Below are 288,358 nucleotides of genomic sequence, written 5' to 3' on the forward strand. Positions count from 1 at the left end.
ACTAGCCACAGATTCCTCAACGTAGAAAAGATACCCTAGCCATACTTAAGGTCAAGGAGGGTCTGCAAGAGGACCCCACCAGCCTGGACATAACAGAGGGTCCCACAAGGGACGAGTCCAACAGACAGGGTGAAGAGCCCTGTCCCCCCCCAGGAAAGGGGAACCTCCAACCCCCAAGCGGGATGCAGAAACATAAGAGGCAGCCCATTCACACTCAGCAGAAGAAACAAGGGCAAGGCGAAAGGAGGCAGAAGCACCCCATGCCTATACAAAGCAGCAGATCCTCCACCCAAGGATAAGGCAAGGAAAAGGAGCACAGGGAAGAAGATCAACCTAGAGACTCCAAGAAGAAAAAGGTAGAGTAAAAGGCAAGCCCCCCCCACTGGGAACACACCCAGTGAAGGGGGGACAGCCGAGCCTATCACAGCCAGAAGTCAATAGTCCAGACAGAACGGCGCCGTCAGCAATAAAGCAGAAAGGGGAGCCCGAGGTCAACCAGGAAGAACCGGGCAGGCTGCGCCCGAAAGAGGGAGAAACACAAAATCCATCGCAGCCCTCTGGAAGCAGATGTGGAACTGAGTGAAGGGGCAATTTGAAAAAGCGGACAAGGAGGAATGTCCGACACACTAAAGTGCCAGAAGGCACAATGGACCCGAAAGACAAACGCCGGTACAGGCAAACACAGCCAGAGGCAGAGAACACCACAGGACAATGCACTCAGGGCAAGCCAGACTTCAGCCGAAGAGAGCAGGAAGGCAAAGAAGGCCCAGACACGCCCCAGGGAGGTGTCTGTACACACGACCCAACAAGAAGAGGAACCAGAGCCAAGACGTCAGGCCGCAGACAGCAAGCCAGACCAGGCGAACAGCGCAGCGACCTCAGGAAATGGCACCCAGGGGCACCACGCAAGCCACTTCAAGCCATCAATAAGAGGATTGCACCTGCAACATACCTAAACGCCATGGAGAGCAGAGGCCCAAAAGCGACCACAGCCCCAAAGCACATAACAAGCTAAACAACAGCTACCACTACCCCACATAGGGTATGCTAAGTCCCAGACATGGGAACCCTCTTAGGAAAAAGCCTCCGCAGCAGAGGACAACCCAAAGATCCGCGGGAAAAACCCTGCAGCAGGCTTGTCAAGCAGCCAAAGAGGAAAAACAGAAGGCCTACTCTCAGGGCCAACATGGTATAGAAAACCCAAAGCAAAAACATACAGTGAAGAAGGGCCAGCCAGCAGCCAACAGAACCACAGTCCCAACAAAGAGGACTCAAATGCACATGAGACACCAATCACACAACTGGGGCGACCCACCCCAATATTAGAACATCTCCCAAAAAACAGATCAACTTACAGGTCACTGAGGGGGAGGAGGAGGAGGACGAACCCCGCCAAGAACCTCTAAATGGCCAAATCTGCCGGGGCGTGGAACAAAAGAGTGCCAACGAAAGGAAGATCCACCAGCTGCTCCCGAAAATCTTTCTGGGAACACCCTGTTCCGAAGCCAAGCATGGTGGTGAAGGGCAACCGAAGAAGCCATGGCACGACCAAGCACCTCCAAGATGTCCAGAGCAGAGCGAAGAATAAACCCCGCCAGCTCCTGGCCATCTAACGCAAGGTGCCGTAAATCAATACAAGCATCCTCCTGAGAAGCCGTAGACCCAAGGGAGTCCCACAAGCACGAAGTGGCCCTAGCTAAAGCACTCGAGTGTTAAGGGCCCACAAAGCCGCACTGATCGAAGCGAACATATTGCACCCCCAAGAGAACAGCCAGCGGGCCTCCAGTGACAGGGGAGACAACAGCAGCGGCAGGGAGGGAAAGGCAGTCTGCAAAAGGGGGCCTCTGGTAGAGGGGTGGAGGGAAAGACACAGGGTCCTACGGTGCCAGTGCAAAAGGTGTTGGGGCACCGGGTCCCCCGTGGCAGGATGCCCCCAAGTCCCCAACAGAGCAGAATGGAGCGAACCCTCGAAGGGAAGCAGCAGATCCCTACCACCAGAACCCTGATGGAGAACCTCCAGAAGATGATCCACAGGGAAATGGGTAGATGGATCATCCATGGGCAAAATTCCCACAGCCGTGGAAACAGCGCGAGTGAAGGCCGCACCCACCTCCGTAGGGCCCAGCAGAGGGGAAAGCAGCTCCTCAGAAGGCGACAGCTGCAAGCTAAGGTGGCCGTCCCACAAGCCAAACGGAGTGGGGAAGGGCCAGGTCCGGAAGAGAGGACCAGGGACCGAGGAGTGGGGACCTGCATCTCCTCCGGGAAGACCGCGGTCACGGCGAAGAGCCGTCCTTAGACGACGTCTGGGGAAAAAGCCACGACTCCGCAGCCAGTCTCTGGTGAGGACGACACCAGCAAGCGCCGAACCTCCAGAGAAGGAGACATCCGAAGAGGAGACATCCGAAGACGAGTCAATGACCCGACTTCTGTCTGGCGCCGTAGAGTCTGCAATTTGAGGCAGGACATAGTCGTCTGGCGCCAGAGGAGATGCCAGGTTGGCTTCCATCAAAGCGCAGGAGACCGGGACTGGGCCGGGGCCAGGGCGGCAAAGGAACGGTGCCAGAAAGGCGCAGGCTCGATCTCAGACGAGGCAGCTGCCTGCGTGGAGGGACAAGAGGGACCCCCGCCAGCCTCGACCCATGACAGGATGAGGGGGGCCCTTCGCCAACCCCTGTGGCGGCGCCAGGGCCAGCAGCCGCCGGCACCGAGGCGGTGTCACCTCGGCCTCAGACAAGATCACCGCCTGTCCAGAGGACTGAGAGGGGCTCAGGGATGCGTCCTGAGCCCCGGCGACCTCCAGCACCACAGGGACTCCCGCAGGAGTGTGCGGCAAAGCAGAGGCGCCTTGGTCAGAAGGAGGGACCCCCGAAGGGCTGCCCCCCAACGGCACCACATCCTCAGAGCCTGGATCCAAACTTGTGGGCACCGGAGCCACCGGCGACGCCACGGAGGGCCCCACACACTGCAAGGGATCTGCCGACCCCCCAGGAGGGGGAAGGATGAGCAAGAGAAGCCAGCAAGGCCTGCAAAGCCGCTGCATATGTCTCCATCTGGGCTCTGGTCGCCCCCACACCGGGAAATGGCAGATAGGGGGACATCACGCAGGCCACATCACCCGCAGAGAGCCCACACCCCCAACAGGCCAAGGACCGGCCCTCGGGGACAAACTGCAACACTGACAGTTGAGCGACGCTCTTGCAGCAGAGGAGAGGGACCATCACGACGACGGAGGCAGTGGCTTTGGAAACCTTCCACAGGGGCTGGGCCAGGAGACGATGCCGACCTGGACATGAGACCTGAGAGAAGTTTCATCCAGCGCTCCCGCAAGGACTTCGGTTTCATCTGCTGGCACGCCTCACAATCAGTGGAGTCATGGTGTTTCCCCAGCCACCACATGCAGATGAGGTGAGGGTCCGTCGCAGACATCAGGCGTCCACAAGACAAGCACATCTTAAAGCCCAAAGTCATCTACACACTGTTCCCACACACACGCAATAGCAAAAGGGAAAGGACTAAACCGGCCCATAGGGCGAACCAGATCAGTGTTGCACGCGGAAGAGGAAAAAAAACTATTGTAAACGCACCAGGGTGGGACTTGTGACCTCGCTGGCGTCATGTATATGGACTACACCAGGGCGGAGTCGCATGTCGTTGTCCCCCGGCGCACAAGGTTGCTGTGGCAAAAAAAAATCCGGATTCAGTCTCGCGCCTGGGGATAACTCTACATCAAGGAATCTGCTGCTAGTAGTCTATCAGATTCAAGAACCACAAATATGAAATCTTAGCAAAGTTAGGGAAAGATCTTTCCTTAGCAAACTCGGGACAGAATCTCCTAACACCTTTTCTAAGACACCCAATTAAATAACTTTCGTTTCACTGTGAACTTCTTCCCACCAACTCCCCAGGGATGGTGCCAATCAAGTTGTGTGGTCTTCTTGGAACAGGCAAACTCCCCTCGTTTCCATCATCAAACAAAGGCACGCACAGCTACATGACCTTGGATGGATCATCAGTACGGATTGCCTGGTACAGGAGGCCGGTTCTCACGCCCCCACACAGTGTAAATCACAGATAATGGTCAATTAATGTTATCTGCTCTATCCTTCTCTGAAAGCAAACAATGAGCTACTCTTCTAACTAAGCTGGTTCTCTTGCTTTTGCAGTAAGAAGGAAAATGTGACAGCTTTTTTCAAAATCAACATTAAGTTTATCAGCAAAAGGCTATTAGACCGTTGAGGCCTACTCACAGTTAAGTCAACTTAAAGGAATCACATTTGGTTAAAGCTGAATATACTAAAAACTAATGAATATACTTTGGTTATGCAGAGTGTGGCTTCTGTGTACGTGTATAGCCCCACATTAGCACAAGACATTACAAAGGATTACTGTTTAGTTGTCTGCATGGTTTGGGTCTATTGTACACTGTTCTCAACAATCTGTGTAAAAACATTATGGTATTCAGTTAATTGGTGCACTGATGGGGCCTTTAGATTTGCATGTTCATATTGAAGGAATTTTAGTTCTTCATGTTGAATCCTATTCAAGTTGAATCTCTGAACCTACCTGCCTTGTGGCCCATTGCATCTAGCGCACATATAAGGCTATAGAATTAGGGGTGCTTGCTTTAGTCACTGCCTCTGATGGTATAGGTGAGATTGATTAAATTAATATAATCCTGGTCATTGCTGTTTGATGGTGAATGTTTGCATCCCAGTTCAGAGTGAAACGCTCATTCTGCAGCAGAACCAGGGGCCTGGAATTTATATCACCTGATGACAGACGTGGATTTCTGTTGGGTACAAGCAGATTTAATCCGTATTTTATCAGATGAACAACCAGACATTGAGGGCCCATTTCTTTTTAAGTCGAGTTAGTTACCCCATTGCCCTGACAGTGGTACTGCCCTCCACAAATTTTAAATGTCTACCAGCCCAGCACACATTTCTAGTATTGAGAGGAACCGCCGTCAAGGCTCACAGCCAATCAGGAAAGCAGAAACTAATACCCAGCCTTCCCTGCTTTCAACGAAGAGGCCTAGAAAAAAAATCAAAGGTAAAAACAGTGTAAAATAATAGGACACTCGTTTTTGTTGTGTGTTTGAGAAAGTAGGTAGACAGAATCGTGGACACAATGAAGGTTCAGGCTTTTAACTGTCTCTGTGTCACTTCTGTACTTTTGGCTTATAAAAAAATCTCCACATTGGGCCAGATTTTAGAGGTCATTAGACAGTGATATAAGGAACTATGACGAATCTATGCTATAAAAAGAAAAGCTGCACAAGTCGGGATATTAATCAAAGTGATAATGAAAAAGACTGTTTTCTCTGTGTATAGGCTCAGAAGCAGTCCTACACTTCTTTGAGGCATGGCATAGATACAAATCCTCTATTGCCACAATAGCATTTTGGCTGCAGCCCTGCAAGCCCCATGCTGAGTGAGACCTTGTCATCGCTAGATCTCCAGCCACAGTCCTAGTCCAGCTTTAGCCCTTTTGAAATTGCAAGTTTTTCCATGCCCCCCAGGGCACTCAAACAGCTCAGCTCCATTGTAGATCTGCAGCACATCCTCCTTTCCTCTGCAGGATGCTGAGCTACTAACAACCGGCCACTGACTGGCCAACTCTCCCTGTAGGCAGCCATTGCACTCCTCCTAATCTCCCCATTTCAGCACGTAGCCTACGCTCCCATCTACTTCCCACTCTCTACCATTCCAAGCAGGAGCCCACACCTTTTGAATCATCTGAGGATATGTTTCTGGTGGATTTGCGGGTCTGTGTATTTTACCAGATAGTGTGCGTCTCTCTATTTGTGTGGTGTGTTGAAGGTGTCGGTCTCCCTGCCGTGTGTGTCTGAGCAGGACTAGTGTGTAATTGTAGTGACTTCCTTACTCTGATTGCGGCGACTTGTGTGCATAGGAGCTGTGCTTGTGTCTTCTTGGGAGGTGTGTGGCTAGGGTTTGTATGCATCTCTCAGCAGGTTGTGCGTGTTTGACTGAAAGGTGCTTGGATGTCTCCGATGAGGGCCAAATCATTATGCTGCACACATGTTTGCCAGAACCTGCCCAATGTATGGTAAAAATGGGAGGTATAACAGGAAAGATAAGTTAACTGAACCAAACAAGAAAACGAGACTGAAAATGTAAATGAGTATTGATGGCTCAAAAATAAGGGAAGTTATAGAAAGAAATGTGTCAATAAAAATACATTTAAACAAGCATTGGCATAGCCAATAGGTCCTGCTTTTAGGACCTTATAAGTATTTAGTTATGCAGCAGAATATCCTTGTGCAACAACACCAACTGTTGCATGGCTAAACACTTATAAATTCCCAAATGCTGGACTTATTGGCTACGCCAATGCTGGTTTAGTTTTAAAAATCGGGTCACCCTACCTCTAAGCCAAAAGTGCGGCATAGTGGGTGTGGTGAAAATAAAAACTCTAGCAGAAGAGAGGGCAGATGGGGTGCGGAAACTCCCGGTATGGGTGCAGAAACTCCCGTTAGGGGCTGTATTTGGAGATAAGTAGATAAAAGATAGGAAGTCATTGGTTAAAGCGCCACCTCACACCAACCTTTGAAAAGGGCGCCTGAGGTAATCGAACACCCTCTTCATTGTCGATTTCCGGTTCTGACTCAGTCTGTTCTTTTAGTAAATATACAAACATGCAATGTAACTGCTGAAAGTTTTCATGGCAGATACCAGGCGAGTGAGCGCAAAGCATATCATGCATCATTAGAGAATAACAGTGGTCGAGTTTAAGCCTGCCCTTTTGTAACTGAACGTTATGAGCTTCATATTGTGTTTTGTACATACGTGTTATGAGTTGGATTGCTTTTGGATGTATAAGAAGCCAATGAACAAACATTTGAGGACCTGAAGCTTACGGTCCTTAGCAGTCATTACCCTTGGGTAGAACGGCACGACCGAAACATAGACCCAGAAGTTAACAGTGAACTACCTTTGAAAAAGAGCACAATGCGTGTGCATGCACAGCCACGCAGGCACCATTTATTGCCAAAGCACATGCTTGTGGTGCACCCATGCGCGCTCCCGCAAGGCGTATGCGACCACAAGCACGAGTATGTGCTTGGAAAAAGAGCTGCACGATGGCTAAAGGTCTCCTATGCAGTGCATACGCACTGCGTAGGCGAGACCTAAAAACAAGGGAAAGCAATGCTAGGATAGAAATAATTTGCTGAGTTCCATGTGTATCTTGCCACTTGTAGGTTTTATCTCAGCCAGAAAACAGGGGGCAAATGCACCTATGGAGAGAACTGTGGGTACCATGTAAGTTTATGATTCTAAGACTAGTGATTTATGTCTAAGATGGTGATCACAGGTTCTAATCCTGGTCCTAGATAAAATGGGCTAAAGCACATACTGCAGAGGTCTACGTGAAATCTATTTTACACCTAATTCTACTGAAATGAAATACAAAACTAATTTCTGGGAAGTGGAATTTTAAAATACAGATTAAAACATCTTTTTCCTAAAATGCACTACTGTTGTATTTCCACAGTAAAACGTAACTTAGCATTATTACAAAGCATTGATTTCTATTGGGTGTTTCTATAAAACAATCCAGAAACCCGGCATTTTCCTTACAACAACTTAGGTGATCGATTTAGGGGATACCTTTAACATTCCGGCCCCCTCTCTGCTGGGTTAAAAGCCGCCGTAGCTATTCCACCAGTGGGATACCTTTAACATTGGATTTTGTTCCTGTGCCTATTTGCCCACATCTCGCGGGCCCCGCTCTGCGGGAGCCGCTCATGAAGGGTTCGTGAGGGAGCGCTGTACACCTGGGCATACGGAGCAGCATCGGTCCCTGCACCCTGACTTTCTCAATCTCCAGGCTGAGGCGGGACTGCGAGGACCAGCTTTCTCAGCGGCGCTGATCGGCCGCAGCTGGTCCTCTTCCCACCCCCTCTGCTGGGTCAAAAGTCGCCGTAGGTATTCCACCAGCGGGATACCTTTAACATTGGATTTTGTTCCTGTGCCTATTTGCCCACATCTCGCGGCCCCCGCTCCGTGGGCACCGCTCGTGACAGAGTTTGTGAGGGAGCGCTGTACACCTGGGCATACGGAGCAGGATCGGTCCCTGCACCCTGACTTTCTCGATCTCCAGGCTGAGGCGGGACTGCGAGGACCAGCGTTCTCAGCGGCGCTGATCAGCCGCAGCTGGTCCTCTTCCCGCCCGCTCTCTCATCACGGTCTATATCTTCAACTGACCTCCACGCACACGCGGGGCACACGCGGTCGAAGCCCGGGCCCATTTAAGCCCTTTCAAGCACGATCAAGTCCGGACCAGGCCCCCCCCTCTTTCGTCCCTCGCACCCTGTAGGTCTTAATTGTTAAGTTTACCTATTGTTTTGTGGTTGTAGCAATAGTAGTTTAGGGAGATGTCAACCCGAGAAACTAGAAGTAAGACTGCACTAGGTGGCCCGAAGTTGATAGGCACTTTGTACAATTTCATTATTCGCAAAAACTCACTAATTGACCAAGGAATTGTCTTGATGGAACGAAGGGTGTCCCAAGAGCTAGCACTAGCTAAAAGATAGTCTATGGGGCATATTGCGTCTGTATGTATACCCGATAATACTAAAAATAGATCTAATCTTCTACAGACCCAAGTTGAGGTGCACAATACTCCTAGTGCCCAAATAGGCCCTCATGATTTGAGCCACTCTGACCCTCAGGTCTGGACTACCCTGGAACCTACCCCAGAGCCCGCCCCGGAAACTTTATTAGTAGATACGCAGGACGGGAATAGTAGTAGGTCAAAGAGAGGGAGGCGGGAGGGGGATATCCCCAAGCGTAAACACAATACTAATGTCTTAGGCCTTACAAAAGCAAAATTAGCAAAGGCAGTGCATATTACTGATATGGGTAGCAAAGAGGTTGGGAGGAAAACTATTGGGCTGAAAGCTGGGCAGGAGGCGGTACCACCTGAAACCCTAGCTCTAAGAACTTTAGATAACACCATCTTAGACGATTCTATCGTTGATATCATGGCCGATTGTAGTGTAGCAAATAGTACTGGCACTAGAGATGAACTAGGGGATCCCCTTGTAGACACCCTGAGGAAGCTATTAGAAACCCTTCTTATCCCCTTGCAAGTAAGGCTCAAAGGCATAGAAAACCAGCTTAACATACTGCAGAAGGATATAAGATCCCTGAACAGTAACCAGCCGAAAAAGGCTGTCCTAGCAGCCACATTGACTAGCAAACTTCAGGCATCGAACTTCCAGCAGTCCCAAAAAAAATAATTCCTAAGACTACCAAGTTGAACCCTTCCAATATCGAAGCTATTAAAGCACATGTCAATCCCCCTGTAATTAATGAATGTAACACTCAAAAACCGATCAGCCATAAAACTGCCACTCTCAACTCTGACAAAACCCCGATAGAGTGAGCCCAAAAACGTAGAAGTATTAATTTACCACCGGAAGCGAGCCCCTATGTGGTGATCTTGACAGGGGTTTCGGAATTGGCCCCCTCACTTACGGAACCACCATGGGCATTGAAAAATAAGGTATCCCACTGGTTAAATGTCAACCACCCTTTACCACACCACCCTTTATCACCATATATAACGAGTAACATCCTAATGGTATGAAGGGTTCCCTGGGTGGGATACAACAGAAAAAGATCCGAGGGAGATTGTGTGGTCGTAAACTAAGGATCCACAATCTGTGACTCATTTGCTCGGGGGTACCTCGGAATAATGGTAATATGATCGTGGCTAGACCTTTATCTTACTTCTATACATCAGAGGAACAACCGGATAACAGGTGGAGCTGTACCAGGGCCACTAATCATGCTAGGGGAGGGATGGGACATGAGCATTATAGGCCTCTGAATACCAGTAATTGGGTGGGGCCGATGATGATGGCTGGACTCTAATCCAACGGAGAGCAGGGAGACCCAATTTTGGAAGCAACTGGAACTGTGGCGGTTGGTCAGGTTTTCAGCTTGCTCCAGCTTCTATCCCTTGCCACAACCGGTATAGTGGATTGGAAGCTGTTGACTGACTTCCGGCACAGGCAGAAGCTTCTAGGGTTTCTCCCGTCTCATATCCCCCCCTACCAGAATCATCAATAACAATCCTCTCGGGTCATCAGAGATTATTGAGAGCCCACCACCATTCTTGGCCATCAATACATTAGGGGGTACTAGGGACAACACTGATGCCCCATATTTCCCCCTGGGCCCGATGACCTCCGTGGACATTGTTTGGGAAGGAAATGACATGAAGAAACAGAGCTTATAATGATTTAGGGCGTAGGATGGAGCAGAGGAACTCTAATGAACAAGTGGATTTCTATAGCATGTAATCACTCGGACAAGTGCAACCTTTAGAGCATAAGTCTTATTAGGAAGCAATTGTTAAGCTTGCCCTCATTGTATATTACAGAAGTGAACCAAGTCTGACTAGGAACTATCCTGTTCACCAATCTAAATTTGTTGTCTCATGTTTGTACATGAGCAGTTGCAAGCATTTCTGTTTGGAATTTGCTAAGTGACTGTGTTCTTTCCGGTCTCCCTCTGTATATATTGGGTTTCACTGACTCCGTAGAATGTTTGTGTTCGGATATTTCTGAATTTTGGACAAATAGATCACCATGTCGGATCTTGGCCACAATTACGTCCCCTCACAGACACCCTCTGTAGATCCACACACCAGCTCAAGTTGGTCGCTCATTACAATTTCCTTGCCATACACAATGTGGCAATGTATAAAGGTCCAAACATTTAAATCTCAGAGAGATCATTTAGCTTGGCTGCCAGTAAGATCAAAAATCAAGTACCCGTGAGCCATCATTCCCAACAGTTTCTTCAGCTTACTCACTGTGAAAGGTGGGGACGCATGATAATGAGGAAACATCTTCTGAAATGCCAAAAGCTTTCTGATCAGCTACTGTACCACTCAACACAACGGAGTACCCGTAAAATTCTGGATGTCAAGTGGCTGGAGACGTAACTTTTACACTTTGAAGGTGAGCACTAGGTTGTGTCACAGTATATCGGCCAGTTGGCAGATTTGGCATTGCTAAGCAGGTATCCTCTTTAACAACATGTTGTAGGGGCAAGGATTGACATGAATATTGTGATGCAGACATGGTGTCACAATGCTAGACATCTTATAAACACTCTTGATGCGGAGTTTATGCCAAAAGGGAGAGCTGGTGAAGATGTTCACATAATGTAGGTCTAGAGTACTGCACGTCTTTGTATATGAAATAGCACTTCATTCAAATCCTGTGCTGTCCTGCAGTCTTCCATCATGAGACAAAGGGCTGACTTCATAAAGTGTTGCCTTTTTTCAATGTAGTGCTCTGATTTAGCTTAGTCAATCCAATTTTTTTTCCTCGGGAGAAATAGCATAAGTTTGTTTTTAATATATATAATTGCATCACTTCTAAATTGTATTGTGTGTCGATTAAACGCAATGCCACCATGAAAAAGCAACTTTTTTTATTTGGACTACTAAAATCTGTACCAATCAACACACCTTACGCACACTTACAAAAGGGGCACTAAACATAGCCCATAACTCTAACTTCCATATCCTTCACCTTTTACTCTTACCCATAGCCCTAGGACTAAATTCCTCCATCTTTAACAACATACTCTTAACCATAAACCAAAAACCCTCAAAACCTTTACCCCAACTCTATACACAACTTTAGCCTAAATCCTATTCCGGAAATATTAACTACTACCCATTACTTAACCCCTATATCATGAACTCCTAAACCGGTGTCCTAAAGCCTATATATAACCTGAACCTGATGCCCTTAATCTGCAAGCCATATCCCCAGATGCCACTGTCCTACAAACAAAACCCTTCACCCTAAACCCCAAGATCATAAACATACACCTTTAACCATTTATTCCTAACACCAAGCCCCTAGATGCATAACCAATAAATATTTAACCACTATCACACTGTCCATACTTCAAAATGAAGTGTTAAACACTTTGGGAAGTGTTCTTTTTTTCCAAATAATTTATTTTTATATCCAATAATTGGAAAAGAGGATTTTTAGAGGTGTTACTTTTAAAGTTTTTAGGCAATGGCTCTTTTTAGAAATGTTGATTTCAGGGTGAGCCCACAATTTTCAGGAGGATGAACATAGGCTATTCATCAAATAGGCTTTTTTAACAAGTCAAGAGGGTGAAACTTAATGGATTGTGCCATTGACTAGTAAGGATGCAGACTACTCTTGAAGAGGTAGATTATCTTGATTTGCTCTGTCTTTCTTTGGCAATTGATGTTGATTTAGTGGTGTATGCTAAAACTTTCCTTGATTGGGTTTCCCCCACAGGTAGAGCAACAATCATCCTGGAAAGGTGTTGTATGGTCGGGACTGGGGCACCTATACCGTAAGGATTTCTGGCTCTTTCTACAAAATATGTTCCTATTGTATTGTGGCTGCTGAAACGAGCATCTGCTTTTGCTGTTCATTGTTCTGGGGATTGGTGGACTGGTTTCTGGCCACTGGCTAACGTGCATATTTAGGTTCTCTGGCAACACTGCCCTAAGGCACTCATTCATTTTAATCCCTCATTCTTTTTAATCACGCTCCATCTACATGTTCACAACTTGATTATCAATATCCGACCTAAAGAGATGCTCTTCATTGAATGGTATACTTTGAATTGAAGGTGCTTGTTGGGCCTCTACAGAAAAGCTAGAAATTCAAAGCTGTACGAGTATTGTGAGAAGTGGGCAAGTACTTCTTTCCACAGATGAAGCATCTAGAACACTAGATTATGTGAATTTGCAGTATTGATTTAACACCACACCTGCACCCACTCCCATGGTAGCGCGTTAAGCTGCTCAATCCTGTTGTCAGGAGGTAAGCCTTCTCCAACTGTGAGAAAAAGTGTTATCTAAAATCGGGACCAACACTTCTACTAGTTGCACATTCCCGAGAATACCAATTTTGCCTGGGATATTCCTCAGAGTTATCCTAGTTTTTGATTGGATTTTTAAAATGTTCAAATAGTGGATTTGAGGGCACTCCTTTCAATGAGATAATGTTAGATTGTATATCTTCTACATATATTTTCTATTAAAAGCATCTTCGTCCACTTTCAAAGCAACTTTAGGATGGAGTGCGACACTTTGGATTAGCGCATGGTACAAAAATGTTACACGGGGCAGACTTTCAGTGAAAACTTGATTTCATATCTATTCAATGTTCAAAGTTTGACGTCACCTAGTATTTGTTTCAGGAAGGGACTGCAGTTCTTTAAGATCCTGCTAGCTTTCCATTTCTTACTGAACTTGTGAGTGTTCATGGAGGGCACAGGAGAAGAATGATTACTTGTGTCAAGACAGTAGAAACTTCTTTTCTAGTTTCTTTTCCTTATATTAGGGAATATGTAAAGATCCTCCAAATCGGTTTCATCTTCTGCGAGGGTTGGTCCAATCCAATTGGAATTTGTTTTTCAGTGGGTGGAGATTGGGCCACAGTACTTCTAGGTGTGGGTTTGATATGGATCCTCCTTGGTCGGATTGGTGTCAGTACAACGCGATGTATTACAACGCGTTCCGTTACAACGCGTTTTTTACATCGCAAATACCATTACAATGCATGCCATTACAACGCATGGCATTACATAGCAGATACTTTTACAACGCATGGCATTACATCGTAAGTATAGGTAAGTATATCTTTTTTTTTAAAAAATGTAATAAAGTTAATTAAATTAATTTAAAACAATAAAAATAATATAACATTTTTAAAACAGTAATTAATTTAATTAATATTAAAATTGATATTAATTTAATATATTTAAAATAATATAATTAATGATATATAAAAAATTTATAAATAGAATATATAATGTAATTAATAACAATAAATATAATTATAATTTAATTAAGTTATAAATAATACATAATATAATTATATTTAATAAAATTAAAAGAATTTAATTAATTAAACATTTTTAAATAATATAATTTAATTATAATCGTTTATTAATACAATTAAATTAATAATTGTAAATATAATTATTTTAATTAAATTAAATAAAATTAATTTAATTAATTTAATTTATATAAAGTCGTAATACCCCTGTACCCCAAAACCCAAACCCTGCCCTAAAACCTAAAAACACCCCTGTACCCCAAAACCCAAACCCTGCCCTAAAACCTATAAACACCCCTGTACCCCAAAACCCAAACCCTGCCCTAAAACCTAAAAACACCCCTGTACCCCAAAACCTGCCCTAAAACCTAAAAACACCCCTGTACCCCAAAACCCAAACCCAGCCCTAAAACCTAAAAACACCCCTGTACCCCAAAACCCAACCCCTGCCCTAAAACCTAAAAACACCCCTGTACCCCAAAACCCAACCCCTGCCCTAAAACCTAAAAACACCCCTGTACCCCAAAACCCAAACCCTGCCCTAAAACCTAACACCCCTGTACCCCAAAACCCAAACCCTGCCCTAAAACCTAAAACACCCCTGTACCCCAAAACCCAAACCCTGCCCTAAAACCTAACACCCCTGTACCCCAAAACCCAAACCCTGCCCTAAAACCTAAAACACCCCTGTACCCCAAAACCCAAACCCTGCCCTAAAACCTAAAACACCCCTGTACCCCAAAACCCAAACCCTGCCCTAAAACCTAAAAACACCCCTGTACCCCAAAACCCAAACCCTGCCCTAAAACCTAAAAACACCCCTGTACCCCAAAACCCAAACCCATCCCTAAAACCTAAAAACACCCCTGTACCCCAAAACCCAAACACTGCCCTAAAACCTAAAAACACCCCTGTACCCCAAAACCCAAACACTGCCCTAAAACCTAAAAACACCCCTGTACCCCAAAACCCAAACACTGCCCTAAAACCTAAAAATACCCAAACACCCCAAAACATATACATCAGTACCCCAAAACATACACTCCTATACTCATACTTATTTTAAAAAATACTTAAATTAATATATTTAATTTATAATATTTAAAAACGAAATAAATATTTTTAAATAATTAATAATAATTAAATCAATTATAAAATATTAAATAAAATAAACAATAAAAATTAAATACTTACCAATACTTACGATGTAATGCCATGCGTTGTAATAGCATCTGCTATGTAATGCCATGCGTTGTAATGGCATGCATTGTAATGGTATTTGCGATGTAAAAAACGCGTTGTAACGGAACGCGTTGTAAAAGATGCGTTGTAGCGGTAACACACCTCCTTGGTCTGACATCCTACCTCACTGGTCCCCTAGAGTGATTGAGAATTGAACACAAGAGTTTGCTTTGGGTTTTAGGAGTCCATCTTATTTTTGGGAGAGATCTGGACAGTCTTTGTGTTGAACCCTTTTATCAGTGTCAACATTTTCATTGCGCTACTACTCTTTTGGAGGCCCTTCTTCCAGATAACTATCACTTCGACTTGATCCTCTTTTTGGAGGTCGATTTGGAATCTAATTTCTTTTGAGGGCTAGCTACACATGGAGGTCACTCCTCCTTTCAAGTTTACTTTTTAGTGGCAATGGCTTAGATATGCATCAACCCCAAGCGTTTGTAGGTCATGTTTGTTTTGTAGGGGTCCAATCTAAGTGGAGTGTCTATCCAGGTCAATGTTCGTTTCTGGAAGTAACATTTCTTAAAATAGGATTACTCAGCTTCTAATGGTGACTGGCTCAGAGTCCCCTCATCCAAATCTTCTACCCTGGATGTTTCATTATCCACCAGCTCTACACCAATTTCGGTGCCTTCCTCGCACTCCTTGGATAATTTGCCTTAAATGGCTTGAATGATCCCTTTTAGCCATTTGAGCTTCATGTACCCATCACCTATCCCTTTAGGGCCGAATAGTTTTCTTGAACCAAAACGCTGTACTTTCACACCACTTATGTTCAATAGGGTGTCTCTGCACACAATAGTTGTAGACGCTTTTATTATCAGTGGGAAGCCAGTGATGTAGGGTTGACAAAATATAGCAGATCAGTTTTCCATGTCATGAACCCCTAGCCACATTGAGTCATTCGGATACATCCTGAATGGCGCAGGCTAGAAACTCATGGTAGGCATCAACGTTTCTTCTATGTTAAAGATGGTATCTCCAGTCTGTCCCACAGCTGCTTTTGATGCAGTTTTCCATTGTTGGTGCAGCTTTTTAGTGGACTGGCAAACATGTGAACCAGGTAGCAAAAGAAACATATCTAAGATGGAGTTTTTTGTTCCTGAGCAGTGTGGGCTTCAGGGTCATTATTAAAACAAACTGTCATATTCCAGAGTCGACTGTTTATGGCAGAAGTGGTGCTGCATCAACACATGATGCAAACATGATACTGCACAGGATGCCAACAAGGCTTTATCCCTAAACCATTCCCAAAAGACTCAAGTTCCAACCCATCAATGCGATCTTTAAAATTTCCCTCCTTATTAACTACTTCCAGGCAAACCTAGAGGTTGGCCACAGCCTGGAAAAGTTCAGAAAATGCAACCAACACCTTTCTTCTTGTTTCTGTTAACTTCAAGGCTCTGTAATCTTGAATAAAAAAAAAAAATAGAGGGCAGTCGGAAAGGAGTCCACCATAATAGAAAAGTCCTCTCTGCCCAGTCTATAGTGAGTCACATTATTGTCAGGGTACAGCTACGGAAAAACTTTATACAAACTAAGTGTGCTTGACCATTAACAGTACGTGAAGGAATTCATTCTGCTGAAGGTCAGATGCAAGGGTACCATTCGAAAAGGTTTTTATTCAGAAATCGTTTGAAAGATGTGTGGCACAGCTACCTATCACCAGTAACAACCAACCCAACTGAATTAGGTTTCATAACAGGCAGGAGAAAATCCTTCAGTGATTAGAAAATGAGCCCAGGCAGGCCAGGCCAAAAGAGAAAGACAATAAGATGGGAGGGAGGGGGGGGGGGGGGGGAAATCAGGCCAGGAAAAACTGGACTTTGCCCTGGTAGCAGCATCCAGATCCAACCATTGAAAAAACAAAAGTTCTGGTGATGGCTGCCAGCCTTTTGGCTCAGTCTATGCTGGTTTTGTAAAACGTTCTTGTTGTGGGGGCTGCTGGTCCCCTGCAAAACAGTCTGTCACTGAAGTGAACTACTCAGTGTGCGTGTGAATGCTTATTTGATAGAGCAGAATGCCACCCCTTACACTGAAGTTGGTCAATTCCAGAAGTGGGCTGGCCCATTGCTCCATGCTGTATGTGAGGAAGAAAAATATGAATGACCAATTAATAAAGAGGGCTGACAAAGCTCCTATATAAGCATAGTAAAATTAAAAGGTCTTGGATAACACTAGTCCTAAAAATAGGTATGTACAGCGCAGAGCTGGTCAGAGGTCAAACAGCCCAATAAGCATCTCTCTCCAAAACCCCCACAGTCAATCAAAAACTGAGCAGGACAGTATCACTTAGAAACCGAACACAGAATGGGGAATGGCATCCTTGACTTGCAGATAGCTGAACAATTTGACAGTCAGAAGTACATGTTTATTCAAAATATAAAAACCCACAACAATACAAACAATAAGATTCACGAATGTATTTTATTTTTTGTATGCAATTGCTGACCAAAAGACATAGTATAAATACCAGGGTGCCCACATGTGTTGTGGAAGAGTTCTAAACTACACAACCCTTTTGCCCTATGGAATTAAGATACAAAGAGCATTAAACGCTCTTCTTCTGAAGGTCATCATGAGATTTACAAATACCAGAAAAAAACACGACTAGTTACTGGCAATGAATTTTTCCAAGCCAGCTGCAGAGCATTTAGTCGTCCCCTCCGCAGAGCTTCAGCATAACCTTTTCGTAATCTCCTGAACATTCCCCCTGCAGAAACAAAAGCAAAATGTATGCAGTTAAGAAAAAATATCCTGCTGCCATCTTCCACTGTTTAAGATGTCTTGGTTAATTAATGCAACTGCAGCTGCAACCTCCGAGTGACATGGCGGCGTGAGATATTTAGCTTGGCCTAGACACCAAAATGCCGGTCTTTAGAAAAAAATAAAAATAAGCATTTAAAGAAAAGTAAAATACTTTTTTTTATAACAGCAGCACGTACCCACCTGAATCATCAGAACCACATTTCTTATGTATGCTGGGTATCCTACTTTCCCCTTTCTAGTCAGGGGTCGCCACCTAGGAGAACCTAAATTGCTCCAGATGGAGCTTCTTCACCCACATTACCCATATTTCGCCATGTTTTTGGCCACCCCCTTGCCTTCTACATTATTTCTTCCACTGCGGTGCAAAGGTCATTAGGTGTGCAACAGTCCTGTATGGGGTTGTTGATGCTCACCAAGTGCTGGCAATTTCCCTTTTTTGCGATTAACTTCACTGCATCTTCTCATGCCCAGCTCCAGTCACATTCAGATATTATCCCTAGCAATGCCATCTTGGGAGTTCTTAGAACCAGACTTGCGGCCACTTGAACGAGAGCGTGATGTATCCTAGGTCAGAATGATTGGAGTATCTCACATTCCCTCACCACATGAAAGAAATGTCCCTACATCATGATCACAGCAGGGACATATTGAGAAATGACTTCTACTCATTTCATGGAATTACTTAGGTGTGAAGTAAAGTCTGTGGGAGTAATTGAACTGGATGAGATTGAGCCTAACCAGTATCCTCAGTTCCCTGGTGGCCATCCTCACTTCAATCTATCCCTACTCCCCAAAAGGGCCCATATCGGCCTCCAATCTTTCACTTGCTTTAGTAATTGGTCAGGGATATTTTCCACCAGGTCTCCATACAACCTAGATATAGCTCCCCCCCTCTCAAATACTAGCTTTCCTTTATGGGTCTGTACACCAGGACCGTTACAAGTTAACTTTTTAGAAGTTAAAAGGGCATGCCTAATTTGTAAGTATTTGAAGAGTTGGGACTTATGTAGCCTGAATTAAGTCTTGTAATTGGCTAAACATTTTGCCACATGGCAACCCCCACCCATCTCCTAACCTAGATATGCCAATGGTGTCCCACCCAGAAATTACAACCAACTGAGGCACAGCCAGAAGCCATTTAGCATGCTGCGATAGTCTCCCCAGTTATTCGGTCATGCCTAGATGTCCCTAAGCATCGCCTTTGGTTCCAAGGAATAGTCTGCATAGGCCAATGCCACTGGCAAATGTCTTAAGCATGCAATTTCTAGTGCCCTTACCATACATGAATCCACTTTGATCCCAATGCTCAAAAGGATCTAATCATGAATTGGTTAACTAGGAATTTCTATAGACTTTTAACTTCTGATGTGATCAAAGAAATGGGTATATAGGAGGCACGTTCCGCCTGTGCTTTACCCTTCTAGGGAAGGATCACCACCGTGGCTCCCCTCAGATCCCAGGGCAGCACATTCAATTTTCAGGCCTCCTTGAACATCACTAGCATCTATGGGATCAATTTAGAGGTATGCCTCTTAAAATAATTCTGTTTGGAAGCCATTGGGGGTATACTAAAACAGTGATAGATGGAATGTTTGAATTATTCTCAGCCACTAGTAATCACTATCCACATCCCAGTCTATTGTTATTTTAAACACCTTGCCAACATAGTTTGGACCCAGCAGTATGTAAATCAGTCTTGACCCTGCCTCAATGGGAAAAGTCTAGCCCATACGCCCAGGCCAGGTCCTTCCTGAACCGGAACACAAGCAACCCGGTTTAGTTGTTAGGGTTGAGCCACGTATTGCTTGGTTCTAGTGACCGTGTGCATGGGACCCATGTCTGGGCATACCCGTTCCACTTAGTTCAACACACTAAAGTAGACACAAAAAAGTGATGGATGGAATGCTTGAAATATCAGCCACTGGAAATCACTCTGGCAGCATCCCAATCCATCTGTACTTTGCAGACAATGCCACCTCAGTTTGAACCCAGCCATATGCAAATCAGCCTTGACCCTGCTCCAATGGCAACCGTCCAGCCCAAACTGCAAGGCCATGTCCTCCCTGAAAGCAAGCAACCCAGGACCAGTTTTGCCCTAGGTGGGGCTCTGCAGCCAGTTATGGCTTGGTTCCAGTGAGGGTCATTTAGCCAGGGCCTTTACATGTGGGAATGTCTCAGATAACACCAACAATCTTTGTTATTGGTATGAGAGTGCATCCCTTTTGTCTGGCAACAGTTTAGGGAGTGGGACAGCTAGTATAACTGGCTTCTCTACTGCAAATGTTTTGATGTCTTACTTGGCTTACACTTGCGTACACCAACATCGAATCCCCACTGAATTTCAGGTAACAAAAGCATGTTATGTACTCAACGAGGAGACACAAAATAGGAATGCTACAGTTAAGTCTTGTGCATAGCACTGCCCGGTGAAATCCCAAAGAGGACCTCAGCAGCCATGGCCTGAAGGATGAGAATTCTTCAATTCGAGGTCACCTTCCTTTTTTTATTTTTATTTCAGCGAGGCAGTTCTTTCCAGGATAGCGAGACTGCATTCCCCCCCAGCCAGCACAAACCACCCAATCAGGTGCCAAGGGCAATGCACGTCTTCCATAACTCCTGCCTTCCTCCACCCAGGCCTAAGCACTCTTGGGATTTTTATTAAATAAACAGAACATGGTCATTTTAGAGATACTTGAGCCGCTCCGGGAGGAGCAACATGTATCGGAGCAGCATGGTGCACAGCCTGTTTCACCCCCGAGAAGTGACGTTGCTGTTGGGCCTTTAATGTATAGTCTGGAAAAGGCATGATCTTTGCAGATCCACATTGCAGACGGCCTCTCCCCTTAGCTGCCTACAGGTGCACGTCTCCATCTGCGAAGTTAAAGGTTTTCCCAATAAGCTACCTCCGCGGGTTTCAAGTGGCGGCAATGGAACCAATGCCCTATGCGCTCTTTCTACTGTGAAAATATGGTGTTAACTTCTCCAGGGATGCAGGATGTCAGCCAGCATGTTGTGAACTGCATTGGGAATGGTCCTTCCGCTATCCCCACAATTCGAAGGTTATGCCGCCTGAGCACCACTCTGCATCCTCGACTTGGGCCTCCAGAAGTTGGATAGTTTTTGGAAGGGACCCTATCGCATGCTGAAACATTTCTGAAATGAGACTCACTGCCTCCAACCGGTCCACAGTGTTCCTAAGATCCTGTCAAAGGGAATGTCCACCATAAGCTTACCTATTTTGCCCCCTAGAGATCGATGTGATTCTTGGATAGCCTGCAATATCCACACCGAGTATGGCCAGGTACAGGTTAAGGTGGAACATTTAAAAAGGAGAGGACTGTTTTAGATGTAGCAGGGGGAAGATCAACTTTGATAATGGGAAAGAATGGCATTCTCGTTGCACCCAAAAGTGAGCGCAAGCCCACCTCAAACAGTCAGCAGGGAAATAATCATGAAGTCACACACATTGTTGGCCTAATATACCATGAGACAATCAGTAACGTAACTTACATACTACACACAATAACTGCACCTAAGGCTATACAGGGGATCCACTAATATGGCACAGGGGCAGTTTGTAGTAAACAGCAGGTGAAAAAGGCCTGTGACCCTGAATTAAAAATCACTACCACTGTCCACAAAGGAAACTATTATTGCATATCCTAAGTCTTCTGAAACAGGACTGCGAGTGGACTCCACACATTGTTCATTTCACTGGAAGAAAAACTTAGAACAAGCAAAAAAAAAAAAACTAAGGCAAAGTCTTTCAGTGGGTGAACAAATGCATAGTTGGTCACATACACGTAGCAAATCGTGGCTACAATTACATCTTTTATGAATTGAGAATTCTTTTAATTCACATTAGTCTTTCTTTCCCTTATGTAAATCATTAAAATCGTTTTTGTTTCTGGCAAAAACATGACACCAGACAAATGCTATGGCAGCTCTTCAAAAACACCTTTCATTTTGGTCAAAAAACTATTTATTCCAATTTAGAAGAGATCATTTTCTCAAAGAAGACAGGACAGTATCGGAGAAGGATGGTTTATCAGATGGTAGAATCTGAAAGATCACAGACCCATCGGGTTTTGCTAAGATAAAATAACAGGATAAAACACTAGACCAGAATAAGACAACGCTTCCACTAGAACTCCCCAAACACAATTCCCTAAAAGAGTTTTATTATCCTCCATGAGAGAAGGATTTAAAGCATCCCTCCATCACAAGTGTGAAACTCCCACTGTAGAAGCCAGAGCAACCAAATTCACTTTTTACTCAGGTGACTTTAAGGCTCTAATCTGGAGTAACTCTGAGCACACAAACCAAACAGCACAACATGCATACAATGGGAGGTAATTCATAGAAAGAACGGAAAATTCCACCGATCCCCAAAGGTTTCCATGTGGCATTCACCTATCCCTTCTGAGTGCACAACGGGCTGTAGGTCAGAATTATTATTAACTCCAGTTGGACAGTAGTTTCATAAACTACAGGGCAAAATACTTGTAAGAGGATATGTTAATTACATTTTGGGGTATACTGTTATTGTGTTAATCATCCATCGCATTTCTAAGCACTGCGTCTTTTAAGTGTGAGCGGTGCACAGTTTATGGTTATCAGTCATCATCAGTTCAATCTCTGTAAGTCCTTTTACGTTATTTCTTGTGAACATAGTCCCCTTAGGTAGTTACTGCACAGGAACAGCCATTCTGAGATAGTACTCTAAGGAACAAGACTGATGTGGCCCGTCAAACAAGTGGATTTCCCCTTTCCACTACACGCTGGTCCCTAAAACATGTGACCACTTGCCCCTGTAATAGAATACTAAATCTTGTACATGACAATTATGAAAGAAGTCAGACAAATGCAAAAGACCAGGAACATAAAAGACTAGATTCACAGACCAGTTTCGAAATATTTTTTTATGGAATTAGTAACTGTAAGACACCGGCCGACATAATTACAAGGCCGCTGCATGTGATGTTCTGCAAAAACTAAAAAAACAAAATAAAAAAAATTTAAAAAAAGATGAAGGACCAGCCACGCACTGCAGAATTAGCAACTAAGTACTAAAAGCCCTGCTTCTGGACGCCGTTGTAACACTTATACAAAAACTTCTTTGGGGCAATGGGTTTTTCTATGCCGACTGCAGAGCCTTTAGTCTTCCCCACCGCAGAGCTTCAGCAGAACCTTCCTGTAATCTCCGGAAGTGTCTCCCTGCAAGAAAGAGAAGGCAATAGGTTGTACGCAGACAAGAAAAATTACCCTTCCATCATCATGCGATGTTTAAGATCTCTCACTGGGTTCACACATCTGCTGCTGCAATCAGAGTGAATTGGAGGTAAGAGTCTTTCCTATTGGCCCAGTCATTTCAGTGGTTCTACTTCAGGGCGATTATATAGTTCGCTTAAATCCCATATAAGATTAGTCTAGAACTATGTGCAATTCAATAATCTGATGAGTAAATTGCCGGATGGCTTTCAATCATGTGGCCTTATGCGAACAGACGGCCGCTCTGGGTGCTTAACCCATTAGCCTATCACCCTAGCTAGACATTTTACAAGCACCATAGCACACTTCACAGTCCATATTAATGTGAGTGGATGCCACACCTAGTGCCTGAAAGCACACTCCCTTGATTGGCCTCCTGTTCCTAAAACTTCTCCACCCTCAGACAGCTTTGGAGTTGCATTGGGCTTTGAACCCAATTTTTCAAAGCCAATACTGTGGCTGTGCTCCTCTAAGCAGACCACCAGGTAGAGTAGTCAAAGATCTTGGTGGTGGCAAGCTTAGAATAGCGGCCAGTCACCTGAAAAGTGCCCGTCCACCAACATTTGTGACGTTCGTGTATTTGCCTCTAGCACCCAGTTCTGAGCAGCATGCAGGGGACAGAAAAACTTGACCCGCTCAGAGGCTAAATGGGATGATAATTGTTTTTATTTTTTTTAAACAAGTGTTTCAAACATTTCTTCTGCGGTGTTGGGGTGACTGTCTGGTAAATCTTATGGTCCGAGGGGCAGTCCAGCTCTAGTCCACTACACAAGGAGGGTAAGGAGGCAGCTCCTTCTCCAGGAGATGGCAGGAGACTCCCCAAGATGGGGCTGTTGGCGGGGGTAAAGGGGGGAGGGGAAGTAGATGGCCACAGATCTATGATGCAGGGCATCCGTGTATATAGACACCCACTTTCTTCACATTTTACGACCAGACTAACTGGGCAAACACAGTCCATGTAAGTCTGAGCAGCAAGACTTCTTACATTCTCCCAGTAGGAAGGAGGCTAGGGAGGACAAGGATCACTCCCTTACAAATCTTATCTGAGTACAAGGTGTGGCTGGTGTGGGAATGCTTTGTATAAAAGGGGAGTTTGTAAACCAAGGACAAAGCGGGAGTATTCTTGATGCTCCTCCTTTTGCCGAACTGTCATGGCAGCCAGGTCAGGCAGATGGGAGATTGGAGCTTGCCTAAATCAGGCAGAGTGGATCCATGCTACAGAACCCATTTTTATTAGATTTGATAAAGAAATTGGTCAAAGCGCCCTAAAAAAAAAAAACTTTGAAAAAGAACATGGGCCAAAGGGACAGTGTTGTCAAGTGTACTTATAGGCAACACAGGCTGATTTTAAGCAACACTGCTCTTAATTGGTTCGTTGCACACTTAGTTGATGATTATTCAGTACCAGAGGCCTTTTTTTGGTATTCTTTTAAAGCCAGACTCCGAGCTTAGGACTAAGCTCTAGGGTCTGGAGTGGATATTGTGCTCCGCGAAGATTTTAAAAGCAGCAGTGAAACCATATTCATATCAAAAATGTACTGGAAAATGCAGTTTGGCTGCTACAACTCTCCATATTCTTGCAACAGTAGGATGGCTACAATTTTTAGAGAATAGTTTTTCTCTCTGGCTTACTCCTTTACACCTTCACTTCTAACTCCTGTTCTGCCACCTGTGAAGTAGCTTCAATGGGTGGAAGAGACACCATCCTATCAGATGTTGAATCAGAGTGAAAGAAAATGTGAAAACAGAAGGAGCTCGCGAAAGGAGGTCTGTTGTACCTTATGTTAAAGCAGAACGCATTGCAGGGAATTCATGACACTCGCCAAGATTTGTTTGCAAGTTCCAAGGTTTGGAAGCAGCCATATCTAGCAGTGTAAGAACATCCCAAGCTAGTTGCGTAAGCAAGAAGATAATAGGATGCATAAGCGGTCATTTAAAGCCATGCGCTTGATCTGGCAAGCAGAAACTCATGCTGGTTAAAGCCAATACAAGTTAGCTAAGCATATAATGAACTTCTGAGCCACAGCACCATAAATATCTGAACACTTGAGCCATTTTTCTGACCAGTTACGGACTCCACGCTGATGCATTACACAGATTCATCTGGAGGGTGGTCATTGCAGGAAAGTTGGTTGGACCAAGCCCTTGCCTCCCTGCTCGTGGTAATCAACAGATGCAAGCTTCAAAGGTTGGGGCATCAAACTGAGCTCTTTCAGTCACTGCAGGGACTTGGTTGATGTCAGATCTCATCACCCCTGGAACTAGACCTCATCAGTTTCCCAGACCCTGAACAGCTTTGCAGCTTACATGAATCAGTTTGCAAAATATGTCTCAGACGACAATCATGTGACAAAAGCCAACATCAATGGACAGGTGTTCTTCAGTTGAGTACAGGACATGATCCAAATCCCTGGCAGAGTTAGCACACTACCTGGATTTATGAGCAGAGAAGCATTTGTATTCCGTCAGCAACCTAACCATCTGTGGTCGACAAAGAGGCAAGAATATCAGCGGAGAAAGATTTTTCCATCCGTAGATATTTTTACTTCATCCACAGTGGTTCATTAGATCATATGTCAATGGGAGTCAGTGGCTGAATTACTTTGTGGACAAGACCAGTGGCCTTCTCCCGGGTTTTTGTCTCAATTTCAAAGTATCTTGGAAGCAGGATACTCGACTGATCTGATTGCAGGAGGGGTTGTATGGATTTAACAGGTCTTGTGCAAGATGCAGAGTCATCTAGTGGAAGTGCACTTGGGAGCATCCAGATGGCAATGTGAAGTGGTTTCTCTCCAGCTGCAATTGGCAGAGGGGCGTCAGTTGCTTCTAAGCTTGTTGCCATACTCCACACCTGCTCTCCACGCCCAAGATGGCGACAGTGATTCAGCTGCACTGGTGGCCTTGAGAATGAATGCTTTAGAAATGGGATTTCTGGTTGGCTGAAGCTTGCGCCAAAGCCAGGCAGAAATCACCACTGTAGTCAGGGTATGGGGGAAACACACACTGATAACCCCTGCTCACCCCTTTGGTAGCTTGGCACGAGCAGACAGGCTTATCCAAGGCAGTGTGTAAAGTATTTGCAACAGCACTCACAGCAACACAGTGAACACCACAAATGGACACTTCACCAGTTATTATGAAAATATAAATCTCAGGCAAATCACAAACGCCCAAAAATGCACCTACATAAATTACTCCTTTTTTTTAGAATGTCTCCTGAAAAATGTTCACTTTGGTAATTGTAATTTTTCTCTTAGTGGATTTTCTCAGAAAAACCAACTGGTAGGTTTCTGTTGTCAAAAGCCAAATCACGTAAAATAGCAATCGTACTGGTCTCCTTAACCCCTACACAGTTCAGTTATCTGCACAGTTCTCTCGTTAGTAACGGGCCACCCGACTGGCGACTGCTCCGCATGCAGTAATGGCCAAAACCTAAATAATGGAAACAAATAGGCTCCTTAGAGCGGACCCCGGTACTGCAGCTCTACTGCTAGAGGCAGGTAAGGGCCTTCACAATCCCTGGTTCACTTCCAGGGGGCAGGAGACCTAGCAGGCCTTACCCGCAGACCCACACCCCCGTCCCCAACGGTAACAACAAGGCGCTCCTTTGACTGAGGTGGAGCGGTTACCTGGGGGCGGGACTTTCTCCTTCCTCGCTTCGGCAGCAGCTGATCGTGGGGACGTAGCGGAGAGAGTTCGGCAGTTCGTGTGACTGCAGAGGCAGCTTCCTTCATGCGCGGCTCCCCTGCTTCCGAGGCCGCCCTTCCAACGTTATGTTACAAAGGAATTTGTATCGGGTACTGCTACTCAAGAGTGTCCTGGCACGAGGGGGGAACAATAAGATGGGAGGCAGCAAGGGCTAGATGGATTGTTTAAACAGATTAATTTAGACGCTTTTTAAAAAAGGTGGACAGTTCCTTGGTGTGCCGCAGATCATTCCACAGAGTGGCAGCCTTGACCGCAAAGGACTGTCCGCCCAAGGCGCGCTCTCCGAAATCTGGGGATCACCAGCCGTCTTTGCGAACTAGATCGGAGGGGTTGGCTGGGAGTGTAAAAGGCAAACCTGGAACTGATATACGCAGGGCCAGTGAAGTGCCTTGTGAGTCAAGGTAAGAGCTTTAAAGTGGACTCGCTGAGCAACGGGCAACAAATGCAGGTTGCTTAGCTGCTTGCGAATGCTCCTGCACCTCGGGATGTTTAATAAAAGCGGAGCGTCAGAGGAGCGGGGAAGCCTCATTGCTAGGAGATGGCCCGCACCTCCTTCAGTGCCTTCACAGCTCTTCACAGTCGAGCCCCTTGGTTGCTAAGGGACGCCCAACGTTGCTGCCAATCCCAGCGCGGCCATCCCCCGAGGTCAGTAACAGGGGGGGTGGGGGGCCCTCACGAAGCTCCCGGGCCGCTGGCGGTGATTCCTGATGGGGTGATCTTGTGCTTCTCAGGCGGTAAGTGTAACCCCACAATGCTGTAACACTGAAGGGCGGGGCTGCTTCAGAGCTCCCAGCCCAGCGGAAATCTTGGTCACTACACCTCAGACCAGACAGGGGCCGGCGAGGACAAAGTGCCGGTCCTCCAATATTCACACTGGCTACCAGCGGGGAAAAGTAGCACGATGCACTCACATTTCAAACACAGAATTTGATAACTCATCTTTGAGGAAAGATGGCTTTTAAATTCAAAGTTCATGGATACCCGACTTCAGCTTCCCATCTTGCTCCTATGCGGAAGATATACAGGTACACATGGGACACAGCATTCCCCATTCTATCCTATGGGCAAGATGGCAGTTCAATAGTGAAATACTGCCAATTTTGTTTTTCACTATCAGGACATGTCACCCACACTAGTACATGTCCTATCTTCCACATACACTGCACCCTGCCCAGGGGGGGTACCTTGGGTCTACCATAGGGGTGTCCAATATGTAAGAAAAGGGAAGGGTCAGGCCTGGTCAGTGTGCACACTGGCCAGGACAACATGGCAGTTCCCAGACTGCGCACAGGCACTGTAGTGGCAGGCCGGAGACACCATTTTAGGGCTACTCCTGTGGGTGGCACAATCAGTGCTGCAGGCCCACTAGTAGCCTTTGAATTACCAGCCCTGGCACACTCGGTGCCCTTTATTAGGGACTTTACCGGTAAAACAAATATGCCAATCATGGATAATCAATCAAAGTAATAATTTACAGGGAGAGCCTATGCACTTTAGCACTGATCAGCAGTGGTAAAGTGCTCAGAGTCCTATTGCCAACAACCACAGGTCGGGAAAACCAAGGGAGGAAGAAGCAAAAATGTTGTGGATAACCCCGCAAAAAGGGCCATTACCAACAGAATGGTAATACCGGGAAGAGCAGAGATGCTCTCCGGATTTAAAGTTAACCTAGCAGCTTTGGTCTGTGCCATCCTCAACCTTGGAGCATGTTTCTCTGAACGGTTTTACTTTTGCATTCTTAATATCCACCTTTGATCTTTTCAAAGTTCTGGAATCCTTAAGAGATGGTTTTCTGGTTAGGATTTTCTGCCTTCTCTGCAGGCACCTGAAGCAGAAGACAGATTGTTCTGCTAATTTGGGAAGAAGCACTCAGAGAGAGATGCTAGCCTCACACCTTCTGTATGGTTTTTCAGGTCGTGCACTTCCGCTTCCTTTGTGGGACCCCCCCCCCCCCCTCTGTTGCAGGTATTGCAGCAACGCACAGGGGTGAAGGACTTTGAATAGGTACAGGGAGAGGACAGCAATGGTTTGGTTACGTACATGTAACAGACTAGCTCGTTACAGTCCTGCATCTCCCCTTCACATGTAAAGGGGACCTAGAGCATTGCTTGGAGCAAGAGGTAGATTAGGGGGAAGATATACTTCTAGATAAAGCAGGAGGAGCAATGTACAGCAGAAGAAGTGACAAGGCAGGCCTTGTGGTCGTGCTCCAGTCGGAGGCTTCCTCTCCCACTACTAGGTTTCTGTCAAGCAAATTGAGCTACATCAATACTAGACAATAAGCAACAGAGAAAGTTCGCCGCAAAATAACACTTTTACCTTTGCTCAATTACACAACAGTGGTCCAAAAACCTGATATCAGCGTCTATTACCACACCCAAAAATGGAAAACCGGAAGCACAAATTAATGTTGGTGGTACCAAAAAATGTTCTGTGTGTGCACGGTCCTTTCAATGGTTTCTGTTCATAATACTCCCCACCCCTCAGAAACATGTACCTTGAAGAATGCTAAGCACACGAAGATGTGACTTGCATTGCAAATTATTTCCCTTGCAAACTTCTGCGAGGGCATTATTTCAGCTCTGGTACTAGACAATGTAACTATAAGGCAAATGTTTATTACACGTAGCATTCACACAAAATTGGGAGGCTTAAATGTCAAACAAACGCAATCCTAGAAGGCAGATCAGTTTATATGAAATTGAAACATTTCCTTTCAGGCAGAAGCGGATAAAAACTACACCCGAGTCATACTGAGATCAGGCCCATATCTAGAAAAGGCAGAGGGAAGGAGGGTCCTCAGTCATCCAATGATATTAGACCAAGACCTCTAGGGCACTGGTTAGACAAGGGCAAATTAGTGGCCTGGCATGCACAACTGTAATACTCTAAGAGCACTATAATATAGAGAAGACAGCCCATTGGCCATTGCCAGACCGCAATAAAGCTTGCCCGCTGCTGGTGTACCCGGGCACAAGTAATGTCCTATGCCAGTGGGGCAGTCATCTCACCTTGATGAACGAATGCAGGGACTTCCCATACATTTTCTTGAACTCAGACCGGATTTCCAGCATATCAATTTCACACCGAGAAACCATCAATCTGATCAGGGCGTCGTCATCAGTGCCAAGTCCCTGTAAAACACAGGAAATGTGTGAACCAAAGTATGCACTAATGCAATTTCCTGACATTTATTATTATTCACTGCACAGAACACCTTTCTTTTTACTCATAATTTGACATTTAACAATTACCAAAAAGGGAGCACAAAACATGCATTATCGGTTTCATAATTGTTTTAGGGGATTCGTTGAAGGATCCACAGCTCTGGAAAGGAAAATGTTACTTACCCAGTAAACATCAGTTCTTGGCATGCACAGCTGTAGAGTTGCATGGTTTGCATACTCCTGCCATCTATAGTGTTGAGTCCGGATGTTTGCAAGTTGTTTTTTTTCGAAGAAGTCTTTCCAGCCATGAAGTAGGAGACTCCTCCTTTCGGTGATAGTGCACATGGGCATCGACCCCATCCTTCGATTATTTTCCCACAGAGGGTGAGAATTGAGTAAGTAAAGAATAGAGATGTCCATGCGTATGTATGTAGAAGATGTTTGCTGGGTAAGTAACATCATCCGTTCGAGGCATGTGAGCTGTAGATCACATGCTTTGTGTAGATTACACGGCAGTAATCTCCCAAAGCAGGGGCTAACCTGTAGCTGTTGGACTCGTCTGAAACAGTGTTCCAAGTACTGCCTGGCCCACATTAGCTTGTTGTCTCGCTAACTCATCTACACAGTAGTGCTTGGTGAACGTGTCCGGTGTAGACCATATTGCAGCTTTACAAATGTCAACTATGGGGATGTTTCCTAAGAAAGCCATAGTAGCCCCTATTTTGCGAGTGGACTGCGCTCTAGTGGGTATAGTTAAAGTTCTTTTTGCTTTTGCATAACAAGTTTGAATGCATTTAACAATCCACCTGGCAGTACCGGACTTGGATATGGTTTTGCCCTTGTGTGGGGGGTACAAAAGCAAAAGGTTTCGTTACAAAAGGATTTTGCCCTTTCAATGTAATATAAAAGGGCTCTTCTGACATCTAAGGTGTGTAGTGCTCGTTCTGCCACTGGATCAGGTTTAGGAAAGAATACTAGTAATTAAACCGACTGATTGATACGAAAGGCAGAAACTACCTTCGGTAGGAACTTGGGGTTAGTACAAAAAAAAAACACTTTTGTCTCTGAAGTTAGAAAAAATGTTGTGCCTTTAGTTCACCCACTCTCCACACTGACTGATTGCATTGAGGAAAGCAGTCTTTAGGAGAGAAATTGTGGCTCACGTTTATACAAAAGTTCAAAAAGTGGGATCATTAATCTTGTGAGGACTATGTTAAGATTCCACACTGGGGCAGGTGGTAGTCATGGTGGTACAACTCGCAAGTCCTTCCATGAAAGCTTTGATTGCTGGCACTCTGAACAGCGATAAATGTTGCCTGTTTTGTAAATACACAGCTATTGCAGCTAGATGTAGTCGGATAGAAGTGTAAGATAATCCTGACTGCTGCAAGTGTATCACATAACAAATTATATTTTGTATTGAAGCATCAAAAGGATTGATGTTGCTGTTATTGCAATAGATAACAAAATGTTTACATTTAGCTGCAGAACAGGCTCCTTGTAGTCTGGCTTCTCTGATGTTCATACAGTCTAGTGGGAGATTTACATAACCAAACTCTGATTTCAGGAGCCAGAGCGAGAGGTTCAGTTGTTTGGGATCTAGGTGTCTGATTTCTCCTTGGCTCTGTGTGAGGAGACTGGATGAGAGGTGTAGCTTTCGATTTGCAACTAGGGACAGCTCCAACAGGGTTGTGCACTACGATTGACAGGCCCATGTGGGAGCTACTAGGATTAGTGTGAGGACGTTTTGTCTGAGTTTCAGAACCACTTATGAAATGAGTGGGAGGCAGAAAAGCATAGGCAAATATCCCTGACCAGTTCGTCCATAGTGCATTGCCTTTGGAGAGTGGGTGTGGGTACCTGGGGGCAAAGTTTGGGCATTTTGCGTTGTGTGGCAAAAAGATCTATTTAAGGGACTTCCCAACCAACTTTGAAAGTATGGGAGGAGAACTTGAGGGTGAAGTTCCCATTCGTGTATTTGCCGTCTCAGTCTGCTGAAGATCAGAAATCACTCCTGGGAGGTGTTCCGCTAGGATATAGATGTTTTGGTGAATGGCCGACCGCCTAATGTCTTGGGCCAAGTGTGACAGTTGGAGCGTGTGTTTCTCCCCCCCCCCCCCCCCCCCGTTTTTTTATGTAATGCATAGCTGTCACGTTGTCAGTACGAACTACACCAGCTTTGCCAACCAGGTGAGTCAAATGCTTTGAGCGCTAGAAACACTGCTAGCAGCTCAATGGTTTATGTGAAGAGTTGTTTGCAGCTGACTCTACAGGCTTTGCACTGTGTGGTGTTGAAGACGAGCCCCCAACCAGTGAGGAACGCATCCGCTGTTAGCAAAGTCTGTGGAATTGAGTCTATAAAAGGCATCCGTTTGATAAATTGTGTGTTCCACCACTGCAGAGAGCGATTAGTACAGCCGCTGAACACTAGATCGGTTAACAGACCCAGAGATTGGTTCCACTGACTTGCTAAGCAGTCCTGTAGGAGGCACTTGTAAAGCCTGGCATAGGGAACAATCATGATACAAGATGCCATCATTCCCAGTAGTTGCATATATACTTGAGCTGGAAGCGAGTGATTGGCCTGAAACTTGAGAACTAGAGCCTGAAAGTTGCGAATTCTGGCTCCATGGGGAAAGGCTAGAGGCTTTTGAGTATCAAAAGTGGCTACAAGGTAATTGAGTGTTGGAAGGTTGGAGATATGATTTCAACACATTGACTGTTAACCCCAGTTGGTGCAGTAACTGTATTGTCTTGTGAGTATTTTGGAGACACTTTAGATACGTACTATTGATGAGCCAGTCGTACTATTGATGAGCCAGTCGTCCAAGAAGGGGGAAGACATGAATGTGTAGTCTTCTCAGATGAGCAGCAACTGCTGCCAGACACTTTGTAAAGACTCTGGGAGCAGTGGGGACTCCGAAGGGGAGTACCTCGAACTGGTAATGTTGGCCCGCTACCACATATGAGAAATTTGCGATGAGCGGGATGCATTGGAATATGGAAGTAGGTACACTTTAAGTCTAGAGTAGACAAAGTCACATTGTTGTAGGAGTGGGAGCACTTGAAGTGTTACCAGGTGAAAATGGTCTGACTGTATATAAAGATTTAATTCTCGGAGGTCTAAGATTGGTCTGAGAGAACCGTCCTTGGGTGTGGTTGGCAAGGATAGAGGCAAAGGTTCCAACACACACCAAACAGTGACTTGCCTTTGTTGCCGTTGTAACCCCCTCTGAAGAAACCCTTTGTGGCAGAGGGTGGATTGTTGCCTTTGTAAGTTGTAGAGGCTGTGTCTGAGGAGGGGTTCTTGGACCCTCCGATGATAGGAGCCCCGAAAGGAACCACGTCCTGCAGTTAAACAGCTCCCATAGATTTGGCCACCTCCGTGTCCTTTATTTTTTTCTTATGTTGAATCTACCACAAGGACAAAGGTGTTACTCAATGGTTTGTTCAGCACAGAAGTTTGAACCTTTGGTTTAAAACCTGAAATGCATAACCAGGCATGCCTTCTTAAAAAAACGCTGGTGTTGAGAGCTCTGGCTGCAGTGTTCACAGCAACTAGGGTGCACCCAATTGAATTATTGGATATGAGCGGTCCCTCCTGCACTAGGTCTTGCGCCTTGGACTTGTGCACATCAGGTAGAAAGTGAAGCAACTGCTCCATTTCATCCCAATGCGCCCAGTCGTACCTAGCTAGAAGTGCTTGGGTATTGGAGAATCGCCAAAAGTGAGCAGCCTGGGAGGCTACTCTTTTCCCCGAAGCGTCTAGCAACTTAAGATTCTTTGCCTAGGGGTGGAGCATCTCCTGTGGTTTGAAAATTGGCCCTTTTGTGTATGTTGGAAACTACCAAGGAATCCATGGGAATGTATGCTGGATCTGATGGTGCCAGCCTATACGAATGGTCTACCCTAGGGGTGTGAATACGGGCCAGGATGGGATCATTCATCCACGTGTCTGATTATATCTTAGAGCATGGGGAGTGTGCGCGAGGATTTTTGGATACTATGGAGTAGTTTTGAAAAGGAAATACTCTTCCAGGGTTTCCTTATACAACTGAACCCAATGGTAGTTAGCAGCTCTACCCAACAGTTCTATGCATCCTACACGGTTGACCAGTGGAGAAGGCTTGGTAGGGTACAGATCAGGATCATTCCCTGTGGGCGAATTGGTGTTGTAATCTGTTCAGGGGTCTGTAGGTGTTGCTCATTGTCCCCATCCGTGTATGTGGTGGTGAGCTCAGGTGAAATTAGTAAGGGCTGAAACGGAGGAGGAGAATGGTAAGTTAACATTTTTCCTTTTTAAAGGCATGTGGTAGGCCTCTTCAGTCTGTTTTCGTTTGTCACCTTGGTGGCAATATGTCCAGTTGTTGGATGAATATAGAGCTCCTGCTGCTTTGGATCCAGTTTGGAGGGTGGAACATTGAAATGGTGCTTTTTCATGGAATCGGCACATCAGTTTGTTTTGGTGCCGAAGGCTTTGGTGCCTGTGTTTTGGATGCCAGGATTTTGGCGGCTGAGAATTTCGGATCCAAAGGAGTTTGGCATCGGAGAGTGGGCCCAACTTTGACTTTGATCCAGAAGGTTTCGGCGCCCAATTTCAAACATCTCGGTTCGGAGCCATAAAGGCTTTGCAGTACGTTTCGGTTCCGAGCCGTTGGGCGGGGCATCAAAAACATCCTGTTCTTGGTACAGACAGTGGCCTGGAGGCGGGGGTTGGACCAGAGCCGCCTTCTTGGGTTGAGGTGGACTTTAGGGCAAGGGAGGATCTGTACTCCCGGTACGCTGCCCTTGTGGGATGTCTTCGCCCCCCTCGGAGCCGTAGTCCGAGATGGAGATCAGGTCTGGTTCTTCCTCTGCTCCCATGGCGTCTGTGGTCCCTTGTTCCGAATCTTCATCGAAGAGGTCTGGAATGGAATCTGTGTTGGCTCTCCATGTCACGACGTCTAGCGAGACGGTCGCAAATCGTTTTCTTAGATTGGAAAGCCTTACACGCCTCGCAGTCCTGTTTTCTGTGCTCCGGAGACAATACCATCGAGGGGGGAGTAGACTTGCGCACCGGGGGAACCGGAGAAACTATGTTGAACCGTAGCTCCGCAATTCACGTCCAAACTGGATGGCGGAAAAAACTAACTAACAATAGTCGATGCCCATGCGCACCATCACCGAAAAGAGGAGTCACCTACCTTATGACTGGAAAAGACTTCTTCGAAGAACAACTTGCACACATCCGAACCCACCACAAGATGGCAGGAGTTTGCAAAGCATGTGATCTACAGCTCACATGCCTCAAACCAAAAGTTACAACCAACTATATAAGTATGGGTGAAAAAGGGAAGTTAGGCGCACTGGAACATAGTATCCACAATAATTAAAATGTAAACAATCAATGCAGTGCTCCAAAGAGTAGGGATGTTAACCCACATCCCCAAGTAACGAATATGCTACTTACCGGTATGCATCTGTTCTTGGCATGTAGGGCTGCTGACATTCATATCTGTGCATAGATCGCCGCCTAATGTTGGGTCCGGATGATTGCACATTGTTGTCCTGGAAGAGTCTTCGAAGTATCACGAGATAGGTGGCTCCTCCCCTGGACTACAGTGCGCATTGGCATCGACTCCATCCTCAGATTGTTTTTAGCCATTGTGGCCAAGATGGAGTGAAACTAAGTGAATGATGACCATGCTAGAAGTATGTGTGAATTCTGCAGCTGCTACAGGCGCCGGGGAGGAGGGCAGGCGATATGAATGTCAGCAGCCCTACATGCCAAGAACAGATGCATACTGGTAAGTAGCATATTCGGTTTGAGGCATGTGGGCTGCTGAATTCATATCTGTGCATAGAATACATAGCAGTCCCTCCATTAATGGCGGCTGCCCGTGCCAGCTGCAGCAGTTTGGAAAAGTGTTTTTAGAACAGCCTGCCCTACAGCTGCCTGCTGTTTGGAGTGCACATCAACACAATAATGCTTTGTGAATGTGTGTGTGGTAGACCATGTGGCTGCTCTACATATGTCTTCCAAAGGAATATTTCCAAGGAATGCCATGGAGGCCCCCAACTTTCTGGTGGAGTGGGCCCTTGGTGGAATGGTGAGAGTACGCTTGGCTTTCAGATAGCAGATCTGGATACATTTAACGATCCACCTAGCAATACCAGCCTTGGAAATAGGGTTACCTTTGTGGTGTGGTGCAAAGGCAACAAAGAGTTGTTTAGTTTTTCTAAAATCCTTGGTCCTATCGATGTAATACATCAGGGCCCTCTTGACGTCAAGGGTGTGGAGCATTCTCTCCGCCAATGACTCAGGATTTTGGAAGAAAACAGGCAATTCAATAGTCTGGTTAATATGGAATTGAGACACAACTTTAGGAAGGAATTTAGGGTTAGTGCGAAGCACTACCCTGTTAGAATGAATTTGAATAAATGGCTCTTGGATAGTTAGTGCTTGTAGTTCACTAACTCGCCGCAGCGATGTAATCGCTATGAGGAAAGCCACTTTCCACGTCAAGAATTGAATCTCGCAGGAATGCAGTGGTTCAAAGGGAGGACCCATCAGGCGGGTTAGGACCACATTGAGGTTCCACTCCTGAGCTGGTGGAGTCGGAGGAATGACTCGTTTGAGCCCTTCTAGAAAGGCCTTAATGGCAGGCACTCTGAAAAGTGAGAGGTGCTGCCTGTTCTGGAGATAAGCGGCCATTGCAGACAGATGTATGCGAATGGAAGCATAGGCCAGATTACATTTGTACAGATGGAAAAGGTAACAAATGATATTTTGAATGGATGCATCTAGCGGGTTAATGTTGTGGTCTGCACAATAAATGACAAACCGCTTCCATTTTGCCGCATAGCATGCTCTGGTGGTAGGCTTTGCCTCCCGAATTATGTCCATACAGTCAGAAGGCAAATGCAGGTAGCCAAACTCTAAGACGTCAGGAGCCAGATCGCCAGGTTGAGCTGTTGCGGATCTGGATGCTGAATGTCGCTATGGCTCTGCGTCAGAAGGCTGGGTGTAAGGCGTAGCCTCTGATGCGGTACCACGGACAGTTCTAGAAACGTGGTGTACCATGGTTGGCAAGTCCACGTTGGAGCAACCAGGATGCGAGTCATCGAGTGCTGCCTGAGCTTGCGTGCCACCAGCGGTATCAGAGGTGCTGGGGGAAAGCGTACGCAAATTTGCCTGACCAGTTCATCCATATCGCATTGCCCTTCGACTGTGGGTGTGGGAACCTGGCGGCGAAGCTTTGGCATTTTGCGTTCTCCCTTGTGGCGAACAGGTCTATCTCTGGATGACCCCACCTTTGGAAGTACGGTTGGAGTACCGATGGATGTATCTCCCACTCGTGCATTTGGTGGCTGTGCCTGCTGAGCAGGTCCGCCATCTGATTGTCCTTGCCCGGGAGGTGTTCTGCCATGAGGAAGATGTTCCTCTGAATGGCCCACTTCCACATGCTCTGAGCCAGATGAGACAGCTGCGGAGAGTGTGTTCCTTCCTTTTTGCTTTTGAATGTAGTACATGGCTGTCATGTTGTCCGTCCGGATCAACACAACCTTGTTGCACAGATGTACTTTGAAGGCTTTGAGTGCCATGAAGATCGCCATCAGTTCGAGAACATTGATGTGCATCTTCCGTTGCTGTTGCGTCCTCAGTCCCTGCACAGTGTAATTGAGTACATGAGCTCCCCATCCCTGGAGAGAAGCGTCCGTGGTCAGGATGATCTGTGGCACAGGCTCTTGGAACGGTTGGCCCTTGCAAAGGCTTCGTGGATTCCACCAATGCAGAGAGTTGTATGCCCGACCGCTCACCAACACTAGGTCTTTCAACTGCCCGTGAGCCTGAGCCCACTGACGTGCTAAGCACTCCTGAAGCGGGCGCATATGTAGTCTCGCGTGCGGGACTATGGAGATGCAGGAGGCCATCTTGCCTATCAACTGCATGAACACTCTTGCTGGAAGAGAGTGTTGAGGTCTGAATTTTTGTATCAGCGATTGAATGCTGCTGACTCACTGAATTCGGCTGTGCTGTGGCCGCAAGAGTATTTATCGTCGCACCCAGATACTGCCGTATGTGGGCGGGCTGGAGGTGGGATTTTGGGTAATTCAGTGAGAATCCCAGATCGTGCAGGAGGTAAATGGTATGGGACATGTGGGCGGCACAGTGCTGGGATGACTTTGCCTGGATGAGCCAGTCCTCCAGATAAGGGTAGACGTGGATGTTCCGTCTCCTGAGGTGCGCCCCCACTGTCGCCAGGCACTTGGTGAACACCCTGTGTGCCGTGGTGACACCGAAAGGCAAAACCTTGAACTGGTAGTGCTGGTTTTGTATGGTGAATCAGAGGTACTTCCTGTGGGAAGGGTGCAGTGGAATGTGAAAGTACGTATCCTTTAGGTCTAAAGTTTCGAGAAAATCCCCCTGACTGAGCAACGGGAGCACTTGCTGCAGGGTCTGCATATGGAAGTGCTCCGACAGGATGTACTGGTTGAGTGGCCTGAGGTCCAGAATGGGTCTGAGGGACCAGTCTTTCTTTGGGATTAAGAAGTACAGGGAGTAAACCCCTGTGCCTCTCGCAGAGGCACGAGCTCTATTGCTCCTTTTTGCAGCATAACGGTAACTTCCTGCTGCAGTAAGTGCAAATGCTCGGCCGACATAGGACGGTTTCTTGGGGGCATGTTGGGTGGAGTGGACGTTAACTCCAGACAATAACCGTATTGAATAAGTTTCCTGACCCACCCGTCTGTGGTGATGGACTTCCAGACCGGCAGGAACTGCTGGAGTCTCCCCCCCCGACCGGTGTTGTGTGGTCGGGGGGGGCAATGACAAGGCGTCACTGTTTGCAGGTGGCAGAGGATCTGGAGCTGTTGTTTCCACGACCCCTGCCCTTGGCGCTGTTACCACGATATCCACCTCGACTCTTGTTGGTGTATGTGGACTGAGTGTTGCCCTTGTAGTACTGCGTGGACTGGGAGAGCTGGCCTCTGGAAACGCCTCTAGTGCTTCAGCGACGAAAAAACCCACCCCGAAACTGCTGGGACTGTAAGGCACCCATGGATTTTGCAGTCTCCAGTGTCCTTTTTTATTTTTTCTAGGGTGGTGTCAACCTGCGGGCCAAACAGGTGATCTGGGTTGACTGTTTGGTTAAGGATGGTGGTTTGGATTTCTGGCTTAAATCCAGAGATTCTTAGCCAGGCATGTCGCCTGTAGCATAACGCTAGTGTTTATAGCCCTGGCAGCGGTATCAGCCGCGTCCAGAGTGCACTTAATTGAAGTGTTAGAGATCAGCTTCCTTCCTGAATCAGCATCTCTGCCGCCTCCTTGTATTCATCAGGCAGGTGCTGCAACAGGGTCTCCAGCGTGTCGTAGTGTGCCCTGTCATATCTCGCCAGAAGCGCTTGTGTGTTAGAAATGCGCCAGATGTTGGCTGCCTGTGCTGCTACCCTCTTCCCCGAAGCCTCAAAGACCTTGGATTCTTTGTCTGGGGGAGGAGCATCACCGTGGTCTGAGAATTAGCCCTCTTCCGGGCATTCGAGATGACAAGAGAGTCCAGAGGCAACTGTCCTATGATGTAGGTAGGATCAGTAGGCGCTGACTTTATTTTTTCTCAATCCTAGGGTTTATCACCCTTGCCCTCTCCAGCATGTTTCAAGACACCTTTCAGCATAGGCAGAGTCTTATCAGTTTTTTTCAGAGACTGAGTAGGTATCAAAGAGGAAGTCGACATCCACAGGGTCAGCATGGAGCTGGACGTTGTGATTGCAGCTTTCAATGCCCTCATTGAGCGGGCAGCTAACAGAGTCCTCCGTAGGGGACGTTTTGGCAGAAAATAGTTGAGGGTCTTGTCCCGATTGAGGATCACCTGGGTCACCACCAGCAGCCCAAGGTTCGTTGGTATCCTCAGGGTCTGTATAGACAGGATAACTGTACTCATCCTCATCATCCCCCTCTCCAGCATCCACATCAGAATAAGTGGGTGAAACATTATGAGGCTGTGGAGAAAGTGGTTCCACCATGACAGGAGTGGAAGCAGAGTCCTTCAGAGGAATCCTGTAGGACTCCATTGGACGTTCTGGGGCAATTTTGCGCTTGTGGAGGGAAAGCCTGCCGGTTTCGGCATCGATGAAGTGTTCCTGATGCTCGTCCACTGAAGGTAGTCGAGGATGTGGGCCGGGGACCACCGCTGACTACTTCGTCCGCTGACTACTTCGGTGCCGAGGAGACCTTCTTGGGCACGCTGGTGACCGCCTTAGGAGCGAAAGCCTTCGGCGCAGTCTTCGGCGGCAACGTGAAATGGATGGGCGTGGACGCCTTAGGTGGTTTCTCCACCGGTTTCGTGGGCGGAGGATCCTTCGGACCGACCGACGCAGTCCTGTCCCTGAAGCGCTGCAGGCACTCCCGTCACCTTCTTGGTGAATGCGGCGGATGGGCGCGCCGGTTCAACGGACTCCCTGGAGACCTCACCCGGAGTCGACTCTCAGGGTGTGCTGCCCTTGGCCTTGTCCTGCTGACGCGGAGGAGCGAGAGCCTTCGGATCATCCATCCGCTTTTTCGGGTCATCGAGAGCTTTCTTCGGGTCGCCGATAGTCTTCTTTGGGTCGCCGAGGCCCTTGCCGGTGTCGACCGTCTTCGGCGCCGACGCGCTCGGATCGACCACCTTCACTTTAGTCTTCGGCGCGGCAGACTTCGTCTCGACGCCCTTGACTTGAGCCTTCAGCTCGACAGTAATCTTCGGCGCCGAGGGCTCCGAGGCCTTGGAGCCGACCAAAGCGATGCGCACTTTCGGTTTAGAGGATGGCACCTGCGCAGTGTCTGGAGTAGAGACCGTAGGTTTCGTTTTGCCAGGGTGAGGCTCTGCAGCAATGTCAGAGGCCGAGCCCGAAGGCGGGGCTGTAGAACCCATAGTAAGATCTTGGGTAAGGCCCGAAGGCGATCCCTCGACCTGAGCCTTATGAACTGGCATGGCCCCAGAGTCAGTTTGAGGAAGCTCTTCGTCCGAGCTATCCTCCATGGCCCCGAGGGCCCCGTCGTAGTCTCCTACCTAGTCGACGACTTCTTCAGCCTCGAACATCTTTGCATCCACGTCATAGTCGACGTCCGACGCGGGGTTGGACTCAGTAACGTCCTGGATAGATTCGTCCTAGACATCCCCGGCATCGAAGATGTCCACAGGCGCCGGTGCAGCATGCTGGGCCTCCTGGCGCGCAGCTCGTCGAAGTTTAAGCGTCTTCTTGGACCTGAAGCGTGAACAAGCCATACACTTGGCTTCATCATGGTCCGGCGACAGACACTTGTTGCACACCGGGTGGACGTCGATGTGGGGATACTTCGAGTTGCAGACGGGACATCTCTTGAATGGACTTCGGTCCATGATGGACGGTCGATAGGTCTGGAGCGTTGACTGGGCCTTCCACGCCGAGAGCATGCGGGTGTAGAGAATCCGGCTCGGAACCGAGCTGGAAGAACCAAGACCGAACGCAAGACTATACTGACGTATTAGACTAAAGACCTTTTGGTCTTAAGAAAGTTTTGTATCGATTCCGACAAGAGGGAATTCAAAGACATCCGAACCCAATGGCAGAAAAAAACAATGAGGATGGAGACGATGCCCATGCGCACTGTAGTCCAGGGGAGGAGCCACCTATCTCGTGATACTTCGAAGACTCTTCCAGGACAACAATGTGCAATCATCCGGACCCAACACTAGGCGGCGATCTATGCACAGATATGAATTCAGCAGCCCACATGCCTCGAACACATCTATTAGAACAAGGGGTCTGAGCACATGAGCATGTGCTCAGAGATGTGCTCAGAGCGCTTGTTCTAAGTCAACTACACAAGATGCTGCAAAATTCTCTCCTTGCTCTTCTGTTGACATCCACATGCCCACTGGCACAGAAGGCATGCTTTGCTCAATCATTTTATTCTCAATACTGGAAGTGTTAAATGTTAGGTATGGGGGTTCACTGCAAGAGGGGCTTGTTGGCATGGGATTGAAACAGCAGGGGTTGCAGTCATGAATGACAGGCGGTGTCACGGTTGTGCATGCGCCCACTATTGATAAAGCTGGGTTTGCCGCAGTCTAGAGGATTCGCCATTGGGGTGGTTGTAAAAACAGACTGGAGTGTTTGAGGAAGAAACAGTGTTAAAGTGAGAGAGACAGAGCAGGTTAAGAGGAAGAGCCTGTGCTAGCTCATCTTGTCTATGGCAGGTTAAGGTGCACTGACAGCATCTTACAATAGATTTCCTGCACTTAAAGATTGAGGAGCAATCTAAGAGCCATTTTTGGGTTCCAGAACATAAAACAATAGGCTGAGAAGTTTAAATACCAAGAGTAGAGTCTGGTCTATTTTTAGAAGATGCAAACACTTTACTGTGACTTTGAAGATGGATGGGGGGGGGGGTGGTTTACAAAGAAACTAACAATATTGGAGAGGCAGCAAGCGGTAGTACACTACCACAGGCTAAGCCACACAGGATAGCTCCCATAGTCCCATAACACACCAATGTTTGCTAGAAGTGGTTCCCGCAACTAAGCATTGAAACAGAGCGAGATCCAGCCGGATAACAGCTCTGCCAGCTAGTTACAAAGATTTTTGTGCATTTCTACTGGGTTTAGTTTTGGGTGTACGAATCTCACAAATACATAAAGAGTATCCACACTGACTAAAGGTTAGAAACAAGTTAAACAATTGGATTACTTGATTAGTCTGAAAGGATGAAATAACTTTTGGAACAAATGCTGGATAGGTACACTAAACCCCTCCTTTCGATGTACCTGCAGATATAGTTGGCATATTTCACTTGGCCGTCCCAGTAAAGTGACGGCTACTAACAGCACTTCATTAAACGTTGATTGTTTAAAGGGGAAAAGTATGCAGAAGTGCAAAATGTGGTGGCTGTAACCAAAGTAGGACTGTATTTAGATTTCAAGTTGATGGAAGAAAACAGATTGGTGGGAGAAGGGTTATGACATTTGAAGACATGTAGAACAGGAGTGTAAAATAGTGATTGATAATCAAAACTCTTCATAATTTCTTCATATAGGCAAAAAGAGCACAAGTCCCAAGTAAGTTTATAATAAATCTATCAAGTACGGACAGATGTGGGACAGATAATGGAAAAATGCAGCAACTGCCTCTGTGGACACCAGTGTATAGTTTATATTTTGCAGCATAATTTATTTCTGTTGTTGGCCTTTAAGCATTCCTGGTATTAGCTATTCATCTTTGAATAATATTTCAATATCCAGGTTGCTAAATTTCAGGAGCTAGGCCACTACGTGTAGTAAGTTTGTCTCAGGAGGTCTGCTCTGCCCCTGATGAAATAGTAAATGTGACAGACAGCAGGTTCTTGTGTGATGCTGCAGACATGCGCTAGGTATGGGAACCAGGGCGCATGTGCACGTGTGGCGGAGAGTATCATGAACATACCTGCACTTGATGACCACCCGTAACGAATGGATTCTGAGAAAAAGAATATGCAAGGATCCCTGACAAACTGTTAATGATTGCCCCAAGACTGGGGATGTGGAAGCTCATTCTTTGCATATTTTCTTTTTATTTACTTCGTTACCAAACAAAAACGTGTTAAGAGGTTACCTCCAGTGACCCAGTATGAGGTTCGTCACTGATGCAGTTGCCTCTTGTGCTAGCTCAGAGTGTTGCCCTCTGAGTGTGTCCGCAGTGATGACTTTGATGTCTCTCACAAGTAACGGACAATTGATATAACTTGGTTAAGAGCAGCACAGTGCCATATGGTCGACTAGTGTTCACGGCTGGATTGATATCTAGAGGGAAGTTCTGAACCGCCTGTCTTTGCTTGGGAGTATAAAATGGTCTCCAGGCAAGCCCTCTTGTCTGTAGTTCTAGGACATCAGTATGTTGAGACTAAGATCACGGATTATAAAGACGCTGATGTGACCCCTGCCAAACCTGTCTGGAAGGGTACACTGTATTTATAATTTTGGAGTCTGAACCTCTAGTTTATGCACTTTTAGTTTTTCCTTCACTGCAGATGGTTTCCATCCTGTGAAAGAACCACTAGATGGTCTAGACCTCAGATTGGTGCTACTACACAAGGTTCACTTCAAGAGTTGCCCATATACCAAATTTGCATGTAATAGGAGATAAATACTGGATGCCATAATTCACAACAATCTCTTGATTCTTTTCAGTGTCTCTGAACCACCAATAGTCTCTTCACTTTAGAAGCATCAACCACTTTGGGTCCATATCTACCATCCAACAGGTTTCTTTGTTGGGTGGTGCTTGAAGAAGCCTGCAACTTTCAAGAGTTAAAAAAACCGTCTTACTACCCAGTTTGTGCTGCTTTGGCATTGCTGAAATGAGCTCCTGTTCAACAAACTGTTCAGGTTGAGCCCTGCTAGACAATGGAGAAACAGCGGCCCTCATCCTCCTAGACCTCTCCGCGGTCTTCGACACTGTCTGCCACCGTACCCTAGTACAGCGCCTCAGCAACGTCGGAATCCAGGAGAAGGCACTGGAGTGGATCATCTCCTTCCTCGGCGGAAGGACAGAGAGTCCGCCTCCCCCCGGTCAGATCAGAAGCCACCGAAGTCATCTGCGGCGTTCAAGGCTCCTCGCTCAGCCCAACCCTCTTCAACGTCTACATGAGTCCCCTCGCAGCCATCGCACGCCAGCACAACCTCAACATCATCTCCTACGCCGACGACACCCAGCTGATCCTCACCAACGACCCCGCCAGAGCCAACCTACACGAAGGGATGAAAGAGGTAGCCGAATGGATGAAGAACAGCCACCTGAAACTGAACTCTGACAACACGTAAGTCCTCATCCTGGGATCCTCACCCTCCACCTGGGACGACTCCTGGTGGCCCCCCGCCCTAGGCAGCGCACCCAAACCAACAGACCACGCACGCAACCTGGGCTTCATCCTGGACTCCTCCCTCTCCATGACCGGACAAGTCAACGCCGTCTCCTCGTCGTGCTTCAACATCCTACGCAAGATCTTCCGGTGGATCTCCACCGAGACCAGGAAGACTGTCACCCAGGCCCTCGTCACCAGCCGACTGGACTACGGCAACTCCCTCTACGCCGGAACCACCGCCAAACTCCAGAAGAGACTCCAGCAGATCCAGATCGCCTCAGCACGACTCATCTGGGCATTCCCCATCGCAACCACATTTCCGGACACCTGAGAGACCTGCACTGGCTCCCGGTCAACAACCGAAACACCTTCCGTCTCCTCACCCACGCACACAAAGCCCTGCACAACCAAGGCCCAGGATACCTCAACAGCCGCCTCAACTTCTACGCTCCCAAACGCCAGCTTCGATCGACCGGCCACGCCCTTGCCGCCGTCCCCCGCATCCGAAGAGCCATCACAGGGGGAAGGTCCTTCTCCTACCTCGCCGCCAAGACTTGGAACTCCCTCCCGACCCACCTCCGCCTGACCCAGGACCACCTCGCCTTCAGGAAGCAGCTCAAGACCTGGCTGTTCGAGCAGTAGCTGACCCCCCCTCCCCTAGCGCCTTGAGACCCTCTGGGTGAGTAGTGAGCTATACAAATGCTTTGATTGAGGTATAGATATTTATGCACGACTTGACACCATATGCGTGCTGCTGTGACTAAAACAATTTGTTAACACCCATGATGTTGAATCATATGGAGCGGATTATATTTGCATCTACAATAAAACAGAGGTACATGTGATGCACAGCGTGCATTGGGGTTTGGACGTATGCATCTAAGCGGTCGTGGGCCAATAGGAAGGCACCCATCTCTAAAGGCAGAAGGGCATCTCACAATGCTGTCACCCTAAACCAATTGGTCTTATAATGGACCAAGCTACATCCTCAGTGGAGGGTGTGCTCTTTCTCCGCCATCAGTAACTAAACTGCAAACACTTGTTTGTTTAATTCAATCATTTCACCCTTTTTTGCAGAAGTAAATATCACTGGTAAAGGCATGCGAGCCAACCATGTATTTTCTTTGGTTTATGGTGAAGAGACTTGCAGGGAAGTACAATGAAATTACCATTTTAACCAATTCTATAACCCCTTGATCTGAAGTTGTGTCCTTGCTGCACTGTGCAAAGAAGCACAGTCATCCCACAAATGAAGACTTGTGGCCGGTGGAGATATAAATATACGGTCACTTGATTAAAGTGCTAACTTATCTGGCCTCTATTTCCATCTGCCTAGAACGGAAGGACTGTAGACCAGAAGTTAGCCGGCCTCCAAGTCTTTGCACTGACACAACGAGTAGCCTTGTGTTTCAGCGCTCAAGTACTGGAGCCTTTAGATTTTCCATGTCGGTGTTAAAGACCCTAACAAGGCGGACTTTACCTTTTTGACTTACAAGGTTTTCATTAGACTGGCTTTTTCGGAGTCATGTCTTCGATGGCCTTTTATCTGGGACATTGTAGACCTTGAGTGCTTTTAGGTTTTAAATAACTTCCAGCTCCGACAGAACTTTGGGCTCACGATCTAGATCAAATTCAGATAATTTACACAACTTTGCTAATTCAGAGAACTCTATATCTGGGGTTTCATCCTCCGGGTCAGCAATGCGGGCTTTAAAACCTAAGGGTCATTGGAACCGGTGTCAGATTTTCTTTTTTACGGTTTTGACTTAAAAATTAGCCAAGCATGAAACAGTGTTGGTGCAATCCCTTGAGGAACATAACTTACTGCATGCCACCACGGATACTGGATAACCAAAACATGTAAATAGTACAGAAAAACGAAGTTCTGAGACATCGATGATGTGGGCTGCTGATATTCCGTTTATCAGACATTCCATAAACTCTAGTTTGGTCCAGATTCTGCATGCCTCGCTATCTTCTCTGGCTTTAGCTTTTTTCTTATTGCTGAAAATGGTCACACTAAATACAGTTAGATGTTTCAACAGGGATTCCAACTATGACTGAGATTCACAATGTCCCCATCACGTATGCTGTTTTTATTTTTTACTAAGTGGTTCAGAAGCACAGTTCACCTGAGGTGGACGCTTCAAAACATTTCTACTTAGACCACTAGAAGGCGGAATACATATCATGTGAATCTACAAAGAAAACACATTTAATACTTTTAGAAACAAATTCAGGAACCAACTAACGTCATCTGGAATCGGAGGCTTCTGTGGTACACCCGCACTTCCAGAAGACCAGCAGAGAAAGTCAAAGTTTAAAGATATCCCTGGAAGACCAGTAGAGCTGGAGCCGAACCTGCAGCAATAACAGTGAATGCAGAGCATGGGACGGTCTCTGCTGGCGTTGTGGCGTCCCAGTCATGTTGGCATACCTTCTAATTTCTCGCAATGCCAGCCCACCTGAGCTTTCATTATCAAAAGGCATTGTGGGGGAGATTTTGCAGTTCACAAAATGCTTGAAGGAGAGGCTGTAAACACCCCCACCTCCACTTCATTTCCAAAGCCAGGAAAAACACTGAAAAGCAGATCTCTAAAAGCTTTACCTTCATGGACTTGTACAGCCTCTCAGCAAAAAAGGCAGGGCGGTTTTTGACGCACTTCACTGCGAGAGAAAAATAGGAAGTTATTACCTACAACAACAAAACAAGATAAAAATGTCCTAAAAGAATTGCTAAAGGAACGCTCATTCATAATATTAAGTCTCATCCATGAAAAGTAAGAGTGAAAGCATGTTGACCAGGTATGGTAGCAACTTGGCTAGCAATCAGTCTGCCAGAAAAAAGACAGGTATTAAATTAAGGATTTAAATCGACTCAGTTTCACTCTTATTGATATAACCTGGCATGGCCCAGTTGGAAAACAGGTTCACATTTCAATCATACAATAAGTGCTACGTTAACAAAATGATCTCTGAAAGGCACCAATATCGACAGCAAAAGGCAGGAGTTCTGATTGGATATCCTCCAGATCTCAACTGTCACACATATCTCTACAGCACATGCACAGAGGGACGAAGCTATTTTTACAACACTTTCGTGTTACAATATTTGTATGGTGGAACATCAAACTGCTTGCAGTTTAATATAACCTATAACCACTTTGCCCAACAAACAACTTGCTCACTTTCGATCATCAAAACCCTGCAAAAGCTAGGAGCAGTAAATACTTTTCAGACAATTTTGCAGCTAACCCTCGGCAAACTTACCAACAGCGAGAAGAGAATCTTCCAGGTTTCCAGACATCTCCGATTTTATACTGGCTTCGATGTCCTTTTTAGAAATCTTTTTGTACTCCTCAAAAACTACAGACGAAAAAAAAAAAAGTCATACGTCAGAAAGGTCTATCGAAATAATAATCATTTCAGTCCCTGCTTTAGGATCTGAGAGTTAAGCCTGCCACTTTGACACAAATGGCCGATTGATCAAATTATAGTGTGGTGGACCAATTTCTCTTTTCATCAATCAACCCCCACGTCCAGCCAATCAAGAAAGATCAGGTCCTTTCAGGTGTGTCTGTGTACCAGAAAGGATTTAAACTAAAAATATTTACAGAAAAGTGGGGGGAAATAAAGTTTCAATTAACTCCAACAGTGAACGAAGTAACATGTTTTAAGTATTTGTTCAAATACAGACTAGTCGGTCTGGAGTATTACAAAGCAGCCAGATTCACAGGCTAATAGTTACTTTTTCACAATTGTAATCCTTGCACAGAGCTAGAACACAGTTATACGGGAGTGTTATTCCTCTTAAGCTTATCAAATTTACCTTTGGAAAATTAATAGAAAACAAGAGTTTAAGTTTCAGTACAAATTTCTGAACTAAAAGCTTTACTCAAAACGTATGTTATTGTCTCATTATAATCCCTTAGGAATCCTGCCTCCTTACCTAATCAATCAGCTCTTCAGTGATCACTGGTGTCAGTGGACATAGTCTTTAAGCTACCAGGAACGCTTAAAACAGCTTGCCAATCATTCCGCACTGCCCACTCTTAACTCAGGTGCCGGTGAATAAATTATTCAATTCAATGGACAGCGTGTATCCCGCGACCCCTCAAAGATGGAATAGTTCAGCCTTAACTTAATAAATCCAACTGATATTTACAGAGTGTATCTAGAGGCCCATTAAGGGACCAATGGTCACGGCTAAGATCATGGAGAAGCCAGCAATTGTGGCTATCAACACTTCGGTGCAACTTCGGCCTCAACTGTGGGTTGAGGACATGTGTGTGCCTTCGAAATGATATTCTGAAGAGTGGTTTACAAAGACACCTGACCCTTCTAGTCCTTTCAGACCTTCCAGCAACAGTTCACTCCATAGACACCATGGATCATCTAGCTTTTGAAACAGGACGACAATAGTACCCAATACTTCCTCTTGCAACATTTCCTAGTTTAGTACCTCGGTTAGCCATCTTTACTAGCAAATAAAACCAGGCTCTCATCTCTACGAACGCATAGACCTTGACAACACCTCTCATGGCTCGGTCATCTAGCAAACTCATTGATATTTAATTAGCTCCGCCTGTGCAGTCTAGGACTAACCGGATACATACACATGCCTAGACAATAACCACACTTACATCAAAATGTACCATATTAAAAACATTAACAATGCCAGGGTTCTTGTTGAAAAACAAATCTACTGGCTGGCCATTACATGTTGATTTAACACCAATTGGCTCAATGTAAAGGCAAGAACAAATTACCTTCAGGACAAAAATGAATTTCCTGCAAAAGGTTCTACTCTCCCAAGCATCATTTGAGAATCTTTCCAGTCTCAAAACATTTTTTTTTTTTACATATCTAGGTGGGTTTTTGAAAATGACACAGCCATGTCTTAGCAAGTTAAAGGAGTAGTCCTGGAACTAGGTTATATGGACATTATGCACCCTGGGGGCGGGACTAGTACAGGTCTTCTCTATGAAACAAGGTAGGCGCATAAATTGGGCTCAGGTTGACCCAGCTATTTTTAAAGCATTCCTCTTCTCCCATGAGGTGCAAAAGATGGCAATCAGTTTTGATGCTATTGCAAACGTTGGGCCATATTGATGGAGGTAGGAGTGGAGCATAACAGTGACTCATGGAAAACTTGTGTGAACACCTCACGCCCGATGTGGAACCCACTAGTGGTTTACTCACGGGGTGGCAGGGGTGAATCCTTGCACCATTTTGTCACCCTTTATATTAACAGGCTTGAGGACCTCCTTGCAACTCTGGCTGACTGCCCCAAGGTGAGCCAAAGGCCACTCCCGGTATTGTATGCAGATTTTTTTTTTGTTTAAGGAATATCTATAAAGCATACACGTACACCAGAAGGTCTCTTGGCACCGAGTATGGAGCCACCACTAAAGTTGCATCTAGCTGTAAGCTAGACTGAAAGCCAAGTTTTCAGTTTTTATTCTGAAGCAGGTCAGTTGTCTAATGGCGATTGGCATGGAGTTCCAGAGTTGAGGTCCCAACATGCAGAAGCGTGAGCACCCATTCGTTTGCGATTGAATCTGGGGACTTAAAGTACGATCATTTGTGCAGATCTGAGATTCTGTTTTGGGCGGTATGGGTGGATCTTTGTAGAAAGAGGTTTAGGGCCTCTATTCTGGATTGCTCTAAAGATAATGCCACCCGTTATTAACATAGATCGCTGTGCTACTGGGAGCCAGTGAATCTCCATCAGCAGCTTAGTATGTCAATGCCTAGGTTGTTGGAAGATTTTGGCAGCTTGATTTTGGATTAACTGGAGTTTATAGATTTTATTGATGGGGAGACTCCGGTAAATGGCATTGGCATAATCAATTCTAGATAGTATCAATACCATGATGATTAACGTGCTGGCCTCCCTAGCGAAGAATCTTAAGATTTTTCTCAAATTTCTCAGTTAGTAAAAGCAGGACGACGTGACCATGCTCATCTGAGATTGCATGGAGAGGTCAGTGTCTATTTGGATAACAAGATTTTTTACAGGGCTCTTACGGTCGGGTGGAGTGCCCAATGTTTTGGGCCAGTAGGTTGGAGTCCAATGGTGAAGTTAGTTATTGAAGATAACTCGGTTTCATCATTTTTGTCTTAGGTAGTGGTTAGTCATCCATCCTTTAAAGAACGACATGGTATTCTGAAAGAATGCCGTGGAGTCCTGTGTCTCAACGATTGTGAAAATCAATTGCGTGTTGTCTGCATAATTATACATTTTTACCTTATTTGTTTGAGGGAATATATCAGGGGGAGGATGTAGAGATTAAAGAGTTGGGGGGGGGGGGGACAGGAAGGAGCCCTGGAGTACCCCTCAATTTGTGCTGAATAGGTCAGAACTAGAAGGTGCAAGCTTAACTGATTGGATTTGATCTTTTAGAAAGGATTTCATCCATTTAACGCAGTGCCCCCAAGACCTGCTGCAGCCAATCTATCCACTAGTATTGCATGATCAACGGTATCAAAAGCCACTGACAGGTCCAGGAGGACCAATGCTTGTGAGAGTCCCCCGTCAACCCCTTCCTCCAAATCGTCGACCACACTTAGGATGACGGATTCGGTCGAGCGGGAGGGCCAAAAACCTGCTTGGTGGGGATCTAAAAAGCTGGTCTCTTCGATAAAGCAGAAAATAAGTTTGGCTACATGTGCTTCAAAGATTTTGGCAGAGATGGGGAGAAGCGATATGGGCCAATAGTTATCTATCTGTAGGTGATCCATACCGGTTTTGTTTTTTAAGCAGGATTGCATTTATTTATTTGCATGTTTATAAAGCGCTGTGAATAAACTCCCGTAGGAGTATCTCCACGCTGGTGACAACCGGTGGGGAATCTGAGAAAGAAAGCCATGAGGTTAAAATTGTACTAGTAGAACTACTATAATCCAACAGGATACTTGGTTAAAAGGAGCTAAACAGAAAAGTTTTCAAGTATTTTCTGAAATGAAGGTGATTACGACATTGTCTCAACGAGAGCGGGAGTGAATTCCAGAGGTTAGGACCTACCACGGACAGAGCCCTACCACCTAACCTTGATTTAGTTATCTTAGGAACGCTCAACAACAGCTGTTCACTGGACCTAAGGGTGCGGGTAGGGACGTATGGAACACATTTACTGGCCAGATACTCTGGTCCCAGTTCATTGAGACCTTTAAGGATAATACAGCAAGTCTTAAACTTCTCGTTGCCGTATTGGCAACCAGTGTAGTTTGTGCAGTAACGGTTTAGAAGGGGGATCTAGGAGGTGCATTAAGCACCAACCTAGCTGCTGTATTTTGTACCACCTGCAGGCGATCCAAAACCTCTTCGTTTGCTCCTGCCAGGAGACCATTACAATAATCAAGGCGGCTGATAACAAGAGCCTGAACTAAGGTTTTCCTGTAGGAGTCAGGGAGGAAAGGAAAAATCCTACGGAGGAGACCTATTACGTGGAAACAAAATCCTACGGTAGTGATGACATGTTTCATGGTCAGCTCCGGTTCCAATCTGACTCCCAGATTCTTGATTGTTTTGGGCTCTGGAACTGGGCCCAAATCAGGAGGCCACCAGTCAGGAGACCATTGGACCCTAGCTTCACCGAAAAGCATCACCTCCGTTTTTCCAACGTTGCATTGGAGAAAGTTGGAGGACATCCACACCTTGCAACTGCCTTCATCCCATCGGAGAAAGATTGTATAATCTCCGGGGTAAGATGTTTAAAAGGGAAGAGCAGCTGCGTATCATCAGCGTAGGACACTGGATGGAATCCAAAAGCTCTGGTTACATCTGCCAAGGGAGCCACATATGTGTTGAATAGGGTAGGGCTCAAACAGGAACCCTGTGGGACCCCCTTGGTGATAATAACCTCCTCCGACCTAAACTCACCCATGGTGACAGATTGGGTGCGGTTGGAGAGAAAGCTTTTGATCCATTCCAGTGCTCTACCGCCGATTCCACTCACAGACAGGCGTTCGATCAGGATGTTGTGGGAGATGGTATTGAACGCTGCTGATAAGTCTAGGAGCACCAGGACAACAGAATAACCTTTGTCCTGGTACAACCGAAGATAGTCGGTTATCGACAGCAAGGCCGTTTCAGTGCTGTATTTTGGCCTAAAACCTGACTGATGGGTCAAGGCTGCCCGATTGTTCCAGGTAGGTAGATAGGTGTTTATTGTTATGCTTTTCGATGATTTTGCCTAGGAATGGCAACAGGGAGATAGGCCTAAGATTAGACATATTGGTCCAAGGAAGAGATGCATTCTTCCTGATAGGTCCAACTAGGGCTTTTTTCCAGCATTGTGGGACAACTCCAGATGTAAGTGAAAGGTTCACTAGTCTCTGAACATCAGAGCCCAGTGTACTCCCTAAAGGGCCCATAAGTCTAGCTGGGAGCAAGTCCGCCGGGCTTCCACTTTTAATATCCGTGAGCAGTTTCTGGACCTCTATCAATGATATTTCAGGAAAATAATTAAAGGAGTAAGAGTTAGTAGACGCTGTCTGCACCAGGATAAAATTATCCTGGCTACTTTGGTCAGGGTTAAGTGCCTCTATTTTATTATAGATAGCATCGATTTTTTCAGTAAAAAAACTCGAAATACCATCACAAAGGTGTTGTGAGGCCATATCTGCACTTTCGCAAGCTATAGGCTTCAGAAATGTATTGACAATCTGGTATAGAGCTTTCGAATCATTACCAGCTGCCTCTAACTGAGGCGGTGACATGGTTCTTGCGTGCAGATCGTATGGCTTTGTGATAGATATTAAGAGCCTTCTTATAGTTGATTTTGTCTCCCTCCAAATAGGATTTTCTCCATGTCTTTTCTGACTTTCTAGCCACACGTTTAAGACTGCGCAATTCCTCCGAATACCAGACCTCTTGTTTCCTGGCGAGGCTCGTTTTAAAAGTCTTTATCGGGGCAATTTGTTGTACTGCATCACAGATTGCTAAATCCCAGTTTGAAAGAGCGATATTAATGACATCTGTACATACAACAGTGTGGGGGGGGGGGGGGGGGGGGAAAGATATTTTTGTTCAAAGGTGATGTTGGTGATTTTATGCCACTGCCTACGTTTGGATGGAATATGGACATGGGGAATGGGTTGAGGATCATTCATCGGCATAAAAAACTCAAGCATGAAGTGGTCTGTCCAGTGGTATGGTTTGGGTACACTGCATTCAATACCAGGGAAGTTGGTTATTATCATATCCAAAGTGTGTCCTGCTTGATGTGTGGGTCCACTATTGCATTGCTTTAGTCCTAAAAGAGATATGTCGGTCAAAAAGGTTTGTACCTCACTGTTATTTTCTTCCTCACTATGAATATTAAAATCCCCAAGTAGCAAAAATTCTTTATCTGGGCATACATGTGGTGCTAATGCTTCCACTAACTGTTTAGACATGTTTTTTTAAAGGGCCAGGAGGGCAGTAAACCAGAGCTCCTTTCCTACTGTGTTTAGTAGATGAGCCAATCCTAAACATCCACATTTCAAAGTTAGGACCATAACATTGATCGAGAACCGAAACAGAAATGTCGTCTTTGAATAAGATTGCTATTCCCCCACCAATTTTTTTGGGTCTATCCAATCTAACAATCTTATAACCCTCCGGTATACCAAGGGTGATAGCGGGGGTGGTGTGTGGTTTAAGTCAAGTCTCAGTTAAAAAACACAGATCTGCTTTATGAGTGGAAATAAGATCCCAAACCTCAATAGAATGTTTGACTAAAGATCTGACATTACACAATAAGTTACTTCCTCCATGAATCAGAGTAATGGGGATGTTGTTAGTGCATTGTTGGAGGGAAACTTTTTCCGTCAGAAATTGTGTATGGCAAGACCTACACGAGAATGGATTAGAACTGCATCTTTAAATGAGCGGGAAACAATTCCTTGCGTGAGAGAAAGACTGAGTAAGGCAAGGGTACTATCAGGGAAGCTGGTAAAGATGCCTTTTTATACAGCACGGGGGCAAGCATCTTTAGGTGAGCCCGGTTTCTTTATTTGTGCATTTTGAGAGACGTTCTGAATTTATACCCGGGAAGGTAGATAACGTGGAGGAGTTGCTATCCTGCTGCAGGCATTTTAAGTCCTGTATGCTAGCGGTGATGGAATCTTGGATTTTCTTTATTTTATTTACAAAGAAGAGATCGACATACAGTGATTGAAAAGGGCTAATGGAAGGAGTTATTCGGTCAGGGTTCAACAACTCCTGAACTAGATTAAAAATATATTTTGCTTTGTTGTCCAAGTTAAGACTTTAAAGATGTCTTTGTCTCTAGGATGGCCGTTTTATAGGCAGGCAAGATTTGTATAAATGTTTTCCTTGTTTGTGGCGAGTAAGTTTTCCGCCATTTCTGCTCCACCTGGCAGATTTTCAGCTTAGCTAGTTTTAACTCCAGGGAGAACCATTTGGATGCCTCGTGCCGCTGCATGCGACTAGTTTGACCTAGTAAGGGGGCGTGTATACCGCTTGTCTTAAATTGCCAATTTGTAAATCACATCACAATTATCTGTTATCTGACCTGGCAGGAATGTTCAGTGCAATGGTATTGTGGAAGGAAAACCGGTTTATGAAATTCCAGTTTCTGGTCATTGATTCACAGCCAATTGGGGTATCAAGAGGTCACTTAGAGTGAAACTAAGTAGTCTGACCAGATGCATGGTTCAATTGCTAACTTCTGGACTCAGAGATAGATGGACCATACCTTGTCAAGTATATGTCCTTTGACGTGTGTGGGGTCCTGTACATGTCCTTCAAAATTCAAGCTTTTTAGCAGTTCTGCAAGTTCCTTGGAGCCCTTGCTTCCCTCTTCCTCATTTGTCTAGTAGTTCAAGTCCCCAATTAACAGAATGTTTGCATAATCTATAGTCAGGGGAGTAAGAGTTTGCTAGATCTTTAGAAAATTCTTGCATCACTATTGGTGGCCTGTAGATCAGGAGACACCACCGTTGAAGTAGGAGCATCTAGTTTGAAGGTTAAACTCTCAACCGATGAAATGCTGGGGGGGGGGGGGGGGAAGGGGGTGATTGCAGTGAAGGAGAGGTTTTTTGATAGCTGCTGCCACCCCTCCCCCTCTTTTCCCAGGAAAACCATTCATCTGTAAAAGGTCGTTTTCCGGTAGTGCGGCTATTATGTCAAGGATAGATTCCAATGTCAGCCAAGTTTCACAGTAGCAGGATGTCTGGGGCTTCGGTGTCTAATAGGTTGAATATTTCCAATTGATATTGGACCATTGATTGTGTGTTTAGATACAATATATTTAGAGCCATTGGTGAGGAATTATGTACATTGGAAGTAGTATTTTCATAATTATTAAAAAGGGATGCTCAGTCACAAGCTTCCTGGAGATCAATGCTGGTTCAGAATTCAGTAGATCAAGTCTGTTTAACTTCTATTTATCTGCTGGTTCAACTTGCAGTTTAGCCGGAGCGGCTAGAAATATATTTTATTCAGATGAGTAAATGGGTTTTTGGGCATGGCAACTAGCCCTTGGCCCCGTGCAGAGGAGGTTGGGTGCAGACTGTCTTGCCATTGCCGAGCCTATGGCGTACCAGTGACGCGTCCGCGCTACCGCTATAGTTGTAAGCCCCACGGAGTGCGCCTGTCTCCGCTCCTCCCTCACATATTAGGTGAATCATAATCAGCCTCCTGCTAGCTGTAAGGTTCTGTCAGTAAAGCAGTCGAAATGGCGTAATTGCCTACAGTGCAATTTCAGATCTGGTGGCCTGCTCGACTAGGGAGATGCAGATCCTGCATGATAAATTTGCTGTCTTCATAGATAGGATTTCGAGACATTTACGACCAGGTCAAGTCTATGTCATGGTTGTACAACCACGGTCCACTAGACTGGCCAGACTGGGAATGCAAACCAGCCCTGGCAATACAGCTGACCAGCCCCAGGGGATGGGTGGTAGGGCGTGCTAGTGAGAAGCACTGCTGTGCCGCTTTAGTACTGCTGTTGCTTTTGTTACAGCGGGATGATATTGTAGCACTGCTGCAAAATCTGCCTCTTGTATCAAAACTAGCCCCACTGCTTGAAAGCCAACACCCACCCTTCCCTACCCACCGGGAAAACACCTGTTGCCCACTACAGCCAGTCTGGCCTTGTCCACTAGCTCAAAGACTTTCAAGGTGGGCCAGCATACCAATGGTAAAGTCTCAGCCTTTCCTTACCTAAGGCTACTTTTTAGTGTTAAGAACAACTGCAACACCCTGCTGGAAAGAAAAAGAGTGGCCCTGATTACATCTATAGGGGCCCTGGGCTGCTTCACTTATAGGCTGGGTTCATGGTCTCCACAGGCCTTTCTAAAAATTAATACGTGGTAAAGTGTGTTTCTCAAATATGCTAGGGTAGTGAGGTCTGGAGCTATGTGAAGACCGGCTCAATCAAAATAGTAGAAAACAAATTTCTCAGACGATTGGTACAGGTACCTCAATGCACATTGGCTTGGTCTGTACATGCTGAGCTTGGCGCAAGATCCAGTCACCCTTAGCCCTCTACTTTGTTGGGTAAAAGTCTGGACCAGGCAGGAACTCAAACTAAACAGATTGATTCTTTCTGATTGTTTGGCTTTGGATGGGGAGTCTAGAAGTCCATAAATTGCCTACATTAAGTCAGTACTCCCATCTCACCCCTTACTCTCCGAGATCATGTGATTTACAGGGCATAAAGGCACTGTTCTTAGAGTGGGCATCGTATAACCAAAGGAGTAGAAATACTGAAACCCCTAGTGAGGGGGCCATATGCTTTTAAAGTTTGTTCAGGGAATGGAGCAGTTTATGGCGCAGGTTACCAGCGTCATGTACGATTTGTTTTGGCCAGGTTCCGCTTCAATCAAATTAATCATTTATTGCCCTCTACTGTTGGTTGGATGCTCTCTGGTGATAGAATGCTGTGCGACTGCAACATCTTACACTTTGTTCTGTTTTGTAATTATTACAGCAGGCCCAGAAAGAGGTTCCTGCTCCACTGTGGAGGTTCCTGAATTTTAATCAAGTATGTCCTGCTCTTATGTACATGTTTTATTCACTGTATTAAGCTTTTTTACAGGCAGTCCTGGGATCTAGACACTCGAGGCCTGACTGACGATCTTGTGTTTATAGCCGATAGAATTTTTAATTTGATTTTTACTCTGCATTTTATGATGTTTTTATGCTACTGTGATTTGTGTCCTATTTACACTGGCTTGCTTTTGTAATGTATGCTACGCTTTTATGGTCTCTTTGTACAACCGAATAAAGATTTTATGATGATGAAATGAGTACTAAAGCTCTGATTGGTCCACACAAATACATTTGTCTTACTTAGACGAACGTTCTCGGTTGAACATCAAGCTCTGGTAGTAGCTCAATTCCATGTTGTCCCTTTGCAATCCCTTAAATAAAGAGCTTCCCACCAACTTATTCGACCCCAGATCTGCAAGAATGCCGGGAGGCATGAAGGGTGTGGGTGGTTGTGTAGTTGTTGGACCGGTTTTGCAGTGGTGCTACAATATCAGCCCCCAGTAACAAAAGCAGCAGGCAAGCATTTGCAGCCTCGGTAGACCAGGCAGTCCTTCGGGGGCTGGTTCGTGAATATTGCAAGGGCTGCTTTGGGAAACCATTTCGGCCCTGGAATCATCCTTGGCTCTTTAAGAGAATACTCAAGTCACACCTCCTTTGGTGAATGCTTCTTTGAGTCTGTAGTTTCTGGTGCTCGGTACCAGTACTCGTCAGCACCGGCTCTAGTGACAGTCTACCACAGGGTGCCTTCTGTTCAATTTTAAGATGAGCGCAACAACCGTGTTCAAGTCAAACCACATTGAGAATGAATAATAGCCTCACACCATTATTATAGCTTTGTGTGGCCTGAAATAGTCTATACTGTAACAGTTGTAGGCGTGTGAAGGTTAGGTTTAAGGTTGCTACAGTCATTGGCCGTGCTGGCAGGGGCAATACCTGGTGCAGGCTGTAGTGGCCTCGCGAGAAGGGACCCAGCACTTTTTACAAATTAAGCACTGAGAGGATGTCGAGCGTGCAAATTAAAAGTAGTGCGGGGAGAGGATGTGGCGTAACGCCCAGAGCTGCCGACTTTGGAACAGAGGAACTAGGTTGGAGTTTCGGCGACGGCTCAATAGCCTGCGATTCTTGTCAAGTCATTTCATCTCAAAGTGTGTACCAAAAATAAAAGCGTCCTTGTGTAATGTAACTGGTGCTCATCTAAAGCGCTCCAATGCCTCCAGTTCGAGTTTTCGCCATGTAAAACTGCACACAAATAAACCACCCACACACCATTCATAAACCCGTGGCCTGAAGCGGTAAAACTGTGAAATAAACAGTGGATAGATACTGCCCTCTGGTGTTCGCTCATGGGCTTTGCGTTCAATTATGTAAAAGAGTTATGTCTGTAAGGAGGTTCTCAAAGAGAACATCTGTATTAGGCAGCTCTTTAAAATGTCACACGGTGCTTTCATCTCAGAAGTGGGGAGGTGGGTGAAAGTGGAGACCGTGGAAGAGAGGAAATGGAGACATTTTATTGAGTTACAACTCAATAAAATTTCTCAATTTCCTCTCTTCCACAGTCTCCAATTTCACCCGCCAGGCCAAGCAGATATTATTTATCTTTGAAAAAAGGGTGAAAGCAAACTTGCCAACTATTTGAAACGAAAATTCTCAGGTTTCAAAATGAATACGTAGCATAATGTTGAAGTCATTGTAGACACACGACCTTTGCCCTTCTGATGGCTTCATTGGAAGTTACAAATCTACTTCCAGCAGTCTACGCTAGGGAGACAACGGTTAGAAATGTCATTTGGGATTGGATAGTCTCAAAAATCTCTAAATTCCCTAAAGGTGGTGTCTTTGAAGTCAAGTCTCACTTTGACGACGAGTATGGTGTGCTCAGTGCAGTCACTCACACAACCAGAGCCAGCCACTCGTCAACCAAGAACCATATGCCAAACGGTCCAAATGAACATCACACTCAAGTTCCCTTCCCTCTTTCCCTCCATTACGTCGCCCTCCCCACCTGCACCCTTTTGTTCCAATAAACTGCAACCCCCCCTCCCCCCCCATCCTATCCTATGGCATTTGTAATGAAAGGTGTGGCTTATGTAGAGCATGTAAACTAAAATCGTGTGCTTTACAAATCACGACAGCTGGCTAGTATTTGGATGCATCTGAGAGTTGTCCAATTGCATCCCACCATAACCCAACAACGGACTCACGACAAAAACAAGCCAGACTTATTGGCACTGCCAATGCTTGTTAGCAGCAGCAAATAAACGAGTAACAAGGACTTTGTTGTAAATAAGTAACATTTCACTTCTGAAAATATGAGACTGCGAATACTGTGCACCGTTTCAATCATTCTTTTTTTCCAGTTCCCACCACATTCCTCTGCAATCTCACGGTTTTACACATTTCCGTGTCACATTCCAACATAATCTAGGATTACACAGGTCATTTTTCTTGTGCTTCCGCATAGTCCTTTCACTCTTTCATCTCCTTCACCTCACCACCCCACCGTACAAACAACCCACCCACCCACCTGCATTATCTCTCTGACATTAATATTTCAACAGTTATGTACCTCCTCCACACACATTGGCACTGAACCAAAATGACAGCTGGCACTGATATTTTCATCACTCTGCAGTGAGGCCAAGGACTGGATGTGCATGTACAGGCACTAAAACCTGCACTGCCTCAGGCCCTGCCAGTGACTCCCCCACAACCTGAAGGCACCCGACACCTAGGAGGCGACTCAATTCATCGTATGCACTATACAAGAATCATGTTGCATGGAAAAAAAACAGCAGATACACATCAGGAAAAAAAAAATACTCTTAAAGAAGGGAAGATGGATTACTTTATAATAGTCACTGCCCCCATGACCCCCCCCCCCCCCCCCCCGTCACCGTTGGAGAAATATACATGTTACCAGTTAAATGAGGGCCATGAACATAGAGCTGGTGGGGCGTAGTTTCAAAGTCTCAAAGCCAGATTTCAATTACTGCTGGATCCGATTCGAAGCAGGACCCCAGCCCACTCAAAGGCCTATTTAACCTACATTTGTATCACATGCTTCGCGTCACGCCTTCTCCCATCAACATGCGTACAGATCCAAAGCAAGGACATTGGCTGCAGACTAACCGAACACAGGCCGTGCATCCGTCAACCAGCATTCACCTCTGAAGAGGCAAGCCAGGCAAATGGAAAGCATCAATGACCCAACATCCTGAGGGTAGCATCAGACAGTCTCTCTCTGCACCGACTGGACTCTGAGGGCCATTCATTGAGAAGACGAACCCAAGTGACCAGAGGACACCCTGCAGCAATGCTTGGGTCCAGGCTCGGTACAGATCACCTGAACATTCAATGTTTGCAGAAGGGCCATTTGTAGCCCTGATAAGAGTACAGGTCCATGTTGGATGTGCTGCTCCAGTCGAGTTTTTGGGGAATTCTGGGACTCTTATGTATGCCATTATAAAACCAGATTAAAAGTTCCAGAATTTAAAGGCAAAAACCTGTACTTGGGCAGCACATCAACACTCATGCATTTTCCTATGGAATGATGCAGGCGACATTTCCTTATTTTGCTTTTTAATTACTGTTCCAAGATGGGAAATGCCGCTTGGAGCTGTAAATAAAAAATATATATATTATTTGAAGGACCACAAGCGGTGAGGGAGCAATGCAAGAGAAGGCGTGGGTGGATAGGAAAGCACAGGGGCAAAAAAACGTGCACACAACCTTTTTTTCCAATGTGGACTGGCCTGACAGCAAATTGCACCGGTCGGGCCCTCCAAAACAATTAAATCAAAGCATTTTATTTAAAGATCCGTAAAGGGTAAAAGAGCAACAGAGCAGTGGAGGGCAGGGTGAGCGTGGGGGAGGCAGCTACTCGAGGAGAGGAGCAGCACACAGAAACAAAGAACACACATGCACAATAATGCAGTGCTTAACGAAAAAGAAAAACAGTTTCCTAAAAGTGAGCAGTGCAAGAATACAAAATCAGCCAATCAAAATGATGGTAAAGAGGTTATGCTCCAGCGGTGCAACAGAACACAAGAAGAGTAAGGCAATACACCAAGTAAGCAACCAAGAGCGTTAGATTGACACGAAAGCCAACTAATGGTAAGCACTGAGCGGGCTAAGAGCTCAAGTCAAGTTTAGTGGTTCACAAGAGGCCTGTAGCTGAGATCTAAAAAGGATAAAGAATGTAAAGGGAAAATACAGCATTGTCAAAGTACAGTATTGCCCCACCAGCTCTGGTACTGAAGTGCACTTCTTTTAGGCGGATGTGCACAAGTGAGCAGACAAAAAAGCAGCCACTCGCAGTGAAAGAGAACCATTGGCTAAAGTAGTCTGACCCAGTACCCCATGGATGGGTTGAACTTCAAGTGCCCCGTGTGTGTGAGTTTATTAACTTACATGAGGTGGATGATAGTGATCTCCAGGCCACAACTACAAACATGCACTTCGAGCCTAGACAGACAATTTTCAATTTATCACACCACACCTTCACAACACACTGTATATGGCATCCTGATTAAACATAACTAGCATCTTTAGCAAATAATTACCACAAGACTTTTCAAAGTTAACTCCGTATCTGACGCTGCAGCATGCAGACCATGGCTTGTAATGCACGTAAGAAAGTAGATCAGTATATTAAATGATCGATCGCTGCCCTGGTCTTTTTTAATCTACAGTCATTGGCTTTAATCACAGCAATGGAGTCTGCCAACCTTCAAAGGCTTGTAAACGGACTATATTTGGTTATTGGTAACACTTTTCTATAACACTTACGCTTAGCACTGTGAAGCCATATAAATAAGTACTTTTTTAAAACTATGTCGATAAAAATATTCTCAAACAGTTGCTTGTGGGGGGCGTGGAGGGAGGGGTGCTGGGAGCGGAACGCTGCATAAAACAGATGCCACAAGGATAGGGGGTAAAGGGACAGTCTCCAGTGCATTGCTCAAACTGCAATATTTTAATGCATCATTCTGTTGGCTCCAAGGCCAACCAATATCTGGTAAGGAGCAAACAAAGATGAGGTGCAGTCCATGCGCCACAGAAATAGCCACACCAGAATGCTCCCCTTCCACCCCGCATGAAGCACGTTTGGAGGTGTGCCGAAAAGGTTACCCCAAGACAGTCCCCACACCAGACCACTGTGGGGAGAAGGCCACTCCAAATGTCTCAATGGCCAGAGAAGCTCCTGTCCAGCCCTTCCTCTGACTGAAGGCTTTGAAATGGTGCCAGTTCTTCAATGAAGAACTGGACCGGGGGCAAAGCTAGTGCAGGAGGGCAAGGGGAGGAAGTTGCTGCACGCAAAGGACGAAAAGAACTAAGGTGTTTTGTGAAAGGATTCCTGTCTCAACAACTACAGTCCAGAGCCAGTTTCTAAGAGCAGTGTTGTACAGTGGGCTAAGGAATACGCAAATGTGACTTTGATCATGCCCCTAGGTCAGTAACTACCTCGAAGTGCCCACCTTCTTAACAAATGCTGCCCTAATCTTTACTTGGTTTCTAGGTTTCACCACCTTAAAGCACGTGGGGAACAGAGTTTAGAGACAAATGTGAACTAGATGAGGATTGGATCTGTAAAGGGCACTAATACCCTCAGAGATGTTCTTGTACTGCCTGGATAAGCATGAGCATAACACTGCAGAAGCCTAGTTCACTCAGATGGACACTTTTAAAAAAAACATAAGATTGGACATAGTTATCCAGAAATTTTAGACTCTGCAGAGCATTCCAGTATTTGGTTGCCATATTTATAATAAAAAAAGTAGCTTTCAATGCGAACTTTATAAACCAGAGGAACACATAAAAAAAGTGAGGAGTATACCTCAAAGCTCTAGGAGTCATGGGAAAATGGAATGTGGTTTGAAAATACTTGTGCCCAATCTTACATACGACACAAATGGGAAAACAAAGTATTATAAAACTTCGCTCTTTCGGCGATTGGGTGTCAATGAAGAGAAACTAAGTATTTAGATATGGGAGTATGTGGCGCAATATGGAAGGGAATAACTGCTGCATCCTGTACCTTCGGAAGCCGGATTGAAAAATGGTGGAAGACCAGAGTAGAGAGATTTTCCATGGCCCATATGTGACATCCAAGCCTCGAGTAGGGTCATGCAAGATGAACGAGGAAGAAATGGAATGATCTTTCAGACAACCAGAATATAAAAGAAGCAGACTGGGGTCACTTTACTCATCCGGATGGAAAGGGATCGCGATTTGTCAAAGAAATATCGCGGTTATACAACAAGGGAATAGGAGGGGAAAGAGACCCAAGCTCTGACTGCCACATGTTGGCAGACTAGGAAACAGAGGACCCTATGACAGGACTTCAGTCTTTTAACTGCATGTGCGTTAGCGGGTTTTCCCGCTGCGCGCTGAAAATTTAAAAAACCCGCGTTACATGACAAAGCCAGCTCGTCATGCGCGCAGCGCAGGTAACGCCCATGACGAGCTGGCTTTGTCACCAGCATCAAAGGGGTTAATGATCACAGACGTATCCCTCCAAGCAGGCCAATAAGACAACTTTGGAACTAGTAGAATGGCTTTCCAGCATGATGACAATTTGTGCATCCTTAGCACAGGCCACAAGAGTGAAACCAAATGAGTAGATTAGCTTTGCAAATAGTAAGATGTAGATATTAAAAACCGCAGTATTCTAAGAGGAGCCACGGGGGAGGTACATGCCTCATTGCTTTTAACTTAGAAAAGCGAGAGGCTGGACAATAGGAGCCAGCCCGGAAGAAGGCATGGTTACAAACTCTTGCCTAATGGAGACCTGCAAGTAATAGTTTGTGAGATACTATACATAAATTCATGTAACAAACAAGCAGGCACAAAAAAGCCAAGACCCTGGTCCTTGGTTTTTATGGCAATATCTAGTGCTCACCCTTCAGCAGGTGCTTCCTGTTTCTGGTGCAGAGGATGCTCAGGAACTTCACCTCATCGGTCCCCCACTTCTTCTCGCCTGCTTCGTACAGATCCTGGAAACAAAGAAGGATGAATCAATCCGTCCCAGCACCAGGAAGAGCAAACTCACTAGGCCACAAACACTCTGCAAGACGTCAGATAAGCCTGGAAACCTCCTCCCAGTCACATTACACAAAAGATCACATCAGTCACCCCTGGTGGTTATCCCCAAACAAATATGCGAGTTTAGCTCCATCTATGTTGTGCCCACACAACCTCAGCCAAATAATTTGTCGGTATTTAGGGGCCATTGACTGGCACAGAGGTTTACACAGTTGTGCTGCATGCTAACTTTGGCACGCAAATTAAGTTTGACCCATGAAGAGAATTTAGAGTTCTTCCACACCAGTGGAGTGCCCGATTTGGCATGGATTTGGTACATGCATTGGGACAGCAGTGACCTGAACAACACCCTCACGTTAGTAGTAAGTAAAGTGGTGCTAGCTCACTTTACTGGTGATAAACTGTTAGTGGGCATCCTCACAATGCCCTAGGGAAGCCAAGGGATTGGCCTGCTGTGTGCCAATCTGTCACAGACAGGGATGAGGTAGCAAATTCTTTGGACAGCCGATAGGTAGTTCAGGGGTATGTTATTATAGGCTGCCTGGGTTCCATGGCTGGCAAATAAAGTAGTATAAGCATACACTGGTTAGGTGCCCAAGCACCAATGTGTGTACAAAAATCTTGAGTGAACTGTTGGCAGTGTAAGTGGAGTTTAGGTTACTCACTCCACTGGCAGAGTATCAAATAGTAGTCTAAAGATGCTTTGTGCCCCTACTGGCACAGGGTTCTACTTGCTGGGGAGGAGGTAGACTGTAGATATTAACCCTGGATGAGAGAAGGCTTGTACAGACCCAGCTACTTGTGGTTAATTAAATTAGGCCTTAAATGAGGTCATCCATGCTATCCGGTAAACAGCACACACTTATGCCACGGTGGACTGATAAGTGTTTTAGATGCAGGTTCTCTGAAATGCTAGCATAAAATAAATCACTTTCTCGGCTTTAGAGTGCACCCAGGGTGTGTAGGTGTGGTGCAGCTGATGAAACACATGATGGGTGTATTTTGGGTCTACTGAAAACTTAGTTTAGTTATTGTTGAAGTAGATTCCCTCTGGTGTGGGAGTTCTGTACTTTCAAGACTTATTGTGCTGTGTTACGCAAACCACGAGAGCCTGCTCAGTGCTAGCTCGAGTATTTGAACTCGCTACAGCGAGCATGCTGAAAAAACGAAAGGTTAGTAAATCCTTTTGTTAGTTGGGACAATAAGAGTGCAATTAGGAAGCATTAGTTTGTGTTGTAGAGAGGAATGCCCCTGTGCTGGAAATGAGATCTGGAGAGAAAAAAAAAAAGTGTTCAATTTTTGTTGGTGTTTGCATGTAAATAGCATCAGCCCTCATTTTCTGGGAGGACTTTTTCATCAGACTTTGAGCAAGAGAGAAAAGTGGACAGAAAACAGTGACAAAGGGAAGCAAGAAGGGCCAAAAAACATGCAAGAGTGAAATAAAGAGACAGGTTTGTAGAATTGCCAGGGTAGCTTCGTCTCGATTGATTCTTGTGCATTCAGCAGCATCGGGTTACTATGAAAACATTTGGGACTATACGTATTCATTTTGCAAACGGATCATAGGCAATCTCCGAGATTCAGCCATTAATCTAAACCCCACCATTCAGCCCTACTCTGCTACTAGGAGAAGGGACGGTAGCCGTTGTCCATGGGCAGCATGTCAGCTTGTAAAATTCAAGAAATCGAGGAGTGTTAAACACGGCAAAGGTTAACCCCAAGTTTCAAGGGGCTATATGCTCTCTGCTAAGACCCCTGTGAAGCAAGAGGAATTATAGCAAGTATAAGTGGAAAATGGTAGAGGGGAATGCATGAAGCAGGGCTAGCAAGAAATACCAACGTATTCCCACAAAATGCTAGGTGTCCTCATCCCTGTACCGCTGAGGGAGGTGAAGACTAAACCAGTCCTCAATGAAGCCCATGAAACAAACACTAGAACAAAAATGATTCCGGTTTTGGTCAATTCCCAGGAACGCAAAGACTCTCCAATCAGGATTCTTAGCTAGCTTGGACGTGAATTTTAATTCCAAATCAATATATTCAGTTTCCAGTGCCCAGGAAAGGCGTAGGTGACAAGAATCGATAATCAAAAACTTCTTAGAAATAAATCTAGGGGTCGTGCTAGCAGCCACCGAGAATGGCCGCTGCCTGAGTGAGCTCCCGTTTCCTCGCTCGATATCCTGAGCTGTCCACGACTAACTCTGCTACAAATGTGCTGTGTGGTGTTCTTTACCTGTGGTGCAACGACCGGCGGGCTTTGAAGCCAGGGCGTAAGCCTGTGCGACTTGTAGGGATGACGGAGCGGTAATGGCAGCTTCCCGGTGGCCCAAGTCTGAGATCGTAGTCTCGAGATAAAAGGGGCACTGCAATCCCACAGTGACCAGCTGGTTTCCAGAGGATGCCTCAGCTGACTGAGCGAGGGCGATCAGACGAGAACACGCCTGGTGCTGGATGGAGCCTGGGCGGCAAGACCAGCGGACGTAGTTCCCAATTGAGGTCCCGGCTTGGAGCCCCGTAGTCAATAGGCCACAACAAACAACGCTAGAGACCTGACAGAAGGAGGAGGTGTGGAGAGATCAGAAGCTGGGAGACTGCTTGGCACCGAGGGAGAGGGTGCTGGGAAGCAGTGCTCGGTGTCCCGGTGTGGTGGATAGGGCAACGCACAGCTGCCAGCAAGTGGCCTAAAGAGGGTGTGGCGGCGGGCTTCATCACCCGAGATCCCAGCCTGATCGGCCCGCTAGGCCCCATACACCCGGACAGCGACCCGAAGGTTCTCGTGTTCACTGGGACGGCAGGAAGGGCCTGGCATCACAAAAGGTAGAAATAACAGGGCCTGATGCGCATTTCGTGACCCTGCGCTGTGACAACGCGGCGCCTGCAGGGGTGGAGGGCCGGGTGGCACGGAGACTTGGATCTGGAGTCTACTACCAGATTTGCCTGCCGGATTTGATTCAGGACTACTTTGGGAGTCAGGGTGTGACTACATACCCAAGAGCTGGCGCCTTTAACTGAAAGTACAGCTGGCAAGAGACCAGATTATGAGCCCCGGAGGACCCCATTGACAGAAATAGGTTATAGTTGGCTCAGATGTCTTGGGAATACAGCTGGGGGACCGCACAGACCACCGGATTCAGCATGGCTCATATGTAAGGACAGCAACAGTCCGCTGCCTTCCCTAGAGGGAGGTGTACCTCCACGGAGAAGGGAAACATACAGGGGTGCCAATTGACCAGGGTCAGAACTGGAGCTGCGGGTGCAGTGACTGGAACAGGATGCCTGCCAAGATAGGGTCAGAAGTGGTCACAACCAAGCTGTCCCCAGATCCCACAACGGTGGAGGGAAATTGCCAGTGTAGAGATCTCGCCTGGGACATTTGGACTTAGTTAGGTAACGGCGGGGCAGCGATCCAGAGGGGGATTTGACAGGCTGACTGAGACATCACCATATTCGCTAAATAGGCTGCGGGTAGCATCCAGTATTGTCCCGGACTTTCCCTTGACCCCCGTGTCGCCACCCTGCATACATGGCAATGGGAAGGGTCCTAAGGCCAATGCTTAGAAGCAACTGGCCAAATTTGCCTGGACTAAGGCGGGTGACAAAAGCGAGCCACTACAAATGGAGAAAGATGGGGTACATACTGTCCCTAAGCAAGGGACAGAGCCAATGCTACATGAGGTCATGGCGGCTATTAATGGAGTGCATACCTCGCTGGATTTGGTCACAGTGGAAGTTTCCCTCATCAGGGCAGACTTTCGAAAGATGGACGAAAAACTCAAAGAGGTCAAAATAGTTACTAACGCTTTGCAAACTGATACGTCGGAGCTCCAAACGCAGATGGTCGAATTGCAAAAGAAACAGGAGTGAATATCTTGGACTATGAATGTTGCGCAAGCTGTAACAATATACTAATTTTTGGAGTTCCGGAAAGGGCCGAGGGTCCTGCTGCGGACCTATATGTAGAGGAACTAATCACCAGGCACCTCAAACCTTGTCCAGTTACCTCGATTGAAAGGGCACAGAGAGTGCCGGGAGGCAGGCCAAAACCTCATAGCTTGGGTGAAACTGCTATACACGGATATACAGGGACAAGTGAGGGTCAACAATTACACATCCCGGACATTCAAGTTAAAAGTTACCATACAGGGGTTACCCTTATCTCCGCTGATATTTTCCCTCATGTTGGAACCCCTTGTGGTATGGGTGTGACGGGATGTGATGGTGCAGGGGCTGTGGTGGAAGACCAAATATCCCTGTATGCTGTTATATCTAGCCTCCCCGTACAAGTCTATACGTGTAGTGCTTGACAACTTCACAAATTTTGGGAAATATTCGGGGTATGCGATTAACAGGCATAAGTCGGTGCTGTTTGTGCTGCGGGGCCAGGTCACTCGGCACCCAGTTGACTACCATAGAGGGGGCGGAGGAGGGGTTTCGATTTTGGGGGTCTGTCACATCGGAACCGGTTCTTTATAGCTCCAGTTTGGCTCCCCCACTTGCTCAATTATGCACTGACTTGAAGCACTGGAGGTCCCTGCCTTTTTCATCTATAGGTCAAGTTGCCCTCTTTAAAAATGTTGTCTCTCCCTCATTTTTTGTACATTCTCCATAATTGGCCGCACAGAGTCCCAGATTCTTATTTTAAAGCAGTAGAGAGTGAGCTCTGCACGCTGTTGTGGGATGGCAAAGCCCCCAGGGAAGCAATGAAGAAACTAACAAAAGGCTGGTATGACGGAGATATAGCACTGCCTGACCTGCAACTATTATTGGGTGGCTCAGCTGGTGACCATCAACCATTGGCTGTATCACCTCCTCACTGACCCGGCATACGCTCTTGATAGAGAACAAAGATCACTCCGGTTACCTCGAGTCCTTATATTCAATAAATAGGAAGAAGAAAGTGAAATATTTCGGGCCCACCTCACATACACTAGAAATATGGCACATAGCAAATTCTCGTCTGGAATGGGCGGGCATTCTCTCTAGAGCAACACCATTGTGGTATACCCAGAAACCACCCATGTGGCATGTGCTCGGTATGCCCACAGACTAGACATACAAAGGAGATTGACATCGGGACTAACAGACCTTGGCTGCAGAACAATTTTAGTAACTGCAACAGTACCAATCCGATTTACATGCCGACTTGCCCGTGTTCTACACGGTATGTAGGAATGACCACTCGGCGTGTTCGTACAAGAATACTGGAACACAAGAGCTCATTCCGGTGTAAGAAAAGCCATACCAGGCTTAGCAGACATTTTTGGGAACAGTCACATCACGAAACGGATTTTCAATGGACAGTGTTAGAAAAACCGTGCATACCCAGCCATATAAGTGATGCGCCTCGATATCTATTTAGAAAAGAACAGCAATGGATTTATAAGCTTCAGTCAGACAGAAGGGGACTAAACAACGAGATTCCGTGGACTCTGCTATAACAACTTAATTCAAGAGTGCAAACGCGATCAACAGACAGCACTACTAGTGTAGATCAATGTATATGGTGAGATTTGTTGTACAACGAAAGAATTTTTCTATCGCAACACAGGAGTGTTTCAGCCCCTACATAGTGGTGGTCACATTTACACGTATTGAGCTATTCACATTGAGAGTTTTTTGATCACAATACATGGAGGCTCGATAGCATGACAACAAGGCAAACACTGACCCCCATATATACTATACTATCTCTCAAACTGTATACTGTCTTCACTACTATAATATTTGTCTTATGCAGGGATATATGGTTTTTGTTATGTTACAAAATGCATCTGTACAGTTCTGGTAAGCATAACAACCCTCGTGTGGTAATAGACTGGACTACCAGCGTTATTTAGAATCACTAACATGCCCAGAGTGATGTCACTCAGTAGTCCTTAGTTCGAGATCTCACGGTATCTCGCTTTACCCATTAGTTCACCCATACTTCACTCTACTCCTTCAATCTGGTATTGTTGTAGGTCAACATGAATTGACACGCCAAGGGGGACTTTTTCCCAATGCTGGCAATTTCTAAAATAGGATTTGAGTCCCGATCGGAAGCCGATCGGTTATGAACTACAATGATGGCCGCGATGATGTAACTTTGTAGTTCACGCGTCATTCCTAAACTGCAGACGATCGCGTATAGACTACTAAAATGGCCGCGATGATGCAGTCGGGTAGTCTCTACGCGTAGTCACGCGTTATTTCGAACGCTTTTTCGAACAAAAAGTAGTGCGCGAGCCTAAAGAGACATTATATACACTTTATCCATAATTTAACAATAAATAATGTACTGTCCCGTAAACTATGGGAATGCATTAAGGCACAAGACAACTTATAATGAAAATTGAGTCACTTAAGTAACATACTAGGTAGGCGGAGGGTTACCATACAAACCATCCTCTTTAGCCTATTTATACTTAGTTCACACTTAGGTCGGTGCCTCCCCCAAGCCTCAGATGACAGCTTGAGGTACCGACGGATAGGTGAGTGAGAATACTGACTGCCACTATACTATATAGGTGGTTATAATGAGTACAACATATCTTAGAATAAGAGTACTGCTGGGATGCATACCAGTAGATGTCAGAGTCATCAATGTTGGGGTACTATGGTGCTTGGTCCACTGGGTCTAATATTGACTCACTTCAGTTTTAAAGCCTGGGAAATAGGGTAATAAATATAGAAAGGAGTCTGATGCATAGTGATAGGCTAATAACTTTTAGTTTTATTATGCGACATTCCTCTTTTCTCCCTTAAACCAGTGCGGGCCTCCTATGCCTGAGCGGCGTCCAGGTGAGGTGAGGTAGCTTCACCCATCAGTCAGGGTGAGCATGTAATATATTACTTTTCACACAATTGTTGGTGGATTTGGGTGGACACATTGTATTGAGAATTGATACAATTAAATACATTGCTAATTTTGGTGTGTTTTCCTTCGTAGGATTCACTATAGTGAGAGTGAGTCGGAGGGTGACAATATATGGTCATTACAGGTTGTACCGTTTTGAACCATTTCAGTTCATTCACATTTTTTTGGTTTCATGGCGAAGGTGGTGAACTTTCTTCACTAGTAAGAGTGCAACGAGTATAAGAACAGAGGCCCCAATGAATGCCGAGGGAATAGATAGCCATTAGGCAGAAACATGTTGGCCCTTTTACAGGCAGATATATTTGTTACTGTCTTCTTGCACCGTTCTGTTTTTAATTAGGAGGCATGTCATGTCCATAGAATAAAGTTGTACGAAGGAGGGCATCCCATCCTATTTTAAGTCACATTTTCTGTTGTGTTGCACCTTTTTTCTAACCATCAAGAGATCAGTCATTACGGATGTTTCATGAATATTGGTGGACCAAATCCTAAGATATCAACACTGTGTGGTTCAGTCCCTATGATCAAGGGACTTGCCTTTCACACACCTGGGTTTGGCCAGATGATATGACTGATCACTAAGTCTTTTTTGATGGAAACCCTATATCATCGGTTTGGGACTGGTCAGCCACTTCTGGATATTCTATAATGTATCGATCTCTTGCATTGTGAGTCCACTCCTCTTTATCTATGTTTTCATTCTTTCACTATCTTTGTGATTCACACACGTTGAGATCTAGGCGACTGAAGTGATAGTGTAGCTCTAATAGTTAGCCAATAGACCCCCTGTGTTTCTTATGTTATATATTTAGTTGGAGCTGGGGATATAACCAGGTGCGGGTCGTTAAACACAACAGAAGTTTCAGAAAGGGGGTCCAAGGGATATAGAGTTTATCATACCCAGAAGCTGGGAATGCTATGCCATCAGCCTGGGTTCGACAAATGGGTCCGGATAGGTATTTCAGCAGTAAAAGAACTGGGGACCTTCAGAGTCAATACCACCTGACCCAGGGGGAAGTATACAGATACTTGCAAATACGACATTCACTCCAGGCGGCATTTCCGACCCTTACGGACATACCGGAGTAGTCGCCATTGGAGTCGCTTGATGGATGTGCCACTACTCTCCAAGGCTATAACTCATATATAAAAAAAAATTGGTTAACAACAACTTACCAGAGACCTTTCAAAAGCTTAGAGAGTGGTGTCAGGATGACCTGGGCCCGATTTGTGAAGAGGATTGGCAACTAGCTCGTATGTCCCCCAGGGAAGCAGCCATCACACTTAGATTTAGGCTTATACTGCTTAGGATAGGCTTATACTGCAGCGATCACACATGACAGGGAAGACTTTGGCAATACTGTGATCCAGGCCTGACTAACTTTGCTTGAGGGGCTGCAGACATAGGCTACCTTTTATCATACTCTCTGGAGTTGCCCAGCCATACGTAGCCTTTGGGAGGAAGCCTCGAATCATATGCAGACAGCTTTAGGAAATGAGGTAGCTCTGACTCCACAACTGGGGCTGCTAAACATATGGGCTGCAACTGACGTCGAACAGCAATTCATAACATTAGGGTTCATAACATTAGGGTACACGATGGTTAAACGGGAGCTGGCGAAGGGATGGGGGCTAATCCGCCCTCCACTACCATGTGGGCGAAAGAGCTGGATAGGTGAATGCTGGCAGAGATTGAGGTCTTTGTAGCAAGGGGTTGCCCCAAACAATGGGATCGGAAATGGTCAAAATGGAATGTATATCATGGAGATATCTGTTTATCCCCTATGGTAGAACTGGAAATGCGCAGAAATATGGATCGAGATGGAAATGTTTGATGTATATCTTCGGCCGATAGCTAGTATGTAATGATGTGAATAACTTGAAACTTGTTGTTCACTATTCTTTGTACGGCTGTCATTAAAAATGATAAAAAAATATATTTTTTTTTTAAAGAAAAAAAAACAAATCCATACAGGGAATGCTAGATGTGTAGGGAGTTTGGTTTCTGTTGTCAGGCACATGATGGTCCTGTGTTGTCCCTGATGCAAAGGAATACCTCAAAGAATGGCGAAGAGGATTAGGGGCTTTACTTGTTTTAATCTAAAACCCTGGGCTATGGCAAGGAGAAAACACATTACCCCTTCAGGTGTTTTATCCATTGTATCATATAACTATGTATGTGTAACAAAATTACAAACTCTATTCAAAACCCATAGTGAAACGGTAGCATTAAATTCTGAGTGAAACTTAACCTGATTTACAGCACATGGCCAAAGCTGGAAGGCAACGCTCACAAAGAATGTGCCCTCAAATTGTAACAGCTTTGTAAGAGGTAATAAGTGATTTATTAATAAAGCAAGGTTGTGCAGTTAAGAAACAGGATCAAGGTTCCGTGAAGGAATGTGGGGCACTGAAAATTAAACAGGATTTTGGGGTAAAAAACATTTTTTATTTTTTTTTAAAGCCAACGCGATGACAGCTGAAGGAGAGATGTGAGCGCTGAGGGTTGTGAGAAAATGATAGGTTGCACTATTCGAGATAGACGGCAGAGGAGACCGAGCATAGGCAGGACCACTTAAGGAGAGGAGTGTAACTAAGGAAGGAAAGGACAGAATGAAAAGTGAGAAAGGGATAAATATGCGAACATGGTAAAACTAGTAATAGCAAGTGTGCGGGACAGAAAAAAAAAAAATAGGTAGTGAATCAATGTGAAAGATCAGAGATGAAACCTTGATTTTGGCCAGAGGTAGAGAGAAAGTGGGAAACCGCTGTTAACACATCAGAGCATTTGAAGAAGCAATTTGAAGGCGGCCCACTATGTAACCACGCTCTACTCTGCTTCCAAGCCGTATAGGAAGTACAACAAGACTAGATATGGCTGCTGGTTTTTTTTTGTTTTTTTACTTCAGAGAGGCATCTCCCTCCACCAGCCCATTCCCCACACCCCTAACCCATCCCTCCTGCCCACATACAGCTAGAGTAGTATTGTTTGGAAATTGTGCTGAAGTTCAGGTGGCCCATTGTTCCAGACAGGACAAAGGTGCAGCAGAGACGGGCGTGACAGGCACACAAGACTCAACGGGCATGAAGCCAAAACCTTACTGTGAGCTAAAGCAAGCTGCTGAACAACGTAAAAAAGGGAGAGAGGACTGATGACAGACTGCACGAAGGAGACATGACTGATAAGTGTAGTACAAAGAGGTCGGGCACACAGGACAGCTGGTGAAATGTTCATGACAAGGGATACACTCAGACAGACCTGGGCATCCTTCTTGGCCAGCGAGTCGTCCACATTCGAGCCGGTGTCTCTTCCGCCCTGTGGGGAAAACAGATAAAATCAGCAGAGTGTCGGTGCATCACCCCTGGGATCCTTTCGGAGGACAGGGCAGTCACTAATTGAGCAACCGACACACTCCTGTAGCCATTCGCACCGAAACAGACACCCATGGGAAGGGGCAATACCACAGCTTACTTGGGTTACAGGATCAATTCACAACCAGTCTGCTTACCTCTTCTAGTGAATTAAAACCGCACTAAAATCTACAGGCACTTTTTATGTTACCTTTATTTTACTCGTATGCTACATGCATTTCTACCAGTGTAAAAAAACCTCAACGCAAAACCGTTGTTCACACAGAACATTTATATTGATACAAAAAGAATACAACTATAAAATTGTGTGAATATATAAATACATTTTATGATAACGTTATTAGGAATAAAACTATTTAATTCTAGTTTTAATTTAATTTGTATTGCGCAGCTAATCATTCACAGAGGGATCTCTCGGCGCCTGAAAAGGGGACACCGAATAGGCAGTAGAGTCTAAAACAGCCAGCTCTCTTAAATGGGGCATGATGCGACATTTGGATACGAAAGGTTATCCTCACAACCCATATGCAAATATTGACAGGAGAATAGGGCAGTCAATTTATTAACCTCTGGAAGGCAGACTCAGTCCAGCTGGTGGAATTCAACCTGGCCCTCTAGTGCAGGCACTCAACCTAAACAGGTCATTAAGTGCCTGCACTAACCAACCGAGCTAGTTTACCAGCTGTTGGACCCAGCAGTCAAGTGTGGTCCTTCCTTTAAGGTGTCATTGTTCCTGGGATCATCGACCCAACCAGGGCTCTAAATGGATAGAATTGGTGAGAGTATGCATAGTGGGGTGTGAGAACCCAGTTCTAGAAGTGTGTAAAAGCTAGCAGGGATCTACAGATAACTGGTGGTGTTAGATATAGCATAGACTGGAGCCCAACAACGCGGGCTGTATGTCCAACTTGTGCTTCAACCCAGCATTTATCTATTGCCAAGTGTTCCCATTTTGACAGCCAACAGAACTGGCGCACGTCGAAATCAGGTCGCTGCTAGCAGAGGATCACACAATATGGGCAAGGTGGGATCAGAGCCCTGCGGTCATGGAATAACAGTTGGCACATCTTAGCAACCAAGAGGGTCTTTTTAGTGGAGTTTTACAATTGGCTTCAAATTTCTCTAAATTAAAAGTTAATACACATTACAAGTTCCTGTTTCAGCGAAAGTCATCAGCTGCTCAGGTGAGTTGGACTTCACTGAGCATTCCTATGTGTTAGAAAAGTCCACACGCTTGACTGATCACAAAATTAAAAAAAAGTTTGAAACTTAACTCCCAGCTATGCTAGTTGGAATATATATGACCCCATTACGATAAATATTTCCACTTGTGGCAATTCTTGAATGGAGGATTGCATATACAAACCGCTAGCTGGCAAATCTGAACTTACAGTTCCCCATGCCCTTTAAATCCATGGGCACCAATAACTGCTGCGTAGAAGAGACAGTGAGGTGCCCTCTCCTCCTGGGTCCTCTGGATACAATGGGTGGGTCCCCGAGACCTCACACACCGATTACTCTATACCCCAGCAGACGAAAGTTCAACAAAAATAGGGACCTATCCTGGGATCCTCGGTGGCGTTTTATCCATCCAGAAATAGTATTACAGTACCAAGAGTAGTGACCCTTATTTTCACAGGGCACGCCCTTGGAAATTAGTCTGTCCAGGGGGCCAGGAAATCTGGCCACCCCATTGGGTACCATCCACACTGACATGAACTGGCCGGCATTTAACTTTGTTAAGTAGCAAGCAGAGAAAAAAAAATATAGAAAAAAAACTCTGCACATTCTGACAGCTGCCAAAAGAAAACCCCCACAAATGTATGAAGCCGATCATTTCAAATAAAGTAAGGTTTACAGCAGCACTTTAAGCATGGAAGCAGGATACCCACCTTCCCGCCGTACATCTACAAAGTAACAGCCATAGGACACGTAGATTAACTTACTGCTGACAAGGACACCAGCACCCTCTGGAACATGCCGGATGTGTCGGAGCAAATATCATCCTCCAGACTCTTTCCGTATTCTGCAAAGAGAATTGAATCAAGTATGAATGCATTGGTGTCTATATGCGATCTTCGAACAGGTCGCAATAACAAACTAAGTAGCGCACCCAAGGCTGGCCACTAGCACCAAGAGAGTAAGTGGGAACCTGATCTCGAGCTGCTTCATTTTGATAGAAGCAACTTAGCAATCCGGTCTCACCCCTGCCATTTAGATCATGCATTTATAATGTGAAACAGAAAACTACTAATAGAAGAGCAGAATGAAAGGTGTAGTGCCTAAACCACTCACAAAAGGTCAGGCAGGAAATGAAAACCAGCCTGGACAAAAATGTGCAACCAGCCCCACGCTGCAGGAGGTCACGAGCTAGATGTGATCCTGGGTGCATGGCATCTCTCCTGGCCTGAAACAATCGCCTAGCCTGCAGCCTATGGGGGGAAAAATAGAGTGGCAGAACTGCCTGTCCAGCACAGATATTAACTTCCAACATCAAACCGCGTAAGCAGGGCCGGACTAAAGAACAAAAAAACACCCTGGCAAAAATGCTCAAAACCATTGGGGCAGGAAGGTGGGTGCTGTGGGTCCAGGCCGCCCCGGTGTCATCACTGTGTGGGGGTTGGCAAAAATATGGGTTTTAAACCCATTTTTGCATTTTGTCAAGCTGGCGGTGACAAGAAATTTTCTGCACCGGGTACCACCTGACCTTGCTACGGCGCCACTGCTCAAACCAGCCCGGCTTCCTTCAATTCATCATGTTCTCTCTCCCTTTCCATACATTCTCTGTCTCTCGACTAACTCTCTGCCCCTTGTGTTAGCTTTCTCTCCCTCTCTTTCTCCTGAAGCCTCCGCATGCATGACTGAATTAACTTTGGGAAGCGGAGGAAAGTGACGGAGGCACCAGGAGCGGCCCTGGGCTTCCAAAACTGGCTGTCATGGGCTCCAACCCACTGGGGAAATGACCAGTGGAATAAAAGGCCTGTCCGGCCCTGAGCTTGAGATTGCACAAACAAAAACAGACAGGGTGAGTGGTGCAGGATTGCATGTGGTGAGCTGAAGAGGTGTAGAACCTCAACAAGGCAGTATAGCTATGACGAAGTTAGCACGAGGACAACAATTTTGACAGAAATAAACCTACTCCAGTGTGCGTTAGTCTTTAAGCAACAAACCGCATGTTGAGATGAGTAGGTATGATGGTGACCAGACTGGTCATTTGCTCAACAAAAGAAAGAATGAGTGTGAAACAAGACATCTGTTAAGCCAGTGATCAGTAGGGTTTATGGAGCAATACAATTGTGCACATAAGAAACCAGTCTCTTATCATGAGATACCCACCTTTAATAATCGGTGTAAAGACTACATTTATGCACTGAAGCGTTGGTCTGCATTCATGTAGCTTAGATTGAATTTCTTTCACATGATTAACTCTAGGATCTCAGTGAATCTAGCATGGATACTTTTAAAGATCAGAGGCCGCATCATGATGCAGTTTTCTGTGCTGTGCCAGTGCAGAAGGGGGTCTGTGCGCTTTATTGGCATCTTGAGAAAATGCAGTAGAGTGCGGAAACAAAGGGCAGTAATCGCTGATTTGTGTCTGAGATCAGCTGTCAGAAAATTTACTTTTAATTCAAAATATTTTGGTATTTCAAGCAGGGGCGGCTCCTCCATTAGGGCAGGAGCGTTGCCCCACTGCTTTCTTGCAGTGCGAGAAGCAGTAACATAAAATGGTATAAATACCATTAGGTTACTGCTTCTCGCACTGAGAGAAAGCAGAAGGGTTAGGTTGGGGCAGGTGGGTGGGTGGTCCTGCAACAGGGCAGGGGAGGAGTGGCTAGCTTAATGTTGCAGACCCGGACTATTTTGTCTGCCCTCTGGGGCCGACCAAACCAGTCATGCGCACTCTGCCATTCTCTCCATGTAGGTTGCATGCAGCCTACATGGAGAAAATTCCCTCCCCAGAGGAGCCTGACTGGGCAACATTCCCACCAATCACAACGCTGCAAATGCAGACTTGTGATTGGCTTAGGGGAGGAAAGGGAGGCTGCCAGGAGCAGGGAAGATGCAGTACCGGATCGGGCCGGCTAAGGTAAGAGATATACAATTAAAATTAAACCTCCCCCAACGTGCGAACACACACAAGTCATGCCGACCGTGATTGATTGCAATTTCATCTGTGCTCTCAAGACACCAAAAGAAGCAGCATTGCAGAAAACAGCATCATGATACGGCCCCAGAAGCCTTTTATTATTAGGGATTAAGATGTATCCCTGCAGCAGTACATACTGTGTTTGTAAGCCACATTGATGCGATTGATTTCCTCAGGTGAGCGAGAAGCCATAATCTCTATCAGGCATCCCTCGTCTGTACCGGCACCCTAAAGGGGAAGAAAATGAGAAGCAATGTTATAAACAGTAAGCTACCATGGCCTGTTCACCTATAGCATAGTGCAATCACAGTAACCAAGAGGGGAAGAGCGCCAAGGTCCCACAGAGGGATTCCCTGGTTCTCCAAACATTCCAGTGCTTCAGAAAGGATGGAAGGCCTACTGTTGGATCTGGGAATGGCCATTGCCAAGCCCGATTCACTTCTCAGACATGCTCATCTAGCGAGATTTATTTTCAGAAGCCTGCCAGTGAGAGGACCAGCACCACCTCAGTCTTCTGCAGATGGAGCATATGGTAGCTTCCGATGGACCTGCTAAGAGGTTACATTGAGGAGTGGTACAACATATAGAGGGTATGGCTTTGCTAAGGAGCAATTTAAAAATAAAATGTAGGGAAAATTATACGTAGCTGGAATTTTAATATGAGGACCATGAGATGTAGCACCAGATGCATCATACAAATGAATCCAGAGGTTCTGCATGTGGATTAACGGGACAGTTCTTGAGTATATAGTCTCACATTTTTAAAAACAACGAACCACGTTTAATATGAGTTTAAAATGCGCTGCATTTTGTAAAGTTTATCCCATATCTACGATGTTGCCAGCTTTCAGAGTCTGGGTTGAAAAGATATGGGGGGGGGGGGCAGGGGGACTAATTTCCACGACTGCTTGGAGAACATAGTAAGGGCTGGAACTCGGATTGCTAATGGTGGTTGTAAAGAACGTCTGGTGAGCTGGCTCTTGGTGGTACTGTAGTCCTATCTTTATGCTGTAGCGGTCATAACAGACTGAGATGCGAATGGGATTTCCTTTTCTTTTTTTGTCCATCATAAGTTTGCAACATCCTGCAACAGTTATCACTTCCTCACGCTGAAGGCAATACAAAAAAAAAAATGAACGAGACAACATTCCCTTAGTAGTTTATGGTGCTGCCTAGGCTCCTGAATCATTCCCTAGTCATCCACATTCTGCAATTAAATTGACAGGACTGTCAAGTGATAGGCGAAATTTCACTTCCATAGTTATATGCAATACACTTATGTGCATATGATGCAGTTGCCCGATGCGCATATGATGCAGTTGCCTGATGCAATATACCTATTGCATGTAACTCACAGTCCTAGAGACAGAAAGGCCAGGATTCGCATCTAGAGACCAGTCTATTCTTGAAGAGCTTCTGTGTACTGGAGCCTCTTCAAGGCACAGGTGGAGCATTACAGCGGGTTGCCCAGAGTCAATATGGCCACACGGTTCTCCCTGAGGGCAAGTCTTGACTACTCGAGCCAGATTTAACATTTGAAAGGCATCTACATATTGACGAGGCTGGATCATGAAGTCAGGTAACTGAAAGGATGGTCTGTAGATGGCGCGCTCAAGAATAAAACAATATTTCTGAAAAGTCAAGCACTTAGCTCTTGGTTGGTTTGCTCTCCCCTAGAAAGTGAGCAAAATGGCTAAATGCATCTTAGCACTCCATAAAAGAATCCAGAAAGAGCATTCTAGTTTACAGATATGGCACACCTGGACCACTGAATTGGGTAAAGATGTCATAGATAATCAATGGCTCACCATTTGAAGATGTCATAGATAATCAATGGCTCACCATTTGTGCACTATTAGAGATCGCTCGGATTAAAATGATAGTACAGTTATGTACCCAGAGTTTACCATGCTAATGAAAGCCCAGCACTTCCAGAAAACTGTAACGCATATGTCCCAGTTGGTGGTTCTCAGTACAGTGTATCCAATGTGTGCAAGATTGCGGTTCTGGTGAACTCTGGACTGGAGTGCTTTGAGAATACGGAAAATACGCATGATGACCTTCTCGGAGTGGCTACACAGGCTGGCACAGGTGGGCATTGATCCATTCTATGTGCAGTCCAGCTCCTGGATATAAAGCTTGGTTTGGAGTTACAACGCTCAACTAAAGGTGCCTTCTGTTAAATGTCTGAGCAGAGCTTATGACGAAAAGAGGTTTGGCTGTAAAGAAGCTTGTAAATCCTGAAAAAGTCTAATAATCCAAATGCAAATATACCTTGTACTTTCACGCCCATAAGTAGATCGACAGTTTGCATGCCTTGCTGTATGTAAACTATGAGACAGGGCGTGCTCGTTTTTTCTGGTAACTGCAGTTTTTAACATCTAGGAATCACAGTTTCATTTCTAAGCACTGAGTGATTAAAATCGTAAAATAAACAAGGAAAAATGAAATGGCAACCCAGTACGCTTTGCAATGAAAGGTGTGCAATCAAGAGGCCAGGAGAGCTCATGTCCACGCATCTTGACCGGAACAGCATCAGTCTCACAAAAGGCCTCCATTGCTCACAAAAGTAACATGTAAAACAGACATTTGAGGAATTGATGGATGAATCCACTGCCTCTCGCACGTTTATGCATCTTGCAAACAAATATAACAATTGAAACTGGGAGACTAGCATAATTCTTTTCAAATTTTTAGTGCACCAAACCCACCCATCTGGTTCAGTGAGCAGATGTCATCCTGACCCATTCTTAACAGTAATACTTGGAACACTGGCTTTAAGTCTATAGTGGAACAAATTCGGATGCGACCAAAACAAAATAAACAAATATGACCAGACCATCTATGCCCTTGCTTCGGGAGCGTTTCAAAAGAACCGAGCATGTAGATTAGCAAAATTCAATATTTTAAGTGGCACAGACAATCCCTGGGCCCCCTAACCTCTAATCCATAAGTGTCACCAAGCAAAGAAGTAAATGGCCTTAATCCAAGCAATACCTTTTGCTTCCAGATGGGCAACGTTTACAATGCAGACAATGAAAAAGGCTACTGGACGGACATGGGGAGAAGAAATACGGCTTGAACAGAAAAACAGCTACCAACCTTCATTGCAGCCTTCAGTTCCTGGACGTCATATTGTGTGATGGCCATCAGTAAACCTACAATCACCTTCTCAAACTTTCCGGTCAGCTCAGACTTTACATCATCTTCCAAATCCTGTTAACATAAAAAAATAAAAAATTAGTACATGAAAGCAGAAATAGGAACGGGGTCAGCACACCTGGAAGATGAAGATCTTACTCTTATCAAAGTAGCCCTGCCATAATCCCACAGAGGTGCCTGCATTGACACCCTATCACTTCTTCTATATTTGCAAGATGGGGGATTTTAGGATCAGCGCAGAGCGGTTGGCCAAGATGTGCTTGAACATGGCATCAAAGCTGCACTAATCAATGGCATGACTTGCATATTTTCCTTCAGCTTTTCAGTTGCAATGCGGACACTACAATCATTTTACACAGGCTAGGCATTTACATTGATAAAGTTGTAATGTTTATCTTCAAGACAGTAGAATGTTAGACAGCCAAAATGGTAGTCACTTGTCATTAGGTCTAGCCTAGCGGCAGCACTCATGCGCTTCTCGCTCTGCGAGGCATGCTGTAATAGAGTATGCAGTGGAAGCCCCGCACACTACGCCCATATTTTTAATTGGCTGGTGTCATTGTCCTTCGCAAAAGTTGAATTCTGATCTGATTCATTAGGAGGCTAGTTAGTCCCTCCTGGGTACAGTCTTGTCCCCATTTGTTACCTCCCATAACGACTGGACTTTTTATTTGACTCGTTGCATGGTCTCCATTGTATAGTGAGGGAGCACTTTTTCTTTAATGGTCTACCCTATTCCAGCGCATTCCGCTTTCACTTTATTGACCGCACTGCTTTATTTAATTAATTTGAGCGCAACCGCATCAGTTCAGTGTAGCACAGGCAAACAAGTATTTGCAATGCAACAGGTCTCACATTTATGAGAGTTTGAGCTATTGGCATTGTAATTGACAATGCCTTTCATTTAGGTTTTTGAAACAAATAAAAATGCATTGTTATTTACAATGCCAATTTTACAATGCCAATAGCTTAAACCTGCATAAGACCTATTGCATTGCAAATGCATGCTTTTGGTCTGTAATCTTGTACATTAAGCGTTAGTGATCAGCAGGGACAGTGGAGTTATGCAAGTGGTGAGAAAAGGCAAACTATTCATTGTCATTTGGCACATTCTCTTACAGTATTATTTCAGTAACTCAGTGGCAGTTTAGAACCTGAATACAGAAATCCGCAAGTAAAATGGACCGATACATATACGTAGAAGTGTTTCTAATAATTAGAAAATACTAGCTTAAACACATCTACAATTAAGCAGGACTAGGCCAGCATCGGCTTCCATTGACAACGAGACATATGTAGAAACACAGTGCACTTTGATTTTATGTGAACGAGCATTCACCATAGGCATGTGTTTCTGCCTGCTTTTCCATTTCAGACAGTCAGCACATTAGAAGCCTCATCCGTGGTGCTGTTTATTTTATTAAATATAACCGTATTAATTTGTGTTCATCCGAATGAACCATGCTCAGGATGTTACTGTGTTTGTATCAGTCAACATCCTTTGCTCGAGTCTTCACAAGCTACTAATCATAAAATGGTCTATTTTATTTCTGTATTACATAAATGCTGCAACGGCTACTTCATTTCCTATAGACACACCTCTTTCATATTGAGCAAAGTAGGAGTTTACAAAATGCATCTTGATGGACGGATCTTGTGCATTGGAAAAGTGGTTATTTTACATGAATGTGTCTGTTAATCTAGCCTTAATAGGTTATGTCAGACCATACTGAGTGTGGTTTTTCTGCCTAAAATCTTATATAACATGATGCTTTTGAGACATCTGGCAGGCTTTTCTTGCTTTCTCAATTGTGCAGAGTCGAGGTTAGCGTGTTAATTGACTTACGCTTGCAGACTTGATTTACCTTTTAAACTGAGCTGGCTATGCGTTAGTCATTTGATTTAGAGTTTACTTCTAAAGTAATGTTAGAAAGTTTGTTGGTACTCTAGCAGAAGTATACTTTAGATCTTGCTGCTACTGGCTTTAGACAGTGACCTAAATATTAATGCTCGGTCATTATTTGGATTGATATAAGATTGCTGATCGATTGGCCATAATTTAACTAATAACTTTCTGCCTTCTATAATTACCTTCATTTTGAATAAATCCTTATAGTGTTTCCTGGAAGTGAAGCCTGGCGGAGGTTTCATTTACTGGCATCAGATTTGGTCTTACGGAGACTTTGACAGACATGATCCTACGTCTCGGCCTTCTAAATTGTTTTAATCAGAGACGACATTTACAAATGGTCAGCCACAGCACACCACATGTGGCACTTTTTTCTGAACTTTATCAGTTTGACCTAGAGAGATTTTTAATCTACAAATTATGCAGCAGGTGATGGATTACGTAGCAAAAGCGGTAAAGCCATGATTATACTGAAATAGCACAGAATTGCACAATTCCAATAGGCATGGTGACTGGTCTCCCAAAATAAGCAGACAATTATTATTTTTCTCACAAAACTATTACATTGTTGCTAAACTATATGCAGCCATGAATGGTGTTAAACACTGGTGAAGTATAGTCGTTCTATAGTTATAGGACGTCATCTTTATTAGTTTTAGAACACAGCGATAAATCGCTGTTGTATTACGGTCTGAAATGTGGTCATCTACCATGCATTTAGCAACATAAGGGTTGCAAGAGAAATGTCAACAGCTAACTGTAGAAGCATTCATGGCAAACTGTTTTAGATTCACTGAATACCTAACTAAATGGCCCTACGAGTTCCGGTTTGACCATTTATCCTGATCCCTGCTAGATAAGGCACTATTTAACCTAATGTACATAGATCGCCTTCAAGAGCCTCAATTTCATTATTACCGAAGACCAGTAACAAGGTCAAAAGCTCTTGCGCTCCTCAGAGGTCAAGTTAAGGGTATAAATGGCATTAGCTGTGGTCACCAAAGACTTGGCGTCAAAGAGTTCCTGCTCTCTAGAACCGGCATCCTCGGTACCAAGAGCCAACAACTGAAATAAGCAGGATTTGGAAGTCACACAAAATAAATAAATAAAACCTCAACAGGACGAAATAGTCAGTGATTGTTGAAAATATTTGATTGTGGAATGTCTGACTATTAAAACAAAACCTGGAGCTACATTACATTTACTAGGAATCATCAAATGACAGAGCACTCTTTAAGTGAAGGTATTCTTATACACGGCTTGTTTTTTTAAATCTATTCTTTAAGTTCCAGCTCTAATAAAGGGCATGATCCTATGAGAGAGGCAACTACCACACTCCCACTACCTCAGGACAAATGCTTACCGACAACACCTGGGGTGGCCTTTCAAGTCAAGGCCAATTCAACCAAACTTTGATATAGTGAACATAGACTCTGCAAGTAAATAGCACAAAATACCAAAGTACTATAAAACTCATTTTGCCACAATAATGAAATGGTTTAAAACTCTTAAAGCCTCAATCGGCCATGCAAAACGGAATATTGAGTAGTCGTGTAGCCCAGCATTAGGGCTTAGAAAACATTGTACTTCGAACCCAGAAAAGACGAATCAAATTATTATTACTGACGGTGGTGGCAAACTTACTGCGTCACTCTCTCCAGTCATAAAATTAACGGCAAAACTTGCCTCATGCAGAAAAGAGATGTGAGCACTGACTGGGTGCCAACAACGTCCACGCCCTTCACGTCTCCTACCGTGCAGTGTTGCAACATCCTGGGAAGAGCGCCCACGGGTTACTCACAGCGTGAGTCACCGTGAGCAGTGCAAGTCCCAGTAAACCCTCCATTCAATCCCTAGGTCAAGTGTACTGAAACACACAAAAGGCTAGCTTGAAGGAAAAAAAAACACAAAAAAACCAATGCTTAGTCGAAAAGCACACATACACACGGTAGAACAAACAAACTCGTACACTGCTACATCGAGAAACACAAAATGGTTGCTCAGTCACCCTCACCCTCACCCTGCTAGGGCGGGAAAACACACCCTCAAAGCATGGTCAAAAACACATAAATCACTGCTAGAGCGAGAAGCACGAACACACTCAATGCTTACCCAATTAAGCAGATTCCCTCTTTGTTAGACTGAAAAACACACATGCAATGCGAGATCGAACAACCCACACAAAATCTGGGCGACCACTCCAAGACCCCACCTCAATCCATAAAACTCAAACGAAGCCTTTCAAAGACAGGCCGGTCAGTATTCCATGTACTTTGATTAACATGTGGCGCATATAACTCACGAGTATTCCTGGTTCATATAAATCAAATACTGCCTGCAGCCAAACACGCATCATCATTGTGCATGCACTTCGAAACAACCCTCCAACGCCCACACCACAGTTTTGTGCTTTCCGCTACAACCAATCCTAACCCATTTAGTCCAGGCTTCTCCAACGAATAGCTTGGGAGCTGCTGGTAGCTCTGGAGTGTGCAGCCAGGGGAAAGAAATTAGAAGCTTTAGCTTGGCTGAATTAATTTGTGTATACCAAAGTTGCACAGAATGTATTCGACGGAAACGTATGTATTTTTAGGACTCAAAAGCTGATGTTTTGGGAAAAATAGCTGAATTTCCAAAATATAGTTGATGCTGATGTTTGAGCGATAAAAATCAAACTGTGTTGGGGAGAGTTATTACCAATATTATTAACGTGAGGCATTGTAGCTATGGCTGTTATGTGCCACCCATACAAAGGCATTTCACATGAACAAAGCATTTTCAGATGATTGCAATCAACTGTTCTAATGCGGTTAAGGGATCACTCTGGTAATGTTTGCTTAGGGTTGCCACAGATCTGAGCTAGTCTAATGTGGTAACAAATAAATCTAACGGTAAAAGTAGCTCAGAAGGCCTTTCATTGAACATCAACGCCCTTATTACAGAGACTGTTCAGAGACACCGGATTTAGTCTATACAACACTTTGAGCATGCAACTCGAAACATTTCCTAGGCCCAGATAGCACGGAAAATACTCAGGGGAGGACCAAATTATGTGGCAAATTTGACTAAATGATGTTACAAGAAAAGGCACATTTTGCAGTATAATCAGAGCCACTAGAATTATATGCAGGTGAACATCAAATTATGTAGCAGAGTGGACTAAATTATGCAGCAAGAAAAGGTGCCTTATGCGGCAACTTTGATAGCATTACTTAATTATGTTGGCATTTTTAAACATGGGAATACTGTCTGGGAAAATATTTCACCTCATTACCAGTTTATACAACCAAATACAGAAATAAGCAACTGAAAGATGACCAGTTAACCTTTCACGAAAGGCCTTTCAATACACGCAAACATGTCACGTTCAGTAACTTTTGACCCGTTTAAGCTAGAAACTGGTTCTCTTTTGTTAAAATCTGCAGATTGCACAGCAGATGAAGGATTTTGTGGCAAATCCATAACTCTGCACAAAAAGCAGCAGTGGCATAATTCTAGTGCACCCCCCCCCCCAAAAAAAAAGTATAATGTGCCATATTGTGCGATAACCTTAATTAGTTTGAGATCTTTATACTTGTTAACATACGATTTACCTCTTTAATATCAGTTTAACTCTCAAACATCGCAATAAGCAACAGAAAAGTGACCAGCATTTTTTTTGTTAAAATATCCAGATTATCCAGCAGGTGATGGATTGCGTGCCAAGTGCGGCAAATCCATTATGGAGAGAATGCAGCAGCATAAAAATGGAATTGTTCCAGTGGCCTTGCTCATACCTACGGTCTTGTAAATTCCATACAACACATTCAGTGCACTTCAAATGGGTCACAACTCTATACTGGCCAGGACACGCTATGTGCATGCTCCTCAAATATTGCCATTCTGTAAATTCCATAGATCAAGGTGCATGCACCTCTTAACTAATGCGATCCTGCAAATTACCTACAAGTGTGCATGCACTGCTGAACTAATGAGGTCATGTAAACGCAATACAACACCTGACACCTGTTCTCTCCTGTGTATACCAGACAATACTGCATAACTAATGCTCTCCTATTAATTCAAAACACTTTTTTTTTTTAAGTTCTCCAAAATGTCTCCAGTCCCATAGTCCAGGCAGTATTTTGTGCAAAGACCTAATAACGGGTCTATGCCGAACATAGTTAATCTAATACAATATGTGTGACCCTCAAAACTAATACTGCCCTTTAAAGTCCATTCAACATTTGCGCATGCACCTCAAAAGTGGAGCATGCGCCATCTCTTGGAGACTTTTTTTGTACCAGTCATGGGTATGTTCAACTCACAGCCTTGCCTTTTCCAGAGCGTGGGATTTTTAGCCGCACCCAGTCACCTATGCAGGGCTTGATCGATGCATTCTATTTCAAAAGCCCTAGGTTAAAGATTTTGTTTATCACAAGATTTGGCGCTCCATTAAATTGCATTATAATAGCTCGACCTTCAAAGAGTACACGTACTAAGGTTCAAACCCGAATATGCTGTTGCAATTGTACAATGGCTATGTACAGTTCTGGCACCGGCTCCAAAATGGCACAAAACAGCTTGTTCAATTGTTTTCTGATGGGGTGTTCCTTTTATTTGGGGCATTACAGCATCTGTGCAGCATGCATTGGCAGAGCTTTTTCCGGTTCTTGCAGCTTAGAGACTTCATTGCCCATCTTCGGACTAACGAAATCTCAATTGTTCATAATCCATTTCTTGATAGTTTATCGCGTGCCTAAATGCCGCCTATCAGTACCTTGTATCACATTCTTATTAGATGCACTTCTAATGAAGAAAGCAAACAAACGTTTATGATGGACAGAGCACTGAAACATTTTAGACACTCACCCCCAGTCACAGATATGGGTTGGTCCATCACCGTTGTTTAGCTCACATTACCATCCTAGTTCAGACCCAGTCATATGCAAATCAGTCTTGACCCTGTGCCTCATGGGAACAGTCCAGCCTGAATGCCAAGCCAGGTCTTCCTAAGACCGGAAACAAGCATCCCAGGACCAGTTTCGGGGCAACACCCATCAGCCAGGCTAGCTTGAACCCAGTGGCAAATGAACAACATTTATAAATTGGTGACTAAATGGACTAAGAATTTGGGCCTGCCGGTGTCTTTCACTGATATTAGATTTAGTATGCAGCTGGCATAAAGTACACTAAATGTATCATGCTTTAAAGCGAATTCGGTCAAGATTTTAAATATGTATTAAACACCTTACAAATTGTTTAGGATGGGCTTATTTAGAGCAATCAGATTGCTTTCCGTGTAGAGGCCTGGGTGCGGACACTACCAATATCTTTGCAAATTGCCCACTCCTTTTACCATTTTGGGCTACACTATAACATAAATTACCTAATCTGACATAGTATGGTGACAATTTTGATCCAAAGTTAATCATGTTCGGTCATTGAAGCACAACACCTTGTAATGCGGTTGGGATCTATTTTTATGCAATAACAGTTGCACATTTAGGCATTGCCAAGGTACATCTACAAAACGAGTCACCAGATCCAAGGGCATACTGGCAGGAATTCATTCTTGCCTGTGGCTTGGAATTTTACCATCATCCAGCATAATCCCAGCAGGCGAAGATTGATAAAGCTGTGAGCCCCATTCTGTGTCTTGTATGCCTGCTAGCCTTCATGGGGTTTATGTAATTTAAATACTTGATCTGTTTGGTTAGGTTTTTATTCATTTCGCAATTATTGTTAACATAGTGGCAGCATAAATGCACTTTCTTCTATTGCTAAACTCAATGAGACTTCTTGTTTTCATTCAGTAGGCTTAGAGGCCACCCATTATGGAGAAGTGTGGCTCAATGCTTAGAGCGGCAGACCTTGATGCAGAACGCTGGCCAGGGACCAGGGTTCGATTCCCGCCTCGGCGGGTTTCGGGCTTAAATTCCTCTGATCGGATATTCTCGCCTCAGTGCCGATTCTAAGCATGGGTCCCACGCTGCAACTCTGGGCAATAGCTTGCTTAGTCTCCACAAAGGCCCCCTGATACACAAGGGATGCCTGGTTTCACCATGGGATGCCCAGGAGAGGACACCCCACAAGGAAAAGCCAGGAGGGGTTCCCTTGTGGTAGGAGTACAAGCGCCGGGATGCCTCCGGGTCACTGTTCGCGCTATACAAATACGCCACATTTACATTTACATTTACATTTACATTGCTTACCATTGGTGGTCTCCATGGTCTCATTTGCTGGGTCTTGCTGGTCAGCTGCTGTAGGCGTCTTCCTCTTTGAATGTTTGTCCCTACCCTCGAGCATGGATGCATTACTCTGCCACTGCTGGCTGAGTCCTAGTGCTTTTCACCCCATTCTCCCACTGTTTGTGTTGCCCCGCTCACTTGTCCACCCCTCCTGCCATTGTCCATGTTGCCCCCCCCCCACCTGGCATAACAGAAACCAAAGCACTATGATGTGGATACTGCTGGTCATGTCAGTTCTTCCCCCCCCCCCCCGTACCACCTCACCTCCCTTCCTGAGTGTTGTCTCACATCCCACCCGACACCACCGGGTGTGTCAATGGGCTTTTTACACCTTCAGCCATAATGCACATTGTTGTACAACATGGGTAAAAAAAAAAATTGACAAAGCCATTATCTCGCATAGGCGAGACCTATTGGCTTTGCCAGTGCTGGTTTGTATGAGAGGACAACATTGAGACAGTCTTCTGGTTTCATTGGTGGCTACTCAAACAATAGATTCGAGTTTATTTTTTATTTAAAAATCAGATTTTTTAAGAAAAAAAACGTGCTCAGTAGCTGCAATTGGTAGGGTAGACAAATAATAAGGGAGAATTATCGCCATTTGCCTTAGTGTGCACTGCATACTGAAGCCACTCTGAACTTTGATAGCATAAAATCCAGACTTAATAGGGTGTACAACAAAAGACAGGGTGCCCCTTGATAGGGTGAGAGATTGCCGAGACAAAGCGGCACAAAAGCCTGCATACATTTAAAAAAAGCAGCAAAAGTCCACAATTGGGGGACATGATCGTTCCCGCCTCCCACGGTGCAAGGGCTCTTCGCCACCTCAGGCAGCCCAAACCCCGACCAACAGGCCGGGGCAGTAGTAAGAAACCATGGTCACTGAAAGTGAGAAGGCGTAGGAGTGGGGGCAAGATTTTAGTTGAGCATTTAGGCATTAGTGATGGAATTCTCATTGACCTGCTTCCACCCGCCTTATCAGTCTGCATGGTACCATTGTCCTGAATATCACCTACCTTGCCAACCGTGGTCTTATAGGCTATTTTGATTTCCTGGCGCTGCGCAATCGTACGGTTCGCAATAATGTCAATGATGGCGTCTTCATTTGTGCCTGGGGACGGGGAGGAGAAATGAAATAATTGTAGACATTAAAAGCAGTGTGAAGGACAGCATCTGAGAATATACAGTCTTTTCAATTAGAAAGCACCATCGGAACCAAGAGAACTACACCAATTCCTTCATCTTCTATACACGGAGTCTGTGCATGTTTTTTTAATTTAAATGAAAAAAAAAATACATCTTGGTTAAGGGTTCAGCAACAGGGGCGTTTCCTTTATGCATTCATCTCATACCAAAGGACGGTCTTTGCTCTATCAACAAGCAGTATTCAGGGGTGTGTCAACTGACAGAAGAGCAAGGTCAGCCACTCAGAGGATTAGAATTGGCAGCATATACTGGCTTGTGAGAAACAGAGCATGCTCGTTGATTAGAGGGGGAAATGCCAACTTCAGTGTTTAATAATGAAATGAAAGTTGTAATAATGCCTCTACCTGGAGGCCAGGACTGGTAATCCCACATTGCTCTTTCCTACTCTCTTCCACAGGCTTTACCTTCGGTTTAGTTAAATAAGCAAGCTGGTGATCAGTATCGCTTTCAAAAGAGCTGGAGCAAGGGAACGAGGATGGACAACGATAGAGTATCCTTCAAAGGGATATACGTACTACAGTAGTTCACCTTTAGTGAGTGTCTCAGCTCTTTCAAGTACTCGCATCAGGAAACACATATGCAAACAAATAGTTGGAGGTCACCAAGGTCAGGATTTCAAGGAACACACTGTGGGGTGCATCTTGACTAACAGAACAAGAAAACAGGTCAAAGAACTTAACAGGGGAGAGACTAGAAGTATCAGGGCATTGGGATTTGCACCCTCCAACACCGCCTCACAAATACAAAAAGCATAACCCAAAGCGTCAATGGTTTAACGCAACAATGAACCATTAGTCCTTTGGGTGGGAACAATCACTGTATGTCTGGGGGTAGTCACTTTACCAAGATTCGGAGAACACACCACAAGTATCATGAAGATAGCGATTAGACAAAAAAGTGACTTCATGGGAGCCACCTGGCGTCTGCTCTATAGGTTACTACTGTCAGTGTCCCACTTCAAATGAAGATGAACACTGATCAGCAAGTATTTCTAAGTAGTGACTGCATGATGTGGGTAGGGGTTATATGGAAAATGTCCATATTAAGTAAGGGATCATGTTTGCAGCAGACCATGTAATCGGGCCACTTGGCAAAACTACGTAGACCACTGTGGTGCTGGGAAACTAATTCTCCTTTGGCACCATACACTAGTTGTGAACTACAACCCTGTTATTGGAGGAATAAATCAGTTTTAGAGATATCCAGGAGATTTTTTTATTTTTTTAAATCCCACCTGGTGGGATCCCTTGTTCTCCGCCCATGCACTGGAGTTTCTGTAAGCGCTTTACTTATTTAAGGAAGCCTGCTGACCATTAGAACCATTTTTGGTGAGCGCGTAGACCAGAGAATGAGGCAAAATACCAGGGTGAGTGTGAGAAAGCTTACCTAACTTTTTTTAATGTTCACAATTGAGGGACATAGTTATTGCTCCCATCCCAAGGACAAAAGGTCCACTGTTGGGCACACCATCGACTAGTTTGATTTTGTATGTGTGTAGTAAACAGAATCACCACTCTGGAGCTGGCTTCTGGAGAGGAATGCTCACAGAATGCAGGAGATAAAGGAGTCTGCTACTCTACAGGTCTCTGAAATTCAAGTTGCTCCCTGTAACACATAAAGGTGCCTCAGCTTAGGTGTGTTGGACATGCACAGGACTCGGATGTTGCTGGTTATCATATGGATAGGTAGTATGGCCTAGAAGCTCGTGTCAGACCGCTGCTCATATTGGCATAAGGTTCCCCTTCTGTACTGACAGTCTAGCTACAAAACAAAAGAAATATTCTATTGAAGAGGAAAAAAGAAATGGGAGGAAGAAATAGCTAAGGTAGGAACATGCTGCTAAAGAGGTTTTGTAGTTGGTTGTGATGTTCAATGGTAGCTTACAAAGCAGAGTTTAGAGGAGTTAAAGCGGTGGTATGCTGTAAAGCTGCCACGGGCACATGCTGCGATTGCGGCTGAAACGCAATAGCAAAAGGATAATTGAAAAAATGTATTGAAGAAAGAAAACCCCGAGGTATGGAAATAAAAATAATGATTAGAGGAAAAAATATCGGCATTAACTGCTTTCAACATTTACAAATGGACAACAGTATCTTAACTTCATGACGCTAAATGGACCAAAGCATTTGCATACAGACCAAATTCCTCGAAGCACCATCAAGCTTCCACCCAACTCATATCTGCCAATCCTCCGGCACATATTGTGGAAACCAGCTGCAATATGAGAAAAAAGCTAGACTACACAGGCAACGTTTCACTCCTATCACTAGGGAGGTTCGTCAGTCTTTAGATCAACTTCAACTAGAAAGGAATTTTACTTGCAGCATACACCGTCTGTTAAATCCTCCACTGGTTTGACATCGGGGAGATGCCGATTCGCGCTTTCAGAAACAACCATACATAAAAACAGAATTGCAGTCGTGCATTTTCGACATAACTAGGACTAAGATTTTAAGACATGCGGCATGAGAAGAATTTGCAAAGATTAATGCTATGCTCTGAAATCTGGTTTTCCCACCAACTGCAGAGCAGAAAAGAGGACTTCCAAAAAGCACACTTTTAGTACATTATATGGACTTAATTGTTCAGGGCTTAATAAACTCAATTGAGCCCTTTTGAGAATACCAGCTGACTTGCAAGCAGTGCAGCGATTTCGAAAAGTGCCCCCGAGTGTAAAACAATCAGTTTATTAATTCCACTATGTAGCAAGACAGGAAATGGAACATTTAACAGAACTCCTCTCACTGGCGCAAAGTGCATAAGTTGAAGCATATTCGAATGGAAGGAAACAATTTCTTTGCTTCGTTTAAGCCGTTTTATATGCATAGCATTAGAAATATGGCAATATGATAATTAATGGCTTTATCCTTTCAGTAAGATAAAGGAAACGAATTAATTTGTCCTTACTTACCTTTCAAATTTTGGGCATTTCATTGATACCCTCCTACTTGGACTCCCTTATTCAAAGTTAAAATTATACAATTCTACAGATTGGAAATTCATTAAAGTACGTTAGAATGGTTATTGCAAAGGGAACTGTCCCCCCTCACCCTCCCAGTTAAAAAAAAAAGTTACATGAAAAAGTTGAAAAGGGTATGCAAGAAGTTTGGGGGAGGGGGTGTGGGTGAAGATCGATAAAAGATTAAATAAGTCAACGATGGTGCTAAACGAAATATTTTCCTATGGTATGCAGAAGGAAATTCCAAAAGAATTTCAAAACCTGCTCTGGCTAATCTACTTCCCTCCCCCAAACACACAATACAAAATCACCCGTCGGGTATTTGAGTAGTTCATGAGAGTAATGAGGTCTAGTGAGAAATCACACAAACTGCTCAGTTCATGGGCACAGTGGGCAACTGTTTTGGTTCTCCCTGGATCGCGTTTTGCCAGGGAGAACCAAAGGAACTGCTCGACCCTCACAATCCACCCTTTTTTTGGTCGAAGCCTACCAGAAAGCGCAGCTGTCTGATTTGCCAACAACAACTTGGGGGAGGGGATGTAGCGGGGAGAGGAAGTTACAGGCAGGGTGCAATGATGATCATGCGGAACATGATATAAACTATGGGCAGACATGTTGATAGCTTAACGAAGGTGGTACCGCAGACGGACGACTTAGACAGGCGTGTTCATGGTTGTGTCAGAGTGCGGTGTGGATCATGAGTCGGAGGTTGTTAATGTAGTTTGTGGACCTCTCCTTCCCTACTGTGCCATGTCCCTCCCACTCACAGTTGTTTTGAGGACTTGGGCAGAGGGGTGACTGTTCTTTGAAGTATATTACTGCACTTGCCCGCTGGTTGCTCTTTGCTGATCTACTTTTTGTGGTTTCATCATGATTACATGCAATATTGATTTCCTGTGATAACGTAATGATCAATGTTAATGCTTTGATTCCGTACTGGAAATGGATAATCCCCTACACTATGAACTAGTAACTATCGTTTCGCTGTGCCCTGACAATTGCATAAATCGCAACAAAAACCTTTTTTTGTTTTTTTATTTAAAAAATGAACACACGCATCATCTTGGGGACATTTGGAAAACTTCTTTAGGGAATGCATTCCCCACATTGCTTACCATTGACTTTGTGGTTCGACTCATATTTGCTTGCTGGCTTCGTTTTAGGCTGTCTAGCTTGAGCTCAGCCCTTCCTATCTACAAATCCCATTTACTGTTTATTGTATTCTTCCACCAGTACTGAATTTTTGTAAACCGCCCTTTAAATACGGTTATCATCTTGTCAAATTAGTTGTGCATGCAAAGACAGGTCAAATGTCACTGTCTTCCAGGGAGGTTTTTTCCTAGCACAAACCAAAAAATGTTATGTCTGCAAAGGAGGTGCACAGATATTTCAGAATATGGACAGCACAAACGAAGCACACGTGTAGGTAATTGTGAAGAACAAGGGAAACATTTTAATACGATTAGTACAAAGCAATACACTGGGTGACGACATTCACACAGTTTGTGCGCTATATACATTTATCAGTAAAACTGTAGGTCTGTGCATATGTAATAGTCATTTCAATTGAAGATGTGTTGTCTGTAACAGCAGAGCATCACCAGACCATGCATATTCCACTTTATCCAACTCCTCTACTCTGCACCGCTTCACGCCACGGTACTCTAATGTGCGCCACTCAACGCTACGCCATGTCTCAACTCTATGCCAATGTACTCTACTCCACACTACTCTGCACCCTTCACCACTGCACTCTGTCATGTCACCAAGCCACTGTAATCTACTCTGCACCATCGCACTCTACTCTGGAACAGTGAACTCTACGCCATTTCACTCCAATCTTTTCCACTCTGCACCATTCCACTCTGCAGTACTCAAAACGCAACACACACTACGCCACTGCACTCTATGGCAATCTACTCTGCCCCACTTCACTGTATGCCACTATACTTCAGAATAATCTACTCCATCCAATCGCACTGTCACTTTACTCTGCACCACTATGCCACTGGACACTGCACTAATGCATTCCACACCACTCAACTATATTCCACTCAACACCTCTGCACTCTACCTTGCATCACTCCACAACAATCTACCCTACATCACTGTACTCTACGCCAACGGAATCTACACCACTACTCAAAACCAATTCGCTCTATGCCAATCTTCTCTACACCATTGTACTTCATACAACTTCGCTCTAGTCCACTCTACAACACATTTCTCGATGCTGTACTCCATTTACCCCTTCAGCGTGGCGCGAATTTTCACGCTGTGCTGAAGGTTCTAATGAGCCAACGGGCTCATGACAGAACAGTTCCGTCATGTGCACAGCTCAACCGACACTCATGACGGAACCGTTCCGTCATGAGCATGGAAGGGGTTAAACTTAACTTTGACACTCTACTACTCCACACCACTTAAATCCATTCTACTGCTCCGCTCTACTTCACTCTGCTCCACATCACTCTAAGCCACTCAACTATACAACCCTCTACCCACTCTATGCCATTCCACTCCCTAAACAACTCTGCAACAATATACTCCGCCCCTCACTACACAACACTAACCATGCCGTAACACTACATCACTCTACTCTATTCCACATTGACACTTTATACCACTCAATTCTGTTCCACAACACTCTACTCCCACCAGAACACTACACCACTCCATGCCAATCTACTACACCCCACTTTCAGCCATGATGAATAGCAGGCACGCTGGTGTACAACATGGGTAAAACATTGGCGAAGCCAATAGCTTTTGCATAGGCGAGACCTATGGGCTTTGCCATTGCTTGTTTAAATTTACCCACACAGCAAATTGATGGTGGTTATTGCAGACGAATTTGCTCGGCAGGCAAATTATCAAAATATTCTTGGCTTCAAACTAATTTGCCAAAAATGTTTCACCCATTCAACACGGAGGAAGGCCTTCAGCAATGATCAATGCTAAACTGTGAATACTCTTGTACTTACCGGCACCCTTCATGGCGCTCCGCAACTTCTGTACATCATCTGCAGCATTGAAGGAAGCATAGGGCTTGATGCTGCCTTTGGTTCCGGCCTTAAACAGATGGAAATTGAGATTATTACTTGCTCTTCCCATAAGTATGATTCAAATTATTTAACACTGTTCCGAATGACAGAAGGACAGCCATACTTGGGTGGTAGAGATAGCTCAGGTGACACCCTTTAGATGGCATAACCATGGAATTTCTAATGACAAATGGCCCCATTTATTAATCCGAATCTTTAATAAAATTAACACAGATTGATAACAAGAATGTAATGAAGTACACGTCTGTCAGACCTGGTTGACGGGGCAATGAAGCAACCAGGTGCTACTAGGCCACAGCCATCACGACTGGGGGGAGTTTGCCTCGCTTATCAGGGTCAGTACTACTCCTGCAAAATTCTCTAAATGCAACCCTTTCAGCCCTGGACTACCAGGAGTAGCGACAGTGAGCAATCAAATGCTTCCCAGGTAGGTTAGTGTGGGGGAATAGGCCAAGCTCTCAGGCACCCAAAAACGTAATAATGTGATTGTCCAGCCCAGTGCCCCTTTTGATGAAAGAAAGTACCTAACATTTTAAAATGCAATGCTACATAAAAGTATCAAAATACCCAGGACCCACGTTTGAGGCTAGCACTTCTAGGTAAATCTGTCCCTCCATCTCCTGTGCCCCAGTCCACCCTCCTCCATTACCCTAGGGTGCTCTGGTGTGAGTAATAGTGATGGTGCAGCTCTCTTTCCCATTGTATTAGCACTGAGTCTCTTATCCTGGTTATGGGGCTCCTGGAGGGCAGGTGCAGGCCACACGGCAGTGTCCTGGGGGTAGCAGCAATACACACCCGATACTAACTTGGTCAGTCCAGAAGAGGGCTGCCGTTTAACAAGTGGGCCCCTTGGTCACTGGTGGACTTCCTCTATTCAGGATGGTGAGTCTTGGGGGTTAGTGGCTTAGGCCTCCCTGTGAAGATGCATTGAGCAGTCCTCTGGCAGGTACAGGCCCAGGCTTGGCGACTGAAGTTTTGACGTGCTGCTGAGGATGGCGCCAGCGCCAGTCACTCGGTTGCTTTGGCACACATTGATCAATAAGCTTGCCCTTGCAGTGGCGTAGTCTACATATGCGCATGGTTGACCGGTACAGGGGGGCGGCCACAGTCTGTTCACCAGGCAGACTTGGGTGAGCGCCAAAGCTTCACTGGTCTCTTCTTCAGTAGCACTGAGTGTTCCAGCACATATCGGCAAGTGCCATGACTACTTCAAAAGGATTACTTCAGTCACTTGAGAAGTGCCACAGGTCAATGACAGCCCCTTCCTCAAGAGCACAGACCACTCTGGAACACCAAGGAAAGTACCACAGTTGCGATGGCAGGGTCGACAAGGGGATTTGAACCATGCAGAGAATACTCCGCTTTGGCGCATATGACCAGCTCGGAGTCAGAAATCCACTAGTCCTGCTGTTTAAGAGTTGCTGGTGTATGGATCCACAGCTCCAGGTGTCAATTGTTCTTGTCCACATCAGTAATAAGCTGCTCATGCAGGGATGGCTTGTCCCTTGACCCCCCATCTTCCAAGAAGACATCAGCAGGCGTTTCAAGACAGTGACAACCGTTCTTCCTTCAGATCAGACGCCAGGTGATGTCCCCTTTTATCTGGGAATCGGGTCAGCAAGAACTTGGAAGTAGACCACCAAATAGTCAATAGCCCCATGTTTACACAGGGATGGCAGGCAGAGGCTAGATTCCATCTCTGCCCTTTCAGAACCGGTTTGAGAGGATTCTCCTGTCGTGGGTCCTGCAAATTCAGCCTTTTCCCCACAGCAGGATGGTCTCCAGGCTGAAGCACCACACCAGAGCACAAAGAGGTGAGAACAGTCTGCATCTGCCTATCACAGCCACATCGGACCATGATCAGGAAGAGACCGAATGCTGATGCCTTTCTAAAGGCCTTTAAACCCTGAAAACAAAATTTCAGTTCCACGATTTACCCATACCATCCACTGCATGGTATATTCAGAAGAAAAATCAGCAGCCCTCTTCAAAGCCCCTACTAGAATTCCTACAGGGAAGCCCGTCTCCTTTTACCCTACTTCAGTGTCGGAGTCCAATCAGTTGTGTAACGAGACTTGGGGGACCCTCCCCCCCCCACCTGCAAATCACATGTGGGGGGAAATCTCCAGACCCAGTCAAGAGCTCTGAGGCCATATGTCTGCCACCCATGCAGTGCTGGAGGAGGTCCATCTTGAGCTGCCCCACAGATGAAGCGGGCCTATTATGCAACGGAGTCCCATCCCTCTGGACTCAAGAATACGAGCAATTCACTTCCACCATCTGGGAAAAGTAACTTAATTTCCATTTTGTGCACATGAACTAGCAAAGGACTTCCAAAATGGAACCCACAAGCCAGTGCCACAGAGGTTCACTCAACCATTTTGTGTGTACCAAGCATATCAAACACAAAAACCATCCATCCATCCATCCATGCACCTGGGATCTTGGGTCCAACACCCGGGTTGATATGTGGTCTTAGAACTTTACCCGATTCGGACAAGAGGTCTTCACTCTGGATAAGGTATGGTCATGCAAGAACTTCAAAGAATTGGGAAAGGAGTGGGATGAACGGTTTGGTAAAGGCCACCATTTGTGAGGGGGCAGTCTACAGAAAGTTATAAACACAGGGTCAGGATGCAGGGTACAAATACATTTTGGGCTCAGAGTCAGGAACTGGTTTAAGTTTTGAAAATTTCAAACCGTCCAGGTATCAATTCCTGAACACGATTTGGCACAACAGTCAATGTAGTTACAATCACGATTGAAATTATGACTCCATTTACTTATGTGCTTATTTTGGCGATATGCAGACAGAAGTAAAATAGTGTAGATGAGTTTTCAATCTGTAGTTTTGCTGCAAAATGCTTTCAAAAACTTTTTTTAAATCATTTTGCAGCAAAACTACAAATTGTTAAAGCAGATAGATGTCAAATAACAAAAAGCTTTTGGATGCGGAGCTACAAAACGAGTTTAATTTGTTTGAACCTGTTTTCTGGCACTGGCTTGAGTCAACTTGTGATTCTTGGTGGTTCCACGGTTTAATACAAGGTTTACTATCCAAGAATAGGTCCAATAGGTAGAGGTGCCAGTCAAAAAGATATGCCCTGTCCACTATTTTAATGGACTGTGTGTTCAAATATTAGCTAATTGGGTGGAACCTCAAACTGCAGTTTCCCCAGTTAAACAAAAACAAACAAAAAACTGCAGTCAAGAGTGTTTAGTGTCAGTGATGCCCTAATCCGGAGGACTTCGACATTCACTGGAACCCAAGTTTAACAGTTGTTACTGGGACGAGGTCTTCAGGGAGCAAATACAGGTAAAAAAATGGCAACTGTCAGAACTTGAAGAGCTTCATGAAAGGCTTATACAATTCTGGAATCAGGACCGTTGGCTCCAATCAAATTAACCAAACCATATATTGATGGCAAAAAAAAAATCCCACAAATACTAGCTGATGCTCATCGGGGGTCCTTGTTTTATCAGCCTGGGCTGTAGGATCTTGCAGGTCCTGGGTATCTCAGTTCCTCGAGGTATCCTTGATGCAGGCCCTTCAGTCAGCTGGATCTGCACAGATCTTCCAGCAATCAGTCAATTGCTCACATCTTAGGGCAGCTCTTTACTTGGCCCTTCACAAGTCACAAAAACAAAGGTCCCCAAGGATCCAGACTTGGCCACACCTTGATAGCAAGACAGTAACTAAAATGGATTGCCAGAGATTAAATTTGTTTAGAGTCTTGGATGTCAACACGATGTACAGGTTATTGGATTAACAGGTCCAGTATTTCCATAAAACTGCTGACCAGAGCAGGCCAACCAAAGTTTTGCAATCCTTCAGCTTTAAAGTTGCTTCTCAGTCAGGAAGTAACATCTTCCTTCTCTCTGTTCATTAGTCACCAACAGAAGGCAACCATTGCTAGTCAACAGCCACTAACACCGAAGGAGAAGGAAAGCAGGGTTCAATCTAGTAGGGGAAATCTAGCCAGACCAAAGAAAGGGATGGGTACCCTCCCAATTATCCCATCCCAACATGCAAAACTGTTTTTAGGAACCAGATCCCCCGAGCACAGGCGTGTACAGGCGGTCCTTGCCTACATGGATAAAGGGCAGCCAGTACGGAGACCATGATCTTGTGCACCTTTACGCACGATATTTAACAGATACCATCACTCACTTGGTCACAGTGAAACATGCAAAGAAATACATTCATCACACCCATGTCTCATGAGGATAAGTGAGAGATCCCTGTTATGGGGAGATGGGCAACCTTTACAGCGAGAAACAGGCAGTCACCACACACTGTTTCTGGTAAAAAAAAAAATCATTTTAAAACTATTTTAAAAACGGGCCTATGCCCTTGGATAGTCAATCTTCTGTCCCCACCACTGGAGCCACCTCATAGTTTAGTAATATATTTTGAATCCATAGAATGGAATTTGAGGAATACGTTCATTGCGCTGCAAGATGCATGCTTGAGTAAGTACTCGCCGACAGGTTCATCTTTGAACTCCAGCTACTCTTGTACAAGTTTCAGCTACCACGAGAATCACAGGTAACCTAGTTCCCCTAGCGACCCCCCCCCCCCGCCAAAAAAAAAAAAAAACACAAACACAATTGCATGCTTCAGAGGAGAAACAGGTGTGCTAAAGAACACCGCCCAACCCACATTCTTACCCAAGCAGGGAACACACTGGACACAATACCATGACACATGACAAAACAGACCACATACCTTCTTTACAAAGGACACCACACAGTGAAATTGGACTCGAGATGAAATTACAACTAAAAACACATTGCAATGGCACAAGTTTTCAAATTAATGCGATACACGAATTAAAAGCATACGTTTTAAGAAATATGTGGAGCTTCAGAATACGCCACGTTTGATGCAATAGGTATGTGGATTTCCAACATGGTGTATGAACTCACAAGCCACATGCTAGAAAGTCGGCAAGTTATAGTACTTATCAAAATAGTGATTGAAAAATGTAATGTGAAAAATAGGAGTGTTTTTTTTTTTTAGTTACTAGGACTGGGCACCTTCAGGTTTTTTGTGGGGGGGGGGGGGGGGGGGGGGGGGGAAGGAGTTCCTTTTTTCCTTTTAGAATATTTATCAGGAAGTGGTGGTCATAAAAATAAATTGGACACTGATCGGTTGCAGATACACGTTATCCGAATACATAAGAGACAAGTGCCAGGTTCTAGGGTGCACGAACCGAACGGTCTCTTATCATCTGCAAACAATACATAGATTATAAATATGTACCACCCAACGGTGATCCGGTATCCTCCTGGCACGGGGTCATGCCGCGACTTACCGTTGCCATGGTGTAGGGTTGATGGTAAACTTGGGTTAGTTATTCAAATAGATCTGCAATGTAAACGAAGAGAAAAAGGATGTTTTAGGGGCCATAAAAACACAAAGCACACCACATTTACCTAGACACCGGCATCATTATCACTACAAGGAACTCTGTGGAAACAACGCAATGTAATAACAGCTGCTGCTGCTTTGCTTCTAAAGTTTGCATATTACAATAAGTATTTTTGCATTTTACCAGAATATCCTCCTATTACAGAGACGGACACATGTAAAACAAGACCATTGAAAAGCAAAAAAGACAAAACAAGTCTAACTACTTTGAAGGGAATCTCACACTTTGACACAACCTTGCTCATAGCCAGCATCCCCGGCTTCTTGACTGGAGTCTCACCTCAGAAGAATCATTAAGGTACAAGTCCTAAACTTTTATTTCTGTAGCCACAGACCTCTGGGCCCAAATAATGGGAAACGACTACTTTCAATATTTCATGTTCTGCCTCTGTTGGGTGGGTACGACGGCTCAGGAAACAAACCACCCTGAGCGATCATTAGGAGCTGGAATCCCTTGATCCAGCTTAGAGTATCCCACTTCAAATCAAAAAAAGCTTTATTCGATTTTAGCTTTAAAATCATGAAAGCATACAGACAAAAAAATACATTCCATTTTTGAAGTGAACAACATATTGGTTTTAAATTACACAGTTAAAAAAAATAAATTAAAAAAGGACTTTAGGCCTCCCTTTAAGCATAACAGGCTTTGGTAATAACATGCTTTACACAGCCTTTAGGCAACATTTGAGAAGACAGTATTCTAAAAGATTTGGTAGTTACGATACATAAGGCTGTTGTACGACGGTTTGAAACAGTTAAAAGCCACTGGAAAACTACTGCCATTACTTAAATGGGTTCCTCTACCCACTGGGTTATCAATGCCCAGGGATCTGGGGGAAAGCATGTAGGACGTATTAGGGTAGAAGTCATGTAGGTTCAAGGTAGAAATAAGTCCATCGCCTTTTTGAGAAAGCCAGGTCTGCATATATGGCACAATGTGTCTGCTCATAAATCGTATCAGGATCAGATCGCCCAAGATGTCTTTTTTGAGGGGTCCAAGCCAGCCCACCCTCCGGACGCTTATTATTCGACCATTAAGATGGTAGGGCAGAGGTCTGTTTTTAGATAGCCAGAACTTGACCTTGTTCATAAGGTCATGTTGTCTCTCAGTTTTACCTGGTGTTAGTTCAGGGACTCCCAAAAGGCGCTGCTTCTGGGTGGTAAGTGTATGTGGGTAGTGCGCACATGTTTGGAGGGAGTGTGACGCACTATTGTCGGTTTCAGGGGGGCTTTGGGAATGATTGGCAGCGAGGAGGTGGGGGTTGGTAATTGAGTAAGCACCGCTTCATGGGATGTAGTCAATTTGGGCAGATTTGAAGAAGCGGTTGTCGGCGGGCAGTGAGGTGTTGCAACATGAGTGGAGGATTTCAGGTGAGATTTAATTGAGTTCTCCAACCCAGTCAGCCTTTCCCCCAACGTAGTGATTTTGTCACTCAAGGGGTGTATTAGGGATTTGATCAGATGTTCAATCATAGGCAAAAGAGCCTGATGGGAGGATGGTGATAAGTCATCCAAGTTAACAGGTGGCGGGATAAAAGCCGAGTTAATTACAGGTGGTATAGGACTTTGAGATGGATTATCTAGTTTTTGTGTTTTAGAAAAACTAAAATTCTCTTCATCCCCCATCATGCTTCCTTTTGTCAGGTTTTGCCCTGGGAGGTATTGCACTATGGATACTGGTTTTATGGGTTTCAGGGAAGGATTTCAGCTCCCTTGGACATAGTGATAAGCTACAGCATTTTAACGTGGGGGAAGGTTCTGCTGGTACGTACTTTGCCTTACACAGGCTATTTAAGTCACCCAACCAAGAAAGGCTAGATGGAGGATGTGCAACTAGATCTTCTCTGGGAGACCCAACCGTGGATAGACAAGGTGCATTTTTACCCACGTCTCTGAACAGGGGGGAAAGTTGGCTAGTTGTGGTAAGGGGGGTTTTGTCGAACATATCCCCTGTTTGGGGCTTAGGCATGGTTAGAGAATTTACAAGTGAGGAATTTACCTCCAATATTGGTGCCAAACAAGGGGGGTGGCCCGTCCCGTCCTCCTCTGGCCGATGAGGGCCGTAGCCCGGGCTTAGCCCGCGATGCGGGCGAGGGCCGTAGCCCGGGCTTAGCCCGCGGTGCGGGCGAGGGCCGAGAGAAAACCGACTGCATTCTAATCTTCACAAAATGGAGTTAAGTGAAAAATACAACATTTGCTAAAACCCACACCAAAGGATTATTGGCCTCTAAACCAAGAACTCCTATTTTCCAAAGTTTTGTTTTTAAAACTATAAAAATGAGCTGCCTTGCACACATTGTTAATGATAATGTTATTTAAAAAGCGCACAAATACCAAAAAACGGGTCTCTGCGCTAAGGAACGTAGGCATCCCTACATAGCACCCCTCACTGGAACAACCAAGTTTAAGCTTTTTCTAAAGCTCAGAAGGGACCTGGCAATGTGTGTACAATGCTTCTTGTTTGAAGAATCAGTCAAACAATAACACTCACGAGCAAAGTAACGTATGCGTAGTGCCACAAGTGCAGGTAAATCAGTCTTGAGAAGGACCATAGTCAGAGCAGGTCTCTAGGATGCTGGATTCCAGTCTAGGAAAGACATGGCTTGGTAGTTCGGGCTGGACTGTTCCCATGAGGCACAGGGTCGAGGCTGATTTGCATATAGCCATTGTCTGACCTAGGGTGGTGTGGAGTGCAAAAAATGGACTCAAAATGCCATATGCATTATGTATAGATCCCACACACAAGCACACAGCAAATACAGAATAGTAACACATAGGCAAGGGAGTAACCAGAAAATTTAAATACCTCCCACTTTGCACTAAAGCACTTATGGCACCAAGAATGCAAAGTCAATCACAACCCTCCCCAGAAGAGCTCTGTCCAAGGTTCTAGCCATTCATCCGGCCTTCAAACCCCCGATTGCAAAAAACACAGTTGATGGACAGAATGAAGAACAAGGTCTTACATTCACCCCAGTACAAAGATCTGGGCCTAAATACATCGTTTTTTGCACTCCACACCACCCTAGGTCAGACACTGGCTATATGCAATATGCTATATGCAAATCAGCCTTGACCCTGTGCCTCATGGGAACAGTCCAACCCGAACTACCAAGCCATGTCTTTCCTAGACTGGAATCAAGCATCCAAGGAACGGTTTCTGGCTATCAGCCTTCTTCAGCCTGGATAGCTTGACTTCAGTGATGTCGAGATCCTGGGACTCACGTCTGAGCATACCCAGCCCACTCGGAAGCTTGTTTCCAGTCCAGGGAAGACATGGCTTGGCAGTTCGGGCTGGACTGTTCCCATGAGGCACAGGGTCAGACTGATTTGCATATAGCCATGTCTAAACTGGGGTGGCAGAGTGGGCTAAAGAACGGTGATGGTTTAAACCCAGATCTTTTGACTGGGTGTGAGTGTTTGATTGATTCAGATGCTCCGTCCATCACCACCCCCTTTTAAAACGCTTCAAACCCCCGAGAGCCACCATTTCAAATTTACATTCGTATCTATTAATTTTTTCATGCATCATTCAGTCTTTCACCATTCATTCTGTCCTTCCATCTGCGTGCCCATCCGTATCCAAACCTTCGCTACCATTTGCAAACCTATCCATCAACTATCCTTCCACCCAGTCACCCAGTCACCCAACCTTTCCCCAATCCATCCTTTCACTCATCCATCCAACCATTTACCCATCCAGCCACCCTTTCACTTACTCATCCATCCAACTTCTCACTCATCAATCCATCCATCCATCCTTCCTTCCAACTCTCCACCCTCCCTTTCACTCATTTAAGCATGCTTTCACTCGTCCATCTTTACATTCTTCTTTTCACTCATCCAGGCACTCATTCCCCCATCCGTTCTGCCATTCATCTATCCATTCTTCCTGTCTTTCTCCATTCACCTTTCACTTGGCCACCCATCCACCCACCCAGACATCCGTTTACTCATCCACTCATAAATCCATCCATTGACCCCACTCATCCATCCTTTTGTCCCGCTACCCTTTCACTCACTTATCCGTCCTTGCATCCACCCTTTCGCTCATCCATCAACTCATTCACTCTCTCACTTAAGTCAATCGTGCATCATTTCTCTCATCCATCCACCCTTTTCCATTCACCCATCTACCCTTCCACCCATTTATCCAGCTATTTACCCTCGTCCATCCTTCCACTCACGCATCCATCCATCCTCTAATTATCAATCCATTCTACCTTTCACTAATCCATCCAGCCATTTACCTATTCCTTCACTTATTCATTAACCCACCTGTTCACATTAATTATGAGCTGAGTGTTTGTTTACCGAGTTGTAGACAGAAGATGCCCATAAAGAACTTCACCCTTGCTGTAGTTCCTAAGGCACAGGGTGGGGTGGGTATAGGGTTCACTATGCCCCTACACATAGGCAATCTGAAAACTTGAAAGTCATGAGACATGCATGATGCAGTGCCAAGACATGAGGTGAATGTGACATGGTGTTTCCAGGGCTTTAAGTGGGATGAAAAACTGGGGGTCTCCCCAAGTGGCGTGTCTGATGTAATTAAGGGCCTGCCTTAAAATAACCAAGCTAATATGTGCCGAGCGTAATGTGCCGCCTGACTGGTATTTCGCGGTTTCTATCATTGCATCCAGTAACATTAGACCTACAACAAGCCATGACTATTGTAGGATAAATTTTAAAAAAATGCAGCAACTATTGCTTTGTTGTAAATAATATTAAAAAGGATTCAGCTCTGAAATTGGACTGTAAGAACTATAACCTCTTTTAAACTTCTTTTGCCAGCTTAATTTCATGAACTGGCACATAGCTGCATGGGCGTTTTTGTACATTAGTTTCGTACATTACTTTTATCTAACTAACAGAAAGCCCAGCCCTAGAACGAGGCAGGTGGAGGCCACCACATGCTGCAACAGCTCAAACTGGCCCATTATCATTCTGTATATGACAATGGCCCCATACAGAAGGACAGTGGGTGGCGTGGGGCTGCTCTTGTGCTCAGAGGAGTGAGAGGCGGCCCCATCAGGAAGCGGAGGCCTCTTGCAGGGGGAACAGCTCTGCTCCCTGCAAGGCCCAACATTACGGACAAACGGCGTCCGTAAAAGGGATCCTCCCGGACAACGGACGTGAGGTCCAAATTATGGACGGTCTGTGAAATTGGCGGACGGTTGATCACCCTACATATATAAATGTTTTTTTACGTCATTGATTAGGGTAAAACAAGAGCTAGTGCCCTGGGAAAGGCAAGGATTGCTCCGCCAAGCGCCATTTTATCACAGAGTTGGGAGGTGGGCGTGACTGGATGGCATTAGGTTAAGGTGGCGTGAGATCTCACGGACTTAAAGCGAGCAGACCTTACACATCACCTTTCCCACAATGGAAATTAGTCACTGTCTACATTGTACACTCAGAAGACAAAATTTACACAAAAAGCCCCAATACAAATTACAGAAACAAATATTAGGACAAAATCCATCGACTTAGAAAACCATTTAACTTTTCAATCAGCAAATGCCACTCTTTCAACGCCCAGCTATATGTGGCAGGGCAAGCTGTGAACATTATTAAAACTAGCAAAACAGCAATCTGTGGGTTAAGACACCTGATGAACAGATCAGTGTGTAAACTGCAGCGTAAAGGTTTAAATTCTGCTACGATCAACTGCCTTTCATCTATCTTATTGTGGACAAAAGACGTACCGTGAAGTGCAGTAATAATAAAGTGCAACAGACAATGCAATTAGTGCGCGCAACAGAAATTTTGTGTTATATTCAGTTTATAACCCAAGAGACCCACCATAGGCTCCGATGCCTACAGCTGAGATGTGGTATCTGGTTATAATTTCAGTGTCACCATTCAGGTATAACAGCATTAGTGGAAATACATGCTCACAACAGCTCAAAATGATAGCTGCACGCAGCCGATCATTTTTTAGATCACTTTATAGCCTAAAATGAGAAAATGAAGAATATGTATGCATAAGAAAAGTATTAAGGAAGCATTGGCAAAGCCAATCGGTTACACATACGCCAAAGCTATTGGCTTTGCCATGGTCTTTTAGCCATGTTGTACAGCAGTGTGTTGTAGAGTGAATTTGTGCGGCATGGCAGAGTGGCTTGGCGTACAGTGAAGAGACTTGGCGTAGAGTGGTGTGAAATGGCGTCCTGTAGAGTGGACTAGAGTAAATAGAGTTGAGTAGATCAGCATATGGTAGAGTGGCGTAAAGTGGCACTGTGGAGTGGCGTAGAGTGGCAAAGTAGAATTTAATAGAGTGGAGTGGAACAGAGTATAGTGCAATGGCATAATGTGGTCTAGATTACAGTGGTGCAGAGTAAAGTGCAGTGGCAAAGAATAGAGTGCAGTGGCGCAGAGTAAAGTGCAGCAGTGTAAAGTAGAATGCAGTGATGTAGAATAGCACAGAGTACAGTAGTGTAGCGTAGTGCAGAGTAGCAGTGTCGGATGGTGACAACTGAAAATGGCGAGGTGGAAAAGTTAGGATTGACTCTTAACTAGTGAGTGAGCACTGAATTTTCTTTCACTTTCGCCTTGTCATTATATTGACAACTGTGTACCCCCATCATGCTCATTTGCATAGACTCACCAATACAACCTGAATACGTGAGTGCCCTGTGCGCTCTGCAGGGAGGCCAACAACTGAATGGCCATGTATTCTAAACTTTTTGACCCAGTAACAGGCAACCTGAAAATATCGTTGTGCCCCCAGCCTCAACTCCAGAGCACTTAATCATAGCTTGATAAAAACACCTTGAGGTGAGTGAGGTAATAAGCCTATGTGGTTAAAACCCCTACACAAAATATAGTGTAATGTATTGCGTGTAGCAGAGGTACACTTCCACCATGTTCCTCAGCCTTTCCTACTCCGCGTGCAGATCAGGACACAGCCCTCGATCCACGCACCCCTCATATGCAGTGCAAGGTTTCCCCCATTGCTGCTCGGTGTATCTGGTCTGAGTGCACTGCAGGGTCACTGCGTGCGCTTCCAGTGCTCATAGAGGGAGACTAACCTAATTAATCTGTGTGCAAAGTGGCATTGCAGCGCGTGGCATCGCAGTAACTGGCATCACAAGAAGTGCCATCAGATCTTAAGCCCTCACATATATGTTTAGCTGGTGTATCATGAGTACATTTGAGCACATTTAGAGTATACTTGCAAACCCTCCCGATTTAGGCAGAAGATTCATACTTTTGTACGCTACGTATAAAACAATGTTACCTTTTGAAAGCGTTAAGTTTTCTATAGCCATAGTGCTTTAAAAAAATAGTGATATTTTAATTATTAAAACGCCACCTAAAGGGTAATAAGCGTATATAAATGCAATTTATTTTGTGCAAATCCTGGGACAGATCAACACATCTGACATTCTAACAGTGCAGGCAAATCTCCTAAACCGAGCCTGAAAAAAGTGAAAAGCTGCCTCTAAGTATGTGTGAAGTGCTAACAAGGTACGAGCCTTTGTTTCCCCTCTGCTGCATTTGCATCAGGTGTGTGGCTCCTGGCTGCTGCCATCCAGGAAACTCCAGGGGACGCTTGTATTTTTACTTACCCTGCCGTGAGGGCAACGGCTCCTGCACCAGACCAAGGGACACGCCGTGACGGAAACGGCAGCTTGTAAACGCCGCAACACCGCCTACAGCCACCGGGGGCCACAAACTACACCTCCCAGGTGCCCCGGCGGCCAAGTCGCATCCCTGACGCCAGCTTTGCGCCCGGAGGCGCCAGAAAAGAGAGGAGTGCCTCTCGTCACGCGAGTCGCGCGCGGGAGCAGCCGGGCGAAGCCCGGGCAAAGGGCGGGCCCTCTACGGCCCTCATCGGCACAAGTCGGCCAGGCTAGGCCACCCCTCTAATTCTACATCCTTGTGCACCAGGAAACCATCGTATGAGTGATCATATCAAGCAGTGGCGTTCCAGACGTTGATTGTCCGCCTTCTTTGCGCACAGGCTATCCAGACGGGGGTCGGTAAGCAGGTCATACAGCTTCTATCGAATCGCCCAGGAGCCTGGCTTAGGAAGGGGGTTCACGCGAAACGCCATCACACTGACGTGTGGAAAGGAGTCAACTTGATATCTGCACAAGCTTGAAGTAAGACTTTACTGTTTTTATCTTGGGAGTGACATTTTGTCAATAATCTGCACAGTGGGTATAAGACTTTCATACACCTTGCTAAATTATGCGCAAAAAAAATACACACACGGCACTCGAAGTACCAAAGAACACCATGGAAAATTACCTTGTCCAAGTGGTTAGCAAAATAAACAGCGAACGAAGACAATCGTTAGGTCTGTCCCAGTCCCCTATTCTTCCTCCTATGAGCCCACCCACTTCCTCGCAAATCAATGAGTCACTGCTGCTGGACTCTAACAACGATTTACATGCACCAGCCTCCCCAGTCACTATCAACACTGATGTCAGTACAGTGAATGTGGGGGACACTGAACAACATGCGGTAATTGACTCAGATGCACAGCTAGTCATTGAGGATGAAGAAAACAATGATAAAGAAGATACGGAGGATGATCCACCGGCCAAGCAGTCCTCAAGGGCAGTCAGAGCCAGTCGTAGATTGCAAAGCAAACGTGGGGGGGCACGTTCTGGAAAAAACAAGACTATATCACCACTAAAGGATAAAAACATCTGCCATATCAAGGAGGTTAATAATTTGAGGGACTTTTTGGACGAGGACCTAATGTCGAAAACAGCGGAGCTGTTAGAAATAAAAATACAGACAATTGTTAAGCCACTTATTAGCAAGATTGACAAACTTTCTGCAGAGATAAAGAAACTTGGAAATACTCAAAATGTTTTAGTAGATGCAATAGGTAATGCCTTAAGTAATGTCAATAAAGGCAATGATCCCCCAGGGAATGATAGTGAATCCAGGGTAACATCAGATGTCATTCCTCCAGGGGTAACCCATGTAGAAGACCCACAAACTTCTAGTCAAAATACTAATAACCTGCCATTAGATGCCCCAACTGTCCGACAAATTGATTCAACACACGCTACAGTGCCCACTAGTCTGGATGAAAACCAGACACAATTTGTAGTTGAAGCTGCACCGTTAGTGCTAGTGTTAGCCAATACACCAACCCTATTACCGGACCAAACTGAGTCAGCCTCATCACTTAAAAGTAAGGCATTATATTGGCTTTCAAATAATATGAAGCTAGCACAGGGGGGTGAACAGAGGTTAGCTGATGAAATCAAAACAGCAAGGAGGGTAGGCTGGATAGGAAAAAAACAAAAAAATGGAAGGGCGACTGTGATATTAAATTTCTCGACCGCAGCTGCTCTTCCTGATATTTTGCAAAATATCCTTCCACCACAAAAAAGAAGTAGCTCTATAATCCCTCTCACATTAGAATTTTTCTACACTGATACACAAAAAGCCAATAACAAAAAACCCCGGAAGCCTGTTTGGTCAATGCGAGATCATGGTTGGGGAGGGGGTCCATCAGCTCCTGACATGAATTACGCTCCTCAAAGTAGGGCAGGCCCATGGCTACCATACCACCACAATATTTTCCCAAATACTACCCCAGGGCAAAATTGGAATCAAATGGGCAGACGAGGGCCTGGTATTATAACTAACAACTGTGGGCCTACAGGAAATGCTAAATATAATGGAGGATGGCCAGGAATGCAGCAGAATGTACTGTATCCTAATACCCCAGCACCCATAGGTAATACTGACTTTAACGGAGGATGGTTGGGCCCTTTTCAGAACCCACCCCTTCCCATTACCCCTGCACCTAGATGGAATGCCCCCACAAATGGTTGGGGCTTTGGGGCTCCATCCTATAACTTGGGAGTTAGCACGTCGAATAGGTTTGCAGCTCTAGCTGGTTTAGCTGACTGCGACTGACTTGAGGGTAGGGCCCTGACAACGCCAAGCAGCATCAACCACACATACCCTAGTTCATGTCTTGAAACCAATTCAAAGCATATTGCACCTAACATAATCTTGCAACAGTCACCACATCTTGTTGAAACAACAACACAACAACTGCTCCCAGAGATACCTAGGACAACTCCACCTTGCCAGGCAACAGAAACAGAAGGGGCTTTAGGAAGCTTAAAAATCATTTGCTGGAATATTGCAGGTCTGAAAAAAAACCTTTTAGACCCATCCTGGCACGACTACATTTCAGGTGGGGATATCATTATGTTCCAGGAGACATGGGGGCTTGAAAACTACTATAAGGTGAATTATAAATCCTTTTTTATACCCGCAGTAAACACAAACGGGGGGAGACCCTCTGGCGGACTAACAATTTGGGTGAAAATCACTGGTGGCCTATCCATTAAGCAAATTGACATTAATAATCCCGACATTTTATTGCTCGAATTAAAAGACACAAAGGGTCGCTGCACTTACGTGATCAATGTTTACAATAGACCTCATCGATCATGTAAAGAATCAATTATCGTAACCCAGTTGAGCAACCTTGTGGCGGGATTTGATCAAAATGCACAAATGATTATAGGCGGTGATTTTAACAAAGGCTTTGAACCCATAATAGGACTGGAAGACATCCATAAGGATGAGGATATGGTAAACAACATTCCCTTAGTAGATACAAAGTACAAAGCACCCTGCTCAGCGAGTACCTTACAAATATTGAACTTGACATTAGAATTGGGCTTACGTGCATGTAACGGGCGGTTGCCCTCAGACTGCCCCAGTAGACCGACGTTTATTAGAGGGGCATACTCCAGCCACTTAGATTATTTATTAGTCTCTCTGAATTTGTGGCCTATGATTATCGATCTACTGGTAGACGATCGCACGGAAAGCGATCACTATCCTCTGATTTTATCTGTCAAAACCCAGACTTTTAAAACCCCTGATAAAAGCGCAAATAGCACAATGTCCTTGCCACAAGATCCTCTAGTGGCAAACAAATCGCAGATCCCTGAAATGGCCAATAGTACTAGACAATCCCAAAATCATTAGCCAAATTTATAATGTTTTTGTGAATCATATGTCCTCTCTCTTAGGTAATAGTACGGTCACTAAAAATCTTAGTTTGATAGAATCCCATGAACATTTAACTAACCAACTTGGCGGGATCCTGACCAGGGCAATAAAAAGACCTCATAATGCCCAAAAGAACAAACAAACCGCGGCTACCTGGTACAACCAGGACTGCCGGAAAGCCAAGACAGATTTAATTATAGCAGTCAGGGGGGGGGTTCAACAGACATCGTAAGAACTAAGAGAGCACAGTACAAAAGAATTTTATTAAAGGCCAAGAAGGAATGGGACGAAAGGGTTTGGTCCGATTTATTGGATGCATGCAAATGCAAAGATCAGACCACTTTTTGGAGCCTCATTGCTAGAGGCACGAAGGGAGTGACAGAAAGTAAAGATAAATTTTTAGAGGAAAAGATATGGGTCGAGCACTTCACTATGCTATATTCTTGTATAAGCTCAGGTGAAAGTGGAGGATGGGACAGTTTGCAGGCCCCCTTGGTAGCGCATGATGTACCTCTTGTATTCTCTTTAACAGAAACTATCTCTGCAATTAAGGCTGTTAAGTCAGGGAAAGCACCAGGCCCTGACAGAATACCAGGTGATCTTTGGAAACATGAAAACTACATCTGGGCTCCTTATATTAATTTATTATCCAATGAAATCGCTCAAGGAGCTGCTATTCCGGAAACTTGGAAGGGGGCAGAGATTGTGGCTCTGTTCAAGAAGGGTGATAAGTCGGTAATGCGAGGGGTTTGACCTATCAGCCTTATTGACGTGTTACAAAAAATCTTTGCACGACAGGTTCTTGGTCGGCTTACCTCCTGGATTGAAGAGCACTCTATTTTTACAAAATATCAGGCAGGTTTTAGATGTAAGATAAGTACTGTTGACCAGGTTTTTAGATTTTTATGTTTAGTCTGGAAATATACCATTATAAGGAGTTCCCATATATACGTGGCTTTTGTTGATTTGAAGGCAGCTTTTGATATGGTTCCTAGGGCAGCCCTATGGAAGACATTAAAAAAAATGGGCGTCCCTGGAAATATCCTTCAAATTTTAATTAGACTCCATGAGAACAATTATGCACGTGTAAGATGGGGACCGAATGGAGAAGTCACTGAGAAAATAAAGATAGCAAAAGGGGTAAGGCAAGGGTGCGTAATGGCACCTACCTTATTTTCTCTATATGTCAATGACATCCCTGATACTCTTTTGGGCTGCGAGCATGACTCTCCCAAATTGAGTGGGCAAGCCGTTCCGGCACTATTATTCGCAGACGACACAATTTTAATCTCTCAGACACCTAGGGGGCTCCAAAACCTTTTAAATACATTCAGTTTGTACTGTCATGATAAAGAATTAGAAATTAATTCCTCAAAAACTAAAATCATGACAATCAACCCCCACAAAGGTTTTAATAAGGTTTTTAAAATAAACAACGAACCTATTGAAGAAGTCCCCAATTTTAAATACCTGGGCGTTATTTTAGACAGTGACGTCACATGGAAAACGCAATTGGAGAATTCAAAACTAAGGCTAACCCAAAATCAGGCACCAATCCTAAGGAAACACAAGAATAGCCATTACAAAGCGGTCTCACCGGCTATTGAATTATTCAAATATAAAGTGCAATCTTCCTCACTTTATGGTGCGGACCTTTGGGCTTATGCTTCAAAGGATACCTTCCGAGTGAGAGAAAATTCCTTTATTAGGCAACTTCTAGGGATACCTGGGTCAACTCCAATGACGCCCACATTATGGGACCTTAATTTTAGGCGTACTGATGATTATGCTTCTCTTCGCCCGCTACTCTATTGGGTCCGTCTATGGTCCACGGAGGAGCTGGCTGTTTATAGAGAAGCTTTGCAAGAGATATTGGCAATAAAGAACATCACGCCCTTGCCATGGCTAGAGTACGTCAAAAAATGGTTCGAAAAATTAGGGTTAAGCGATTTCTGGTTTGACCCCGATTCCCTTACAAGTAGTTCAAAGCACATCTTGAAGCAAAGGTACTGGGACTATATTAGAGACTCAGTGCTTACAAATCCCAGACCAGGGACCCTAACCTCAAAATTTTTCGAAATTAAAATGAACATGCAATTAGAGCCCTTTATGGACGAAATCCACCCTCCATTGGCGAAAAGCCTATACCTAAAATTCCGCTATGGCATTTTACCACTAAAAGATAGAACAACTGGCTGGAATTGTAACAAGGGATTGATTGGGGTTGCGGGCTCCAACATATGTGAGTCATGCGAAATGGGGGTGAAAGAAGATGAGTCCCATGTTTTATTCATATGCCCAGCATACCTTAAAGCAAGGAAAAAATGGCTCAAGCCGATTTGTAATAGGCTAGGCCTTAGACATACCAAGGTTGGTCTAAGAATATTTAAAGGTGATACTGCACAACCGATTGTGTTTAGCCTAAGTCGTTTTTTCCTATGTGTTGCCTGGATTAGGAAAAAAAAAAAAAAATCAGAGAATTTAAATATAAAGGGGCTATGTTATTGATTGTCTGTTAGTATAATGCTGCCTGTCTTATTGTTATGGTGTATATCACTTTTTAAACATAACAGATATTAATTTATTATTTTAACTCTGTGTATAATTAGTTAGTGCTCCATATAGAAAGGGGACCGACCAGGAACTAGTGGATGGATTTTGCGTATTTTGCACAAACAAGATGTGATGATAAATTCTTTCCCACTGCTGCTACTTACTATGTATTATAATGATGTATCGTGATTTTTTATGTATTGTATCTTACAAGGTTTTTTTAAACCGAATAAAGATTGAAAATGAAAATGAAACTCCAACAAAAGGAGGCATGATGACCCCTGAGACACGGCCTTTGTTATGGCCGAGTATCTCCGCAGGAATCAGAAATAAGAGAGCCCTGTCCCCGCCTGCACGTTGTTGTAAAGCAGACAAAACTGCAGGACTGCGGAATGTGCCCCAGTGTTTGGAAATTACACCGGAACGAATACAGCATCTTTTTTAGTGGGGCCCAACTTTTTGGCAGGGTGGACAGCATCCTCCCTGTGAAAGAAGTGGGGGGATGCCGTCCACCCGCATGGATCCCAGACTCGTGCCCCGGTGGTGACCAAGGGGAAGGCAAATTTTCGATGCTAGAAGGCTTCGGCCTGTTCTAAGGAAGATGGGCGGGGGGGGGGGGGGGGGGGCAGTTCCTTCTTTCTGCCGCTGAGTGCAGAGTTAAAAAAACTCGATTGTAGCAGATAACGAGTGTGTGTTCCTATACTGCTTGACAGTCCGTAATATAGGAATATATCCCAGGCTGCGCTGTAACATTCCTGGGTGTACGGTCATATCAGGTGATTTCCACTGCTTGCAGGGTGGCAGTGCATCAAGTTTATAGCACTCAACAGCACATTGCTCTCAATGGGTGATTGCATGGCAGGCTTGTGCCGTGAAGGTTACAATTGTAGGCGCTTTAAAGAGGCAAGAGGATGTACCCAAGCTGGAGAGCCTCGGGTGCCTGGTCCAGGTGTGAACACAGTTGGGTACCTTCATGGGTACACAGCACAGCGCCCCGAACAGCCCAGTATTTCTGGAGAAGGAACCACGGAGCGAGGGTTTACACGTGAGAACATGGATTGGCGTGGAGTCTCAGAGCGGAGCTAACTAACCTACCCAATCCAGGAGCTGCTCTCATGCAGTTTAGAATATTACACAGCAGGACAGAAGCACCAAGATTGGAATGAAGGAGCATGCTAACCCACTGCTCTTTTGAGACTTCGGGCCTGCGACGCCAAGCTCCACCCAGCTTCAGTGCGCATGTCAGGCTGGATGTCCCAAGAAAGCAGGCTAATCTGGCATGAGTTTAAGACTTTAGGCTGAGGCGTTTGTTGCAAATCAGCAAGACTGAACCCACTCCCACTTTCACAGTCAGACTAGATGGGCAAGCTTTGGCACTTTATAATAAAATGGTAAATACCATTTTATTATTTCATTTTGCTACCGGCACAGCTGGGGTGGACAAGAGCAACAGCCTTTGCAGCGTAGTGTTGTAGAGTGCAGCGGCAGAGAGTGCACTGGTGGAGAGCAGCGAGAGTGCAGGGGTACGGAGTAGAGTGGAATGGTGCATAATATAGCAGAGTGGCATAGAGTGCAGGGTAGAGAGAAGGGGGGGGGGGGGAGCAGCAACATGCACAGGCAAGCACTCATATGGAGCGCTTGAGCACAAAAATGAAAAGTGGCTCCAAAAATGGGAGCAGTAGATGGACACAAGTATTTGGTCCATGCCCAGGAGGAGGGCCATAAACAAGCAGAGGACATGACAACCGGGAGCAGAGGAAATTAGAGTGATGCTAAAGCTAACAAATGGTAAGCTATAGGCGGGCTCTAAGCCCACTATATGTAAGCAACATGTCTCAAGAGACAGTGCATGCTCTGTCTAGTCAAAACCTAAACATTTCTTGAACGTCAAAAGAAAAAAAAGTGGCTCTACGAATTAGAGAAAAAAAGTCATGTTCAATATAGAATATAAAATTGTATGTGGTACAAAAAAAAAAAAAAAAAAAAAAAAAAAGGACTTCCTTTAATAGCTATAGCATTCTGAATGTAAAAACCAAGTTCCGGTTCTCTAGAAAGTCAATGGATGACGAACAACCTAAACATACAAATTAGGACAGATAAGCATTGTATTTTCTTTTGTTTTTGATGGTCCTGAATAGATATTACAGTAGCCCCTAGCTAGATTTTTAACACAGGAGTGAGGTAAAAGAAAATATATTTTATCTTGATGCAGTTGAGGTGGGGGGGGGGGGGGCGATTCAATTTAAAGGAGGCTGTGTGACTTAGTCTTTAGACAGAACGTTAAAAACTAAAACGAAGTGGTATTTTTAAAAACATAAAAATACCACCTGCAGGGGATTTTTTTTTTTTTAACTTACTTTGAGAACAATGCATCTATGAGCTAAAGAATTTAATGGCTGCAGATGTGGTGTACTTTATAGATACAAACAGCTAATAACAGGAGGTGAGAAATACTTCTCCGAGCAGAGCCAAAATCCACCTCTTTATAAATGGATACCAATAGCTGCGCTGGGATACCAGACATAAAGGCCAAAAAGCAGTCAGCAAGCCAGCCGACGCTATCCATGGGTGTTCAAGGTTATCAGCACTGATGAAAAGAAGATCTAAAGTTTATCTGAAAAGAAAGTCCTAGCAAATACATGGAGTAAGCCTACGTTCAATGCCACAAGGCACTGAAAGGGTTAACGCACGAGTCTCGCACTCTTCCCATTCGTATGGGGCGCAGTGACTGCATGAAAGAATACACAGACCGGTATTACTAACTGCTTTGCAACAAGCACAGACTAAATACACAATCATGGCAAGCATGCAAAACCGGTATTGTGAGAATGGATTTGATGAAAAGGTAAAACCATGTTAAGCAAGCAGAAAAAACAAATTATATATATATATATATATATATATATATATATATATATATATATAAAAAATAAATGTTGGGCCAGAGACTGTTTACGGTTGGTGAAGAGTCCCAAAGTTGAAGGACAGGATGGTCGTCTTGGAGGACTGTTAGGCATAGTGAAACCGGATGCAAAGAGATTTACACTGGCCATTTTTTGTGGACACTTCTAGTGGCCACTAGCAAACAATCCCTTCCGAGTTGCAGCAGCCAGAGGTTTCCTACGTTCTCAGGAGTATTGGAGTCTAGGGAGAAAGATTTGAGCCTTAAACGGCCTTCTCTGGGACTCATCTTGCCTCTTTGAGATGCCACCGATTCCTCGGTATGTCAGTGTCAATGTTGTTGCAATCTTACTTCACCACAAGGCTGTATTGCTCACGCCCCAGGATTATGCTTTTTAGGCCTCGTCTACTAAAACAGCGAGTAGTAGTAGGTCTACCATCTGCTGCGAGAGTTATCTTACAGTGGGCTTAGAGTCCACTCACTGCTTACAACTGGTTGACTTTGTTTATGCTCATTTGTTTGCTTTTTATTCATCAGTTTGGGTGGGCTTACCTCTCTTGTGTTCGCCCCTCCCAAAAGAGAATGGAGTATGTACTACCCGTTTCCCACCACTGCTCTTATTCCAAGCAATACGTTTTTTTTTTTTTATTAAAAGCACTTTTCCAGTTGACGCTTGTGTATTTCTCTCCCCCACTCCACCATGCACCATGCACGGTATTCCGCCCTCACTCCTGTGTGCTTCTCCTGCCAGCATCACATTACCTCTCACCACTTCCGCAACCTCTGGGCTGCTTCCCCCAGCAATGTCTAGCATGTTGTTTTTGCCCCCCACTTCGTGTTGCTCCCCACCCGATCTGCCTCAAAAAGAGAAAAGCACTCCAGCCACGTTGGGAGGGGAGAGGGAAGAAAAAAAACCAGAATCAGGTATTTTGCCAAAATTGATTTTAGACTTGTGTAAAAAATTCCGTGGAGGCACTATGAGATGTTTCACCCCAGGAGAGCACTAGGTGACACCCAGAGCTGTGGAAAGCGATAGTACGAATAGGGGGGTGAAAAACGATTTTGCAGTGTTAACATTTTTTTTTTTAATACAATCAGCCTCATTGGAGTCCTTATAGGTCATCAAATATAAATTCCAGTACTTAATCTCCTATTGCGAGTTTTTTACATTAAAAAGAACAAGCAAAACAATAGAGGCCGGTATTGGGTGAAGGCCCTGGTAGTTTGTACAAGTGGGCAGCCGCAAAGCCCACTCGTAGGCTAATGGCAGTGCAGAGTGCGAGCCAATACATGGCAGGTGATGGGAATATTACATTGCCTCACTAGAAGCGAAAACAGAGTTTAAAAGGGGACATCTTTGCTCCTTCACTCCTCTGTTGCCAATTTACTCCAGTATATATACCTCCAGGTATACCTATCAATTTTAAAGTAGTGCCATCCTTCCTCACTGGACACGTCTGAAGCACCAAGGGTCTTGCAGAACTTTAAATACAGCTCATCCTGCACTGCCACTAAAAAGTGCATGCTATTGCAGTCATATAAACTCCTAGAAATGCACTGAACTAAAAAAAATAAAGTATATTGCTCTGGAACTCGCCAGTTATAATATGCAACACACAAAGCACACCACAACTCACACCACCAGTCATGTTTTGTTGTTGAGAACAGGACGCTTGAGTCATTAACAGAGCGGTGCACTGGGCATGGCAGGTGGTGCTAGTTATGATGTGCATACGTTGCATAGCATATTAAAGGTTTGTGTTCGCTGAACCATAAATAACATTCAATTATGCTTTTTTCCAATGAATACATAAACACGCTTGTGAACCAAGGAGCACCATAGCTAGTTTGGTATAAAGGCAGTCCGAGAATTGCTTCCAGTGTCTGGCTAGGACAGAAAATAGGCCTGCAACCCAAAACAACAAGGTTTGGTAAATGCATTAGGTTTCGCCTGGGTGATTAATAAGCAGCTGATTTTAGTTTTAAGTTGCAGCTTGCCGAGTAGTTGTACAATATAAGTTACAGAAAGTCTGTTAAACCGTTATGACTTGTTTATATACAAAAAGGCAATATATTGTGCGATTACTAGTGGTATAGTTCGGGTAAGTAATGGCAAAATTTTGAAAAATGAAAGGAAATAATAGAATTAATGGATGTAATACCACTATTATGTGTATAGATTAGTTCTGACACATTTCGGGCCTGGTGCCACTGCATCACCCTTGAAATCGTGGCTCCAGTGCCTGCTAGAGCACTGCACTAGCCTGTTCAGTAGAAACATTTGGCAATAGTCTGCATTTAGAGGGGTCCCTAGAGCTTTTAGCCCTGGTACCACTGCACCATTGAAATCATGACTTGTCTGTAATGTAACTGCACTTGTAGCTGCCTTTTTAGTAGTAAAATATAGCATACCTCTTGTATATTAGATTTATTTTTAACATCTAATGTTTAATACCACATTTACGCTGTGATCATAATGACAAAATAGAGAGTCACTTGAAAAAAGAAAAAAAAATTAAAAACAATCCGATAATGCCTACAAAGTGCAAATAAAGGTACTGAGGCAGGAACAGGAAATGCCACAATCTTCCAAGGCTAAAGCAGCAGCTTTACACAACTAAGTAATGAAAATCAAGCTGTTAGAAGCGGTCTGCCTTTTCCATGGGAAGAGATCTTTTCTTAACAGTAAATGGGGCTTAAACAGTGTGAACAGCTTTCGTAGAAGTATTGTGAATGAGTACAGCCAGTAGGGGGAAGTTGTAAAAAAAAAAAAAAAAAAAACCACGTTTCACACTCCACATAATCAAAAAATAACAAAGTAACTCAGTATTGGGAACTGATAAGAGCCCCCTTTTAAGATATATTAAATAAAAAAGATTTCACAAGCTCCGAGCAAGTGCTGTGCGGGCAAAATCTAAAAATGGCCCCCATTGACATATCAGACTGCGTAAAAAGAGAGCCACAATTGCAAGTTGGGGGTCCACTTTAAACTTATACACACTCACACGTATGTGTGCGTTACAAGTTACAGGAGACTGATGTTGTGTTTGCTACAGGCAGTGTTTGGGAAAAATCAACATTAGAAACCGGCCCAGCAGACCATAAAACCAGGTCCACAAACAGCTAAAAACCCAGCCCACACACAGTCTTGTCAGACCAGCTCTTCTGGCAGTGCAGGCTGCTCTATAGTCCTGTCTGCTCCTTTCGGAACTGGCATGGGTGACCGGCCCCACTTTCCCTACCCTGCAGAGGTTAGTTGGCCTCAGGATACCTTGGGACGTTTGACACTTACTGTAAATAACTAAGAGAAAACTTAACACAGAAATAGTTGCAATTGTATTATTTTTTGGGTGGGGTGGCAATTTGAAGGCCTTTTAGGAAGAAAATTAGGCTTTTGGAGAAGTAGTTTGAATAACTTGTGGCAAGCTGTCCATATCGGACTTAACTTTTATTGTTGCTCAATAGACTAGTCATGGTTGTTATTCACTAAATGCTCTCAATTTCCTCCAATGCTTCCCACCGACTCTTACTTGGACTATGGTTCGTACGGTGCTGTGAAATGGAGATAGCGGTACAAAGGGGGTGGTGATGGACGGAGCATCTGAACCAGTCAAACACAAACACCCAGTCAACAGATCTGGGTTTAATCCATCACCATTCTTTAGTCCACTCTGCCACCCCAGTTCAGACATGGCCATATGCAAATCAGTCTGACCCTGTGCCTCAGGGGAACAGTCCAGCCCGAACTGCCAAGCCATTCATTCCCTGGACCGGAAACAAGCTTCCTAGGACCGGTTTCTGGCATTCCAGCAGTCTTGCTTGAATCCAGTGAAATCGGGATAGGATTTTTTACTTTTTTTTTTTAATTGTCTGATAACAGTAAAACAAACTAACATCATTTGATTAGAGTAAACAGATGTCTTTATTCCTACTCTAAATCTATACATGAAGTCGACAACTGCTCACGCACGTCAGTGTGAAAGGGTGGAGGGTTACAAGGTAACTCTAGAAATCAAAACAGTACATACTGATCACGGTAAAGCCTAAAACGCTCACCATTACCGGTCCTGCAGAGTCCTAATCTTAAGAGGGTGGCCTTTTAGGCCATAAAATAGAGGTTATAATTCTCCAAAACTGAAAGAAAACAAAAGTGCCTAACACAAATATTGACGAAGCAAAAAACACACAGGGAGGGCCCTATTCACATACAAATTCGTACATCAACAGGATGGGGTTGTTCTACGCATGTTTGTAAACATACAACTTTGGGGAAATTACAATCATTCCCAGTAGTACACCTGCAACTTGATGCTTCCGGCATGGGTGACACAGTTTATTTGGTATGTGGGAGAATAGACAGCACTTTATGCAGTATGTGCCTCGTATAAAGGTGGATGTGGTACACCTTCCTTTTTAGCAGTGTAGTCACAAGTCAAGTGAACCATCATACCCTACAGTATATAGGTCTATGGGCTGCCCTGTGTCCATCGCCATGAAAAAAAAACAGTCTATTCCCATTAGGGAGAAAACAAATTGAAAGAGCACCACTATCCCCATCATTAGGAGAAGCTTACCACAAGGACTATCAAAGCACTCCAGATAGGACCAAGTGTGCTTAAAAAGGCAGTTAAACCACCCTTGCCAACACAACCTAAACGAAAAGCTCGACTGCATACCACCAGGTGCTAGGTGGGGCCATGCAGAAGGCACATCCTCGAATTTGTATTCAGTGAAAAAATGCACTTTACTTGAATTTTGCTACAAGGACTCCCTGAGGGGGGGAGAGCCATGACACCACCCTGGGGCAGTTTCACCTGCTCAGCCTTGTACTCTGATACAGTACAGGAACACTATGGCTGTGAAGCGAGGAAGAAGGGATACAGTAACATTTTGGGGAGCTGTAACCATATGCTCTAGAAATAGTTACTCATAGGTTTCAGATCCCAAAAAAATATAATAAAATTTGCCATTGAGGCTCATCCCCAAATTCCTAACAGAGTGTGCATTTTTAGAGCCATTTCAGAACTTTGCATAAAAAAAAGTATTTAAAATAAGTGGGTGGCATAGACTGCTCAAGCCTACACAACCATCCCCTTCAGAGTCACCAGTTTAAACCCAGCCTAGAGCGACGGGGACTCCGGGATTATGAGCACAACTGGGTCAGTCACAGCCACAAGGACCGGGACTGGTTTTCACCGACCAGGCCAAACTTAGCTGAAACGTGTGTGGGGTGTTTGGAAGTAACGTGGCACTGCAGCACGAGGAGAGTGGTCGCCGATTTGTTTACCGTGGTACTTTTCGGGAATAGAAAGAAAAAATAAATAACTGGAATGGAACATAAAATGGCGTAATTATAACTGGTTTTATTCGAGCGTTTCCAGCCATTTCTTGTATCGCTGTCCCACGCTGGTTTGGCGATTACATATTTTAATCATCTGCTCGCAATTACGTAAAAATAAAAAGCTACAACCCAATAAAACATTTGTAACTTCCAATTTGAGGACACAATCTAATCTTCAGTTCAGGCAAAATGGTGCCCCGGCGTACATCCTTAAACAAATACTAATAATGCTATTTAATTTTAATCTGCGTAATTCCGATTTTAAACGCAGTAGTGAAAAGATGCACCCCAAAAATATTAGAATTCTGCTGTACTAGAGGCTATCGTTTCTTGGCGCCTTAAATAGCAAAAGTGACTACCAGCCGCTCATTATGCTGAAAGATGACTTCTGCCCTGGGGAGATTTAAAAACGTGTTCATGTGCACACACCCATCTTTGCAGCAGTCGCCCAGCGAGTTGCAAAAGAATAGGCGTGAACTTTGCGCGTGAGCCTAGCTCGCCTGAACCTAGAAACCTGCTTTTCCGGCCTTAGACCATCCTTGATTTCCATGTGATTTTTGTCCACGGCCCCTTTGTTGGCACAGCACTGGGGCTGAACTATGTACAGGGATAGTGTACATTACAGAACAAAAACATTTATTTAAACACCACGCAAAGACTGACTCAGCTCGTGACAACTGACTAACTTTGCACACATTCATTGAGCCATGAGGGACGACGGTCATGTGAAGCGGAGAGACCACGCCCCGGAAGCGCGGCCACCCGCGGCAGGATGTACAATCAATGCCCGGGAGAAGCAGCCGCGTGACGAGGGACAGGCCCCGAGAGATCAAAGTGAAGCCGTTAAAGACACAAAACCCGGAATTAGACAAGCCACAGCCCAGGAGTGCAGAGACAGCAGGCGCAGTGTACACACCAGAACTACCCCCTAGCTTACACAGGATTAGCACGGAGGCAGAGTTGTCCTTTCACGCAGCCCTTACCCATGTTTTAATGCTTTCATACCATGTTTGCCTTATACTACCATGATCATGTAAAGCGCTCTGATACATCTGGGTCTAGCCAGCCAGCGCGCTATATAACACTTTTAAAATAAATAAACCACCTCTCGACCGTCTGTAATGTATGTGGCGCTTACTACCCTCTAGCGGGTACACAGCTGCTGCGCAACCCAATATTTGGGATTAAACTAATGGTTGGTTACTGGTTGTTATTAGGGTTAGTTTAGTGCTTCAAGGACACCGTCCCGTTTATTTACTCGATATTCTACGTGGTGTATTTAATTAGTGAATGGAAAGCAACACAACCTCCCCTACTCTGTAGAATACCACAATGGATTCCAAAGGATACCACCCACCCATCACCACGTCTTTAAAATGGCATTCAAGCTATTTTATCTTGCCACTTTAATAAATACCACTTCGGCTGTCTTAGGACAGGTGAAGTAAAAATACAGACTCGCCCATACATAACCTGACATCCCATAGCTTCTGTACCATGACTGTAACCTGATCACAGTTAGAGCACAGTCCACCATAACCGCAGAACACCCTTATGAAATCGGACAGCCTCTGCTCCTTCCTACAGGTTACTCACTTATCTAGATGTCACCGTGTACGTTTCTGCATGACATTTCTGAATGCCATTAATCACTGAGAAGCCCATTGACCCAAGGCAATTTCTGGGAGGTGACAATTCCAGGTGCATCTTCCACACCTCCACCCAACACCACCACCTTTCTGTAAGAAGCCTGTGTGCTGCCTGAAATTCACCAAGGAGCCAGGTGCAGGAACCAGTTGCACCTGTATTATGGATTCTCAGCCTTGCTCCAGTGAATTCTTTCACCCCAACCCTCAAGATCTGCTGTACTAGAAGCACCCAACGCACCACGATTGCAGAAGAGCACTATTATTGGCAACGAGTCTTGGCAAACTCAATAGCTCTTATTAACAGTTTGGCTTTTCCTATTTTTTGCCGCTGCTGTGCAGCATCAGGCAAAAAAAAACCCACAAAAGGGTGTTGCAGCTTCTGACAGCTGTCATTCTCTAGGCACTTACACGCCTGCGGACACTGCAAGTCTACTGCCCGATGTGGTGCCGCTTTCTTCTTAATCTTGCCATCTAAAATAGTTAGCATCACTTATACCAGTTGCACAAAACAGCTTCTTTGATTGCAGAGAAGCCCATAGCCAATTGCAGCTGCTAGATCTTCCCCCAAAAAAAGTAGGATAAAGAAATGTATTTCAATGACCATGAGATTTAGAGGAGCGCGTGAGAGCAACAAAATACACGCACACTCAGTTCCCTAAACCTGAGCAGTTGAAAGATGCACGTCAGCTAATCAAAAAGGAGGTAAGGAGGCTATGTGCAACAGCAGGGACAAGCCAGGGGAGAGATAGTGTAAGGAACGGGCAGACGCCAAGATCACTAGAAGATTTTAGTATAGGCCATAAAGGTTACTTGGAAACAGACAGCTAAAATTGTGTGTGGTAAGAGATCTAAAAATGATAAAAAATTTTAACAAATGAAATAGTCAAGCCTCCACTATCCTCTAGAGTCAAACTAGTATTTGCAGTTATTTTACTCCGCTCGAGAGAAGAGTAGCTCACCATACCCCAATTTTCTTCAGATTCTAGTACTTGCAGCTCCAGTTATAATAACTACACATACCTACATTTGTCAGAATGCAAAAGTGACCAGAACTGAATTAACAAATCGCACAGCTAGGAATAAAACCTGCAATCTCTAGTGTGCTCGCATTTCCACCCTTCACTCAGGTTTGTTTGGTGCGGGATAACTATTGTGGAAGGCAAGTTAGTTTTTTTATTTTAAAAGACAAATTGAGGGTTCCATTGGCCCCTGCTGGGAAAAGACTCTAGATGTATTGGCAATTGGCCTCAAGACTTTAGGGTGGGAGGGGAATACGATTCCTACTCAAGGTGAATCAGGACAGGTAGGTAGTAAACCCAGAGTTCTGATTTCCAGTTAAATTTGTAAGTAGTTGATAGAGACCAACAATATCCAACCGCAACTCCTCTCGACACCACGTCCTCGAGTGGCTCTTCAGTAATTCCTTTTGTTGCCAATTACTACGAGTCATTCATAAAATAGACCTCAAAAAAGACAGTTGATGGAAAATTAACTGTAGTAGAGATTCTGCATTTATCCAAACTGAACTCTTGGAGACACACCCATCCCACATGGTAGACTATTAAACTGAATGAAAATGCGGATCTAATCCAGTCATGGACATTTTTCCCAGGCTACCTAGAAAGCAGCCATCCATCAAGAAAAAAATATCTTATTTTTCCAGAACAAGAGACAAGACTGCTATTCAAAATCATTTCATTCAATTGCTATATTCTTTGAGAAACCCTTATTTGTGCTCACCATGTTACTCAATTTCAACCACTATGTGCGGTCTTAACCAAAAGTTATTTTGTGGGGTATTTAATACAAGACAAAGTTGAGACCAGATTCTAATTCACACAGACTTTGCTTTTTGTCACAATCTCTTCAATGGCAAACATTAGAAGTTACAAAAAGGTTTGCACTCTACAACTCCAGGATAACACATTCTCTATTGACCTAACCCCGGAATGGCAGCTAAGATGACATTACCACACTGACTAACTTTTCTTTACCTACCTCTTTAAAAGTGAATTAAATTGGCCATTAAAATCTGCTTCACGAGAAAAATAATCTGAACACTTATCTTTTGGCATCTCCCAACCTATTACATGCATGCCAAAGATATTGGAAAAAGGGAAGGGCGTGTTGCTCCAGAAGGTACCTGTAAATCTTCCTATCAGTCCAATTTTCAACTCATAAATTGTATGAAACTACGGATTGTAGGTTTGTGGTGCAATGCCTTTTACCAGTGCAGACTAGGGTTTTTTTTTTTTCGCTGCATAACCATGGACCATAACATCTTTATGGGTAGCTCTCGCTCAGAACTAAGCCTAGCTGGATCATCACTGGGCCCAATTCAACAAGGACTCAAATAGCAGAATGAAGGCCCCATTCGTATTCAGTCCAAAGCCATGCAAGCCCTCAGTCAGGTCTCTGTTCCTCTGGACTTTCATTTAGGCTCAAGTCTCACTGGACAGTCACTTAGACCCAAGGCTTTGCCTAAGCTCGCTTGGACCATCAGCTGCCCCCTGGTCTCCTCCTTGACTCCCAACAGCATCCCAGGCTGTCTCCATGGTCACCCACTCGCTCTCCCAACACACTGCTCTGTCCGGAGGGAGATCACTCGACTTTAAATGATTACATTCAGTACCGTTGTACGCTCTCCATCGCCACCAATTGATTTTCGTTGCGCAGTTCCTTGACAGCACAAGCAGGAATGCACTTTATGGTACAGCTCATCATCTGTAAGGTATTTCTGCAAGAACGCCACTAAAGATCTAATAAGCCTTATGTGCCGTCAACTATAAAATCCTAAGTATGTTAATAGAAAGTGAACAATTTGTAATAGTGACATCTATCATAGTGCCCATCATACGCTAAATCGTCTGACCCCTAAAATGTGAGGAGTTAATTATCCAACTCAAGGAAACTCATTTAGAAGAATGATTAGCTAGGTCAACCTGGTCAATATTTAAACTAATGATTCAAAAAGGGGGTGGTGATGAACAGAGTGTCTGAATTAAGCAGACCACTCTTACCCAGTCAAGAGATCAGGGCTTGATCCATTACTGTTATTTAGCTCACTGCATCACCCCAGTTCAGAACCTGGCTATATGCAGACCACTCTTACCCAGTCAAGAGATCAGGGCTTGATCCATTACTGTTATTTAGCTCACTGCATCACCCCAGTTCAGAACCTGGCTATATGCAAATTAGTCTGACCCAGTGCCTCATGGGAACAGGGCAGACCAAACTGCCAAGCCAATTCTTCACTGGAAAGGAGACAAGCTTCCGGGGACCGGTTTCTGGCATTTCAGCCGTCGTCGGCCCGGCTTGCTTGAATCCTGGTGGTGCAGTGAGCAAGGGACTCATGTCTAAATATACCCTGCCACACTTGTGGTGGCCAAAAACGATTCAAAAGGGGGTGGTGATGAACAGAGTGTCTGAATTAAGCAGACCACTCTTACCCAGTCCAAAGATCAGGGATTGATCCATCACCGTTATTTAGCTCACTGCATCACCCCCCCCCCCCCCCCCCCCCGGAAGCTTGTTTCCTTCCCACTATAAGAATTGGCTTGGTAGTCTGGTCTGCCCTGTTCCCATGATGCACTGGGCCAGGGTCAGACTAATTTGCATGTAGCCAGGTTCTGAGCTGGGATGGTGCAGTGAGCTAAAAAACGGTGATGGATCAAGCCCTGATCTTTGGACTGGGTAAGAGTGGTCTGCTTAATTCAGACACTCTGTTCATCACCACCCCTTTTCTGAATCAGTATTTAAACTAAACCAGTGAATGGTGCACCCACAGGGACTTAGGGAATGCCGAATCAGACCTACCCAACACTAAAAGGCTTCTTTTTCTACCATTTTAAGTTTGCATTGATAAAATCCTACACGTAAGTACTATAAAAACAAGGATAAGTAAAGATGTGTATTCCTCGTCTGTTCTTCTAGGCCTTGCTAGAACATTGAGAGTTAATAAACACTACATTTTCAGTGAGTGCACAACACATTTCCGCTTCCCTGTGAATGAAAACTACAGCCCTAAAACAACCAGCAAACTAGGTCAATGGGATAACAATGTTTTTTGTCGGGTGGGTGTAACGTGCAGGTCAGACATTCAAAAACATGCATGGCCAACCCTGACTTTATACTGCCAAGGGTAGATCAGAAGAATTCTGTGTGCATGGTTAATTAAAATCAGTTATTACAACTCTAGGCATCTGATGTTTTTTCTTAAAGTGCATGACCCATCTTGGTCACTGACCCCATCCACACCTCCAAACCCCAACTGATTGAAATTTGCCAGTTCAGCCAGAAATCCAGGGGTGCGTCTCTTCCTAACCATAATAATTAAAACACAAATACCAAAGTACTGTTCGATTAGTGAAGAGCGGAAACATCTGAAACATGGGCCATTCAAGCGGCTAAAACGCTAATGAACTCATGAGTATTCAGCAGAATCAGCCACAGGGACAGTCTTCTAGCTGCCGCCCCCATTGCTCCAAACAAACTTCTCATCAAAACTCTTTATAATTCACCCAAGCATACCACCGCCAAACTGCCTGAGAAAAACCAGGCCTTGTACATAATTCAGACACTCCTTTTCAAAGCAGCGAGCGGTCTTCCATCAAATTACCCCTCCCAGCACGACCCACCCACATCAAATTTGGTTACATGCCATGGCCTTTGCTAAATATGTCTGCCTCGAACTCCAGGGCACAACGACCTAATGTTACCCAAACCTATTCAACCACCAAAGTGATACAAGGTAAAACGTTTCTGATCCATCCTTAAAGGCAACACGGAAATCCGTTTCCAAAGTTGTTAAAAACCAAAAAAAAAAACCACCTGTGGTACCTCCTGAAATAGCTTATTTTAGCTCTCCTAAAAGTGTTTTTTTTTTAAAAAAAAAGCCACACACCACGAACATCGCACGTAAACGACGAAGACGTATCTATGCAGTAATCATTTAGTATTTTAAACGAAAAATACACACACCGATCACCTTCAAGTTTAGCACACATTATACCCCCCAGCATGTCAGACCTGCCTACAAAGAACCTTGCACACATTAGGTTTTTAATTTCATCTATTTTCAAGAAAGGACAGGCGTCGTACTTTTATGAATGCAGAACTCTCAAGTTTCCAATTCCATGTATGAGTAATCAGCTGGCTCGGATTTTTTTCCTGAATACTAATGTAAAACCCGGACTGGATTTTCTACTCACGGAAAGAAAGATCTGGAAACTTGTGAGCGCTGGGAATGCTAAACTTCCAATCAACCATATTTAATTTGGTCTCACGCCTGCTACTTTGATTTAGTTTGTGTAATATATATATATATATATATATATACACATACATACATACATACACACACATACACACGCACACATACATACACACCCTTTACGAGCAAATACACGAAAAACAGAGTTCCTACATTATATTTTACCTTCGATTCTGAAGGACGTTTAAACTGAACACACCCCTCTGCGAGAAAAGAACTGGAGGAAACTTCCTGGTTTTAGCTTCACAGCAGACTTTAGTTTTTTAAACAAAAAAAGCTCACAAACAGTCAAGACAGAGGAAAACAATTAAAGCTGACCGCTGTTTGCAGCGTCTCTATCGTGTATACTTAGAAGCGACATCCAGAACTTAGAGAAAGTTCGTTCTATTTTTTGATTACACACGGGCGCGGCCTCGGTATGTAGTGTTACTGCAGCCGCAGCATCGCGCCCCACACCGGCGGGGATATCAGGAAAACTCGGGGATTTTGAAGGGGCGCGCGGAAGGCAGGGATGAGGGAGACAAGGGAGTGGATCCCGAGGCCCGGTTCTCACCTGCAGCACAGCAGCGGCCTTGAATTGCTTCAGCTCTGCGGGAAGGCGGTGTCAGCAGACCTCGTAGTCTGGGCGGGCGTTTATCAAGGCACCAGGCCAGAGGCCGCGCCAGGTCGGTGGGCGGGCCTTTCCTCCTCCCTCAACCCTCCCGGGAAACCATCTCTTCCTACTTTGACTGTGTACACTGACGTTAACCTTTGCAGGGGCCAACATTTTGCAATTTCAGCTAGTGAAATATTAATTTAAAACTGCCATAAATTCCGAACGCTCGCTCCAGCTCCTAACTTGATGAAATAGACTCGTGTGTCTTTTTTTTAAACCGTGTTTAAACAACGTCTGTTTCCTTGATCCCATACAGAGTTCTTGTGATATACATTGTTTTTTTTACGAGAGTTGCTAGCCACCTGGCAAGTACTTTACCGACTTGACCGGATTTTGTATATCTAGGCAGCAACAGCATTGAGAATATAAGGTTTTAACTTTCAAATATAGACAACACCGCAAATGCAAAGCAATCGCTTCAAAGGCATATTAAACATGTCTTAACAACTACTAAATGAATAGCACCGATTCAAATAGGAGCGCTTAGCAAACCCGTTCAGAAGTATAAAGTGCTATAACATGGCTGCAATACAATTAACGCCTCCCCAGGGGGTAGTAAGAGCTATATAAATGCTATTACAATTATTGAAGTAAACTGGCAGAATTGCCATTGTGCTGGTGTTTGTATTGCGCCTTAATACCCTTGTATTATATATGTAGCGCTATATAGTCTTGGCGAGGTCATGGAGCATTAAAGTTGCATCAGGTTTCTGGGCCCCTTTGGGTGTTCATGGTTTACTTTGGCTTATATGGAACATGTTCGGTGAGGTGCACGAGGCTGATGATGTGATGCCCCCATTGTGTGTCAAATGTCGCTATGTATAAGCCTGGAGTGTTGCGGAGAGTGTGAGAATAGACACAGTCGCACAAACAGAGATTTACCTTCTTTAGGGTTGAACAGAGGGTTAGAAACTGCCTTTGATGTTCATCAGAGGCGTCCAGCGAGTACACTCAACAGCGTCATAAGTTCCACCATTTAGAGCCTCTGTTAAGTCACTTTTCAATACTATATAGAGATCTCTTAGAAAAGACAAAACACCAACCTTACCACATGCTCTATTAAGACAGGTGAGTATTACGTGGAAACCTCCCAGGAGTATCAATGGTTTGACCTATGGGGAAAAAAAATTCAAAACAAAATGGAGATTTTTATAAAGAATTTATACCCCACTGCTCAGGGTCTGTGTATATGCATGCCTGTATGTAGTATTTGTATAGTGCAAATCAATGCGAAAGTCAGTGACCGCTGTACAGAGTTAAAAGCAAAGAGACAGTCAACGAGAGACTGGAGTAGTAGCTGGGTACTGAGGGCGTAAGGGGACTGTTACTCTGCGATAGTGAAGTGGACTGTTTCAAAGGGATCTCACATTTTATTTCTTCAAGTTCAAACCTTCATAAGCATAAAGCATGACTTTTACGCGTTACAACAGAAAAAGTACAGAAAGTCTTCTACCACTACTTCTGCTAACTAATGCTATAAGTAGGGATGAGGCTCACCACGCAGTCCTTACCACAGAGACGGAAAATGTTCAAAGTAAAACACACTCCTCTCCGACTGGACTCTTATTGGCCACCTGCAGAATAAACTAAAACTCCACACATTCGGCCCTTCTTTTAGAGTATATAAAGTCATCCCATTTCTTGTAACCAGGCAATCTATCATCCCACTTCCTAATAGGATGATTTAGTAACACATGGTGAAGTCTGCTTAATGCTCAAGCACTTTGAAGTGACCGAAACGTGACATACTAGCCCTTTACAATACTCTGTAAGCAAACAATTAAATAAATAACAGTTTCTAGTGCTCCCAGAATGTAAAAAAAAAACAAATGCCTGCCATTTTTCTCTGAGAAAGGTGGCTCTCAAACAGGGATACAATGATGCCTTTTTGATATACTAACACTTTACAAAACTCCGTAAACAAAAAATTAAATAAGTAACATTTTCTTGTGCACTCAGAATCTAAAAACAATAACATTCCTGTTATTTTTCTCTAAAAAGGGTGGCCGCCAAATAGGGATACAATGATGCCTTTATGATATACAATCCCTTTACAAAACTCTGTAAACAAAGAATTAAATAAGTTACAGTTTCTAGTGCACTCAGAATCTAAAAACAATAACAGATTCCTGGTATTTTTCTCTGTTAAAGGTGGCTGACAAACAGGGATACAGTGATGCCTTTATGAGGGATACAAGGGCGCTCTTGTGACATGAGTATCCCAAAATAAACAAGGGACATTCCTTAGGAGGTTTGAGTAGCGCTGCACTTCATTAAGCTTACCGACCAGTTGCAGGGGACCTTTGAAGGAATAACTTCAAAGTAATGTTGTAAGCATGTCTGTCAGGTTACGGATGCATGAATAAGAAGGTGATAGCTCAGTAGGCCTCGTGGTCTGATATCTTTTTGGTTGGTGGTTGGGCAAACCCACTGTAGCATACAAACTGCCAAACAATTGTTTGAACATGTGGAGGGGTATTCATTCCTCTACTGAACAGACAGTAAGTGGACTTTTTTCCTACTGGTAATGGTAGTAGGCACCTGGACACCTAGCCTGCCACTTGCCAGTGGCCTCCCTTACCTGCTTGATCAAGCCTTGATCCAATGACACCACCGCTGCCCAGATTTTCCCACCCCAGTTTTTCCCATTTACTGTTCTTTCCGCCAACAGAAGTCCTGCCCACCCCAGGACCTCCTTCATGCAGGCCGCAGCAATATGCAAATACACCTCAGAGATTTGGGACTTCACCTCCACCCTTGCACACAATGTCCTCTTCCTCACTGAGACCTGGCTCAACCCCACTTCAGCACCCAACATCACCACTGCACTACCCATAGAATACTAGATTACCCACAGCGACTGCATCAACAAGCCTGGAGGAGGGATCGCCACCATACACAAATAATCCATCCAATGCACCACCACAAAAGACAAAATCACCCAACCATGGAACACCTCAGCTTCTGACACAAAACAGACAGCAAAACCACTATCAGGGACACCCTCACCTACTGTCCTCCAGGAACATGACCAGCCTTCTGCAACTTCATGACCTACTTCATCGCCCCCCTCGCCATAGACTCCAAAAACGACATTTTCATCAACAACTTCAATTTCCATCTCGACGACCAAAAAGTCATCAACTCTACCAACCTCATCGACAGTATGAACAATATCAGACTCACCCAACTTGTCCACAACTCCACACACACTGCAGACTGCATGCTAGACTCCATCTTTACCTCCTGCGACTGCATCAGGTACAACCACACCATGCAACTCACCCGGACCAACCACTCCATTGTCCACTTCAACATCACCAGCTCACGGACCTCCTCCCCCAGTCTGCCCAATGCCACCCACCGCAGCTAGGAGTAAACTATCAAAGAACACATGAATCAGCGCCCTAAATACCACCAACCCTATCCCCTCCAACAATCTAAACTAGAACATCCGAAACTTCCACAATTGGATCACCAACTGTGCCAACAGCATCGCTCCCATCAGCAATAACACCCACAGAAGGTCAACCAAGCAGACTAGCTGGTACAGTGAAACCTCAGAACTGCTAAATGACACTGTAAACAACTGGAAAGGAGATGGCGCACTAGCAAGACCGCCTTCAAGACAGCTTTAAACCTCTACCACAGGCAGCTGGAGAATCAAAGAAAAAGGCTTTAGCCTCACACATCGAATCAAATAACAGCAAATAACTCTTCAACATCGTCAAAGAATTCTCCTACCCTTAGCTGCAACAAGCAACTGTACATCGTCACAAGAACTCTGCGACAACCTTGCAAACTTCTTCCACAACAAGATCGCTAACATCTACAGAAACGTCAAACCCCAGCCCAAGGGCACCGACTTCTTCAAGCAACACAATGACCCAGCTACCACCACAGACATCCAACTAACCAAATGGAGCCAGCTCGCCCTACAGGACACTGCACTATCATTAACTCGGTCCACTAAAGGGCCCCAACCGATCGATGCCCTCACCACAACTTCAACCTAGGTAAAGCCATAATCAGGCATGTTCTCCCCACCTTGTTCAACATCTGAATTGCTGCTGGCACCTTCCCCGGGGACTGAAAACATGCAGAAGTCAACACCCTACTAAAGAAACCTGCAGCAGACACCCTAGCAAACTCAACAACCACCAACTGATCTCCCTGCTCCAGTTCCTGGTCAACGTTTTAGAAAAAGCCATCTTCCAACAACTCTCCTCACAACTGAAATGGAACCTTCTACTCAAACCCTCCCAATCCGGATTCCGTAGCAACCACAGCGCTGAGAAAGCCCTCATCCTGGCTACCAACAACAACCAAGCACTACGAGGAGAATCTGTGACTCTGATCCTCCTAGACCTCTCAACAGCCTTTGATACGGTCTCCCACCACACACTCATCACAAGGGTGAAGGCATAGGCATCCAAGGAACCTCTCTTAGATGGATTGCCTCTTTTCTCACCAGAAGAATGCAAAAGAACAGCCTTCTCCCCATCACCTCTGACCCCAAGGAAATTATCTGTGGGGTAGCCGAAGGATCCTCGCTCAGCCCCACCCTCTTCAAGACTTATATGATCCCTCTATCCAGCATCACCAAAACACACTGACTCAACACCATATCCTACGCAGACGACACACAATTCATCCTCTACCTCTCCGAAGACACCACCAATACCAAGATCAACTTCCACAACTGCATGCCATACATTGCCATCTGGATGAAGGACAACCTGAAACTCAACACGCACAAGATAGAGATATTGATTTTCAGAAGCGAAAGCTCCCCATGGGATGCATCCCGGTGGCCCTCAGAACTCATACATACTCCTACGCCCACTGGCTATGGTAGGAAGCTAGGCATTATTCTGGACAACAAGCCAACCATGACGACTCAAGTCAAGTCCATCTCCTCCTGCTTCTTCATCCCCTACATGCTTCATGAGATATTCAAATTGCTGCCCCAAAGCTCAAGACACACCATCACGCAGGCCCTCATCTCCAATCGACTGGGCAATGGCAATAGCCTCTACACAGGGATCGGAGCCCACTTCCTCCGACAAATACAGACCATACAGAGCATCGCAGCCAGACTCATCCTGGATCTCCTTAGACAAACCCACATCAGCCCCTACTTCAGGAAACTCCATTGGCACCCTGTACAGAAAAGTTGCCAGTTCGTTCTCCTGGTCCATGCATACAAGGCCCTGCACAACTGCGGACCAGCCTACTTAAACCACAGCTGAACTTCCATCAGCACACCAGATAGTTCTGCTCCACGTCCCTTTCTCTAACCCTTACCCCGCCTCCGACATAGCAGATACAGAAGTTGCTCCTTCTCCTATCTAGCAGTGAAGACATGGAACCAACTACCCCTTCATCTACATACCTCCCTATCGCTTCAGGCTCAGAAAGTCCTTGTAGACATGACTATTCGGGTAATCATCTGGACCCTGCCATCACCCAGATACCCTCATGAATGACAAGTAGCGTTCTGCAAATCTACTGATTGATTGAGTGGTAGCTCCAGGGTTCTCCATGGGATTAGGCCAGTGCCTAGAAGATTGTTCCTCAATGCTGCTTCCTTCTGATCTTTATTTGGCAGATAAGAGTTGAGTATCTGGAACTTGCAGGTCCTCAGTTCAGATAAAGTGGATTGGGTAAATCTGGAGCACATTAAGTGCTTTAAGCCAGAATGCCTTGTAGAGGATTTTAATTTGCTCTGCTGCAATTCTGTGAAGTGTTTGCAATTCTTGAGGTTATTCTTTAGTGGTTTTTTGTACTCTTTGGATCAGGATTTCTGTAGGCCCATTCACAGGATATTGAAGTTACTCATTCTAGAAAGGATTAGAGATATGGCAAGCTCCAATCAATGATTAGATGATATACAAGGCATAATTGGAAACTTCCACATTTCTTGATGGAGTAAGGAAAGGATTGAGGAGAACTCAGTTTTCAAAAACAATCTTTGACACATGTGAGGTTGCAGAAAGTACCATTTCGGTAATGGCTTCACCGTAAGGAACTTAACAGAAAGTAACATTTCACAATACATGGCAAAGTGAGGTATCACTGAGCATTTAGAATTTGTAATGTGGACAACATTAGAGGAAGCAGATAGGGATGCAAAGAGGTAAACTGTGGGCCTGATGTTGTGGCAGGCGGGAGTGCACAGAGGCTGGAACTGGGGCTTATACTGGAAAAGTGCAAAGCATGAAAGTTAATCGTGGCTGTGGTGGGGTGTGAGTGAATATGAGGGCATGATAGTTTAGCAAGATGACGATGCATAGAGAATGATGATGGTAAAGGAATGATTCACTGAAACTGGCAAAAGAGGCTTGTACTGGGTGCGGTTTGGATGCAAAGATGTTGAAAATGCAACTAGTACTGGAGTGTTGATTCTCATGGAGGTTGGTAATGGAAACCTGGACCTTGGGGACAACAGCATGTTAGATTTTAGTTGTGGGAACTAGTAGTGAGCAGGTGAAGATGGATAGTCTGGTAAATTAAAATTGGCTACAGAAGAACTGGTGTACAAGTTCAGACTAATATTGAGGACATGTTTTGTAAATCTGAGTGTTGAAATGATGCTGGTAACCGGAGACTGCTTCTTGGGTTTGCTTGGGGTCCATTGGCTGAGAAGGGAGACCTTGCTCACCTAATCTTTCACTGTACCCGAGTCAGAGCCTTTTGGGCCAGAATCACAGATTTCATCACAAAGGTAGTGGGGAGGGACATACAGCCAGGCTTGTAGGACTAGCGAGGGCCTTCATGGCCCCAGACCACCAATCAAAAGAGGACGGCGACATGATAGACCTCCTCCTCACGACAGCAGTCAAAACGATACTAGCAAGCTGGAAAAATAAAGGGAAAGCCACGTTCAAGGGCTGGGTTAACTGGATTACCTTCCTGAGGGGGGCAGACAACATAGCGGCAACACACGCCCCAACCACACAGCGAGAGGCGAAATGTGGACATCCCTAGACAAACACCTGGGAACGTACGAACCCCAGTGAGATGGTCATATGGGTGACCCCACTTCACCATCGACCACCTGTGTTTGGCACAGCATAAACGAGGGACAACTTGTCTCTATCTCCACTTCTTTTTCCTTTCACCCTCTTCTCTTCATCTCTTTATTTTTGTACAAGGGTGCAACAAGATCAACAGCATGCATATACAATCGATCTAGTGATATACGCCCACCATGTAGCCCGCCAAGCCCGTTGTAACCCCTACGGAGCCCGCGAGGCAATGCTATCACTGTACTGTATTATATATGAAAATTTGCTAATAAAAATTGTTGAAATAAAAAAAAAAGAAAGACAGGTGTTTGTGGTGGTGTATATGCACAAAGAAAATAGGCAGTTGATAGCTGTGCCGGATAAAGTGTGTAGGTAGTTTGTTTCTCACTTTCAGTTATCATTTCTTTCACTTTTCCCTCTTTGTTCTTTGCCCTACCCATCAGATTTGTTATTTACCACTCTCACTCACTTTCTCACTATCCCACTTGTTTGTTGTTCTGCCTTTTGAAGAATGTCATACTTGAAGACACTATCTCCATTTGTCCGAGCAGTGGCTAGTGCACACATTCATCCCATGGCGACACTTCGCATTAGTTAAAAAACATATAGCGCTTGCTTCCGAGGTGTGATAATGCGCCAAGATGAAGTATCCGCCTTGCATGGGAGTTGGGCTTCCAACTGGTCCTCTTGTTGTTAAAGCTTTGTATCTTGGAATTCTCAGAGATGAGTGGGATAGAATCAATTATACAGAAAAAAGTTTGTCAGGTGCGGAAAACTGCTCCCTGACTGTCGGTATCATTTAACTTAAAACAAGGATGTTTTTTTTAATCAAATCATATCGATGTGTTCAATATATTTCCAATGATTACGAGCTTTAATCATGTTGCACCAATTTCTTTATTGGTTGTTGTACTCAATATTGTACTGTATCATCCGTAATTTACAATATTCATCAGTTTGAACTCCAATCAATCCGAGAGTCATGCCCAATGCATTTCGGGTCATCTATGACCCTTCATCAGGGCCCTTCAGATTACAGAATCTAAAAACGTAATTCGAAATAAAAGTCAGCTCAATCTAGCCCTCAATAAAACAAATCATATGCCCATGTTATAACCTAATCACCCGGTTGTGTGAAAACCAAAAACGCTGTGCCAAAGCCACATGCATTCTTCATGCATCAGCATCTGATGGAATTGCCTTTGTAAGGTTTGCTTCCAATTGCTTTGAGGGTGTCGTTTGCTGCCAGTTGGAGCATGGGTATGCAACTTCTTTTAGCAGCAACATTTTGTGAAGTTCCAGATTTCCATAGTTGGCAATTGTTTCAGAGTTTCCCAGTTTGTAAAGCGTTTCTATGCACAGTGACAAACATTTACAGAATGTTTCTTAGCAGGTTTACCTTTCACACAGTTTTTCCATGGACAATGGGGTTGACTGGTTGAGCAGGAAAAGTGCATTAACTACATTCTTGTCAGAAAAGCCCTGATTTTCATGCGGAAGACTAAAGTGAAACCTTTGAAACCTTGACAAATGCGCTACATTTTTCTCAGATGTTTTTGAAATTTGCAAAAAAGACTTCACAAACCCATACATCCCTAGGTCAGTATGGATTTAGCCATCTGGTCTGTAGATTACTTAAAACAAGTATTCCTAATGTTGGAGGAACCACTTCTCACCCCTAGAAGGTGGTTTCTGGGGTGACGCTTGGAACAGGGGAAAGAGGGTCTATGGTTGGTAGCTATTTGAAATTGGTGCAAATATAAGTAGAGGAGAAGTAATGACAAACATGTAGTATCTCGGTTGTTTCTTTCTCCTCATAGTTATTCCTTTGTTCTGTTGCTTTGAGTGCTCACTCTTTCAGCTCTAGCGTCTAGTGGAGGGCAGCTTTATGGCCCATGGCCTCCTGCCAATAGTTTGGCATTTTTCATCGCTTCACTTCTTCTGCCAGTCGTGCGTCATTCATGGCAATGAACGATTGGCAGTGTTCTGTGTTCATAACCACAGGTGACACTGTCTTTGGTTTTCAGAGAATGACCCATCACAGATTGGCCGGAAATAACTCTGAATAGGTTGACAGTAAATCATGCCATCTTTTAGGAGGGAGCACTTGCTCTTTAGGTAATCAACATGGGCATGGAATTCAACCGTAGACTCATCTCTATCCTGTTTGGCTTGTCATAATAGAAAATGTCCATAATCTGCTTCATGAGGGGCTAAAAAACTCTTTGAATGCCACCGAAGCATAACATGCTCATCTGTGGGGTTCTGAAACTGTATGGGTTCAAAACAATTTCTGGAAGTGGTCACCGGTTCTACAGTAGTGACCTTTTTATGTGTTTTCACTGCAACAAAACACCGCTCTGGCCTGGCACCTGGAGCTCCCAGCACAGTACCAATGAGAAGGGGGTGTCTGTAATGTCAAACAATAGAAGGGGAACTGCACCACGTTAATGGGTATAACACATGGATGAGAAGGGTTCCTGCAGATCTCCCTCATTGTACCTGGAGAACCCATAAGGTTTTGTTATGCCACTGCTTTCCCCCTCTATTTCCATCCACCCCTTTGCAGCCCTGCCAGGCTTCCCATGTCCAAATGTGACTAGCTGGTCCAGCTCTAGGATTTCTTTTCTATGTATTCTGGAACTTGTAGCCTTGCATATCCCATTATGGAACCCGGACTATAAGTCAAATAATGCAAAGAAAAGCTCTGAACTGGATCAACTAGTCACACATGGACCTGGTAAACTTGGCAGATATGCATCTTTTCCTTTACTTCTTTGATTCTCCCCTTTTGCTCCATACTTGTTCTTCCCCCAACCGATATCACCATTTCCCTCTCCTCTGCTTTCCAATTCCTCTTACAATTTACTTCTGTCCTTCCCTGTATCTATTTATTCAGACTTCTTCTCCTCTACGTTTCATAACTCTTACCTCCAATCACTTCTCCTTTTCCCTATCCCCACCTGTCTTGCCACCCTTCATGATGTGCAGCCACCAGTCCTCAGTGTAGTGTTGCTTTGCCGGACCTGGCATGTTACGTCAGGGTTAGGCATGGCCGGAAAAGGAGGAGAAAGTACCGGGAGGAAAGGGCAGATAGGGCTGCAGAGAAGAGAATAAAGACGCGTTGAAGCGGAGCTGGAGTCGCCGTCTTCTTTAAAGTACCCGACATGAAAACTGGCGACGTGGGTGGGATGTGAGACACCTCCCTCGCACTTGCACGTGCCGACGATGTGCTGCAGCTCAGGCAGTGCACAGCTCGCCATTGTGTGCCAACACGAACGCGCGTGGAGGGTTACGCTGAAGTTGTGCACCGCCCTGCTCTAAATTGCCTGCCACTCACACACTGATAAATGCCCCCGTGCTCGGAAGAAGGAAACGCCACCTCAAGCAGGGGTAAACCTTGATGCCAAATGTCCAATGCAGCATGCAGCCAGAGCGTCCGGCTGCCATTTTAAGGTCAGGCCACAGCATTCAAGAGGCCTAGTCACCAATCTGGTGGCCATCTTAAAGTCAGGCATTGTAGTGTAGTTCCTAGTTTCCCACTAGGCCCTGCGCATTGGAATAACATAAACAGTAGTATCGACGTGGAACTGCGGATATTCCAGGCCTCCACTGACTATGCTAAACTTAATTGGGTGTGTTACCAACTAGCTCAGAGGTCACTGGAAACTTTCTTCTCTGCATAGGAAGTGATCAGCTTCCTTGGCACAGACAAGAAGGGATTCAGCTTTCCAACAACCGTGCAACATGACAACTTTGCTCCTCAGATCAAGAGTCAATCTCTAGGGTCGTGTGAAACAATAGACATGCATTTCACTCAGTCAGTCTAGTGCAGTTTACTTTCACGAGATGTAGAGAATAGAGAGACGGGCGTTTGTCAATAAAGGTTAACATTTATTGAACAGTCTTTCTTCTCGTACAAGAGAAATGTATTGCCACAATTGCAAGACTTGTTATTATAAAAAGTACGTACAGTAAGATAAGGATTGCGAAATAGAACTGTAAAAGCATTGATATGGTTTCTTAGCCATACAATGGTTTAAAAGTAATAAAACATATATACAGTCATATATACATTAGGCTAAAATACTCAACTGGTGCTTCTAACTATGCCTACCCCAGTGTGCCTGACCTAAGCCTAACACGTGGAAGGGGAGTAAGTAAGTAGCTTTAAGTTAAGTTTTGCCAAGGTTTGTTTCAAGAATTCTCGTCTAAGGGTTTAGTCAACACCATACCTCTGAATAGAATGATGGAAGTCTGGTATTTCCTTCAGGGGGCACTCAATATCCCAGTCACCCGTGAGGGCAGACCGGAAACGCTGGAGCTGGATTTCTCTGCAGGAGAAAGGCAGCGGCTCTTCTTCAGCGCGTCGGGAGGAGGAGGCGGGGGACAGCGTCCGCGGCAGCTGGAATCTGCTGGGCTCTTCGTAGAGGGACGGCTGTTCAGCTCCTAAGCGTACTGCACAATCGTTCGCGCTTTAGCAGCGATAATGGTATCAGTAGCTTCACCACCAAGGGACAGCAGCAGCGTACTGCCTGCAGCAGCAATGGGATGCACACAGGGTGCACAGCAGCTTACAGCAGCACGATAGCTTTCAGCTCACAGCTCACATTGCTTAAGGCAACGTTGGTAATATTTATACCTGACAGGTGCCGGGTTTGACGCAAGTTTGCTGGACATAAGACGTCAATTAACGATGTCACTAGGAAGTGATAGTTATCAGTTGCTCATTAGAGTTCCATTACTAATCAAAACACAGCAAGCCGGGATTTCCAGGTTTGCTGAGTTTTTATCTTGTTGAAGAACTCGGAGTGTTAATCTAGGAATATCAGATAGTGACTTCTGCTCTGTCATTGCACTAATTGGTCGCAAAGGAAGTGGCAGAGGACTATGCTGGAATGTGGCTCTGTTCGTGTGAGGCCAGAGATGACTTTTCTGAAAATCGCACTTGAACGGTTATGCCAATATAGGGAATAAATGGATTTATAGCCGAATAGGGGCATAAGGTCACAGTATCGATCAGGAACCTAGATAAACACGCAACACCCACTCCACGTTTTCATGTCCATCAAATTACTAAAACTAAAGCAATTAGATGCATGTGTAACATTGCCCACCCCAAAATACATAAATGCATTCGAAATAGGCGTACTTGAAATACATGAAATTTAGGTACTGTACGTTTTTTGAAGCATAGAAATCATTCAAAAAGGTATTGCATATGAAATCAATGAACGATTATGCAAAAAGAATTACACATGAAGTATCTCTGACAGAAGAAGGGCGAGATAAATCATCACATAAAAATGCATTGCAAAAATGTGTGCTAGAGGCTAATGTAAGTTTGTTATGTCTCTAGGTGTGTGTAAAAAATAGAAGTACGAACTTCTGTTCTTTAAGAATAGATTTTACCTCAAGCAAAGAATTGTTCGTGCCAAAAAAGGGTCAATATTTGAAAAATTGTCCAAATCAAAAAGAATTAATGCTTGAACGGGAAAATAGAGTTACAAAGCTTTTTGCAGTTTTTGTTGATCAAAACTGAAGGCCGAATTCAGAGTTCATGGGAACGCTGTGTGTCGGAAAGCTTCTCCAAAGTTATTGTTTCTGTATGGGTGAGAACATCGTGTCAGACAGGCTCTCAAAGAATTGGTCTACAAATTCAGGTGATAGTTCAACCAAATTAGATAGCGCTGTAACTTGGCAGGTGTGAGAATGATTGCTGTCATCGAAGGCAGGATCAGCAATGCTCACTGAACGTTGTACCTGGATGATGTTGCTTTTGTCACTCGCTCCACTGTTACCACTTGGTTGTAGCACAGGAGTCTCCACGAATGCCGTCATCAGGATTGGTAGCCGCTGGGGACAACACAATGCGTGAGCCGTTATTGGACTGAGCAAAGTATCGACGTCCATTGGTACTGCTGATGGAAGTGAAAGACAGATGTCCAACAAGCATTCATCGCCGCAAAGCATACACCGTAGCACAGGTAAAATGCAATTTTGCCATATAGGTCTGAATGAAAGGAACCAGGTCATGTTTAGATCTCTCAGCCTGGCCAATCCAAGGACGTTAGTTATCCTGTCCCGGTAGCGCATTGCTAGGATTGTCTCTTCCATTCCCATGGGAGCTATGTCTGAGCCGAGGCTTGCCATAACGAAGCAGGAGGGTCAAAAATAAAATCCCTGCGACGAGTCCCAAAAATAATGGTATGCCGCCAAAAACAGAGTGTACAAAATTAGGAACGATTCCCAAAATTGCCTGGAAGGGTGTTAGAAGTCCCGTAAAGACTGTCTTAAATATGCCTGGGATGTTTGTTGCACTAGACATGTTAAAGAGTTGGCTGAACATTTCTACGAAATGCACGGGGCAATTTGTTGATAAAAGGTCATGAACTTCAGTAGCTGTCCTTGCAACTAGAAGATCACACGTCTCTTTAGATGACGTTATAGGCACTGTTGTCTGTAAAAGTACAGATTTCATTTTGCTTAATGTATCAATTCGTATAGAATAGAGATTCAGACGAGGCCAGATGGGAGTCACTGTGTCTGCAGGCCCACTCGGAAACAATGCTTGCATACAGCATTTGACCATGGATGTTACTTCTACTAGATAACTTTTCCCTGGCACGAGGCCACAACATCTGTGATCCGTTCTAAGAATGTAACTCCCGTTCGAAGGTTGCATAAAGAAGGGCTCTATCAGAGTTGCAGGTGTGACTAGCTGGTGGCATGAAAGGTTGTTTGAATTTCCATCACATGCTCCGTGTAAATTAATACCCTGACACAAAAGTATACCGCTTAGGGAATGTTTACAGTTCTCACCACTAAGAAATACATTTTTGTCGCTGTCACTGTAGCAAGAATGTGTGTATGGTAATTTCCATTCATATTTTATGTATCCTTTACCCAATTGTTCATACTGGCCAGCAGGTATGTACTCAAGGCACTTTTTAAATCGGAAAGTTGTTATCGGAATTGTGATAATTCCGTGTATTATCCATTCAATGACAGGACTCTCTGACATTGTCAATGGTAATCTCTCGAGTTTTTCGATGCTCAGGATTGTATAGTCTGCTCCTTTCTGTGCCAAACTGATCTGTTTATCAGTAAGGTTAAAAATGGAAAATAATGACGTTGTGTTGATTAAACGCCAAGGCACATAGCCTGAACGAAGATTTTGCAGCGTCCAGCCTAATTCTATAATAGAGCGTAATTGAGACTGGCCATGTTGTAACATTAGCAAATCTCTGTCTATCACATCAAAGGCAGAGGATACAATATTGTCCAACGAATATATTCTGGAAGACAGAGTCATTAACCCATTGTCTACTACAGAAAGTGATTTCTCCAAATTAATACGATCAATTTCTCGTATTTTCTCAGCAGTTTCAATTTGCTTTACTTTCCAAGCTTCGTTGTAAGCAGCATAGATACTGGTCGCTATGAAACGCTTTTGACGCTGTTTGCATGGTCCAAGAATGAAATCGCGCAAATTAGCACCATCTTTTAGTAAAGACATGTGTTGCTTAATTTCAGCCAGTGTGGATGATGTTAGCCATTCAAGGCAGAGTTTCCCTACACTGTATGTTGTTATAATCCCTGGATGTTGTCTCTGGGAATATCTCGAGTCTAATCTGGTCATTTTTAACCCCTGTGTTTTATTCAGGAATCTATCTTGACAGCTGTTTGTGTCAGTAGGCCAGATTAACCACTTTTTCCAATCAGGATGTGATCTGTTAAAATGTAACATTTGTGACACGTCTAACTCAATATCTGTGGTTGCATTTTCAGGTATTGGCTTTGGTATAGACGGTGTTTTAAGGTCTTTGATCTTAGCTAGGCCAAGACAAGATGTTTGGTGTATTGTGTCATTTAAAAACAACATTTGTTCTGGTATCATGCAGGTTCTAAATAGTGCTTCAATGCCTTGCACCTGCCAATCTTTTGTACCCCAAATTGTTTTCGTTTCAATATTATTTTTCCAATAATCAAAACCAAATGTCATCATTTTGTCATAAAATGCTTCTGAATATATCAATTTAGAATTTGTCAGCATTGTTTTCATTCCTGTTTTATCTAACAGATTATAATAAAACGTTTCTGCATTACTGGTGTTAAACCCTGAGAAGTATTTGAATTTCTCAAAAAATGCTTTAGAACTGCTTTTAGGTGGTGTAGAACAATGTTCCCATTGATTATACATAAAAACATTTCTAGGCTGTGCAGATTTATGCAAGTAATGATCCCCATAGTGGGTGTAACAGAATAACTGCTCATAACTAGATGAACCTTGTAAATAATCATGATCTGTGAATCTAGCTGACATTACTAAATCAGACATCATGTCATTAATACTGTTAAAGTCCCAATCATCAGAGAATGTACTAGGTGTCACAAAGTCACTTAAGGAAACCTTTAGTTGATGAGGATACTTCAGGATTTCGACCGGACCATAGATCTCATAGTCTGTTTTCTCCCATACTACCCCACCAGGTATTGGAATTGCTGTGACATTTACTGTTGACAGTTCTCTTTTCTTCACGTGGGATGATCTGTGTGGTTTCAGGACTAGGTTGATGTTCTGACTTGCTGTGTCCATTGTAATATATTTTCCTTCAATGAATTTTCCCAAACACAGTACCATGATGAGCCAAAGCAGGAGGAAAAATACACCTAGACCGAACCAGAACTCTAGCCAAGGGGAAATAAGGTAGATTTCCTTTAGTTGATGAAAGAGTTCCGTTGTAGTTTCTTTAGAATACTTTTTTGTTTCTGGCATCACTTCGGGGTCGTTTTGATCTTCAAGGAAGTTGTCGAAGTTGATAAAATAACCAGAGGCAGTTCTGTCAATTGATGGGATTGTTCTTTCAATCTGTCTCTCGGTAGCACTTTCTGATGCCACATTAGTGTAGACTGGTGTTGTTTCTTGACGAACTGTTTCAATCTGTGTCTCAAGAGGCACGAGTTCCATGGCATTATGGCATAGTCCTTCATTGTGCACTGCAGGCTGATCGAATGTGATTAGTCTTTCAGTTTGAACCTCTTGGATTGTTGCAAGTTTGGGTATTCTGTTGTTTCTTGGGAGTCCACTGGGCCTACTGTTGATTATAGGCCACATGCTTGTGGTTTTACCAGATCGATAGACACAACTCTGTTCTCCTTTTTACCAGCAAGGGGCGGTAGCACAACTGATCTTGTTCCGGTGACTGCTAAGACAGGTACTGCTTTTCTGTAAGAAGGCCCAAATTCCTTCTTAACCGCGATCTTTTCTCTGACTAGATCCCCAATCTTTGGAATCCAGACAGGCCTTGCTGGGGCTGTTGCTGGTGGTGCCTCGTCAGTGGTAGTTGGCTGTTGCTTTAACTTTATGTTGCTTAAGGATTTTCTTGTTTCATTCAGTTCCTGTAAAACAGCCAAACGATCCTTTACATCAAAGTGCGTTGTTTCTTCTTGTACCACTGACATCTGACTTCGAGGTCCTGAATACGCATTCTAATTCCGAACAATAGTTCGTATGGGCTGAAACCTTTTAGAGAATTTCTTGGCATGTTGTTAAGACTAGTCTGGACACTTATTAAATGTTTGACCCACCCAGCGCCTGAACCTAATACCTTCGCTGTTATAGATTGCTTTATGTCACGGTTTTTTCTTTCTACCACACTATTCCCTTCCGGGGTATGACGGACAAGAATACCGCAACCCAATTCCCATGCTGGCCATGGCCTCCTTATAAGCTCGAGAGCTAAAAGCAGGACCCTGGTCAGAATGGAACGTGGTAATTGCGTATGTGCCGATAAAGACTCGCAAATCTTTTATAACCGTTCTAGCGTCAGCCGAGCGCTGGGGGCCTCATTTTTTAAGTGCTTTTAGCCTTAACTGTTAATAGGACGCAGGATGGGGTGTAGGCAGCATTAAGCTCTTTCTGACTGGTAGCCGGTAGCATGGTTCACTACTGCGATCCCTACTGCAGTTTTCACAGTTGTTTGCAAATATTTGGTGTTCTACACTCATTCCCGGCCACCAGTATACTGATTGTAATTCAGTCAGTGATTCCTTTATCTCTCTGTGCCTAGGACCCAAACCCATATGTGCGTCTGCTATTAAAAATATTCTCCTGTTCGTGTTTGGAATTACTCTGTCCCCCACTCCAGGGATTCGAGCAAAAGGAACGGAGTTTGCATCGATTACGTATGCATAATTGAGTGGATAGTTTACGGGTAGCGCTGCACAGTCGCCTTTTACGGTCATTTTTACCGCCAGCATGGTTTCCCCGTCTATGTATTTATCTGTACGCTTTTTTGTGGCTACGGAAGCCGGGTTAGTTGCTTCCGCTGTGGCTGTATTAGCCAATGAATTCCCTGCAACGTGAACGCCATCATGTTGAAGACTCTGTGCGTGAATCTCGTGAGTCTTTTGTAGTTCTTTGTGTACAAGAGCTACCTCGTTCCAGAGCAATTTATGCTTTATTGTGGCACCTGTGTCATCTTTGTAGTCGTTTTCAATCCAACTCTGCAGTTTGTTATTGTAAGAGTTGACGCAAAAATGAGAATCGCACACTATAAGTGTCGGGAATTCACGTTCTGCATTTTCGAGCGCCATCTTTAAAGATCTGATTTCAGTTCTCTGAACCGAACAGTTTCTTACAGATTCAGTTTTTGTTACTTTCGGTCTGAATTTACCGCACAGCCAACGACCTTTAATGATCGCACATGCTGCATTGTAGGATTTGCTCTCTACATTGAAATGCTGTACAAAACTATCTGTGTAGATTATACAGGCGTATTGTGGGAGAGGCAGAATTTCGATTGGCAGAGGATATTCTTCTTCATATTCTAAATCATTCAGTTCTTCGAATTGCGGGGCGAAATAGTATTTCACATCTTCCGCTCCTAGAGAATCTACACACTGTATCCATTTCGGATCCAGTGACACTGTAGGCAGGTTTACTGGGCTGAATAGCGCCTCGAAGGCGGATTCCGCTGTAAGGATATTAATCTGTTTGCCGTGTGCTAGTTCTCGTTCATTTGCTAATGCGATTTGCACTGCTTTCACAGTTCTTTCTATGGCACTGAATGCTTTTTCTGTTTGTGTGTACAAGTGAGATTTAATTGAAATTGGTACCTTTTGGGGGGAGGAGCCAAGATGGCGACCGGAGCGGACCTGTAGGCTCCCGGCTCCGTCAGCCTGCTACCGCCGCGCCGTGATCCTGGCATGAATCCTGATGCACTTCGATAACAGCTGAAAGACGGCGCGGCGCTGATCCCGGCGGTGTGCTCCTGGTCTCTAGACTTGCCCGGCGGCCGGAGATATCCGCGGTAATGCCCGCAGCCCTGGGAGCCCGTCTGCGCAGCAACCCTTTGTCGTCCCCCGGAGACCTGATGACGGCGGGGAGACCTGAGCGGCGCTGACGACTTGACACCGGTGGGGACTTCACGAGGCACCGTTTGTACAGCGACGACCACGGCGATTGCAGAGGGAGGCCAGGTGCGAGCGCTCGTTGAGCGGGGGCACCCTATTGCAGCTGGTCCTTTGTCTGGGGCAGGCACGGGCGGAGAGCGCTGCCCGGCCATGTTGGATGACCTGTGCTTGCCTGACCCCGCGCCTCGCTATCCCCTTGGTACGGGGCGCCTCTCCGAGCTGGGTGCTTCACTAGTGCCGAACCTTGCAATATTTTAGCCCCGCAAGGACGCCCGCCTGGGCCACGACTATCCTGTGATTTCCCCCGTACTTTCACCGTGATGGCTTGATTGAGGCTCCGAGGAGTGGGGGAGGGCGTCCGTCCCTATCACTGCCCTGTGGGGCCCTGCCTGCGATGGGGTCCGATTCCCGAATGCCTTCCTTGGGAATTGAGAGCCGGGGGCTTCAGCCTGCAATATCCTTTAAATCCCTCCTGACTGCTTTGCACGATCTCCGCGCTGATATGCGCCAAGGCTGCCAAGTGCTGTGGAACAAGATGGACGACATGGCGTCGTCGCTACGGCGAGACTACGATATACTGACCCCGCCGACTCTACCCCCACCTCTGCTTGCGCCTCAGGGCAATACAGTGTCTCCTTCTGCCGACTTGGCGGAGGTGCCCGCTCCTAAATTTACTATCGCCCGAGATTGCCTGCCTGCTGCCTCTACCAGAGATACTTTGTTTCTTCTTTCACCGGAGAGTGCAACGTTGTTGAAATGCCCGTCGCGAGTGCCTTGGGACATATTTAACTCATCGTCGACCTCATTACCGGCCCCTGGGTGGTGTCTCCTGACTCTGACTTCGGAGACCTTGAACGCTCTGCAGTTTCCCAGGGTACCCACTACTATGGCTGAAGGAGGTATTGTTGGATCCCGACGGCCATTTTGTGGTTCTGCGACACTCTCACTCTCTCTGTGGCCATATTGTTTCCCTGCTTTGCTGTGGCTTTGCCTGGTGGGCTTCCGACGTTCGGGACAGGGCTGATGACTTTTTTCTTACTGGCACTGACTGTCCGCCTGTTTGTGACCTCGGACTGGACTACTTGTTGAGGTGCTGATTGTGCATTCAGTGAGACATCTATCTATTTTGTATTGTATTCCTCTTCGGTGCGCTGGACTCTCCCTGCACCTCGTGTCGCAAGTATTGTATTGTATCATTTTTGGTCTCTCGCTAGGGGGCGACTGTTGTTTTGCGGGCGGGTTGCTCGGGGGCGAAAGTTGCGGTTGGTGGCTACTGGGCCCGTACTGGACTAGCCGGGGGGGATCCGGACCGAAACACTAGCAGGATGTAGGGGTTGTGGATGACTGGGAGTCCCGGGGTTCTGGTGTTGTAGTGGCTCCTCCCCGCTTCCTTCTTTCTGGGAGTGGTAGATCAGCTCGTTCTTTTCTTCCTCCCTATATTCCAGTGTTATAGTATTTCACTTTTCGTTTTCTTCCTTTACTTTTACTACATTTCGGGTTCTTTATGGGGCGACAGGCACATTGTCGGGGGGGGTAGGCCGTAGCCTCCGCATTGGTGTAGGGTGGGGGGGGGTAGATTTATTTTTCTTATTTAGTTCTATGGGCCTTTTTCTCCCTTTTCTGCGCTTTCTTGTGCTGTTTTCCTTTCTGGGTCTGTGATAGAGGATGGTTGGGAGTGGGTGGCGCTGGGAGTGGCACGAGCTTAGTTCCTGTCGTCTGCTTGTTTTTCTATTGTATCGCTACTCGGATGGGATACTTCACGCAATTGTTGCTATTATTTTTGCTGCCTACTCATGTGGGTTCTAATGTACGGGCTCGGATCTCCTTTGTACCTATCCTTTATCGTTTTCTGTTTAAGTTGGAAAAATCTAAAAATTAACCTTCACTTCTCCTTCCCCCTGGCGACATAATTTTCAGTGTAAATGTTTTTAATTGTTGCTATATCTCCTGATGCCATTGGGGGGACCGTAATGTTGACACCTGCGCTCACACGTTTTGTGGCCGGCCGGATGGTTGTAGGCCCGTATTTGTCTTTCTGCAAGATGCGCAATAAAGGTTTTCAAAAAATTTTAAAAAAAAAAAATAAATTTAAAAAAAAAAAAGAAATTGGTACCTTTTTTTTCCCTCATTAGAGGTTAGGTATGTGAATCCGCATCTTCCTGGGATGACTCGGATTACAAGATCACGTGTGTTGTCACGTGTATCTAATTTTGTTTTTGCTAACATGTCTGTTTGCAGTGATCTCAAAATTTCTGTGTGTTTTTGAGTCCAATTGATTTGTTTAAAATCAGGTTTAATTAATGCGTAGAGAGGTTTAACCCTCTCTGCGTAATTTAGAATGTAAGTTCTCCCGAAATTCAGAAAACCTAGTATGGATTGTAAATTCTTCAGCGTTTTTGGAGCTTGGAGTACAGCGCACTTCTCTAAGAAGTTGTCCGCTAGGCTTTTCCCTTCACTTGATAATTCGTACCCTAAGAATAGTACTGTCAGATGGGCAATTCGAGACTTTTTAAAGTTGAATTTGTAACCCTCTGCTGCGAACCCAAGTATAATGGTGTTCACTCTTTTCAAGTGAGTATCCAAGTCGTCGTCTGTGAGATAAATATCATCTACGTAAGATAATGCTTCATCATCATAGATTTGTAGTAACTCTGTTACCCTAGCTGAGAATAGTCCTGGGCTGTTCTTGAACCCCTGTGGGAGTCGACAGAATTTTTTCTGTGACCCAAATGCAGAGAAAGCGGTCAAATATCTGCTTTCTGGTGCAATGTTTTGACAAAAGAAACCATTAGATATGTCTAATGTCGTTTTGATAAGTGTGGCTCAAATCCACCTGAGCGACTTACCTCACTCATCTATCACTAACAATTAAATAATCCAGCCAGGCAGTGGAGAAGAATTAGACACATATTTATTCAAATAATATTCATCTGCAGATGGGCCCTGTCAGTTCTACACCCCAGAGAGTGCATTGAGAGGACTGAGGACTCTCCTCACAGCAATACAATATATCATAGCATGGCAGCGTGAAAACACGCCCAGACTGGAAAAGTACTGGGCTCAGCAGAGGGAGAACAATTAGCTCATACATTGGGCATCTGCACCTGCGAAGGCAACACTGTTATCTTCCCCTCAAGGCCACAGAGCCGAAGCTCTGAGGAAAGAAATTTGAAAATGAAGACCCGATACGAACAGACGCTTTTGCTGTAGCAGGGGATACGATAATACCATTTTTTAAGAAACTACCCCAACGCTCACAAAAGTAAAGGCAGCTCACCGCGCCTCTATTATTCCTTCTACTGCGAGATCTCTTTTTGACCATTATAGAGAGACTCGTTCTGGTCATTGAAGCCAACCGCCATTGATCTTGATATTCATCCCCGCTACAAGTCAAGAACAACTAAAGAGTAGTGACATAGAAGTGTCTGAAGATTTACAGACTTTGAAAAGTTTCCTAATCCTTATCGGATAGGAGAATCATTAGTAACCTCCAGGACAACCATAAGGATCCAGTAACACGACAGACAACAAATCAATAGTCTTGATAAAGGTGGCACATAATAATACGCAAACCACCGAAACGCGTCGACGCAATTTTCTGTACAATTCATCTTTTTTCCCCCCTGGTGTATATAAGATTGTAAGGTTATAAAACCAGGGGACGTTGAAATTTTAATTGTGAATGTACGCTTTGTAATTTCCAATTTGTATGTTTTTCAATTGAGTTTTGTCTGTCCTTCATTTTTGTGCTGGTCACAAAATTATATAGTATTTTAATTGTTTTTTAACATTTTTTCCAGTGTAATTGTAAATTGTCTTTTTATTGTTTCAATAAATTGTTATGTAACTTCATTTTTGATTAATTTCTTTAGTTAGTGTGTTTATATTTGATTGTGGTTATAGCTAATTCCAAGCTTCTCCTGTACACGACCCAAGGGAATCATTCTGTTTGATTTAGGTTTAACACCCCAATTCCCTTGTTTACTTCAAGGGGTTCCTCTCTCTTTTCATAATAATCTTCCCCTCAAGGCCACAGAGCCGAAGCTCTGAGGAAAGAAATGCTGAAACAGGGACTTTCTGCTCATAAGGGAGGGGGGAAAACTGTACCATGAGACATTGAGCTGCAGAGCAAATGTCAGCATTAGAAATCTGCCTGTCATAGGCAAGCTTCTTATTATTATAAGAAAGTATACAAAATTATCAACAATGGGACCCTAACAGATAGAAGGCAATGTACTACAGCAAGTCTTCTAACTTAGAAGGCAAAAATAAGACAAAAGCTTAACCATTACAGAAACAGTTCTATCCAAATGAAGCTTGCATATAAAGAAAAATAGCTCAGTGGGTTGCAGCACATGAATAATAGGTTGTAACTGCATATTAATTTATGACACATTAGGCTAACATATGTACAACATCATATAAAGGAAAATTACAATCTATCAGTTTTATATTTTTTCCTAACTATATTATTCATTAGGGCTGCACTATGCGAGTTTTGTACTGCAATAGTTTTGCAACATGTATTAAGGTGTCTGTAGTCCAAAACTAGACGATATGAATTGTCTGGCTTGGAGACAGGAAACAAAGGATTGTTCATTTGAGAGGTGCATGTTTCAATCACCCCCTGGTATTCAAGTTGATCTAAGATCTCCCTGACTTGTTTTTTAGCTTCTTGCTTTATGGGATACTGCCGTTGGGCAGTTGGTTCACTTTGTAGTTGGATTTTGTGAGGAGGTGAATCCTCATCCCATCCTACATGATTTTTAGACAACGCGGGTGCCTGGGCTACTGCCCATTTCCTTGCATATGTATATTTTTTGTGAATCGGAATGTGATTCGAGAAGGCAGGCATAATCACTTCTTCGCCACGAGGGCACTCCCTGACAAACTCCGGGGGCCAATCTTTTTCAGCTAACAGAATATCATAGCCTTTTGAGAGCTTATCCCAAAATAGACCTCTTATTTTCCTAGTCTTATCACCCTCTATACGCAATGTTATTTCGTATATTTTATGGGGCTCGCTAAGTCTGGCGTCGGCAGTTTCAACCTGAATGTATTCATTCGTGTCCACTGTCTCCAGATGACTCATCAAGATCTTGCGCGCTATACTGATTTCTGCTGCACTGTCCAACATTGTCAATGCCCACTCCCCGTTTTTCAACTGTGTCCTCAGTATTCTCGGCATGGTTGATTACTCTAATACTGGCTACCTTCTTTTTCTGAAATTGAGATTTCTTATTCTGAGCAGGTTCCTTGTCTTTGGACTTGGTGTGCTCTCCTGGGTCTGACCGTCCTCTTCTTTCCGAATTCTGTGGAAGAGATCGAGAGGGACGTGTATCAATACTTTGATATCTATCAGGTTTTTTCAGATTATCCCTATTTCTAAGGTTATATCTAGTAGTAGAAAAGCTTTATTCGAGTTATAGACTCATAAAAGCACAACATGCATATTATAAAAACATCACACTTAATCAGGACATTTCATTCAGTACATTAAAACAGTTGCGCAAGCTTAATCATTGTAAAACAAAACATTATACAAGTAAAACATAATCAAGAAACATTAGGAGAAACAGAAAGGGCTCTCCGCCTAATGGACCAAGCCCACCCCAGGTACTTTGCTATTCCCATAACAATAGGCTCCTCAGAAGTAGTGCAAATAATTCTCTGCGCCTCAGCCGCACTGGATGTCCCAAGGTTCTTGCAGATAGGGGTTAACCAGACCCTTCTTGGGGAGGCATAAGCCTTACAAGCAAATAGGAAGTGTCCCACACTTTCCTTAGTTGCGCCGCATGCTGGGCAGCACTGGGTGTTCAAACTCTTCCACCTGCCTGTTAGATCTCTCAACGGGAGGGAACCAGATCTTAATTGGAAAAACAATTTTCTGTCCATAAGAACAGTTATACTGTCCCAGTAATTTTCTAGAGCAGGACACATTTTACTTTCCAAAAAGCGACCTCCCATTGAGTCAGATTTAACCCTTCTCCAAAGCCTCTCGTCTATCCATTCCCAATATAGTGCTTTAAGTGTATTTTTGCTTGGGAACACTTCCCCCGACGGATTGTCCCAAAGGTTGGAAAGACCTAGTTCGCCTAGCAATACCCTTAGATTTTTCAGCCATGATATTTTATGGAATGTATCACTCTTGATTATTGCCAGGAAGCCTTCCCCATAATGCCTAATTTCAGGGGTGGACCAAAGTCGCCTCCAGTATAAGATGGGACGCAGTCTGGCTCGGTCGGTTACCGATCTTCTTCCCAGGTCAAGACTAAGAGGGATTAATGGTGTACTCTGGGGCAATCCCGTAATACCCCGAAGAAACCTGTTCTCAGCTATCTGTAATGAGGTTAAGTTGTCAAAACCAAACAGCTCCGCCCCATATAAGGCCGATCCTATTGCCTTAGCATCGTATACAGCGAGGGCAGGTTTTATGGGTTTTGTTTTGGATCTATTGTGCTCCACCCGTAAGGCCCCCGATATTTGCTGATGTTTCAGGACCGCCTTTTCTATGTGGTGGGACCAACCATAATTACTTGCAATTTGTACCCCTAGGTAGGTGAACTCCCTTACGACCTCAAGCCCAATATTATTCAAGTGTATCCTAGGGCGAGGCTTCTGTCCTTGGGAGAAAGCCATCAGCTTGGTCTTGCCTATGTTTACTTCCAGGCCATGCTCCTGGCAAAAGTCATCAAAAACATTCAGGGCCCGTTGCAATCCAGCTGGGGTTTTGGATATTATCAAAGTGTCGTCAGCGAACATCAGGATCGGAACCCTGATGCCCGCCAACGAAGGCGCATCCACACTAGCGTCCTGCATCCTGCTGACTATCCCATTGATATATAATGTGAAGAGCAAGGGCGCCATTGCACAACCTTGGCGCACCCCACGCTCCACAGGGAAGTCAGTTGAGGATTGGCCATTTGTCCCCCACTGTACTTTGGCAAAATTGCATTCGTGCAACCTCATAACCAAAGTAAGCAATTCTGCGGGAATGCCTATCTTACTTAACACTGCCCAGAGCTTACCCCTTGGGACTAGGTCGAAGGCAGCCCGCAGGTCGACAAAAGCGACATACAGGCTGCCCCCACCAAGAAGAACCGTCCCCCACCGTAACATAGTGAAGCGAAACACCTGGTCGATGGTACTGGTAGCCCTTCGAAAGCCTGCCTGAAAAGGGGAAAGAGAATCATTTTCGTCCACCCAGTCCATAAGTTTGTTTACCACCATCTTCCCAATTACTTTTTGGACGGTGGCAATCAAACTTATGGGCCTGTAGTTAGCTGGAAGGGATCGATCTCCTTTTTTGTGGACGGGTATAATGATGGCTCCCCTCCACTGTTCCGGGACTTGCGCACCCTTTGCAATTGCGTTCCCCAATAGGAGCACATATCTGCCCCACCTATCTTTATCATTTTTAAAAACGTCCGAGGGTATCCCGTCTAATCCCGGGGCCCTACCCCCTTGAACGGAGCTAATTACAAATTCAACTTCCTTGGCGGAAAACAAATCATCCTTAGGAAATACAGCCAAGATTACATCCCCACCACCCCACTCCTTTGTTTCAGCATATTGGGGCCTAAAGTAATTCACCCAATCGGATTCAGCAACATTATTATCCGGTTTGTTTGGGGTACCGCCTCTGCCCCACTTTACTATCTTCCAGAAAAGCCTGGAATCCTTTGCTCCAGAGGCCTCCTTCAGTTCCTCCCAATGCTTCTCATCCCAGTCTTTTTTGGCCAAGAAAATGCTAGTGTTGTATTGCTTCCTGGCAGTTTTGATTGCTACACTGTCCCTGCTTCTGATAGCATTACCCAGTGTTAATCTGGCTGCCCTGCACTGTTTGTTAAACCACCCTGCTGGTTTAGAGGAAGCTGTGCGATTACCCTTACATGTTCTCATAAAGTATGGCTTTAGGGTGGCGAAAAGATTGTTATGGATTTCGGTGATCGCCCTAGATCCTGGCAGTGTTGCACTAGCTAATTCCATGGAAAGAATTGCTTTGTCCACTTCAGACCCAATAAAATCCATGGAGGCTGCATTCGCCAACACCGAGGGCCATTTCAATCTACGCATATTATTCGCCATGTCTGGGAGCAACCCATTACTAGCATGTAGATAAGGCTGAGTGTGCTTCCACCAGGTATGGGTCACACAGAGGGGGTTGTGATCACTTTCTATCCTGCCCTTGACTTCCATGTCACAAACCCCCTGCCAAAGATTAAGACTACAAATAACGTAGTCTATCCTGCTTCTATTATGACCATTATCATATGTGCACATACCTTCCTTATCTCCCTTTGTTCTACCATTGAGGGCACGCATCCCATATTCTAAACACATAGCATTTAAGGAAAGAATATCTTTAGACCAACGTTTGACAGGGGCAAGATTCAGGGAGGGAACACCCCATAGATTGTCCTCTTCCTGTCCTAATGGGTTTTCGGTACTGTCTAGAGGCTCAAAAGTCCTATTTAAATCCCCAGCTATTACTATTCTGTTCCCAAGGGACTTTGATTGCAGAAAATTAAATAGAGCCTCTAAAGTGGGGGAACTCCCATTATTGCAACCTCTGGCATAGACATTATATAAATCTATCACACCCCACTCTACTGAGGAAATTCGTAGCATTTGAATATCTCTGCAGCCCAAGTCCCACATTTTCACAGTAAGTCCGGAACTCTGTCTAATCCAGACTGTGAGGCCTCCTTTGGGTCTACCCCTAGGGCCTCGACATGCCGGGATTGAAAAATTTAGGTAGCCTTGGAGGTAAATAGGATCACAGGCCCAAGTCTCCTGGAAGAAACACAGTTCAAACCCGTTAATGAAGTCGGCCCACGATTGTAACATCAACTTACTCCCCAATCCTGCAATGTTCCAAGATACAAAGCTTTCCATAGCAGGGCTATCACTACCCATTATATCAGAAATGGGCAATCCCATGGGACTCAATTGTCCACCATCCTCATCTCCCGAATTGTGATCATTGTCCACAATATTCTGTTCCATTAACACCTCACCACTCATATTTTGCATTAAATCCCCGGTATTTTCCTCTACAGATGCAACATTTTCATCGCCTTCTGTTACCTTCAACACAACATCAATACTCATTTCCGGGGTTTCGGGGACCCAACTTGGCTTCTGGTGTGAAAGGCATCCCCTTATATTAAGCTTTGGTCAATATCCCCAGTTCAAACATTGAGTGTCTTCCAGATTATTATGATTTGAACCAATATTTTGGGGTTGCCATTGCAGTAGGGTAGAGGGTGGGGGTGCAATCATTACCAACGGAGGATTGGTGGAACTATTTAGATTCATGGGCCCGCCTTTTAATAAGCATGTTTGTCTTGGGTAGAAAAAAGAAAGATCCACGATACCAATTCCACCACTACTTGTACCCCAACCCTGCCTTGTAATCCAACCAGCCACCCTGGGGTCTTGAAAATTGATGATAATACAGTCACCCCCCAAGTTTTTACTGGTGTACCCAATCCAGTCGATCCTCCTTGCCCCTATTATCAACCCGTCCAGCCCCCCCGGGAGTGGTCTATTTTCCTTCAACCAGTGCATTACTTTATTTTTGAGCATCTGGAAGTTTTCTCTTTGACCGACTAAAAGAGGTGGAACATTAGTGAGAACCGCCACGAAAGGGTGGGAATCCGGGGTAAGATTCACAGGAGGAATCTTTCGGGGTTGTTTCTCCAAATAAGTCGGTGGTGGTCTATTAACCGGGGCACTAGGACAAGGATTAGGGATATTTGATTTTTGCTGAGGATTTGTGGATAAAGCTTTAGTTGTCCTGGGGCCATTAAGGCCCTCTGCTCCAATATTTGTGTCGGGACTGGAAATACTTGGCATTGGCTGATGGTTACTTGCAACGGTGTTGCTGTTTTGTAGGCCCGTCTTATTCTTGTCCTTTACCATAGGGTGTTGGACCTTAGATGCTTTTTCCCTTGCACTAGTGCTCGGACAGACCTGCTCTGGTGGAATAAGCGGTTGGCTTGGTCCCTTTGCCTGGGTCTTACTTATAGTGCAGCCTGCTTGGGGGAGTGTTACAACAACAGGCAGATTTTGTGCTTTTTCTGAAATTTCCTCAGCCCTACTAGACTCAGTTATCCTGGGCTGTAATTTAATTAGTGACTTAGTATGGAAAAAATTGTCCAGGGTAGCCTGCTCAAAGTGGTCTAGTCGATCCATTAACTTATTTACTTTGGCCTCAATGGGTGTCAAAAACAACCTTAGTAATTTCTCCAACTCAGGTATCAATGAGTCTATTGGAGGAATGTTCGCAGCCAACCCGTTCCCCTGGGGGTCACTAAATGGTGGATTAGAACTCTCTATAACTACATTGTCCCCCTCATTTGGTAAGTCGCCACTTCCACTTACCCCGTTGTGTGCCTTTTGTGTAAATAAAGGATTTTTTACCACTTTTCTTACCTTGTTAGGGGGTTTGGAAGGATGGGATTTCCTTGGGGCAGTAATCCTTTTCCTTTTTACACATGGTTTTGGGCCTGACATACTAGTTTTAATTATGGTTTTCACTGTAGATGAATGAACAATGGGGTCTAAAGGTAAAGATGTGGACAGAGTGGCATTGTCCAATCTTTGTAGTGGGCCGTCCTCAATCTCCAAAGTAGAGGGAGAAGTGTTTTGTATTTCAATCACCCCAGGCAAAGTTATAGAGGACAGAGGGGTTACCAATGCCGGATAAGCTTGCGGCAACCGTTTTTCCATGGAGCTTTTAAGAAGCTCAATGGACAGCCTACGGTCTGCACGTTTCTCTGCCAGTGAGATCTCTTTGTCTATATCTTGGTTGGGACGATTGAAAAAGAATTTGTCCAAGGGGCCTAGAATGGTCGTACCACCCTCAGAATGGGGAGGTGGTAAGCTGGTGGTATTTAACATGTGAGACATTATTGGTAAGATTTACGAGTTCATAAACACAGTGGGGCACACAATATAATGAATCAATGTAGTCCCGAGAATAACAAATTACAGGAAACAGATCTCAAGTCCTACTCGTCAGTGGGGTGGCCCAGCCCGGCCTCCTTCGGCCCCTGACGGCCACAGACGGTCCCGCCCTTGTCCCGGGCTTCTCCCGGCGCCCTCCCGCGCAGCGGAAGAGCAGGGCCCGTAATATATGCACGAATAGGTGAGAAGGGGGGAGGGGTCGGGGAGAGCGGCCCAGGTGTAGCAAGTCAGGCAGGCAGGCGGGCGCTCCTGGGATATGTAGTCCCAGTGCAGCGCGCGCGCTCGCTCGCAGCCCCTACCAATATCCTTCCCTCAGCGTCCCTCTGTAAACAATGGCAGGCAGCACTCCAAGCGCAGCGGGACCCGCGGAGCGGGTTCCGCAAGAAGTGGGTTGATGGCTGATGGCAAACTCCAAGCTCCCAACTCCAACCAGGTCACAGCAAAAATGCAGAAAGGCGTCCCACTCGCCAGATCCAAAGAACAGCTGATAAATGCTCGGTGAGAGGGGGGAGGGGTCGGGGAGAGCGGCCCAGGTGTAGCAAGTCAGGCAGGCAGGCGGGCGCTCCTGGGATATGTAGTCCCAGTGCAGCGCGCGCGCTCGCTCGCAGCCCCTACCAATATCCTTCCCTCAGCGTCCCTCTGTAAACAATGGCAGGCAGCACTCCAAGCGCAGCGGGACCCGCGGAGCGGGTTCCGCAAGAAGTGGGTTGATGGCTGATGGCAAACTCCAAGCTCCCAACTCCAACCAGGTCACAGCAAAAATGCAGAAAGGCGTCCCACTCACCAGATCCAAAGAACAGCTGATAAATGCTCGGTAAGAGGGGGGAGGGGTCGGGGAGAGCGGCCCAGGTGTAGCAAGTCAGGCAGGCAGGCGGGCGCTCCTGGGATATGTAGTCCCAGTGCAGCGCGCGCGCTCGCTCGCAGCCCCTACCAATATCCTTAACTCAGCGTCCCTCTGTAAACAATGGCAGGCAGCACTCCAAGCGCAGCGGGACCCGCGGAGCGGGTTCCGCAAGAAGTGGGTTGATGGCTGATGGCAAACTCCAAGCTCCCAACTCCAACCAGGTCACAGCAAAAATGCAGAAAGGCGTCCCACTCGCCAGATCCAAAGAACAGCTGATAAATGCTCGGTGAGAGGGGGGAGGGGTCGGGGAGAGCGGCCCAGGTGTAGCAAGTCAGGCAGGCAGGCGGGCGCTCCTGGGATATGTAGTCCCAGTGCAGCGCGCGCGCTCGCAGCCCCTACCAATATCCTTCCCTCAGCGTCCCTCTGTAAACAATGGCAGGCAGCACTCCAAGCGCAGCGGGACCCGCGGAGCGGGTTCCGCAAGAAGTGGGTTGATGGCTGATGGCAAACTCCAAGCTCCCAACTCCAACCAGGTCACAGCAAAAATGCAGAAAGGCGTCCACTGTCTCCAGATGACTCATCAAGATCTTGCGCGCTATACTGATTTCTGCTGCACTGTCCAACATTGTCAATGCCCACTCCCCGTTTTTCAACTGTGTCCTCAGTATTCTCGGCATGGTTGATTACTCTAATACTGGCTACCTTCTTTTTCTGAAATTGAGATTTCTTATTCTGAGCAGGTTCCTTGTCTTTGGACTTGGTGTGCTCTCCTGGGTCTGACCGTCCTCTTCTTTCCGAATTCTGTGGAAGAGATCGAGAGGGACGTGTATCAATACTTTGATATCTATCAGGTTTTTTCAGATTATCCCTATTTCTAAGGTTATATCTTTTCTCAGAGTGCTCCCGCTGGGGAGACTGGTGTTCTCGAGTCGGAGTTCTTTCCCTCCGTCGAGGAGACCTTCCTCTGGTCTGGAAAACTTTTTCCTTGGGAGTGGATTGTTTATTTCCATCCCATCTCTTTTTAGGAGTGTTTAAATTATTTTTAATAAATAATTTTTCAGTATTTTCGAGCAGTTGGGGCTTTACCGGTTTCCCACCCAAGCTGTCTCTACCTAATTCTTCATAGCACTTTTCTATGATTTTTGCAAGCTCAACAGGATCTTTTATATCTGTTTCCTTCAACTTCTGGCGGATCGCCACAGATGCTGCTTCTCCTCTTATATTGGCTAATAATATAGCTGAGACCTGCTTGAAGTCTTTCAGTAATTTCATACCTAGATTTAAAGCGGGCTCTGGACCGAATTCATTTTGAATCTGTTTTAGCACTTCTGGTATTACCGCCATAGACGGAACACCGTGTGTTTTTGTGTAAATGGAAGCAAAGACTGTACCCCAAGTGTCACAGTCCTCCACGTGTGGTGCGATTCCCATAGGAAGGCAGATGGTCAAGATTCTGTGTTTTTCAATAGGGGTAGTATCAGGAAATACTGCCTCTATTTGAGTGATTTTCTGTGCTAACCAGAAAGGAATTTGTTCCCGTTTTACGGGTGTTTTACCAAGACATGACTGTATGTTCTGTGGTGTAATTTTATTTGTGTTCCCCTGATGAGGGGTCAGCTGTGGTGTATTAACAACTGGTTGGACTGTTGCAGTCCGCATTACATATTGGACTAATTGCCTATGTATTTTTATTAATGTTTTTAGCTGTACTAACAGCTCTTCCTTAGACATTTTTACAATGTCCGGATGTGGTGTGTAGCTGGCTAGAACCGGCCACGTTGCTCCTGGTCTACCTAGTGGACCGAGCCTGGTAATGTGATCATTGTGTTTTAGGGCGCCATTAAACCAGAGCAGGTACTCTTGAAATTTAAGTGGAATTTCAATCTCCTCGAAAGGAGCGTACTCTTCCGGAGGTTTCTCTATTTTGTAATAGTGAAATTCTTTTGTTCTAGCGTTTACCGCTGGAAAGTTTATCCATGAATAGAATACCTCTGTCTGCCGATATTCGTGTGCCTCTATCACGAAAATTACTGTACCACCTTGTGGTGTCAGTCCGTTCTCTATAAGTTTTAAAGTTATAGATTTTCCTAAGTGGACCGGGATGATTACTGCACCCGGTACCATATCGTCGGAATCCTGCTGAGTTGCATTTACTGCGGCCCCAGTGGTTCCGTTATTTTCTCCTGGCATTGTTAAAATGCAAGGTTTGCAGAGTAGGTCTCCAAGGAGACAAAGATTAGGTGCACAATATTTTGGAACACTGTATCCTTCAACGTTGAATAAACCAGAGCTTTACATAGGAATCTCTTCCTACTAAGGTCGGGCGGATTTTAACCTTTCACCCACTCCAGACGTCTATTGGAGTATTTACGGGAGAAAGGGGTCTGTGTGAAATATGCACGACTGAGTTACTCTAACGTCTTGCGTTAGTTTATCGCCTTACCAAACGTTGGGCGCCATGTAGTGTAGTTCCTAGTTTCCCACTAGGCCCTGCGCATTGGAATAACATAAACAGTAGTATCGACGTGGAACTGCGGATATTCCAGGCCTCCACTGACTATGCTAAACTTAATTGGGTGTGTTACCAACTAGCTCAGAGGTCACTGGAAACTTTCTTCTCTGCATAGGAAGTGATCAGCTTCCTTGGCACAGACAAGAAGGGATTCAGCTTTCCAACAACCGTGCAACATGACAACTTTGCTCCTCAGATCAAGAGTCAATCTCTAGGGTCGTGTGAAACAATAGACATGTATTTCACTCAGTCAGTCTAGTGCAGTTTACTTTCACGAGATGTAGAGAATAGAGAGACGGGCGTTTGTCAATAAAGGTTAACATTTATTGAACAGTCTTTCTTCTCGTACAAGAGAAATGTATTGCCACAATTACAAGACTTGTTATTATAAAAAGTACGTACAGTAAGATAAGGATTGCGAAATAGAACTGTAAAAGCATTGATATGGTTTCTTAGCCATACAATGGTTTAAAAGTAATAAAACATATATACAGTCATATATACATTAGGCTAAAATACTCAACTGGTGCTTCTAACTATGCCTACCCCAGTGTGCCTGACCTAAGCCTAACACGTGGAAGGGGAGTAAGTAAGTAGCTTTAAGTTAAGTTGGTTTTGCCAAGGTTTGTTTCAAGAATTCTCGTCTAAGGGTTTAGTCAACACCATACCTCTGAATAGAATGATGGAAGTCTGGTATTTCCTTCAGGGGGCACTCAATATCCCAGTCACCCGCGAGGGCAGACCGGAAACGCTGGAGCTGGATTTCTCTGCAGGAGAAAGGCAGCGGCTCTTCTTCAGCGCGTCGGGAGGAGGAGGCGGGGGACAGCGTTCGCGGCAGCTGGAATCTGCTGGGCTCTTCGTAGAGGGACGGCTGTTCAGCTCCTAAGCGTACTGCACAATCGTTCGCGCTTTAGCAGCGATAATGGTATCAGTAGCTTCACCACCAAGGGACAGCAGCAGCGTACTGCCTGCAGCAGCAATGGGATGCACACAGGGTGCACGGCAGCTTACAGCAGCACGATAGCTTTCAGCTCACAGCTCACATTGCTTAAGGCAACGTTGGTAATATTTATACCTGACAGGTGCCGGGTTTGACGCAAGTCTGCTGGACATAAGACGTCAATTAAAGATGTCACTAGGAAGTGATAGTTATCAGTTGCTCATTAGAGTTCCATTACTAATCAAAACACAGCAAACAGGAATTTCCAGGTTTGCTGAGTTTTTATCTTGTTGAAGAACTCGGAGTGTTAATCTAGGAATATCAGATAGTGACTTCTGCTATGTCATTGCACTATTTGGTCGCAAAGGAAGTGGCAGAGGACTATGCTGGAATGTGGCTCTGTTCGTGTGAGGCCAGAGATGACTTTTCTGAAAATCGCACTTGAACGGTTATGCCAATATAGGGAATAAATGCATTTATAGCCGAATAGGGGCATAAGGTCACAGTATCGATCAGGAACCTAGATAAACACGCAACAGCATAAAAAAAGCTTCACTGTTTCAGCTAGAAGATAGTTTGCGACCTCACAGCGATTTACTGCACCTCCCCACTACCAGACATCCCACTGCCTGCTGAGACAGGAATGGGGAGCGGAGTCAGTTGCACTTCATCATGTCACCGGATTCTTCGCAAAATGCACAACCTGACCCAGCGCAAATTACACAGCCCGGACCAGTGCTGATGGGGGTATCATTCCTGCATCCCCCTGAACCCCTGCTGCTGACTTCCGGAAATAGCATGGGCCCGAAGTGGCAAAGCTGGCTAGAAGATTTTGAGGACTTCATGAAGGGCTCGCAGGTCAATAACTCTGATCAACAACTCATTACTTTGCGGAATCTAGTGGGCAAGGACGTAAGACAGATCATTAAAAACTACCGCCGCCAACTCTGTGTCATACGCAGATGTGAGGGAAGCACTAAACAGGAAATTCCTCCGCAAACGAAACCTGGACTATGAGCGCTACACCTTCAATCTCGCGTCTCAAGAAAAAGATGAATCACGGGGTGAGTTTTCTCGCTCCTCAAGCGTTTAGCTCGCCACTGTGAATTTGGCGATTTTAGCACTGAAGACACACTTCGGTTACGAATCATTGAAGGGTGCCTGTCGGAGCCACTGTGCCGTCACCTGCTGAAGAAGCACTACTCGCTTGATGACATTGAGGAGCTCACACAAATAAACGACCAAGCGGAAGAACACGCAAAAAAGATGGAAACTGGCAAGACAGAGAAACGTGAACAAGCCTACCGAATACAGTCCCGAATAGATTCAAGGCGTCAATCGGATCATCGGAAACCCTTGCAATTCACAAACTCACCCCCCAGTGGAAACAAGAACAGCAACTCCTGGAAACAACCACCACAGTACTATCGCTGCGGCCAGGACTATCTCCACACGGTTCCATGCCCAGCTATCGGACAACAGTGTCACCGTTGTGGAAAAGACAACCCCTTCGAAGCGGTGTGCCAAACCCGCGGCAAAGAGTCTGGGTCGACCAAGCGAAGCACCGGGCCCCATCACCATGCAAAGGCAGTACAAGGGAGTAGAGATCGCTCAACAAGCTTGTTGAGATCCAGCACTCAGTCGCAAGGTTCATATCGGTCTGGACTATCATCCTCAAGAGAATCATCAGCTCTTACTCTCATATCACAAGACAGTGATGAGTATGTATGCATGGTAGCAGACCCCGACCGGCTAAAGAAGTAACCCCGGTTACACATTTAAATGGGAAACTACCCAGCAAAGTACGTTCTAGATACTGGAGCATCACTTAACTACATATGCACGACTGAGTACAAGAAGATGAACCCGAAGCCCAAGCTAGAACCGGCTGCTGTACGTATATACACATAGATGTCCAAAGAACCCCTGCTGTGCCGGGGTCAATTTCGCACGTCTCTGGCTTACAAGGACAGGGCAGTTCACGCTCAAATCCATGTGATTGAAGGCCCTGAAGCGGCTGATTGTCTCCTCAGCCTACCTACAGCCGAACGTCTCAAACTAGTGGAAATTCTATATAAAGTTGACGACGCGCCTGATATCATCAGCAAGTTCCCAAAACTGTTCTCTGGTCTAGGAAAACTAGCTCACTTCAAAGTACGACTACATATCAATTGACAAGTGTCGCCTGTGGCCCAGCACCACCGGAAAGTACTGTTCCACCTCCAGCAAGCAGTGGACGAAGAGCTACACGACTTACTGAGAGCTGACATCATAGAGAGGTCAACGGGATCCGCTCCCTGGGTATCACCGGTGGTGGTTGTGTCCGAATGAGGACAAGTAAACAAAGTGTGCCTGTGTGTTGACATGCGAGCCCCAAACACAGCCATTGAGCGGGAGTGTCATCCAGGTCCCCATATCAGTGACATGATCACTCTCCTAAATGGAACCAAGTTCTTCTCGAAACTAGACTTGAATAAGGGACACCACCAAAGTCGTCTCGATGCATTACCACTTTCACCATACATCAAGGATTCGTCAGATACAAGCGCCACAATTTTGGAATTTCCTCGCAGTTCCTAAGTACGGTGATATCCTAGAACGGAAATGCTCCAAAGAGCAGTCCATTAGCCAATCTCACAGGTCTCCTTCTTCTCCAGGTAGCTTCCTTCAGCTCCTTTTTGGTTTCCTACATGGCTTGGTGTTCCCAGAGTTCCCCAGAAGAAAGCAAAGAAACAGAAAACAATCTCTGGACAATCTTAATGTTTTAGTGCTGTCCTTTTAACGTGCTGACCCTTCACCTGAGCATGCCAATCACCAAGGTTCATGAGAAAATAGGGGTTGTGAGGGTATAGCGGTCTTGACTATGTGCCCGACTTACAAAGGCCGCCCCTAGCGTTCTCCCCTCCCCGCCAACCTCCTCCAGAAGTTCAAAAAAGGCTCTTGCCTGAGGCTACGGTGCTCCGTGACCGTAGCGTGGGGTATCTCAGCGTCCTGCTCCTCCTGGGGATGTCCGGATACAAGAGCAGTGGGTGTAGGGGATACCTCCCTTTGTAGTTCCTCTCCTTCCAGGCTCCAGCGTATCCTTTCAGCCAGCCGCTCTCCTGACGACCGATGCTCCTGGACCTTCGCTGCCGCTCCTTGAAAAACCGCAGTCTCCGCTCCTCCAGAAAACGCAGTTTCCGCTCAACTTTCTACTGTGTCAATCACCTCTCTCCCATCACGCGAGATCCCGCGTTTCTTTTCCTCCGTGCCTGACGTCAGACCTGCGATGGCCGTAGAGTCTGCACTGCCGACCTCTTCTTCCGGCTGGGTTGGGTCGGGCGCTATCTTGGGAATCTCGGGGCTCCCGTCCCCTGTGGTGTCCGTACTACACTCACACTCAACCAAGACAAATGTGAGTTCCACAAGTCCACTCTAAAATTCTATGGTCACATCTTCTCCAAAGATGGAATGAGACCGGACCCTGAAAAAGTTTTGGTGCTAGCTGACACGCCTCAGCCCCGAGATGTCAGTGACATAGATCTTTCCTAGGCATGGCTAGCTACTGTGCATGCTACATTAAAGATTATGTGACCATCAGCTATCCGCTGCGAGAACTCACAAGACAAGGTCAAAGTTTTCACTGGTCAGCCAAGTGGGAGCACGCCTTAAATCAAATCAATTAAACAACAGGGGGTGGTGATGGACAGAGTTTCTGAATTAAGCAGAATACTCTCACCCAGTCAGATCAGGGCTTAATCCAACACCGTTTTTTAGCTCACTGCACCATCCCAGCTCAGAACCTGGCTATATGCAAATTAGTCTGTCCCTGGCCCAGTGTATCATGGGAACAGGGCAAACCAAACTACCAAGCCAATTCTTTCACTGGGAAGGAAACAAGCTACCGGGGACCTGTTTCTGGCATTTCAGCCGTCTTCGGCCCGGCTTGCTTGAATCCTGATGGTGCAATGAGCTAGGGACTCACGTCTGAGTATACCCTTCCACGCTTATGGTGGACAAAATAATTAAACAACAGGGGGTGGTGATGGACAGAGTTTCTGAATTAAGCAGAATACTCTTACCCAGACAAGAGATCAGGGCTTAATCCAACACCGTTTTTTAGCTCACTGCACCATCCTAGCTCAGAACCTGGCTATATGCAAATTAGTCTGTCCCTGGCCCAGTGTATCATGGGAACAGGGCAAACCAACTACCAAGCCAATTCTTTCACTGGGAAGGAAACAAGCTACCGGGGACCGGTTTCTGGCATTTCAGCCGTCTTCGGCCCGGCTTGTTTGAATCCTGATGGTGCAATGAGCTAGGGACTCACGTCTGAGCATACCCTTCCACGCTAATGGTGGACAAAATAATTAAACATATGCCAGAAACCAGTCCCCAGTAGCTTGTTTCCTTCCCAGTGAAAGAATTGGCTTGGTAGTTTGGTTTGCCCTGTTCCCATGATACACTGGGCCAGGGACAGACTAATTTGCATATAGCCAGGTTCTGAGCTGGGATGGTGCAGTGAGCTAAAAAACGGTGTTGGATTAAGCCCTGATCTCTTGACTGGGTGAGAGTATTCTGCTTAATTCAGAAACTCTGTCCATCACCACCCCCTGTTGTTTAATTACATCAAATCAAAACAGCAGTGAGTTCCACCATCAACCTACAATACTTCAACACTCGGAAAAAGATGGAGATCACAGTGGAAGCAAGCCTGGTTGGACTTGCGGCTATCTTAGCCCAGTATGATGATGAAGGAGAACAATGTAACATCGTGGCATACTCTAGTCGTAGCCTCACCGACACAGAGAAAGCATACTCGCAGCCTGAAAAGGAGAGCCTGGCGGTCGTATGGGCGTGTGAGCAATTCCATCTGTTTGTCTATGGGAATCACTTCACGCTCATCACTGATCATCAAGCCCTAATAACAATCTTCGGAAATCCCTGTGCGAAGATGCCACCACGGATCGAAAGGTGGGGAATTCGCCTTTAAGACTACACGTACACCATCATTCACAAACCGGGGAAGGCGGAAAACCCGGCAAATTACATAACGCAACATCCGGCGGACTTGACGCGGACAAGGTACTCACTGGCTGAAGAATATCTCCATTTCGTCATCGATCAAGCACAACCACCTGCTGTCCCACTGTATGCCATCATAGAAGCAAGGATTCCACACTCCAAAACGTCATGCATCAAATCCGCACGGACACGTGGAGGCACCTAGAGAGCTCGCCTTGTGATAACACGATTAACATGCAAGATCTCATATCATTCAGACAGGTCAAGGATGATCTCACGATCAGCGCCAATGGACTACTACTGAGAGACAGGAGAATCATCATCCCTCAACAACTGAGACAAGGAACTGTCAATTTAGCACACAAAAGACACCAAGGTGAAGAAAACGTTGCCGGAGCGAGTCTGGTTCCCAACCCTTGACCAGATGGTAGAAGCCACACTCCAAGACTGCCCTCAATGTCAACTCGTAGGACGTGAAGAACCGCATCCCCCGTTGCAAATGTCTGACCTCCCAGACCAGGTGTGGCAATAAATCGCTGTCGACTTCTTTGGTCCACTGAAGTGTGGGAAATACATCATCTTCATCATGGATGAATAGTCCAGATTTCCCATTGCGCAACAAATCTCATCCACAAGAGCAGCTGCAGTCCTACCCGTCAATGATGAAGCATTTGCTGCATGGGGAATCCCAACAGTAGTGAAGACGTACAATGGTCGCCATTCAATGAGCATGAGTTTGCAGAGTTTGCGAATAACCTAAACTTCAGACACAGAAAGATCACTCCCCTAATACAACAAGCCAAACTGACTCAACGTGACATCCAACAAGTGCTGAATGAAGAACTATAAGTGTACAGGACCACACCACACAATACTACCAACAGGTATCCTGCCACTCTGATGCTTGGAAGAACACCACGCACCACAATACCAACTGCGGACGTTGCCATGCAGCACAGATCCCCAACCTCAGACCACAAAACCCTAGTGAACAAGGCCAAGAAAGCAAAAATGAAAGAGTATGCAGACAATCGTCGACATGCCAAAGTATCCGACATCCGAGAAGGAGACTGGGTACTAGTAAGACAGGAGCGGAAGGCTAAGGCTAACAGTCGATATGGTGTACAACCATTGCAAGTAACGAGGCGGAAAGGAACCATGATCACAGATGCCTCTGGGACCAAGAGAACAACCCAAAATGTGTCACACTTCAAGAAATGCAATCCTGGGACACAGACAAATCAAACAGAGAAATCAAAGAGCAAGAAGAATATCAACTGATGGAGAATCCAAGTGAGCTGAAAGAAGGACACCTTTCTCACCGACCACAGAGAACTATCCCGAGACCCATCGGCTCATTGAGGAACTGTAAAAAAGCACAATTTCAAATACTTAAAGTAAAAAGGGGGCAGATGTAGTGTCGCTGTGCCTGACCTGGCATGTTACGTCAGGGTCAGGCATGGCCGGAAAGGGATGAGAAAGGACGGGGGAGGAAAGGGCAGATAGGGCTGCAGAGAAGAGAATATAGACGCATTGAAGCGCAGCTGGTGTTGCCGTCTTCTTTAACGTACTCGACATGAAACTCAGAAAAAAAGGTTTGTTGTGGACCATGTGTTATAGCATTTAACACAGCATTGCTTTGCAAAACTGGACGCCTCTTATTTGCCCTAGTGTTTCTATGGCAATGGTGCTGGCCTTGGCTTGACCCTTCCCTTCCTCCCATTAGCATTTTGAGGCGGTGGGCATATATCCATCAGCATCCTCAGAGTTAGCACCTATGTCAGAGAGGGTACCTTTTTTATCTTGTTGATTTGATTTTTTTTATATGTAGACAGAACTTTGTTCTGCAGATAAAGAATAACTTTGTGTCAAACATAACAGCCAAGTTTCTACCATTAGTGATCAAAGTCTGGGAGCAAGAACATTCGATGAGACAGATGGCTAGTACTGTTGCCCCTGTCACCTCTTACCAGTGCCTCGTGTCCTGATTCCTTCTCGTTGCTTCTAGGAGGTGGTGTGCACAGATCTACTGCAGCCTGGAAACATTAACCAGAGCCCATTGAAACTCCTATATGAATTCTGCTAGCATGTCACTTCGCTTCACTCTAGGACATATAAAAGACCAACACTTTCTAGGTTTCGCCTGGCCGAAGGCTGCGCACTGCTCAGCTTTTCAGCGCAGGCGAAATCTTATGTCAGAACAGAGTGGGCTTGGGATTACGCCCTCTGTTACATTGGCTAGCTCCATAAATGGAGGCTAGCCATTGGAACAGAGATCTGTCCGTCATGGCCGGACCAGATTTGTGGGCGTTCCCGCGATTTTTTTCCCTCTCCACCTCTGCGATGTCGTCATCGCAGCGGTGGGCGGAGTTTCGTTTTTTTTTAGGTTTTGTTTGTTTTCGTCATTCCATGCCGACCACGGCCGCCGGAAGAAGTCCAGGTGAGTGTTTTTTTAAATTTTAGTATTAAACGATAGAGATTTATTTAAGCGAGCCTCGGGGTGTTTTAGAAAAGTACATGGTCCGTGTTGCGGGGAAGGAAAGTTCTACTGTGTTATCCAATGTCGAGTGAGTGGATTGGACGCAGTTAACAGCTTCTTTCATGGACGGCGCTTCGTGACTTTCATTGATAATGAAGTGGACCCGGGTATTAGGGTCTGGGCATGCTTGGAGTTCATCTGATAATGGAAATTTACAAGGATGCCAACAAGTTGCACAGTGCATGCCCTGTGCTCGAGGTAGTTTGCAGTTGGTATAGTAGATCCACGGCACTTGCCACAACCCATGGAAGTGCATTGATATAGTTTATAATAAGTGTGAAATATTCGCCGCACACGCTTAAATTAAAAACTTGAATATGTCTTTCACCAAGCCCCTGCCCTTCCCTAAAGTGTTGTGCCTCACCAAGCCCACCCTTGTTCCAGTTGTTAATTTTGCAAACAAGCTATTTATATATTGTTTGGGTCGTTGAACAGCTAACCGTGTGCGCGAGACGCTACAGGAGCTTGTTACACAACCTTGGTCCGGTATACACCTGTTACAACGCAATTTTTACTCTGCACTACCACTACAACGCAGGCATTACAACGCATACCGTTACAACGCATTGCGCTGGGGGGCGCTCTAGGATAAGAGGTAAGTTTAATTTACTATCCAACACCTTCCCTAGGGTCCACGGGGACTGGAGTTAGAATAGTAAATTATACTTACCACTATCCAGCACCCCAAAGCGCTATGCGTTGTAACGGTATGCGTTGTAAATACCGCGTTGTAATGGTATGCGGAGTAAAAGTATGCGTTGTAACGACATACATCCCCTTGGTCCAGGAGGCGTGCCAGACCAGGAGCGGAGCCGACTGCCCCGCCCGCCTCCAAAGGGGCTGGCCTCTGTCTACCCGGGCGAACGATCACTGGCACTGCTTATACAGCTACAGTGCCACTGCCAGCTCACGCAGAGCCCTTTTTACAAGGAAAGAAGAAATTAAACATGGAAAGTTCAGTATTCAGTGCCCAACCGCCTCTAGATTCTGATCGACACGTTTTCCCACCACCCAGAATAGATACAGGTATTCTGCACAACAGAAAACCTCACATTCCAAAAGTGAAGCTTTTATTTTCTATTTTTCTTTGACCAAAAAGTTTTCGAAATATTGTGTTCCCAATAAAAAATACCTCTCATGCGCATGACTACGGAAGAAGTCGATTTAAATATGTCCCCTCACGTTTAAAGTAGCAGATGTCTCTATTAACCTGGAATGCAACGTTTTATTCTTGGGTTTGCCAACGCTATCCCCGGAGGAATGTTTGTCCCAGCTTTAGTCTAATGTATTTATTTAATAGGAGTTCTGCCGTCACCTGTGCCTTTTCAGAGCACTAACAATGAAACAAGATTATCTAGACGGCATCCCTCATCTAGAAAGGGCCAAAGTGTTATTTGATTACCCGGGATTGGAAACATTTTCCCATAACATTGAGTCATTTAGTAACCCATTATGCGGTCACCCGAGAAAAAAATCACATAGTTCTCCAGCCCCACTTGTGAAATGCGTGTTCTTTCTTTGTTTCTGCTGGGTCTCGAAAAACATTTGATTTGGCTCCGCTTAAAGGAAAATGCTGTATACACATTTTACCCAACCCCAAGCAGGCTTTGAATTTGACCGTGCATTACAGGAAGCCATTTCGTTCTGGAATGCATGCCTGGTCGCTCCAAGAAACACATGCTCTCATTACTGCGTTGGCTAGCTGAAAAGGTTGAGAGTAAAATTTTTTAATTTTTGTGTAAAAACCTGTATTTCCGCTTTCCAAAAGAAATTGCAAGGCCAACTGCGTTTTTGAAGGCTCGTACAAAAAAAATTAGGAAACACAATTTGCAGCCTTTATTTATCCAGCTGCACATGCCACCTCAATTTATACAGCCTATGGCTGGCCAAGTGCAGAAGGGCGAGAGGTGACGGGTGCAGGAAGGGGAGAGGGGACGACGGAGTTGTTTGGTTGCTGAGGCAAGAGTGGAAACAGGGTGGGAAAGAATTGTACAATATCAATATCAAGGTGTAGTTAGTTTCCTGTATGATTGATACCTTTTTTGAAGGTGAGCTGGAGGACATGCAAAAAAAGCCCCTGCATTAGTTATTCTGTCATGCACTCATAAATGCATACATACATTCGCGCTCGCGCAAATGCTCACTTCGAGAAGAAAAGGAGGAACCGTTGGCGGTGTAGTCGGTCAGTTGTTGACTTTGGAATGTGAAATCCTTGATTCCGGTCCGTCCTTCAACAGTTGACCACAATTGAGTGCTTCTTGCCAATCACTTACTCTTCCCACACCTACAGAAATGTGACAAATTACGTAATTGTGTGGAAAATATTGATGCATGTGCCTGCTTAAGCACCTTTTCCCAATCCCAATCCGTGTCCTTGAAGTATTCCACAGAGCACTGGCTGCTCCCTTGGGTCCTGTTGGTGAGTGGAGGAGCTCACAGCGGCACTTGTAATCGAGAGCAGGAGCGCTATTTAACCCTCTAATGACTCCGGCAGCATGAGTCGCCTGGGCTCGGTCCGGGCCAAGACCGGGCCAAGACGGTCCTGTTTTAGCCCGTGATAGACCGGATGAGGCCGGGCAACTCCAGGACCTGGTGAGTTCGCCTTTTTGGTTGCCTGTAGTCTGGGACATACTCACTCCAGAGATTGTGCTGTTTAATTTGGGTACAAGCTCAATGGGGCCAAGGGAACGTGGCTGCCAGGATTTGAGGACTGTATTGGTCCAACAGTTCCGGATTTGCACGGAAAAGATAAGAAAGATTGCAGACCGGGATATCAAGGGACCGACTTGTAAAACTAAGCTACAAAACTCGTAGCTTTCATATGTATTTGATTGGACACAAGCCTGTTCCCAGTGTATTCTTGAGTAGCTCTGTCTTGAGGGGAACGTCGCCTTATCACTCAACTTTGTTAGTTCTGGGTTCATATAGCATTCAGACCCTAGCAGACCCATAATCGTTTCAAGACTGTATTGTTCCTGAATTACTGTGACTTGTGTATTTTCGAATTTGAGTGAGAGGGATGGGAAAGAGGAAGGCCGGGAATGTGTTAAAGTCAGATGAGGGGCCACAACAATCACTAATGACATGCCTATCGGGGGCCAAGGGGGTGATCGAAAAACAAATACATTCAGTAGAGGATTCACTAAAGCAGCTTGGAAAGGCCGTCTCTAGCATCGGGAGATGAATGAATACATGAGCTGTACATAGTATAGCGCTGCAGTCACCTCATGGAGCTAGCTTTGAATTTTCACAATTACAGGTTGTGCTGGCAGGTTACCAGGAAACTAACAAATAAATGAAAAACATTGTCATTTACAATGCCAATAGCTCTAACTTTTACAAAGACGAAACTGTTGCATTGTAAATGCTTGTTTGCATCAGCTACCGATCTCAGAATACATTGACAAATATTCCCAAAAATCCAGCAACGACTCTGCAAGTTTTAATGTTTCAGTGCAGTTCCTGAGAACTGGATTTTCTCTTGCAGACCTCTTGGGAGAAACTAATGACAAACACCTGTTGCTGGTTTTGTTCAGGCCACGCCCAAGAATTGCTGCCTTCCTGGAACCACTTATAAACCATCTGTCAGTGCTTAATATCCCTTGTTTATGCATTGCCCACTGAAACTCTTATCTTCTCTTGCTGATTAGTTCCTGCTACCACCAAACACTGTGGCATGGGTGTCCACAGAATTTATTTCAGGGGGGGCACGATTTCAACATCATTTATCCTCCAATATGATGTGTGCCAGGTGGAGCACAAGAAACACTGGGGTGCAGGAGGAGCCATGGAGCGCAGGAAGCAGGCCACATATGTTCCTTTTCACCATAGGTTTGTTGTGCCACAGCCATCTCTTTCTTTTGTGGCCTTTGGTAGATATCACACCTTCTAGCAGTTGGCAGGCAGGAGCGGCTCCTGGCCAGAGGTGAAAAAGCAGAGGCATGCAAAGGGTTGAGAAACCTGATGCAAACGTTTAGTAGAAGGATCAACCTGCTATTGTCTGATTAGCAATTTCTAATCTGCTTTTAAGTTACCACTATTGAATTCACCACATTATTCATACACACATGATAAAGGCACTATAACTGAAGTATAATAAAAAACATGTAGAATCTGCATTTGGTGTTACCGTGCATAAACAAATGACAATGAAAATATATGAAAAATGTATTTATTTTGAAAATGTATTACATTGAATATATTAAAATAAATAAAATTCAATATATGAACTCAAATAAAATAACAACTGTTTTCATACAAATTGGAAAATGAAAAACATATAAACTTAAACTAGATAACTGTTGCAGGTTAGGAACTGCAAACATCCATACTCTTGCTCAAATTTAACAATCACATTTTTCAATGAGTAGTTTTATACAGTTTTTGTTCACTGGTTAGTGATCTCGAAAAATGACCTGCAAACATCTGTACTCTTGTGCAAATTGATCAATTACCTTTTCGATAAGCTGTTGTTTGTTTTTGTCAATTTTTGCTCAATGTATGCTCATCATGCACAAACACAATAAGTGTTTATCTGTTCACCTCAACCAGGTTTTCACCCTTCTCATTGTGCTGAAATACTTTCGACTGTACAAGTGGTCGCTGGCAATGTGAGAGCAATGAGAATCGCTTGCTGGACTGATGGAAATACATTTGCGTGATTTAGCACTTCCATAAATCCATTGTCAAACTGCTAATCCTTTGTTGACCAGATTTTAAACCATGTGACTGCTTCAGCTTCCAGGTTTTCAATGTAATAAATTTCTCTGCTATTTGCAATCTGGCAATTGTATTGCTCAAGTGTCATTTTTGCCATGTGTTTTGGGGGAAGTGGGAACCAATTGAAATTTTTCTTGTTTTCAGTGTTAAACCGGCTTTCTAATGATGCAATGAAAAAGTCCATGTATGTAGCATTCTTCCACAGAAGAGGAACCAAAATTAGAACTAAATACTTGCCAGCCTCACTGCCATGGAACACATAGTTCTATGTTCAATTTTTCTGCCATTGTTTAAACATTTGGAAAAAAATCTTTAACTTGCTCTTCAGATTTTTGTCTGTGATTACGGAACACAGTCAGAGGTTTTGCATGTGTGTAACGATGTGCCCACCTGGGATCCGATGGGAGAGGAGGAGGGTGATCAGCTACCTCCTAATATCCCTCCTGTACTTTATTTTCAGTCACCATGGGATACGTTTGGTCCGGATTGTAGCGGTCCCTTTAACCCAACTCCTTGCCACTTCCTAGAGCAGCAGGCACCCCACTTGACAGGCACCTATGGAATCACTGGATGGCGAGGAGGTGGCCTTCTTAACCAATGAGGAGCACGAGAAGGACGTCACATGTTAGGACTACGGATGCTACGAGCAGAGAAGGAGCCGGAGTGAAACCGACTAACAGAGAGAAGACACAGACCAAGGCCAGCTGCAATATGGAGAGCAGAAGACACCAAAACCCCAACTGAGCCGTCAAGGGAGAACTCGCAAAGGGGAGCCGGACCCGATCCAGTACCACGAGAACGCCAGCCACGCTCACGGAGGAGCGTGGCTCCCAGAGGTTCGTGCTCGAGTGCGGGGTTGGTTCCGTAACTGGTCTCCCATAACTGACCGCAACCCAGGGGAAGGAGGAGAACCCTGAGAAGTTGACCCCGTAGACGGGCGTATGTCGATTTTTTCACACAAACGTCTCGTGCGGCATTGGTGGCGGTTCGGGTGTTCTTCCCTCACTCCTTTCCCCATACCAAGCATGTGATAAAGAACCCCAGAGTGATGGTTGTTCCTTTTCTCTTTATTTTTATGTATGGCAACCCGACCTAAACTGATCGGAAGCGGAGAACGAGCCATTAACAGAGTCACCACATAATCCTGACGATAAGGAACACAATACCAGACGAATTGTCCCTACTTTTTGAATCAGGAGAGATCGTATAAAAGTCTTTCTATAACCCACTCCTTGTGTCTGTCTCCGGCTGATTACCCACAACGTGATTACACACCTTGAAGATATCAAGCTGAACAGCTTGGAGATCCTGGCTTGCAGATTCCAATCTTAATGAGTATTTTGAAATTATGGACAATCAAAAGAGAAAGCTCACTGTGCTTTAGGAAAGAACATTGCAATTGATATGTATCCTGACATGTTTTCCCTGATGCTGTAGTAACTAGAAAGCTTAACTGCTTAAAAATCTCTTCAAAATTTTAGCTAAAAATTCTAATGCTTTTGTATTTTGCTGTCCATCGTGTTCACTCAGCAATGGCACAACGCACATTCGGAATAAGAGATCTTTTTTCTTGGACTCTCACGGAAAAACCTGATAATGGGTTTCATGGTGCCAATAGAATTCCGTATATCTGGAACAGAATTTAGGACATAAGCAACCAAATTAAGCTTATGTGCAGCATAGTGAGCAAAAGCAGCTTTAGAATATTTTCTCTTAAATGTGGCTTGAACGCCTCCTTCCTTACCTGCCATTGTAGAGCATCCATCATATCTTTGTCCATGGACTTTTTCTAAGGTTAATCCAAATTTAGAACATGTATCCATATTCATATTTGCAATTGAGATAGCACCCACTTCTTTTAAGGTTGCAAATCCCAGGAATCCTTCTCTAACAACAGCTACAGTGCTACTTATGTCTACACAATGTACTCCAAGTGACATCTGTTCTTTCCCGGATATGTCAGCACTTCAATCAGCAATGATAGAACATCCATTTGACATATTGACTAAGGATACTAGATCTTCGCTTAATGTTTCTTCACATAATGTAATCAATTCATTTTCAACTCAAACTGATGTCTTACATGCATTAAATGGTGCATTTTCCAGATGGTTCTTTAGGATCACATCTCCTGCTTCAATGAGAAATTGGTACAGACTTTGCACGTTTACGGTTGTACTTTTATTCCCCATGTAAAGCACAGTCATGTATGCCACAAAATAACATAGTGGAATAAATTAATACATTTTTACTGATGTTCTGCAGCTTGCCTTTTCACAGTGCCGTCTATTTGGCAAATAATTCTTGTTTCTAGTTTTTTTCTGATCACCATTTAGTGAGTTGCATCCACTTCGGCATTTTTATGCCAAGACGATAAAACATGCTTGCGTGCACTTTCATGAAGTCTTTATATTTAGTGAAAGGCATCCTTTATATTTAGTGAAAGGCTTCTTGTATCCCACGATGAACTCGCTGTGGAAAAACTAAGCAATACTTGCAACTCGTACCTTTCAGTTTTGGAGAGTAATTAAGCCATGGTAAATATTGATGAATCCACAAATTACGGAAACAGCGGGGTACACCTTAATCCTTCTTGAAGTCATACTTTTCTGGTGGGGTATGTGTATTTATTAGAAGATTGTATTCAAAATCATCTGTTAGGTTTTTTTTGATGAATTAAAATACAATCCAATATAATTTATAGGATCATCAACATCATGGCTATGTTCTGTTGGAGCTGAAACTGGACTTGCAGAAATGCTTTTGCTTGGTTCTTCTACCTACTGTTCACCATGTCTAGATTATTCTCTTGCTTTTTATCAGATTCTAAATCATTACATTTTTGTTCTGAAAGAAATTTGCGGATGTCCATTTCTAAAAAGAAATGGGGAACATTAAATACCCTGCTCATCACCAGGCTAGCTGTATTGAATAAACTGTGAGTTGTAAATGAGATGCAGGGAGTTGAACACTCACTTTACATTTCTTCTGCTAGGAGAACCAAACTTTCCTTGCATAACACATACTTATATTGGAAAGATGAGATTAGTGAACTTCAAATAACTCACCTAGAAGCACTATTTATTAAATACAACCCTGTATGCAATAACAGAAACTTGAAAAAGGAAAAGTGTATGTGTGTGGGTATGTATACACACACACTGAAACACCCACACACACACACACACACACACATGCATAGACCATTCCTACCTCAAAACCCCATAACACCCAAAATCTCATACCCACCATAAATCCTGAAAACCCTTTCCCTCCCAAAAACCCAAACCCGCCCTAAACCCTAAAAATACCTTTACCACCCAAAAACACATACACACCCTAAAATTACCTTTGCCACCCAAAACCCATATCCACCCTAAACTCTAAAACCCCTTATCACCTAAAAGTGCATTCCCGCCCTAAAATCTAAAAATAATATCTTGTCACCCTAAACCATAAAACTCACTAAGCATGGGCGAATTTTGCGAATCTGGCGTTCGTGAATTTTGCGAATTTGCGAACTCGCAATCCGCAAAATTTGCGAATTCTCACGAATTTGCGGATTTTTTTTGTGTGTTCGCAAGGATTTCTGCCAGTTTGCGAGGGTTTTGTACCAGTTCGCAATTGCGAACTTACATGTCGGCTCGCAACGGTCGCGATTATGTTGTTTCTACGTCTGGTTCATCATCACAGGTTCCCAGCACCCTCTGTTTCACCCCTGCCACCCTCTGTTTCACCCATGCCACCCTCTGGTACATCAATGCCACCCTCTGGTTCATCATCACTGTAGATTATGGTGGGAAAAAGCAAGCACACCTGCCCTGCTTCAACTGACATGAATTAATTTGGGGTTGATTTATTAATGTGTCACTGTTTTAAAATTCCAGTCTGGCACCTGCTTCCTTATCTGTAATTTGCTTTCTGTTGCAGTGCAATTTTTTTTTCCAGGACCTTTGTGGCCTACTTGTAGCTATTCTATGAGCCTGCTGTGAGGGTCAGAGCAGGGTCATTAAACTGTTGCAACTAGCAACTGAACTCTGGAGGGGCCCCAGTCAAGAAGCACTACAGGGAATGTTTACTAATGATGAGTTTGAACTTTTGCACCTGCTGAATGCTTTCACTTTTGCAAAACTCGTTTTTCTGCAGAACAGCAATACAGCAACTGTAATGCCCCAAACAAGCTTACTTGTGAAAGTTGATTTCTAATCCAAAAGTGATCCAAAGAAAGTCAAAAGGCCTCAAATCCAAAAAAGTGCAGGCAAATGTCAACTTGAGGAGTTATTCTGATAAAAATCATCATTTTCAGAAGGTCTATGCTGCTTGCTAGTGGATTTCTTGTGCAGAATTGCAATTTTTGTAATTTCGCGAGTGCGAGATTGTTGCTGCCCACCGCACCTACATGTTCGCAATTGCGAACTTACACCGCACGCCTCAAAATTGTATCACTGTGGGCGTGGGAGGGGGAGTGGATGGGCACTCTGGTTCAGTAAGAGTCGGTATACCAGTATTTCTCTTCAAGCTGGGTTTTATTTTTAAGGTACGCTTTGTCCTCAAAGTTAGTCTTTCTCTTGCGAACTCCAGGTTGTTCGTGGTTGCGATGTCTTCGGCGGGTGAGACGTCTCTGGGCGGTCTTGACAGGCGTCGATTTATTCACCTTCGGTTCTCCGTTTCAGGTGTGCCGAGGGAAAAAGGAGACCAACAGAGGGAGCCGTTAGACCAAGGTTTAGGAATCGTTGCACTCTTTAAGGGGCCGAGTGAAAGTGTAGGGACACCCGTGTATCTCTTTATCTAGTTGTGCTCGTGAAGGAGAGGGAAAGGCTTGTGAGGGTAACCGGATGGGTAGGGCGGGTAGACAGGTATCGGGGCACACACAGGAAAGGCACGCCCAAGGATTTATATACAAATTTACACTGGGGCGTTCTTCCTCCCCACCCAAGCCGCCCAACATCTCCGTACCTGGGAAAGCCACACTCCTCCCTCGGGAGTGTGGCACGGCGGTGCACAGGGTCGTTGGCCTCCTGGCTTTCCCTCGTTCTCCGTTCTCTCGTCCTCCTCGTCAGCTCCACGGTTCCTCTCTCGCTCGCCTTCTCCGCTTCCAGCCTCCGGGGTGTGAACACACCCCCCATACAGGACTTCCTGCTCTTTATCCAGTCCGTGTTCACTGACGTCCGAGAGGGGCGGAGTTACGTCCTGCTCAATGAAGGTCCAGGTAAAGACGCCACGATCTTTTCCTTCTTCCTGCTCCTGCTCCGAAACGCTGTCCCACTCACTCCTCGAGTTGTTAGTCTGTAGGGAACGAGGGACATTAGGAACAGGTTTCCACCAATTAGTGTGGCTCCCCACCCGACCTCGCTACACACCTCCCCCCTTGGATTCTCCCGTTCGGGGAGAGCAGGCGTTCTTGACAGGTAGTCTGCGTTGCTGTTCGCTATGCCTTTCTTGTGAACTATCGTAAAGGCAAAGGGTTGTAAGTACAAAAACCACCTCAGGACTCTGGCGTTCTGAGACATGTTCTTCTGCATCCATTGTAATGGAGCATGATCGGAGTGCAGTGTGAAGGGCCTCCCTTCTAGGTAGTATCTTAGCTTGTCCACCGCCCATCGTATCGCCAAGCACTCCTTTTCTACAGTTGGGTACTTTCTTTCTCTAGGGTGCAGTTTCCTACTTATGTAGAGAATAGGATGTTCCAACCCGTCCTCCCCCTCCTGTGACAGAACTGCGCCTACCCCTACATCAGAGGCGTCTGTTGCCAGAATGAATGGTTTCTCATAATTAGGGGGAATCAAGACTGGACTGGAAGTGATGGCACTTTTCAGTGATTTAAACGCGAGACGTGCATCTTCTGGGGGTGGTTTTCCTCGTTTGAAGGTAGAGTTCTTTTTGAGGAGATTGGTTAAGGGTGCTGCAATGTTTGCGAAATCCCTAATAAACCTCCTGTAATAGCCTATAAGACCCAAGAAGGCACGTAATTCCCTGATAGAAGAGGGAAACGGTGTTTTGGTTATGGCGTTTATTTTCTCATCCTGAGGAGCGATAACCCCATCCCCTAACATGTACCCCAGATACTTTACTTTGGGAAAAGCGGCTCTCGATTTTTTTGAATTGAGATGAAGACCGGCTTTCAGTAAGGCAGTAAGGATACTCTCTATGTGAGCTAAGTGGTCTTCCCATGTTAGACTGAAGATGACAATATCATCCAAATATACAGAACTATACTCGGTGTGGGGTGCTAACACAGTGTTCATTAAACGCTGGAACGTAGCGGGGGCTCCATGGAGCCCGAATGGCAACACGTTGAATTCGTATAACCCGTCATCTGTGGCAAAGGCTGTTTTATGTCGGTCGCATTCCCTCAGTGGTACCTGCCAATAGCCCTTGGTCAGGTCTAGGGTGGTGATGTATCTTGCTTCTCCTATCCTTTCTATCAGCTCGTCCACTCTAGGTATAGGGAAGGCATCAAAAGAGGAGATGCCGTTTAAAGCCCTAAAATCCATACAAAAACGGGTTGATCCGTCCGGTTTTGGGACCATCACTATGGGCGAAGCCCAATGACTTTTTGATGGCCGTATTACTCCGAGCTGTAACATGTCCCTGACTTCCTTTTTTACATCAGCTCTCCTTGCTGATGGGATGCGATACGATCTTTGTTTGATCACTTTTCCTTCTTCGGTCTCTATACAGTGTTCTGTTAGGTGCGTGCACCCCGGTTTGTCTGAGAACATTGAAGAGAACCGTTGTAGCCTTTGTACCAATTCCATTCGTTTGGTGTTGGGCAACTCCGGGTTGATGGGTAGTTCTTCCAGGGTTGTACTCGCGTCTCGTCCTGGAAGTACTAACTGGTTTTATTTAGGTGGGGGACCTATCCATTTTTTTAACAAGTTGATGTGGAAGGTCTGTTGGCGTGGTGGGGAGACCTGTACTCTGTATGTTGTTCTCCCAATGGTCTCTGTGACCAGATAGGGTCCCTTCCACTCACTTCTAAACTTCTGAGTGGACGATGGTAGGAGTACCAAGGCCCAGTCCCCTTTGTTTAGAATTCTCCATTTCTTCCCTTTATCGTACTGCACTTTCTGCTTGTTCTGTGCTTTTTCCAAATTGGAATTGGCTAAATCTCTCAATTTGCCTAACCGGGATTTCAACTGGGTGGTGTAGTCTAACAGGGATCTTTGATCTGCCGCTTCCTCTCTTTCCCAGGCTTCCCTTGTGATCTCCAAGAGCGACCTGGGCTGTCTCCCATAAAGAAGTTCAAAAGGTGAGAACCCTAAACTGCTTTGCACTTGTGCTCTTAACACATAGAGGGCCAAGGGTAACAGCTTATCCCAGTCTTTATTCGCTGCGGATAACATTTTCTTGAGGGTGGACTTCAACGTACGATTGTATCGCTCGACCAGACCGTCTGTTTGTGGGTGGTAGGCCGACGTACGTATATGTTTTAGATCTAGCATTTTACAGACTTCTGTCATCATTTTGGATACGAACGGTGTCCCCTGGTCTGTAAGGATTTCCCTGGGGAACCCCACCCTCGAGAACAACTCAATCAGTTTTTCCGCTACGTTTTTTGTAGTTGGAGCACTCAGAGCGAAAGCCTCTGGGAACCTCGCATTATAGTCTACTACGACTAAGGCATATGTGTGGCCTCTTGGGGTACGGGGAAGGGGTCCTATTAAGTCCATCCCTACCCTCTCGAAGGGGTTCCCAATGATTGGTAAAGGATGAATCGGCACTGCTGGGGGTCTGTACATATTCTTCTTCTGGCAGACTTCACATTGTTTACAATATGTCTCGGCTGTCTTGTAAATACCAGGCCAGAAGAACAAACGCACAATACTTTGTAATGTCTTTTCGGCTCCACTATGTCCTGCTGTTAAGTGTGTATGAGCATAGAACAATATCTGTTCCCTAAAATCCTTCGGAACAACTAACTGAAGGTGTTCCCCTGCCTTTCCTTCCCTATATAGCAGGTCATTCACGATTTTGAACTTGGGATACCCTTGTGAAGGTGTGGTTTGTTCTCGGTGTGCTGCCTCCCAGGCGTTCATGAGCGTTGGGTCATTGGCCTGTGCAAACTTAAACCCCTTATCTAACTCCCAAGGTTCGGATGTAATATACGCTTCTCTGGATTGTTCTCTCAACTCTCTTCGGAAGAGGGCAAGGAAATCAGGGTTATCTATTCCCACAATTAGGTCCTCTGGTAGTGAGTCCACTACCCCCACTTTTACCAGACACGGGTCTCTACCTATCGGTCGTAAGGTGACTTGGGCTACAGGGTAGGGTTTCACATCTCCGTGAACACATCGTATATGTACTAAAGCCTCGGGACCTAACTGGGAAGGTAGGACATATTTGGACTGGATCACAGATTGTCGGCATCCCGAGTCTAGTAGGGCTTTAACGCAATGGTTGTTAACATAAATCCTTACGTAAAAGGAGGGCCCCATCTCGGCTGTTTACATCACGGCTCTTGGAATGTACCCGACCTCCATCGGTTCTTCAGTTGTTTTCTTTCTTGTACACATTCTTGCAATGTGGCCCCACTCCCGCACTCGAAACACTGTGGTCCCCTATTAGGTGGAATTTCATATCTTATCCGTTGGGGTTTCCCCAGGTCTGGGGTGGGTTTGTTGATCTTCTTGTCTTGTTTCAAGGGTCCACTGGTGAGTTCGTTGCTTTTGTCATTGTCCCAGGGAAACGTACGCGGCATTGCTCGGTTGTAATTTGAAGCCATCTCGATGGCTTGTTCCGGTGTTAGCCCCGAATGCTGTCTTAACCAACGTTGCGTACCGTATGGTAGGGCCTCCATAAATTGCTCCTGGTAAATGCTGGCCATGATTTCTTCTTTGGTACGACTCTCCGGTCTCAACCATTTATCTGCCGCCATTTTAAGCCTGAGATATAAAGTTTTAGGATGCTCCCCGGTAACCCCTTTTTCTTTCCTGAACCTAAGTCGGTAGGCTTCGGTATCCAGCCCCAAGTGGTCCAAAAGTACTGCTTTGATTGTTACATAGGGTGTTACTCCGGTATGGTTAGCCACTTGGTAAGTCGCCTGAGCTTCGCCGGAAAGAAGGGGGGCTAAAAAGAAAGGCCACTTCTCTTCAGGCCATCCACAGGCTCTGGCTGCTCTTTCTAAGTTGACTAAGAAGGTGTCTGGGTCTTCCCCAGGAACATATTTTTGTAACTGCACCCCGACGGGTTGGGCCCGAACTGTCTTCTATCAATCGGTATGGGAGTGCTTGGATTCTGTACCGCTTTCTGCAGGCTATCCATCTGTGCTGCTATAGTAGTTTTGAACAAGTCCCGGTCAGCATCGGCGGTTGACATCTGCTGGCCGATGGCCCACTCCAACTTCTGTTGCCCCTCAATGAGCTGCTGGATCACCTGTTCCATTGCTGGATCCGGCTGTGAAGGGGCGGATCCCACTTCTGACACCAATGTGGGCGTGGGAGGGGGAGTGGATGGGCACTCTGGTTCAGTAAGAGTCGGTACACCGGTATTTCTCTTCAAGCTGGGTTTTATTTTTAAGGTATGCCTTGTCCTCAAAGTTAGTCTTTCTCTTGCAAACTCCAGGTTGTTCGTGGTTGCGATGTCTTCGGTGGGTGAGACGTCTCTGGGCGGTCTTGACAGGCGTCGAATTATTCACCTTCGGTTCTCCGTTTCAGGTGTGCCGAGGGAAAAAGGAGACCAACAGAGGGAGCCGTTAGACCAAGGTTTAGGAATCGTTGTACTCTTTAAGGGGCCGAGTGAAAGTGTAGGGACACCCGTGTATCTCTTTATCTAGTTGTGCTCGGGAAGGAGAGAGAAAGGCTCGTGAGGGTAACCGGGCGGGTAGGGCGGGTAGACAGGTATTGGGGCACACACGGGAAAGGCACGCCCAAGGATTTATATACAAATTTACACTGGGGCGTTCTTCCCCCCCACCCAAGCCGCCCAACGTCCCCGTACCTGGGAAAGCCACACTCCTCCCTCGGGAGTGTGGCACGGCGGTGCACAGGGTCGTTGGCCTCCTGGCTTTCCCTCGTTCTCCGTTCTCTCGTCCTCCTCGTCAGCTCCACGGTTCCTCTCTCGCTCGCCTTCTCCGCTTCCAGCCTCCGGGGTGTGAACACACCCCCCATACAGGACTTCCTGCTCTTTATCCAGTCCGTGTTCACTGACGTCCGAGAGGGGCGGAGTTACATCCTGCTCGATGAAGGTCCAGTTAAAGGCGCCACGATCTTTTCCTTCTTCCTGTTCCTGCTCCGAAACGCTGTCCCACTCACTCCTCGAGTTGTTAGTCTGTAGGGAACGAGCGACATTAGGAACAGGTTTCCACCAATTAGTGTGGCTCCCTACCCCGACCTCGCTACAATCATCAAGAAAAAAAAATCCGCTGCGTGCTAATTTGCGGATTTTCGGTAAATTCGCGAGCGTTCGCGGATTGCGAATTTACCGAAAATTCGCAAAATCCGCAAGCGTAACGGATTTTCCGCCCATGCTTAAAATTCACGTACAATCAAAAACCCTAAACCCTAATAATTCCTACAGCCAAAAAACCTATAAACTCTTACCCTCCTAAGCCCTAAAATAAAACCTTTCCAAATAAATATATTGCAAGGTGGAGGCGATACCACAAACATCTCATTAACTCCATGGCTGCTATGCGTTTTCCCCATCTGTGCTGAAATTTGTTGTTTTACATTGTTTCATGACGAGCTGGGCTCGTCATGAGTGTACGAGGAGGCTACACCATGACGAGCCCAGCTCGTCATGAGTGTGGAAGGGGTTAAATGCAAAACATACCTCACTCCAACTAGAGAAAGCCTGCCCACGAGTCTCTGGGAAAATTCATTTATTGAAAGTGCTGTCGCTGTGGAATCGCTTCCACCTTGCACCACAGATTATCAAGATGCAAATCCACAAACCCAAAGTGCAGTTGATGATGCTGGAGAGCCCCCAAGTGCTATCTAGGAATATCGGAGGATGGATGGGTAACGGTGACAGTGGGAGTTAAGCACTGGGAGCCTATGGGGACTGGTGCTCAGCAGGAAGCCATTGCATTTGAATCATGGAAATGTTTGGAGTCGGGCACAGCATATGGCATATGCCGAGCTGTGGATCTCTGGGGCCTGGGTATTGATTACCAGCACTTGATTTAGAAGTGAAGTTCTTTCTAGGAGCTTTAATAGCGAAACCAAGGTGAGTGCTGCTGCTTGTCATGTGAACTGTGAAACCAAAGAATGCTTTTTACATGGCTTCAGTGTGATTTTATGTGTGATTGGCAGCATACAGTTAGAAAGAATATTAGTTGTGTACTTACCGGCACATTTTGAAGAACATATTGTAAAAGGCTGCCAACACACAGGAACATACGGGGTAAATAAGAACATTGAAGCTTTTAAATGATTCCAAGAAAAAAATGCAGTGAGCACGGGGCCCAGAAATAAACTGGTGAGATAGGACTGGAATTAGTACATTGCTAGAACTCTGGAGTAAAAGCAATTGATTTTAACTATGCTTTTCTACAACCGACTCTCAAAATGAAATCATTGTGGGCTTTCTCTAGATGGAGAGAGGGATGTTACATATATATATATATATATATATATATATATATATATATATATATATATATATATATATATATATATATATTACCTACTGACGGTCGCCAGTAGGTAGTTATAGTTAGGACCTAGTTTCCATAGGAGATCCGCAACATTCTATTGGGAATAACTTTGGCGCCAGTGGACGAATCTTCGCCAATTTCTCAAAGAGGATGGCCCGCTCCGCTCCTTCCCTGAAAGTTTTGGGGGATTTGTCAAGTGGGGGCTGAGAAGAAAGGGGGGTCACAAAACGTGTTTTTCCCATGTTATTTTCCATAGGACGATTAGACACGGCTACAGCCCGAACAGTACGCGCACGGGTCCGCGTACGTGCGCGTACGTGCATGGACCTTCGCGTGCACGGGCTGCATGCTGATTGGCTGCCACTGTCTGTCAATACTCCAAAACAGAAATTGTTGGCAGCCATCTTGTGCCTCGGTAGAGTGAGGCACAAGAAAGCAGAAAAACAAACGTGTAGATCTAAAAAAAGGGGGCAGGGTAGAAGCACCCTGACCCCCTAGGCCTGCTCAGGGGGTCCCACAAGGACCCCCAAGGCCCAAAAAAGAATTTCTCGATGAAACGCACGGGTACGCGTACCGTACGTGTACGGGTACGCGTACGTACGCGTACGGTACGCGTACAGTGCGCGTACCTTTCCGAGAAAGCTGCATGCTCATTGGCTGTCAACACTCCAAACCAGGAAGTGTTGGCAGCCATCTTGTGCCTCGGTAGAGTGAGGCACAAGAAAGCAGAAAAACAATTGTGTAGAACACAAAAAGGGGGCAGGGTAGAAACAGCCTGACCCCCAAGGCCCAAATATATATTTTTTAAAACCCGGTATGTTTTTTTTCAAATTACCCTATCCCGGGACCAAATCGCGGGGCATAGTGATAAAGAAGTGTGGGGGGGTCAATTTATATTAAAAATATGTAATGTAATTTAAAAAATAATATATCTAAAAATAAATAATTTATAATAATGTAGTAAATCAGTATAAAAAATTTAACAATTATTACATTTAAAAATTATCATTTACAAAACCATTGAAATTTACTGAAAAAACCATAGGTTTCAGCCACGTTATAGTTAGGAATTACTATTTAAAAAACCTTTGAAATTCACTGAAAAAACCATAGATTTCAGCCACGTTATAGTTAGGAATTAGCATTTAAAAAACCTTGCAAATTTACTGAAAAAACCATAGGTTTCACACACGTTATAGTTAGGAATTAGCATTTTAAAAACCTTTGAAATTCACTGAAAAAACCATAGGTTTCACACCAGTTATAGTTAACTGGTCATTTTACTCATACAAAACCTTTGAATTCCCCTGTTATAGTTAGTTCAGCTAACTATAACTTGCGCGCCCGCAATGCACTGCTGATGATGTCACATATTACATCACTCATGACATGGTCAGTGACATCACTCATGACATCACTGATGACATCTCAAATGACATCACTGATTACATCATCCTTGTGAAAGAGTGGCAGACCTCCTCTCACTCTAATATAACCTTTGATACACACATTCAAAAATAGAAACAAAAATTTTCAAGAAAATGGAGCTACCAATACCAGTTACAACAACCTATTCCAACATCATCTTCCACATCCACTCATTCACCAACAGTTCTATATAGTCACTCATACATGTACTCAATCATCATATGTACTCATACACCTATACATCCTGTTGCACACCGATACTCATCCATAGAGTTACTTACACATATACTCACACATGCAAATAAACTATCAAACATCAATTTACTTGCATATACAGCTATACACACAAACATACACATACTGACTCCCTTAAACAATCACTTATAGAAACACATACTTAGTTATACAGGAACTCTTCAAATCTCTAACTCACATATATACTCACTTATATAGACCAATACTCACATATAGTAGTTTAACACATACGTACTTAGTCATAAAGACAGTATTGAGACAGTCATTCACTCACTAACACACCTATACACACTCTCATCCACCCATACAGTCCTGCACATGCTGTCTTCAAAACACAAATAAACAGTGAGTCACTCATTAATGCATCTATGTGCTAAGTAATATCCCCCACCAAACCTTATAAACACTCAGATACTCATACTGATACTCAAAAAACCAACTAATAACCTATATAGACACTCATGTAGCTACTCACCAACCCATGCAGCCACTTATTCAAAAAATGTGTGAGACTGATACAGATATTTACATATTTAAACATTACTCACTAACCTATGTATTCACTAAGATACAATTAATCAGTCAGTTATACAATCAATTTTTAAAAAAAGTCATCCATTTAGACACTTACTTACCCATTTATTCTTCCATCGACCTTTAGATATACATATATCTAATATTAAGATCCTTTAGTAGGAGGGGGTCCGTGGGGCAGTGCTATCATTATTGATTTATGGTACACGGCTGTCCTTGGCCGTGCGAGGGAGCACCATCTCCGGGTGTGGAGGAAGAATCTGCATCGCGAAGAGGCTGTGGCGGTGCACGCGGCATTGCTACGAGGTTCAATAATCCATCAATAATGATAGCACTGCCCCACGGACCCCCTCTTACTAAAGGATCTTAATATGGACATTAATTAATGGGAAGGACGCGACCTACTCAAGGATTATTCAAACACTCATACCACGGACTACAATTACCATCATGCTTTGATGGACACGAGAATAAGCCATGCCCACTTAGGGCGGAGTCACTCAACTTCAAATAAATGGTTGTTGGCAGTAATGAGTGTTACTGTGTTTCCTTTCCAGTCCCCATGATGAAGAGGTGGAGTGGCCTCGAAACGCGTCGGGAAATGGTAAATGTTTGAGGAGAAGAGGTGCAGAGCTAAGAGAGGCCAGAAAGCCGGATGGCAGGAAAGTCGAGAGTGCCCCTCGGAAAGCTCAAGAACATTGTTTAAAGAGATATATATCGGTACAAAAGGGGGTGGTGATGGAGGGAGGATCTGAATCAATCAAACACTCACACCCAGTCAAAAGATCTGGGTTTAATCCATCACCGTTCTTTGGCCCACTCTGCCACCCGAGTTCAGGCATGGCTATATGCAAATCAGTCTGACCCTGTGCCTCATGGGAACAGTCCAGCCCGAACTGCCAAGCCATGTCTTCCCTGGACCGGAAACAAGCTTCCGAGGACCGGTTTCTGGCATTCCAGCCGTCTTCAGCCCGGCTTGCTTTAATCCAGTGGCAAAGTGAGCAAGGGACTCACGTCTGAGCATACCCTGCCACACTTATGGTGGCCAAAAGCGGTACAAAAGGGGGTGGTGATGGACGGAGCATCTGAATCTATCAAACACTCACACCCAGTCAAAAGATCTGGGTTTAATCCATCACCGTTCTTTAGCCCACTCTGCCACTCGAGTTCAGGCATGGCTATATGCAAATCAGTCTGACCCTGTGCCTCATGGGAACAGTCCAGCCCGAACTACTAAGCCAAGCCATGTCTTCCCTGGACCGGAAACAAGCTTCCGAGGACCGGTTTCTGGCATTCCAGCCGTCTTCAGCCCGGCTTGCTTAAATCCAGGGGCAAAGTGAGCAAGGGACTCACGTCTGAGCATACCCTGCCACACTTATGGCGGCCAAAAGCGGTACAAAAGGGGGTGGTGAGATATATATAGCAAACACACACACACACACACATACACACACACACCTCTCGGCAACCAGGAGTAATAATTCAATTTTTATTTCATTCTGTTTTTTCCTTTTTTCTTTTTTTGAGTGCAAACGCCACAATCATTCATGAAACACCAAATAAAGAAACCTAACCAACATGTTTCGGCTGACGCCTTCCACTGGTTTATACATAAAAAAGCACTTAAAACGTAAAACCTTTTGGGCTTACATATTCTTACCTTCAACAAAATTCGCTGTAATGGCATGCCTGGCAAAAGCATATTTTTTGTAAACTTCTGTGTGGTAAAGACTTGCATGGTAATGTCGCCTGCATGGTTAAGCCTGCATGGAAAAGGCATATGGGGTCACTACCACATGGTAAAGGCTGTATCCTGTCATAAAAGCTGGTAAAGGCGAGTTGATAAAATAGAAGATTTATTCTCTTTCAATGATTAATCTTTGGGTTTTCCAAGAGAGACCAAGTGATTTCTGAGAACCAGGAATATAAGTGATGTGTAGGTGAGGGAAAATAGACAGAGTGGCTCTGTCTACTATTCCAGGAAGTCTTATTTTGAAGTATCTGCAATCTGCTGTGATTGGTGATTTTTTTACAGTATGTCTAGCTCATGGCAATAAATGATACCATTCCATTAAAGCCTCCTACACAGCCAATAGTGACCTTTTTAACACTAAATAATTATTGTCACAAGTAGTTAAGGAATGAGAAAAAAGAAAATTGGGTGCTCTTTAAAGTCATCCTCCTGTCTTTGTAATTGCACAACGCCAATTGCCCTATCTGAAGCATTAAGTTTAAGAATCCATGGAAAAAGAGGAATATGATGTCTTAAAACTGTGGCTTATGCAAAGACATGTTTTACATGCTTGAAGGCAATATTTACAGCCCCATCCTTTAAAAAATGTTTGACATATTTTTCAAATGTTTTGTGATATAGCTGATTAAAATTCTAGAAGAATTTACTAACCCTAGGGTAGATAGTCCATCCACTCCATCATCTCAAAAGCTCTGTGATGATGTTGCAGATCATTTCCAACAGAAGATCAATACAATCTCTAGCTCATTCAATAACTATGAGCCAACAACCACTTCATATTTTATTGCAGTCAATACAGATCCTACCGCCTTCTCATTAGAGTCATTTAATTCAATTACTCCTGACCAAGGGCGGACGCTACTAAATAAGATCAAAGCAGGCTCCCCTCTTGATCTAACCCCCCCCACATGTTAATACATCTCTGGCCTAGGTCCTAACTGCACCTATTATAGACATCTGTAACCTCTCTTTAAAGAGAGCTACCCTCCCGCGGAAATGGAAGACAGCTCGAATCAGACAGATTCTTAAAACATCTTCTGCCAACCCTCTGGATATGCAGAACTACAGACCAATATCCTTACTTCCTTTCTTCTCCAAAATCATAGAAGCACTTGTGAATAGCCAATTGACAGACTATTTAGAATCAAATAAACTGCTAGACTCCTCTCAGTCAGGTTTTGGTGCGTCACATAGCACAGAATCAGCTTTAACGGAAGCAACTGACGCAATCAAGCTAGCTCTAGACAGGGGGACTTCCGCCATGTTAATCCTCCTGGACTTGTCAGCGGCATTTGATACCATCTCCCATCAGATTCTTGTTCAAAGACTGAGGGAGTTTGGTATAGGTGGAAAGGTGTTAAAATGGATAGAAAATGTTTTCCTGGAAAGTACGCATGTAGTACAGCTTGACTCATTTACCTCACAGTCCATGACTCTAGACAAAGAGGAACCGCAGGGATCAACTATTAGTCCCACTCTTTTTAACATCTATGTGTCCTCCCTGGCCAAGCTCATTAGATCATGTGGATTTGATACCATCTCCCACGCGGATGACACGCAAGTGATTATTACGATTGATCCCGACCCTTCCCTCACCAAGGGCAAATTTAAAAAACGCATGCTGGAAACAGCAGCTTGGATGACGGCGAACTTTCCCCAGCTATATACAAACAAAACGGAGATTCTCATGTTCGGAAAAGCAGTCAAAGTATGGTCTGCTGATTGGTGGCCTCCGGAATTGGGATTCTCCCCGACTCCGAAAAAATGCGTGAAGAATCTAGGTGTCCTATTGGATGATAATTTGTCCATTGACGAACATGTTAAAAGCATTTCGGGCACATGCTTTGGCATGATGCAAATGCTTAAAAATGTGTTCCCTTGGATACCTCTCTCTGCCAGAAAATCCCTGATTGAGGCACTGATAGTGAGCCGACTAGACTATGGTAACTCCCTACTGGTCAGTACAAGGGAAGGACTTCTCTTAAGACTCCAGGTGGTTCAAAACATAGCAGCTCGCCTTGCTCTGAATCATCCCCCACGATCTCGATCTGAATATCTATTGCGCCTGCTCCTCTGGTTGCCTATAAAAAAAGATGTATTTAAGCTCTTATGTCTGGTCTTTAAACCCATGCAGGGAAGGGAACCAGTCTATCTGAAAAATAAATTAAAGCCTTATTTCCACATCCGACAACTCAGATCCAGTGACCAGTTATTACTGTGCCCTAAAGGATAAATAAAGCCAGACTAGGTGGTCGTTCCTTTTCCTATTTGGCCCCCCGCCAATGGAACAAACTGCCATTCTACATCCGTTCCTGCACTAATGTAATTCAGTTCAGAAAATTCTTCAAAACCTGGCTGTTTAATCTCTAACTGGACAGTGTCTGGCTTCTGTTATTTGATACTGTGGCGCCGAGAGATCCCATTGAGGATGATTCGTTGCGCTTAACAAATAATAATAATAATAATATCCAAAGAGAGTTGAGGAAAATTCATATTATACTGCCTATAGCAAAGCCAAGGAAACATGAAATCTCATTGTCATTGGTAGGGGCTGGCCAATCTGTGATTGGTGTTACTTTCTTTAGGTCCATAAAAGTTCTTTCTACAGAAAGAATGTTTCCTAAATATTCCATTTTGGGAGTTGCAAAAATACATTTTTCAGGGCTACACACTAGTTGAAGGGTTCTTAAACATTTAATACCTTAATAACAAGTAAAACATTTTGTTTAAGATCAGAAGAGAATAGCAAATTATTGTGTAAATTGACAATTACAGAATGATTCAGTAGATTGGAAAAAACAAGATCCATAAATCATTGAAAGATGGCAGGTGCATTAAAAAGTCCTAATGGCATCAGTGGGTATTCAAAATGACCAGAAGGAGTACCATTCTTCACCCTCTTTAATTCTTAGCAGATGATAGGCACACCTTGAATATATATCTGTGTATACATTTTGGCATCGTGAACAGACTCTTGAATATCTTAGATTAAGGGCAGTGGATAGCAGTTCTTAATTGTTACATTATTAAGAGCTCTGCAGTCAATGTAGGGTCTTAAGTCAGTAGAAGCCTTCTTACCCAGCCGACCTCCTGCTGGAAAATGAGACTTAGGGCCTGATTTAGATCTTGGTGGACAGGTTTCTCCGTCACAATGGTAATGGATATCCCTTCCACTGAAATATAGCTCCCATTATATCCTATGGGATTTATAATTAGGCGGACAGGATATCCGTCACTTAAGTTAGTAGTAACACGTCGGCCAACATCTAATTCAAGCCCTAAGTCCATTCTGTAGATTTTCATTAAATGCTCTCTTAATGTCCTATTTTCCAGATCCTATACAGTCTTACAAATGGAAGAGTAGTATTGGTAACTAAATTGATACAGCAATCATATTACCTTGAAGGCAAAAGGACTTTAGGAACCAGTTTTATATACACATCCTCAATCAAAAGATTGCTTTCTTGAATGTGTGACAAGGTTGCTATTACCTGGAAGGAAGAGGTGTCTTGAGGGAATATCCAAGGAGATCAATACAAACAAATCGTACACAGTGAGAAGCACAAAATTCTTAGGCCTAAATCAATACTCTAGTGGGCAAGATAATATAAAAATGATGACGACCGAGCTATTGATTTCCTTAAATAAAGGGATGACGAGGAAAGGCAATCAAATCAAAAGAGTAAATTGCCACAAGTTTGCCTATGGATACTTGTAGTCGTAAAAAAAGTCTCTCAGAACTTAAAACAGAAGTGTCTACTGCTCAAACTATATCAGGAGTTTCTTCTCAGACTACTGGAATCTGGTGTCGATTAGCTCAGGTTTTGTCCATGAATGATCCTGTGACTGGAAATTATTTTACCAAGCCCGTATTAATTGTAAGGAAGTATTTACTGCAGAATCCTTAGCAGTGTAATTGACTATGGAAGGGAGTAATGAATTTGAAGCACCTCCATTAATTCCCCTTCCTCAAGGTGGGCATCAGAGTTTTTGTGTCTTTTGTGGCAAATTGGGCACATATGTACAACACACCCTTTTTCACTACGTCCCTTTCAGTCTTCCTCATACAGAGGTCCTTTCAGGGAACCTAACTGCACATTCTGTTTGGTATTTTCAGAAGGCGTGAGTCCTGAATATCACCGAAGGAATAGAAGTGAACATAATATAAGGAGCAGAATATCTAAAATTTCTATGTTTCCATTGGTTTCTATTTATGTACAATATGATGGTTTATGTATATTTGGTTCAAAATAGCATCCACTGTTTGTACACACACAAAATTGTTCTGTTACTTGTTTGGATTTGGTTTTCCATGAAAACATTTGTTGGGCTTACATGTAGACCAGTTATACCATTTGATTTCACATGTGTATTTTTATAGTTTTTATTCACATACCTATTTCAAGATGGTACCTCTTGTTTGCTGTAGACAAAGGAGTTCTTTGCACACATTATCTCACCAATTATTTGTCAACAATAATCAAACCATCTTATTGGAGAGGATGTCTCATTCAGTCAAAAAACGTATACCAGATTAAGTTACACACATCCTTTCACATCCATACATCAAAGCATTTCGACATTTGTGCATGGTATATTCTGTAGTACATACAGGACAATTTATTTAAACCTTCAAATCTTTCATCTTCTCATAGAGAGTTCAACTCCACTCCATCCTTGATTTACAGTCATTTGGTATCAGGGTGTCCACTTTTCTATATAGCTCTGTGGACCAGCCCATTGGTAGCATGATAACCAGTCCTGAAGGAATGTAAATGTCCAACAAATGATCAAGCAGTATCCTCCATGTGTATATCCTGTTATGTTTCTGTGAATATGTTGTTTCTACTATAATTCGGTTTCAATGCGTTTCAGCATATGTATGAAGGGCTCCCCAGGAGAACAACAAGGTCAAGTGTCTCTATGTTCAATTGAAACTAAAGGGTAAAATTACCACATTAATCATAATCTTAAAAATATTTACAAAACATAGCAAATATATGATAATGATTAATGTGGTGGTTTTGGCCCATATGTATGAAATTCTGAAATTGCGATTTCCAAATTGCTATCAGTATTTGGGAATTGCAACACGGTATGTATGTAACCGCTGACTCCCAAATAGTGATTCCTATGGATTTGCATTCACAATTAGGAAATTGCAAATTAGGAAATCGTAAAATAACAAGTTCCTAATGCAAAATCTCAAATTAGGAAACTGAGCTATTAGACTGTCCTAGTAGAATCCTAGCACAGACCTTTCCTACTGTTCAGCAACACATATCCTAATCTTCCTATCAGAGGCCCATAGGAGTCACATTAGAGCAGCGTGAGGTAAAATGTACAAGCGAGCTGGGTCAAAGGCAAGTGAGGGGGTTTTCCACGGGGGTGGGCACAAGGGGAATACCAAAAAGGATGGGGCAGAGCCAGTAAGTCACAGGACAGACACCGGTAGCGCGAGAGCCAGGAGGCGTGACCTGGTAACGTAACCAGTAGGATAGAAGAAAGTCAATCGATTAAACTTTGACTGTTGGCCAGACAGAAAGGGCTCAAAACCTGGTGTTGAAATCCTGCATGCAGCGATAAAATGCACAAACGCTGCTGATCGGAATAATGCTGTCACAGGAATGACATTTTCAAATACCTACAGGTCATTGCCCCCTCGAGCTACCTGATAAGTGATGTCTCTGTCTAGTGAGCCTGTCCCATTCACACAGCCGTGAATCCCACTCGTGAGCACCGTCCAGCGGAGAGGCGGTTCTACATTGAGGGTACCAGATGCCTCCATATTATCAGGTACCCCATGTTCCTGGGCAATCCTTTCAGAAATTACTGTTTTCAGGGGTGTTAATCTGATTGGTTACGTTGGAATAGGCCAAGACAACAACTCCCAGAATGCATTAGGTAGGTAAAGGAAACCCCAGGACAGGAAAATACTGCCTCTTTTATGACATAGAGGCTTCTAGCAACCGTAGGTCATGAACTAATGCTTCCGGTAAAAGGATGTAGCCCAGGAGCAACATGAACAGGTTACCTACTAATCTGAGAACAGAAACTCATCATGTGCATTTGGAAATTCCACAAAATGTGAATGAGAAGAAATTAAAAAAATTATTGACAATGATTGTAAACAGCATGACTCGCAGTAACCCTCATCCTTGGCTAACTCGCTACCCCTTTACTCCCAGGAGTAGCTGCTTCACATCCGCATAGTGCTTCAGTGGTTCATCTGGGGTAGGAAGCACTGCATATATGCTCATACCATGCCACACAGTTGAGAGAGACTGTCAAGTACGTAGCACCTACCCCCTCTTCTGGAGCAGGAACACCAAGGGCAGAGAATGGAGAGAAGAGGGAGACAATTCAGAAATGCCTGGGCAGGCTCTCGGGTAATTACAGGCCAAATGTATAGACTGCGGGTCCCATTTTGAGTCAGGCGAGCAGTATTTCTAGAGAGGCCTCCCCGCCCGTTGACAATTTTTAGTGGGTGTGGAAACACACTTAGTGAAGCCAATTAATTGTGCCTGACAATGGACCCGAAATCAGTAAAAACATGCAGAGTGCACCTGGAATTCCTGGGTGTTGTAAAGCAACAGTGATGATCCCAGAATCCCCTGGTGCTTGTTTGCACAGAAGGCTCACCCTTGTGCTTACACACCACTGTTTGAAGTCTCAAAGTCACGAGTTCATGAAACTCCGGGTTAAGTTGTGAGTCATTCACTGGTGAAACCCTCTGCCGCGGTTTCCCAACCGGCGACTAAAAATAGTCTCCGAGAATCGGGAGCCAGAAGGCCCTTTTCTCTTTCTTACAGCAGCGAGTACGCCCTCGCCATGAGAGACGGGCTACAGGGCAGGACGGGCCTTTTATTCCATCTCATTTCCCGTAAAGGCCGCTTTTGAGAGCCCAAGGCTACTTCTGGTCCCTGCACGGTGAGGCTCCTGGCGAGAGAGCAGTAGAGGGAGGCGGAAGGTAGAGAGAAAGCGATCAGAGAGGAGAGAAGAGAAAAAGAGAGAGAGAGTGGATGCATGCGAGTTGAGCGAGGATAAAGGGAGCGAGCTGTTTGCACCATTTGTGCCTTGTCTGCTTTTGGTTCCCTGGCCTGGGTTGTTGGACAGCCATGGGGTTATCTCAGACATTCTTTGCTGGACATCAGGGCAGTGTAACAGCTTGATTCTACTATCCAATCCCACAACACGTCAATGCCTCTGAAAAGGAGCTAGGTTTGGTGCACGGTTAATCAAATATCAGACCTATTTGATATTTCCTATCCTTTGGCATTACTCTTGGCTCTCCATTTTCATTTTCACAAATTTAGCTTTTTCCTTCTGGCGATCTGTTGGATGTACACAGGTTCCCCCTTCCTTGAATTTCTGTATGCCAGCTGTATTTATTTATAAAGTGTTATATTGCGTGAACAAGATTCCGAAGGATATCAGAGCGCTTTACAAAGGAAGGAAGGACATAAATCCAATATCGACAAGTAAGAATGCACCACAGGAATAACTGCATAACTCCCAGACAAATAATCGCATAATTCCCAGACAAATGAATCAAGGAGAGTATTACAATAAACGGGTATGTAGCAGGCTTCGAAAGGGGATACACAATCCAGAAAAGAAGAGCACAGATCCAGTATCGACATCAACTAGGAATACACAACAGGAATACTCGCATGTTTCCCAGACAAGTGAATCAAGGATAGTAATACGATAAACAGGAATATAACGGGCTACGAATGGGGACACACAATGCGGTAAAGAAGAACACCATCACATTAAGGTACAATAGTTTTAGGAACAATGATTTCGAGCAAGTGATCCTAGCCCAAATTAAGGTAAACATTTGTTCTTTAGGAATCTTTTGGCTTACAGTTTGAAAGCAGTCGAGCTTGGCACTGCCCGTCATGCTCCAGCATCATCTGCAGGCAACAATAAACGGCGGAAGCTAACCTCATCTGATCTAGAGATCTGTTTGGTGAATTAGCAAAAGGGATGCAGACTCTAACAGTTGACTGACCACACACCATCTCCATGGCACGTGATGGGTGGCAGCCAGCAGTATTGGCATGATCAGATAGTATTATCTCAGCATCAGAGCCCTAGAATCTTGACAGAGGAGGGTGTTGGTTTACTGTCTTACCCAGGGGTGGTCAGTAATTTTGGCCGGGAGAGGGATGTGCTACACACACACACATACACTCACTGACTCACACCCATGTATTCACACACACACCAATTCACCACACTCACGACAAATGTATACATTTATACATGCACACGCAAACCAAACATTCAAAAACAAATACCTTACATGCCCTCCAGCTCCAGAAAGGAAAGCCTTAGAGGTCCCAGAAGGTTTGGTCCTGCGGTCTTCTCTCACTCCCTCATTCGTAACCGAGTGGGATGGGATCAGTGAGACTGGTGACTGTACCCATTATGTGACGAGGTGTCACTGATTCACACTTAGCCGCGGGCATTGCAGGGCTTAAAACGGAAGCACCCAGGTCCAAGGAAATCAGTGACGCTCCCTTCCTCACGAGGGAGGGAGCCTCAAGGCACTTTTGCCAAGCTGAGGAGGTCACGCCCACAGTGCTGTGAAATCCTCAGCCTGGCAAAGTTCCGCTCAGGCAGCCAGGTGCCTGCACAATTAGCACATGTCTAACTCTTGGCTTCCGGACATGAACAAGAAAAGTTCCTGTCAGACTGAACTTTGCTCAGCCTGACAGACACTCCTCTTCTCCAATAAAGGTGAAGGGGTGTGGCCCGTTCACCCGTATGGACATGCCGCTGCTAGTCATTCCACCTCCAGATTAAGGTCATGTAGATGTACGCAGACATTTCTGTGGACATTAGGAGATGTTGGAAGAGCAGGGCATGAGCACAGCATTCTTTGCACTATGACTATCTTCTGCTCTCCACATCTTGTATAGTGAGAACAACAGCAGAGCTGGAGACTAATATTCTCCATGACCGGTAAAAAACAGCACAAGGGAGAGGACTAGTTGTGCCTAGTAGACCTCACTAATCTAAAAAATATATGGGCCGGATTTATTAAAGATTTCTCTAGTTTAAGATAGACTTAAGAGGGTCTATCTCATAAAGTGAGCACCGCAAACACTGGTCTCTGTCCCTGTTTTGGGCTGACATGAGTCTTAAATAGTTGAGAGCTGGAGGGGTGATATTTTACCCCCATAGGCAGTCGTAAATCGCTGCTTGTCACTGGGTTTTGAAGGCGTGTGCTTATTTTGGTTCGAAATATAACAGCATTTGTTGACATATCTAAAGTAAACAATGGAACATAAAACAATGACATACACCAAGCAACTTAACAACGCAGTTAAGACGTAGCAGGGCTGTAACACAATGAAATAGAACACAACACAGCAATCGCAGTACAGGACAATACCACCTTGCAATAATGCAGCAGTGAAACACTACAACACAACACAGTACTTCACAACAAATATGCATAAACGATCTTGTCACAGATTAGCACCCCAAGAAACCTGCTTTTATAATATGGTGTTAAAAGGTGTTTACACCAAGAAATGTGTCATGGTTGCTGCTGTGATGATGCTCAAGATGCAATGAGCTAGTGGAATCCGGGACACCGTCAACAGTGACAGAAAGGGCAGGCGGAGGAAGCTGTACTGATGTAGCTGGGATCAATAAAGCTTGAAAATATCCACAAAGTGTCACAGTGTTTACCTCAATTAGGTGACGCGCACCTGCCACACCTTCATCTAGCTTCAGTGTGGCAGAAACCATCATGAACGACTACATGAACATTGTCTCCGGAGCCAGGATTGCCAGTGACAGTGTAAGAGCTGGAGCCAGGATCATCGAGTCAGCATTTCAACCTCCTTCCTGTATTGCAAATTATGAAAATTATTTAAAAACCACTGATGGTTTGAGATTTCATGCATTAAGGAAAATGGCGCTATTGGTAAATGGTCTTGGTAAGGAAGGGCAACATGTGTTTAAGTTTTTGCCAGTAATATTAGGAGCAGATGGGGCAGAAATGCATGATCCATATGTGGGAACTAAGAAAAGGTTAGAGGTATACTTTGGAAAACAGGTGAATATAGTCATGCACCACCACAAGTTCTATACTCAATCCCAGAAAGCCCACTAATCCATAGACACATTTGCTACACGATTAAGGGAGTTAGACATAAAATGTGATTTTGAAGCAATGACTGATCAGATGATTAGAGACCAATTGACTGTGCAATGCTAAAATAAAAGGATGCAGGATCGACTATAGGCTCCGCGAAATCCAACTTTGCAAGACATGATTGGAACTGCAAAAGTAGCTGGAGAGTCTGCATGCATGAAAGAAATGCAACGTATGGAGAAAAAACAAGTGGAAGAAGTCAACGTCATGAGCAAGAAAGAAGAAACAAAAAGAGCATCTAAAGACATGGAGGATAAAGACAAACCAAGTGGAGAGAAATGGAAGGAGAGATTAAACTGGAGTGGCAACAAGTCAAGGTTCAAGGGGTGTTACAGGTGTGGTAGTATGGGACATGCTGCTGATTTCAAGGAATGTTTTGCAAGGGACAAGGATTGTCGCAAATGTGGAAGGAAAAGACATTTAGCAAGGGTCTGCAAGAATTATACAAAAAATTGAGTAGCGTGGGTGGAGGAGGAGGATAGTATACCGGAAAGGGTACTGTGTGTTGATGGCGAGGAGGAAGCAAGAGGGTGTAGACCGAGAGCTGAATTTGTGGTGAATGGAATCGCCAAAGAGTCAATGGTGGACCTAGGGTCTATGTATATTATCAATTTGAAGGAGATTTTGCATACTAAGTGGCCCAGTATGGCATACATATTCTTGGATTTGTAGAATCCAATTTCGGGTTTAAAGAAAGAAAAGTAATGGGTAATATGTATGTATCTTGGGAGGGTCCGACTATTCTGGGTTGGGTGCAACAGTATGATTTGCACAAAGTGTTAGATTCAAGGTCTAGTGAACAAGTTTTGGTGGTTCAGTATAAGGAGTGTATTTAATTCATCTTGAGGAAATGTTCGGGAATATTTAAGGATTGCAATATAGCCCAAAGGTTATGTTCATGAGATAAGAATTAAAGAGGGTGCTCAATGATGCAAAGTATTTTTCGAGATTAGATTTAAAATCTGCATACCATCAGATCAAATTGCATCCCAGATCTGAGAAACAAACACACAGCATTCATTACGATGGAAGGCGTATTTCAATTCACTGGACTTCCTTTTGGCTTGGCATCCTCATCAAGCGTCTTCCAATGCACGATGAATAAGTTGTATGGAGATATTTTTAATGTATGGTTTTTCCAGGATGGCATCTTAATTTATGGGGCCACAGAAGAAGGACACAATATTACCCTTGGGAAAGTGTTGAAAGTATTGGAAGAAGCAGGATTGACACTTCGTAAGCAAAAGTTTCACTTTTTGTTAACAGAAATAAAGTACTTGGCATATACCATTTCAGAACGAGACGTCAGACCCAAAGAGGATTTAGCTCCAATCCCACAGGGGAAAATTCACTTGAGTTCAACTGAAAAAACCAGAAGCATTGAGAGAGCTTTTGAGAAAGGGAAGTGAGTTTGAATGGGGGAAGAGACAACAGCACAGGTTTTCGAGGGTAAAGGATGAAATTCCTGCTTTAGACATTGTAACCCCATTTGATCCTCGGAGCACGAGCATGTTCACAGTTGATGCCCTCGCCCATGGGATTGGGGCGGCCTAGTCACAAATGAAGGGAGGAGTGGAAAAATCAGTAGCGTTCACTTCAAGGTCTCTGAATCAGACAGAATGCAATTACGCTGTCACAAAGAGAGAAGGGTTGTTGGTTGCATGGCGTGTAGAGTACTTCCACACGTATTTGTGGCTTGTATGTTTCACATTGCGTATGGCCCACAAACCCTTGGTGAGGGTGTCACAACCGGGTGGTGCAGAATAGGTTTCCTTGTTGTACGTTTTACATCTAGGTTACATGAAGTTGAGTATGTTCCGAGATGGAAGAATGTGCAGGCTGACTATTTGTCAAGGTTGCCTCTATAGTCAGACAAGGTGGAAGGAAAAGAGAATGAGGTGGTGTGTGTTTAGCAGGTATGGAGGAAGCGGTAGAAGGTGAGTTTGGTGCTGTTACGTGGGAAAATGAAACAGAGCTGTGCGGGAGTGTGAAGTGTTTCAAGATCTTGTGAAGAGTGTTCAGGAAGCTTGGAAACAGGACGGTGATGTGAACGTTCCTTTGCAGAATTACATCAAGTTGCAGAAGGAGTTGAGCCCAGGAGCCGCGGATGCCTTGGTGTTGAGGGGGGCAAAGTACATGCCTCAGGAGGCAGTTCAACGGAAGCTGATAATGTCAGCGCATGAGGACACATCTAGGGCAGTCTTTGACAAGAAGGCGTTTGAAGGAAAGGTTTTAGTGGCCGAGCATTGACAATGATGTGAAGGAATGGGTTCAAAGGTGTATATGCAGAGAAAGTGAGAAGCAATGGAAGGTTGGAGCAGAAAGTATGTGTTCTTTGGGTGATGCGGAAGGTGCATGGACTAAAGTGTGTTTATGTTTCATCGGTCATATGGATTATTTGAGGGAGTCTGAAAGGTAATGGTGGAGTTTTCTGAGGAACATAACTTCTGAGAGTGTGGTGAGAGTGTTGGAAAGATTGCTCAGGACTGAACGTTGTTCAGGGGTGCTGTTGGAAGATAATGAATGGTACGCAGCTTACCGCTGCCATTATGCAGGAATTTTTGAATAAGCATGTACTAGACATGTGCATACGTCGGTGTATAACCCACAAGACATGGCATGGTTGAGCATGTCAATCGCATGGTTAAGGTGGTGAGTAGTAGAAAGAATATTGAGTGCAGTGGAGGGAATGGTATGGGCATACAATACCACAGAGAACGGAGTCCCAGTTGAAACACCTTTTGTGAGGAAGAGGAGCAAGGATAAAGTTGTCACCGCAGCAGATGAGTGAGGGTGGAACTACAAAACAAAGTTATGTAGGAGGAGGAGGCAAAACGATTGAAGATTCAGACTATGTAACGGTTACGTTGGGAAGCAGGATTGATAGAGTTAACACATTTTCAGATCCCATGGAAGTTTGTGTGTAAACAGGTGGCATGCGGTGCAAAAAAATGGGCTAAGGTGGAAGAAGAGAAGGGTGGTGTTGTATTGTAAGAGGAGGGATAAGGCACAGAAATTGTGGGAAGGTAACGATGACGAGAAACAGGAGTGCAGTGGATACATGCTAATGAACAATGTGGAAATGGAGTGTGTGGCATGCAAGAGTGGAGCAGTGGAGATATGTGAAAGAGTTGGTTTTCAGGATAGTGGAGGCAGAAAATGTCCTATTCCTCATAGGTTTCAGGATTAATAATGTACGTTTTTGTGTTTAGGGAAAATAGTAGTCAGACATGTATGCAATTTAGTAATAGGTAATGTGTAGTTTGGTAATAGGACATGTATGTAATGTAGTAATAGGTGGTGATGTAGGGTAGTAGCAGTAGGTCATGTATGTAAAGTAGTAATAGATCTTTATCCAATTTGGAGGTAGGAAGAATGTCGAAATTGTGATTATATGTTGTATGGGTACAATGGTTCCTTATTTTGTAAAGAAAGGAGATGTGTTATGGTCACTGTTGCCCATAAATGGGATGAGGTAGTGGACTCCTGGACACCGGCAACAGTGACAGTTGGAAGGGGCAGGCGGAGGAAGCCTCACCGATGTAGCTGGGATCAATCAAGCATGGAAATACCCATAAAGTGCAGCGGTGTTTACCTCAAAGTGCCTTAACTTACCATCAAGGACATGAAATAGCACCAGTCAAAAATGTTCTGTGTTTCAGCAGCCAATGAAACAAGCATTTGCAATACAATAGGTCTCGCATTATGAAAGTTTGAGCTATTGGTATTGTAAATGACAGATTTTTTATTTATGTTTTGTTTTTCAAAATAGCGAAATTAATAGCTTTGTCATTTACAATGCCAATAATTATAACTTTCGCAAATGTGACACCTATAGCATTTGTAATGCAATATGTGTTGTATTTACGTGACTTACATGTATTGATATTACAAATAACCATGGCTTTTAATTTTATTTTTCAATAATTAATACTTAAATAAAAGTTATTGTAATTTATAATGGCAATACCTTTTTTTTAAAAACTTTTGTGAAGATTATGCTCAGTGTATTTTATTGTGACGAAAATCCAAGAACAGAAGTGAAATATTAACATTTTTGTTGCATTTGTAATAAACCTTGAAAGATTGAGAGAACATATTTGAACCAGGTGTGGTTGAATGGTTGCACAAATTGATTGCTGTGGTGGCGCTGATCGATGTTGTGATGGGGAACGAGCGATGCTGTGGTGTTCAGTGATGCTGTGGTAGCACATAGTGATGTTGTGGTGCCCCTGAGTGATGCTGTGGTGGTGCGGAGTGATGCTGTATGCTATGCTATGTTTTGTTTTGCTATGCTATGTTTTGTTTTGTTATGCTATGCTATGTTTTGCTATCCTATGCTTTGATCTGTTATGTTATGCTATGCTGTGTTTTGTTATGCTATACTATGTTTTGTTATGCTATGCTATGTTTTGCTATGCTATGCTTTGTTATGCTATGCTATGTTTTGTTATGCTATGCTATGTTTTGTTGTGTTTTATTATGCTATGCTTTGTTTTGATATGCTATGTTTTGTTATGCTATGCTATGCTATGTATTGTTGTGTTTGGTATGCTATGTTTTGCTATGCTGTTATATGTTTTGCTTTGCTATGCTATGTTTTGTTGTGTTTTGTTAAGCTATGCTATGCTTTGTTGTGTTTGGCTATGTTTTGTTATGCTATGTGTTGTTGTGTTTTGTTATGCTATGTTTTGTTATGTTATGCTATGTTTTGTTATGCTATGCTATGTTTTGTTTTGCTATCCTATGCTTTGTTTTGTTATGCTATGCTATGTTTTGTTGTGTTTTGTTATGCTATGCTATGTTTTGTTGTGTTTTGCTATGCTATGCTTTGTTATGCTATGCTATGTTTTGTTATGCTATGCTATGTTTTGTTGTGTTTTATTATGCTGTGCTTTGTTTTGCTATGCTATGTTTTTTATGCTATGTTTTGTTATGCTATGCTAAGCTTTGTTTTGTTTTGCTATGCTATGTTGTGTTTTGTTATGCTATGCTATGTTTTGTTGTGTTTTGTTATGCTATGTTTTGCTATGCTTTGCAATGCTATGTTTTGTTATGTATGCTATGTTTTGTTTTCTTTTGTTATGCTACGCTATGTTTTGTTGTGTTTTGCTATGTTTTGTTATGCTATGCTTTGTTTTATGTTATGTTATTTTTTGTTATGTTATGCTATGTTTTGTTCTGCTATGTTTTGTTGTGTTTTGTTATGCTATGCTATGTTTTGTTCTACTATGCTATGTTTTGTTTTGCTATGCTTTGTTATGTTATGCTATGCTTTGTTTTGTTATGCTATGTTTTGTTATGCTATGCTATGTTTTGTTGTGTTTTGTTATGCTATGCTATGCATTGTTGTGTTTTGCTATGCTCTGTTTTGTTTTGTTATGCTATGTTTTGTTTATGCTATGTTTTGTTATGCTATGCTGGTGAGGGTGTATGAGTGTGTGTGAGGGTGAGTGAGGGTGAGTAAGGGTGAGGGGGTGTGAGTGTGAGGGTGAGGGTGTGTGAGGGTGTGTGGGGGTGTGAGGGGGTGAGGGGGAGTGAGGGTGAGAGGATGGTGAGGGTGAGGGTGTACGTGATCCGCAGGCTAGGTAGACTTTTCTTTTCCGCTTACTATAATCTCGCCTATTTATCCCTGCGGGATATAATAGGCGAGACCTAAAAAGAAGGATGTGCCGATTTACAAAGGGTTTTGTCCTACTTTGAGGTAGTCTAAAACAGTAATTCCCTGATTATAACTGGCTCAAAGCAGAGTAGAAACCTCAGTTAATCAGGCCCACGTTTACTAGTTTAAGGTAGGCTCCAAACTGTATGTCTTGTGTAAAACTGTCTCAAGTCTGTCTAAAAGTAGAAAGACCATTAGTAAATCAGGCCCTATATGTCTGCATAGGGTCTGTTAAACATGGTGTCCAGTCCGGATTGCTTGGAAAAAGTTGCTGCTTTTCAAGTTCAGGATTGGCACCATGCATTGCATTTTACAGGCATTTCTATAGAATAACTTTATAGAAATGTTATTTTCAGCTGAATGTACATCTGCTAATAGCAATGAGATCCTCAGGTGGTGGGGATAATTCTGGACTATCTTTACCAGATGAGTTGGAAAAGACAAATATATTGGAAAGTAGTTTCATTTCTTATTTACAGCATTTAGAAACAGGAGAATTGTGATGTCAAGCGCTTTATAAGAAAAAGTTATTAACATGAAAATTATTAAAATGATTGAAATATCTACTTTTCCAGCAAAGTAGTTTACATAGCCGATTGCAATGTCCTCACATGACTTCTGTAATTGTAAGGATCCGGTCACGGTTTCCGCAGGAGTGCCAGGAGCCAATGATAACCCCAACCCTTCCTCCCTACACCACCTGTACCTATCAAACACTAGGACACAGGGGTGATATGGAGGGAAAGGAGGGAACAAAACAAGGAAAGTAGGGGGAGACAAAACACTGGACTCTTCGGGCCCTGCTCTCTTCTGCTTCTGTCTGATGATGATGAAGCTACAAGGAATAAGGGGTTAATACAACAACAATCAATCCACTTATCCCCCCCTCAGTGGTATTACATAGACTGCCTATTACCTGAGAGCATACAGGTGTGGCAAGGAAAACAACTAGGAACTCTTCTGGAAACGTATATGTAATCATAGAACCTTATGGAAGTCAAATATGGCCTAGATTGAGGAATAGGTTTTGTTACTTCTGGTATGACCTTGGTATGAACCTATCTATGGGTATGAGTTTCTCTCTTACCTAACCAGAATCACTTCTCAGCTAATGGAACTGGTATGATAAAAGGTGGGGATCACAGCAATAGTTGCCTGTAGGGTAATAAGTATATACATCAACACCCAAATAATATTCGACAAGAACACAATGTAAATATAGTGCGCTACAAGCGCTTTACCAGTTCTTCTTGTCCTTGCACTGTGATAAATGCCAGAATCCGGGAAGTCCAGAGAATGCAAATAATAAGGTAAAAAAGGGAATAAAGTAAACTCACCAGGCGGACCACAAATCCCGCAATGCCACGCAACCTCAAACTCCCCTACTCATGCAAATACCGGCCGTTCGGCGGGACCATAGTCCGGCCCAACGACGAGTCCGCAAGTAATAGGGTGAAGAAAATCACAGTGACACCTGGGTAAGACAGCCGGCACTGGGCGAGAGAAATAATAAGTAATAGGACACGTGGGTCTATCGGGTAACTGAGGCAGGGAAACTCCGTACAGTCTTTACGGAGCAATCACCAAGAAACTCTCGGCTTGCAATAATCGGAAATTCCAGGTATCAACGAAGGAATCGTGTAAGCAGCAATAGATCAAAGAATGGCTGCTCCAGTATCCGGGTGTTCAAGAGAGGTCCGCTATGCGGCGACCCCAAGCCAGGATCTAGATAAAGAAGCACACCAACACAGCAAAGAAAAGCTGTGCCCAAAATCAGGAACACGTGTCCGCCAACGAACATAGGCAGATCACGGGAAGCGGCCAGGTGGAAGTGACATCTCGACAACAAAGAGACTAGAGCGCAAAGCGCTGGGCGCCTGGGGAAGCGAGCTTATGTTCCGGCTCGATCCCCTCGCGCATGCGCAGTCCCTCGAGGCCATCTTGAATTGGTCTCGGTAGTTCATCTGTACCTTCCACGGATACTAGGCAGGCATGACAGTAATGCCATGCACATTGATAATAAAATCCCAGAAAGGTGTCAAGGGAAGACATTCATAAATCAATTGGACATGTCTTTTAAAACGAAACAGCAACTAGTGAATCACACAATTGCAACACATTTGTACGCGTGATATACAACCATTTCTTTTGTGAGACAATATATACAGCAAAAACATAATACCAAACGTTATTTGTGACAAAAATATATACAACAAACTAATGTTCACAAGACAAACATGGATAAATTATGTGTGCCACCCTGAAATTAAACCAGTCCTGGATTTGAACTGAAAACACAAGGCAGACACTTGCTCATTCAAAGACACATGCCTACTATCCTGCCTGTGGGAGGGTGGGGATGCAAATCCTACTTAAGGATGTTGAGTACAGGACCCAAACCTTCCTTATTTTCACTAGATGCACATTTATAAGGCCTCACAAATACAACTCTGAATGGTCCAATGTAACCATAGCCACATATCTTTGTAGAACTGGTCAGAGAGCTAACACCATGTCCAACTTGCAAAATGCAGAGGTCATTTTGAGAAACAAGCCCATCTTGGACTAGGTTTGACACCAATTTCAACTCCAGTTTAGAATTCCAAGATACTTGGGACTCCTAAGGTGTTGTGTTAATGTCTGCCCGTTCATTACAAATCAAAGTTGCTGTCGAAAGAACTTTTTGAGGAAGCCCGTCTGGCAGCATGTTATGTTTTTTTTAATGTTTAGGATGCTTTATTAAGATTATGTAGGTAAAGCAATTAGACAAAATATACGAGCACTTCATTTCAAGCAAACTTAATAAACATATGAAATAAGAACAGTCAATAGTACCATCAACCAAAAGTGAGCAATATCTAAAAATAAAACCAGCAAAGGTTAACCATGCAAAAACAAATGGACTAAAAGTATATAGCCTGCATTGAAAAGCATAAGCATTTTACCAAAGCAAATGTATTTTACATTTTTATAGGAAGAAGAAGAAAGAAAGAGGGAGAAAGAAAAACAGGGGGGAAGGGAAGGAAAGAGGGAAACTATATAATAAACAACATTACCTAAAAAGCTGTTTTAAACTACTAAAGTTTATAACATTTATGGTGGTTCATAGTTGGTAGCAATGGAGGTGGATTGAGCAGATTGTCTGGATGGGAAAGATGTAAGTGGTGACCAAAGTAGATCCTTTTTAATTAATAAAGCGATAGAGGTAGCATATGCACAGTCCGATCTATGATGATGGCATAATCAATTACACCAACCAGTAAAAGAAGTTTTAGTTGAATCTTTCCATTTTGTGGTGATATTCTGTAGGGCTAATGCTATGAAAAAGTCTGTGAACTTTCCTACCATACCCCGGGATTGCCATATAGAGGAGGAACCTCCTAAGAAAATGTGTAAAATATCAAAAGGAAAGGCTGTGGACAAAATATTGTTTAACTTCTTCCGTATAAGCATCCAAAGCTGCCTAACAGGAGGGCAAAGGAAAAACATATGTAAAAGATCACTCTTGTCATTCGAGCAAGACCACCATTTTGCATAAACAGTCAACTTAAATCTGTAAAGATCTGCTCAAATCTGACCTGTCCGAGCTACAGGCACGACACGAGACCGACCCCACTGAAGAGACCGCGCAACAACTGCGTCTCAAACAATCTGAATTCACAGAATATCAAAGAGAACAGGTTCGGCAACGGCTCCAACGCACGCAGCACACTATTTATGAGGTAGGGGATAAGGCAGGGAAGCTCCTGGCCTGGTTGGATAGAAGGGAGAAGGCTCAGAGGACGATAGCGCAACTCTGCACCCCAGAGGGCGTATTGGTTACTACCCCTGCAGATATTGTAGACGCCCTAGCAGATCATTATGAAACAGTTTATACCCCCACCGCACATATGTCCACAGAAGAAGCGCAGACCTATATCAAGGATATAAAAATGCCTTCCATATCGGAGGACGAGGTCTTGGCTCTGGAAACTGATTTCACAAAGGATGAGGTTCTTGCTGCAGTCCACTCTTTACAATCGGGTAAAGCCTTGGGTCCCAATGGGATCCCCATAGAATTTTATAAACGAGTATCTGACCTAACTGCTCCGCACCTTCTGTGGATGTTCTTAGGCAGTTTGAGCAAGGGGGAATTGCCGCGAGATCAACGAACAGCTACAATAATTGCTATACCGAAGCCTGGCAAACCCCCGGACTTGTGCACCTCGTATCGCCCGATCTCCTTATTGAATGCGGAAGCAAAGATACTGGCAAAAATGATAGCCCACCGGCTGACCACGCATCTAGAGACACTGATTCACCCGGACCAATCTGGGTTCATACCCAACAGAAATACTGCTCTTAATCTGCGCCGGGTCCTTGCGGTGATGGCACAGATGCAGAGTCTTCCAGAGCCGGCGGTAATTCTCTCACTGGACGCCCGAATGGCATTCGACATGGTTGAATGGCCTTATCTCTTTGTGGTTCTTCAGCATCTTGGCTTCGGACCCAAATTTTGTGCGTGGGTGAAGCTACTTTACACTAAGCCCCGAGCCCATGTGGTAGCTAACCGCCATATCTCCAGGGATTTCCAACTCGGTCGCGGCACACGTCAGGGGTGCCCTCTGTCGCCCTTGCTTTTTGCCCTGATCCTTGAGCCGTTGGCCGCGTGGATACGGTGGGACCCTCAGCTGGACTGAGACATGTGAGGACCGCATATCACTGTACGCTGATGATATCCTTCTCTATTTGACCCTGTCCAGACACTGGATTATAGTTCTTCTTAACATCTTTGAAATCTTTGGACGGGTCACCGGGTATACCATTAATTGGTCCAAGTCCGTTTTATTTGTCCTTAAAGGCCCCCCACCGCAGCTTCCGGCTGACTGTCAATTGGTGGTCACTGTCGAGCCCTTCAAATATCTGGGGATCTGGGTAACGCCCAACCAGGAGGCCTTCTTTCAACATAATCTCGAGCGTTTTCGTAGTGACGTAACGCACTGGCACACCTTGCCACTGACACTTCTGGGAAAGACTGCATTATTTAAAATGATGACTCTGCCTCGGCTACTTTATATCCTCGAGAACACCCCATTTCTTGTACCTCCTAAATATTTCAAGGCCATAGACGCACTGGTCTCTGGTCTCCTTTGGGGGGCAAAACCAGCACGCATTTCCCGACATAAACTAGTTAGGGGCTGGTTTGATGGTGGCACAGCACTCCCTGATATTCGGCTATATTACTGGGTGGCCCAGTTGAAGGTCATAAACCAGTGGCTGCACGCTCTGCAGACTGAGCCAGCATATAAAGCGGACAGGTATGACCTAGGCAGTGGTGGTGTACTGACCGCAATTTACGACAAAAAAAGTGCTGCACCCTTGCTTGGCCCCACGGCCCATACGGTGAGGTTGTGGTATTTGGCTTCGGCCCGCCTGAAATGTAAGGATACACTTACGCAGATGACACCACTCTGGTCGTCCCGTCGATTGGGCCATCTATGCAACAGTAAAGGCTTCGAGGCCTGGGACTTGATAGGCATCTCCGTGGTGGGAGACCTCTGGAGGAGAGGTGCCGTTCTCTCCTTTGAACATCTTGTGGAGCAATATGATTTAACGCGCACGGAACGATTCCGGTATTTATAAATTAGTCACGCCCTGAGGTCGCTTGTCCACCCCGGCGACGATTTACCTGAATCCACCCCATTAGAGGATAGGCTTCTGACGGAGCACATGCCCAAAAAGGCGACCTTGTTTGTTTATCGTAAACTCATTAATAACCTGTCTGATCCCACTCTGAGGCTCAGGACGGCCTGGACCACGGAGGTGGGAGAGTTAGACGAGTCAGACTGGCAAACTGCGCTCTCCTCACCACGGGAGGTGGCCATACCATCTAGGCTCCGATTAATACAGTTGAAAATTCTACACCGTGTTTACTACACAAGGGTCACCCTTCATAAGATACGGAAAGCTGCACATAAGTACTGTCTGCCGGGTTGCGGAGAGGAGGGGACATTCTTTCATACCATCTGGGTCTGCCCCCGAGTTGCCGATTTCTGGGCTCAGATTTATGCAAACTATATCACAAGTGGTGAAAGACTCATTGGTCCCGGAACCGCGATGTTGCTTATTAAAGTTTTGGGGGCCTACTGATCTTAATCATTCCATGCAGGATTGGGTCACACTCGGTATCATGTATGCTAAATGAAATGTTGCCAGATTCTGGGGATCTCATTTGGTACCAACACTTAGGGATTGGTGTTCAGATTTAGATACTGCGATGGTGGCTGAAAAGGCAGTGTATCTGAACCGTAAATGTCCACGAAAATGGTTCAGGATCTGGGGTGCATGGAATGAATACAGAGGGTGCATTTGCGAGCCACCACAGCTTGATAACGACAGAGATTCGGAGTAGAGTGGCGGGATGTGCGGAACTGAGGAGGGCAGTGGTGTTGCCTAATTGACAGCTGAAGTGTCTTCTTCTATGTATTAATGTATTGGATTTCTTGACTTGACTCTCTCTCTATATGCATGGAATGCTTTTTATATGCCCAATGACTGTTTTTCATATCAATAAAATTGTTTAAAAAAAAAAAATCTGTAAAGATCCACAGTAGTGTGGAATAGCCTATTGTAAAAATAATATGTGTTTGTGTTGTGCTTGCTGAGCAAGATGAGTGTGAATTTTAGCCCAAATGGATGCCCATGTCTGGTGAGAGAGCTCTTGATTAAGATCTGCTTCCCATAAGAGCTCCACCTTGGATTTAGTTCTCAAATCGGAAGGGAGAGACAAAATCCTGTATACACCAGAAGCTTTCATATTAGAGGATTCTCTGTGTGTTTGCTGCTCCTGGCTCGTTCCCAGCCCTGGTGGGACTACTTGTCCCAGGGCTCACCGAACTGCCTGACACCTGCTGCCAATTGAGGAGTGGGGGAGTGAACGCGTTCAAAGCGCTGATTCACTTCCTGAGGCGTGGAATTCTCTGTGTGTTTGCTGCTCTTGGCTGTGTGTTTGCTGCTACGTGTCCCACGGCTCCCCGAACTGCCTTACATCTGCTGTCAATTGAGGAGGGGGTGTAAATACGCTCAAAGCAGGGCCGGACTGGGAACCAAAACCGGCCCTGGCAAAATGCCCGGCCACCCCCCCCCCACTCGGCGGGTGGGAGGGCAGGGGGGGGGGGGTTGGAAGTACCACCGAGCTCTTTGCCGATTTTGTTACTGGTGCAAAAACGGCCCTGTAACAAAAACAGCCGCCAGGGGCCCCAAACCGGACCCCCACCCGTTCAGCATACCAGGGGATTGCCCGGTACCCGCTACGGCCAGTCCGGCCCTGGCTCAAAGTGCCAGTTCACTTCCCGCAGTGCGGTATTCTCTGTGTGTTTGCTGCTCCTGGCTTGCTCCAAGCCATGGTGGGACTACATGTCCCAAGGTTCACCGAACTACCTGACACCTGCTGCCAATTGAGGAGTGGGGGAGTGAACGCATTCAAAGTGCCAATTCACTTCTCGCGGCACGGGACACACGCAGGATGCGCCCAGGCCAAGACCAAGCCAAGAGCGGGCCCGTCTGCGCCCGTCTGCACCTGCTTGAGGCTGGGCTGGGCCTACCTTCTTGGTTGGCTTATTCGGGACACAGTCTGCGTTTGTGATAGTCTTCACAAACACCTGTCAAACTGAGGGGTTGATTCAGGACACAGGACCACTAGTAAGTTATTTTGGGTACCGCACGGAACTGGAGTGAATTATTGTTACCTTCCTTGTTGCCCCCTTTTGACTCATTGGGTAATTACATTTATTGTTTTCAGGCCCTTATTTATCCTGCGCAATGGGGAAAAAGGAAGGCACAGCCAGTGACTCCAACGGGGCAGCCATGCCGCACAATTTTTTTTTTTTTTTTTGGGAAAACCTTTATTAATACTTCAACCAGTTACAAGTATGGGCCTACAACCACCAGAGCTGGCCGCTAATCAATATCATTGCAACAACGCAATTAGAACCAGACTCGGCCTCCGGTGAGGCGAATGCAACATAACTGCAATTAAAACTGGCAGCAGAGCATACTATACGAATAACAGGATACAAAAGGTTCCATTTTATAATATAAAGATAGAAGGATCAGGTGCCATACAATATCACAAAAGCGCATAAAGGGCGGGCAAAACAGTAGGAGGTCCACAATTAGTTCGATCTCATTCAAAACAGTGGCACTGAGGCATACGATTCAGGATAACAAGCATACAATTAATGTTCGCACCAGTTGAGCGCCCGCCCGATGGTACGGACGTACCGTGAAATGATAGGCACAGATAAAAAGTCGACAGTTGACAAAAGAATAGACCCACCACGCTGACCCGAAAAAGAAGAAACAAAAGAAAAAGCGAAGAAAGATAAGAAGAAAAAAAAAAAAAGGCCATAGAAACAAATGGTAAAAACAAAATTCCCCCCCCAACCCCCCACCCTGCACCCCTGCAGATGACTACGACCTACCCCCTAGCAGCGTGCCTGTCGCCCCATAAATGAACCCGAAATATAGAAAGAACAAATGGAAAAAAAGGAAAGAAAGAAGGGACTAAAACCCTGCCCAAAAAGGAGAAATGGAGGAGGGCTATGTCACTCTCCCCCCCGCCTTAACGAAGAATCCCCCACAATCCTGACACGATCAAGCAGACCACAATAAAACAGTACACCAGAGGAAACTATAAATCCCGTCCCGGACTCCGTTAACCAAATAAAGCAGTCCCGTTACCGATAAATCAATAGTATGAAACCTCTCAGCCTTGGCCCCGTCGATCAAATTTGCTGATCCCCTCCGATAAGTAGAGCCCCACCGTAAATTTGTCAAAGGTCACACAGAAATTTTTGAAACATGGTCTATCAGACGAAGAAAGGATGGCAAATCCCAAAGTAGATGCTCGAGTCCAACGATGCCCCTTCCCAACTCTAAGACCAGGCACTATCCCATCCGCCATCTTGAAGGACCAGCTGGGAAGGGGGTGCGACACAGTCCCACACAGTTCACAATTACGAGCAAAAGTCTCCAAATCGGGAAAAGCAGTGAAATGTTCCGCCAATTGCAGTTCCAAAGATTCCGACTTTGTAGGTGCATCGCCAATCTCCACATGTTCGAACCGTTCCACTTCTGTAGGGGCATGGATAGCTCCAAGCACCGGGTCAAATTGCACCGCTAGGGTAGCTATAGGGAAGGGAACTGGCCACCGGGTCTCGGGCAGCAAATCAGAGTCCGGTCCCGATCCTCTAATTCCGTCTGCCGCCGACATCAGATTCCAGGCCTGGGTCTTCATAGTCGCAGGAATGAACCGTGAGGGACCGATCGTCAATAAGCGTTAGTGCGCACCAAGTCTCCGACCCAACGGCACCGGCGCTACGAACGCCAGGCCCCCGGGTCCCGGACCCTCACCACACCACCTCGGGCGTCACTCGTCTCCTCACCTCCGGTACAGTTCCAGGCAGCAGATCGGCAGCAAAGCAATCATAAAGATGTCGGAAGTTCCATGGACCGGACCCTGCCGCTCTCTACGGTCCGCTGTTGTTCAACTAGGACCCGAGTAGACCAACACTTGAGACCCCGGCTTCCAGACTGGGCTAGGCCTCAAATCAAGCCTCGACATAACTCCACTCCACCATGTCGGAAAAATCTCGGGATTGCTCCATCAATCCGCAGAGTAGTTCATGCACCCGGATATGGGGCGAGAAATCAGGATATACGACAGGATCTTTGAGCGAAAGACGGAGGTCGGCGGAGCCGGGAAGCTATGCGGCCATCTTGCTTGCTGTCGTAGCTCCACCTCCCATGCCGCACTATTGACACATTTCTGGCAAAGGCTGTGGGGGCTATTAACAAGGGAATAGATTGGGCTGAGAGGCAGCTTTCAGTTGACATAGGAAACTCAGGGTTGTGTCTTTCACCTATTTTACCATCAATCCCCAAGTCCAGGTCCTGGCCGCCCCACCTCTAGCTCCAGCTCTACTGCCTTCAAATTCGGCACTAGTTGAGTCAACTCCTCCTGAGCCTTTAGCCCCAGGATCTGTGCCTTCCCCTCTCCTGTCTACCCCATTCACTGATCCAGCGAGTTCTGCTCCCAAACGGAAATGAAAGGTTAAGAGGGCCATGGCTCCTGTGACCACATGTCAGGGACAGGCGAGTGCTGTAACCAGTCTCCACTCGGAGGAATTGCTGAACCACCTGGCGCCAGCTTTACACAAAATCAAGGCAACTCTCATTAGCCTTTTATCCTCGCTTCTGAATAGACTGGATACACTGGAGTCAGCTTCCAGGGAATTGGCAAGGAAATGGACATTCTTTTATCTTTATTGGCTAAGTCTCCACCTCACCATTTTCCAGAGTGCCCTTTATTAGTTGATACCACGCCCTCTGTTAATCCCCTGAGTAGCAGTGGTACCTTACATGCTAACACTCCCCCAATGCCCAAGGGAGTCATGGCTCAGTATACAGTGCCAGAGTCTAGTAGATCTTGCGATGAGTGAGATGGTGCGCCCCATGCTCCTCAGTCTACCCGGGCCTAAGGCCTGGTAGATGCCCATAATTATGGGGCGCAGTCACCCAAGGACATTCAGCTCCCAGTGATTGATCTCCCCCATCATGTGCTCCTTACACTGTGATCTTGTTGGGGTGCCTGGTCTATCTTCTCACAAAGAAGAATCTACTGTCCAACTGATTAACAAAGATTCCCATTGGCCAGCCCTGCACTCTAGGTATTCTGTCAGGGATCATAACGACATTTTGATGGAGCAGAGGGTGGCATTGATAGGTTCCTCAAGGAAAATCTTTGAGGTAGATTGCATCACTATCTCAGTACGATGTACAGAGTTAGCATGGAAAATCCTCTTTGGAGCATCTAAATCATTTTCCCCAGGTTCATGCATTAAATTACTTACTTGCGGCTATTTCTAGAGATCCCGCTGGGTAATTTGAGGGAGGAACCTCTTATGTGGGGCAGGCTTAATAAATGAGGCATGGAGCGGTCGTTGCCACTCACAAATATTTATGCTCCCCTAGCAGAGCAGACCTGAATGAGTTGGATTGACTTCAGGAGGCTGAGGTGATACGTGCTTGTTCACTCCAACAACAAGGCTCTCTGAGTAAGTGTGTAGAGGTAGTTAGCGCCCCACTACTATCGAGCCCAAATTAGATTTGACCAGATTCCCTTCCTCATGTGCATCCCGTGATTAACCCCAATCCCCAGGTGAGGCCCCCTCCCTAGTAGCCCTTCCTGGTAGAATTAACCACAACCCCGGTAGAGAGTTTAGACTTATCTCCTGGTATGAGGCAGGCCTGTCCTCCAAGTATTCTGATGACAGATGGCTACTGTATATTAGGTCACATAAAATGATATGCTTACAGGAAACCTGGAAGACTAAGAATAACTTTTTTATGGACGGGTACAAGACTATTTTCTGCCCAGCGACAGACTCAATTATGGGGCGAGCTAATGGGGGCCTTATTACATTTGTGGGGTTAGAATCATGTAAGGATTTACAGATCTTAAAGTGGGATTCTCAGGTATTTCCGGGTATAAAATTGCACATGGGGAGAGCATTCACACTTGTTATAATCAAATTTTATGATGCCAAGTCGGAGGAAGATGGGTTCTCTAATTTTAATGCCTTAAATTGTGCCTTAGACTCCCTAAAGGAGGAGGAGTGTGGGCATATGAATCTTTTTCTACTGGGGGATTTTAATTGTCATTTGTGTCCATCTTCTGTAAAGAACCATTCTATTGCTCATCCTTGCCCGCTTTCAGATGACCTCCATATGGAACACACCAAGGAAGGGCAGGAGTTAAATAATTTTTTACTCACTCACAACTTGGTACATACCTTAGACCATTGGTACACTGGGCCTATCTCCCATTTGCCCCCGTCCTACAAAGGAAAGGGTTCCGCCACTACTATAGATTTTAACTTTGTGACAGCCCCTTTGGGCGTGGTTCTCCGTTCATTCAATATAGAGTATAATGCTTTTAGTGATCACAACCCATTGATACTCATGCTGATAGGGTTGGGTAATCCTCCTACAGTTCCCCGAAAGCCTCAGGGACTTTTAACCACCACAGACCAGGGCAGGCGCCTACGTTGGGCGAGGATAGATGTAAAGGCCTTTAACCATAGCCTCTTTTTCTCTTGTCAGAAAGAGATAGGCTTATGTTTGGATCTTCATACATCGAGTGAGGAAATTTTTAAGCTCGTCCTCCTCCATCACCCAGGAAGTCTCTGGCCTTTTAACCACACAGGCAGCGGGGCGCGGTCTGGTTCACCCCTCATGGTTTGACCGCAAGTGCTTGCAGGCTTTAGGGAGATTAAAACTAGCCTTGAACCACGTGCCCCGAGAGAAAGACAGAGTGCCGACACCTCTATAAAGAGACGCTGAAAGAGATCAGGCTCCAACTACAAACGCAGGAATGGGAGGACTTAATATAGCTTGCGAATTGAGGGATTCAACCTTATTCTAGAAGACCAATAATCACCCTTGCTTTGCAGAACCAGTCAGACCGAACGTGTGCCACCATATTATGCCAGATCAGTGGGTGTCTTGTTTTGAAAATGTATACAAGGTAGTTTGCTGGGTTGAGCGATGTGTAGATATACCTCCCAGCCTGGCTGTTACTTCCATTAGCTTTTCTCTAGATGAGGTATCCTCGAGCATCGAATTATTAGCATTAAACAAGGCCCGGGTCCTGACGGAATACCTCCAGACCTCTTTTGCAATTACATCGAGGTCTGGGCTCCTATATTGACCCAAGTCTTAAATGCGGCGGCGGACTCGAAGGGCATGTTTCCCTCCTGGTCTACTGCTTCTATAGTTCTAATTTTTTTAAAAGGAGATAAGGTTAACCTGCAATCTTTCCTACCTCATTGATGCTGTAGTCAGGGTCCTCGGTTGAGTCCTTTTATCTAGATCACTGGTAGTCATAGTACGGCCCGCGGGCCGCCAGCGGACGGACATGCTTTAACTGGCGCCCCGCGGACCTTGCCTTGCAGTTTCCACGGAAGGCAGTAAACACAGAAGATTACGGCAGGAGCATAAGTAGTGAATACATATTAAATAGGTATTCACTACGTATGCTCCTGCGGCCATCTACTGTGTTTACTGCCCGCCTCTGTGACGTAAGGGCACATTCAGAAAGTTTCCAAAAAGGCCCTTTGAAAGTCAGCTGTAGGCGCATTCCCTGCAAATTTTTAAAAAAGGGCGTTTTGGGAAGCTTCCTCTTATGACAGAGACTGATAGAGACACAGAGACAGATAGAGGCAACAGATAGAGGCAGAGACACAGAGACAGATAGAGACACAAATATAGATAGAGACACAGAGACAGATAGAGACAGAAACAGACAGCGGCAGACAGAGATAGACACTGGGAGAGACAGAGATAAAGACAGAAAAAGACAGAGATAGATACAGGGACAGATAGAGACAGACAGAGACAGAGTCAGATAGAAACAGATAGAGGCAGGGACAGACAGAGACAGAGGCAGAGGCAGAGACAGATAGAGACAGAGCTAGAGACAGAGATAGAGACAGATAGAGACAGACATAGACAGGTAGAGGTAGAGGCAGAGACAGGTAGAGGCAGAGACAGGTAGAGGGAGGGACAGACAGAGACAAGGACAGACGGAGACAGATAGAGGCAGACACAGTTAGAGGCAGACAGAGGCAGAGACAGATAGACAGACAGACAGAGGCAGAGACAGATAGAGGCAGAGATAGATAGAGGCAGAGACAGACTAACACTGAGACAGACAGAGATGGAGACAGAGATAGAGGCAGGGATAGATAGAGGCAGAGGCAGGGACGGACGGTAGACAGTCAAAATATAGAGTTAATAATGTTGAAGTACAGAAATATCGAGTCCTAAATATCTCAGGTAAGTTATATCAATGTTTTAAATATCGATGTTAAAAATATCGTTTTATGTTATTGTATGTAATATCGATGTAAATAATGTCGAAGTAAGAAATATCGATGTTGTAAATATCGAAGTGTTAAAATATCATTATATGATGTATTATATTTATGTATTTTTTAATAGATATATATGTTTATACAATAGGAATAAATAATATTTAATTAAAAATGTTAGATATTTTTTAGGAGCGGGATGTTGGGTTTATAGGGGATAAGGGTGGGGAGTGTTTTAAAAAATATAAATTGTAATGTCATCTTTGTAATAAAAATATACATTTTAAATTAAAAAAATGTTAACTTTTTAATAAATATATTAAAAAAAAAATTAAATTAAATTAGAAATTGAAATTTTAATGTAATAAATAGTAAATAATTTTAGGAGCGGGATGTTGGGTTAATGGGGGATAAGGGTGGAGAGTGTTTAAATTTTTTTAATGTATTGTATTTAAATTAAAATTAGAAATTTGAAAATAATTTTTAAAAATAAATTAAAAAATTATTTTTAAATGTAAATATGAAATTTAAAAATATTTTTTCAACATTTTAAAATGTAAATGTGAAATTAAAATTTATAAAATTAGAAATTTGTAAATAATTATTAAAAATTAATAATAAAAATATTTTTGAATGTAAATATGAAATTAAAAATATTTTTTCGAAATTTTAAAATGTAAATGTGAAATTAAAATGTATTTTATTTTAAAATTGTAAATAATTTTAGGAGCTGGATGTTGAGTTAATAGGGGATAAGGGTGGGGAGTGTTGTAAGAAATATACATTTAATTGTAATGTATTATAATGAAATTCAAATTTGAAATTTGAAATTTAAAAAAATAAAACAAATTTGTTTTATAAATTTTCAATTGAAATATGAATTAAAAAAAATATTATTAACATTTTTACATGTAAATGTGAAAATAAAAATTATTTTCTTTTAAAATTGTGAATAATTTTAGGAGCTGGATATTGAGTTTAAGGGGATAACGGTGGGGATTGTTTTCAAAATATTAAATAAAAAATAAAAAATAAAAAAATTATCTGGAATTTTTTTTAGTATTCTAATTTTAGAATGTATGATAGGAATTCTAATAGTGTGATGTATATTTTATAGAGGATAACTGGTTTACATTTATAAATATTTTTTACAATTGAAATATGGATTTGGAATAGTAAATTAAATGTGTTTAGTGTCCAGCACCTACATAAATTAAATGTATATTGGAGTTGGAATCGTAAATTAAATAGTTTTAGTGTCCAGCACCTACCCTAATTAAATGTTATTTGGAGATGGAATAGTATATTAAATATGTTCAGTGTTCAGCACCTACCCTAATTAAATGTAGATTGGAGTTGGAATAGTAAATTAAATAGGTTCAGTGTCCAGCACCTACCTTAATTAAATGTATATTGGAGTTGGAATAGTAAATGTAATAGGTTCAGTGTCCAGCACCTACCCTAATTAACTGTAGATTGGAGTTGGAATAGTAAATTAAATAGGTTCAGTGTCCAGCATCTATTCTAATTAAATGTATATTGGAGTTGAAATAGTAAATTAAATAGTTTTAGTGTCCAGCATCTACCATAATTAAATGTTAATTTGAGTTGGAATAGTAAATTAAATATGTTCAGTGTCCAGTACCTACCTTAATTAAATGTAATTTGGAGTTGGAATAGAAAATTAAATAGGTTCAGTGTCCAGCACCTACCTTAATTAAATGTAGATTGGAGTTGGAATAGTAAGTTTAATAAGTTCAGTGTCCAGCACCTACCTAATTAACTGTAGATTGGAGTTGGAATAGTACATTAAATAGGTTCAGTGTCCACCACCTAGCTAACTTAAATGTATATTGGAGTTGGAATAGTAAATTAAATAGTTTTAGTGTCCAGCACCTACCCTAATTAAATGTTAATTGGAGTTGGAATAGTAAATTAAATATGTTCAGTGTCCAGCACCTACCCTAATTAAATGTAGATTGGAGTTGGAATAGTAAATTAAATTGATTCAGTGTCCAGCACCAACCTTGATTAAATGTATATTGGAGTTGGAATATTAAATTAAATATGTTCAGTGTCCAGCACCTACCCTTATTAAATGTAGATTGGAGTTGGAATAGTAAATTAAATAGATTCAGTGTCCAGCACCTACCTTAATTAAATGTATATTGGAGGTGGAATAGTAAATTAAATATGTTCAGTGTCCAGCATCTACTCTAATTAAATGTATATTGAAGTGGGAATAGTAAATTAAATATTTTTAGTGTCCAGCACCTACCTAATTAAATGTTAATTAGATTTGGAATAGTAAATTAAATATGTTCAGTGTGAAGCACCTACCTTAATTAAATGTATATTGGAGTTGGAATAGTAAATTAAATAGGTTCAGTGTCCAGCACCTACCCTAATTAAATGTAGATTGGAGTTGGAATAGTAAATAAATAGGTTCAGTGTCCAGCACCTACCTTAATATAATGTATATTGGAGTTGTTGGAATAGTAAATTTAATAGGTTCAGTGTCCAGCACCTACCCTAATTAAATGTAGATTGGAGTTGGAATAGTAAATAAAATGGGTTTAGTGTCCAGCACCTACCTTAACCACATGGCTGCTAGGCGTTTTCCCGTCCTGCGCTAAAAAAACAAAAATCCCATAAATCATGACGAGCTGGCCTTGTCATCCGCGCACGGCAGGTAAGCGCCATGACGAGCCCAGCTCGTCATTAGCTTCGAAGGGGTTAATTAACTGTAGATTGGAGTTGGAATAGTAAATTTAATAAGTTCAGTGTCCAGCACCTACCCTAATTAAATGTAAATTGGAGTTGGAATAGTAAATTTAATCGGTTCAGTGTCCAGCACCTACCCTAAATGACTGTAGATTGGAGTTGGAATAGTAAATTAAATAGGTTCAGTGTCCATCACCTACCCTAATTAAATGTATATTGGAGTTGGAATAGTAAATTAAATAGTTTTAGTGTCCAGCACCTACCTAATTAAATATTAATTGGAGTTGGAATAGTAAATTAAATATGTTCAGTGTCCAGCACCTACCTTAATTAAATGTATATTGGAGTTGGAATAGTAAATTAAATAGGTTCAGTGTCCAGCACCTACCCTAAGTGGAGTGGTGTGGCTCACTGGTTAGAGGCCGCAGACCCGAGAGCAGAGGAAGGCCCGGGACCAGGGTTCAATTCCCGACGCGGCAGGGTCGTGGACCAGGGTCAGCGGACTCGATAATTCTCATCTCGGTGCCTACTCTAACCAGGGATCACACTCGGCAACTCTGGGCATTAGCTTGCCTCATCTCCACAACAGCCCCCAAATACGCCGGGGATGCCTGGTTTCACCTTGGAGATACCCAGTAGGGACCATCTCACAGGGAAAGCCAGGACGGGTTCCCCAGCGGTCTACTGCGCAGAGATACTCCTTCGGGAGTCGATTCTAGGAATGTACTGTTTATATGCTGATGTTGTTTCTAATTGTTTTTGTATATTTATTTTATTTTCTAAAATAAGTAGACAAAATAAATATTTGTATTTTGTAACTGAAATGTGTTTGTTGATTTGGTAGGATTAATTTATATATTTTATTTGGATAGACTTTCTATTGTTAGATTAGTGTTTTGGCAATCATTTGCAAGTATTCTAATCCTTTTGTTGTAGGATAAAGTTGTACTTGTTGTTGTAAATAGTGGTACATTTGAGCTGTTTGTCTTGATAGTTTAGGTTTTAATTGCAAGACTGATTGCTCCAATTTTAATTCTTGAAAACTTTGCTCTTTTTGTATTGCCATTAGCAGCTTGTGTAGTGTAGGAGGTGTACGGCCTGTGGAAGCTAGGAAGGCATTATGCCAACCCTCAACTGCATTGTTTGTTTTGGCATCTTGATTTAATGTTGGGAGATATACTTTCCACCAAGGTATTTGGAATCTAGGTTGTCGTCTGATGCCTGACCTGTGTAATCTCCCAACCCAGTTGTCATCCAAATAAGCTAGAAGGGGGGCTAGTTTTTGTTCGTTTTTAGTATAGTATGCACTTTCAATTAAAAGGTTATAGTGCTCAGCCACGTCTATTATTGGTACGTATGCTAGTGCTATTATGTGTTTGATTTGATATGCAAATGTTAGATTTGTTGCATATTCAACACTTAGGGCTCCATTAGGATATCGGGCGTTTTGCCTCCGCCAGGGTGGCGGTGGCCACCGCCACCCAGGCGGAGGTAATCCGCCCGACAACCACTCTTGTTTTCCACTCCGCCTGATTAGGATGGCGGAGGGGACAATGGCGGACGGAAAGACCGTCCGCCGCTTTACCGCCGCGGTCGCCTTGCGACTGCGGCAGTGTCCAATGGACACCACCAGCCATATTACGATGGCTTAATTTAGGGGCCTTTCCGCGGCGGCAATGCCGCTACGGAAAGGCAGGCGGTGATTGCTGTGGGGGCACCCTGTGGGCCCCCAGAGTGACGGCCATAGGGGGGTGGCACACGGGGGGTACCTGTGGTACCCCCCTGCATTTGCATAATCGCAGCAGCAGGCACTGCGCGGTGCCTGCCGCTTAGATTATGCAAATGCGTGCATTTGTATTTCACATTGTGGCGGGCGGTGCAGTGAGCACCGCCCGCCACAATGTAAACTTGAGGAATGCGCCCGCCACTGTGGCGGGCGCATCCTAATGCTAATGTCTGGACCCCCGCCCTTTCGGCGGGCGCTCCCGATCTCCGTTAGGGTGGCGGACGGACTGAGTCCGCCCGCCATCCTATTGGGGCCCCTAAGTGTTGATTTTTGTAAGTGTCTCCAGAGACATTGGTTGAAATGAAAGTAACATCCTTGTATGGATGTGTGAGGGTACATTTTCAGGATGGACTGTATCATGGCCTGTTCAAAGTATATTATTATTTTTAGGGTAAAGTAGTCTGTTGTATTTTCTTGTATTTTATTTAAGATTTCTGCATACGTTGAAGCTTGTTTGTTTGGTAACAAACAATAAATAAAAGGCATGCAAGTGTTATGGTATTGTCCATGTATGGTATATAGTTGATAGAATGGTTTAGGGTATATGCTAAATGTGCCGTCCATCATCCATGTTTGGCTTTCTTTTAATTTTCTAATATTGTTTTCTGTTGCAAACATTATTATCCTTTTATCTTTGTTATTATTGTCGTAGAAGATAAAAGGTTCATCATTGTGGGTTATGGTACGCTCAGGTGGAATTATTATCTCTTCAAAGGTTTTAGGTGTTGGTATTGTAGGCCTTGTGGATTTTTTTGTTCTAGCTATTGTTCTTTTTATGGAAGCAATAGTTGGTAGTTGACCTCTTGCTTCTCTAGGTACTTTAGGAAGTAATTCTTTTAATATTACACTTGTTGGTAAATCAGAGCTGCTACCTAATTCTTTAATGTTTTCTAGAGTAGATCGAACCTCTATTTCAGAAATGTTAGGTGGATGGTTGTGTTCAGTTGTATTTATGACACTAGTTTCTCTAGTTGTTGCTCTCCCATAACATTTGTTAGAATAATACTTTGTACATTTCCAGTTTACTTTAAGGTCTTTTTGTTTCTCTTGGGTATAAGTATACCTCACATAGCATAACAAAAATTTGCCTTTTTGAGAAGTGATACATTTTGCTTCTTCAGCCATAGTGAATTTCTTTGATCTAGGAAAGATGTATGGAACATAATTAGAAAATGTTTCTATAAAATAGGGTTAATTTTTTATATTAGTCCTTTACTTATGTACTTACCAATTATTAATGCGTTGACTTTGAAAGCAGATATTTGTTTCTTTGGTTGATGCTTTGTTGTATTTTAGTGGTCTGTGAAAATAAAGTTAAATATGTTTAATCAATGTTTACATATGTATGTTGGCTTAACATTTAGCAGGATAAGACATTTTGTTTTGGACACGTTATATCAATTCTAAAATTTTGTACAAATGTTTTATAAATATAGGTCATTAATTTAGTCTAAGTGAAATTTTACAATATGCAATTTTTAAGTAGAAATTGAGTACATTTATTTTTATTTTATACTTACCAAGTGTTATGCATTTGAAGATGAATGTCTTTGTGTTGTTGATCTGTTTATTTTCAAAATTTAAGGTGGTCTGTGGAAAGAAATAAAAGAATGTTTTATTTAATCTGTTATCTTCAATGCACAGTTGGCGATTTTTTTGGCAGTTTGTCTAATATCTTTATTTAAAAACCTTTGCACAATTTTATACATTGTGGAAAAATAACATGGATTTAATTTGCTCATTTGTAAATGTGAGCATGTACTTTTGCTTTTTTTAAGTGTAGAGAAAAATAAATTAGTATACTTACTTTTGTATTTTGTAGTTTTCTTTACTTTTAGATGTTTAGATTATTTTGAAAGTTGGATCTGTTGTGGAGATATAAAAAGAAAGAAAAGTTAAGTATTTTCAAATTGTTAAAGCATAGCAGTTTGGTATTAGTTCTCCAGTTATTTAACCAAGTTGTCTACTTACTTTTTGTAATTTGGAGCAGGTTTCTTTTCAGTGTAGTATGTGGTCTTGTCGAAAATAAAGTAAAGTTTCTTCTTACAGAATTTTCTTTGTAGGTGTTAGTGGTTAGAGTATTTTTGTTTATATAGTGTGTATTTAATTGTTTCTTGTATTTCATTGGTTAGATCATTTTCAAAGGTTTTCTATTGGGTAGTTTGAATTTTTTTGAATTTAATTGAATGTGTTAGTTGTTTGTGAATTACTAATGTTGATGTTTTTCTTTTATTTGTGTATTTCCAAGCTTTTTTATGAGTAGTTGTGTTTTTTAAAAAGTATTATATTATTTTATTAATGTGTATAATTGAATAGTGTTTGTTTATAATGTTTAATTTGATATATTATTTTAAAATTATTATTGTGGGCGTATTTTAATTTTAAGTTGTGTTAGGTAAGTATTATAATTATTATATGCATTTATGTATTATATTTTACATTTATAGTGTGTAAAAAAATTATTTTAGGTGTTTTTGTGATGTCGATATTTATTTCATTGCGATATTAGTGATGTAGATATTTGTGTTATCGATGTTTTTGTTAGGTTCTATCTTTATTTATAAATGTCGATATATTTAAAATCGATATATGTGTGTACGATATTTTTTGAGTCGATATTTTTGTTTTGCGATAATGTGTAATCGATATTTTGGTAGTTTATTAGTTAAATATAGTGTGTCGATGTATTTGTTATCGATATTTAGTACACGATTCTTTTGTATGTCGATTTTTGTACTTTCGATATTTTATCAGTGATTCGGACGGACAAAAAGAGGCAGAGACAGATAGAGACAGACAGAGAGACAGGGAGATGGAGAGGGAGACAGAGGGAGGAAGACAGACAGAGGGAGACAGAGGGAGGCAGACAGAGGGAGGGAGACAGACGGAGGAAGACAAGCGGAGGGAGACAGATGGAGACAGAGGGAGGAGGAAGACAGACAGCTGGAGACGGACGCAAGGAGACAGAGGGAGGGCGACAGACAGAGGGAGACGGATGCAGGAAGACAGAGGGAGGGAGACAGACAGAGGGGAACAGAGGGAGGGAGACAGAGTGAGACAGACAGAGGGAGGAGGGAGACAGAGAGAGAGAGGGAGGGATACAGAGGGAGATGGGCAGACCGACAGAGGGAGACAGACAGAAGGAGAGAGAGAGAGGCAAGGAGACAGACAGAGAGAGAGAGGGAGGGAGACAGAGAGAGAGGGAGGGAGACAGAGAGAGAGGGAGACAGAGGGAGTGAGACAGAAGGAGGGAGACAGAGAGAAAGGGAGACAGGGGTAAGGAGACAGTGGGAGGGAGGGAGGGAGGCAGACAAAAGTAGGAGGGAGACAGACAGAGGGAGATGGACGCAGGGAGACAGAGGGAGGGAGACAGACAGAGGGTGACAGAGTGAGGGAGACAGAGGGAGGGAGACAGCGGGAGTGAGACAGAGGGAGGGAGACAGAGGGAGAGAGAGAGGGAGGGAGAGGGAGGGGGTGAGACAGAGGAAGACAGACAGAGGGAGAGAAGGAGGGAGAGGGAGGGAGACAGCGAGAGAAAGAGAGAGGGAAAGAGAGATAGAGAGATGTGTGCATGCCGAGTCTAGTGGCTCAGTGGACGAATGCGTCCGCAGCAGGGGGCTGTGTTCAACCTCATGCGGTACAAAAGGGGGTGGTGATGGACGGAGCATCTGAATCAATCAAACACTCACACCCAGTCAAAAGATCTGGGTGTAATCCATCACCGTTCTTTAGCCCACTCTGCCACCCCAGTTCAGACATGGCTATATGCAAATCAGTCTGACCCTGTACCTCATGGGTACAGTCCAGCCCGAACTGCCAAGCCATGTCTTCCCTGGACCGGAAACAAGCTTCCGAGGACCGGTTTCTGGCATTCCAGTCCACCACCTTTTGTACTGTGTTTAACCTCATGGTCCCTTTTTTTTGCTCTAGCCCTGCCCCTCTCCACCACTGACCCCGCCCCCACCGGTGCGGGCCTCGTCCACAAACCATACTGTAAATTTGGCCCCCGAGAGAAAGTTTATGAATACCCATGCTCAAGATTGTCCTTGTGGCCCGTGGATAACCAGAATTTATTGGATGTCCAATTCGGTTTCGGGAAAGTATGTCAACTATGGACCAATGTATTAACCTTTATCTTTTGATATCGAAATACACAGTGGCTAAACCATGCGCCTTGTATTTAGCTTTCATGAACCTGACGTCTGCCTTCGACCTGGTAAACCGTACCAAGTTGTGGGACATATTTATTTCTTTGGGAGTGGACCCCTGCAGTGTCCACAAATTCATATCACTTCATGCCCACACAACAGCGGCAGTGAGATTCTCATGAGGGAGCCCTTACCAACCCTTTTTATTGTATATGGGGGTGCGCCAAAGCTGTATCTTAGCCCCATTTTTATTCTCAGTTTTTTCCAATGGCCTTGAGGCTGCCCTTTTGGCAGTTCAGTCGGACTGCCCTAGAGAGGGTAGGAGATCTCTGCCAGGTTTACCTTACGCCGACAATGCGGTGCTTAGGGCCCGTACGGGCCGGGGCCTGCAGGTTTTAATAGACAGTTTTGTTGCTTTTTTTTCTAAAACTCTTTTTATTTAAACAAAACAACAAAAGCACAGTAGTACAGTTAGTTATTTGACAGCGTCTAGGCACAATGTAGATACGTTTTGATTGTAGAGCGGCAATTTTGAACCTTTGTACTATCTTATCTCCAACCCGCTTCATTTGGCAAGTCTTGCAGCCCCCCACCCTCCTGAGAAGTTTGATCGCAAGAGACAGGCATATCTCGCCTCTGTGTGTATTCCATGCCGCCCACTTTCGATTCCATTTTTTGGGGCACCCTCTATTTTTGAAAACATCCTTCCCTGCTGTCATAGCCCTATCCATGTCGCTTACCCACCCTTTTAATAGTGGTGGTTCCCCAATTCCCCATTTTTGTGCAATATTACGCTTCGCCAGGGCCCACCCCAATAAAGCCCATAAATGTTCAGTTTGGGTTAAGACCGTGGCCTCACAAATATTTAATAGGGAGAGTTCCGGGTGGGATTCAACTCTATCCCCCCTACGTTCTCCATTCTTGTTGTGACCGCGTTCCAGTATGTTTGGATGAATGGGCATTCCCAAATTGTGTGGAGGAAGCTACCCTCCAGAGCGCATTGTCGGAGGCATTGAGTATCAGCCCCCCTTCCCATCTTTACCAGAACTCTCGTGGATAGGTAGACTTGGTGTAGGGTCTTAAGCCAGACCAGTCTCAGTCTCATGGGGATGGCAATTTCCCTGGGGGAAGCCAGAGTGTCCCGCCAGTCGTCTTCCTCTAATTCACCCAAATCTGTCTCCCACTGTTGCCTAAGTCTTGTCAGTTGATCCGGTCGTTTATTTATCAGTTTTTTGTATGTGGGAGAGATTACTTTCTTAGGCATGGGATCTAATATCAATCTGTCTTCGAGGAGGGATGCTTCGGGTATTAGGCCTTCATCGGGTATCACTGCTTTGAGGGCATGGCTGATCTGTAGGTACCTAAAAGTTTTGGACTGTGCAAGTTGATAATCTTTCTGGAGGGCTGCAAATGTGACCTATGCTTTTTTGTTCCACATATGCCCTACTGATGAAATGCCTATCAGGTCCCATTTGTCAAATCCGGGAGAGGTACTCAATCGGCCAGCCACTCTGATTCCCAGAGTGGGGTTGCTAGTGTAATTGTTTTTTCCCAGCCGAGTTTTCTGTTGACTGTATGCCAGATTTCTATTGTTTGGGCCATGGGTCCCGTTAGACCTAGTTGTTTGGGTTTGCATATATTCATATATACTCAGGAACCAAATACCCAGCCTTAAATCACTGTTCGCTGTGATGCCCAATAATAAAGCTAAAGGTAGGGCAGTGCGATCCCGCCATTATACCATCCTGCCATTAACTTCTGCATCGCAATACGTGGTGCCCTCCTGTCCCATTATAGAGTACGCATCGCACTTTCAATGGTTGAGAAATAGGAATCTGGGACCCTATAGGGGGTGTTTTGCAGTGCGTATAGGAAGCGGGGTAGAGCTAACATTTTGAAGAGAGCTGCCCGACCCAGCAAAGTCAGCGGGACGCCCCGTTAGTGTCTGCCATTGGTTCTCAGGCGTATCAAAGGAACGCGTAAGTTGGTTTCATAGAATTTTGTAGGATCCATGGTTATAAATATCTCTAGGTAGCGGAATCCGTCTGTAGCGACGGGGATGTCATAGGCTTTCAGCAGTTTGGGCCATGCACTGGGAATAGTGTAGACTTGTACCAATTTATTGTATCTCCAGAATGGTTACCAAATATGCTGAAGATATGAAGTATGCAGTGGATTGAGGATGCAGGGGATGTCTTGTATAGTAAAATGTTGTCTGCATAGGGGGATATTCTGTCTTTGTGATATTCCGTCCATTTTAGTCCCCTTATCAAAGGGTCCACCTAACCCAGATTGCCAGGGATTCCAACACCAGTGCAAAAATCAACGGCGAGAGTGGGGGTGTTGTTACTGTTTGTTAATTTTACTAAGTCTTATGTTTAAGTAGCGGGTCCCTGGGGGCTCCAGACGGAATGTTTTAAAGCTGGTAACCATACCCTTCCTAAGGATCTGGCGTTTACCTACCTGGGAGTGTTTTTTGATGACCAATTACAGCTGAGACCCCTCTTAGAAGGGAAGCTGAGCGAGCTGAACAAATCTTTGGGAGCAATTACTAACTTTGCTAGTAGATTGGGGTCATGGGCCCAGGAGGTTATCCTAAAACTGTACAAGTCTAATGGCATTTCTAAAGTTTTATATGGCAGTGACATTTGGGGGTATGTGCCCTCTCACAGGATACAGGTGGCGGGAAATACGTTTTTGCGCCGGACCCTGCGAGTCCCCCAAGGCATGCCAGCTGGGTCTGTGCATGAAGAGCTAGGGGTTGGGTATTTGGCGGATCAAGTGTCAATCAAACCTTTAATGTGCTGGATAAAGATATGGACATGTGAGAATAAGGGTTTAACCCACATGATCCTGTTGGATTGTCTGGCTTTGGAATATAGTAACAACATTTCATGGATACGATATGTAAAGGAATCTTTCCAGGCTATACAAAGGCCAGACATGTTCTTTGCACATGACACTTTAGGTCACAGGGATGTTAATATCATAAAATATTTATTTCACAAATTCTCTACTGCCCATCATGAAAACATTGAGCTTAGTAAACCCTCAGTGAAGGCTTCTGTAATGTTAAAGTCGGTTCCGGGTATAGAACCATACCTTTCCGCTCTAACTAGAGCTCATGATAGATTGTTTATCACACGTTTTAGATTTAATCAGCTTCATTATTGTGGTGTATGTCTTCCATTTCTATTGTAGTTTTCATTTATTAGTTTTGTAGTTCTTCTGCTGTGTTAGACTGTTTGCTATGCAATATGGAATTCTGCTATTGTATTCTAGTGATCCAGGTTCTAGTTCAGTGAAGCGGTTGGAGCTGAACTGAAGAGATGCCTGGACACTAGCACCAGTGGGTCTATATATTACTTTAAGAATAAAACTATCTAAATCCTTTATTTGCCTCCATCCGCTCTTTACAATGGCGACGAGGTTAATTAATTAATTACTGACCCACTGTGTAGCTACTCTCAACTAAAGAAGACTTCTACTTTCCTGAAGCCCTTTGATCCGGACCCCTGCGTGGTTGTACCGGCTACCATTGTCTTTCTACTGAAGATCCAGGCATCCGCTGTGAAAACCTCGTAATTTCACTTCATTTCAAGGTACTGTTACGAATTTTATTAACTTTCAGGATTTAAAACGGCCCTTACTTTTCCTTATTGCCGTTAATTGCCGCTCGCGCTGGCTGCCTGCATCCAAGACTTCTCCACGTCTCCCCGTGTTCCGAGCTCTGTGACGCTGCTTGCAGTCACGTATTCACGCTTTCCCAACGCGTGAGCTCACTGGAACGCATCGCTCTGCACGCAACGGGCGGCCATTTTAACTACGCGTCTCAACATCGTCATGGTAACTGTCCACACGCTCACAATATAAGCGCATGCTGGTTTCTTCGAGGCTTGATTTATACGCGTTTCAAGATCGTCATGGTAACTGTCCACACGCTCACATCATAAGCGTGTACTGGTTCCTCAAGCTTAATTTACTTTCGTTCTTCACCAAATTAAAGCCGTTTTTCAATATTTACTTCAGTGATTTGCACACTATTATTTTGTCTGCAGATTACTTTTCAATGACGCGCATATCGTCATTTTAAGTGCAAATTACCCTTCAGTGATTTGCACACTGCTATTTTAAATGTAAGTTATCCTTCAGTGATTTGCACACTACCATTTCAAGTGCAAGTTATTCTTCAGTGATTTGCACACTGCCACTTCAAGTGCAAGTTATTCTTCAGTGATTTGCACACTGCCATTTCAAGTGTTTTTTTATCAATTCAGTGATTTGCACACTTACACTACGTCTGCTAGTTTTCTTAATCTCAGTGATTTGCACACTTATTTATTACTGCAAGTCTCTGCTAATTTCAGTGATTTGCACACTTGTTGTCTGTTATGGCTTCATCTCAAATTTGCAACCAACCGTCTATTTTCCTTCAAATTCCTGGAAAACCTAAGTTATCTTGGAAAAAATGGTTTGAGTCCTTCGAAAATTATATTGTTGCAATTGATGGTTCTAAATTCTCACCTGAAAGGAAAAAGGCTATTCTTTTTAGTTATCTAGGTACAGCTGCAATTGAGATCTGCTTTCTGTAAAACTGTTAAGAGAAATGTAAATACTACAGTCAGTTATGTTTCTGATGTGGAAAATGATATGCATAATATGATTATTACCATTTATGATGATTCTTTTGAAAATTACATTAACAGTGTTATTCTCCCTTTCAAAGCTCCTTTGGGTATTGTTTCTGTTGGAAAGGTTGAGTTTGAAGCCATGGCTGATTCTGGCTCGCCTGTAACCATTTTATCCGATGTATTTTTCAAGAATAATTGGAGTGGCGTCAAACTTAACATTTCTGACATAAATCCCAAGGCGTTTGGTAATTTTAAAATTAAAATGCTGGGTTTCTTTCACGATTCTTTAAGATTTAAGACTCGCCAAATCTTTACTAAAATTTATGTGGCTATTGACGGAAAGAATATTGTGGGTTGGTTTGACCTTGGCAAGCTTGGTGTTAACTTATGCCCAGGTTCTGATCAACCAATTCAATTAAGAGATATGCCTGTCAGCAGTATCACTTTAGAGGATGATTCCCTATCTTCTATTCTTCTTAAGCATGAAAAGGTCTTTGAGGATGTTGTTGGACAGGTAAAAGGATTTTCTCATAAAATCAAACTCAAGAAGGATGCTTTACCCGTCCAACACAAGGTCCGCATGGTACCTCTGGGGGTGAGAGATAAACTCAAAGCACATTTAGACGACTTGTGTTCCCAGGGTATCATAGAATCTACGGACAGTTCTGAGTGGGTTTCTGCTATAGTTATCGCTCTTAAAAAGAATAATGATATTAGGTTATGTGTTGACCTTCGCTCTTTAAATAAAAACATTGTTATTGAGACCTATCCTTTACCTAGGATACAGGAAATGTTGGCGGCGGTTAATGGGGCGAAATTTTTCTCCATTATTGATCTTAAATCCGCCTATCATCAGGTAACTTTAGTAGAAGAGTCAAAAGACTTGACAGCTTTTATCACCCCTTTTGGCTTATATAGATTCCTTAGAATGCCTTTTGGCCTAGCCTCAGCGGCCAGTGTTTTTCAAAAATTGATTGAGAACTTGTTTCGTGGTCTCAAAGGTGTACAATCATTTCAAGATGATATATTAATCTTCGCTAAAACTATCCCTGATCATAATGTTATCCTAGAAAAAGTTCTAAGTACTCTGAACAACAAGGGTATGACAGTGAGTAAAGATAAATGCAAGTTCTTGGTCAGTGAAATTAATTACTTAGGCCATAAAATAACTTCAGAAGGCATTTTTCCAAAGAAAGACATAATTTCTAGCTTAGAGAATTGCAGTAAACCCAAAGACAAGGATACCTTGCGCTCATTTCTTGGTTTGAGCGAGTATTATGCCAAGTTCGTGAAAGGGTATGCCTTGGTTGTAGAGCCACTTAGGTTACTTCTAAAAAAAGGTGCTAAATTTTTGTGGACAGATGTTCATGATTCTGCCTTTGTAAAGGTTGTTAATCTCATTGCTAAGGCACCTGGTTTAAACACTTTTGACCCTGAGGGTGACTCCTTTGTGACTGTTGATGCCAGCACTGTTGGTTTGGGTGCAGTGTTCACCCAGGTTGTTGAGGGCAAAGAACGTGTCATTTCTTTCATTTCCAGGGGTATTAGGGGTGCAGAAGCTCACTACAGCACCATTGAGAAAGAGGCTCTTGCCTGCGTGTGGGCTGTCGAAAAGTTTAAGAATTTTTTGTGGGGAAGGCCTTTTACTTTGGTAACTGATCACAAACCGCTTGTCTACATGATGGACGGCGTGAGAAGTGGAAATGCTTCCTCGAGACTTGTCAGACTAATTGCGAGGTTACAAGAATTTAACTTCACCATTCAACACATCTCTGGTGGAAAAAATTTTACCGCTGATTGCTTGTCCAGATTACCCCCTGTTGATGATTCTGGTGATGAACTCCTTGATCTGCACGAATGTGTAGTGGCTTCTGTTGATGCTTTAGAATTCTGTTGTTTTGGTGTTGAGGAGAAGGATTGGAGACATCATTTTTCTAATGATAGTGTTTTGCAAAAAGTTAAATCTTATGTTGCCAATGGGTGGCCGTCCGTAAAGAATTTAGAGTTACCTCTAAGAAGTTTTGCTCAAATCTCAGATGAATTGTCCATTCAAAATGATTTTTTGTTAAGACAAGATTTGTTCATTCCCCCTGCTGGCCTCAGGGATAGAATTATTCAGTTAGCGCATTCTGGGCATCCTGGTGTGTCTGCTACCAAGAAACTACTAAAGTGCCATTATTGGTGGCCTGGTTTAGACGCTTCAGTGGAAAGGTTCATTGATAGTTGTTCTGTTTGTCTCAATTCTGATAAGCACTGGAAGGTTGCTTCTGAACCGTTGTCTTTAGGTAATGGTCCCACAGGTCCTTGGCAAAGACTTTCCATTGATTTTTCGGGACCTTTTGACTGTTTGGGTAGAGAGATGAGATTTCTCATTGTATTAATTGATGACTTCTCCAAGTGGATTTATTTTTCTTTTGTAGAACACCCCACCACTGATGAAGTTGTTTGTTTTTTGGACAACATTTTCAGGGTTGAGGGAGCGCCAGTTTCTTTAATGTCGGACAATGGTGTCCAATTTGTTTCCAGTAAGATGCAGGTGTTTTTGAAAAAGTTTGGAGTTAATGCCATTAGAGCTCCTCTTTACAGTCCTCGCTCGAATGGTCAGGTAGAAAGGGCTAACAGATTTTTTAAGGAAGGTGTCCAGGCTGCTTTAGAAAGCAACCTTGATGTTTTACAGTTTCTTAAGGAGAAACTCTGGAGTTACCATTTGACTCCCAATTCTTGCACTGGCATATCCCCTTATTTTTTAATGAGAGGCAGAGAACCCAGATGCATGTTCATGCCTTTAATTGGTAGTCCTAAATCTAATAAAATCAGTTTGGAGGATTCTATCATTAAGGCCAGGGACAATATTTATTCTGCTCGTGTGTCTGGGAAGGCCTATCATGATTTATCTCATCATTCTAAAAGCAAAAATGTTTCTATTGGTGATTGGGTTAGAATCATCAGACCTTCTTTCACTCCCAAGGGTTCGTCTAAGTTTTCTGAACCTTTTCAAGTTGAGGGTGTCACCAATTCCACTGTTCTACTTAAGGATAAAGGTTGGTGGAGCAAGAGTTCTGTATTAATTCTTAAACCTGGTCAAGAGCGTTTCTTTTCTAAAATGGGAGATGGTGCCTTGTTTGATGATACTGCTCTTTCCAATGACAATGCTTGTTCTGTTCCTGGTTCTGTTCATTCCACCTTCAACGCTGAGGAATCTCCAGATCCTGATCCCGTTCTTTCCAGTGACAATTCTGAGAATTCCCCTATTCCTGTTCCTGATTCTGCTTGCTTACCTCTCTCTGATTCGGTGGGCACTGATCTAGGAAAAGACATTTCGTTGAATTCTCCTGTTCTAGATGCTTCCATGTTACCTAGAAGAAATGTGATATTACCTAAGAAATTTTGTGATTATGTTTTAGGTTGATTTTGTTTTCTTTATTTTATTTGTTTCCTTTTGTTTAGAAAGGAACATGTGGTGTATGTCTTCCATTTCTATTGTAGTTTTCATTTATTAGTTTTGTAGTTCTTCTGCTGTGTTAGACTGTTTGCTATGCAATATGGAATTCTGCTATTGTATTCTAGTGATCCAGGTTCTAGTTCAGTGAAGCGGTTGGAGCTGAACTGAAGAGATGCCTGGACACTAGCACCAGTGGGTCTATATATTACTTTAAGAATAAAACTATCTAAATCCTTTATTTGCCTCCATCCGCTCTTTACAATTATCTTTTAGCATCTCCGGCTTGATTTTTTTCCTCCAATTCAAAGAGGTCCCCGTGGCTGCGATTTTTGATCTCCTCAGGATATGTTACACTTTGTTTTATTGGGCACATTTTTTTAATTGCCAAGAAAACGATTTCTCCGGTCCTTGCTAAAAAGACTGAAGTTTAGGCAGGCTAAAGTGGCACTCTTGCATTTACAGTTGTTACCAAGCCCCTTTACCCTTTGTGCCGTGATAAGTTTTTTGTGGGCCGTTTACAGATCTAGGCTCTCTAGCATTGACTGAACCTGTGTGGCCTGCACTCATAAAGTTACTCTTAGGACGATGGTGTGTACAGTTTTGACCTTTAGAGTTTCATCAATTTGTACAGTTTTTAAATCTTGTGATGTTTTAGTTGCATGAAATGTCTCTTTTTTTTAAACTCTTTTTATTTGCATAAAATGATTAAGTACAGAGCAGTCAGAACATTTGCCTGAGTAAGTCGGGTACAGAATCAGAAATACATGAATAGTGAATGATACAGCATAGATGAAAATAGTGTTAAGGCATGGTGAGTTCAGTCTATGGTCTCTGTGCCAGAGCGGCGGACCTGGGGAGGCTCACACAGGTTACCTCTAAAGTCGTTCCAACGCGACCATACCTCTCCCCATTTGCGCGGGCATCCCCGTGTCATGTAGACAGTTTTTTCCTGCAGCATGCACCAGCCCATGTCTCTTTTCCATTCAGTCAGTGTCGGCGTGGTGGATGCGCCCCATAATCGAGCAATGTTTCTTTTTGCCACCATTTGTCCCAACGTGACCCAGAGCTTCCCCTTCGCAGGCAAATCTGTAGGCTCCCAGATGTTCAGGAGGCATCTCTTGGCCGCTGGTCGCAATGTTACATCCCATACCTCTTGCATGCAACATACCACACGTCTCCAGTATCTTTGCACCAGCGAACATTCCCATAGTATATGAAAGAAAGTGCCCGTGTCACCGCATCCCCTCCTGCAAAGCCCCTGCCCTCCTCTGCCCATCAACTGCAGCCTGGCACAGGAGATATAAACTCTGGGTAATATTTTAAGTTGAATGAGCCTTACCCTAGGCAAAATTGCGACCTCCTTAGGGGAGGCCAAAGCACTCATCCATTCTTCGTCGTCGATCTCCAGCCCATCAGCCTCCCACCTTCCTTTAAGGGAGAGAAGTGTATCAGGGAAATTGTTTATCCGTTTTTTATATGTGAGGGAGATGGCGTGTTCTGGCAGATGCCCATCTAGCAGTCTATCCTCGAGTGGAGAGGCTTGTGGGGGTGTGGTCCCAGGGGGTATGGTGGTCTGGAGAGAGTGTCTGATCTGCATGTATCTAAAGTATTCGGTTTGAGCTAGTTCATAGGTTTCCTGCAGGTAGGTGAAGGGTCTGATTCCTTGGGGCCCCCATAGGTCTTTAATATGGGAGATACCTATAAGATCCCATTCATGGAAACCCTTGGTTTACCCCAGGATGCCTAATTTTTCAGATCACCAAAGTGGAGTGGCCATGGTAAGGACATTAGACCAGCCAAGTTTACGTTGTACTATGTGCCATATTTGCACCAAGTGTTTCGTTGGTCCTGTGAGTGGGTATTTGCCGGGTCAGGAGTAGAGTGCAGCTTCATAGTTTCCTCCGGGGAGGAGCCATCTGTCCATCCCATACCCTGGATCGTTCCCGTCACTGTATGTTCCCTGGTTGATCGCAGAGAGGTGTGCAGCCCAGTAATATTTGCGGATATCTGGGAGGGCTATTCCTCCGTCATACCAACCCAATGTAAGTTTGCATAGTGCAATTCTAGGCGTGCCGGACCAGAGGAGGTCTCGCTGTGCCACTTCCACTGCTGTAAAGTGAGAGTTGGGCACCAGATCAGGGTAGTTCTGAAGCGCATACAGGAACCGCGGCAGGGCCATCATTTTAAGAGGGCTGCGCGGCCCAGCAGGGACAAGGGCAGCTTTCGCCAAGTGATGGAGTCCCTTTGGAGACGCCTAAGAGGTGGCAGTAGGTTTCTCTCGTACATCCTGGTCTTGTCCGTGGAGACTAAGATCCCCAGGTATTTGAATCCCTCTGTCGCCAACGTGATCGGGCAGGTGCTGGGGAGTACAGGGGGGCCACCTCGAAGGGCGTAGAGTAGAGTCTTGCTCCAGTTGATCTGGAACCCGGAGTTTTTCCCAAAACTCGTAGAGATGTCAAGTGCTGCCATAATGGACCTTTGGGGTCTCGTTAGGTAGAGGAGGATGTCATCTGCGTATAGGGAGATTTTATCCTCCCATCCCTCGGTCCATCGGATCCCTTTAAGATATACGCCCTGTCTTATGCATGCCGCCAGCGGTTCGAGAGAGAGTGCAAATAGGAGGGGGAAAGTGGGCATCCCTGTCTAGTTCCCCTTTCCAGGCCAAAGACCTTGGATACCTTGTTGTTGACTACCACTTGGGCTAATGGTTCAGAATAGAGGAGCCAAACCCATGCTATGAAGTTTGGGCCGAAACCCAGTTTACGGAGCACCGCGATCATATAGGGCCATTCTAGGGTGTCGAAGGCCATGGTGACATCGAGCGAGACCACCACCGCATCTTCTTGCAGGATGTGACACCTTCCCAATACACCATTGAGGCGTCGAAGGTTGAGTGCCGTATTTCGATGGGGCATGAAGCCCGACTGGTCCGGGTGTACTAGGGCGGGCAGGACCGATTGGAGTCTGTTGGCGAGAGTTTTAGCCAGTATTTTTGGCTCTGCATTAAGCAGCGAAATAGGTCTGTATGATGAACACATCTCTCTCAGCTTCCCTTCTTTTGGTATGGTTACGATAGTGGCTATGCGTTGGTCGCGTGGCAGGGAGCCCGCCACCTTACTATCCTCGAACATCTACTTAAGGGTGTCTGGTTTTAGCTTGTAGAGCTCAATTGGAAGACCATTTGGTCCAAGAGCTTTACCTGGGCGGAGGTCCATGATAGCACGTTCCAGCTCGACGGTGTTGAGTGGGAGGTCAAGGGCGTCACGTCCTCGTCAGACGAGCATGGCATTTGAATGTCTGCTAGCAAGGCCACGGAGTCTTCCTCCGGGCGGTCAGATCCCTTACTATAGACCTGCTGGAAATGTCTTGCAAATTCCGCTACAATGTATCGGGGCTCCGTGACCACCGTCCCGGATGATGTGCATATCTCTGGGATGACCCTGTGTTCTCGCTGCTTGCGATCCAACCATGCCAGAAGTTTCCCAGCTTTTTCACCTTGATCATATATCCTGCCTGTCTTGTCTCTGGTCACAGTTGCGGCTGCCTCCGCAGTTAGTTCCCTATATTCTGCCGATTTAAGGTGCAGCCGGTGGAGCGCCCAAGGTCTGTTTAAATAGAATTGATCTGTGCTTCCTTATCTTTACGGCGGCCGGCAATTGCTGACAGGGCCTCTCCCCTAAGCACGGTTTTAAATGCTTCCCATAGTGTTACCGAGGAGCTCACTGTCCCAACATTGTGTTCAAAGTATCTAGTTATGGAAATGATCAGCATTTTCTTGACCTCTTCACTTTTAAGGTGCAAGGGATTTATTGGTGTTATGCAACCCTCTCATCTAGTTCCAACCGTAATGTGTGCCCAAACTGGTGAGTAGTCTGAAATACCTCGTGCTAAGTGTGTGGCGTCCTATATGGCCGTGTCTTGCTGAAGCGGGGTAAGTATATAATCCAGACGGGAGAATGAGTGGTGTGGGCCGGAGAAAAATGTGAAGTTGGCGTCAGTGGGGTGCAGAAGTCACCACACATCTGTCAGTCCAAAGGCTTCTATAAAGTCGACCAGCCATCGTTGCCCTTGTGGCGTGTCTCTGGGGGGTTGCCTATCCAAGGTTCCTGAGACAACGGCATTAAAGTCCCCTACAATGATCAGCTGACCACCCGGAAGGGAAAGGAGGAGTTTGCCCAGGTCTGCGTAAGATTGGGTTTGAAGACCAGGTGGGATATAAGAAGAAAGAAGATTCAGCCTGCGACCCTCCCACCTCCCAGACAACGCTGCAAAACGGCCCTGCGGGTCTGTGTTTGTGTGTTCAATGATGAGGGGCAAGGAACGGCGCAGAAGGATTCCCACCCCTCTAGAGCCAGAAGTGAAGCCGGAGTGGACCGCTAAAGTAAATCCCCATCTGTTGAGTGCTTGGCATGTGTTACCCAACAAGTGGGTTTCTTGTAGTAGCACTACGTCCGGGAGATGGCGTTTGATAAATTGTAAAACAATAGTCCGCTTAAGCCTGTCCCATAGCCCGTTAACATTCCAGCTGAGGACCCTAAGACTCATGTACCACCTCTTAGCCTTAGCCATTACTGTGTGAGAAGATTTGATCATGCATTCCAATTCGTCCCTTGACTCTGTGCAATATAGCAATTAGTGACCGCAAAAATCTCCTGAACCCCCTCTCCCCCCCGCAACAATTCAAAACAGTGCAACAAGTGATAAGTACACATGGATTGTCTCTTTCCTGAACATGTCATAATTCCATGCCTGACCCTAACTGTCCCCCCTCCTATCCCACCCCGCCTCCAACCCCCACATCCCAAGTTCCAACCCCCCTCCATGGTCCCCTGCTCCGTAGGTCTGAAACTACCCACATCCCCAATTAGCAGAGTGCCTTTCGCCCCAAACGTGCCCCAGAAGAGGAAGTAACTACAACCTTAAATAACCTGTCTTCCCTTCCTGGTGGACCTGTTGTCAGGGGTTGGCAGTGGCCCCGGCCATGCCTGCCACCCAGACTCCCACCCCCCCAGCATAGCAGTAAAAACTGAACATGGTATAAGTTCTGCATTAAGTGTGTACGTTACTTGTCCATGACCTTCCCATTCAGCAGATGTAGATCCCCCTCAATCACAAACATACGTAGTTATGGCATAGGTCTCAATGTAATGGTTTACCACACCGTAGACTTGAGGGCCCCTCAGTCTCCCCGGCCATCTACCGCCTCTGGGGTGTCCCATCTAGGGCTGGCGGATCTGGATGCCCAGGAGTGTTGGCTTTGTCGATCAAGTTCTGACCTTCCCGCCGCAGAGCCCGGAGATGGCACCTGCGTCTCCCTCCAGTTGTCATCTTCCGCTCCCCTTTCGTTAGCAGGCGAGCCTTTGTCCAACCATTCCTGCACCTCCGAGGGTGAGGTAAAAAAGAGGGATCTGCCGCCGGCGAGGACCTTGAGTTTGGCGGGAAAGAACATCATGTACTTGATACCCCTTTCCCTGAGGGCCGCCTTTACACCTACGAAGGATCTCCTCTCCCGCTGGACCTGCAGGGTGAAGTCAGGAAAGAAGCGGATCGTAGAGTTTTCATAATGTAGGTCTCCCACCTGTCTTGCCGCTTGAAGGATGGAGTCCCTGTCTCTGTAGTTGAGGATTTTTGCGATGATCGTCCTGGGCAGCGCTCCTGGTTTCGGCTTTGGGATGGGCGCCCGGTGGTCGCGCTCGACCGTGAAGAATTTCGACAGTCGCTTGGGCTTGAGGTGGTTCAGAACCAAGTCTTCTACGAAGAGTTCCATACTGGGCCCCCCAAGGCCCTCCGGCACGCCAACGAGGCGGAGGTTACTCCGACGGGCCCGTCCTTCCTGGTCATCAAGACGGAGTGCCATTTGCTTGTGCTGGTGGACCAGGTCACTCACCAGCTGCTCCAGCCGCTTCGCAGACGTTTTCAGCTCGGCAATATCCGCCTCGTTAGCCTTGGCTTTTTCCGACGTCTTGTTCAGGTCCGCACGGAGAAGATTCACCTCAATGGACACCTTATCTATTTTAGTCTCCAGGGTCGCCCCTAATGAGTGGATGGCGTCCATGATATTAGTCAAAGACGGTTCCTTTTGGTTCTGCTGTTCGTCCGCCGGTGTCTCCTTCTGTGGTGTGTTTTTCTGCACCGTATATTTATCTAGCTTGTTAGTTTGCGTGGAAGTGCCGGTCTTGGGTCTCATGGCTGTGCTAGCTTTCCCCTCCGTCCGATCCGTAGGACCAAGCGGGATCCGCTTCCAGCCACCAATAAAGGCAAGTAACACGCAGCCCTTGGGGGGGGAAACCGCAGGATTACACAGAGATTGCTGCCCTTTTCTTATGTTGCTTCCAATGGGCCCAGTCTATGTATCAGAGCTATGCTCTCTCCACACGGCAGCAACAAGATGGCTCCCAGACCCCAGTCCAGCCGCAAATATCACAGCAGATTAGTGGGTCCAATGCAACAGATAGCTTCGCCCCAGCGACGGACCAGGGAACAGTGCCCCCGCTGCTTTGTTTGTGACCTCCGTGAGGCAACGGGCCGGCGCCACAGCGCTAGGGATATGATTTTACTCACTAATGGCGGCGATAATATTGTGAAGGCCCCCTGTCCCCTCCTGCATCAAGAGCGAGGCACTCTGCTGTGTATATCGTGTCACGTATGCTCCCGACACTCCCTTGTGCCAGGCTATGCCGTCTGTGGGACCATGGGTACGCAGGACCCAGCCTGGGTTCTCCACATGGAGTCGCGGTCACGTTTCCCGGTCCTTTCAAAGATGGGCTGGTCACTTCGCCCCGCCGCCGGCGGCAGATCCCCGGCACTGTGTTGGAGCGAGAGTGCCCCCGGGGTGTCCGCAGCCAGGGGGGGTGCCGATAGCACCAATGGTACAGTGGCGGGGCCCGGAGCTCCCGCAGGGTCAAGCGCGTAGGCCTTGAAGCCGGGGCCTCGCCTGAGAGCGGAGGCCGCCCGATGCATGGTCCCGCTCCAGGCTCCGCCCCGGGCAGAAGCGTCGCAGGTCACCGCTCAGCAGCGAAAGGCCGCCGGGGGCCCAGTGTCAGATCGGAGACTGCCGCAGTTTCCCAGGGAGCCCACAGTACCGACAATCAGCAGAACTTGTCGGATTGTGTCCGGATTTGTGCTTGCTGGAGGGTTGGTCGCCGGTGCTCTCGGCTTAAGCGGCCATGTTCGCCGGCGCCTAGTCACGCCCCCCGAAATGTCTCTTTTTAACTTTTTTTATTGCACAAATGTATGATTGTATCTTTTATGGATGGATTTGCATCTGAATAAAGAAAGACATTATAAGAGAAAAAGTCTAAATTAAGGGTTGGAGGTTGGCCTACTAGGGCAGGGAGAGAAGCCTGAGTGAGGAGAGGACGCAGAAGAATCTTTAAATGAAGGTAATGTGTAGCATGTGAAGAAGATATGTCATACTTTTCCTGAATCTCAGAAAAATCCATAAGAGAGCCGTTGTTGAGTATATGGCCAATGGTTATAATAACTCTGTTAATCCACTATCTCCAAGAGAAAACTCTGTTATTTAGTTTTAGATGTTTGTTGTACCAAATGGGAGTTTGCAAAAAAGTATCCATGCATGAGTTAGAAGAAAGAATTAGAAGTTTAGCAACAGCTATGGAGTGGGTAAGTATTGTAACAATAAAGGCCTTATGGGGTTGAGAGAGAAGAACCGCCTTGTTAAAAAAAGTGGTGTACATTGGGCCTGTTCCATTTGACCCCAAGTAGTCAATTCTGCTTGAGGGGTTAGCACAAGAGAGGTCCAAATTTGTTTCAATGTAAAGGCAGAATGGTATAGTCCTTTGACTGTTGCAGACGCACTAATGAGATTCTAGGCTTATGGCTCTTCCATAAGAATTTGAAAAGCATTTCAAGTTAACTGATAAAAAAAACATAATGGAAGATCATTTTTTGTTTAACTTTGGCACTTCTTGACCACTCTTCACAAAATTTTCACAAAACTTTCTCTTTTTGGTTCAGCTGTTGTGTTGAAAGTTTAGGGATGCTCAGTCAAGCCGGGGCCTGAGAAAGAAGGGGAGGTCTCAAAACGCGTTTTCCCCTTGGTATGTCTATAGGGATTTTTAATTTTTTGAACACGACTACTGCCTGAACTGCTGAACGGAATTGCACCAAATTTGGTAGGAAGCTAGATGTTGGTTCAGAAAGCGAACTTTTTGTGATTTGGTACAAATCCATTCAGTAGTTTCAGAGAAAAATAATGTTTTAAATATATAGATATCTGGGGATGCGAGTTCTTGCAGTGGACTCGCAGAGAATACAAAAATTTGATTGGCTGCCAACACTTCAACCAGGAAGTGTTGACAGCCATCATGGGACTTGGCTTGAAGAAGAGTCCCACAAAGAAGGTAAAAAATAAAGAAAAGGGGCAGGGTAGGAATACCCCCCAGATAAGTTGGGGGGATCCCAAAGAGATACTGCCGGGGGTAGGAAGCATTTTTTTTATTGTGCAGCAAATTCGCAAGTGGATCCATGAAACCATGGCAAAATTAATAAAACAAGATGGGTAGGCTCCTGCGTGTCTTTTAAAAAAAAAAAACCCTGGATGGGAAAAATCATGGGGCATGGTAAGAATAAAGGAGGGGGGTGCATGAGACCCCCTCCTAGGAAATATTTAAACCCCAGGGACCACCATCTCCCTGGGGTTTTTGTTATGATGTATGTGGAAGGTGCCTGCATGGCACCCACTTCGCCCCGCAGACCTCAACCTCCCCGGGGCTTTTTTTTTTAAAGAGTGTGGGGGACTCTAACTTTTTTCAGTGGGGTTCATGCGGACACCCGCTAGCCCTGGGTACGACCACCTTCCTAGGGTTTCAAAAAAATATTGCAAGGGGGCCACACGGACCCTCCACAGCCCCGGGGACCACCACCTCCCCAGGGCAATTTCAAAGAAAGCCCAAGATGGCCCTGGGGACCGCCACCCCCAGGGCCAGCTCCTGCAATGTCCTGTGGTGCCCACCCCTGGGACATTTCAGTTTGCTATGGCTTGTGGGGAGCACCACTCCCACTAAACCATAGCACATACAGCTCTGCTTCGAGTAAGTGAGAGCAGAAAATGTTCTCTCTTACTCGAAGCAGAGCAGAATTGCTTTTGGAGAGAGTGAACTGCATGTTAACAGCTCCTTCTGTGCGAGAGCAATGCCGGCTCCCGCAAGATGCGAGGAGCCAGCAGGGACCGCGGGCACGTAAGGCTCCACCAGCGGTCCCCAGTGCCAGAAACTGGGTGCCCAGGGTGTGACCAGGCCACCCAGTATTGAGGGAAGGCCATGAGGGATGAGGTCCCCAGGGCCAAAATCGGCGTGGCCCCCTCCCATATTTAAAAATAAACAAATGTTTTTTAAAAATGGCAGGCCTCAGGGGATGGGGTTCCCGGGCCAAAATTGGCAGCACGGCCCCCTCCCATTGTTTTAAAAAATAATGAATGTGCAGGCCCTGGGGGATGGGGTCCTTGGGCCAAAATCACCCTAGGGAGGGGGGTCACTCAGCCCCACTCTCCATTCTTAAAATGCCTGGCCCTGAGGGATGGGGTCCCCGGGGAGCAATTGGCCCGGGGAAGGGGCGCTATGCAGCCCCTCTTCCCTAAGAAAAAAAATACCAGGGGCATGGTAAGAATACAGGAGGGGGGCACATGGGGCCCCCGTCCTAGGTATTAATTAAACCCCAGGGAAAACCACCTTCACAGGGTTTTTGTTATGATGTATGTGGGGGTGCCTGCCCAGCACTCCAATGCCCTGGGGTTCATCACCTCCCCGGGGCTTGTTTATTAAATTAATGGAGGGGGGCCTTTTGGACCCCCTACAAGCCCCTGGGACTCACACCATCCCAGAGCTTTCCTGGTAATAATGCTGGGGCCGTGTGGACCACTCCACAGTTCCAGGGACTGCCACCTCTTTGGGGCTACAATGAAATAATGAAAGGGGTCCGTCACAGACCCCAAAGTAGAGTGGACCACCACCTCCCTGGGACAAATTTAAAGAGCCCTAGACGTACAGGGGAACCGCCATCCCCCAGGCCAGCTCCTGCAATGCCCTGTGGTGCTCACCCCGGGACACTGCAGTTTGCGGTCCTTTATCCAAGCCATAGCAAACACTGCTCTGCTTCAAATAAGTGAGAGCAGAAAATGCTCTTGCTCACGCGAAGCAGAGCAGAATTCCTTGCAGACAGAGGGAGCTGCACCGCCTCGCGCACTTCTAGTTGGAGGATGACGTCCCCTTTCCTGCTGGGGGTCCTTGGGGGTGAACAACCCCTCCTGTTACCTCCAGTAAGTCCCACACAGGGGGATTGCTAAGAGGTCTTTGGAGGCCACGCCCCTTTTCTCCACCACTCTGCAAACGCGTCACCTGGTGCACAACTGGTTGGGGAATAAAATGTCCTCTTTGAAGCTGAGGGACCTTGGGGTCCAAGAAGCCCTCCTAGTACTTTCTGGAAGCCCTACACAGTGGGATTCCTGAGAGCTGGCCAGAGGCCCTGCCGCCTTTCTCCACCACTCTTCAAATATCATACTATTTGAAAAACCATGGAAATTCACTGAAAAAAACAAAAGTTACAGGGAAGTTATAGTTAGGAAATGGATTAAAAATAAAAACCTTAGAAATTCACTAAAAAAACAAAGGTTACAATGACGTTATAGTAATGGTTCAGTTTTCACTCATACCAAACCAGTGAAATTCAGCAGTTATAGTTACCTCAGCTAACTATAACTCATGCATGCACAAGGCACTGCTTATTTTTTTTAAACAAACTTTATTGGGTTTTAAACACTCTTTCAATAGAAGACTTCTGGTTACAAATTACAAGTAGTCAAGATTCCTTCCCGTAGGTGTCTGATACTTCCTGAAGCAGTCTGGAACATCGTATCTCTGGAGAGGAAGTAGTCCTGGTTTGCTTGAACTAATGTTCGGCATGTAACTTGATTTAGGGTGTGGGGTTCAACCTTCACCTTCAAGGGCTTCCTCCACTAGGCGTTCGTCCCTCTACCCATCTGGATTCTTTAGCAGACCCACCAACGCTATCCATGCCCTGGCTGTTTCCAATGTCTTCTCACTCCCCGTTCTTTTTGCTATTTGCAATCTGACTGCCCCCTCGCATTCTGCGCATTTAACAAATTCTTGTAGCCATCTGGCGAAGTTAGGGCCCCCTCTCACTTTCCAATGCCTGGTGATGTCTTTTTTAGCTAATACCAGTCCCAGATCCACTAACTTACTCATCAGCTCGTTCTTGGCTGTGTGGGGGAACCAGTGTAATAAGCAATATCCTGGTGTTACTACTATCTCTCTATCGGTCATGTTCACTAATACTGTGGTTTCCCCTTCCCAGAATCTTCCCAGGTTCGGGCAATCCCAGAACATAAGCAGGAATTCTGCTGCTTCCATTTTGCAACGTGGGCAAGGGGCAGTTTGCATGGCAAAGTATTTATTAATCTTGCCCGGGGTAAGGTATGCTCTGTGCAATACATAGAAATGTACCAATTGGAACCTAGCATTTCTTGTACTCTTCCATGCTCTTTCCACCAACTCCCCCCACTCTTTTCCGTCTGTAGCCTCACCCAGGTCCGCCTCTTATTTTTGACATAGCACGGTCAGAGGTAAGAGTGTTTCGTGTATTATGCATCTATAGAGGCATGTGACCGCCTTAAACTTACCTGCCGCTGTCACCACGTATTGGCATCCCGCTGATGTCTGCGGTTCTGTGAGTCCTCTCACCAGTGCTTCCAAATGGCGACTGTGAGGGCTGAACGTAATACGCAATGCACTGCTTATGACCTCATATATTCTATCACTCATGACATGGTCAGTGACATCACTGTTGATATCATTGATGACATCACTGATGACATCACTGATTACATCATCCACAAAATCACTAATGCACCCACTCACACCCCCATAGAACCTTTCACCACCTCCACACAACCATTCAGAAGCCCATTAACAGACCCATACCAGTACTTACACACTAACTCACTAATTCATAGATCTACACACACATCCACTCACTCACCCATACAGTCACTCATACCCACTCATTCACTAATACAGCCATTTACATATCCACTCATACATTGATACAGCCACTCACACCCTGAGTCAGTCACCCATAAAGCTACTGACTCACCTACTCATTCACCCATACAGTCAATCACACTCATAGTTATACACACCCACTTACTTACTCATTCAGATACCAACACATACTCATTTACCTATAAAGCCACCGACACAAGCACACGCTCACCCATACTCATTTACCCCGTCATTCACCTATACTGCCTTTCACATACCCAGTTACTCACCCATATACCACTGACACACCCATTCACCCACACAGCCATACACACACTCACCCACACAGTCACTCTCACACACACACACTCATTAGCCCATACAGCCACTGACTCACCCATTCACTCATCCATGCAGGCATTGTCTGTCAGACCTCCTCACCCACCTACACAGATACCCATACAGGTACTCAGACAACCACTAAATCACCCATACAGCCACTCACATACCCACTCACACCACACACCCATACAGCCACTTAGACACCAACTGACAGACTGATACAAACATTAATACAACCAATCACTCACTCATACATTCACTGAGACACCTAATCACTCACTTATAGCGTCAGTAGTGCACTCACTGAATCATCCATACAGGCACCCACACACCCACTGATTCACCAATCTACCTTGGTATATATATTTAAAACTCATAACATTTTAAAACCACTCACAGTCACTGAATAATTTCATCAGTGTTGCCATCGTGGATGTCATTTGAGATGTCATGAGTGATGTCACTGACCATGTCATGAGTGATGTAATATGTGAGGTCATAAGCAGTGCATTGTGGGGACTCGAGTTATAGTTAGCTCAGCTAACCATAACTGCTGAATTCCACTGGTTTTGCACGAATGAAACCTGAGCCTAACTATAACCGCACTAAAAAAATTATTTTTTCAGTGAATATGTGTATATATATATATATATATATATATATATATATATATATATATATATATATATATATATATATATATATATATATATATATATATATATAATATTCTGATTTGTATAGTGCAGCTAATCACCAGAGTCTCTAGGCACGGTTCCTAGGCACGGGGAGATTACGTGATTTGCCCAGAACCACAGGGTTTTGAGCCAACGCCAAGACTCAAACCTGGATCCTTAGCTCCAAAGTCAGCAGCTCTGGCTGTTACGCCACATATATATATATATATATATATATATATATATATATATATATATATATATATATATATATATATATATATATTATATGTAGTATGTATGTGTGTGTGTATATACATATATATATATTTGGCTCCTTACACGCGGTAAATAATGACCAGCACTCGCGCTAGGTTAAATCCCATTTTGGGATTATTGCGAAAATAAACTTTCAAACAAACGCGTTCCGGCATCGGCCTTTGTCAATGTTGCCGTGACAACTTATATCACATGTTACATAAAGGTAAAGGGAAAGGGGACTGTAACAATCTCCTGAGGAGATTGGGCGCCATCTTAAAGCATGTTTCGCTAACATAGAATACCACTCCATTGTATATTTTGCAATACAGTAAACATATTCCTAAAAATTAATTAATTGATTTATACTTCCATTTCATTTCACATTGCGTAAATCATGTCAACATTTCAGCGTACTAAATAATCAACTTTTCTCTGTGGCATATATCCCTTATTTCATTATGATTTTTGCCCTTCATGGGACCAGAGCAAAAAACGAAATATCTTGCCTTGAATAGGCAGACACATGACATGACGTAACCACAATGTTTATACATTTAAATACATATGAACTTCATCAAACTGAGTATGTGGCATTTTTCTACGTACTTTCCAATAACTGCCTCCTATATAGGTTGAATAAACATGTAATTGATTCGTTTCAGATATGTTGTCCTTAAAAATGTAACGTAAATGAAATGAAACTGCAAATAAAGTATATACATTTATCGTGATCAATCTTGGCTCCTTCAGTCCCACTAATCTTTTCCCTTCCTTGTTTCTGAGTAAAGGATCAACTATCCTACAGATGAACTGCTAAATCTTCCCCACTATTTAAGCCATCTGGTGACTTTGTTTGGAGATCAATGATAAAGCGCGATTCAAGTCTTCTCAAACATTTTTCTCTATTGCCTCCCCTTATGTTTTTTGGAACATGGTCCAGGCAAAAATACTGCAAGAGTGTCTGTTGCTATCATGATGGGTGGCGAACTGGCGTGCAACTGGGTAATTTATATCTACGCTTGGTATGGCCCTTTGGTGTTCCAGTATACATATATATAGGTATATATATGTGTGTGTGTGTGTGTGTGTGTGTGGTTGTGTATATATATATATATATATATATATACATATATATATATATATATATATATATATATATATATATATATATATATATATATATACATATATATATGCATTATGCCGCTATCTTGAGATATATATATAGATATATATATATATATATATATATATATATATATATATATATATATCACGTTCACACTGCTGCTTGAACGACCATCAACCAGACAACGCTGATGCCGTCGGTAGCAGCAGCCGCTACCTTAATGCTGTAAGTACTGGATCCCACCAAATAGAAGGAAGCAGAGACGGCACACCAGGAAACCTTGCACAAAAACCTTTATTGTGCACTCGTTAACCCAAGACGACGCGTTTCGGCGTAAGCCTTTTTCAAGTAACCGCCATTTTGTTTTTTGCCACATTTATAGTCCCACAACTATTTTGGTACACAATAGACATAAAGAAAACACTTAATGGTAAACCATTATCAATGAAAGAATAATTTCAACAAATTATGTATCTTTATGTCAACAATTCATTATTCATTGTATGCACGTTGGTCAATGCGTCTAGTGTGGAAGTGGGCGATGTCATATTACCCCGCTGCCGAAATTACTAGTGGTCGTAATAATGTTCGACAGTAAGCCCTTCCGGGAATGTTAGCAAAATAATATATAATCTATAATCTATAATGCAACGGAACCCCGCATGTATCAGTATCGAGGTAAATATTCCTCGTAAAGCGATGCTTACATCGACTTGAGACCGCTAGGTATCATGGGGAATGTAGTCTGATACCGCGGATCGGGACCATAGTCCCGGGATAATAGATGGGAGCTCCCTGATTTAGATGCGTGGTTAATGCCATCGGATAGGGCTGTGTCAATAGAGGAGAGCTCCCCTCGTGAATGGACCATCATTTGAGATTTGCCAGGGGTTGATGGGCGGTAAAAGGTCAAGGTATGAGTGCTTTTAATTAAGGATGAGTGTAAAGTGAGAAATTACGATCCAAATGCATGTGTATATACAGTGAAAATCCAAAGAAAAACATAAAAAATAAGTGACAACCAACTCAAATTTGAATCCATTATCCTGAGTATGGTGTCATGTTCCCATATTCGACTATTAATGCATTACATACAATTCAAACAGTGGGGATAATGCTATACAGTCTACCAAATCCTGGAGGCTGGGCCCCCCCACTAATTGTCTTACGCATGTCTAAACATAGGAAATTTTTTTACACATAAAACGTGAAAAAGTGTAACACACATTCATTCATCACAACTTCTGCTTAGTCCTGGTCAGTTCTAGGAGCCTATATGGGATGCTAATTCCTCCCCATAATTGAGTCCTTTAGGGGCCTTACTCTCCATGTCAATGATTCTTCTGGACTCCCTGATCCTAAGCTGTGTTTCGCGGTCCCCACCTCTGATGGTTCTAGGTATTCTATCTATTCCATAGAATCTTAGGCTGCCATTGTTACTATCATGTTTTTCTTCATAATGGCGAGCCATGGGGTAATTGTGGTCTTTATTTGAAATGGCACGAAGGTGCTGCAGAATCCTGATTTTTAGTGGATGCTTGGTGCTTCCCACGTACTGGAGCCCACATGGGCATTCCAGTACGTAGATGGCAAAATCGGTGTTGCAGTTAATGGGTTGACTAATGGTACGTGTTTGACCTGTTCCTGTTTTGTAACTTTTACAGGATTTACCATTGCGGTCACATTTACAACTCCCACATGTAGTGAAACCATTGGGAATTGGGGGCCATTTCGTGGTTTTGTCTTCGCCGGGATAGCTGCGGACTAGTTTATCTTTTAGGGATCGCGCCCTTCGGTACGTTATCTGTGGTCTGTTACCCACTAGTTCCCCCACTATAGGGTCAGATGTTACTATATTCCAGTTAGCTCGCATTATTCTTTCCAAGGCCCAGGCTCCCCTACTGTAGTTAGTTATCATTCTGGGTGGATTGGGTCGGGTGCTGTTCTCCAATTCTTTCCTTCTGGAGTCGCTTTTAGATGTACTGAATAGGACTTCCTCCTGTTTCAAACCTTGGACCTTGGTCTGAGCACTGTTTAGTACCTCATCACCATATCCCCTTTGGGTGAACCGTTCCATCATGGCCTTTCTTTCCAGATGGAAATCAGCATCGGTGCTGCAATTGCGTCGAGCCCTCAAAAGCTCCCCATAGGGAATACTTCTCTTCAGGGGAGTCGGATGGTGGCTCGACGCATGCAGGACCGCATTTCCAGCTGTGGCCTTCCGGAAAAGACGTGTTGTCAAATCCCCATCCTTTACCTCTACTGCTACATCCAAAAATTCACAATATGTTTTACTGATTACATAAGTGAATTTAAGATTGAGGGTGTTGTTTCCTAAGTGGCTGATGTACTGTCTCGCTAGTGCTTCAGGGCCGTTCCAGATTAAAAATAGGTCATCGATGTACCTGACCCACATAAGAATGTGGTCAGTGTACATCTCAGATCCTTCAGCCCAGACGACCTGTTCCTCCCACCAGCCTAGGAAAAGATTCGCTAGGCTGGGGGCAAAACAAGTCCCCATTGCGGTCCCGGAGAGTTGCCGGTATACCGCCTTTTCAAACAAAAAAATGTTTTCCTGGAGACTGAATAACATCATTTTTTGTAGCATGGTATTATGCCTCCAACAATCCACATGGCGGCTCCTTAAATAGTGCATACAGGTTTCCACACCCTTCACTTGATTGATACAAGTATACAGAGAGCATACATCCATACTGATCATATAATATCCCTCCTCCCATTTCACATCATGCAATCTTCTAAGAAAGTCTTTGCTGTCTTTGCAAAATGAGTTCAGGTTTTGTACATATTCATTCAAGTACAGATCCAGGAATATGGATGTGTTCTCCAATAGTCCTCCATTAGATGAAACAATAGGACGCCCTGGTGGTCTAGTGGGGTCCTTATGGATCTTGGGGAGGAAGTATATACAGGGGATGCGCGGATTCTCTGTCTTTAGAAATTTGTACTCGTCAGTGTCCAATAGACCAGTGTGGTACCAGTCCCCAAGTAGTGAGTGATATTCCTTAATGGTACGTCTATACCTTTCCCAATTGATGAGTTCATAACACGACGAATCACTCAATTGTCTCATGGCTTCTTCTTTATAGTCCTTGTAGTTCATTACTACTACATTGCCCCCCTTGTCGGAGGGCTTGATTATAATGGAGCCATCGTCCTCTAATGCTTTCATTGCATTTCGTTGTTCCTTGGTTAGATTGTCCCATTTAGAATTCTTAAAATTCATTTGAGTTCGTTTTAACTCATTCGTCACCACTTGGTTGTATGCTTCAATGTTGTCGAATGGGACATTAGGATTAAATTTTGTTTTTAATTTCAGGCCACTGTGTTTGACTCGTTCGCCTGTTACTCCACAGGCTTGTAGTACAGCATGTTCACTTCTCTCATTAGCATCATCCGTTTCCAATGCGTACATGTCCTTCAATAGTTCCAAGTCATGTACCTGCAGGTTAATGGTATTAGAACCCACTTGATCCGGGGTTAGTTGCTTGTTACTGGAGCGCGTTGCATATATTTTCATCAATTTTAATTTCCTAATGAAAAGGAAGAGATCCACCCTGGTATCAACATAGTTCAGTGGGGCACTGGGGCAAAAGGATAGACCTAATTGTAGCACTGAAGTTTCATCTTGACTCAGGGTTCTGTCTGAGATGTTAACGACAGTTTTGTTTACTTCATTGTCCTCTTGGTTGGATCTGCACATTTTGGTTTTTTTGTGTTTCCTTTTTAGCTTTCTTCTTCTACTGGCATCCCGCGTCCTCTTCCTCTTACTTTTTTGGTGGAGCTTTTGCCCCTCGATGTCTGGCCCCTCGTTTGTACTCTGTTCTGTTGGCCTGGATCGTTCTTCTGATTCAGAATTTCGAACTCCTGATGGATAGTCAGCAGAAGCTCGTCTAAAGGGATGCCACGGGTGCGATCCTCTGTGTCGGTACTCAGGTCTGAGCTTGATCCAGATGCGAGTGTCGTAGACTTTTTGTTGCTTACCAGTCTAGCCCTGATGTTTTTTCGTGCTTTATCGTATTTCCTGGCATACGTTAGTATCCGTCCCTCTGCGTAGTCCCGTTTGTCCCTAATGAACTTACGTTGTTTCTTTTGCTTGATGGTTTCTTCGTAATCTTGCAATCTCTTTGGGAGTGTTTTATTAAATTCCTCAAATAATTTTTCGCTTTTATATTTCTCCAGTTCAATCCTGAGTTCCGCTAAATCTTTGCGTGTCGTGGCGAGATCAATTTGAGCGTACTTTACGAGCATTTCAAGCATGCCCTTACAAGTCTTGGCCATGTATGATGCCCATTCCGTAAGTAAGTCTTTATTAGGATTGTCGTAGGTTGGTACGATACTGATCCTCAATCCTCTAGGGACTCTGCCCACCTCGATGTAGTTGGTGAGGGAGGCCACTTCCCACCATTTATTGATTTCTCGTTTGCTTAAACGTTCTAGTAGTGCCAATTTCTGCTTTAAAGTTCTCCGCAGCTTGGTGCTTTGCTACTTGCTACGTTGATAGGCGTAGTATCCTGCTCCTCACTGAACAGGGACAGGGCTTCAGCTTGCCTCGTTGTCGCCCATTCACTCATCATACAGCTCTAGATTCCCTCGCGCCACTATTGTTACTAGTGGCAGCCGCGTTTGCCTCCGTGTTCGGACTTGGAATTATGCGCGTATTATTCCAGCGCTGGGGCAGGGGCACAGTACTGCAGGCAGGGGGAGAAGACCGGTCGGCAATCTCCTTCGAAACTCCCTCCCCGTTTCTCAACCCCACACATACAGCCCGGCTTACCCGTAGTGTTCCACAATCTTCTCCCAGGAGGCGGTCGGAGTCGTTTCAATTCGAATCACGTTCACACTGCTGCTTGAACGACCCTCAACCAGACAACGCTGATGCCGTCGGTAGCAGCAGCCGCTACCTTAATGCTGTAAGTACTGGATCCCACCAAATAGAAGGAAGCAGAGACGGCACACCAGGAAACCTTGCACAAAAACCTTTATTGTGCACTCGTTAACCCAAGACAACGCGTTTCGGCGTAAGCCTTTTTCAAGTAACCGCCATTTTGTTTTTTGCCACATTTATAGTCCCACAACTATTTTGGTACACAATAGACATAAAGAAAACACTTAATGGTAAACCATTATCAATGAAAGAATAATTTCAACAAATTATGTATCTTTATGTCAACAATTCATTATTCATTGTATGCACGTTGGTCAATGCGTCTAGTGTGGAAGTGGGCGATGTCATATTACCCCGCTGCCGAAATTACTAGTGGTCGTAATAATGTTCGACAGTAAGCCCTTCCGGGAATGTTAGCAAAATAATATATAATCTATAATCTATAATGCAACGGAACCCCGCATGTATCAGTATCGAGGTAAATATTCCTCGTAAAGCGATGCTTACATCGACTTGAGACCGCTAGGTATCATGGGGAATGTAGTCTGATACCGCGGATCGGGACCATAGTCCCGGGATAATATGGGGAGCTTTTGAGGGCTCGACGCAATTGCAGCACCGATGCTGATTTCCATCTGGAAAGAAAGGCCATGATGGAACGGTTCACCCAAAGGGGATATGGTGATGAGGTACTAAACAGTGCTCAGACCAAGGTCCAAGGTTTGAAACAGGAGGAAGTCCTATTCAGTACATCTAAAAGCGACTCCAGAAGGAAAGAATTGGAGAACAGCACCCGACCCAATCCACCCAGAATGATAACTAACTACAGTAGGGGAGCCTGGGCCTTGGAAAGAATAATGCGAGCTAACTGGAATATAGTAACATCTGACCCTATAGTGGGGGAACTAGTGGGTAACAGACCACAGATAACGTACCGAAGGGCGCGATCCCTAAAAGATAAACTAGTCCGCAGCTATCCCGGCGAAGACAAAACCACGAAATGGCCCCCAATTCCCAATGGTTTCACTACATGTGGGAGTTGTAAATGTGACCGCAATGGTAAATCCTGTAAAAGTTACAAAACAGGAACAGGTCAAACACGTACCATTAGTCAACCCATTAACTGCAACACCGATTTTGCCATCTACGTACTGGAATGCCCATGTGGGCTCCAGTACGTGGGAAGCACCAAGCATCCACTAAAAATCAGGATTCTGCAGCACCTTCGTGCCATTTCAAATAAAGACCACAATTACCCCATGGCTCGCCATTATGAAGAAAAACATGATAGTAACAATGGCAGCCTAAGATTCTATGGAATAGATAGAATACCTAGAACCATCAGAGGTGGGGACCGCGAAACACAGCTTAGGATCAGGGAGTCCAGAAGAATCATTGACATGGAGAGTAAGGCCCCTAAAGGACTCAATTATGGGGAGGAATTAGCATCCCATATAGGCTCCTAGAACTGACCAGGACTAAGCAGAAGTATACCCGCGTTGTGATGAATGAATGTGTGTTACACTTTTTCACGTTTTATGTGTAAAAAAATTTCCTATGTTTAGACATGCGTAAGACAATTAGTGGGGGGGCCCAGCCTCCAGGATTTGGTAGACTGTATAGCATTATCCCCACTGTTTGAATTGTATGTAATGCATTAATAGTCGAATATGGGAACATGACACCATACTCAGGATAATGGATTCAAATTTGAGTTGGTTGTCACTTATTTTTTATGTTTTTCTTTGGATTTTCACTGTATATACACATGCATTTGGATCGTAATTTCTCACTTTACACTCATCCTTAATTAAAAGCACTCATACCTTGACCTTTTACCGCCCATCACCCCCTTGCAAATCTCAAATGATGGTCCATTCACGAGGGGAGCTCTCCTCTATTGACACAGCCCTATCCGATGGCATTAACCACGCATCTAAATCAGGGAGCTCCCATCTATTATCCCGGGACTATGGTCCCGATCCGCGGTATCAGACTACATTCCCCATGATACCTAGCGGTCTCAAGTCGATGTAAGCATCGCTTTACGAGGAATATTTACCTCGATACTGATACATGCGGGGTTCCGTTGCATTATAGATTATATATTATTTTGCTAACATTCCCGGAAGGGCTTACTGTCGAACATTATTACGACCACTAGTAATTTCGGCAGCGGGGTAATATGGCATCGCCCACTTCCACACTAGACGCATTGACCAACGTGCATACAATGAATAATGAATTGTTGACATAAAGATACATAATTTGTTGAAATTATTCTTTCATTGATAATGGTTTACCATTAAGTGTTTTCTTTATGTCTATTGTGTACCAAAATAGTTGTGGGACTATAAATGTGGCAAAAAACAAAATGGCGGTTACTTGAAAAAGGCTTACGCCGAAACGCGTCGTCTTGGGTTAACGAGTGCACAATAAAGGTTTTTGTGCAAGGTTTCCTGGTGTGCCGTCTCTGCTTCCTTCTATTTGGTGGGATCCAGTACTTACAATATATATATATATATATATATATATCAAGATAGCGGCATAATGCATTTCGGCCTTCCATCGGCCTTCCTCAGGTGCCTTTGAATAATCAGGAGTCAATGAAAACACACATGTAAGTATGTCCTGCCTCTTCCCCATTGGTGGTGATCCGCTCCGCCCCCTTCTAATGCTTAGCTCACACCACCGCAGTTCATCTGAACTACTGGTCCCAGAATGCAATGTCCTGGTAGGTGCTACTGAGGAAAACTAGCGCTCACAGTGGAACAGCGGAGTGCAGGGCTCACCATAGTGTTCGGAATGTCAAATGTCAGCCCCTCGCTCCCGGCGTCCGTGTAGGCAGCCCTACCTCTGCCTACACGGACGCCGGGAGCGAGGGGCTGATGCGGTATACGGGGACTCGAGGAGACGCCACAAGAATCATGTTTGCAGGAATTTGACATTGCGAACACCATGGGGCCTATCAAAGGTTATATTAGGGTGAGAGGAAGTCTGCCACTCTTTCACAAGGATGATGTCATCAGTGATGTCATCAGTGATGTCATTTGAGATGTCATCAGTGATGTCATGAGTGATGTCACTGACCATGTCATGAGTGATGTAATATGTGACGTCATCAGCAGTGCATTGCGGGTGCGCAAGTTATAGTTAGCTGAACTAACTATAACGGGGGAATTTCAATGGTTTTGTATGAGTGAAATGTCCAGCTAACTATAACATGTGTGAAACCTATGGTTTTTTCAGTGAATTTCCAAGGTTTTTTAAATGCTAATTCCTAACTATAACGTGGCTGAAACCTATGGTTTTTGCAGTGAATATATGTATAAATATAAATAAATACAGCATTACAGAACTATCACTTTACCTTCTGATCTCATTATTACTACTTGCTAAAAAGAGGAGTGTTATTCTTGCTATAAATGTCCAAGAAATCATGACTCTCCCCTTTGCTTCATGCCACCTCCCACTTGCACGAACATTTTTAATTAGAAAGCGGTAAAAAATCCTTACACTCTCATTGTGACATTTTGTGCATCAGAATGTATGGTCATCTTCATGGCCGGGGATCCTTTGCCTGCTTGCTCATGACTCAACCTGGCCTCTCTGGCTTTGTCTCTAGAGTTAATCATTCACCAGAACCTCAAATCATTGACTGCCAGGCTCTCAGATCAATAATTCAAGGTTGGGCACCCCCGGCTTACCCAGACAACAAGGACATCATTGTATCACCCTTGAATAACTCTATGTTTCTGCAGTACAGCATTCTTTGGAACATCGGTTGATTGATTCACCTTAAATTATTGACTCAGTCATTGATTTAAGGTGTGGTATCTTTCATGTAACTAGACTAGAGAGTCATAGTGTCATCCTGCCCACCTCTAGGTGGGTCACTGGAGTTAATCATTCAACAGAGACCTGCAGCACCTTTTTGTAGTGCCGGTGCCAAACCATATTCCTGCATTCAGACGATCAATAAAAATAAGACCAGAACTTTCAAAGAGCCTCCAGAGTTTCCAGGGGCTGAGTGGTATTAATCTTCCCTCTTTGTGGTGACAGAGTCTAAATAGTTTTTTAATTCTTAGTGTTGCAGAGAATAATGGAAAATCTGGTGATCACCACTTGGTGATCTTGGACAAGCACCAAAAGTAGGAGTGCATAGAAGCAATGACTCTAAGAAACACTGTTTGCACAATACACAGAGCAGTTAAGTGATGTATACTTTGAAGATTTCCATTCCTAGCCAAAGGGCTGGATGGTAAAAAGAATCTCAATCCTGTAATAATATAGAAAATGTTCATCTTCTTTGTGAGAGTCCTAACTTGATGTAGGGAGAGCCTAGCTTTAAAAATGAGTCAGCCTTCTAAATCTCTAAATGTAACACATTTTTTTTTTATTTATTGTCAAAAGTTTAAACAAGCCATAGCAGTAAATGGACTGGAACATGAAAGCAATACACCACAAAATTAAAAGATATTATTAGGTTGAAGACGCCGTCTGGTTTGCTAAACACATCTTGGGGACATTCAGAAAGCATCCCCGGGAATGCATTCTGCCTGTTGCTTGCCATTGGCTTTGTGGTTTGCAGCTCACATTTTCAGGCTTTCTGTTTACTGGTTTGATTTGTTTTAGGCTGTCCAGTGTGAGTTTGTCCCTCCCAAAAAGCAAACGCTCTCCTTGCCTTCTACCACCAGTGCTCTTTTCTGTAACCAAGCCTGTAAATCTTGTTCTTACCATGTCACATTTGCTCTGCATGTCAGCCCCCGTCTTCCGAGGGAGCTTAATGTTTACTTTTCTTTCTCTGACTTCAAAGTTAGAGGATTTAAGTGACAATCTTGCTGGATAATGGGGGTATTAAAGGATTTTTGTAGCATACACCAGCATGTGAATGATCTGTAAAAGTATTCCAGAATATATCAGAATTAGGAAAGCACAAATTAAGCAAATTTTTTATTAATTCTGATGCCTGTTGGAAACAAATACTTTAATATCATTAAAACAAATCAATACACTACGTGATGCCCCATTATTGTTTGTGCACTGTATAATTGTATTAGTAAAACAGATTTTTGTGCAAATGTAATGGTCATTTTAATTGAAAATGTGTTGTCTGTAATGGCAGTGTGCCACCACAACATGCATACTCCACTCTATGCCACGCCACTCTACACCACTCCATGCCACTGCATTCTAACCTTCACCACTCCAAATCACACAACTCCATGCCACTGCACTCTGCACCACTCCACTCTACGCCACTCTGCAACACTGCAGTCTACGAAAGTGCCCTCTATGCCAATTCACTCTACTCAGTGCCTCTCAACTCTATGCCATGCACTTAATGGCAATCCACTGTATGCCACTCTAATCCACTCTGCATCACTGCACTTTATGCCGCTGCCCTCTACACCCCTTTACATTATATCAATGTACCCTATACCACTCTACTCCACTCTGTTACTCCCCACTCTAAATCACTGCCCTCTATGCAACTGCACTCTAAGCCACTGCACTCTAATCTTCACCACTGTACTCTACACAACAGCTCTCTATGGCACTGCACTCTATGCTAATGCATTCTGCATCACTCTACGTCACTGCACTATATGCAACTCTACTCTGCATCACTGCACTCTATACCACTCCACTCTGAACCACTCTACTCTGCATGGCTGCACTCTGTGTTACTATATTCTTCACCACTGCACTCTGATCCACAACACTTTATACCAATGCACTCTACATCATCCCACTCTACTCTTCTCTTTGGCACTCTATGCCACAGCACGCCACTCTACTTCATTGCACTCTACTCTGTACTGCTCCACTCTGAATCACTGCACTCTACACCAATGCACTCTATGCCACTGCACTCTACAATACACAACTCTAAACTACGTCACTGCATTCTACGAAGCTGCATTGTTCACTGCTGAATTCTATGCCACTGCACTCTACGCCATTATACTCTACAACACTCTAAGTCAATGCACTCTACGCCTGTCCACTCTACTCTACTCTGAACCACTCCATGCCACTTCAACCACTCTACTCCACTGCACTCCACTCTACTCTACTCTGTACCGCTCTACTCTACTCTATGCCACTGCACTCTAAGTCACTGCACTCTATTCTACACCACTACACTTTACTCTGCACCACTGTACTCCACACCACTGCACTCTATGCCACTCTACTCAACATTACTCCAATCTATGCCATTGCCCTTTCTGTCACTGCACGCTACGCCACCCCACCCACCCCCACTCTACTCTAGAGGCCCTTAGGAACGAATGTGAAGGCATTCTAATTTTGTGATTCTCAATTAAGGAATCGCAAAATGAGAATGCAATTTCAAGGGTGCAGGGGGGGATCCAAAGGACCCCCCCTGCACCCCTGAAATGTACCTTTAAGTACATTTTTCACACACACATGCCCCAAGGGCATGTGTGTGTGTAAAATTAAACTTTCAAAAATGCACTTCTGTGCACTTTTGAAAGTTTTCGCAAATTACCATGAAGGTTAACTTCATGGTAATTTACCACTACCTATTTGCGATTTCGCAATTTAAAAAAAAACATGCATTGCATTTAAGAAATCGCAAAATTGCGATTTCTTAAATGCAATTGCAATTTAAGAAATCGCAAATAAATTTCTAAAATTGCGAAGATAGCAAAAACCTTAATGCATCCCAAAAAAGGGATTTGCATTCGCAAACGGCCAAATTTTGCGATTCGCACCGTTTGCGAATGCAAAAACCCTTGAGGCATGTGCCCATATGACACTCTACTCTGTAGCACTGCACTTTACGTCACTGGACTCTGTCACTCTGCACTGCATTCTATGCCACTCTACATTGCATCACTCCACTCTACGCCACTGCACTTTGCAGCACTCTACTCTATTCCACTACACTCTATGGTAATGCACTTTACGGCACAACACTCTGCTCTGCAACACTTTTTGCCACTCTACTCTGCACCACTCTAAGCTACTTCTCTCTATGCCACTGTACTCTATGTTATGCTACTCTACTCTACACCAAGCCACTCTGAGCCACTGCACTCTACGTCACTGTACTCTAATTAGCAACACTCTAATCTACTCCACTGCATTCTACAACACTACATTGGGCACCACTGAATTAAGGCGAGTATTAGTAATTACACTGAACATTAACAACAGTGATTCATTTGAGCCGGTGCTTTCTGGTGCTCAGCATCAGCAATTAATTGGTTTCCGGTGCTCGGCACCAGCACCTAATTGTCAAAACCTACCTACAACAGTCTACCACATGGTGGCGCTGCACATCTAATTTAGAGATGAGCAGAACAAGGGTTGTTTAGGAATACAATATACATTAAAATTGCTGATACCGATCTCCCCAGCCATTTCATTAGCTTTGGGGACCTGGAATAATCTGAACTGCAGCATTAACCTGCGAGAGAGATGGTTAGTAGTTGTTTTGGCAGCGATGACAAGGGCAATGGGTGGTGCAAGCTGCAGGGGCCTCATTGTCAAAGGCCTGGCACTTAATATTTTACAAATGAAGCACTGATTAACAATAACTCTGGCTCTAGTCTTAATTTAGGAGAATATACTAAACTTTTCATTCAGTGAGCTAAAACAGCAATGTACCCAGATTACAGTATTTTCGCCCAGTTGAGGGACAATATCGTTCAACATCGGTGACATGCAAATCAAAGCACCAAAACCGACATATCACACTTAACACTCCACGGATATATGACACACAACACCAGAGAGTGAGCCATCTAACCTTCAAGAATGAAGATGATGGGTCAAACAAGATAGGTTCGCTGCTGCAAGGAGACAGCAAGGTGAGATAAGGAACCCCCTATTTCAAAGACACCAAACCACAGACAGACTAGTTTATTCCTGAATACAAATTGCACTGAGGAGGAAGGAGTACAATGGTAAGCTGACAACGAAAAAAACATTTGCAAACAAATAGACCCAAGAGATCAAGAACCTGCAACTCAGTATTTAATTTGTGCAGGTGGTAGGCAACGGCACTAATGTTTTGGAGACCAGGGCTTACTTTTCATCATCAGACTAAGACTGAGCACCAGGAAAATAAAGATAAATGTGTAAGAAAACAGAAATAAAGATAGAAAGTAGAAATGTAAAACCTGCAAGAGTGAAATAAAGAGACATGGAGCGTAGGGTGGAGGAAGAAAGGCACATAAGGTGGAGTCAGGATTATGATTTCGTAGGTCTCCGTTTTCCCCAAATTTAACAGCTGAAAGGTTGTGAGTTGGTATCTACCACCATTCAAATGTCTTGCTATTCTCTGACACATTTCAGGGAGAAGAGATGTACATGTGACTTTGTTATTTTACGAGGACGCAATGGCATGGATGCTTCGCATAAAGTAATACAGTAACACATTCTTCATTCCCACTTGAAAGATATCAGAGGAGGATAAAGATACTGGCTGCAAAGTCTTAACATTCGCCTATTAAAGTTTGAAAAAGGAACAGACGTTACATTGGTGAACTAAAATAACTGGATGATTCTACCATTTTGTAGTGTGGACCTTTAAATGGCCCAAAACAAGTTGAGTGAGATGTCCCATTTACAATGAGAAACCTGGTCTTATGAAAGAGAATTCCAAAGGGAGATATCCACTGCCATTTATGACTCAGAAGGAACATAAGGAAAGGACATTGGTGGCTGACCTTAGGTGTCTGGTCAGACAGTGGAGTGTGAATAGTTTGGGAATCTAGGGCAGTTCCGTGCATGGACATGTGTAGCATGTAACTGTTTAAAAAAAAAATTCTATGATTGACAGACAATGGAGAGATTTGAAAGCTGATTGATGTAATCACAAACTTTAAAGCCAAAGAATGAGCTCAGTTGTTGCTGCAATGTACACACGCGAGGAGTACACAGTGACCAAACTCCCTAATGACCAAAAGGAAAACCTTTTGCAATTGTTTTTCTTAATATTATTTGTTAAATAATAATAGTCACACAATAATCAAGGAAGGTGGAGCTGGGACATGGAATTAAAACAGAGCATCATCATTGAAGCAAAGGCTTGGAGTCCAGTTGAGTTATCTGCCATCAAGTATGAGACTCAGCAGTGGGTGATGAGGGTTGGACTGCTCTACAATGATTCACGATAGCCGCTCATTCTCCCAGGCTTTGGACCACAGCCCCGCCAGCAGCTACAAATGTCAAGAAACATTGTGAGGGACGTTATTGGTCCAGGAACGACTACTGCAATGATGTTCTGGCTGTAAGTACCAAAACAAATATCCAAAAACTGCAGGTGTTGCAGAATGTGGTTTCAAGAGTTAATTTCCAATTGAAAACACAGATACTCAGTTCTTGGGAGACTTTATTTTCTGCCCAGTCACTGATTGATTATATGACCCCAACGAATGTCTATAAAACAAATTATTACAAAACACCATTAAAGGGACAGATTTAAATTCTACAGTCTAGTCCTTTGTTATATTGGCATGGCAATCTTGCTTGAACATCTATGAATAAAAATAGCTTGATGAGATGTATTGTACTTTTTCCTCACTTCATGCTTGCAAATTGCAATAATAATGTCAAAATCACGTCTCTCCCTATTCCTAATGCTTTGGGATGCCTATGAAGTCTTTTCACTTGGATGGCCATGATTGGTTTGTTTAGTATTTTATAACACAACAGTAGTGATATTGATCATTGAGTCGTACACCCAAGCAAATTGTTCATACTGCCTTGTATCCTCTCTCGTGTGACACTTGCGTTAAAAATCTTGGGCACCTCCATTTATCTAAATAAAAATGGTTTATCTTCATTAGATGGGTACCTCATACATGCCTGGAGGTTTATTACTTCTGGAGGCCCTGGAATCAACCTTGGCTCCACTGTCATAGGTATAGATTTGGAAATACGAGAATCCAATTTCTTAAGAGTTCCTTTTTTATAACATCTATTTTTGTTGCTCTTCTCTCAAGATGTCTTCCTACGGAGATCAGTAGGGCTCCCAGTTCCTCTGGGTTTGTTAGCTTGATCACCTTCCCAAGTTGGACTGAAGCTCTTGACGGGTCTTAGTTAGCATCTTAGAGTACGAAAAAGCTTGTTTCAATATTTAGCTCCTGACTCCTTATACCTCTTAGTACTCTACGATCCTGTGACTCAGGCTTTCCAGGTATGCCCAAAAGCCTCAGTCTTAACCTTCCTACATCAGTGTAGAAGTTGCTGGACCGCCTTTTGTCTTTTCAAATCTGTTTATTGAAAGATTGAAAACGTATACCATGGAAACACATGACAAGCGTTGCACTAGTATACATCTTGCATTAAAAGCTACACAAGTATGATTGAAAGCTACACAAATATCTAGACAGCCTTTTAATTGTTCTTAACTTTTTTTTATTTTAGGCTCCTGATTGGAAGCGAATGCAGCTTGAGGTAAATGTTTACAGGGAACATTACATATTAATGCTATAGGGACATCTCACACAGGAGGTAATGTTCAACGAAAAGTATAGTATAAGGTGTGCTCCTGCACAATGCTAATTGAAACCATGACGAAAAGGTAGGATGGCAAAATTTAAACCAGGATTCCAGGTCAAGCTTCTTCTTCTTTTCTTTGAGGTTCTGCAACCTGCATATCTGTTTTTCTCACTTTTCGCTGGTTTATCTCCACAACACTCTTTTGTCTTTCTCTCTACAAACTCTGTCAGTCAAGTCAAGTAAATGTAAACTTTAAAAAAGTTCCTCTATCCAGGTCATACAGGCGGTTTCCGATTTAGACAAGATAATTCTGCTGTTTCTCTCCTCATGGTCCCCTCGGAAACTCTGTCTTCAGTTCTTTCCGGGGCATTTCACCAGGGCCTGAAAAAAGGTCTTCTTGAGTATGATATAATTTTATATTATAATAAAAATCAAGCAGACATGCACAAGGATTTCATGACACTGATTTGAAGGACAAGCCTATAAAAATCAGTTAGAACAGGATGAGAAATAAGAAGAGAAAAGCGAGGCAATGTCAGGGAGATCCACAAAGAGGGAGCCAAAACCAAGAACCTTTTCCCGCCTCAAGCAATTAAAAAGAGGTCAAAACGTGGCTAACAAACAACCCACAGCGCATAAACTAATCGGAATCCAGTGATTCAATCAAAAGGCTGGCCATCTGACAATTGATTAAAGCTATGTGCTTTTTATGAAGACACAACTCCTTGTTTACTTGCTCAGTTTCGTTCAATGTGATTTCTCTTCACTGGGCAAATTGAGCCTCCTTTTCTTTCCTTCTTCGTTCATGCAATGGAAAGATAATATTTACTACTGAAAAATTAAAGTTATGATTGATTGTGTTGGACTCAGTTACCAGCAAGCCGGGCTGCAAATGTGACATTTGCTGTACGCAGCATTTTTTCACTGCAAAAACAGTATCATTTTCTAAATGAGTTCCAAAAGCAGTTCTAAATATAGATGCAAAATTGGTTACTATATTCCTGGCTACGTTATTGAATGAAGTTTTTCCAACAACACAGACCAGAGCGGGTTTGTTAAAACAACATAGGAGGTGCAATCTACTTGGTCAAAAAGGGTCCATCAGAACCAAACACAATGAAATTCTGCTTTCCCTTTGACTGAATGTATTGGTCCTTCCAGCATCGAGTCTTGGATGGAATACACCTCAAACAAAAATACAAAGATGTAGCCTTGGTCAACTACACATGTCCCCTTGGCAAGAATAACCCTGAATAGCAAAATCTCCCGATTTTCCTTTGTATAGTGTTGTATTTCTATCTAGGACCCTAATTCGATATTCCAGATTCATGCCCTTATGTGGTTATAACAAATAGTATCCTTATAAAGGCATAAAAATCATATCCATATTTAGTAATAGCCCATGCAGTCCAAAACACGGCAAGGCTACTCCCATAGACTCCTAGAAAACACAACGCGTTCTTTAAACAAACCAAGCCTCCAGCAGCCCGTGATTTCCCCCTGCTTTTGTTTTGATTTGCACAAGAACTCCTGGAGTCCAGAAAGAACTGTTAGTTCTTAGTGACGTCTTATGTCCAACCTTACGTCAAACCCGGCACCTTTCAAGTATAAATATACCAACGTTGTCTTAAGCAAACACACAGTGGTGGGGAGCGGAGCGACGTTCTACTTGCCCGAGAGCCCAGCTGTTGCCAGAGCCAAAGGAAAACGCCCCTCCCTTCGACGCACTGAGAGAGACGCTGTCTTTTTCTCCAGCCGAGGAAATCTAGCTCCGGTGTTCCCAAGTCACCCTCGTGGGTTGCTGGCAGATCGAGTCCTGAGAAGCGAGATACAAGACCTCCTTCATTCTATAACCAAGGTACGGAGCTGAGTAAAACCTTAGAGAGAATTCTTGATTCAGAAACCTGGCAAAAACCTAACTTAACTTAAAACTGCAACTTACTTACTCCTTCCCACGTATTAGGCTTAGGTCAGGTACACCGGGGTAGGCGTATCTTAGAAGCACCAGTTGAGTTCGTTAGTCAATGTTTTTATGTATGTATATATTTTATCCATTTTAAAGTATCATATGGCTAAGAAACCATATCAATGCTTTTACAGTATTATTTCATAATACTACTTTTACTGTACGCACTTTACTTTATAATAAGTATTGCAATTGTGGCAATTCATTTCTCTTGCAGGAGAAAGAAGACTGCTCAATAAAATAACACCTTTTATTGAAAACGCCCGTCTCTTTATTTCTCTGCACTCTGGTGAAATTAAGCATGCACGATTGACTGAGTGAAATAGCTGTCTATTGTTTTCACACAACTCTAGAGATACACTCTTCATTCTGAGGGAGCAAAGTTGTCATGTTTATGCGGTTGTCAGAAACTAGTCCCTTCTTGTCTAAATCAGGACAGTTAACCCTTTCCTGAACATTCAAGAAAGTTTCTAATGACCTCTTAGCTAGCTGGCAAAACTAATTAAGTCTAACATAGTCAGTAGAGACCTATATGACCTCAGTCCTACGTCTACACTGCTGTTTATGTTATTCCAATGGTGTAAAAAATATGGCATAATATTGACAAAATAATTAGAGAGAGAATGCACAAAGGAACCACAAAAACCAAAAAATTATTTTAAAAAAAGGCTATAAATCATTTAATATGTATACTCATATACATGTTAAAAACAATTGATAAAAAGACATAAAATCAAAAAGAGTTTTATAACAAACAGACATACAATTTTCATACAGTGCATAAAGATAATATAATAAGTGTTGTAACAGTGGCAATCAATATAATTCGACGCGCGTTTCGGCGTTAACGGGAACGCCTTCCTCAGGAGCCACAAATAAAATCTGAAAAAACATAATAATTTGAAATTAAAAAACATGTAATTATCTACTTTTATTTTAAAGTAACATTCCATTATACAAAACTTAAAAACAGAGGATTAGGTCACATGAAATAGGCCCCTTAATGACATTTACTCCCTACTTGTGAAGCTAATACATGTAGCTAAACAAGGTACAAACTAACATTTCTATATTTGAGCAGTTGTAATTGCGAAAAAGAATTTATCCTATAGGACAAAGGGATGGATAGGGCTATAGGATTACTCACTTCTTTTTAATGGACCCGGTAAAAGGATCTCACAATCGATAAGGACCTACTGTTCTGATATTACTATAAGAATCAGGGTGCATCTCTAATATCGATATCTGCCCACAGTTATGAGATTCCACATCATCTGATCAGATAGATAGGTAACTATGTTTGAAATAGCGAATGGCAGACTTCTAAATTGGTTACCAAAATCGTTTCTTTATATTATCTACTGATATAGCTGATACATTTATACGTGTCCCAGCATTTATCGCCAATACAGTGCATACCTCTTTCGCTTTACAGGGAACAAGGTCTGAAAGGATATTGGACCTAAGCAATCTTGACTGTGTTAACTAGGCAACACTTACCTACATTCAAGTCATAAGGACGGTATCTCAAAAATAGTATTTTCTCTCTCTTTCTATGTTTTCTATCCGGTTCGTTAAAATCTGAAATAAGGTATAAGAATAAGGAAAAGTATGAAGAGCCATCAACAAAGGAGCCTAATAAAATAAAAAAGAGTTCATAAGGGAACTCACTCCAGATAGATCACATTATTCATGGAAGTGATGTAACGTAAAGTGATGTAAATGTGTCGAACTCACTCTTCTAAAAGGAGATTCTTAACCCCTTAGGTGCTGCGCACGTTTGGCGGCCGACGGCACCACTACCTCCGCAGTGCTGCCGTCGGCCGTTGAACGTTCGAACCTCACCTGCGCAATGGAACGTCCAGCACTGGAGCTGGACGTTCCATAGCAGCTATGAGGTTAATGGCAGTTCTAAGGAGGTTTCTAATTAAAGCTATTTACTCATTGCCATATTAGCAGGATAGTCAAGAGATGGGTTTTATGAGGATGAAAATGGTTTAATTTTTTAGATACACAACATTCTATGTACTAATCTTCGGTATGACATACTTCCGCTACTAAATTAAAATAGGACAACATATAACAGTGTAGGATACGTTATAACTATTTTTATGGAACGATATCAAAAGGGTACGTAATTTCACAATTTTCCATAAATATGGGAAAGATATCGAAAAGAAACGGAAACTCGCAATGATTAATTCATAGTGGCATATAACGGTGAAATATCCAATGGTTGCTTAAAACCCTTTACCGCTAATGGCTGTAGCTAGAGAAACACCTTCTAAATTGATCATTATAGGTTGAATGCAATGATAGATAAGCCATTGCTTACCGTAACACATTATCGACACTGACCCTTATGGGGGTAACATCATCTAAAGGTATCGTTACTGAATCTTATATCCGGAGGAACGACTGTCAGCTGATATGTCAGCCGAAATAGAAACTAAATCTGAAAGGCAAGGTGTAACGATATTGTAAAAATGAGAAAAGGTGAAACGGGAGAACATACGTGATAATCAGCTTAGTTCCTGTTACTAAAATAGAGCGGTATCGGTGCCTCATCATAGAGACAGCTACTTTATTCAAAGGGGCAACAAACTCTTCAGTTACTTCACTAAAACAAATGTAAATCTATAATGAAATACACTTAATAGTTATTAATATAACTAGCTGTTCTTACCGATTAATTAGATATTTATTATGTTCCTGTAGTCACAGGGCGACTATATCTATTGGCATCATAAAGCTGTAAATGATTGTATCTTCATAAAGACCGTAGTTCTAGCCTTGTAGAGAGAAACTATATGCGAGAAATAAAAAATACAAAAATGGAGGTACATCAAAATCAGTGACAGAATATCGTACAGGTTATTAAAATCGGTCCGAATTACGACTCTATTAAAGCAGCTGTGTCACCTTACCGAAAAGAAAGAGTATGCTGTTAACTCTTCGGTTCCGTCAATAAGAAACTGCTGATATCTGCCGGTATGTGTACGGCTGTGGGAGGATGTATCGCCACGCCGATAAAACCACTAGATTAGAGAGTGGGTAAATAACAAAAAAACAGTCTTAGTATTAATTCAAGGCTGGTTCTGAATACAACGAGATAGACGGATACATTACAGTATGCAAATAATGGCCCAAGTGACCAACAGCGGTCTTACCGAGTGAACGGAAATCCGTCCTTCGTATTACAACCTGCGGGAGCCGCGAAAGATGGCTGCTGGCGTCCAGCAGCCTTTGGAAAAGGTATATAACCCGACATGCGCAAAAACGTCACTATTTATACGAACCGGTCAGTCCGTCTTAGTGATAACATGTGATCACTATAGTCCCGCCTTATGTTAAAGGGGTATCATTCTCAGTGGGAAATACAAACGGTGATGTGAGGCGGATGTTTACAAATATCTATGTGCGATGGTAAAAGGCAGATGTTTACAAATAACTGTGTACGATGGTCTAGATATAAAAGGACGCACATTTTCAAACAATGTTACAATGAAATTAAAGGGACGCACATTATCAATCAATCTTGCAATGAAAGTGGGATAATGTGTACGATGGTCTAGATGTTAAAGGACGCACATTCTGAATCAATGTTGCAAAGAAAGAAAAAGGACGCACATTCTCAATCAATGTTACAATGAAAGTAGAATGAAGAGAAATTTCAGAAGCTTCTACAAAAATACTTGTATATCCACCTATATAGTGAGGTAGTAAGGTAAGAGATAAATAGAAATTTATCACAGTGGCTGTTGCATAGGTAGTGACAGAAAGTATTTTGATAATGCAGGTAATCATTTATGATCTTAATTCTCATAATCTTTGAAAAATGGGCAATCCGGGAAAAATATTAGAAAAACTAATGATGAATAAAGGCAACTGTATATACCAATGAAAAAGGTAGTACGACACAATAACTTGTTTTCGGTATTACCCATAAATCTAACTAGGTATTTATATTGTAATACCAACCACAATGTGATTGAAGGTAATATAAGACTAAAAAATCCCTATAGGTCTCTGTGAATCTAACTTGTATTGTTCTATCTTAAATATGGACCAATCTTAAGGGGAGGTTTATGGGAGTAGCTAAAATATAGCATTCTCCCAGGGAATTTAATTATTAAGTCCCCTTTTAAATGTGTCCAAAATGAAAATCCAGTAGACTTCTCTTTTCTTCCTAATGGCGCACCCACCTTTATTATCTGTTGTCTTTATTTTCTCTAGGATGCGCCAGTGAAAATCATCTACTTTATGGTCCTTCTCTAAGAAATGTTTAACAAGGGGAGCAGTTCATTTCTTCGTCTTTATCACTGATCTATGTTCAGTAAGACGTGTTTGAATGGATCTGCAAGTTTCCCCAACGTAGCCTAAGCCACATGGGCAGATAATGAAATAAACCACATTAGTGGTTTTGCAGTTCCATAATTCTTTTGCCTTCACTGAAAAGCCATTGTGGGTGAACTCTTCACCGTTTGAGATGTTTTTACATGATTTGCAAGAGGAGCAGGGAAATGTTCCCCGCACAGGGAGGTTGTTAACTAAGGATCGTTGCGTCTGGTTGGCATTCGGATATTTATTATTGAACCTGGAATGGACAATCTTATCCTTTAAATTTCTGTTCCTCCTATGGGCAAAGAGGGGTTTAGGTAAAACAAGGTTAGAGGTAGGGTTGCAGTTAAGGATATGCCAATTGGCATTGATGATCTGCCTTATGCGTTCATTCATTGTAGAATGGGTGGTCACGCACACCAGTTGATCTTTAACTGGTTGTTCCTTAGGGGCCAGTAGGGCATCACAGTCAAAAAATCTTGCCCGTTTATAAGAATTTCTAATGAGTCTGTGTGGGTACCCACAATCCAAGAACTTCTTACGCATGATTGCTGCTTGTTTATCATAGTCCGCTAAATTTGTACAGTTCCTACGGACTCTTAAAAATTGGGAGAAAGGGATACTTTCACGCTGGCATCTAGGGTGGAAACTGTTAAAATGCAATAATGTATTACGTGCTGTTGATTTAACAAATAAATCTACCTCCAACTTATTGTTATTTACTCGAACTAGTAAGTCCAAAAACTCAACTTGGTTTTCACTGTACTGTGCTGTAAATTTGAGATTATCATCAGCCAAGTTAATCCATTCGAGAAACTCCAAAAGGGAGTCTTTCCCATTGGTCCAGATAAAAAAGATGTCGTCTATGTATCTGGACCAATGGGAAATCGATTCAAAGAAAGGTGCCACCTCATTGTCTATGAATTTCTCCTCGAAACGGGCCATATAAATGTTGGCTACCGAAGGGGCAACCGACGCCCCCATGCTGACTCCCCTAAGTTGACGGTACAGATCCTCTCCGAATTCAAACACATTCTCAGTTAAAACAATGAATAAACAATCAATGAGAAATTTCTTGGGGCACACTATTTCATATTTATCTATAAACCAATCTGTAGCTCTAATAGCTTCATCCAAAGGGATGTTGCTATAAAGAGATTCAATGTCCATAGTGACCAATATATCTCTATTAGGTCTAAATTCAAGGTTCTCCACTATATTAATCATATGACAAGTATCTTTCACATATGATTTGATCTTTGGTATATGGGGTCTTAAGAAGTGATCAACAAATTTTGGTAAAGGTTCTGTGGGAGTACCAATAGTAGACACAATGGGTCTGTACGGTGGGTTTTCTAAATTTTTATGTATTTTGGGGAGACCATGAATACAGGCAGTCTTACTTTTGTTATTATTCAAAAATTCATGATCTTTTATGTCAATATCGCCAATCGATAAGGCTTCATTGGTTAGAGTGCTAATCTTTCTAATAATAGTTTTGACAGGGTTGGAATTGATTTTCAAATAGGTGGAGTTGCCATCTAACATCGTGCACATATTGTGTTCATAATCGGTAGAATTTATGATCACGATGCCTCCACCCTTGTCGGCGCCCTTAACAATCAATTTTTTATTTTCAGATAGCGCTTTCAAAGCCAATGATTCACTTTTATTCAAGTTATACACTGGTTTAGGAATACATTTTAAAGTCCTTTCTAGTTTCTTAATAACTACCAGTTCGAAGGCTGCTACTTCTGGGCCTAATTGATCCAAACTAGGGGTAAAAGAAGAGGGAAGTGATATTTCATTCTGTCTCTGTTTCGCTAAATCATACACAGTGTCTTCTTTATCCTGAAAAAACTTTCGCAATCTAATTTTTCTAAAGAATGCCACCACATCCTTATAGAGCTCAAAGATATTAGCGTGTGTATGTGGTACGAAAGATAGGCCTTTAGATAGCAGAGCTTCACTGTTTTCATCTAATTCAATTGAGGACAGGTTGAAGATGGGAATTACATTCCTTACCCCCAGTATTGTCTGTTTCGGGTCTCCCTGATGAACTGGGGTTCTTGTTGTTGATGTTGTTGTTGCTGATGTTGTGGGTGTTGGGCTTGATGCAGATGTTGATTCATTTGAAAGTGCCCTCTGGTCTGTCCCTGGCTCTGAAATCTTACCCTGGGGCGACCTCGTCGAGGCCCCCTGTTGGATAAAAAAGGGCGTCTTTGAGATCTTGAATTTGTATAAGAGTTAAACCCTCCATCAGATTCGTAGTAGGTACCATTGGAGCCTTCCCCTTCAGAATCAGAGGAGTCAGTGAAGTTGTTTACTCTCTGTTGAACATTCCTAGTTTCATCTGTGTAATGGTTCTGTTGGTAAAAATCTTTATTCAGGTAGGGGTAAGCTACTTCCTCTGTGTAAAATCTTTTGTCTTTATTGAGTTTGTCAGTTTTTCGTTCATTCAAGTAGTTGCTAAAGGATTCTAATTCTTTATTATATTCTTCTATCTTTTTTTATCGCTTCATCTACTCCAGTAAGTTGTTTAAGTTTTTCTTCTAATTCATCTATTTCTTTCTTAATATCTAACGCTAGTTCTTTTGATGTTCCGACGATGAGTATCAAAAGTTCGCGGGAACACGTATTGGCTATAAAGCTCCATCTTTCTAAAAATGGTCTATGATGTACAAAGAGGCCCAGTACATTACGTACTCTTAGCCCATTAGGGATGATGCCTGTTTTGAGGTAAGATAACATGAACTCACCATGGGCCTCCATACGGATGAGTTTCTTTTTAAGTTCTAATAGTGTCTTACCTTCATCGTTACCCCTTACATTCAAATTTCTATTACTGACCGGGGTTGATGTGCCTATTAGGGTGGCGAACTCTTCGTCTGTGAATCCAAACGTTTTCATATTAGCCATGACTGAAGAGGTTTGGAAGAGATAATGAAGAGACTAATTACAAACTGCTCAAATATTTAACATTCAAAGAATTACACAATGGTAGAAGAAAGAAACAACGGCCCTGCACAGACAAGCTGTGGGATTAACAATGTAAATAACAAGGACCCCCTGTTCGGAATATTAATTCTTAGTACAGGGCAATAAACAGTGTAAAAAATATGGCATAATATTGACAAAATAATTAGGGAGAGAATGCACAAAGGAACCACAAAAACCAAAAAAATATTTTAAAAAAAGGCTATAAATCATTTAATAGGTATACTCATATACATGTTAAAAACAATTGATAAAAAGACATAAAATCAAAAAGAGTTTTATAACAAACAGACATACAATTTTCATACAGTGCATAAAGATAATATAATAAGTGTTGTAACAGTGGCAATCAATATAATTCGACGCGCGTTTCAGCGTTATGGGGAACGCCTTCCTCCGGAGCCACAAATAAAATCTGAAAAAACATAATAATTTGAAATTAAAAAACATGTAATTATCTACTTTTATTTTAAAGTAACATTCCATTATACAAAACTTAAAAACAGAGGATTAGGTCACGTGAAAAAGGCCCCTTAATGACATTTACTCCCTACTTGTAAAGCTAATGACATGTAGCTAAACAAGGTACAAACTAACATTTCTATATTTGACCAGTTGTAATTGCGAAAAAGAATTTATCCTATAGGACAAAGGCATGGATAGGGCTATAGGATTACTCACTTCTTTTTAATGGACCCGGTAAAAGGATCTCAAAATGGATAAGGACCTACTGTTCTGATATTACTATAAGAATCAGGGTGCATCTCTAATATCGATATCTGCCCACAGTTATGAGATTCCACATCATCTGATCAGATAGATAGGTAACTATGTTTGAAATAGCGAATGGCAGACTTCTAAATTGGTTACCAAAATTGTTTCTTTATATTATCTACTGATATAGTTGATACATTTATATGTGTGCCTGCATTTATCGCCAATACAGTGCATACCTCTTTCGCTTTACAGGGAACAAGGTCTGAAAGGATATTGGACCTAAGCAATCTTGACTGTGTTAACTAGGCAACACTTACCTACATTCAAGTCATAAGGACGGTATCTCAAAAATAGTATTTTCTCTCTCTTTCTATGTTTTCTAACAGGTTCGTTAAAATCTGAAATAAGGTATAAGAATAAGGAAAAGTATCAAGAGCCATCAACAAAGGAGCCTAATAAAATAAAAAAGAGTTCATAAGGGAACTCACTCCAGATAGATAACATTATTCATGGAAGTGATGTAACGTAAAGTGATGTATATGTGTCGAACTTACTCTTCTAAAAGGAGGTTCTTAATGGCAGTATTAAGGAGGTTTCTAATTAAAGCTATTTACTCATTGCCATATTAGCAGGATAGTCAAGAGATGGGTTTTATGAGGATGAAAATGGTTTAATTTTTTTGATATACAACATTCTATGTACTAATCTTTGGTATGACATACTTCCGCTACTAAATTAAAATAGGACAACATATAACAGTGTAGGATACGTTATAACTATTTTTATGGAACGATATCAAAAGGGGACGTAATTTCACAATTTTCCATAAATATGGGAAAGATAGCGAAAAGAAACGGAAACTCGCAATGATTAATTCATAGTGGCATATAACGGTGAAATATCCAATGGTTGCTTAAAACCCTTTACCGCTAATGGCTGTACCTAGAGAAACACCTTCTAAATTGATCATTAGAGGTTGAAGGCAATGATAGATAAGCCATTGCTTACCTTAACACATTATCGACACTGACCCTTATGGGGGTAACATCATCTAAAGGTATCGTTACTGAATCTTATATCCGGAGGAACGACTGTCAGCTGATATGTCAACCGAAATAGAAACTAAATCTGAAAGGCAAGGTGTAACGATATTGTAAAAATGAGAAAAGGTGAAACGGGAGGACATACGTGATAATCAGCTTAGTTCCTGGTACTAAAATAGAGTGGTATCGGTGCCTCATCATAGAGACAGCTACTTTATTCAAAGGGGCAACAAACTCTTCAGTTACTTCACTAAAACAAATGTAAATCTATAATGAAATACACTTAATAGTTATTAATATAACTAGCTGTTCTTACCAATTAATTAGATATTTATTATGTTCCTGTAGTCACAGGGCGACTATATCTATTGGCATCATAAAGCTGTAAATGATTGTATCTTCATAAAGACCGTAGTTCTAGCCTTGTAGAGAGAAACTATATGCGAGAAATAAAAAATACAAAAATGGAGGTACATCAAAATCAGTGACAGAATATCGTACAGGTTATTAAAATCGGTCCGAATTACGACTCTATTAAAGCAGCCGTGTCACCTTACCGAAAAGAAAGAGTATGCTGTTAACTCTTCGGTTCCGTCAATAAGAAACTGCTGATATCTGCCGGTATGTGTACTGCTGTGGGAGGATGTATCGCCACGCCGATAAAACCACTAGATTAGAGAGTGGGTAAATAACAAAAAAACAGTCTTAGTATTAATTCAAGGCTGGTTCTGAATACAACGAGATAGACGGATACATTACAGTGTGCAAATAATGGCCCAAGTGACCAACAGCGGTCTTACCGAGTGAACGGAAATCCGTCCTTCGTATTACAACCTGCGGGATCCGCGAAAGATGGCTGCTGGCGTCCCGCAGCCGTTGGAAAAGGTATATAACCCGACATGCGCAAAAACGTCACCATTTATACGAACCGGTCAGTCCGTCTTAGTGATAACATGTGATCACTATAGTCCCGCCTTATGTTAAAGGGGAATCATTCTCAGTGGGAAATACAAACGGTGATGTGAGGCGGATGTTTACAAATATATATGTGCAATGGTAGAAGGCAGATGTTTACAAATAACTGTGTACGATGGTCTAGATATAAAAGGACGCACATTCTCAATCAATGTTACAATGAAATTAAAGGGACGCACATTATCAATCAATCTTGCAATGAAAGTGGGATAATGTGTACGATGGTCCAGATGTAAAAGGACGCACATTCTGAATCAATGTTGCAAAGAAAGAAAAAGGACGCACATTCTCAATCAATGTTACAATGAAAGTAGAAGGAAGAGAAATTTCAGAAGCTTCTACGAAAATACTTGTATATCCACCTATATAGTGAGGTAGTGAGTTAAGAGATAAATAGAAATTTATTACAGTGGCTGTTGCATCGGTAGTGACAGAAAGTATTTTGATAATGCAGGTAATCATTTATGATCTTAATTCTCATAATCTTTGAAAAATGGGCAATCCGGGAAAAATATTAGAAAAACTAATGATGAATAAAGGCAACTGTATATACCAATGAAAAAGGTGGTACGACACAATAACTTGTTTTCGGTATTACCCATAAATCTAACTAGGTATTTATATTGTAATACCAACCACAATGTGATTGAAGGTAATATAAGACTAACAAATCCCTATAGGTCTCTGTGAATCTAACTTGTATTGTTCTATCTTAAATATGGACCAATCTTAAGGGGAGGTTTATGGGAGTAGCTAAAATATAGCATTCTCCCAGGGAATTTCATTATTAAGTCCCCTTTTAAATGTGTCCAAAACGAAAATCCAGTAGACTTCTCTTTTCTTCCTAATGGCGCACCCACCTTTATTATCTGTTGTCTTTATTTTCTCTAGGATACGCCAGTGAAAATCATCTACTTTATGGTCCTTCTCTAAGAAATGTTTAACAAGGGGAGCAGTTAATTTCTTCGTCTGTATCGCTGATCTATGTTCAGTAAGACGTGTTTGAATGGATCTGCAAGTTTCCCCAACGTAGCCTAAGCCACATGGGCAGATAATGAAATAAACCACATTAGTGGTTTTGCAGTTCCATAATTCTTTTGCCTTCACTGAAAAGCCATTGTGGGTGAACTCTTCACCGTTTGAGATGTTTTTACATGATTTGCAAGAGGAGCAGGGAAATGTTCCCCGCACAGGGAGGTTGTTAACTAAGGATCGTTTCGTCTGGTTGGCCTTCAGATATTTATTATTGAACCTGGAATGGACAATCTTATCCTTTAAATTTCTTTTCCTCCTATGGGCAAAGAGGGGTTTAGGTAAAACAAGGTTAGAGGTAGCGTTGCAGTTAAGGATATGCCAATTGGCATTGATGATCTGCCTTATGCGTTCATTCATTGTAGAATGGGTGGTCACGCACACCAGTTGATCTTTAACTGGTTGTTCCTTAGGGGCCAGTAGGGCATCACGGTCAAAAAATCTTGCCCGTTTATAAGAATTTCTAATGAGTCTGTGTGGGTACCCACGATCCAAGAACTTCTTACGCATGATTGCTGCTTGTTTATCATAGTCCGCTAAATTTGTACAGTTCCTACGGACTCTTAAATATTGGGAGAAAGGGATACTTTCACGCTGGCATCTAGGGTGGAACTGTTAAAATGCAAAAATGTATTACGTGCTGTTGATTTAACAAATAAATCTACCTCCAACTTATTGTTATTTACTCGAACTAGTAAGTCCAAAAACTCAACTTGGTTTTCACTGTACTGTACTGTGCTGTAAATTTGAGATTGTCATCAGCCAAGTTAATCGATTCGAGAAACTCCAAAAGGGAGTCTTTATCTATAAACTAATCTGTAGCTCTAATAGCTTCATCCAAAGGGATGTTGCTGTAAAGAGATTCAATGTCCATAGTGACCAATATATCTCTATTAGGTCTAAATTCAAGGGGCCTTATTTATGAAGGCCTTGCGCCGCCGGTGCGTCACTTTTAACATGGGAAAAAGTGACGTACCGACGGCACAAGTCCTTCATAAATAAGGCCGAAGGTTCTCCACTATATTAATCATATGACAAGTATCTTTCACATATGATTTGATCTTTGGTATATGGGGTCTTAAGAAGTGATCAACAAATTTTGATAAAGGTTCTGTGGGAGTACCAATAGTAGACACAATGGGTCTGTAAGGTGGGTTTTCTAAATTTTTATGTATTTTGGGGAGACCATAAATACAGGCAATACATAAAAGCAGATAATTACATGTTTTTTAATTTCAAATTATTATGTTTTGTTAGATTTTATTTGTGGCTCCTGAGGAAGGCGTTCCCCATTATGCCGAAACGTGCGTCGAAATATATTGATTGCCACTGTTACAACACTTATTATATTATCTTTATGCACTGTATGAAAATTGTATGTCTGTTTGTTATAACTCTTTTTGATTTTATGTCTTTTTATCAATTGTTTTTAACATGCATATGAGTATACCTATTAAATGATTTATAGCCTTTTTTTAAAATAATTTTTTGGTTTTTGTGGTTCCTTTGTGCATTCTCTCCCTAATTATTTTGTCAATATTATGCCATATTTTTTACACTGTTTATTGCCCTGTACTAAGAATTAATATTCCGAACAGGGGGTCCTTGTTATCTACATTGTATGTTATTCCAATGCGCAGAGCCTATTGGGAATATAGGAACTACACTACATGGCGTCCAACGTTTCGGAAGGCGATAATCTAACGCAAGGCACTAGAGTAACTCAGTCGTGCTTTTCACACAGACCCCTTTCTCCCGTAAAAACTCCAATAGACGTCTGGAGTGGGTAAAAGGTTAATATCCGCCGGAACTTAGTAGGATGAGAATCACATGTATTAGTTTTGGTTTAGTCAACGTTGAAGGATACAGTGTTCCAAAATATTGTGCACCTAATCTTTGTTTCCTTGAAACTTGATCTGCAACAGATTATGTCTCTCCCCCGATTCAGTGTTGTTATTTGTGATCACCTTTTATCTCTTGTGCTGATCTTTGCATGAATGTTCTGAGCACTGTGTGTTCACATTTTACTGAGCACTTATTATATTGATTTTATGATAATATCACTGCTTTTGACTATAAGTTATTGTGATATATTTCTATTTTGTGTGATTTCTACGGGCCTGGTCATATCCTATACTGTTTTCCATTTGTTGACCTCTTTGGACATTATACAATACACTTACTAGGTATTTTTGAATTTTCAAATATATTGCTAAATGATACCTAATTGGACATTGTTGTACCTAAACATTCTACACCCCAGTCCTGTTGGGTCTAAGGGTTTGCTCGTGTTTTTTTTACGACTGCCTCATTTTGGAGGCGCACACATCTGTGTTTGCAAGCGCCTACAAAATGACACATCAGGCACATCCTAGCTGTTTGATTTTACATTATTTTTAGCCATGCAACTGGTACAGTGCGGCTAAAAATCATTGCTGAATCCAAAAGGTCTCATAAGCGTAGATTCTACTAAGAGGTCTTGTGTCCAAAATGCGTATAATCAGCTCAGAAGTAGATTGCAAAGGAAGATGGGCAATAGTCAATACAAAAATAGGAAATTCTCCCATTACAATTGCAGGATACTATGGTCCTAACCTAGATGATGCTGATCCGCTGCGAAACTTATACTCGCAGCTACTTTTAGTCACTTCTCCCATAATATTAGGGGGTGACTTTAACCTAGTAATGGATTTAAAACTTGATAGATTCCCTCCAGGTAGACATACCAATCTAAAAAAAATGAGACAATGGATCGGGACTTACAAAAGGGACCTTAATCTGGTGGATATTTGGAAAGATAAAGGAGAAAAATCACACCCATTCACTTTGCACAACAAAAAACTGGGTCACAAATCCAGGATTGACTTTTTTCTGATCAGTAACGAAATAGCAAGGAAAGTAAAAAGAATATCTCACCTGCCAGCTCACCTGTCAGATCACTCGGCAGTACAATTAGAACTACAAATCACAGAAAATATAACTGAAAGGAGATTCACAGTTGAAAGAGCCTTGCTGGAAGATGAACAAATTATAAAGGAGCTAGAAACAGAAACAAACATCTTCTTCGAATTAAATGTGTCAGATACCACAGAACAAATAACGTGGGATACTTATAAAGCAGTCTTAAGGGGTAAACTCTTGAGCTTAGGGGCTCGCAAAAATTAACAAGAAAAGCGAGAGATATCAGATCTAGAAACAGAGATCAGTACCCTAGATATCGCTATATCCGCAGAACATGAAGAGGTTAAGAAGCAAGATCTTCTCAACAAAAAACAAACGCATAAAGATAAAATTAATCAAATTCTGGAGGAGAGATTACAGAAAAAATGGGATTCCAGCAAACTGGCGAAACATGAATATGGTGAGGGCTGCGGAAAATGGCTAGCATGGAAACTCAAAACAGATCTAGCTAAAAACAAGGTAAAAAGCATCATTCCGGATGGTCAAAATAATCCTACCTCCGATGAAATCACCATCAAGCACGAATTCTGGAATTTTTTAAAGACCTGTATACGGAAGACTTAAATCCCTCAGAGCAAAGGATTAACTCCTACCTAGAAGATGCAGAGCTCCTAAAACTGACAGAAAACGACAGGGAAACATTAGATAAAGAAGTCCTTGAAGAAGAAGTGGCTGATGCAATTAAAGGTCTGAAAAAGGGAAAAGCAGCAGGACCGGATGCTATTCCAAATGAACTATATATGAAACTGAAAAACTCCATACTTCCTCACATAACCAAACTAATCAATTTAATTTTAATACAACAGAAACCTATACCTGATTCATGGAATGATGCCATAATCTCAATCATTCTGAAACCCGGAAAGAACCCACTCAAATGTGAATCATACCGTCCAATATCTTTATTGAACGCTGATTACAAAATATTCACTAAAATAATGGCAGCTAGACTAGGGAAAGTACTATCAAACTTACTACATCAAGATCAAAAAGGTTTTATTAAAGGAAGATACTTACATGAAGTAACGCAAGAGCTCTTAACTGCAGTAGACGTTGCTATAAGTGAGAAAACTCCGCTTACTATACTCGCTGTTGATGCCGCAAAGGCGTTTGACCAGGTCAACTGGACCTTTCTTGAGAAAGTTATGATCAAAAACAACTTTGGACCTCACTTTACATGTATGGTAAACCAGATTTATAAAGATCCAAAATCAAAGGTCCTAATAAATGGCAGTTTGACAGAAAACATAAAAATAACCAGAGGAACGAGACAGGGCTGTCCACTCTCCCCCTTACTTTTCAATTTATATATTGAGCGAAATAACACCTTTCAAGTATGGCAGTTGGGAGAAGAAAATTGCTCTCTATGCGGACGACTTAATGATCTTTACTGACGATTACCCAAAAGCTAAAGCAAGTATTGAGAAAACTCTAACTACATTCGGTAAAATCTCAGGATATTTGGTGAATCAAACAAAGACAGAAATTATGACATGGAATACGGCTTTTCAAAACAACTTCATAAAAAATGAAATCAGGTATTTAGGAATCTTAATAAATCATGACATAGAGAAGATTGCAAACAGGAATTTGAATAAAGTTGCCAGGGATGTAAGAAAACTACTTGAGACATGGACCTCTCTACCATTGAGTCTGATTGGGAGATCGAATATAATCAAGATGACCATTTTGCCAAAATTCACCTTTTTATTTAATACGATTCCAATGGAGTTCGGGAAAGCGGAACTAGCTCGGGCACAAAGAGATATAACAAGCTTCATTTGGGCAGCAAAGGGCACGAGGATTGCATGGAAAAAGATTAGGAGGAGCAA

At 44.0% G+C, this 288,358-nt stretch overlaps 1 protein-coding gene across 3 annotated transcripts; it reads right to left on the bottom strand.

Moving 5' to 3' along the window:
• Window positions 1–17,546: 17,546 nt before the first annotated feature.
• Window positions 17,547–132,598, bottom strand: LOC147679914 (annexin A4-like). Of its 3 annotated transcripts, none has more exons than XM_086943479.1 (13): window positions 132,543–132,598; window positions 103,147–103,199; window positions 97,748–97,835; window positions 91,615–91,709; window positions 82,400–82,513; window positions 79,435–79,525; window positions 77,097–77,176; window positions 75,038–75,094; window positions 64,780–64,873; window positions 48,143–48,238; window positions 47,481–47,539; window positions 29,881–30,003; window positions 17,547–17,834 (listed from the first exon to the last, which is right to left on the bottom strand). In XM_086943479.1, exons 2-13 carry the CDS (start codon window positions 103,153–103,155, stop codon window positions 17,775–17,777), a joined length of 966 nt encoding a protein of 321 aa, XP_086799605.1. In that variant the 5' UTR covers window positions 103,156–103,199; window positions 132,543–132,598; the 3' UTR covers window positions 17,547–17,774. The 3 variants fall into 3 exon arrangements, with proteins under 3 accessions (XP_086799605.1, XP_086799603.1, XP_086799604.1); XM_086943477.1 differs by lacking the exon at window positions 17,547–17,834 and adding an exon at window positions 22,794–23,107; XM_086943478.1 differs by lacking the exon at window positions 17,547–17,834 and adding an exon at window positions 22,794–23,107 and having other exon boundaries at window positions 132,308–132,598.
• Between the last annotated feature and the right edge of the window lie 155,760 nt (window positions 132,599–288,358).

The sequence above is a fragment of the Lissotriton vulgaris genome, chromosome 11 (genome assembly GCF_964263255.1).
Source record: "Lissotriton vulgaris chromosome 11, aLisVul1.2, whole genome shotgun sequence".
Taxonomy (NCBI): Eukaryota; Metazoa; Chordata; class Amphibia; order Caudata; family Salamandridae; genus Lissotriton; species Lissotriton vulgaris.

Bases quoted from the DNA above. Each gene is read 5' to 3' on its own strand.
- LOC147679914 (XM_086943479.1), bottom strand. The intron at 79,526-82,399 runs GTTGGTAGCTGT...CTTCCCCTTTAG, and splicing joins AACTGAAGGCTGCAATGAAG to GGTGCCGGTACAGACGAGGG. The intron at 64,874-75,037 runs GTCTGTCTGAGT...CTTTGTTTCCAG, and splicing joins TGGCCAAGAAGGATGCCCAG to GATCTGTACGAAGCAGGCGA.